The 288,358-nt window shown below is 35.4% G+C and overlaps 3 protein-coding genes across 3 annotated transcripts; 2 read left to right on the top strand and 1 right to left on the bottom strand.

Annotated features, from left to right (window-relative positions):
- Positions 1-38,380: 38,380 nt before the first annotated feature.
- Positions 38,381-38,911, top strand: LOC149579809 (uncharacterized). The gene has a single exon (XM_089802562.1). The coding sequence runs from the start codon at positions 38,381-38,383 to the stop codon at positions 38,909-38,911; it is 531 nt and encodes a 176-aa protein (XP_089658688.1).
- A 69,188-nt stretch (positions 38,912-108,099) lies between these two features.
- LOC149579810 (translation elongation factor Ts (EF-Ts)) lies at positions 108,100-228,484 on the top strand. Its single transcript, XM_089786985.1, has 8 exons — positions 108,100-108,537; positions 110,867-111,039; positions 112,202-112,291; positions 123,560-123,731; positions 146,335-146,519; positions 146,855-146,980; positions 170,283-170,371; positions 228,052-228,484. The coding sequence occupies exons 1-8, from the start codon at positions 108,225-108,227 to the stop codon at positions 228,095-228,097; spliced, it is 1,194 nt and encodes a 397-aa protein (XP_089643111.1). The 5' UTR covers positions 108,100-108,224; the 3' UTR covers positions 228,098-228,484.
- A 10,470-nt stretch (positions 228,485-238,954) lies between these two features.
- LOC149579811 (uncharacterized) lies at positions 238,955-240,008 on the bottom strand. Its single transcript, XM_089802569.1, has 3 exons — positions 239,375-240,008; positions 239,154-239,293; positions 238,955-239,053 (listed from the first exon to the last, which is right to left on the bottom strand). The coding sequence occupies exons 1-3, from the start codon at positions 240,006-240,008 to the stop codon at positions 238,955-238,957; spliced, it is 873 nt and encodes a 290-aa protein (XP_089658695.1).
- Positions 240,009-288,358: the final 48,350 nt, after the last annotated feature.

Raw genomic sequence — 288,358 nt, forward strand, 5'->3', positions numbered from 1 at the left:
ACGATGGTATTGAGCTGTAAGGGATTGCAAATTGTAATCACTAAATAATAATAATATTAGACTCATTGGTGGACATAGCCTAGGGAGTGGGTGTACCACATTAAATCTTTGTGTCTGGTGTTCTCTTCTGTGTAATTTATTATTTTCTTATATTGATTATATTTGCATGAAATTATTATTTCTATCTTTGGTTAATCCTAACATAGTGATATCTTCTCCTCCCTAATGTAATGAGAGAGGTCAAATTTTTGGTGCGTATTTCCTAGCTTTATTGTCCATCTTAGTCAATGCTTTGCATTGTCCCACCATCATCGATCTTTATTTCCTTATAACAAGTACAACTCCACCAAAATGCAGTGACATTATTGTTTGGCTCCAACAACAAAATGGAACAATCTATAAGCACCTAACACTATATCCCAATAAACTAAACACACTTGTAGGTTCCTACTGCAAAATGAAGCAATTTTGAAAACCATCTAAAAATGCATGTTTGACCTAGAAAGTGGAAAGCACATTTCAATCTTTCATTTTTGTATCCTTTTCTTGGACAATAATTGTGACTTGTAGATTCACTTGCAACCATAATTAACATGATCTCTTAGCTTCATAAATATTGAGTCCTCCTTAAACACATACCACTTGCCAAATAGTTTGGCTATGGTTTCTCCTCTCTTACTAATCTGAGGGATATTTTCATCAAAATTGAAGTATCTCCAAAATTCCAACAATCAGCATCAGTTTAAAGTCTTCAAAATTTTGGACCCAACACAATTCAAATGAGAGAAAATGGAGTCTATATGCAAAAGTTATGGCCAGTCAAAGTTTGGTCAAACATTGGGCCAGAGGTCATCAGAAAGGCAAAATTTCAAATTTTCCAAAATTGGTCGAAGTTGGCACCAAATTAAAGTTCTTGTCGAGAGCTTTTTGACGACATTTGTTTTGTCGAAATTGGACTCCGTACACAAAAAATATGTTTGGTCAAAGTTAGTTGACCAAAAAGATTAATGATGTGGCCTATCCTTATAGGTGATGTTAGCATGGTAATGTGACAGATTATGGAGGCGAAAAGTGTCACTGATGTGGCATTAGAAGGCAAAAAAATGGGTGATGCCACGTGTAGGCAAGGAAGCCACATGGCACCCTCGTGTTTGGATGACATGATGGGTTCCACATTAGTGTTGGCGGGTTTGAAAGTGCACATGGTAGGTTCCACGTCACACTAGCGGACAGATTGGGCAAGTGACCGGCGATTGGGGGAATCGAACCCCAGTCCACCGGTTAACAAAATTAAGCGTTGGTCGTTACGCTAGTGAATGTCTTTAACCATTTACCGCCCAGAATTTCATTTAAAGTTTAACAGCGCTAATTTTCGACAAAAGTCAGCACGGGGGTGGTTGGAACCCCCAACCTACATGCTTCTAAAATTGTTTATTGCCATGGTGCCATGCAAGTGGCTTTAACCATTATTGGCATAGGTTTTATTTGAAGTTAAAACAAAGTCGATTCCCCCTTGCCTAAATAAGGGCATTTGTTAAAAAGTAACCCTCAAAAGGGTATGAGGACAAATTTCTAAAATAGGACTAAGCCTTATTTCGAAGAGAGAACTATTATAAGGCCTAAAAATGTAAATTTTTGTTTTGCCCTATTATTATACATTTTTTTGTATAAAAGAGGGGTTAGGGGCCATTTTGAAGGCATGGAAATTAAGGGAGAAATTACACAGATGATGAGAGAGAGTTTGTGTATCTGGAGACTTAGTTATTTTTCCTACACATAGAGGAATTTTTGTTGCATGTGCTTGAAGGGAATTGTCATAGATCACTTGTATTGATTTATTGGAGTTAATCGGATTAGTCCCCCTATTAGAGCTGGACCTAGAGATGTAGTCCTAACCAGATGAACTTTGAAATCAAATGTGTTATCCCTCTATCTCTCTTTCTATAATTTCATTCTATATTTTCTTATCTACAATTGCATTAATTTGCTTATTTAAGCTTTAAAATTAACTTTATGTAATTGGTTAACATTCTCTATAATAGTCCTAGATCCTAGAAATCAGATCATTCACTAATGTCTTTCACAAAGTATGGGTTCTTCCTATCATAATCCATCAATAATTCCTCACTTAAGTACCTTTAAATTTCCCACACTTATCCTCTTCCTCCAACCCAACATGATTTTCAAGAATAAATTACTGCATCTCACCATTTTTTCCCATGAGAGATTATCACCAGGTTAGGGTAACAAATGATTAGATACTACATCACCTCATGCCCACACCTATGCAACACATTCAAGTCCTTTAGGATAGCGATACCTAAGCTATCATCAAAATTCTAACCACATCATCCAACTCCCCCTAAAAATGTCTTTTGACTTATTTCTTACATAACCTCTTAACTATCTCCCTTTACTCCCCTACATCCATCATGGATGCTAAGAACATGGAATAAATATTCAAATCTACCTCATTGTTGTGATTATCCACAATTTAATCCATCCCCAATATCATTATTATCGTGCATAGGAAAAAATAATAATTTGATTTAAAAATCCACCTCATTTTTTCTTAGAGGCTTCCTTTAAAAGGACATTTGTCTCCTTCAACCTAACAGTCTTACTAGAGTATCCATCATTTGTAGATCCTCTCACCAACAACTCACCAAGCTAATGAACTAAGGCTTTCTTATGAAACATAAGATATGTGATGTAGAAAATAGAGATTTCACTCTTAAATCTTGAAATTTAAATTAAGTAATAATTATATCATATGGTCATCGTCTAAAGCACCATCCCACCATATTTTATCATAAACTCCATTTGCTTCAATATCAACTAACTTGTCATCCTTTCTCCCTTGACACATACAAATTTCAGATTTGGTGATAGAAAATACAACCGTGGATAAAAATATGCACCACACATTGCATCATATCTATAGTAGTGGATATGAGATCATTTACCAATCCACTCACAACACAACATTCTCCCAAGAAGGGGAGGTAGCATAATTTCTAAATTATTTTTTAAAAATTTCTATCATGCATCCACAATTAATGTGATTAAATTTTCACCCCCATCAATTCTAGATGCTTGCATAATGCAACATTGTTCACTTTTATGAGATACACCTTTATCACCACTTTGGCCAACGCATCAGCCACCTCATTTCCCTCCTTGTACACATGGAAAATTTTAAAATATGTGATTTTTCAAATTAATTCCCAACTTGAATCAATCTATTTCTAAATTTTATAATTAGGGGTGGATCTTTGTTTAATCACATTAACTGTTAAAAGAGAGTCACCTTCTAGATATAATTTCTCCACCTTAAGTTTGATTCCACATTTTACACCAATAAGCCGCCCTACTATTCTATTATTCCTTATGCGTGAACAATTCTATGGCCGAGAGGAGTGCTACTATAAATTTTGCATTATTGTTCATCATCACTACCAAAGGGATTGACTTTGTGTCCACCACCTTTCCTATGCAATTCTCAACAATACAACTAGCTCTACTCATTCTTGGATTTCTTTTTGAGGTTCTATTGAAATTTATCTTAACCCTATCCAATAATGGGACCTCCAATTTCACCTCAACTCTAGTGTTTTATGAACGATTATCCTTTGAGCACCAATAATAGGGGATTAAAGCAAAAAGTTTAATTAAAAAAATAAGTTTATAGTTTATGTAAAAGTAACCTTTAAATTTTTAATAAATATACTTACTTTAATAGTATTTTTTTACGAGGTTATCAGACAGTAAATATGCATTATTTTGTAAAGTTTTGAATGATAAATTTATGAACAAATATAAATAATTAATATTTTAAATAAAATTAAGTAGCTCGTATACTTAATCAAGGGGAATATAATGCTATATAGATAAATACAAAAATTATTTATGTTATGTTTTTGTTTTTTATTGGTAACAATGATATATTTTTATTAGTATACAAAAAGAATAGTGCATTTTATAGAATATGTATTAGAGGTTTATAGTCAATCATCTAACTTCATCCCAAGACCAGGTTTACCCTTTACATATAGTAGCTTAATATTTTCCCATTCTAGATCCTACCTTACAGTCCTTTCACAAACCCTTATAATCAAGTTTTACAAGACAATCACCAATATACAAAATACTTTAGACATTCTTACAAAACTCAAAACATGCCCTCGTTTGTTGTTGCATCTACCCATAGTCATTGATTTTCACTTATTAGGACTTCAAGATGCATCCCATTCCACATCCTCTTCTGCAATGCTTGGTTTCATAATTACCATAAACCAACAATGGCTTCAAAACTTTGCAATCCCTTTTGACCATCGGTTAAGAGTAATGTTCCACAATTTCTCATGTGTGCCTTCTAGTCTAAGTTTGTAACCTACTTATGCAAGAGCACACCAAAGCCAAAATCTTGCAATTTTTATTTACTTCATAACAAAAAATCCTACCCTACTTATCAAAATCAAAAAATGATCCTTCTCTGTTCAATCCATCTCTCTCAAACATTCTTTGATGTAAAATCTAGAAGACATAATGAACATTTATGCACAAAACCTCAACAAAAGTTAACAACAAAAAATGTAGTTGAATAGAGAGAACTTAACAGAGACATTGTGGTGCCATTCCTTGGTTCCTTTCATGGAACAAATAATTCATCCTAGCTCTAGAAATGCACTCCTTCACATTGTCAACCTCCTCACACAAATGTTTTTTTTCTTGAAGTTGAGCTTTATCCTTCGCTACACATTTTCACTTAGCCTTCATTATTGCAATGTCCTCATCCAAAATTTTAACCATCCCCACAATTTTTAGTGCAGACTACCCTTTATGATCTATATAGAACTGATTGTTCCTAATTTTTTCTTTGAACTGCCACACAAAGGGTGTACCAAGAACACTTTCCAAACTACTATGTTTATCACCCAGATTTATCCTAAGTTTCGTTATTGAGGAAGTGAAGATCTCCTCTATTCATCCTGATGCCTCTCGGGGAACCAATTTCCCCATCATAAAATGAACAATGTCCTTGTCTTTTCCTAATTATAGGGCCAACACCATTATCATTGAATAAATGTTTGTGTTTGTCCCGTGGAAATTTTGAAGATGAAAAAACATGTCACCCAACAAAACATTAACACTTTATGTTAACTTGTAACCAACAAGGTTGAACATTTTATCAATTCTAACTTTCTTTCTATTCCCATGGAAAGGATTTTTTTGTTTGGTGCAAGTGGGTGTAAAAATATATTCCATCCCTTTACTTTCAAATCTTTCCAAAAACATATTGAGCTTGTCAATGTTAAATAATCTCGTTTTAAGGTTGAAGGCACACACACCAAGTAATTAACATAATTTCCAATCTAACTATCAGTAATTACTTGTGCATTCCAACACCCCTCGTACATAACTCCCATCACTTGTATGTTTCATTTACGAGAAAATATTATGGTGATCTAATTAAGGATAGGGATAATTATTTCATTCCTACATCCTCATGTCTTAAAAGTCTTCTAGTATGAAATCATATATTTTATATCTCAATGCCAAATTGGACATGGTGATAGCCTTTTTATTACATTCTCTTCTAGCATGTGTTGATTTGAAGCATTTAAAGAGGTCGATTATGCATTAATTTGATCTTGATAAATGTCAAGTCATTATGTCCCCTTTGATAATAGTGTATCATCTTAAAATGGATGCACTTTTCTTTTAATACCTTTTAGCACACTCTCCATAATGTCTTCTTTGGACCATGGATATGCTTGTTCTTGATCTCCTTTTCTCTTATTTTCTTCCTCTTTCCACCCTATTTCTTTGAGCATCTACCTCTTCTTTATATGGCACTATGGACCTAATCCCAAGGACCAAGTTAGCCTATTATGGACTAGGTCAACCTAGTTCAACCTAGTCCTCGGTGGTTTCAAGGATCGGGGTGCAAAGGCCTCAATGAAATAATTAGTTTTATTTCACTCTCTCATCATCTTGTATTGTTTACCCACTTGAAAATTGACTTCATTTTGATATCTCATTCAATCACACACTCAAGTAATCTAAGCTCTTCCTCTCAAGTCTAGATTTCTTCCATTTACATTCAAGGAGTTCAAGTGTTCAAGATTATCAAAAATTTTTAGGCAAGGATATTTCTATTTAAGGATCCTTTATGAGCATATCCTCTTCAGGATCTAGCTTATTGTTGGCCATCAAGGGAGAAGATCTACATTGAGGCATTTCATCATCTTCTTCATTGATGCACATTTAAATCCATGGCACAATGATGGCATTATGGTAGATCCATTGCAAAGTGTGGAGATACCCAACATTCCTACATGCAAAATCTATAATACATTACATACAAAAACCTTATTGACAAGGGTTTTTATCAAGATGAATCTTGAAATTTATCTTGTCTTTCAGTCATTTATATTTATATTTCTCAATTACAGTTAATTCCTTAACCTATGGCTTGATCAAATCAAACCTTCATCAGACCTTAACCATAAAACCCTTATTTTTTGTGTTTATTTGTAGGATACCAATCAGATATTATAGATCTGGAACCTACTCCTTGGGAGCTTATGGAAAAGTTCATTGCAGAGTCATCAGACTACGTCAACCTGGTTGTAGAGTGTCCTTCCTATTTGACCTATACCTTCAATGCACTTTTGCAATGAGATTTCTGGGTTTTGTTCCATTTGTCATTTTATTCAGAGATTCGTAGATGGATATTTAGAAGAGTGTTTATATCGTAACTTTTGGAGTTATAATATATATTCCTCTATGCATTTCAAGATGGGTCTTTTATATTTTATTTTCCTTCTTATCTTTACTCTAGATCTATATCTTAATTAGGCTAATTGTCTACACATAACATCTAGATTTACTTTATTTAAAAAAATTGGTTCAATTTTACATATGTGTTATCCTATTAAGGATCAAAGAATATATTTACTTATATTGTATTCCTCTTTATAATTAAAATTTAGTATTAGCACCCTTCATCCTTTGGGTTCTAACCAATCTAATTTTGATCATAAGTGGAATCATATTCAGAAATTCATCTCTTTCGCTTTTGTACATATTTGAATGGCTTAGTGGCCATCAATTAGGGAGACCTAAAACCCTATTAAAGTACCTCCCTTTTCTCCCTAAACATTTTGGTGAACCCAATTTCTGCCTCTTTCTTTGAGTTAGATTGCTTGTTTTAGGTGTTTACCTTCTTTTGGTGAACTTGACGAGTCCCCCTTCTTTTTGGAGTTAGATTTAGGTGTTTACCTTCTTTTTGGTAAACCCCCTTTTAATCATAGAGTAGATTTGACTAAATTGTGTGGTTGGATCTCTCTTTTATTCTCTTTATTACATTTGCATGGTTAGATCTCATTAGTTTCTCCTTTTTTGATCTCCTCTTTTATGAGCTTAATTACATGAAGTCCAACCTATAGCATTACCATTATGTGTAGACGTAGACTCATGGGCTCCTTTGGTCATGATTCCTCTTTTCTTCCTAGGACTCAAGATAACACTCTTATCTTTACTCATGATCTTAATCATATAATGGAGAATAATTCTTCTCACTCATCCCACGATGAAGATGACACTTTAAGAGCTCCTCCTATTAATGAATTTGATAAATTAGAAACGTGGCTTACAATAATAATGATGATAATAACCTTTCTATCTTGCATGGTATATCTCACCTTATTAATACTCATGCTAAGTCTCTAACAAAATGTGCTCAAGTGATAGGATATCCGCCTCCTTCCACAACTGGTGAACCTTCTATTCCAATTTTTAACACTCTTTCTAGCATACCTATGTATGCTCTACCTCTTATGACTACTTCTACACCTATTTCCACTCCTTTAATTATTGGTCTTCCTAGCCTCTCACTTCCTATGAGTGTTGCTACTTCCATTCCTTCTTCATTACCTTCATATAATGCAATTCCTTTTACTTATTTGAACACTTTACCCACTCCTTATAGTCCCCCTCCAACATCCTTATGTATTCCTTCCACTTCTTATAAATTTCCTAATCCATCTAGCATACCTATAACTACTAGTGTTTCTTCCAATACTATTTTTAGTACCTTGGTTCAAAAAGTCACTACTTTACAACAACAACTAGCACATTTAACTCAATATAAGTACTATATTCCTATATGTAACATTACTAATACCCTTTTCTTAGATATACTTTGTGTCCTTATTCCACAACATGTTAAGGTACCTCATCTTGAGACTTATAATGGTAAGGGAGATCCCATAATTCATGTTAAAACTTTCCAGACAATATGTAGTGATTTGTTCCTACATACTTTTAAGGATAGAGCCTTGCAATGGTATTTCTCTCTACCTCCTTATTCTGTTGATTTTTTTCAAACTCTTTCTAATGCTTTCATTAAAAAAAATTATAATAATATTGGTCCATAGATTTCTTTTACTGATTTAATAAAACATAAGTAAAATGTTAAAGAGAAAGTTACTGAATTTATTGGTACATTTAAACATTTTAATGCTCATATTTCTTATCTTGTGTTTGATCATGATATTCAACACATCTTTATTTCTAATTTACAAAAATACATTAGGGATAATATTATCCTTACTAAATATACCTCCTTTTCACACTCATGAGTAGTGCTTCACCATTACTAGTTACTAGTGAGTTAACTTGAGAGATCTACTATGATGGTTCATGTTTCTATTAATAAGAGTCATGACACCAAAAATTCAAATAAGTTCCCTAAATCTAACAATTTTTTCAAAATCAAGTCTACAAATATAGTTTTTGAATAGGTGGCTACTACATCTAGAGATACAACTACTTTTTCCTCTTTATATCATCCTTATTGTAAGTACACTCTATTATGTAAATCTTTGTTTGAGGCGACAACTAAATTAATTGATGTTGGAATTCTTAACCTTCCTCCTATTCATCCTATTGATCCCAGTAAGTAATTGCCTAAGTCTTTTAATTCAAATGATTTCTGTTAGTATCACTGTCAACCAAGTCATGATACTCAAAATTGTTATGCTTTGAAGAATGTTATTCAGGACCTTATTAATTCTAAAGCTATATATATTGATGCTCAAGTTATTAACACGAATAAATTTATTGTGTTTCCTAATCAACATTTCCATATTTGCATTAATCCCTTACCTTCACACTTAGTGAATTTTATTAATCAACCTTCTTCTTCCAATCACCATATTAATTATGATTAGAAGATACAAGAAGCAAATCATGTGGTTAATCATGTTGAGTTAGCACCTGAACCTCTAATTTCTTCTCCACTTGAACCTAAATAGACACCTCTTTTAGCCTTAGTTAGTCTAATATGTTTAAGGCACCTAATGGTCCTCTTTACATCATTGCTAGAGCTTCTCATATTCATTCTCATGCTACTTTGGTTGATCCTTCCTTAGGTGTGAATGTTATCACTAAAGAACAACTTATTAACAAAAGGTTGCATAGAGATACTTATGATACAAACCTTGCAGGACTCAAACTTGTAATGGTTTTCTTTATCATCTTCAAGGTTCTATCTCTTTACCTATTACTCTATCAAGGAAAGCTATTTTTACCACCTTTTTTGTTATTCCTAGTTCTGATCAATTTCAAGTTAAGCTTGGTATTCCATGGCTTTCTTCCATGCAAGCTATGGCTTCTCCTATTCATAAATGCCTTACATTTCTCTATGATGGAGACATTATTACTATTAATCATTCTCTTTATAAACCATTGTGTCCTAGAGATTGTGCTCAAATGATTTCTATGGGTCATCACTTCTTGAGAAACCACCTACTCATCCTGATCATCTCTATAGAAACTATCAAAAACATAAAGTAGCCAATATCATGGAAGTTAGTCTTGCTAATATTTTTTCATTTGTGCCTATCTCGCCTACTTCATCCACTCCTTCTACTTCTGAACCTATTCCTTTAGCAACTATTGTTAGAAATGCTTTAGAATAATTGAGAGGTGGGGGGGGGGGGGGGGGGGGGAGGTGAATCAGTTATTCAAGGTCCAAATGTTATGTTCAAACTTTTCACTAAGTATAGTGAGCACATTCATACATCCAAGTTTTAACTTTTCTAACCAACAAGTTACTATAAATCAACATGCAAGCATAACACATGAGAAATCAACACATAACATAGTGATTTACGTGGAAACCCAATTTGGGAAAAACCACCAATAACATGCTACTCAATTCTTACCCTTTTGAAGTGATGCCCTGTAAAAGGCCTGCCCTATTAAAGGCTTACAACAAACTATTAAATGTGACCTTCTTGGAAGATTTAACCATCTTGTTAGAAGTGGGCCTGGTTAGAGGACTTTAGAACATTCACTTGGAATGCCACCCTGTTAAAGGATTTACAAATGGTTGTTAGACCAACCTAAGTCCATAGGATTTTCTCTTATCTAATACAATTGCTAGAGAGTATTAGAAAATCTTTAACCTGACTATAACATACAACTTAACTTGCAGATCTCAGATCACTTCTCAGCTCATACCATTTGTCTAGCCTTCAATCTCTGCAACTCTGATAGCTTGCCCTCTTTTCAAGCTCAGTCTCCTTGAGTCTCCATGCTCAATGTACCAATGCAATCATCTCTTCATGACCACTCGTAGAAGTAGAGCCTCTGTGCTCTTCCTTCTCCTAGATGTCTTCTCCTTGACACCCTTCCAACCACTTCACAGATTTAGCTCTTTAGCAGCAACAATATTAGCAGCATTTGCTTCTTGGTCTATGAATCCTTAAATAGAAGTCTTGGAGTTCCTTTTCCTGCTTGATTCTTCCATTCTTTAATTTCAATTCGTATGGATTAGGTAGAATTCATTGCATCTAACCCATATTTTGTTTCCTCTAGAAACTTCTTGAATAATCCTTTAGAATTTGCCCAAAAATGGTTTACATGGATTTCTGTGTCACCAGCTCATCATTCTTATCTTCCAACTTGTTTACGAAATTCAAGATAACCACTCTGTCGGCTCAAATTTGGTGAATCTTAGTCTTTTGAAATAATGTGGCAGCTCGACACTATTGAAATATTGGTGCTCGGCACATACTATGTTACTCGACATCAACTGTGTTTTTTCTGATGCTCGGCACCTGAAGATCACTTGGCACCAACTAATGATTGTTTGATGCTTGGCACCTGAAGATCAGGCACACACTAGAATTTTTTATTCTCGGCACCCACTAATGATCTTGGTTTAAGCTTTTCAATCAACCTTGTTACAACTTCTTCTTCCAAAGTTTCTAAGTGTGACCAACCTCTGTATCTTTAAGTATTTTATCAATAAATCATTTAACCATTGTCTTAGCTGATCCTTGTACTTCATTACAACATCATAACTCAACCTTTCCCTTAGGTGCACTTTTTACATCTTGTTAATCAAATCCTCTTCATCAATCAACTAAGTGATAGTACTTGGATCTTATAAGCAAATATCATTCCTACAGATAGTAGGTTTGACATCAATGACAAAACAATGGATTGAAAACATTCTTTTAACAAAAATCTCCCTCTTGGATCTTGAACAATGAGCTTTTCAATCAGATTTCCAACAATCTCCCTCTTTGGCATTGATGGCAAACCAAACTGATCAACCATCAAACTAAACTATTCAACCACAAGCTAACTAGGTTAGAAAAATAAGTCAAATGCCAAATAGTAAATTGAAACTTCACATCTCCCTCTACTATTCTGATTGCTTCATTTCTACTTCTCCCTCTTTGCTGTTATATCCTTGTTCTTTTATTTTTCTTCCTTTGTATTGCTCATCTTCTATTGTTCTGATCAACTTTTGATTATTTTTGTCAATTTCTCCCTCTTCCTTTTTTTGATTAGTTTCTTCCTCATACTTCTAATTACCAAATTATTAGCATGTGATCAATTTCTCACAATTTCTCCCATTGATCAATTTTGTCTACTTCTCCCTCTTTGACAACAATGCCAAAGACATATTAGCATCTTAGTATGTAGGTGTAGCTTTTGCAGGTTCATTCAATTTCTCCCTTTTTCACCTTTCTTGTGACTGATTTGGGACTTTAGCACATCTACTACTTTAGGCATGAATCCTAAAGTAAACATCCTTTGCATCAATGTGCAATATCTTTTATCAATCAACTCATTTGATGCAGGGAAGTCTTGATTTTACCTCAAGTAGCCTTAGCTAGGGGTATCACCCCTAACTTACCTCTAAGATGTTCAAAAGCATCTTTAGGTAATGTTTTTGTGAAGATGTTAGCAATCTGTTCCTTTGAGCTAATATATTCCATCTTCACTTGTTTGTCTTCCACCAACTCTCTTACATAGTGATACTTGATTGCAATATGCTTGGTTTTAGCATGCATTAAAATATTCTTTGATACGTTGATAGCACTTGTATTATTACAATAAAGTATCACAGCTTCAATTACCTCTTCCTTCATATATTGCAACAAATGTTTGATCCATACAATATTGGTGCAATTTATAGCAGCTGCAACATATTCCGCTTCAACAGTCAACTATGAGGTGCAACTTTGCTTTTTGCTAGTTCATGTAATCAGCCTTTTTCCTAAGAAAAGTGCTCCTCCACTGGTGCTTTTTCTATCATCAATATTATCTCCCCAATCTGCATTAGTGTAGGCTCTTAGTTCAAACTTTTCACTTCTCTTGTAGTACAAGCCAAAGTCATCAGTTCCTTTTAGGTTCCTCAGTATTCTCTTAACTACCATTAAGTGATTTTCTATTGGATTTGTAGAAAATCTCACCACTATTCCAACAGCTAATGCAATGTCTGGCCTACTATGTACAACATATTGCAACTTTCCAATCATTGATCTATACAATGTCTGATTCACTTCAGCAGACTCATCATTCTTGGATAACTTATGTCATGTTGCCATTGGTGTGCTAATTGGTTTTGAGTATTCTAATCAAAATTCTTTGAGTATCTCTTTGATGTATTTGGATTAGGTCACAAATATGCCATGTTTCAATTGATGTACTTGTAAACCAACAAAGAATTTGATTTCTCCAAACATTGACATCTCAAATTCATGTTTCATTTGATCAGCAAAATCTTTGCATAGAACATCTTTTCCTCCAAATATTATATCATCAACAAAGATTTTTGATATAAAAATGTCTTTACCTTTTTTACCTTTGATGTAAAAAAAAAAAAAATCATCTATTCTCTCAAATCCTATCTTCACAAGATATTTGTGCAATCTCTCATACCATGCTCTAGGTGCTTGCTTCAATCCATAAAGTTCTTTGTGCAGTTTGTAGACCATGTCCTTGTTCTTGTCATCTACAAATCCCTCTAGTTGTTCTATGTAGACTTCCTCTTCTAGTATACCATTCAAAAAAGTAGACTTCACATCCATTTGGTACACGTTGAACCCTTTGTATGCAGCATATGCAAGTAATGTTCTTACTCCTTCCATTCTTGCAACAGGGATGAATGTTTCCCCATAATCTAGTCCTTCTTCTTATGCATAGCCTTTACAAACTAGTCTAGCTTTGTTTCTTGTTATCTCACCATTTTCATCAAGTTTGTTTCTAAACACCTATTTGGTACCAATCACATTCTTATCAGCTGGTCTAGGAACTAGGGTCCATGTTTTATTCTTTTCAATATGATCTATCTCCTCTTCCATGGCTTTATACGAGTCATCATCTTGTAGTGCATCTTTCACTATTTTAGGTTCAACCTTGCTCTATAGACATGATTCATTCCTTAGTCTATTCCTTGTCATTGGTCTAGCATCCTTGTCACCAATGATTTGTTCTGCAGGGTGATGTCTTCTCACATACTTGGCTAACCTTGGTTCTGTCCTTCTTTCTATTTTTGATCCTTCAGCTTCAGAATCATTTTGTTCTTCTTCATCAGGCACTTCATCACTCCTCTCATGTATACTGTTTATAGAACCAGAATGTGCATTTTCTACATTCTATAGCTCGGCTTCTGAATGTAGTTCAAAATTCACTGGTTGAAACTCTACAGATACTGAAATTTGTTGTTGATTCCCAACTTGATTTGCAGCATTGTCTTCAAAAGTCATTCCTTCATAGAAGTATACAAATGATCTATAATCCTCTGATTGTTTGGACTCGCTAACTTGGACTTATGCATGCTCATCAAAATTTACATTTGCACTCTCCTCAATCTTGTTAGTGTTAGTGTTCAAACACTTATATGCCTTACTTCTAGTGGAGTATCCAAGGAATATGCCTTCATCACTCTTTGCATCAAACTTTCCATTTCTAGTATCTTTAAGAATATAGCATTTACAACCAAATATTTTGAAATGTTTAACATTAGGTGAGTGACCATACCATAATTCAAAAGGTGTTGCATTTGTACCTTTCTTGACCTGGACTCTATTCAGTGTGTAGACTGTAGTACTTACAGCTTCTCTCTAGTACTTTAGTGCAACATTTTTCTCCATCATCAAGGTTCTAGCACAGTCAATAATTGATCTATTCCTTCTTTCAGCAATACCATTTTGTGGTGGAGTCCTTGGTGTTGATGTTTGTCTTTTGATGCCTTTTTCATTGCAGAATGTCTCAAACTCTTTTGATGTGAACTCACCTCCTTTGTCTAACCTTAGGCATTTCAGATTTTTTCCTGTTTCCTTCTCAACTCTGGCCAAATACCACTTAAACATTTGAAATGCATCAAAAAATTTCTTTAAAAATCTAACAGTCATCATCTTGAAATAGTCATCTACAAATAGCATTATGTATCTGTCTCCTAGGTAGCTTTGCACTTCTATTGGACCACATAAGTCTGTATGGACTAATTCTAGTACTTCTTTGGAAGTGTATGTTTTGCTTTTGAAACTAGACTTAGTCATCTTCCCTAGTTGACATTGTTTGCACATTGTGTTTTCAGGTTTCTTTAATTTTGGCAACCCTCTGACCTTCTGCTTCTTGCTAATATTGATCAGATTATCAAAGTTAACATGACACAACCTTTTATGCCACAACCACACATCATCAAGTCTAACAACAAGACATGTTGCATCTTCCATATCTAGGTAAAAAAAATTACTCCTAGTTTGTTCACCTTTTCCTATTAGATTTCCATTAGTGTCATAGATCTTAGTAGTTTTGTTTCCAAATTCAACTTTGCAACTTACATTGCCTAACTATGATACACTCAACAAGTTGTACTTCTATCCTTCAACATAGTATGCATTATCACATGAAATTTTCTCTATGATTTTAATAGAGCCTTTTCCTTTGATTTGACATGGAGCATCATTACCAAATCTAAAACTATTTCCATCATATTGAGTAAAGGTAATGAACTTACTTTTATCTCTTGTCATATGATGTGAGCATCCACTATCTATGATCCACTTATCATTCTTGTTCACACAAGTAACCAATGATGTTCCTTCATGTTCATCTTTATCTAATTCATCCTTCATGCCCACATAGACTGCTTCTTCATCATTTTCATTAGAATCTTCTTCAACAATGTAGCATCTCTTGCCTTTCTCCTTGTAGTCTTTGCTATCATCTTCTCTCTTGTTCCCGTACTTGTTTCCTTCTTTGTAGTTCTTCTTCTGTGTACATCTTGTAGCAATATGACCTACTTCATTGCAATTGAAACATATGATAGGGAGCTTACCTTTGAATTTACCTTTGCCTCTATGGAATCTTCTAGCCAGTATTGCTTCTAATTGTTCCACATCTTCCTCATCTACGCTGCTATCACTAGATGCATGTTTCCTTTTCTTCTCCTTTTTTTTGATGTCTCCTCCTTAGTGTCTTTTATTTTCATCTTGGCCTTGAAAGCATATTCAAGGTTCTCAAGTCTATAGTTATCAAAGTTGGACAATTCAAATGCAGTAAGTCTTCACACTATTCCTTCAAAGGTTAGTGTGTTTCCTTGTACACATCTTAGCTCTTGAATGGATGAAACTCTAATAGCATAGATAAGGAGCAGAGATCTTAAGTATTTGCTGATGATAGTTTCTTCTTCCAATTGTCCACTTAGACTTCTTATTGCACTTACCACTTCTTTCATTCTTGCAGCATATTGAACAACATTTTCACCTTCCTCCATTTTCATGTCATCAAACTTTCCTCTTAGGCTCTCTCTCTTTGCTCTCTAGACATTTTGATCTCCTCCATAGATATCTGATAAGGCTTTCCACATCTTGAATGCAATGTCACAGTCTTTGATGTCATCATATTATGCATAATTAAGTGCAAAGGCAATCTCCAACATTGCTTGATTGTGCTCCTTCTTTTTATTCAAATCATCTATAGTAAGGGATCCTGTTGGATTTAGGTTTTTGTGCAGTCACTATTAATCCAAGGCGCAATTTCATTAGACTCTGCCATGCAGCAAAGTTTTCTTTGTTGAGCTTGGGAACTTCTCTCTTGGACATCTTGATCTTCATGCTTCTAGTACCTTGAAACTAAATCAGCAGATGGCTCAGATACCAATTGTTAGAAATTCTTTAGAATAACTAAAAGGGGGGGTGAATCAATTATTCAAGGTCCAAATGTAATGTTCAAACTTTTCAGTAATTATAGTGAGCCCATTCATTCATCCAAGCTTTAACTTTGCTAACCAACAAGTTACTGTAAATCAACATGCAAACATAACACATAAGAAATCAACACATAACATAGTGATTTACGTGGAAATCTAATTTGGGAAAAACCATCAGTAACATGCTACTTAGTTCTCACCCTCCTGAAGTGATGCCCTATGAAAGGCCTGCCATGTTAAAGGCTTACAACACACTGTTAAATGTGACCTTGTTAGAGGGTTTAACCACCCTATTAGAAGTGGGCTTGGTTAGAGGACTTTAGAACATTCACTTGGAATGCCACCTTGTTAAAGGATTTAAAAATGGCTATTAGGCCAACCTAAGTCCATAGGATTTTCTCTTATCTAATACAATTGCTATAGAGAATTAGAAAATATTTGACCTGACTATAACAAACAACTTAACTTGTAGATCTTAGATCACTTCTTAGCTCATACCATTTGCCTAGCCTTCAATCTCTACAACTCTGATAGCTTGCCCTCCTTTCAAGCTCAATCTCCTTAAGTCTCCATGCTCAATGTACCAATGCAATCATCTCTTCATGACCACTCATAGAAGCAAAGCCTCTGTGCTCTTCCTTCTCCTTGACACCCTTCCAACCACTTCAGAAATTTGGCTCTTCAGCAGCAATAGTATTAGCAGCATTTGCTTCTTGGCCTATGACCCCTTAAATAGAAGTCTTGGAGTTCCTTTTCCTGCTCAATTCTTCCATTCTTTAATTTCAATTTGTATGGATCAGATAGGATTCATTACATCTAACCCATATTTTTTTTCCTCTAGAGACTTCTTGAATAATCCTTTAGAATTTGCCCAAAAATAGTTTACATAGAATTCTGTGTCATCGGCTCATCATCCTTATCTTCCAACTCATTCACAAAATTCAAAATAACCAGTCTGTCGGCTCAGATTTGGTGAATCTTTGTCTTTTGAAATAGTGCAACAACTCGGCACTATTGAAATACTAGTGCTCGACACATATTTTGTTACTCGGCATCAACTGTGTTTTTCTTGATGCTCGGCACCTGAAGATCACTCGGTACCAACTAATGATTTTTTGATGCTCGATACCTGATCTTCACTTGACACCTAAAGATCACTCGGCACACACTAGAATTTTTTGATGCTCGGCACCCACTAATGATCTTGGTTTAAGCTTTGCAATCAACCTTGTTACAACTTCTTCTTCCAATGTTTCTAACTCTGACCAACCTCTATATCTTTAAGTATGTTATCAATACATCATTTAACCATTATCTTAGTTTATCCTTGTACTTCATTACAACATCATAACTCAACCTTTCCCTTATGTGCTCTTATTACATCTTGTTGATCAAATCCTCTTCATCAATCAACTAAGTGATAGTACTTGGATCTTATAAGCAAATATCATTCCTACAAATAGCAGGTTTGACATCAATGACAAAACAATAGATTGAAAACATTCTTTTAACAACAATCTCCCTCTTTGATCTTCAAAAATGAGCTTTTCAATCATATTTCCAACAACTATATCTAAAATTGTTGATGTTCCATCTTTGAAACCTATGGTTGTTGATCCCAATCCTCTTAGTGTAACTCATAAGACTATTTGTAATCAACATGCTAGTCAATGTCACAATACTTGCCAAGTTAAAGCTCTTTCTCTTGATCATCATATTGCATCTTCATCTCAACCTTTACCTTCATTTCATCAAACCATGTGTGTGTCTTTATAGGAAGTTCAACAAGGTAACACTTTGCATATGGATAAACATGATGATTTTGTTCATATTTTAGGTGATATTATGTGGAAGATACTTTAGATGATGAACATGTTAGTAGTGATGAAGAATTAATTAATATGGATAATTATTTTCCTAACATTCTTTCTAAGGAACTTACAATCACTTCTAGTAATGAGTATAGTGACTCCCAAAGTCCTTGCTTGGAACTCATTGTGATCCCTACTGTGATGGATGTCATTCCTCTTGCGTGTCTCCATCCTTCCCCTAGCATTTTGGATGGATATGAGGGAGCACACAAAATTCTTGATGTGGAATTCATTTACCATGGTAGTCTTTGTGTTCTTGTGTCATGTTTTCTCCCATGTTGTATTTTTGTTATATATTTTGATTTGATTGCTTTAGAACATCCTTAACATGATCACGCCATTGATTACATTCTTCTATTTTTATCTCCTTCTTCTATATGTTTGTATGTGTTATGTTATACTTGTGTTATTGTTCACACTTGTTGTTACCAATATTTTGGACTTAGCCTTTTTATGCCCTTGCTTGTTTTCCATAAAGTCATGGTCACACGTTGAACCTTGAACTTGAACCACAAGATTCAAGGTTTGAAGATGCTTTGTCCATGTTGGGGTGTCTTGGTAATCTCGACTCTAAACCTTGAACTAGAACTCTTGAACCAATTAGTTCAAAGGCTCATAGTTCAAGAGTTGTGTCTAAACATTTATGAAACCTTGACGGGGCCTGAGATGTCTATCAAATTTTGATGTTTTTCTTCGAAGTTGAACTTTGAACCATTTGTGGCTCAAGTTCAAATTTTGGTATGAGGAAATATTTCTATTATGTCGAGTTAGTCTATGATCATCATATCCCAATATTTCTAAGACCATTAAACTTGAACCTTGAATCATAATCCATAATTCATGAGTTTGAAAGATGTCCAATCACTGAATAGGTGGTGACACAGGTGACAATACAAAATTGGATAGTTCTTTCCCAAAAAGGCCAACAAGGCACACATTTAATACTAATTAGTGTGAATGATGGTAGAGTAAGATTTTGTATGTGCAAAGTTAATAGGCACTCATTAATGAGTAAGGTGCCTTGTCAAATTAGTACTTTTTCTATCTGTCTATGATATGATCTCTAGGTTTAAACACTTAAGAGTTTCTAGTTTTCTCTAGAGATATAAGGAGTTTGAAAATTAGTACTTTTTAATAAGGGATTTTTGACAATTTTCTTTGGTGAGTCCCATTTTCCCTCTCATAGGCTATTGTTTTATTTCCATTTAACAATGTTGTAAGCTTCTATCTTTTCTTTTCTTTTTGTCTTTTATTTGTGAGAAATTTTGAAAATTTATAGTACTTCCATGGTTGAATTTTGCCCCAAATTTCCCAAAGAAAAGAAATTTACCACCTTAACCAGTTTCTTACCTGAACTGGGAGACAACTTCCTTGCAAATGAGGAGATTAGGAAAGTGGTGTTGAGGTTCTCAAAGCGTAAACCTAGGTCAATTACAAAGAAAGTTTCCATTAGTGGGTAAGTGTAGGTTTAGGTTTGCTAGAAGCTATCCTTTGTCTAGAGCTTGTTTTAGAATGTAGGGATAAGTACGATGCTATCAAAAGGTACGTTAGGACACATATCAATGAATTCTTGGCATATGTGAAAAAGGTCATAGTAATGGGTGCCTTGAGAATTCCACCCTATGAAGTGTATGCAAACTAAACTAGTAGTTTGTCCTACTCTCAGTTTACCATCAAATCTCATTTCTAGAAGCTGGTTACTCAAACTGAAGGAGGGTGATTCTCATCTTCCACACCCCTTGATAAATGAGAATGTGATCCCAAAGGTTAAAGATATAGTCACCCTCTTGAATAGGATAAAAGGAAACAAGCATGCCTTTTTATAGGAGAATTCTATGTACTTTTTTCATCCAAACCATTCTGATTGAAGGGAAATACATAGATTGGGCCAAAATCATAGCAAGTAGATTGCATGAAGATATTTCACATGTGTTTGGGATTTATGGGTTTTATATGTCTTCTTTCCTATTCTACATTCTAGCATATTATAGGGAAAAAGAGGTCTTGTCACATTAGGTCTGGGTTGACATTATGCCAATCTATGAATACTTTTCTTCATTACAAAAAAAAGAATCTGAAGGACTTCAGAAGAGTACAAGAAACCTTCCTTGCCAAGCTAGTATTTGAATTTCAAGGTAAGGAAAGAAAAAGGCTCATTGAGGAGGAAACTTTTCTCAATACCATTTATAGTAGCTTCTTTACCCAGTGAACCTCAAATTCACATATGTAAGGATCAGCAAATATAAAGGTAAGCCCTTGAAGTTACCCAGATATTATTTGGATTTCTATGTGCTAATAGAATTTTGTAGGCATGTAGAAAAGCTGGACAAAAACTGTAAGGCCAAGAAAAGTTATGGTTATACCTTTCCAATTGAACTTTTCCATTATTGGTGTAAGAGCATCTAGGATGCTCTTGGTCTAGACACTAAGTTGAAAATGATGCACTTGACATACTAATTTTCCCAACCTAAATTTGATAGCAAATGATTTACATAGTCTCAATTTGAGTTGCGGCCCTCCTTCACTCATGTGCCACAGTAATGCAGGGTGCTCCCCTTAATACCATAAACTCATAACAGAAACAAAGTTACAACAACAAATGCGAGAACAAATATGAACTTCTTATTTGCGTTGCAAATGCAGAATTATAGAATTCATAAGTACAATATGCTAACCCCCATGGGCACCTTCAGTTTAGTAATTTGTAAGACAAGCTATGAACTATCACCCAAAGCTATCCTAGGTAATGTTCGAGCCTCTCTTAAATAGGCAGTTTTATGCTGGCCAGGAAGGTTCTAGATGGTCAAACTTAATACCTAGGGCTGATTAACCCTAAGAAAACATATAATGTTAGCCTAATACATCTTTGACAATTATTTTAGAAATTTTGGGTAGCCCAACTTCGGAAGGCCATAACTCACGAACCATTACTTCGATTGCCTATTATAAATGCTAGTGTCATGTCCCCTTTTCAAATAATAAAAAAATAATAATCTTTGCTAAGACAGGCAGGCCCAAGAAAGTGAAGTTTCGAAAAAAGGGGGGTTAATCTTTGGAAACCGTTGGACTAATAAATGAAATTATTATTAAAATATGTTTCATTAACCTCTCTTGGATGTGAGTTACAGTTATGGCCTCTTTTAAGGGGTTTGGAGGCATTTTGGGCAGGGGGGAGAACTTGATTTTTGCTCATTCTTTGTTATTCTTCAGAGGCTGCCAAACCTGTGGAGAAGGAGACCCAAGAACGGGAGTTTGCAGGTTTCCAGGGAGACCCAAGAATGAGAGTTTGCAGGTTTCTAGGAAGGCTAAGGATGGGATTTTGAAGCCATTCCATGTGCATGCTCATACAGAGTTTTCCTTTGTGCTAAACAGTGTAGATTTGTGGGTTTTTGGGTGTGTTTTTTGCATGAGTTTGGTGTTTTCAGTTGAGCATTTCATATCAGTTTTGGTTGCTTCTGTATTTTAGACTTTAAGCTGTTAAAATAGAGCTGAATATATGTATTGGGACATGATTAAACTTCTGAGATAGTTTATTAGTGTTGTGTGGTGTTTCCGGGCATTTTTGTGTTAATTTCGGGAGCCCGATGAGCATAGTTTTTGTCCTACATTTGAGAACTGTTGTGTAAAGGTTATACGGATCTAGAAATGTCATTTTTTAGGCTGTTATGCTGCTGAAATTTCTGTAAAAATGTCCACTTTCATATTTATTAATAATTAGTGAAGTTGTGAAGCTTTTAGCACTATTTTCTGGCATACCCGATTTGGGGTTTTCTTGAGAAATTTGGAGGATCTTTGTGATATTAGTTGTTTGATCTTAAAGATCTGATTAAAGGTTGGAAATATCATGTAAAATCAGAAAAGGGACATTTCAGTGGTATCAGAGCCATGATCTTGCCAGCCTGAGGGTTTGTAGAAGTTGCAGGTCAGTTTTGACAACTACCCAGATCTTGCATGTCAGTTTTGACAACTACCCAGATTTTGCATGTCATAATTTATGGTTGCATGTTTCTTCTAATCAGCTGCATGTTAAAATTTATGGTTAAATTCTACTTCTAATCATTTTCATGTTAGTTCTTGGTGAATTTGGTGGTTGTAGAAGTTTGCATGTCAGTTTTGACAACTAGCCAGATCTTGCATGTCAGTTTTAACAACTACCCAGACCTTGCATGTTAGTTTTGACCACTACCCAGATCTTGCATGTCAGTTTTGATAACTACCCAAATCTTGCATGTCAAAATTTATGGTTGCATTCTACTTCTAATCATATGCATGTTAGTTCTTGGTGAATTTGGTGGTTGCATGTTGCTTCTAATCAGCTGCATGTCAAAATTTATGTTTGCATGCAACTAAGTGAAAGAGAAAAAAGATATTTGCAGCGAGAAAAGAATAAAAAAAATTTGATCAAACCTCCAGTTGAAAGTAAAAGTACAAAATCCAAGGAAGGGAAAAGTATGGCTGATCCAGATGAGATGGCAAAGAAATTCTTCCAAGACATCCAAAATACTCAGAAGCAAACAGTGGATAGTTTGGCAGAAACTAGAGAGGCTTTGCGAATATTGACAGAAAAACTACAAGGAGTTGCATCTATTAATGAGAAAGGGAGCACTTTAGAGGAGCCAAGAAATCTGAAATCCACACCATCTAAATCAACCAAAACTATTTTCTTGCCTGCAGATGAGCCACCAGTACCAAATCCAGCCATTAATCCTATGGAAGAGGTTACAGGTAACTTGATTACATTAAGAGCTACTTATAATGGCTTAGATGATGACTTTCGTAGTTTAGTTCCTTTTAGAGAATATGTGGATATGATGAACACTTTGATGCCCAAGAAAGAGTACAGAAGGGAGCATGACATAAGTGGAAGAGAGCTCAAAAATAAAATAAGCAATTTTATAGCACCTACTTTTGATGGAACAAATAAAATTTCAGCTAGAGCATGGCTACAAAAATTACAGACCTTCTTCACACTTAACCCCATGAAGGAGAGTGATGTTGTTCAAATTGCAAGTCTACACTTGGAAGATGCAGCCTATGATTGGTGGTATCATGGAATGACTACTCAAGGTCATGATCAGGTAACTACATTTGATGATTTTAGTCAAAGAGTGAAAGATAGATTTGACCTCAAGGATGATGATTATGAGGATGTTGTTGTGCATGATGGTGAGATACCTGGTGTAGATGAGCAGACATTGAGCATTCATGACTTTTCTGAGAGAGAGTACCAGGCACAGTTAGATGCTTCATCACATGAGGTTGAGGCTAGTAGTACTTCACATGATTTATCCCGCCAGCTGAAGGTGTGTGAAGACAGTATTGTCACTACATTATCTCATCATGACAGGTATGTGGAGTTAGTTGGTATTGGTCATATTACTCAAGTCAGGATTTTGCTTGAGTTATCAGCTAATTCTAGTTTACAGATATGGACTCGAGATTCTTATATTGGCATTTGGGGTTCAGTTGACTGTAGATCATTAACACTTTTTGGTAGCAATGATTGTTTGGGTCCTACCATGGATTTGATTAGCAGATTGCATGGTGTTGTCTTTTCTTGTGCCAGGAGCTTATCCGATGTTTGTATTAGTTTTTATACACCGGTGTTGGGCTTTGTTCATATATCTAGTCGACCATACTTGCTGGAATGTGTTGATGATATTTCATATTTGGAAGTGTGTACAAATGAGTCCCAGGATCATATTGGCATTGATGACATCCAGGAGGATGTAGTGGGCAGTTTTGAAGACTTAGTTTCCTTGGGTACAGAGGAGTTGGATAGCAGTGCTAATGTTTTTGATACTCCGTATGTTGATATGAGCTTTAGATTTAATTCACAGGGTATGGATTGTAATACTCTAGAGACTAGTGACTTTGAGGATACTCCTTTAGACAGTGCATCAGAGGAGGTTTGTAGGAGACAGTCAAGCCAGTGCCATCATGTGCCTAATCAGTTAAGAGTTAGTGACTGAGACATTGCTATCACTTGCCAGCATTTTGATGTTGCTCGTCAGTTGTTAGCAGTTTATGGATGGGGTTCTCCTACTAGTGATGAGCAGGAAGGTAGTTATCTTTCCTTGACAGAGATCCACTCTTTATGGGAGGCTATTCAGATTTTGAGACAGAATTATATGCAGTTGGTAGCTGACAGAGATTATCTTATGGAGTGGGGCAGTACAGCATATGATGCATTATTGGCCAAGGAAGATGAGGTGAGTGAGCTTACTGAGCAACTTGAGGTGACTTCTGAGATTCTTGAGAGTACATAGTTGGCTTTCAAGGAGTCACAGTTTCATTTAGCTAAGGCGACCATGGAGTTAGAGTGGCTACAGTCTTTACCTAATTCTATAAAGTCACAAGCTATGGTGTTTGGTGATCCAAGGATGTCCATGGCCGAGATTTTCAAAGACAGTGGAGATGGGGATGCATCCATCCTTGATACTAACATTGGCATATCAGGTTCATTCCCACTAGAGTCAGGTTCAGTTGAGTTGGGTTTTGTAGCAGATTGTTGTATGCCTGACATGGTGGTGGCCTCTAGTACTGATGGCATAGAGACTAGAGATGTATCAAAGAGCATGTGTGATGTTGGTGAGTCGACAATTGGCATGGTTCCTATTAGTAATACTACTCCCTTGGTGATATCTTCAGAGATAGTTGTCAATTCCAACATGGTTAATGATCAATTGCAGTTAGTTTCATCTGGATTACAATCTGAGCCACTGACTGAGATTGGCGCATTCTATCGGCATTACACTGTGAGGTACGCTCATCAATTTACCTTTGATGACCATGTTAATGAGATTATGATACAGAGATTTACTTTGGTTCCTAGTGCTTATCATCAGTTATGGAATAGTTTGATGCCTCAGGATGAGAGTTGTGATGGGCACGACATGGTGATAGGTCTTGCAGTTGATAGCTTGATAATACATGACTTAGAGCAGGAGTTTTGGAGTGATGCTTCAGCAGGGTATGTACATCAGTTAGCAATTGATCCTTGTGTTGAGGAGTTGATGGTAGAAAAATTTGGTTTGGGTTCCATTTCTTGTTGTTCATCTTGTGATGGCTTTTCACCATCAGGGGTGCATGGGAGTTATGGTTATGAGATAGTGGCCGATGATCTACAGAGTTGTGTTGATTGCAGGAGTTGTACAGTGTGTGGATTCTCCATACTTGGTATAGTTTCATATGAGAGCATTCACCATTGTTCCAGAGTTGGATTGTACATTTCGTATAGGCCAGTGGGATGCGTTGATGGTATTTATTGTGTTGGCAGTTTGATTTGTCCACTTTACTTGGGTTCTGATGTTCTAAGAGTTTGTGTCTCATGGGTTTTTGACTATGGTGGTGGTGATTTTGGAGTTTGGTTGAGCTATAATTGTCAGTTTGATTATGGATTCCTCTTGGTCATATTGTAGAGGATATTGCAGGAGCCTGTGTTAATTGGTAGTAGTATAGTTCATGACTACATTTGGGATCCAGGTGGATTGATTGGTTTATTGTTCAGCCATTGCTTGAGGACAAGCAATTTTTGGGGAGGGGAGGACTTGTCATGTCCCCTTTTCAAATAATAATAAAAAAAAAATCTTTGCTAAGACAGGCAGGCCCAAGAAAGTGAAGTTTCGGAAAAAGGGGGGTTAATCTTTGGAAACCGTTGGACTAATAAATGAAATTATTATTAAAATATGTTTCATTAACCTCTCTTGGACGTGAGTTACAGTTATGGCCTCTTTTAAGGGGTTTGGAGGCATTTTGGGCAGGGGGGAGAACTTGATTTTTGCTCATTCTTTGTTATTCTTTAGAGGCTGCCAAACCTGTGGAGAAGGAGACCCAAGAACGGGAGTTTGCAAGTTTCCAGGGAGACCCAAGAATGGGAGTTTTCAGGTTTCTAGGAAGGCTAAGGATGGGAGTTTGAATCCATTCCATGTGCATGCTCATACAGAGTTTGCCTTTGTGCTGAACAGTGTAGATTTGTGGGTTTTTGGGTGTGTTTTTTGCATGAGTTTGGTGTTTTCAGTTGAGCATTTCATATCAGTTTTGGTTGCTGCTGTATTTCAGAATTTAAGCTATTAAAATAGAGCTGAATATATGTATTGGGATGTGATTAAACTTCTGAGATAGTTTATTAGTGTTGTGTGGTGTTTCCGGGCATTTTTGTGTTAATTTTGGGAGCCCGATGAGCATAGTTTTTGTCCTACATTTGAGAACTATTGTGTAAAGGTTATACGGATCTGGAAATGTCATTTTTTAGGCTGTTATGCTGCTGAAATTTCTGTAAAAATGTCCACTTTCAGATTTATTAATAATTAGTGAAGCTGTGAAGCTTTTAGCACTATTTTCTGGCATACCCGATTTGGGGTTTTCTTGAGAAATTTGGAGGATCTTTGTGATATTAGTTGTTTGATCTTAAAGATCTGATTAAAGGTTGGAAATATCATGTAAAATCAGAAAAGGGACATTTCAGCTAGCTCCTGATCTACAAGATTGAAATGACACTATTGCCCTTCCATTGAGTTTTTGGACTTCATCCACACTCTAACACCTCCAATAGTGAGCCTCAAGATTTTTCTGCAAAATTTTCCACTTAAAATCCACAATAACTTCTCTAATACTTAAGTTGTAGCAATGAGATTTTTATGGTAGGCTTATATCTCTAAAATGAACCTTCCTATAGAAAATGAGAACATTCTGAGCTCATATGACAAACTTACTAAAAATAGCAAGTTCCCATAAATAATAACCACCCTATCTACTAGCCCTTATTGAAATAGAGAAGACTAAAAAATAAAATATTTTTAGGTGATGCAAGATTGCCCTTACACCTAGGATGCTCCAGCATCAGACACCCGTGGTAATTTGAGAAGTGACCCCGTTACATCTTAGATGTTTAGAGGAAAACCAAGATAGTTAACCTCCTTCTTTGCTAGCCATGATGAATCCTCAACTGGCCTTCCTTTTCATTGAACCAGATATTCCTCATAAGATCTATTTCTGGTACTTTTACCAACATGACTGTCCAATATCTCCACAATCTCCTTTGTAGCTGAACTAGTTGCTAGAATGCTCCACTGCGCTTCTACAACTTCATCTCCATCAGCTCCTTCTGTGAAATCTAAAATATTAAATATTGGTGAAATATTCAATTCAACAGGCAACTCCAATTCAAAAGCATTTCCAGAATCATGCCTCTTCACTATCTTGCACTGTCTAAATTTCTTTATCTTTAGCTTATTATATGTACCCATTGGAAAACACTCCTTTCTCAAATGAACCACGACTTCATATCTAATCTAAAATTCCTTATATCTCCTTTTCACATTTGCCTTTGCCTTATACTTTGTATTCATCTTTATGATGTGCTTTCTCACATCCTCATGGATGTTCTTCAAATGTTTAGCAAAATCTTCTGCTTCAACACTACTTATCTCTCCTTTATCAAATTGCCTCAATTCATAAGCATTTCTAGGACTACTTCCATGTACAATTTGGAATGGTGATTTACCAATAATTCTATTGATAGAATTATTATATGCAAATTCTACCTGTGGTAAAATCATATCTTGTCCTTTTGGTTTATATCCAACCAAGCATCTCAGCAAGTTTTCCAAACTGTGATTCACAACTTCTGTCTATCCATTAGTAAGTCGATGATGTGATGAACTAAACTTCAAATCTATCTTCAACTTCTTCCACAATGTATGCCAAAAATACCCAACAAATTTGGTATCTCTATCTGAAACTATACTCATGGGCAGACCATGTGACCTCACCACTTCTCTGAAAAAAATTTTTGGTACATGAACAACATCACTAGTCTTCTTGAAAGGAATAAAATGTGCCATCTTTGAAAACCTATTGTTAGAGCTTGTAATCTTATTCGTCACCTATCAAATTTTGGTCCCATGTCATCCCTCTGAAGTTGAACTTGAAATCGTAATTTACTTCAACTTCAGGTTCAAAGTCTTGTTCGTCTTCCATGTAATAAGCGCACTAGTTTTATCGAGTCGACCTTTGTAAGCTTGAAGTCCAAGTTGATGTTGAAGCCAATCACTCAAAACTTCAACTTCAATTTCAGTGTTGATTTTGTCCGCTAACAATTTTAGTATGCAGATTAAAGATTGTCGAGCCATTCCAAGGTGGGTCCCAGCATAATATTTTCCCAAAGCACCTGAAGTCATATGCAAAGAAATTTAAAGCAGCACGTATTCAGTTTGAGCAATACTTAATGGAGTATTAATGGTGTCATTTCATGATTACTTGTTATGGGAAGATGCGTGCAAATTTGACAGGGTATTTAAAACAAGAACACCCGTGACACCTTTTTCGATGAATGTCACATGAATGAGCAATCATGATTTTTACTTGCTAAATCCATCCTGCAATCCTCTGTCCATGTCATTCTTTAAATTCATGCAATTACCCTTTCCCACTCATCTCATTTTCTCCAAAAAAATCTCGGCGCTTTTGGGTAAGAAAGGCGAATTTCAGGCTGTGTCATTGTCAAGCTGTAAGTGCATCTCCATTTTCTTTTTGCATTTTGGTTGTGCTTTGCTTCATTTTGAAACTATTTTAAAACTTGGTTCTGTAGATTTTCTGTCATAATAATCATGACACTTTTTTGGCCAAAAATGCCCAAATTGGAGAAGCCTCCATTACTCAGTTCCTTGCTTGAAATTCGTGATACGTTTTTGGTTAATAGAAGTTTGTCTGGAGTCGTTGAAAGAGACAAAGCTTCTCTGTCAAGTCCCATTTACCAAAGGCTAGTTGATAGTGGTTTATTAGAAGCTGTCACTTTTCCCGCTGCTATCCAATACCCTGAATGTATCCTTGAGTGTGCAAATCATCTCGACCATGTTTATGGGTGTGTTAAGGAAGCCTCAGGGGAAGTAGTTGTCAAAATCAATAGAACCATTGTAAATATCGCCCTCAAGATCCCTCATAAAGAATCCTATGAGCCTTGGACATTTGAGGAGGCTGAGCGCCTGTATGCAGCAAACAAAACTAGCTATGACACCAAGATTGCTCAGTCTTGGCTCTTGAAGCCCGCAGAGGGGGGTTCTAGGTTGCCTAAACCACTGACTATCGAACATTTCATCAAAGAGATTGTGGATATTGTCCTCCTGTTGAATAGAATTAAAGAGAACAAGCATGCTTTCCACTGGGAATCTTGGATGTATTTCTTTATACAGAAGATAGTTGAGGGAGTCAAGTTCATTGATTGGTCAGACCTCATAGCTGAGAACTTGCACAAGGGCTTGATTAATGTGACCAACTACAGTCTGTTCTTCTTGTCTTCTTACCTGATCTGCATCCTAGCGGTGTCCAAAGATTGGGACTTTCTCCCACCTTCACCTTGGGTAGATGACATGCCTATCTATCAGTATTACAGAGATCTCCAAGAAGACACAGTATGCAAAGAGTTTAAGAAAATCAATGATGTCTTTTTAGGGAAATTGGTTTTTGAATTGCAAGGTTGAGAGAATGATAGAATGTCAGAGGAAGCCAAGCAAGCTATTCAAATTTATGGTTGCTATTTTATTCAGTTTCCCAGATTTACCTATATCAGAGTAGGTGGTTTTCTTGGTGAGCCCTTGAAACTACCACGCTACTGTTCAGACTCTATGGTGTTATTAGAAATGTGTAGACAGTTTGCCTCTCTTGTTGAGTCCTTTCAAATTTCTAAAAAATCCTCTTCAGTATTCTTCTCGATTCAAATTGGACATTATATATGCCCTAGTGTGAAAGAAGCTCTATTGTCAGCCAAGTCATTGACCCGCTTGTGTCTTAAACCTTTCACCTCTCAGCTAGATTTTGATTACACCGGCTTTACCAGAAATAATGTCAAAAATGCATTTGTTCTGTTTCACTCCTCATAGCTAGAGGATTTCTGGGTGAGTTTCCATAATGAATTCGAGGTGAGGAAGAGGCTTTGGTCATGCTTAACCATTAAGCAAGTCATCATGTTCAACGTGGAGCTGGATACTTATGGGCTGAAGGATGATGATTCTGAGGAAATAGTTGATCAATTTTACATAGATCAAATTGAATGCATGCCTATTTCGGAAATTGACTCGGAGAAAAGAGAAGAGAATGATGTGATAGCTAGAACTGCCAAATGGATAAAATCAAGGGCGGCAGTTACTCCAAGCTTTTCTGAGAAACCTTCAAGGAGCAGAGATAAAAGGGTTTCCCAGAAGCGAACTGATCAAAGTGTCCCTAAATTTATTGTAGGTCCACTTGAAGTCGAACTTGAAGCAGTTCCAGAAACACTTCAACTTCAGGTTCAAGAGGAGACTTCGAAAAGTAAAAGGATAACTCGCTTGAGTATGAAGAAGGCACTGATTTCTAAAAGCAAGAGCACCATAATTGTGGACCTCGAGGCAGCGGAAGACCCACCCATGGAAAACAATTTACCAGAGCCTCAGAGCTTGTCAGTGACCGCCGACAATCAACAGGGTAACCTCACTCTAGTCAATATTTCCTCCACTGCAGAAAAAGAACAGGCAACTCCCAAATGGCTGGAGAAATCAATGGAAAAGAAGAGAAGCATTGTTCCCATATCCATGCCAATTGATGACCTAGTTAGCAAGTGCCTTGATAAGATGCCTAAAGTAAAGAAAGTGAGAACAGAGTTGAGGATCAACTTTGACAAAACTTTAGGGTGGTGGGCGGCAGAGATAGCCACACCACCTGATGGAAGTGCTCAAGACTCCATAGCTCCTTAGAATTACCAGATAACCAAGGTCGACTTTGGAAAGGCAAACCACGAGACAGATATGAAATTCTTCAAGGTATCCAACAAGAAGATCGCAGAAAGGGTGTGGAAAGATGGGCAAGATAAGAAAGAGATGAAGGAAATGATTAAGAACATGGAACAGCATATTAACACTATCTTGCATCCTGAAGCCAAGCTGATTCGTGAGATGTCAGCCATTGTTGACGTATCCTCTGCAACCAACCAGCAATCGCTGGAGAATTTACACAAGTGCAAAGTAGTAGCCAAAGTAGCAGGTGAATGGGTACAAGATGTTCTTCTTAATACTATAAAACACATTGGACATTTAGATCACGCCTCAAAGGAGATATCAAATATTACTAAAAAGGTGGAGGAGAGTAATGATGGATATGAAAAAGAGAAGAATAACTTGGCAAAAGTGGTAATATTGCTAGAAAATGTGCAAGAATTTGGGTTGTAGAAATTTCAAGCTGAATGTCCTATAGTGGGTCTTGATGAAAAAACTCTGTATGTCGTAAAAGATTGCATCAAATGGCAAAATGAAGCACTGGAACAAGGGGTATCTGAAATCAAAGAAGCATTGCAAGAACTTAAGGTTATACATCAGATTATTGAGAATGACCTTAAGTGGTTTGTAAAACAATTCATGGAAAGAGAAGATGACTCCGTTGCCCAATTAGACGAGATAATCAAAGAAGTCCAAAAGAAATTTCAGGAATGGCAGGACAAGAGGACACCAGTCAAGCAGGATTTCTCCAACGTGGCTCACACTGAAGCTATGTTGATTATCAACCTGAAGCACTTGGAGATGCACGAGGAAAAGGTTGCTGAATTGAAGAAGATGAAGGAAATTTGGAAACAACAGCTCGCCTACATTGGTCTTCAACATCAATCCATTATTTCTGCCTTTCAACTGCCTACGAAACGTGGAAGTTGGCAAGAGGAGCGGTTGGTGGCGACAGCCCAAACTGATCAAGAACTGCTTAGCTGTAGTTTCTTTACCATTTGGTTTTCTTGTAATTTCAGTTATTAGTTATTCCAAAAGACAATTAACTCTTGGCGGGGTAATTTTTGCTTAAGTCCAGCCCCATGCCTATAAATGTAATAATTAGTATTGTTTGAGGGGGTTCGAATTTCTCCAGCAGACTGGTAGATAGAACTACTTTTGTTTACAGTTTTATTTCCAGTTTAAAAGTAACATTTCAGAACTTCAACAGATACTTGAAACTCTATAGTTTGATTTTGGGTTGAAAGCTTTCTAAGTGGGTACTATTGTCTACTTATTTTTGGTATTTCTATAGATACTATTTAAGCTTTTAGCTGCACCTGTTATCGATTTTGAAACTGTGAACTCTGAATTTGGAAATTCTGTGGGAAATTAGTTCATGAAATTTGCCTGCTCGATAATTTAATTATTCAGCTATGTGGATCATTTTGATAATTAAAGTCAAGTGGTTCTTCTGCATTAAATTTTGTTTCATATTGATGAGATAAAATAATTTGTTTCAACATCTCCAGCAGATTACATTCTTAGAGAGTTATTCTGTTGAGTTCATTTAGTTAAAACTTTCAATGCAATAAAGGTAGCTGCACCTGTTTCATTTGAAGAAATTTTAGGCAGAGAATTCCTAGGTTATTCGAGTAGGAATTCATTTGTTATTTTACATTCTTTTCTCAATTTTGATATATGAACCATGGGAAAAACTGTTCACCAACAGTTTTTGGCGACTCTGTTAGGGAATGATAAAATGGTGTTACCGCATCATGAAGTTTTCCCAATACTTCAACCAGGCTTAGGGTTCGATAACACACAAGAAGATATCATTTCTGACTTAAGTGCACTAGCTTGGAAACTCAGAACAAGCGTAGAGCAATTTACACAAGTTAATCAAGTACTTGAAAGAGAGGAAGAAAGGGCCAAACTCATTAGGGGTGTACCTATTGCTAACGAGGAAGCAATAGTGGATAGACTAGTTCCAAGACCATTCTGAGTATTACATATTAACCTATACAATGATAAGCTGGCTAGCAAAAGGTACTTGAAGCGAAGAAAGGAAGGGATTCATTGATGAGTCTTATGAGTTTGTAAAAAGTCTCAATTTTGCCCCTGATCTCTCTCAGAAGCGAAAGAAGTCCATCAAGAGTAAAAGTAGGCCAACTTCTCCTAGGAAACCTACTCCTATAGCTATAAACCTTCAAGCATTAATTCTACTTGGGACATTAATACCTTCTCATTTAAACATCCAGCCTTTAAACCTCATTCTCCCTATGATGGCTGCTAATCCTTGGGGTGCGCAAGTGGGCCCCTTAGCTCTTGGAGGTAACCTACACCCACTTCCTAAAGGTGCGAAAGATGTATTGCCTAAATTTTATGGTGATGGAAAGAAATCAACCAATGAGCACCTTAATGCCTTTAACACCTCATGTGTTGTCCTTGCTATGGCTCATGAAGATGTAGCTGTGAGATTATTTGTGCAGACTCTGATTGATGATGCAGCAGACTGGTTTCATCATCTACCTCAAGGATCTATTACCGATTGGAATCATATGCATACTACTTTCGAGGATAGATTCAAATCTTCTGAAGATGAACATACCTTGCTACTTCAGCTGACTCAATTGAAAAAGGAGGTACACGAACCCATGAGGGATTTTGTAGCAAAATTCAATAAGATAATTCATAAGATTCCTGCTACCAAGAGACCCAATGATGAAAACTGTAAAGGATTCTTTGTTAATGTGATGTCTCCAGACATTAGTTTTCATTTGAGGAGAAACAAAGAACCAGATGTTGAGGCAGCTCAAAGACTAGCTGTTGAACTAGAAGATGATCTTTTAGCTGCAGGAAAATGGAAGAAATAAATGCAAGGTTCTAAAACTCAATCATCTTCCTCAGAAAAGTCAAACCCATTAGTTCAAAAGTTAATCAACGATGTGATGACTCTCAAGAAACAACTTCCTAAAATGAACACCCCATACCAAGATATCCCAAGAAAATATCCAGGCCAAAGTAGTTATCAGGGAAAAAAATTTGCATTACCCTCAAGTCAACAAAGATTACAAATTGAAGCTCCACCCAGCAAAAACAACATGTGTGTCTTCCATCTTACAAATGACCATGAGGGAACTTCTTGCCCTGAAAATATTAGATATCAGCAACTAGAAGTAGAAAAGGTGGCTTCTACTAATGTGATAATAGAAGAAGAAACTTTTGAGGAACCTAGCGACTCTGTAAATTATTACCTTGAGTACAAATCTGATTCTGACAGAGGTGATGATACCTTATTAACCTTAGAAGAAGCTTCATGTTCGGTCTTAACCCGAGGGCAATGAACTACAGCAGTTGATATTCATGGAAAAGGTATTTCAATTCCAACTCAGGCTAAAGAGAAAAAGGTAAAAGGGGGTAATGAAAGTAAGTCATCACCTGTCTCGACAACTACTACTCAAATCTTAAAAAGGGTATTTGATCCTGATTCCTCATTTGACATTGTTGAGTTTTGTAAGACATCCAAGATACAAATTTCTCCTGCGGAATATTTGAGAATGAATCCCAGTGAACTTGATAAGCTGATTGAATATGTTAACCAGTCATCCCCTGATAAAGCAGCCAAGCAAATCAACGAAGTCAAAGTCTCACAAGGTAGTGAAGTAGTTGCTGAACACAAAAAAGATCTCTCCAAAGGAAAGAAATCAAAAGCACAAAAGTCTCATGATCAGGAGGAGGTAATTCAACCAGACTACATTAGTCCTGAACCTTCTTATAACCACAAGCCTGATCCATTTTATGTTTCCCTCTTTCTTCATGGGTTTAAATTGAGTAACTGCATCATAGATTCAGGGGCTTCTGATAATATAATGCCAGCAGCAGTAGCAAAAGCTTTAGATCTTCCTTTAACCCAAAACATTTGGCAAATGTTATTCCATGGATTCCAAACAGGTACCATTGGTGGGTCAAATTAAAGATGCCCAAGTGGCATTAGCTGCTTACCCAGAGAAAGGGTTAAACTCACCATCCTAGTAGCGGATATCCCCACAAGCTATGGCATGCTTCTTAGTCAAACTTTCTGTCGAGACCTAGGAGGGGAAGTTAAGATGGATTGGTCTCAAGCTGTGGTACCTATTGGGAAAGAGAAAGTAACCCTATTACCTGAAGCAAAATCTAAATATACAGTCTTCCCATCTGATGACCCCAAATCTCAAATCCTTTATCAGGAGACAAATTTTGCTAACTATTTAATTATGTCTGAAGATGAGAAAACAGGTGAGAAGCCATTGGGTGAAGATTTGTTATGGACTCTCGAGTTTGATGGGAGCTATTGTTTGAATGGATCTGGAGCTGGTATAGTCCTCATATCACCTAATAATCAGAAATTTCCTTTTTCTTATAAGCTTGACTTTGAAAATACTAATAACATAGCTGAGTATGAAGCCCTACTCCTCGACATCGAAGAGGCCAAAAAGAAGAACATCAAGCTGTTGAAAGCCAGAGGAAATGCGGAGCTAATTGTAAAACAAGTTAAAGGCATGTTTTCAGTCAAAAATCATAGATTGAAACATTACAGAAACCATGTGTGAGATGAAATTGAAGGTTTTGATGCCTTCAGAATTGAAGCCATTCCTCGAGAACAAAATGACAAAGCAGACTCCTTAGCAGTTTCAGCTTCATTGTTAATTCCTCATCCTAATTTCATAGATCAGAAGTATTCAGTGGAGATCATCCACAGGCCAAGTGTTCCTGATAATAATAGCAATTGGCAAGTATTCAAAGATGATGCTCATATTAATGCCTTCTTGCAAAGTGTTGAAAAATTTTCTATGAATTACTTTGAAGGTTCAGATGTGGGATGCAGAGAGTTTTGTCCTGATCCACCTAAAGAAGGTGACGTGGTGCAATTAAAAGGGAATGTTATACCTAAAGGCTTAGTTGAGCTTGAAAAGCTTTTTGATAGGAAAGATACCTTCCTAGCTCAGGATTTAACACCTAGAGAAGATCCAAATGCTGATTATGAAAAAGTGAATCTACGTGATAAGCATAACCCCAAAATCATTAATCTGGGAACCTGTTGTGATGAAGGTGAGAAAGCTAGATTCATAAAGCTCCTATCAGAATATATAGACATTTTTGCCTGGTCTTATGATGATTTGAAAACTTTTAGAAACGATAAATACAAACACCATATTACTCTGAAACCAGGAACTTCTCCTTTTAGGCAAAAATTGAGAACATATAATCCAAAGGTTTCTGATGCCATATTCAGGAAAATATATAAGATGCTTAAAGCTTGAATTATTTTTCCAATCCACCATTCCACATGGGTGGCGAACATAGTGCCAATCAGAAAGAAAAATGAAGAAATAAGGATTTGTGTTGATTTCAGAAATCTTAATCAAGCTAGTTTGAAAGACAACTTCGCCTTACCAATAATGGATCAAGTTCTTCAAACAATTGCTGGTTCAGAAATGATGTCTTTCCTAGATGGCTTCTCAGGTTATAACCAGATAGAAGCTGCTAAATAAGATCAACATAAAATGACATTTACAACACCATGGGGAACCTTTGCTTACAAAAGAATGCCTTTCGGCTTAATAAATGTTGGTGCCACTTTCCAACGAGCTATGAGTTCAACCTTTGGTAATTTATTGGACAGATGTATTACAGTATATCTGGATGATATGACAGTATTTTCTAGGAGACGGAAGAAACACCTGAAAGACTTGAGGAAAGTGCTCTAGAAATGCAAAGATCATGGAATCTCATTAAATCCCAAGAAATCAATTTTTGCTGTGACCGAAGGGAAGTTACTTGGACACATGGTCTCAAAAGAAGGAATCAAAATCGACCCAGAGAGAGTGAAATCCATTCAGCAATTATGCCTCCCTGTCAATAGAAATGGTGTAAAATCCTTCTTCGAATAGATCAATTTTCTGAGAAAATTTGTGCCGAATTTTGCAGAAGTTGTCAAACATATGACTAAGTTACTCAGTGAGAAGCAAAATTTCAAGTGGGATGAACCAACATCGAAAGCATTCAAAGATGTAAAAGAAGCTATTGCGAAAGCCCCAACGCTATTTCATCCTGATTTTAAAAGAGATTTTATAATATACTGTTATGCTTCTGAGCACACACTGTCAGGTATGTTACTTCAGAAGAACGATAAAGGGGAAGAGACACCCATCTCTTTTATGAGCGTACCTCTAAAGAAACACAAGCTCAACTACTCATTATTTGAAAAACAAGCATTCGTTGTAGTAAAAGCAGTAAAGTACTTCAGTTATTACATTTTGCACTCTCATTCTATAGTAAATGTACCATCCATAGCAGTCAAAAGCATTCTCACAGAGCAAGATGTAGTAGTCAACAATCGAGCGACATGGGTAGCAAAAGTCCAGGAATTTGACTTGGATATCCATCCAACTAAATTAGCCTAAGGACAAGGCCTATGTAAACTTATTGCAGAAGGAGAGAAAGAAGAATCATATCCCTCTTGTTTGTTTATAGGTCTCAAGGATGAATGGTATTCAAATATTGCCTATTTCCTGACATACGGAAGGTGTCCTGATCACCTCAAAGGGAAAGACCGGCGCACACTTCAACTTAGAGCAGCTAAATTTATTATAATTGATGATACCTTATATAAGAGAGGGCTAGATGGCATATTTCTAAGATGCGTTGACACTGATCAACAAGATAAGTTGCTAAGAACTTTCCATGATGGAGCTTGTGGAGGCCATTTTTCGTCAACAGTGACAGCATTCAAGATCCTAAGAAGTGGATATTATTGGCTAGGTATGTTTAAGGTTGCTTATCATTGGGTTAGAAATTGTGAAAAGTGTCAATTGTTTACTGGGAAACCACAGTTAGCTGCCTTGCCTTTGAAACCAGTGATCATAGAAGAACCATTTCAACAGTGGGGGTTGGATTTTATAGGACCCATTAATCCAGCTTCAAGTGCAGGACATACACACATACTCACTACTATTGATTATTTTACAAAATGGGTAGAGGTCATTCCTGTTAAAGCAACAACTTCACAAGTAGTGTGCAAATTTTTGATTGAAAATATTTTGACCCGTTTTGGCACTCCCAGCAAAATAGTGACGGATAATGCACAAAAATTTTCATCCAGAGAGATCTAGTTATGCTGCTATGATCATGGAATCCATTTGTCACATTCTTCAAATTACTTTCCTCAAGGCAATAAACAAGTCGAGTCCACAAATAAAAACCTGCTCAATATTATGAAGAAATTGGTGGATGAAAAAGGAAAAGACTGGCACAAGAAGTTGTATGAAGTAGTTTGGGCTGACAGAACCTCTCCTAAAAGAGCCATAGGTATGACACCTTTCGAACTGGTATATGGAGTTGAAGCACAACTATCCTTGCCTCTGGAATTAGCCACTTTGAATTTACAGAAGGCAATCGAAGGAGAAGTATTTCAGTCTTCCATTGAGAAGAGGATATTATATCTCCAAAAGATAGAAGAGGAGAGGAGGGAGCTAGTAGATCATATCACAAATCACCAGGCAAGAGTCAAAAAGATTTTTGATCAAAAAGTAAGACCCTGGAAACTCATGAAAGGAGATCAAGTCCTGCTATGGGATAAAAGGAAAGAACCTAAGGGAGCTCATTCTAAGTTCGAAAGCTTATGGAAAGGACCGTTTGAAATATCTGAGGAACTAGGTTCAAATGCCTTCAAGCTGCAATATCCAAATGGTGATGAACTTCCCTTGTCCTTTAATGGGCAAGATCTCAAACTGTACCATCTTTAGGTCTGTGTCGCATCTCATTGTAAATACCATCTTTTGGCTTTCTTTCCTTTCTTGTTGAGTTTGGTGTGTTGTGTCGTTGTCTTTTGAGTCGGTTTGCAAACCTTAGACCCTAGGTTCATTCATGATCCTTTTAGTCTCATTCCCCAATAGGAGCCAATTTTTAGAGCTTGTAATCTTAGTCGTCACCTATCAAATTTTGGTCCCAAGTCATCCCTCTGAAGTTGAACTTGAAATCGTAATTTACTTCAACTTCAAGTTCAAAGTCTTGTTCGTCTGCCATGTAATAAGCGCACTAGTTTTATCGAGTCGACCTTTGTAAGCTTGAAGTCCAAGTTGATGTTGAAGCCGATCACTCAAAACTTCAACTTCAATTTCAGTGTTGATTTTGTCCGCTAACGATTTTTGTATGCAGATTAAAGATTGCCGAGCCATTCCAAGGTGGGTCCCAGTATAATATTTTCCCAAAGCACCTGAAGTCATATGCAAAGAAATTTAAAGCAGCATGTATTTAGTTTAAGCAATACTTAATGGAGTATTAATGGTGTCATTTCATGATTACTTGTTATGGGAAGATGCACGTGGATTTGACAGGGTCTTTAGAACAAGAACACCCGCGGCACCTTTTTCGATGAATGTCACACGAATGAGCAATCATGATTTTTACTTGCTAAATCCATCCTGCGATCCTTTGTCCATGTCATTCTTTAAATGCATGCAATTACCCTTTCCCACTCATCTCATTTTCTCCAGAAAAATCTTGACACTTTTGGGTAAGAAAGGCGAATTGGGTTGTGTCATTGTTAAACTATAAGTGCATCTCCATTTCCCCTTTGCATTTTGGTTGTGCTTTGCTTCATTTTGAAAGTATTTTAAAACCTGGTTCTGTAGATTTTCTTTCATAATAATCATGACGCTTTTTCGACCAAAAATGCCCAAATTGGAGAAGCCTCCATTACTCAGTTCCTTGCCTGAAATTCGTGATACATTTTTGGTTAATAGAAGTTTGTCTGAAGTCGTTGAAAGAGCCAAAGCTTCTCTATCAAGTCCCATTTACCAGAGGCTAGTTGATAGTGGTTTATGAGAAGCCGCCACTTTTCTCACTGCTATCCAATACCCTGAATGTATCCTTGAGTGTGCAAATCATTTTGTCCCTGTTTCTGGGTGTGTTAAGAAAGCCTCAGGGGAAGTAGTTGTCAAAATCAACATAACCAGTGTAAATTCTGCCCTCAGCATCCCTCATAAAGAATACTATGAGCCTTGGACATTTGAGGAGGCTGAGCACATGTACACAGCAAACAAAACCAGCTATGACACCAAGATTGCTCAGTCTTGGCTCTTGAAGCCCGCAGAGGGGGGTTCTAGGTTGCCTAAACCACTGACTATCGAACATTTCATCAAAGAGATTGCGGATATTGTCCTCCTGTTGAATAGAATCAAAGGTAACGAGCACGCTTTCCACTGGGAATCCTGGATGTATTTCTTTATACAGAAGATAGTTGAGGGAGTTAAGTTCATTGATTGGTCAGACCTCATAGCTGAGAACTTGCACAAGGGCTTGATTAATGTGACCAACTGCGGTCCGTTCTTCTTGTCTTCTTACCTGATCTACATCCTAGCGGTGTCCAAAGATTGGGACTTTCTCCCACATTCACCTTGGGTAGATGACATGCCTATCTATCAGTATTACAGAGATCTCCAAGAAGACACAGTATGCAAAGAGTTCAAGAAAATCAATGATGTCTTTTTAGGGAAATTGGTTTTTGAACTGCAAGGTCGAGAGAATGATAGGATGTCAAAGGAAGCCAAGCAAGCTATTCAAATTTATGGTTTCTATTTTATTCAGTTTCCCAGATTTACCTATATCAGAGTAGGTGGTTTTCCTGGTGAGCCCCTGAAACTACCACGCTACTGTTCAGACTCTATGGTGTTATTAGAAATGTGTAGACAGTTTGCCTCTCTTGTTGAGTCCTTTCAAATTTCTAAAAAATCCTCTTCAGTATTCTTTCTGATTGAAATTGGACATTATAGTTGCCCTAGTGTGAAAGGAGCTCTATTGTCAGCCAAGTCATTGACCCGCTTGTGTCTTAAACCTTTCACCTCTCGGCTAGATTTTGATTACACCGGCTTTACCAAAAATAATGTCAAAAATGCATTTTCTCTGTTTCACTCCCCACAGCTAGAGGATTTCTGGGTGAGTTGCCATAATGAATTCGAGGTGAGGAAGAGGCTTTGGTCATGCTTAACCATTAAGCAAGTCATCATGTTCAACATGGAGCTGGATACTTATGGGCTGAAGGATGATGATTCTGAGGAAATAGTTGATCAATTTTACATAGATCAAATTGAATGCATGCCTATTTCGGAAATCGACTGGGAGAAAAGAGAAGAGAATGATGTGTATGCCTGTACCAAGGATGTGATAGCTAGAACTGCCAAATGGATAAAATCAAGGATGACAGTTACTCCAAGCTTTTCTGAGAAACCTTCAAGGAGCAGAGATAAAAGGGTTGCCCAGAAGAAAACTAATCAAAGTGTCCCTGAATTTGTTATAGGTCCACTTGAAGTTGAACTTGAAGCAGTTCTAAAAACACTTCAACTTCAGGTTCAAGAGGAGACTCTGAAAAGTAAAAGGATAACTCGCTAGAGTACAAAGAAGGCACTGATTGCTAAAAGCAAGAGCGCCATAACTGTGGACCTCAAGGCAGCGAAAGACCCACCCATGGCAAACAATTTACCAGAGCCTCAGAGCTTGTCAGCGACCGCCGACAATCAACAGGGTAACCTCACTCTAGTCAATATTTCCTCCACTACAGAAAAAGAACAGGCAACTCCCAAATGGCTGGAGACATCAATGGAAAAGAAGAGAAGCATTGTTCCCATATCCATGCCAATTGATGACCTAGTTAGCAAGTGCCTTGATAAGATGCCTAAAGTGAAGAAAGCAAGAACAGAGTCGAGGATCAACTTTGACAAAACTTCAGGGCGGTGGGCGGCAGAGATAGCCACACCACCTGATGGAAGTGCTCAAGACTCCATAGCTCCTCAAGATTACTAGATAACCAAGGTCGACTTTGGAAAGGCAAACTGCGAGACAGATATGAAATTCTTCGAGGTATCCAACAAGAAGATCGCAGAAAGGGTGTGGAAAGACGAGCAAGATAAGTAAGAGATGAAGGAAATGATTAAGAACATGGCACAGTATATTAACGCTATCTTGCATCCTGAAGCCAAGCTGATCTGTGAGATGTCAGCCATTGTTGACGTATCCTCTGCAACCAACCAGCAATCGCTGGAGAATTTACACAAGTGCAAAGTAGTGGCCAAAGTAGCAGGTGAATGGATACAAGATTTTTTGCTTAATACTATAAAACACATTGGACATTTAGATCATGCCTCAAAGGAGATATCAAATATTACTAAAAAGGTGGAGAAGAGTAATGATGGATATGAAAAAGAGAAGAATAACTTGGCAAAAGTGGTAATATTGCTAGAAAATGTGCAAGAATTTGGGTTGCAGAAATTTCAAGCTGAATGTCCTATAGTGGGTCTTGATGAAAAAACTCTGTATGTCGTAAAAGATTGCATCAAATGGCAAAATGAAGCACTAGCACAAGGGGTATCTGAAATCAAAGAAGCATTGCAAGAACTTAAGGTTATACATCAGATTATTGAGAATGACCTTAAGTGGTTTGTAAAACAGTTCATGGAAAGAGAAGATGACTCCGTTGCCCAATTAGACAAGATAATCAAAGAAGTCCAAAAGAAATTTCAGGAATGGCAGGACAAGAGGACACCAGTCAACAGGATTTCTCCAACGTGGCTCACATTGAAGCTATGTTGATTATCAACCTGAAGCACTTGGAGATGCACGAGGAAAAGGTTGTTGAATTGAAGAAGATGAAGGAAATTTGGAAACAACAGCTCGCCTATTCCAAATCAATCCATTATTTTTGCCTTTTCAGCTGCCTACGAAATGTGGAAGTTGGCAAGAGGAGCGGTTGGTGGCGATAGTTCAAACTGATCAAGAACTGCTTAGCTATAATTTCTTTATCATTTGGTTTTCTTGCAATTTTAGTTGTTAGTTATTCCAAAAGACAATTAACTCTTGGCGGGGTAATTTTGGCTTAAGTTCAGCCCCATGCCTATAAATGTAATAATTAGTATTGTTTGAGGGGGTTCGAATTTCTCCAGCAGACTGGTAGACAGAACTACTTTTGTTTACAGTTTTATTTCTAGTTTAGAAGTAACACTTCAGAACTTCAGCAGATACTTGAAACTCTATAGTTTGATTTTGGGTTGAAAGCTTTGTAAGTGGGTACTATTGTCTACTTATTTTTGGTATTTCTATAGATACTATTTAAGCTTTTAGCTGCACCTGTTATCGATTTTGAAACTGTGAACTCTGAATTTGGAAATTCTATGGGAAATTAGTTCATGAAATTTGCCTGCTCGATAATTTAATTATTCAGCTATGTGGATCATTTTGATAATTAAAGTTGAGTGGTTCTTCTGCCTTAAGGTTTGTTTCATATTGATGAGATAAAATACGTTGTTTCAACATCTCCAGCAGATTACATTCTTAGAGAGTTATTCTATTGAGTTTGTTTAGTTAAAACTTTCGATGCAATAAAGGTAGTTGCACCTGTTTCATTTGAAGAAATTTTAAGTAGGTAATTCCTAGGTTATTCGAGTAGGAATTCATTTGTTAGTTTACATTCTTTTCTCAGTTTTGATATATGAATATCCATGGGAAAAACTGTTCACTAACACCTGTCAACCACCACAAAAATAGAATCATGCCCACACTGTGTCCTCAGTAATCCAAGAACAAAATCCATGCTGACATCCTCCCACAACTTCTTTGGTACAAGTAATGGCTGATACATCCCTATATTCCACTTCACTCCTTTTGCCATCTGACATACTCTACAAATTTGAACAAATTTCATCACATCTTGCTGCAACTATGGCCAGTAATAATTTTTAGCAACCAAAGCTATGGTTTTGTCTTTGCCAAAATGTCCAGCCAATCCTCCACTATGATTCTCCTTGATGAGATTCTCTCTCATTGAACCTTTGGGAATGCACAACTGGCTTCCTTTGAATAGCATATTATCCTAGATCATGAAATCCAACCACTTTTTCCTGTCAAGTGTAATAGGTTTTTTACAAGCCTTCCATGCTTCACCAAAATCAGGATCATTTGGATACAATGTACTAAGTTCCTTGAACCCAACCACCTCTATCCTCATTTCTGTTAGCAAAATTTATCTTCTACTAAGAGCATCTGCAACTTTGTTAGACTTCCCACTCCTGTGTTTCAAAAAAATGTATAATTCTACAAAAACACAACCCACTTTAAGTGCCTTTGGTTCAATTTTCCTTGATTATTCAAATATTACAAATCTTGATGATCAATATACAAAACAAAGTCCTTAGGAAGAAGATAGTGTCTCCACTTCTTCAATGCTTGAACTATAGCATAAAATTCCTCATCATAAATAGAATATTTTCTTTTTGCATCATTCAACTTCTCACTAAAATAAGCAACATGTTTAACTTCTTGGCTCAAAATAGCCCCTATTGCAGTACCACTAGCATCACAGTCTACTTGAAACACATTGTTAAAATCAGTAAGTGATAGAATAGGTTGCTTAGTAACTTTTTATTTCAATAGATTAAAACTCTTATCTACTCCTGCAATCCACTTAAACTCTTTCCTATCCCCTCTCATTGTTTCAGTCAAGGGTTTACAAATACTACTAAAACTTCTTATGAACTTTATATAAAATGTAGCCAATCCATGAAAATATCTTACCTTTGTCGCACTCCTTGGATTAGGCCATTCAAGGATAGCCTTCACTTTCTCTGGGTCCATTTTTAGACCTTCTCTTAAGATTACAAATCCCAGGTACGTTAACTCCTTCTTTACAAAACTGCACTTCTTTCGATTTATCAACAACTTTTCTTCCCTCTACTTATCAAACACCTTACGAATATGAATAAAATGGTCCTCCAATGTCTTACTAAAGATCAATATATCATCTAGGTAAACAATGAAAAACTTTCCTACAAACTGCTTTAGTACCTCATTCATGAGCCTCATGAAAGTGCTTGGTGCATTGGTTAGCCCAAAAGGCATGACCAACCACTCATGCAGTCCTCCCTTTATCTTGAAAGTAGTATTACACTCATCACCCTCTCCAACATGAATCTTATGGTACCCACTCTTCAAATCTATCTTTGTGAAATACTCAGTCCACTTAAACAGTCCATAATATCATCCGTCCTTGGCAATGGAAATCTATACTTTATTGTGATCTTGTTGATAGGATGAGAATCTGTGCATATCCTCCATTCTCCATTCTTCTTTGGTGCTAATAATGCTGGTACAACACATGGAATTAGACTCTCTCGAATCAACCCCTTCTATAGTAACTCATGAACTTGCCTGTTCAACTCTTCACTTTCTACTAGTGTCATTCTGTGCACTACCTTGTTTGGCAAACTAGCTCCTAGAACCAAATCCATCTGGTGACCGATCTTCTGCACTAGGGGTATTCCATTAGGTACATTATCTGATACAATATCTAAAAACTCTCTCCAATATCTACAACTTTTGTAGGTACCTCCTCTACTTCTTCTTTACTATCTTTAGGAATTATATAAAAACACATCTGATTATGCTTCATACCTTTAATAAACTCTTTTCAATCAACAAAACATATTTTGGAAGCGCTTTCAACGGCTTCAACTTACATTTCACTCCATCCTTAGTTAGAGTGTAGGTATTTGCTCACCCATCGTGTACAACATGCCTATTAAACTACCATGGCCTACCCAACAACATATGGCATATGTCCATAGCTATGATATCACATAGTACCTCATCCTAGTAGCTTCCAATCTTGAACTTCATTGAGCACTACTCATTGACCATAACCTTATGGTCATCTTGCACCCAAGAAATATGGTATGGATGTGGGTGTTTCTACCTTCCCAACTTTAGCTTGGTGACCATCATTTTTGACAATAGATTGTCAGTACTTCCACCATTAACGATCACATCACAACACTTATCTTCACATGTGTACTTTGTGCGAAACAAGCTCCTTCTTTGTTCAGGTTCATTCTCACCACTCAACAAGACTCTTCAGTTAACTAGGACTTCTCCTCTTTCAACATCTTTAGAATGTGAGGATTTGGCATCTTTATCAACATGTGCAACTCTGGCCTAGCCTTTTGTTCTGCAATCTTTCCTTCCTTAGTGCTAGGTACATTCAAATGCTTTATGCCCTTCTTCCTTGCAATGAAAACATTTACCATGGAAGCCTCCTCTTCTAGATCCTTATCCTCTATCTCTTCCTCTTTGATCTCTATTGTTCTGATCATGGAAATTATTGAAATTGTTTCCCCTCTAGTTCTGGTTGCTACTTCCAGCCTCATCCTTGTTCTTTTGATCATCATTATGACCACCATAAGATCTTCCACCGCAACCTCTTCCACTATTCTTATTGTCAAACTTCTTGCCCAATTTCTCCTCAACTCTTAAGGAAAATTGGCATGCCTCCTTAGTACTGTTCATTTAAACCAAACTCAACTCATCCTAAATGCCTGCCCTTAACCCATTAAGATTATGAGTGACTTTTTCCTTATAATTTTCTGCATGGTTGGTTCTAATGAGAACTTGGTAAAACTCTTCGGTATACTCTTGAACAGATTTTCCCTCTTGCTTCAACCCTTGCATTTTCTTCAACAGATCAAGCTCATAATCTATAGGAATGAATTTTTGTTTCAGTTTAGCTACCATCCATTCCCATCTAGTGATTTTGTCCTTTCCCTTTCTATTTCACTCCAACTAAACCTCTTGCCACTAGATCTTCGCACATCCCTTCAGTTTTGCCTTTGCAAACTTGACCTTATAAGGATCTTCAATATCTTCATACTCAAAGTACTCCTCTGGTTCATTGATCCAATTGATCAACTCCTCTAGATTAAGATTTCTCTAAAATGTGGGAACTTCAAACTTAAGCCTTTTTCCAATCTTGGAGATGTCCCTAAAAAGCCTCTCTTTCTCTAGGTTCAGAACTACCTCTACTCTGGCATTTTCTTCTACTTTGTCCTCATCCTTGCTTTCATCTCTTACTAGAAGATTTATTCCTCTTCACATGTGTTCTTCCAATGCTTGCATTTTCCATTGGAGGGCTTGGAAACCCTTAAGTGTAACACCTATAGCTCTTCCAGCATGCTCTCTTCATGGAGGCATTTTTTGCACTTTCGCTGAAACCCTAGTGCAAACTGCCTCACAATTGGTGATCTATCTACACGCTCAGCCCAAACCATGGTCTTGGTGCAAACTACCTCATAGTTGGTGATCTATACACACACTCAAGAACACTAGCTTTGATACCACTTAATGCAGGGTGTTCCCCTTAATACCATAAACTCATAAAAGAAGCAAAGAAACAACAACAAATGTGAGAATAAATATGGACTTCTTATTTGCACTGCAAATGCAGAATTATAGAATTCATAATTACAATATGCTAACCCCCATGGGTGCCTTCAGTATAGTAATTTGCAAGACAAGCTACGAACTATCACCTAGAGTTGTCCTAGACAATGTTTGGGTCTTTCTTAAATCGGTAGTTTTATGCCGCCTGGGAAGGTTCTAGATGCTTAAAGTTAATACCGAGGGCTAACATACCCTAAAAAAATATATAGAGTCGTCCAAATACATCTTTGACAATTATTTTAGAAATTTTGGGTAGCCCAACTTCGGAAGGCCATAACTCGCGAACCATTGCTCTGATTGGCTATTATAACCACTTTTCGAAAATGCCAGCTCCTAATATATAGGCTCTCAATTGTGCTAGCACCCTTCTGTTGAGTTTTTAGACCTCATATGGGCACTCCAAGCCTCTAATGATGAGTCTTAAGATTCTTCTGCAAAATTTTCTACCAAAAATCCACAATAACTTCTCTGATACTTAAGCTGGAGTACTGAGATTTTTTTGGTAGGCTTATATCTCTAAAATGAACCTTCCTATAGAAAATGAGAACATATTGAGCTCATATGACAAACTTACTAAAATAGCAAGTTCCCATAAATAGTAACCACCCTGTCTACTACCCCTTATTGAAATAGAAAAGACTGAAAAATAAAATATTTTTGGGTGATGCAAGATTGCCCTTACACCTAAGATGCTCCTGCATCACACAGATAGAGGATTTATGAGTTGATTGTGAAGATGATTATGAAGTGAGGAAGAGATGGTGGTCTAGGTTCACCTTGAAGCAAATTAAAGAGTACAAGTTGCAAATAGATGTTACTGATATTGAAGAATTTAAAAATGAAGAAGCAGTGGATACATTTTATACATAACGAATTGAATCTTTTCTCATACCTAAGCTAGACTAAGATTTACCTGAGCAAGATGATTTGCAAACTAGAAATCTTCCTACTATTAGTAGATAAAAGTGGTTGGTGGATAAAAGGAAGTCAAAGTTGGGGAAATCTAAATCAAAACTTTAAGAGGGTACTACTAGTTCTAGATCAACATTTCCTATTTGCCATATTGGTAAAGTTGTCACATCTTCTTCTGCAAGTGATTTGAATCCTGAACCTGAAGTTGAACCTATTGTTCAAATTATAGTTCAACTCCCACCTCTTGTTAGGTGGACTTGTTCATGTAGCTAAAGGAAGAAGGCTCAACAAGCTTCCATGGTTAACACTGATAAGGAGCCAATTGAAGTTGAAATTATAGTTGAAACAACTGTTAAAAGTTCAATTGGAGCCATAGATCAAAGCAAATAGAAAGTTGTTGATGGAGATAACACTCTTAGTTCATTAACTATTGGAAACTCCCCTATTTTTCAAACTCTTGCACCTATGAGTGGTTCCTCTACACCAAACTAGTTTTATTTATTAGTTAGTAAGAAAAGAAGTGTAGTTTTGGTGACTATCTTAGTATAGGATATGATGAGAAAATGGCTAGGAAAAATGCCTAAGAGAAAGAAGCCTAAAATAAAGACCCTCTTAAAGGTGGATGAGAAAATAGGGCATTAGGTAGAAGATGTGTATAAACCCACAATGGATAAGAATCTTGATGATATTATGCCTCAAGACTATACTATAAAGAAGACTATCCTTGGACCTGCACCCAGAGTTGTTAACATGAAAATCTTCAATATCTCCAATGCAAGAGTCGCAAACAAGATCTAGAAAGACTGAAAGGATAAGAAAGAGTTAAAATAGTCTATCTAACTGATGGCTGAATATATCCACATGTTGTAGAATCGTGACATTGAAACATTGCCCAATGTTATCTCTGTGGTTGATATTACCTCTTAAGTCAATCAAAATTTCATTGAACAGGAAAAAAGGGATAGATCAATCACCCATGCACTCAATGAATGGATTGATTATGTAATCTCATAGAAGTTAATAATATTTGTCAATTCACTATAATGAAGATGCAGGCTGATAAGGTGATAATTGATCTGGAGTCAAAGCTAAATGTTTGGGAAGCAGGGAAGGAGAAATGGGATGAATTTATCATCCATATCATTAAGATCCAAGAGTATAAGGTAGATAAGTTTATCATAGAGAAAATAATCTTGGCTATAGACAATAACTTCCTATTTATATCCAAAGAAAACTTGGAATGCAGGAACGTAGTGATCGAGAAAAGTTTTGATGAGTGCTCTGGGATGTTGAAATAATTGGAATAATTGAAACAAATTATGAGCAATGACATCAAGTGCATTGATGTTTTTATCATGAAGAATGAGGATAGGCCAGGTAAGGACTTGAAAGACATTGCATCAACTTGCCAAGACAAGTTGAAGGCTTGAAGGAGGCCAAGGAGGTCTCAATTGAGAATTTCACAACTTTAGCCCAAATGGACTCCATGATGATCATTTGTGATTATCATTTGGTAGCTTATGATAGGAAATTGGAACATGCTCATAGGATAATAACCATGTAGTAGTTAAGGTTGGAGTAGCTGGGTGTGTCTCAACAAATGGAATTGATCAAGTTTATGGTTGTTCACAAGCAGTAGAAAGAGGTTGGAGGAGGGCTTCCTACAAGCCCTATGTAAAACCAAGATGTTGCCAACTTAGTTGACAATTAGATAAGCTTAGGGGCCTCACACCAAAAGTATTTTTTTTTAAAAGTAGTTAATGTTTTTCAAAAAAAATATATAGTTATTTTAGATAACTCCCTAGGAGAGTTAGTTTTGGAAACTACTTTTTGGGCCATGCATGGCAATTTATGTTATTTTGAAAAACTTTTGATGGGGTCATCTCTCGTGATATAGGCACTCTACTTTTGTTTTGAAATCACTTTTGAAGCATCTATTATATTTTTCTATTATCTTTTCATGGTGAATACAAAAAGATCTTAAGGTTTTTTGGTTGGTTATTTTGCACATAAATCATATGATTCTCTTTGGTGTGAGATTAATTTCTTGTGAAATATAATCTTATGCTTGCAATGATCATAATTTTCTATGAAAAGGAGCAATTGTTATAAATTTTCCCTTATTAAAGTTTTCTGATCAATCCCCTATATTTATGTTGAATATAAGGCTTAAGGCTTGTATTGGTATTGATATTCTAAAAAATCTGCAATGTTCTTTTATATTTATGGGAGAATGTTTTAATGCATTTGATACTTTCTAGTTAAAAGTATGTACGTACCTATTCTTTACTAATAACGTTCTTTAATGGAAAATCATTTAAGAAGGGATTCACACCTTTAAATTCCAAGAGTTCACTTTCCAAGAACTTAATTGTTGTGAATTTATCTTTCCTCTAAGAAGTTCTAGTTTCAAAATTAGTTATTTTACAATAAGGGAAAAACTTTTCAGTAACAGTTTATGTCGACTATGTTGGGGAAGTCGCTAGTGTTTCAGGACAAGGGTGAAACAAACTATAACCTAGGATGGTCTAACATCACCAAGACATATTTCCAGTTCTTCAATTGGGCTTAGAATTCAATAACACCCAAGAAGACATTATATCTAACTTAAATGCCCTAGGCTAGAATCTTTGAACTAGCCTTGAGCAATACCTTTAGGTTAGGTAAGTTCTTGAAGAAGAAGAATGTATGGAGCTTATTAGAGGAGTACCTACTATTCAAGAAGCAACTGTAGCAGAAAGATTGGCCCAATAACTAGAAGTTAAACACCCTAATCCTATTCAATGACCTAAACCCAAAAATCCAAATCAAAATAAACTAGTTGGAAGTAAATATACTCGGGGTGACAGACATGAAGGTTTGATTATGAATTATACAAGTTTGTAAAGCAACAAAATTTTGCCCCTAACCTCACTAATAGAAGGAAAAAGATAATTAAGTGTAGCAGTAGGTCACCTTCTCCTGAGAGACCAACACCGATTGCTACTAGCTTGAAAGCCTTAGTGTTACTTGGAACCTTAATTCCAATGCACTTTAATGTCAACCATCTTAATTTCATATTACCTAATATAACTACTAACTCTTGGCGTTCCCAAGTCAGACCTCTAAACCTTGGACCCAATCTAGATCCTTTCCCAAAAGGAGAAAGGGACATTCTTCCCATGTTTAATGGTAATGGGGAGAATTCAACAGATGAACATTTAAATGCTTTTAATACTACATGTGGGGTTCTTGGTTTTTCAACTAAAAATATGGTAGTTGGGTTATTTGTGTAAAACCTGACAAAAGTAGCCACAGACTGGTTCCATCATTTACCTTATGGATCAAACATTGATTGGGTGAACACATTTGAAGCAAGGTTCAAAGTAGCTAATGATGAGTATACCCTCGTATTGCAATTACCACAATTTAAGAAAGAAGTTCAAGAACTTATGCATGATTTTGTGGCAAAATTCAATGAGATATTATGTAAAATACCCACTACAAAGAGAACGGATGCTAAGAATAGGTAAGGCTTCTTTGTCAATGTTATGCCGCTTGACATCAGTTTTCATCTGAGGCATGATAGAGTAGTTGATGTCAACGTAGCCTAAAGACTAGCTATTGAGTTGGAAGATGATCTTATTGTTGCAAGAAAGTGGAGGACGGATGTACAAGTACCCAATTTACAAACTTTTACTTTAGGTTCAAATCTTGGTGAATGATGTTACGAAAATTACAAGACAAATGCCTAAGGCTAATGCACCTTATCAAGATATTCCAAGGAAATATCTAAAATCAGGGATGATGGGGATACAACCTAATATGTTACATGGAAATCAAAAGCTATTAATTATAGGTCTTTCTATTAATAAGGCAAGTATGTGTATTTTCCATTTGATAGATTATCATGATGACACTACCTATCTAGAGATGGTACATTACAGAGATATGGAAGAAAACAAGGAAACTATAGAGGAAGTACCTATTGGAAAAGAAAACTCAAGAGGACTTAGCGACTCTGTAAGTTGCTAAATCGAATATAAGTTTCATTCTAATTAAGGTGGTGACATTCTTATCACTCTTGAGGACCCTTCTTGCTCTGTGATTACAAGGAACTAGTATGGAATTAAACCCCCCACCCATCCTTCAACTTCTATGCTGACAAGAAAATGGAAATAGCTAGTTAACCAACTGAAGAGTGATCCAAAGGTCTAGAAGGTTTTTGTGTTGGAGGTGATGATCTTAAAGAAGCCTAAACCTAAACTTGCTTTTGATATCATCAAATTTGGTAAGTTTTCAAGAATTTGAAATTATGTTGTTGATTATTTAAGATATAATCCTAACAAATTAGTGATGTAGTGCAAGATAGGATAATCCCCAAAGATGTCCTAGCCTCCAACAAATAACCACACAGCGGAAGCACAAGAACAATGCAAGATCTCATACCAAGTGAAATGTCCCTTTACTGATTTTTTATGATATTTCCAACCTAGAATCTGAACTTTAAAATCAAACAACCAATATAACAAAGATCTACCAATTTTCCAATAAAACCCAAATCGGGTATGTCCAAATTAGTGCCAAAAACTTCACAACTTCACAAATTATTAATAAATCTGAAAATGGACATTTTTACAGAGATTTCAGCAGCATAACAGCCTAAAAAATGATATTTCCAAATTTTTATAGCCCTTACACAACAGATCACAAATGTAGGGCAAAACTATGCTCAATCGGGCTCCCGAAATTAACACAAAAATGCCCGGAAACACCACAAAACACTCATAAATTATCTCAGAAGTTTAATCACGACCCAATACATATATTCAGCTCTATTTTAACATCATAAAGTCTGAAATACAACAGCAAACCAAACTGATATGAAACACTCAACTGAAAACCCAAATCAAACCGAAAACAACCCCGAAAACACCCAAATCGGCACTATTCAGCACAAGGGCAAACTCTGTATGAGCATGCACATGGAATGGCTTCAAACTCCCGTCCTTAGCCTTCTTGGAAACCTGCAAACTCCTGTTCTTGGGTCTCCTTCTCCACAGGTTTGGCAGCCTCTGAAGAACAACAAGAAAATTATCAAGAATCAAGATGTAGAATGAGCCCAAAATGCCTCCAAACCCCTTTTAAAGAGGGCATAACCCTAACTCACGTCCAAGAGGGGTTAATAAAATATAATTTAATAATAATTTTTATTTATTAGTCCATTGGTTTCCAAAGATTAACCCTTTTTTCCGAAATTTCACCTTTTTGGAGCCTGCCTGCCTTAACAAAAATTATTATTTTTTAATTATTTGAAAAGGGGACATGACAAGTCCTCCCCTCCCAAATATTGCTTGTCCTCAAGCAATGAAGGTTGGAATTCTCAAGAATATGTTCTCCTTCCCAAGTTGCATCCTCTAGTGGTAATCCTTTCCATTTGACCAAATGCTCTGTGATGCTCCTATTTCTCAACCTTTTCTCTCTTGTATCCAAAATCTCTTCTGGTATCAAAACTAATTTCCCTTCATCATCAAGAGGTGGTAATTCTGTAGATACTATGGTTTGCTGGCCTAGAACCTTTTTTAAGCAAGATACATGAAAAATATTATGTATTTTGCTGTTTGGTGGGAGCTCTAATTCATAAGCTACCTCTCCTACCTTCTTGATGATTTTATAAGGCCCATAGAACCTTGGCTTGAGTTTCTCTGCCCCACTTCTCTTCAAGGTGCTTTGCTTATATGGCTGCAACCTCACAAATACCAAATCTCCCACCTCAAAAGATCTTTCAATCCTTTTCCTGTCAGCATATATCTTTTGTTGGTTTTGTGCATGTTGTAGATTATCCTTGAGGGACCTTATTATGTCTTGGCTTTGCTTGATGAAATCACTTGCTGCGGGTACTCTGCTATCGGAAAGTATTAGATCAACAAAGGAAAGGGCATCATAACCATAAAGAGCACGAAAAGGAGGCATACCAATAGACATGTGATGAGATGTATTGTAACAATACTCCCCTAGGTGTAACCATTTCACCCAAGCATGTTGTTGATTTGAAACATAGTTCCTCAAATATCCTTCTATCCATTTATTAACTATCTTTGTTTGTCCATCTGTTTGAGGGTGATAGCTAGTACTGGGAGTGAGTTCAGTTCCTGCCAAATGAAAGAGCTCCTTCCAAAAAGAGCTGAGGAATCTACTATCCCGGTCACTAACAATGTTTCTAGGCAAACCATGTAATCTAAAAATTTCCTTGAAGAACAATTCGGCCACTTGTGATGCCTTGAAATCAGATGTGATAGGAAAGAAATGTGCATACTTAGTTAGTCTATCTACCACCACATATATGCAATCCTTACCTTGAACCTTGGGCAACCCAGTGATGAAATCCATGGAAATACTTTCCCATTTTTGTTCAGGAATAGGAAGTGGCTGCAACAACCCTGCAGGAAAATTTTGCTCACTCTTGCTTTGTTGGCATACCATACATTCCTTAATGTGTTTAAGGACATCCTCCTTCATACCCTTCCATGAAAACCGCTCTCGAATTTGCCTGTATGTCTTGAAGTATCCCTGGTGACCAGCCAAAGGTGTGTCATGAAAGGCCCTCAATATCCTCTCCTTAGTTTTTGACCCTGGCACTAAGAAGATCCTGTTCTTGTAATAAATCAATTCATCAACAACCTTGTACCTGTTATCATCCACTAACTTATCCAAAATCTTGGTGGCAAATGAATCTTTAGCATACTCTAAAATTATGGAGACTTTCCAATCAGCAGAGATAGATGATAAGGAACACAAAGTGGGCTTTCTTGAGAGAGCATCAGCAACCACATTATTCTTTCCTTTCATGTATTCAATATCAAAATCATAAGCTTGCAATTTGCTTACCCATTTTTGTTGACGATCATTCAAATCCCTTTGGTTCAAGAAGAACCTGAGGCTATTATGGTCTGTCTTTACAATGAACCTCCCACATACCAAATATTGTCTAAACTTATGAAGTGCATGCATGATTGCCAACATTTCCTTATCATAGATGGAGTACCCTTTCTCTGATTGATTTAATTTTCGACTCTCAAATGCTATTGGATGTCCCCTTTGAGTTAGGACAGCCCCTATACCTTCTCCTGAAGCATCACATTCAACAACAAAAGGTAAAGAGAAATCTGGAATTGCAAGCACAGGGCATGAACTCATTACCTCCTTAAGCTTATCAAATGTTTTTTGTGCCTCTTCTAACCAAACAAAAGCTCCTTTCTTTGTCAAATCAGTCAAGGGGGCAGCAAGCTAAGAAAATCCCTTGGCAAATCTCCTATAGTAGCTACACAACCCGAAGAAACCTCTCAACTGTGTAAGATTAGTGGGTGGAGGCCAATCCAAAATTGCTTGGATTTTTTGTTGATCAACCTGTACTCCTTTAGAGCTTATAATATGTCCCAAATATAGGATCTCTGTCAAACCAAACTCACATTTAGATAGCTTAGCATAGAAGGATTGCTGCTCCAAGATTCCCAAAACAGTGTCTATGTGCTTTAGATGCTCTTCCCATGTTTTACTGTATATCAAGATATCATCAACAAATACCAAAACAAATTTTCGAAGATGCTGACTAAATACCTTATTCATACAAGATTGGAATGTTGCTGGTGCATTAGTGAGTCCAAATGGCATAACAAGAAATTCAAAGTGCCCATAGTGACATCTGAAAGCAGTCTTTTCCACATCTTCACTCCTCATTCGGATTTGATGGTAGCCTGATCTTAAGTCAATTTTTGAGAAGTATACAGCACCATGTAACTCATCAATGAGTTCATCTATGCGTGGTATGGGATACCTATTTTTTATGGTCTTCTTGTTTAGAGCCCTGTAGTCTATACACATTCTCATTGTACCATTCTTTTTCTTGACAAGTACCATAGATGATGCAAATGGACTAGAGCTAGGCCTTATGAATCCCATGTCCAGGAGTTCTTTGATAGTTTTTTCAATTTCTTCCTTATAACCTCTTGGATGGCGGTATGGGGTTGTTATAACTGGTTTGGCACCCTGTTCTAACTCTATAACATGCTCAAAACCTCTATCTGGTGGTAATCCTGGAGGCAAGTCATTGAAAACTATACTATGCTTATCAAGAATATTTTGAATTTCAAAATGGAAATTACCTTGATTCTTGGGAGAGCTTGTTGGTTGGATTATGACTCCTGCTGCCCATGTTACTTGTCCTCTTCGAAAAGTCCTCTCCATCCTCTTTGCAGAGACCGCCTTAGGTGCTCCATTCGATAACCCTCTCAATATGACTTCTTTCCCATTGGAATGAAATTTAAACTCCATAGTTTGATGGTTCATGTAATAGCCTCCGATAGAGTGCAACCATTGAACACCCAATACAAGATCTGTCTCCCCAATACCAACCACATAGAAGTCATCACATAACTCATAATCTCCTAAGGTCATCTTGAGTTGTTTCACCACCCGTGTGCAAGGCATAGTGAATCCATCAGCTACAGTAACATTGAATCCCTCAAAATCTTCTGCTTTAAGCCCTCTTTTCATGACAAATCCGTCATCAATAAAATTGTGAGTTGCCCCACTATCAAGAAGAACAGTCAACCTTTGCCCTGCTAGTACCCCTCGAATTCGGAAGGGATGGTATCTTGGGACTCCTGATAATGCTGCTAAAGTACCATCCTTGCTGATTTCTTTTACTTTCTCTTCTTCTACCTCCTCCTTAGTATCATGAAATTCCTCATGCTCATCTGAATCAGATTCTGAAGCAACTTCAATATAGTGCACTTGACCTTTCCCCAAACATCTGTGTCCTGGAACCCATGGTTCTCTACAAGTAAAACAAAACTTTTTCCTTCGTAATTCACTCCTAATCTCTTCATCTACCTTCTTTTTTGCCACATTTGTCACATATTTTGCTGGTAGTGTTGGAAAAGTCTTTTTCTGAAAATTTCCCTTATGTTGCCAAAGATTTGGGGGTTTTTGATTAGTTATTGATTTCATAGGCACGCAAGTTTCAAGTTGCAAGCTTCTTTTGATAGCTTCCTGTAAGGTTGAGGGTGAGAAAGCCTTAACCAAACCCCTAACAGAATCTTCTAAACCATCAAGAAAAAGATAAACAATCCTCTTTTCACTCATATCAGGTACCATAACAGCCACTTTTTGAAATTCTTCTATATACTCATTAACTGATTTGGTTTGCTTCAACTTTGACAATTCTTTAAAGTACTCTTCATCATTCTTGAGGTCAAATCTATCTATCACCCTTTGACTGAAATCTTCAAATGTAGTTACCTGATCGTGACCTTGAGTAGTCATTCCATGATACCACCAATCATAGACTGCATCTTCCAAGTGTAGACTTGCAAATTGAATAGCATCACTCTCTTTCATGGGGTTAAGTGTGAAGAAAGTTTGTAATTTTTGTAGCCATGCTCTAGCTGAAATTTTATTTGTTCCATCAAAAGTAGGCGCTGTAAACTTGCTTATTTTATTTTTGAGCTCTCTTCCACTTGTGTCATGCTCCCTCCTATTCTCTTTCTTGGGCATCAAAGCGTTCATCATATCCACATATTCTCTAAAAGGAACTGAACTACGAAAGTCATCATCTAAGCCATTGTAAGTAGCTCTTAATGTAATCAAATTACCTGTAACCTCTTCCACTGGATTAATGGCTGGATTTGGTACTGGTGGCTCATCTGCAGGCAAGAAAATAGATTTGGTTGATTTAGATGGTGTGGATCTCCCATTTCTCGGCTCCTCTGAAGTGCTCCCTTTCTCATTAATAGATGCAATTCCTTGTAATTTTTCTGTCAATATTCGCAAAGCCTCTCTAGTTTCCGCCAAACCATCCACTGTTTGCTTCTGAGTATTTTGGATGTCTTGGAAGAATTTCTTTGCCATCTCATCTGGATCAGCCATACCTTTTTCTTCCTTGGATTTTGTACCTTTGCTTTCAACTGGGGCTTTGATCAAAATTTCTTTATTCTTTTCTCGCTGCAAATATCTTTTTTCTCTTTCACTTAGTTGCATGCAATCATAAAATATGACATGCAAGATCTGGGTAGTTATCAAAACTTGACATGCAAGATCTGGGTAGTTGTTAAAACTGACATGCAACTTCTACAAACCCTCAGGCTGGCAAGATCACGGCTCTGATACCACTGAAATGTCCCTTTACTGATTTTTTATGATATTTCCAACCTAGAATCTGAACTTTAAAATCAAACAACCAATATAACAAAGATCTACCAATTTTCCAATAAAACCCAAATCGGGTATGTCCAAATTAGTGCCAAAAACTTCACAACTTCACAAATTATTAATAAATCTGAAAATGGACATTTTTACAGATATTTCAGCAGCATAATAGCCTAAAAAATGATATTTCCAAATTTTTATAGCCCTTACACAACAGATCACAAATGTAGGGCAAAACTATGCTCAATCGGGCTCCCGAAATTAACACAAAAATGCCCGGAAACACCACAAAACACTCATAAATTATCTCAGAAGTTTAATCACGACCCAATACATATATTCAGCTCTATTTTAACATCATAAAGTCTGAAATACAACAGCAAACCAAACTGATATGAAACACTCAACTGAAAACCCAAATTCAAACCGAAAACAACCCCGAAAACACCCAAATCGGCACTATTCAGCACAAGGGCAAACTCTGTATGAGCATGCACATGGAATGGCTTCAAACTCCCGTCCTTAGCCTTCCTGGAAACCTGCAAACTCCCGTTCTTGGGTCTCCTTCTCCACAGGTTTGGCAGCCTCTGAAGAACAACAAGAAAATTATCAAGAATCAAGATGTAGAATGAGCCCAAAATGCCTCCAAACCCCTTTTAAAGAGGGCATAACCCTAACTCACGTCCAAGAGGGGTTAATAAAATATAATTTAATAATAATTTTTATTTATTAGTCCATTGGTTTCCAAAGATTAACCCTTTTTTCCGAAATTTCACCTTTTTGGAGCCTGCCTGCCTTAACAAAAATTATTATTTTTTAATTATTTGAAAAGGGGACATGACACCAAGTCACAGTAATTTATTCATAGATATAACTAATTACATGCAATGTGTTGAGCTATAAGGCCTTCTCGGTTACAACCAAATGCAAAACAAGTAATAGTTCTACAAGATCCCTCAAGATCCAACCCAAACCCTAGCTAGTCTAGATCCACACTCTGGTAGAAACCTCTAAGGAAGATCTCAACTTGTGCTCACAAGCCCACCAAGAAATCTCCTTTTTTCCCAAGCCTTGGCCACTAGCTCTCTTCAAAATTCACTCCTCTACCACCTCCTCTTCTCTAAGATGGATGAATCATCACAATCCTACTGTAAATTGCCTCACATTTGTCACTCTATCCACAAACTTAGGAAAAACTTTCTCTTCAACTACTTTCCACACTCACTCCTCCTCCTATGAATGAATAATGACTAAAGACTCCACCACAACCCTTACTTATACCAATCTAAGCCACAAGTCAGCCTAGAATGATATAAACTAAATAAACTTAACATTAAATACTTGAAGAGCCACAAGTCAACCTCCAACAAAAATTAAATGTCAAATACCTTTAAAGGTTTACAATAATTATTAAATACTTCAAAATTAACTACCCAATACCCAAATAAGTCCACTCAACCCTACCAAAATCCTATAATCATGCAGGATAGCCAACCACCCTAGGATGCTCCTACATCAGACTCCCCAAGTGCAAAAAGAAAACTGTGTCCCACACTTTGATGCCCAATAAAATATCCACAACAATCTTCATCTTCATCAAAGGCTTCCACTCCAATAGAGACAAGAAAACCAACATGCAAATCATCCACACCTGCATCACTCTGTCAAACACTAGAATCTCAACTATCCAATTAGCATGCTCATTCCAAAGAACAAGTTGAACATAATGTTTCATTGGCAAACCCTCATTCACATCAGCAACTAGTGAATCCACACTGACAATAACAAACTCCATATTAGCAACAATATGTAGAACATTTTTTGGAGAATACAACTGGACTCTAGACGAAGTTTCTAGATATGAGCAAGATATGGGGTAGATACATTGTATCTTACCTAATCCATTTGAAACCCTAAAGTTGGAGAGGGAGAATCAAGCGGCAAAGGCAATCCAGATTTCTATTTTAAGGAGTCATAAGGCTACGAACCAAAAAGAGAGAAGAGGTCAAGCATGAAAGCATAAAGTGTTGAAGGAGGTGCTAAAGAGTAAGAAAGCACAGTTACTCTGCTTCAATAGATGACCACAGATATGGTTGCATTGGTATGATGAGTAAGAAGACTCAAGGAGATGAAGCTTGAGATGACAAGCTGTCAGAGCTAAAGTGATTATAGCCAAGCAAAGGATTGAGATGAAGTGTGATTTGAAATCTGCAAGATATGTTGTAAGTTGTATCAGATCGAAAAGCCATTACTGTTACTTTCTAGCAATTGTAACAGTTAGTTTAAATCCTATGGAATTAGGTTGGTTTAATAGCCATGTTGTAAATCCTTTAACAGGGTGACATTCCAAGTGAATGTTCTAAAGTCCTTTGACCAGGCCCATTCCTAACAGTATGGTGAAAGCCTCTAACAAGGTCAAATTTAACAGTGTGTTGTAAGCCTTTAATAGGGCAAGCCTTTAATAGGGCATCACTTTAAAAGAGTGAAAATCAAGTAGCATGTTACTGGTGGTTTTTCCCAAATTGGGTTTCCACGTAAATCACTGTGTCATGTGTTGATCTTGCATGTTTTATCTCTGCATATTGATTTACTGTAATTTGCTAAGGATGATTGATTTAAGCTTCAATGGATGAAATTTTTATGGATTCACTATAATTTGTGAAAAAGTATTATTAGTGCATTTGGACCTTGAATAACTGATTCACCCCACACCCCCCCCCTCTCAGTTATTCTAAAGAATTCTAACAATTGGTATCAGATCCAAACTATTGATTCAGTTTAAAGGGACTATAAGAAGGAAAGATCAAAATGGCTAAGAGAGAAGTCCCCAAGCTCAACAAAGACAACTTTGTTGCATGGAAAAGTTTGATGAATCTACATCTTGGATCCATAGGAGATTATGCCCAAAATTCAATTGTTACTAAACATGTTGATCCAATTGGTACTCTTACTGCAGAAGATTTGAAAAACAAACAGGAACACAATCAGACAATGCTGGAAATTACTTCTGCATTCAACTATGCTAAATTTGATGATATCAAAGGATGTGACACTGCATTCAAGATGTGGAAAGCCCTAACAGACATCTATGGAGGAGATCAAAATGTCCAAAGAGCTAAAAGAGAAAGCCTCAGAGGAAATTTTGATGATATGAAAATGGAGAAAAATGAGAATGTTGCTCAATATGGCACGAGAATAAAGGAAGTGGTAAGTGCAATAAGATGTTTGAGTGGTCAATTGGATGAAGATACTATTAATAGTAAGTTCTTAAGAACCTTGCTCCGTATCTATGCTATTAGAGTATCAGCAATACAAGAACTAAGATGTGTACCAGGAAACAATCTAAGTTTTGAAGGAATAGTGGGTAGACTCACTGCATTTGAGTTATCTAACTTTGACAACTACAAACCTGAGAATGTTGAATCTGCTTTCAAGGCCAAGCTATTACTGAAAGATGTTGAATAAGTGAAATCAAAGAAAGGAAGAAAAATGAAATATGTATCCAGTGACAGTAGCACTGATGAGGAAGATGTGGAACAATTGGAAGCATTGCTAGCTAGAAGATTTCATAGAGGCAAAGGAAAATTCAAAGGTAAGATGCCTATCATTTGTTTCAATTGCAATGAAGTAGGACATATGGCTGCAAGGTGTACATAGAAAAAGGATTACAAGGAAAGCAACAAATATAAATATAGAAGAGAAGATGATAAGAAAGATTATAGAGACAAAGGCAAGAAGTGTTATATTGCTGAAGAGAATTCTGATGATAATGATGATGGAGTTGTTTATGTAGCCATGAAGGACTAGTCTGATGAAGATGAACCTACAGCACTGGTAACATGTATGAACAAAAATGACAGGTGGATCATAGACAGTGGATGCTCACATCACATGACAGCATAAAAAAGTAAGTTTGTTAACTTTACTCTGTATGATGGAAATAGTGTTAGATTTGGTAATGATGCTCCATGTCAAATAAAAGGAAAAGGCTCCATTAAGCTTACAGAACAAATTTCATGTGATAATGCATACTATGTTAAAGGATTAAACTACAATTTGCGGAGTGTCTCACAGTTAGGCAATGTAGGATGCAAATTAGAATTTGGAAACAAAACTGCAAAAATCTATGGTACTGATGGCAAATTGATAGGAAAAGGAGATCAAACAAGAAGTAATATGTTTTACCTTGATATGGATGATGTTTCTTGTTTTGTTGCAAAATTTGATGATGAGTGGTAATGGCATAGAAGGCTATGTCATGTCAACTTTGACAATCTGATCAATATCAGTAAAATGAAGAAAGTCAGATGTTTACCTAAATTAAAAAAAACCTAACAATATCATGTGCAAACAACGTCAGCTAGGAAAGATGACAAAGTCAAGTTTCAAAAGTAAGAACTATACATCTAAATAAGTACTTGAGTTAGTTTATACTGACTTATGTGGTCCAATGGAAGTACAAAGCTACAAAGGAGATAAATAAATAATGTCGTTTGTTGATGACTCTTCCAAGATGATGACTATTGTGTTCTTAAAACAAAAATATGATGCTTTTCAAATGTTTAAGTGGTATGTGGCTAGAGTTGAAAAGGAAACAGGAAAGAGTTTGAAATGCCTAAGATCAGACGGAGGTGGTGAATTCACATCAAATGAATTTGAGATATTTTGTAATGACAAAGGAATCAAAAGACAAACGTCAGCTCCTAGAACTCCCCCACAAAATGGAATTGTTGTAAGAAGAAATAGATCTATGATTGACTATGCCAGAACATTAATGATGGAAAAGACTGTTGCTTTAAAATACTGGAGAGAAGCTGTAAGTGTAGCTATTCATACACTGAACCGAGTACAAGTCAAGAAAGGTACAAACACAACACCTTTTGAATTATGGTATGGTCACTCATCCAATGTAAAACATTTCAAAGTATTTGGTTGCAAATGCTTTATCCTTAAAGATGCTAGAAATGAGAAATTTGATGCAAAAAGTGATGAAGGTATATTCCTTGGTTACTCCACTAGAAGTAAAGCATATAAGTGTTTGAATACTAACACTAACAAAATTGTGGAAAGTGCAAATGTAAACTTTGATGAACATACAGAAGTCTAAGTTGAAGAACCAAAGAGAATGAATGAATACAGAACCTTTGTGTATTCTTATGAAGAAATGCCTATTGACAAGGATGCTGTCAATCAAATTGAAATTCAACAACAAATTTCAGTTACAGCCGAGTCACAACCAGTGAATGTCGAGTTACATTCAGAAGCTGAGTTACAGAATGAAGAAAATGTACAATCTAATCCTGAAGTCAGTACACATGAAATAGATGAAGAACAACCTGATAATGAAGTGCATAGTGACCCTAAATCTGAAAGATCAAACATGCAAGCAAGGACAGAACCAAGATTATCCAAATATGTAAAAAGACATCAACATGCTGAACAGATAATTGGTGACAAAGATGCAAGACCAATGACAAAGAACAGACTGAGACATGAATCATGTCTGATCAACAAACTTGAACCTAAGACAGTATATAGTGCATTACAAGATGATGACTGGTATAAAGCTATGGAAGAAGAGGTATAAAGCTATGGAAGAAGAGATTGATCAAATAAAGAAGAACAAAACCTGGAGTTTGGTTCCTAGACCAGTTGACAAAAATGTGATTGGCACCAAGTGGGTATTCAGAAACAAGCAAGATGATGATGGTGAGATTAATAGAAATAAAGCTAGACTAGTATGCAAGGGTTATGCTTAAGAAGAAGGATTAGACTATGGGGAAACATTCGCTCCTGTTGCAAGAATGGAAGGAGTAAGAACTTTACTTGCATATGCTGCATATAAAGGTTTTAAAGTCTATCAGATGGATGTAAAGTCTACTTTTTTAAATGGTATACTAGAAGAAGAAGTCTATATTGAACAACCAGAGGGATTTTTTGATGAGAACAATAGGGATATGGTTTGTAAATTACATAAAGCACTCTATGGTCTTAAACAAGCACCCAGAGCATGGTATGAGAGACTTCACAAGTATCTAGTACAAATAGGATTTGAAAGAACTGATGATAACAACAACATGTACATCAAATTAGAAGAAGGTAAGGTTATTATTGTATCTGAGATTTTTGTGGATGACATAGTTTTTGGAGGAAAGGAAGTGCTTTGCAAAGGCTTTGTTGAAAAAATGAAACATGAGTTTGAGATGTCTATGTTTGGAGAGATCAAATTTTTTGTTGGATTGCAAGTACATCAACTAAAACATGGTATATTTGTGACACAATCAAAGTACACCAAAGAGATACTTAAAACGTTTGGATTGGAGGAGTCCAAACCAGTTAGCACACCAATGGCAACAGGAAATAAGCTATCCAAAAATGATGAATCAACTGAAGTCAATCAAACAATGTACAGATCCATGATTGGAAAACTACAATATGTTGTACATAGCAAACCAGACATAGCATTAGCAATTAGAATAGTGGCTAGATTCTCTGCTAATCCCAAAGAAAATCATCTCATAGCAGTAAAAAGAATAATGAGGTATCTCAAAGGAACTGATAAGTTTGGTCTATATTACAAAAAGAATGAGAAGTTTGAACTCAATGCATCTACAGATGCAGATTGGGGAGGCAACATTGATGACAGAAAAAGCACAAGTGGAGGTGCATTATTTTTAGGTAAAAGGCTAGTAACTTGGACCAGCAAGAAACAAACATGCACATCCCAGTCCACTTCAGAATCAGAATATGTGGCAACATCAGTCAATTGCACAAACATTGTGTGGTTCACACATCTATTGAAAGGTATGAAAGAAGAGGTAACCAAACCTGTGATATTGTATTGTGATAACACAAGTGCTATAAACATATCCAAAAATCCAGTAATGCATGCAAAACCAAGCATATTGCAATCAAGTATCACTATGTCATAGAATTGGTAGAAGACAAACAAGTGAAGTTGGAGTACATTCATACAAAGGAACAAAATGCAAATATCTTCACCAAACCATTGCCCAAGGATGCTTATGAATATCTTAGAGGCAATTACGTATAGAATAATTTGGCCCCGGCCCCCTGGAAGCTGATCACGCACAAAAATCATGGCTCATTACTTATAGTCCTATAGTTTCCCCACCGAGCATTGGTCATCGGGCACCAGAAGGCTGGTGCAGACTCATGAATGAAGGGGAATAATGGTATCGAATTTATGACAGTAAGGCAAGGGGATCGATAGAAAGCCTTCCGAGGATAAGAGGAAGGTTTTGTAATGGAAAGGCGAGGAAGTGGTCGAATTCACTGATGACCGGATGTGTCCCCAGGCTCATGACCGGATGAAGAGAGCAAACAAAGGCAGGTAAAGCTGGAAGGTGGGAGGGGGATACTTACATCAATGAAGCAAGCCATTGGTCGATCGCATTCAATCTTTTAATACAATAAGGAAGGGGGCCCCCACCCCCCTTTACCCCCCTATAGAGCCCTTCCCTTCTAATAATAGGGGATAGGGGATAGGGTTTAATAATAGTTGGGGGTAATACCCCCAACTCAAGCAGTTTAAAGCAATAAGGTAGCTGCCCTGCATCAACAAGAACAAATCATTGAAATATCAGAAGAATGATGCAGAGGATGAAAACAGGAGCAAAAACTCCAAATCAGTCACAAGCATGGTGACAGAGGGAGAAAAACATAAGAGCCAAAGCTTATATTTTGCATGATAAAGATGCTACAGCTTTGGCATTTATGTCAAAGAGGGAGAAATATACAGAAAACTGATCAATACAAAGCAAGAGGGAGATATATATGAAAGAGGGAGATATATGAGATTAGTAGTATGGATGCAGCAGTCAAGATAACATATACAATCTTGGTGGTAACTAAGTTGATCAATTAATCAGTTTGGTTTGCCATCAAAGCCAAAGAGGGAGATTGTTGAAACTGATTGAAAAGATCATGAGGGAGATTATTGGAAATGACTGAAGAGATCATACATAAAAAGTAATGGAACTGGTAAAGAATGTTCTCAATCATTGTTTTGTCATTGATGTCAAACTTGCTACTTGTAGGAATGACAATTGCTTTAGTGATCCAAATACTATCAATTGATTGATTGACAAGGAGGAGGCAATCAATAAGATGTAACTAGAGCACCTAGAGAAAGGTTGAAGTTATGATGTTGTAATGAAGTATAAGGATCAGCTAAGCCATTGATGAAAAAGTGTATTGATGACATACTCTAAGACACAGACAATGGGCACACTGAAACATATCAAAGATGCAAGGTTTTAGCTAAGTCATTTATAAAGCCTAACTAAGTTCATTAGAGAGAAAGAGTCGAGCAAGCAAGTTAGTGCCGAACAGATTCCTAGTTGAAGCCAAGCAAGTTCAACTTCAGATGCTGAGTGATCTTCAAGTGCCAAGTCAAGACAACAAGTGCCGAGTGAATGTTAGATGTCGAGTAAATATCAAATGTTGAGTAAAGATCAGATGCCGAGTAAAGATCAGATGCCGAGCGAAGATCAGATGCTGAGAATATACAAGTGTGGAGTAACACAGAGATGTTGAGCATCAGTAAACCAATAGTGCCGAGTTGCTGCATTATTTCAAAGATCGAAGATTCAAGCTGACAAGGTTGTTATCTTGGATTCTGTGAATTAAATAGAAGATAAGAGTGATGAGCTGGTGGCACAAAACACCATGTAGAATATTTTTTGATGAATACAACTGGACTCTAGACAAAGTTTCTAGATAAGAGCAAGATATGGGGTAGATACATTGTATCTTACCTAATCCATTTGAAACCCTAAAGTTGGAGAGGGAGAATCGAGCGGCAAAGGCAATCCAGATTTCTATTTAAGGAGTCATAAGGCTACAAAGCAAAAAGAGAGAAGAGGTCAAGCATGAAAGCATAAAGTGTTGAAGGAGGTGCTAAGGAGTAAGAAAGCAAAGTTACTTTGCTTCAACATATGACCACAGATATGATTGCATTGGTATGATGAGTAAGAAGACTCAAGGAGATGAAGCTTGAGATGACAAGATGTCAGAGTTGAAGTGATTAAAGCCAAGCAAAGGATTGAGCTGAAGTGTGATCTGAAATCTGCAAGATATGTTGTAAGTTGTATCAGATTGAAAAGCCATTACTGTTACTTTCTAGCAATTGTAACAGTTAGTTTAAATCCTATGGACTTAGGTTGGTTTAATAGCCATGTTGTAAATCCTTTAACAGGGTGACATTCGAAGTGAATGTTCTAAAGTCCTTTGACTAGGCCCATTCCTAATAGTATGGTAAAATCCTCTAACAAGGTCACATTTAATAATGTGTTGTAAGCCTTTAACAGGGCAGGCCTTTAATAGGGCATCACTTTAGAAGAGTGAAAATCAAGTAGCATGTTACTGGTGGTTTTTCCCAAATTGGGTTTCCACGTAAATCACTGTGTCATGTGTTGATCTTGCATGTTTTATCTCTGCATATTGATTTACTGTAATTTTCTAAGGATGATTGCTTTAAGCTTGGATGCATGAAAAGTTTATGGATTCACTATAATTTGTGAAAAAGTATTATTAGGGAATTTGGACCTTGAATAATTGATTCACCCCCCCACCCCTCTCAGTTATTCTAAAGAATTATAACAGTCAGACTCAACCAACTGATCATGAAAGCCAATCTCCATCCCAACATCAACAAGGTTAGGAATATCCTCGACAACAACCTCTAGTTGCTCTACAAGTTCTATAATATACTCTACAAGCTAATCAACAAAACCAAACTCATCCACCTTGACCTTGCTATGCCATCTTCTCTCTTGAACAAATCTTCTAATCGGCCAGATAACTCTCTTCTAGATAGGTGGACTCCAACTCCAATAGCATGGAACTCCCTTTTTAGGTTCATCAACTCTTTTAGAAAAAGAAGAATTCACAACAACATCCACCCAAGCTATTCTCTCATTAATCGTCCTCTCCACTATATCATGGAGATCCATAATCATCTCAGGGTCTAATCCTCTCGGAGCCATCTTCCAAGATCTTTGAAAACCCTCTACAACAAATCACCAATAGATCAATCTTCCCAAACAAGATCAACCTTCTGTCTTCACAACCATAGATCGATTTACATGTCCTCCCAAGGTCCTAGTGTAAACTACCTCAACTTCAATGATCTATCTACACACTCTGAAATAACCTTTGCTCTGATACCACTTGACATAGTGCAAGGTAGGAGAATTCCCAAAGGAGATGTCCTAGCCCCCAACAAATAACCACACAATGGAAACACAAGAACAATGAAAGATCTAATACCAAGTCACAATAATTTATTCATTGATATAACTAATTACATGCAATGTGTTGGGCTATAAGGCCTTCCCAGTTATGGCCAAATACAAAGCAAGTAATAGTTCTGCAAGATCCCTCAAGATCCAATGCAAACCCTAGCTAGTCTAGATCCACTTTGGTAGAAACCTCCAAGGAATATCTCAACTTGTGCTCACAAGCCCACCAAGAAATCTCCTTGTTTCCCAATCCTTAGCTACTAGCTCTCTTCAAAATTCACTCTTCTACCACCTCCTCTTCTCCTAGATGGATGTATCATCACAATCCTACTGTAAACTACCTCATGTTCGATGCTTTGTACATAGACCCACAAAAAATTTGCTCTTCAACTACTCTTTGCACTCACTTCTACTCTGAATGAATGAATAATGACTAAAGACTCCACCACAACCCTTACTTATACCAATCTAAGCCACAAGTAAGCGTAGAATGTTAAAAACTTAATAAACCTAACATTAAATACTTGTAGAGCCACAAGTCGACCTCCAACAAAAATTAAATGTCAAATGACTTTAAAGGATTACAATAATTATTAAATACATCAAAATTAACTACCCAAGACCCAAATAGGTCGACTCAACCCTACTAAAATCTTGTAATCATGTAGGATAGCCAACCACCCCAGGGTTCTCTTGCATCAACTAGATAGGTTGATTGAATATGTCATATGGTCTTCTTCTTCTAGCATGGTTCAACAAATTAATATAGTATCAACCCCTAAACCTTCTTTCAAACCTAAAAAAGAACCTTGGACACAAAGCATATCCATACATGTAGAATTTTCTCAAATTCTTCTTTCCATCAAAAACCCAGCCCTTTTTATGTAGCTTTGTTCATCCATGACCATAAGCCAAGTAACCATATCATAGATTATGGAGCTTCGAATAACATTATGCCATCTTTTGTTTCCAAGGCTCTTGACCTGCTTATGACCAAATTATTCAGTAAATGTTATGTGATGACCTCCAAATAGGTCCCATTAATCGGTCAAATCAAACATGCACAAGTCTCTTTGACTAAATTCCTTGATAAAATAATCAAACTAGTCATTCTAGTTGCAAACATCCTAACTAGTTATGGGATGTTGCTAAGTCAGACCTTTTGCAAAGATCTAGGTAGAGAAATAAAACTTGATTAGTCTCAAGCTACAATACCCATTGGTAGTAAAAAGGTCACCTTGAAACATGAAACAAAGTCAAAGTTCATTGTCTTCCCCTCAAAAGATCCTGGATCCCATATCTTGTACCATGAAATTGATTTTTCCAACTATGTTGTTTTACCTAAAGAAGATGTAGTAGGATAAGAGGGGTTAGTAGATGAAGGGATGTGGGTTTTGGGATTCAATGGAAGTTATGACTTAGTTGGATATGGAGTAGGAGTTGTGCTTACCTCACCTTCTAGAAAAATTATCTTGTGTGCTTTCAAGCCTGAGTTTGAAAATACTAACAATATCATTGAATAGGAGGCCTTGCTCTTAGGGATTGAGGAAGCCAAGAGAAAGGGAGTGAAGCTTTTAAAGGCCAAGGAAGATATTGAACTAGTTGTCAAGAAAGTTAGGAGTATTTATGTTGTGAAGAATGCAAGGTTGAAGCATTACAAAAATAGGGCATGGGATGATCTTGAAGTATTTGAGGCTTTCTCAAGAGAAGCCATACCTAGAGAACTTAATACTAGAGGGGTCAACATCCCTAATAATACCTCATCATGATTTTCTAGAGGAACTCTATACCATAGAATTGATTCATCAACCTAGTTTCCCCAATAATTCAAACTCTTGGTAGGTGTTCAATAGTAATGCACATATAAATGCATTTTTGCAAGGAATCAAGAAATTTGGGTCTCTCTTCTTTGAAGGCTCTAGTTCAAAGTGTCATGAGTTTTGTCTAGTTGCTAAAGATGAAAATGATGATGGATTTATTAAAGTGAAAGGTAACTATATCCCAAAGGGATTGGTAGCTTTATGATCCAGGGGATGAAAATTACTGAAAAGTAAAATGTCCCCAATGCTCCAAGAATCAACATCATTACAAGTGTTCACAATTTTGACTCCAACATAACTTGAACGATCAAAATTGGAGTTCAAGTGCAAAAATTATGACTGGTCAAAATTTGGTCAAACTGGGACCAAAGGTCGTAAAAGGGTGAAAAAATAATCATCTCAAAAGTATTTGACAATGGATTCCAAATGAAAGAGCTTGTCAAAAGCTTTCCAATGGCGTTCGTTTCATCAAGAACGGAGATCGGATATAAAAGTTATGATGGTTTCAAATTCCAGTAAAAGTATGGATTTCGATGACATCAACATGACATCACGAAATCATAAAGAGAGGGAAAACATTCAAATTTGAATTAAAATAGCTATTTAATTCGAATTAAAGGAATGAGATAATGGGAGTTGAACTCCTAACCATTGGCCTCCTAAAATTAAGGCCAACCAATGGGCTATTTATGGCATATGTATAATTAAGGGAAGAGTTGTTATCTATTCATAACAAATCCGCCCAAGCTTATTTAATTAGGGGTATTTGTTGAAAACAAACCCTTAATTTTGGTGTCAAATCATATCCAAATAATGGTAAAAGGGGTAAATTCGAAAAATGTAACCAAAATGGGGGATTTTGTTAGTTAATTGTTTTAGCCCATTTTTGGCTAAATTTGATGTATAAAATGGGGTTAGTAGGCTTTGGAAAGGCATCCAGGTGATGAGAAGGAGATTATGATTTTGGAGACTTGATGATTATTCCTGCACATTGGAGAGTAATGTTGTAATTGTGCTTGAAGGGAAGATCTTCAACACTTGTAATTGATTTTGGAGCAAATCGGATTGGTCCCTCTATAGGAGCAGGACCCAGAGATGTAGTCCGACCCGCGGATGAACTCCGTTATCAATCGTGTTTTGCCTTATGTCTCTCTACTCTCTTTCTTTCAGTCATTACCTTTTTATGCTTTGTTCATTTCAGCATTTAAGTTGTGTTAATTTGCTAATTAACGCTTTGAAATTTTACTTTATGAAATAATGTTAAGCATTCCTCTGTAATAGTCCTAGATCCTAATCAGATCAAATTTCGTATCAGAGCCTTTGTTGGATTAGTATTGCATATTTGAATGTTAACAAGATCCAAGATTGAGAAAGGCGAAGGAAAGCTTGAGGAATACAATCCTGAGATTGGAAAACGAAGGACTAAACCATCATCACAAATGGTAGACGAAGGTGGACAAGCTTCTCAAGATAAGAGTATTCAGAAGACTCTTCAGAATTTGTAGACAATGGTAGAGGTTTTGGTATGAGAAAGAGAAGAGAAGATGCAAAGATGTGCAGCTCGAAAGGACAAAGGGAAAAAGAAAGGAGCTGATCGTGATCCACCAAAGACACCTCCATCTTCTCCTTCTTCTCCCTCTTCTCCTTCTTCCCCCTCTTCTCCTTCTTCTACCCATTCTGAGTCTTCTAATATTTTTAAGGGTGGACATAAGCCTCAAATCAAGTTGGATGTAAAATTTGACTTGCCAAAATATTGTGGGGAGTTAAATGCCGAGAAACTAGATGATTGGATTCAGCAAGTAGAAGTCTACTGTAGAGTTCAAAACCTTGTAGATGATGTTGACAGAATTCAGTTAGCCACTCTTCGTTTAGGTGGTGTAGCCCTAACTTGGTGGGAGAGTAGGTCTCGGGATGAAACTTCACAGCATGGTAAGTTTAATTTGTCTTGGTCAGAATTTGTTACTAGTTTAAAGAAGCAATTCTACCCCCTAGGCCATATGCAACAGTTAATGATGAACTGGCAACATTTTAGGCAAGGGAAAGGTCAATCTGTCCAGGATTACACCCATGAATTTCGTAAAAAGGCTATTTCATTAAATGTCCCATTATATACCCAGGACACTTTATTCAAGTATATAGGTGGTCTTCATTCTTACCTAAGGCATTCTATTCTCATCCTAAATCCTTGTAATTTGGATGAAGTATGTGTCCAAGCAACACATTTAGAATCAAGGGGTAAGGGCACTTTCATTGATAAGTTTGATAAAAAACCATCTAAGTCTGAGGAAAAGTCCAAAGGAAAAGGAAAGGGTAAAAAGACAGCAACAGTAAAGAAAGAGGGTGAGAAACCCACATGCTCACATTGCAAGAAAGAAGGGCATGATGATTCTAAGTGCTGGAAGTTACATCCTGAAAAGAGGCCAAAGCGATATGGTGGAAACAAGGGTAAACAGAAAACTGCTGCTGTAATTCAACAAGATCTTGGATCTGACTCCAGAGATGAGACAAAGATTGTTGCTACCGGGATTCAAGGTAAAGGAAAAGGTATATCTCTCTCATCAGCTCCAAGTTCTTCTAGCATAAGTGCAAGTACAAGTAAAGAATCTTCTCCTAAGAATGATAAGCAAAGGAATGAATTATTTCACATTCGAGTTGTTATCAAGCATAATAAGGTTGATACATTATTCGATACGGGTTCCCAAGTTAATTTGATATCTGAGGAAGTTGTTAAAAAGCTTAACTTGACTACAACACCTCATCCAAAACCCTACCCTCTTGGATGGGTTTGCGATGATGCACAGTTACAGGTAACTAAACAATGCAAGTTAAAATTTGCTATCACTGCAAACTTTGTAGATGAGGTAGAAGCTAATGTAGTCCCTTTAGATATATGTGGTCTTGTACTTGGGAGTCCCTATTTTTTTGATCGTCAAGCTATCTTTTATAGGGGGGAAAATAAATACCATTTGTTTAAAGACAAGATTGAATACATTGTACGGGCACATAAGGTTAAGACTAATCTGGCACTAGTTAATGTTGGTCAGATGAAAAGGTTAGTCAACTCTAGTAAGAATTTTGTGTTGATGCTTGTAAAAGCCAAAGAAGATGAAACATCTGAGGCATTTAAGGGATGTGATCCAAAACATAAGGCTGAAATAGTCAAAGTTGTTTCCGCTTACGATGACTTGTTTCAGGAACCGAAAGGATTGCTTCCTAAGAGAGAGATACAACATGAGATTCAGTTGCAGCAAGATGCACCACTTCCTAATATCGGCATGTACCATTTATCAGTCTTGCAGAATGAAGAAATCAAAAAGCAAGTTCAGGAGCTCGTTGAGAAAGGAGTTATCTGTCCTAGTACTTCTCCTTGTGGTTCTCCTATTGTGTTGGTTCCAAAGAAAGATGGGACTTGGAGAATGTGTATTGACTACAGGGCTTTGAACAAGATAACGGTAAAGAACAGGTACCCTCTTCCTAGAATCGATGATTTACTTGATCAGTTGAAACATGCAATTTATTTCACTAAGCTAGACTTACGTAGTGGATATCATCAAATAAGAATTGCAGAAAGTGATATTTGGAAAACTGCTTTTAAGACAAAACAGGGACTTTATGAGTGGTTGGTTATGCCATTTGGGCTTTGTAATGCACCAGCTACATTCATGAGAGTCATGAATAATGTCTTTCATCCCTTTATTGATGATTTTGTCATAGTCTATTTAGATGACATTCTTGTATTCAGTAAGTCTTGGGATGATCATGTAATTCATGTAAAGAAAGTATTTGATATACTGAGAAAAGAAAAACTCTATGTAAAGATGTCAAAATGCGAATTTGCAAAGACATCTTTAGTGTACTTAGGCTATGTCGTAGGGAATGGTCAATTGAAAGTAGACCCTACAAAGGTCGAATGTATTGTAAAATGGCCTAAGCCAAGTACAGTTACTGAAGTCAGGAGTTTCTTAGGTGCAATTCAATACTGGAGGAAGTTCATTGCAAACTTCTCTTACATTGCATCACCATTACATGCATTAACCAGTACTAAGGCAACTTTTCAGTGGGGAGGTCCACAACAGAAGGCTTTCGACACTTTAAAAGAAAAGTTGAGCACTGCACCAGTTCTGGCTTTACCAGATTTACATCAACCATTTGAGATCGAGACAGATGCGAGTGGGTTTGCCATGGGAGTTGTACTCATGCAAGGAGGTAAACCAGTCTGCTACCACTCTGAAACTTTTTCAGGAGCAGTAAGTAACTATCCTACGTATGATAAAGAACTTTATGCTTTAGTTCAGAGTGTTAAAAAGTGGAAACATTACTTAATGGGAAAGGAAACTGTAATCCACACTGATCACCAACCACTACAATATTTGCACTCACAATCTAAGTTGCAACAAAGTAGGCACTTTAGGTGGATGGGTTTTCTAAAACAGTTTCATTTGGTAATTAAGTATAAGAAGGGTTCCCATAACAAAGTAGCAGATATGCTGTCTAGACCTCCTATTCAGAATGCTTTGATAATCCTTCAAAATAGTTCTATGGTTCATGAAAGTTTTCAAGAACAATATGCTAATGATGAGAACTTTAAGGATATCTATGCAGCTTTAATCCAGGGTAAACATGTAGAAGAGAAAGATTACTATGTACAGGATAATTTGTTGTACCACTTGGGAAAACTATGCATTCCTAAAGATGAGCAGGCATATGTAATCCGTGAAGCACACACCTCTTTGATTGTAGGACATTTCGGGGTAAGTAAGACATTAACTCAATTGCAGAAATATTGTTATTGGCCTTGTATGCAGGAAACTATCACTAAGTATATAAAAGGATGTGTAATGTGTGCAACCAGCAAACCAAGTAATAGGAAATTGGGTTTGTACACACCACTACCTGTACCATCCCGTCCATGGGAAAGTGTGTCTATGGACTTTGTGGGAGGTTTACCTATGTCTAGGAAGGGTCATGATTATTTGTATGTAGTAGTTGATCGATTCAGCAAAATGTGTATTTTAATGCCTTGTAAAAAGCAAGTTACTGCTGAACTGACTGCTCATTTGTACTTTCAAAATGTATGGGTTCATTTTGGGTTACCCACTTCTATTGTATCAGATCGAGATTCTCGATTCTTAGGGGAATTTTGGTCATCTTTGTGGGGACTCATGGACACTAAGCTGAAGAAGAGTACAGCCTTCCATCCACAAATCGATGGACAAACAGAGGTAGTGAACAGGATAGTTGTGCATCTACTTAGAGGTTATTGCAGCAAGCATCCTAAGTTGTGGGATGAAAGTATTCACTATGTGCAGCATGCTTACAACCATGCGACGCACTCTTCTACAAAGAGGTCTCCTTTTGAGACTTGCTTCGATTACTTGCCTAAGACACCAATGGATTTTGCTTTTGGGAAGAACGATGTTGTAGATGGATGCCATGATGCAGAAAAAGCTTTAAAGTTCATCCAAAAGGTCCAAGCAATCCATCAGGCAGTAGAAGCACAGTTGGGGCAGAGCCAAGCAAAATACAAGGCTCGCCATGATAAGCATCGTATTGATCACCAATTCCAAGTTGGTGACAGAGTTTGGTTACATATCAGTAAGGAAAGAATGCAAGGTGAAGGAAGGAAGCTCAAAGCTATCAGGTATGGTCCTTTTGAGATCTTGGAAAAGATCGGTACTAATGCTTTTCGCCTTAATCTTACTCCATACATGCAAATTTACTCAGTTGTCAATGTTGAGAATCTGAAGTTGTATGAGCCTCCAATGATCTTGGATGAAGACATCAGTGTTCAGGTTCCATTAGTTGATGACCTTTCACCAGAGTACATGTCAGAATTGCCACAAGATGTCATCCTTGACAGGAATGTCAGAACTTCACGAAGAGGACCAATTGAATACCTCCGAGTGGGATTGAAGGGGATGCATCCAAGCAAGGCAAGATGGATGGAGATTGGTAAAGTGAGGGAACTATACCCTCACCTTCTTTTTGAGTAATCCAAACTTTCAGAGGTCCGAAAGCTCTTCAGTGGGGAGGCTTGATCCAGGGGATGAAAATTACTGAAAAGTAAAATGTCCCCAATGCTCCAAGAATCAACATCATTACAAGTGTTCACAATTTTGACTCCAACATAACTTGAACGATCAAAATTGGAGTTCAAGTGCAAAAATTATGACTGGTCAAAATTTGGTCAAACTGGGACCAAAGGTCGTAAAAGGGTGAAAAAATAATCATCTCAAAAGTATTTGACAATGGATTCCAAATGAAAGAGCTCGTCAAAAGCTTTCCAATGGCGTTCGTTTCATCAAGAACGAAGATCGGATATAAAAGTTATGATGGTTTCAAATTCCAGTAAAAGTATGGATTTCGATGACATCAACATGACATCACGAAATCATAAAGAGAGGGAAAACATTCAAATTTGAATTAAAATAGCTATTTAATTCGAATTAAAGGAATGAGATAATGGGAGTTGAACTCCTAACCATTGGCCTCCTAAAATTAAGGCCAACCAATGGGCTATTTATGGCATATGTATAATTAAGGGAAGAGTTGTTATCTATTCATAACAAATCCGCCCAAGCTTATTTAATTAGGGGTATTTGTTGAAAACAAACCCTTAATTTTGGTGTCAAATCATATCCAAATAATGGTAAAAGGGGTAAATTCGAAAAATGTAACCAAAATGGGGGATTTTGTTAGTTAATTGTTTTAGCCCATTTTTGGCTAAATTTGATGTATAAAATGGGGGTAGTAGGCTTTGGAAAGGCATCTAGGTGATGAGAAGGAGATTATGATTTTGGAGACTTGATGATTATTCCTGCACATTAGAGAGTAATGATGTAATTGTGCTTGAAGGGAAGATCTTCAACACTTGTAATTGGTTTTGGAGCAAATCGGATTGGTCCCTCTATTGGAGCAGGACCCGAAGATGTAGTCCGACCCACGGATGAACTCAGTTATCAATCGTGTTTTGCCTTATGTCTCTCTACTCTATTTCTTTCAGTCATTACCTTTTTATGCTTTGTTCATTTCAGCATTTAAGTTGTGTTAATTTGCTAATTAACGCTTTGAAATTTTACTTTATGAAATAATGTTAAGCATTCCTCTATAATAGTCCTAGATCCTAATCAGATCACTTTGGGAACTCTATTTGACACAAAATATTGGCACCTCAACAAGATTACTGAAGAAAAGGAGAAGCAATCCGAAGAATGTGAGAAGATCAACATTGTTACCGAAGATAACCCAAAGCTAATCAAATTGGGAAAATGTTGCTCTAAAATTGTAAAAGGAAAGATTCTATAGAATTCTAAAGGGATTTGGGGATGTATTTGCATGGTCTTATAGGTCTTGAAAGACTTCAGACAATGGCAATTCAAGCATCAAGTCCCATTAGAACCTGGAGTGACCCATTTTCACCAAAAGTCGAGGAATTATAATCCAAGGATGACATATGCAATGTTCAAAGATGTCGATAAAATGATTCAATCTCATATAATATATCCCATCCACCATTCCACTTGGGTGGTTAATATAGTGCCAATATGCAAAAAGAATAGGGAAATCAAAATCTATGTACATTTTAGAAATTTGAATCAAGCAAGCCTGAAAGACAACTCTACTCTGCCCCATATGGATCATATTTTGTAGACTATAGCAAGCTTGGAGATGTTGTTCATGGTCAACGAATTATATGGATGTAATCATATCAGCATAGCCCATAAGGATTATCATAAGATGTACATGTTCTCGATATCTTATTCTCCTATTTTCTTCCTCTTTCCACCCTATTTCTCATGGTATCTACTTCTTCTTTCTGTAGCACTCTGGACCTGATCCCCGAGAGAAGGTCAACCCAGGTTCACCTATTCTAGACTAGGTCAACCAAGGTCAACCTAGTCCCCAATGTTTTTAAGGCTCGGGGCTCAAAAGGCCTCAGGGGTTTAATTAATTTTATTTTGCTCTCTTGTCAATTTGTATGGTTTTTGTGCCCAAAAATGATTATATAAGGAGATTTGGAGGCTTCATTTTGATATCTCATTCAATCCAATGCTCAAGTAATCTTAGCTCTTGCACTAAAGTCTAGATTTCTTCCTTTTGTATTCAAGAAGTTCAAGTATTCAAGATTATCAAGCATTTTTCAGGCAAGGAGATTTCTATTGAAGGATCCTTTGTAAGCATTTCCTCTTCAAGATATATCTTATTGTTGGTCATCAAGGGAGGAGATCTATGTTGAATCATTTCATCTTCTTCTTCATTGATGCACATTTACATCCATGGAACCATGATAAGATTATGGTAGATTCATTTCAAAGTGTGGAGATACCCTACATTCCTACATTAAAGATCTATAGTACATTACATACAAAATCCTTATCGACAAGGGTTTTTAGCAAGGTGAATCCTAACATTTTTCTTGTCTTTTCTTCATTTAAATTTCTTAATTACAGTTAATTCCTTAACCTAGGGATTGACTAAGGCAAGCAAGCCCTCATCCAACCCCGACCACACAACCCTTCTTCATTCTGTTTATTTGCAAGATATCAATTGGAGCTTATAGATCTAGAACCTACTCCTCGAAAGCATTCTAGAGAAGTTCATTACAAAATCCTGGACTATGTCAACCTGGTTGTAGGAAACCCTTCCAAGTCACTCTAGACCTTTAGTGCTCTTTTCTGGGGAGATTTTTGGGTTTTGTTCCTTTCATTATTTTATTTTGAGATTCGTAGACGGATATTCAAAAAGGGTTTAGATCCATGACTTTTGGAGTTAAAATACATCTTCCTCTACACATTTCAAGGTAAATATTTTATTTTTTATTTTTCTTAATATCTTTACTCTAGATCTATATCTTAGCTGCAATAATTATCTACACATAGCATCTAAACTTAATTTATTTAAGCAATTACTTTAATTTTACATAAATGTTATCCTATTAAGCGCCAAAGAGCACATTTTCTTATATTGCATTCCTCTTTGTAATTCAAATTTAATACCAACGCCCTTCTTCCTTTGGGTTCTAGCTAATCTAATTTGGATCATAAGTGAAATCATATTTGGAAATTCCCCTCTTTCTCTTTCATACATATTTGAATGACTTAGTGACCTATAATTAAGGAGACCTACAACCCTATTAAAGTGTCTCCCTTCCCCCATAAATAAATAACATTTCTAATAATTTGTGAATTAGCTTCCACATGCAGTCTCTGGACCCTTGGCTTCTTGGATGTTCATATTTCCAAGATAGTAGCTTCAAATTCAACCACATTGTTTGTGCCATCCACAAGATGTTTCCCTCCATAGGATATAAGATCCCCATTTGAATTTCATATGATAAATACCACTCCCAAAGGAAAAAGGGTTTCCCGAAGAACCACCAAAATTACATTTCCACTAGCCTTCACTAGACTATTCTTTAAAAACATCTTTTCTTATGGAAAGAGAGGGATTAACACATGAAAACCCATGCACAAATTTCTAATTAATATGAAAAAGTAAGCATCATGTAATTTTACCTTTATACATTGCATTTTAATATGATAAGGGATTACATATCTAAAATAGAAGTTATCATTTGGTTAAAATGTCACAAGTAAATAAACTAATTTGCCAAAATTGTCCAGTACCCAAAGAAACATCAATAATACTAAATTTAATTCACTCTCACTGTGCAAATACAACTAATTAAACTAAAACCTTTGTCACAATTAAGACATCACAAGATAGGAAGAAAGATAAATTGTTCCCACTTAAAATATAACTCCAAATCTAAACCACGTAAGAGTAAAGTTGATATATTTTTTGAAGGGTCTCTTTAAGAAAAAAGAGATGGAAATAATTGATTACACATAATGGAGTTTATTGGCCTTTAAAATATCATTGATTCCCACTTCATTATGTAGTTAATTACTATTCTAATCAATCCATCTTTGCTACTTAGTGCAAAATGGTCTTTGAGAACAATCACTCTTTCCCCCTCCATCTCTTCATACATTTCCCTCTCTCCCTATTGAAAACATATAATCAACATGTTGGCAATGGAACCTTGTTATCTTTTTTATTCAAATATTTTAATTCAATTCTGATTGAATATGTTTAATTGAAGGTGTAGTTGATTATAAGCTATCACTTCTCCATTGTTACTTTTGTTTCAAAATATAATACTTCCTCGTAGAAGCCAAATTCTCTAGACAATATATAAATCATGAAATATGTGAAAAATATGATCCATCTCTATCTCCATCTCTATATATACCTTCCTCTCTATCTCCTTACCTTTCCTTGCATTTATATATTTTACCTCCCTCATAGATAAAACATGTATGAAAGAATAAAGTATATTAAATAAAGAATGGAGAATATAAAAAATAAAATTATATGAGAAATTTTCAATAAAATATTTTTGAATATATAATTTTAAAAAATTAGTAACTACACTCAATCATTAATCAGTTAAAAATATTATATCATATATATTATTATTTTTAATAGCAAATAATAATTATTGGGGTTGCATCGATTATATTGATAAATCAAAATATTACATTATTGAATATGTGCATTTAGACCAAAGATCTTCTATTAGTCCAAAGATATTATTGTACTCCATATAAAAACTACTATAACCCCTATACGTCCATTTGCTAGTTGTAACACCCTAGATTGTAAGCACTTACAGTTTTGGTCCTTAGACCCTACTTTAGTATCCAAGGCTTCCATGCCCATTATGATTGATCATACAACAATTTTGCACACATTTTTGAGAATCCTCATCTCAAAATAGACATTTGACCTAGATCTAGGTCTCTTCTATCCTATAGAAGGTCAGTTGAAGTATAGGGGTCGACTTAGGTTGCCCCTTACCTTGGGGGTCACCCTTTACATGACAAATAGGGTCCCAATTTAAATTATAGGATGGTATTTAGATCTTAGTCAAGTTTTTAATAATGTGTCAGTGTCCTTTGAGATTTGAGCCTTAAAATAGCTAGGTCAAGTATAAGTAAAAAGCTACCTCCTTTATCTTGGAGCCTCATTCATTACTTGGTGAACTATCCATTACAATCTAATGGATGGAACTATAATGAAATATTATGAAGCAATGTCTAGATCCTATCACGTGTGAAGGAATTCATGCTCTTCATATCCTATATCGAATGTGAAGACTACATCAAAACAACTTTTAAGCATTTTCATGAGCAATTCAATACTTGATAGTATTGCTTCTAGATTAGATTGTGTTGAAAAAAAAATTATCATCAACATTTCGACTCACACTACGTGAATCACACTTTTTTTTTTTGTAACTCTTGCTCTCTCATCCTGATGATGAATCACGTAGTGTGATTCAAAACATTGATGATAAAAAAAATTCAACACAATCTAATCTAAAAGCAATACTAACAATTTTAATGGATTGTGGAAACCTGATCTCTTTAATTCAATACTTGTAAAGATTTAACATATTGTCAAACCTCTACTGATAACAAAAAACTCTTTCCTTAATTAAATTTCAATTTGATTTCAATGTTAATTCCTATACAAGAATTTTAACTAAGGAAAACCCCTTTATTGTGATATTTTCCATACTTTTTTGTGTACATGAAATAACTAACATAGTTAAAAAAAATTATTTATTAGAAGTTTTGACAATCTGCCATAGGTCCCTTGCCTCTTCATCGCTTTTTGTAATTCAAGGATGCCCCCCATATGGAGGGAAAATATAGTCACCCTCACTCTAAAGGTCACCTTTTATAGACAATTCAGGCCAAAAATTTGGTGTGCAAATAAGATACTATGTTATTTCTCAAATTCATTCTTGAAATTTGTTTATGAGTATGTTGTGTTGTTTTCATATATAGATTACTGTCATTACATACTATGTCATCATATTTCCTTTATTTCTTCTCTCCAAATTACATTAATTAATATAGATTACTGTCATTACATCCTATCTCATCACATTTCCTTTATTTCTTCTCTCCAAATTACATTAATTAACCACTCAATTTTTATAAATGAGAAATCTTTGCAATTATTCAATGCTCTAGTCTTCTTAAGCTTAGGTATATCTTCTCCCTAATGTAATGAGAGAGAGGTCAAAATTTTGGTGTGAGTTTCATAGCTTTATTGACCATCTTAGTGAACTCTTCAAATTCTCCCACCATCATCAATCTTTGTTTCCTTGTACTAGCAATAACTCCACCAAAATGGAACAACATTATTGTTTGGCTCCGACAACAAAATGGAAAAATTATAAATGCCTAATACTATATCCCAATAAACCAAGCACACTTGAAGGCTCCTACTGCAAAATGAAGCAATTTTGAAAACTATCTAAAAACTCACATTTGATCTAGAAAGTAGCAAGCACATTGCAATCTTTAATTTTTTCATCATTTTCTTGGACAATAATTGTGACTTGTAGATGCACATGCAACCATAATTAACATGATCTTTTAGCCTCGCAAATATTGAATCCTCCTTAGACACATACCACTTTACAAATAATATGGCTATGTTTTCTCCTCTCTCTATTGTCTTTCTCAAATTATAATCCATCAATAATTCCTCATTCATGTACCTTTAAAGCCCCAACCCTTATCCTCTTCCTCCAACCCAATATGAATTTCAGGAATAAAACACCTCGTCTCACCAATTTTTGCCCATGAGGTATTATCACCAAGTTAGGGTAACAAATGATTAGATATTACAACACCTCATACTCACACCTATGAAATACACACAAGTTCTTTGGGATGGGGATACCTAAGGTATCATCAAAATTTCCCAAAACATCATCCAACTCCCCCTAAAAACTTCCTTTGACTTATTTCTTAGATAAACTCTTAACCATCTCCGTTAACCTCCCTGTATCCATCATGGATGCCAAGAACATGGAAGACACATTCAAATTTACCTCATTCTTGTGATCATCCCTAATGTAATCCATCACAATTATCATTATTATTGTGCACGGGAAAAAATAATAGTCTAATTTAAAAGTCTACCTAACTTTTTGTCAGAGATTTCCTTTAAAAGGCCACTTGTCTCCTTAAGCCTAACAGTCTCACTAAAGTATCCATCATTTTTAGATCCTCTCACCAATAACTCACTAGGCCAATGGTCCAAGGCTTTCTTAAAAACACAAGCCATGTGATGTAGAAAATAGAAATTTCACACTTTAAAGCTTGAAATTCCTATTAGGAAATAATTATATCATGTGGTCATTTTCTTAAGCACCATCCCACCATTTTTATCATAAACTTCATTTGCTTCAATGTCAACTAGCTTGTAATAATTTCTCCATTCCACATACAAATTTAAGAGGTAATGATAGAAAATTCACCCATGGATAAAAACATGCACCACACATTTCCTCATATCTGCTCTAGGGCACATGAAATCATTTACCAATCTGCTCATGATACATCATTCTCCCAAGAAGAGGAGAAAGCATAACTTTTAACTTTATTAATAAAGAAAATTCCTATCACACATCCATAATGAATATGACAAAATGTGCACCCCATCAATTTTAGGTGCTTGCATAATGCTTCCTTTTTCACTTTTATGAGACTGCATTTATCATCACTTTGGCCAACTCATTAACCTTCTCATTTCCCTCCTTGTACACATGGGAAATTTTTAAGGATGAGCTTTTTCCAATTAATTCCCAAATTAAATTAATCTATTTCGAAAGTTTTTAATTTGGAGTGGATCTTTGTTTAATCACATTAATTGTTAACAGAGAGTCACCTTCTAGATATAATTTCTCCACCTTCTGTTTGATTCCACATTTCACACCAATAAGAGCTACTCTAAATTTTTAATTATTATTTGTCATCACTACCAAAGGGATTGAATTTGTGCCCATCACCTTCCCTATGTAATTCTGAGCAATTCAACTAGCTCTACTAATTCTTGGATTTCCTTTTGAGGTTCCATTGAAATTTATTTTAACCCTATCCAATTATGGGACCTCTAATTTCACCTCAACTTTACTATTTTTTTAACAATAGCTATTCAAGCCCCAATAATAGGAGATTTAAACCAAAATTTGAAATAAATAAATAAGGTTACACTTTATATAAAAGTAACTTTTAATTTTTTAGTAAACATACTTACTTTAATAGTAAAAAATTATAAGGTTATTAAACACTCAATATACATTATCTTTTAATTTTCTGAATGAGAAAATTTATGATCAAATACAAATAATTAAAATTTTAAATAAAGTTAAGTAATTGGTATACTTGATCAAAGGGAAAATAATGGTATATAGATAAATATAAAAAATATTTATGTTATGTATTTGTTTTTCTATTGGGAACAATGATATATTTTTATTTCAAAGAATAGATAGTACAAGTTTATAGCTTGCTACCTATCTTGATCCCAAGACCAGATTTACCCTTTATATATAGTAGCTTAATATTTTCCCATCCTGGATCCTACCTTACACTCATTTCACAGCCCCTATAAATAGGTTTTACAAGACAATCACCAATATACAAAATACTTAAGACATTTATGCAAAACTCAAAACACGCCCTTTCTCGATGTTACATCTACCCATAGTCATCTACTTTCAGTTCTTAGGACTTTGAGTTGCATCCCATTCCACCTCCACTGCTACAATGTTCGATTCCGTCATCCCCATTAACCAAAAATGACTTCAAAAAGTTACCAATTCCTTTTGACCATTAATTTAGAGTAATGTTCCACAATTTCTCTTGTGTTCCTTCCAAACTAAGTCTTCAACCTTCCTATGTAGGTGCACACCAAAGACAAACTCCTACAATTTTTTCTTTGCACCTTGACAAAAAAAACCACCTTAGTTATCAAAACAAAAATTTGATCCTCCACTGTTCCTTTCATCTCTACCAAAAATTCTTTGATGCCTTTTGAAGTTGTTCCTCAACTGTATAGGCAAAGGCAAAGGAAAAAACTTCCCTTTTCTCAAAATCCTTTATTCATGTCTAGCAATTTCTCTCTTCACCTCTTCTGAATGGTCTATAATTTCCCTCCTATATTCAATTTTATCAACCCTACCCCAACACCTTAGAAAGGGAACTAAACCATAAAGCCTTACGTCATTCTCATCTACAAAGCACTCTTAGATGTCCCACCCCACACCAGGAACAACCCATTCTAGAATTGAGTCTAACCCAAAAAGTGTTAGAGTAAAGCATTAATTAAATTTCATTTATTAAATGTGCTTTACTCCATTCTTAATATTTCTCTTTATGCACCTTTTGCATTCTCATTTAATAATTGATTAGTAATTATTAAATAGCTTTTACCTTTTAGGTTTCCCTTTTTGGGTTTCAATCTCCTTCTATAAGGATTGATCTTTTATAATTATCTCTCATCTTTTTCATTTTTGAGAATACAATTTGCATATTTTCAAAGAAAAACCCTTGCCTCCTCTTGTTTTTTTCTTATTTGTGACAGGTTTTTTACATGCAGCTATTCTTTGGACTTTATGGATTTGTATTGCTCAAATCCTTCATGGTATTAGAGCTAGATCTATTGTAGCTTGTTTGGAATTTGGAGAAAAAGGAGAATGAAGGTTTGATAGAATAGATTTGGAATTTTCAGGTATTTATTGTGAAAATAGGGGGTCTCTAATTTTTAGAGCACTTTGAGGCCAAACATACCTCACAAATGGATTTAGAAGGCATCAAAAACCCCCTTTTCATATAAAGTTTCTCGATTTTGGACAATGTTGATCTAGGAGGCAATAAAAAATTGCCCAGCAGGGTCATACGACCTCTACACACACTCCCAGACGATTTTTAAAAAAAGCTCAAAAAATTGCTAACAATTGCCAACCCAGTTAGCTAACCGTCACAATTATCGCTATCGGCCTACAACTTAAAAAATCGCACCACCAACCACTGCCAACAACACCTCCCACTTGCCACCACAACCTCACTCTGTCAGCAGTTCCACTTTCCTCTTATGCCCAGGCCCCATCGCCACTCTACTCTGGGTGGTAAAATCTTTTGCAAGCTTTTGGAGGTGCTTGTCTTCTTTTTGTGATATCTCAAGCATAAGGGGGTCTTTTTTCAATCCAAAAGAAGCGCCAAAATGCAGGTTCCAAGACAAAGATGATGGATCAAGTATTTTTAGGATTTTTTTCAGTTTGGCACCTATTATGGTGCTTGAAGTTTTTTGATGACTTCTATCTTCCAAGGGGCATAACTTCTTTGTTATAGCTCCATTTTTTGTTTTGAAAAAAGTGTCAAAAGGATATTCTCGATAAATTTCAAGAATCTCTATCATTTCACCAGTATTTTATACTAGGTATTTTTTATTTATTTCTAAAGATTTTTTGTTCTTCACTCATTTACGCATTCTTTCTATAAGTTGGGGTTTGGTTATTTGCATTGTAGGGGTGTTTTTTATACTGCTTTTTGTTATTATATCATCATATTAGAAAACATCAAAAACCCCTTCTTAAAAAATGGTCGAGACCTCTTCTTGTTTAGAACTTTCGACCCCTCATAACTACCACACTTGGAAGACCTCGATGACTCGGCTTCTCCGATCAAAAGGGTTGTGGTCATGTTTAGATGCTACATAACCTATTTTTTAGAGCCCTTATGGGATCATGCAACACCAAAACAAGATGGATGAGGCAATCAGATTAATTGCATTACATGTATTAGATAGTATAGAGTTTCATTTGGATGGGTACAATACTCCTCTAGCTATGTGGATCAAGCTTCATGGCTTGTTTGGTAATGTGAATGAGTTTAGGGCACTTCAAATAGAGGCAGAGCTTACCTCTCTTGTACTAAATTCCTTTTTGGCTATTGATGACTTCTTGATAAAGGAATAGATTTTCTATGCCTACTTTTGAGGTCTTTTATTATTGTTTGACTAGAGAGCATTCAAGGCTTACATAGTTGGATACTATGACTGCTTCTAAGACTAAGGCATTGGTAGCTCAGACATCTATAGGAAATCTAAATCTAAAACTAAAGGATAAGTCAAATTTAAAGGCAGTGAGAGTTCCTCCAAGCCTACTCCTAAATCAGATTCTTAGAAATCCTCTCAGAAGGGTAATTCTTCTAAATTTGGTGAGTCTTCCTCCAAGACTAAGAAGTACACATGTGAACTTTGCAATTTTTCTGGAAAGGAAGGACATCTAGTTTCCAGGTGTTGGAAATGACTTGAGGCATTAGAAAAGGCCATGCAACATTCTAGTCTTGATTCTCTGAAGCCTCCACCTCCTCCTATAGGGAAAGGACATGCTCTTTCTACACAAGCATTATCTTCTACAACTTCTTAGATTCTTCATTTCAAAATGTCTCATCATATGACCCACTCACCTAATTTGGTTACCTCACTTGCTTAGAGTGTTACTACATAGATTGTAGTTGGTGATTCTCATAGCTTTTAGTAACAACTTTAGGAACTATTTCTTTAGAAGCTGGTTCACTATAGGATGTTCTCTTGTTTCTAACCATTTCTATGAACACCCTGTCTGTCTTTCAGATTTTTCATTTAGGTTCTGGAAAGACAACTAAGTTCTCACCACATGATGTGGTTATTTGAGACCTTCGTAGTCCTAACTTGGTTATTTCTATGCGGAGTATTGATCTCCAGTCTCACTTATATTAGTTTGATGACTTGGAGAGCTATGATTCTATAGGTGATTCTCTCATTGCTCATGTAGACACAGTGAGAAAACTTTGGCACGAGTGTTTTGGCCATGTCAACTGTAGATATCTGTAGAAGATGAGTACACAAGAGCTAGTGATTGGGTTGCCTCAGATCTCTTGTACTAATGGCGTGTGTCAAGGTTATGTACTTGGAAAACATCATAGAGATCCTTTTCTGACAGGTAGATCCACACGTGCTAAGGCACCATTGGAGTTGATACACAATGATCATATGTCATTTTCCACTCCATCTTTTTCAGGTGTTTGATATATGATCACCTTCATAGATGACTTTTCTAAATGCACATGGGTGTACTTTCTAAAGTACAAGTCTAATGTCTTTGATTCCTTTCGAATCTTTAAGACATTTGTGGAGAAGTAGTCTAGTCTTTCTATTAAGTGTATGCACACTGACAATGGAGGGGAATATGTGAATCAATATTTTAGATATTTTTTCACTAAGCATGGTTTACAACATAATTTTTCTATTCCCTATACACCTCAGCAGAATGGGGTTGCAGAGAGAAAGAACAAGACATTACGGGAGATGGCCAATTGTATGATTCAGTCTAGATCTCCGAGTTCTTCATTTTGGGTTGAAGCTATCAATCGTGTCAACTATATTTATAATCATATGCTTCATAAGGTATTGTGACACATGACTTATGAGAAGGTTTGGACTCATGTGAAGCCTGATGTTTCTATTTTTTGCATTTTGGGTAGTGAGGCTTGGGCATTTATTCTAGATGCTCAGTAGATAGCCATGGAGAAGAAGAGTCGACAGTTCATTTTTGTTGGCTATTGTGAGGATGTGAAGTTGTATAGGTTATTTGATCTTGATTCTAGAGATGTCTTATTCTGGTGAGATGTTCAATTTGATGAGCCTTATCCTTTGATGGATCCTCCATCTCCAGCATCTTCCTCACTACCCAGTACTTCCTCTACTCCTCTACAGGATTATGCATCCTTTGAGGAAGCTATAGATATTGATCCCCCTTTTGCCACCTCCACTAGATGTTTCACAAATGCCCAAGTGGGCTTGTGATACTGTTGATGTAGCTAGACCTTTTGCAAGTGATCCTATAGATGCTCATTGCACTCATGCTCAGACTATAGGTAGTGGCCTTTTCAGTCATGCCATTTTAGATGATCCTCAAATTTTTTCATAGGTGATAGGACACTGAGAGTGGGATAGGGACATCGTTGAGGAGTACTCTTCTTTGATGAAGAACCACACATGGGATCTTTGTCCTCTTCTGAAAGGAAGAAAGTTGGTTCGGTGCTAATGGGTGTACCATACCAAGTATGTTTCAGATGGTTCTATTGATAGGTAGGAGGCATGTCTTGCTGCAAAGGGTTTGTCATAGGTTAAGGGTATTGATTACTATGAGACCTTTACCCCTGTTGCCAAGATGAATTCTTTTCACCTTGTATGCTCTCTTGCAGCTTCACAGGGATGGACCACTTTTCAAATGGACGTGAAGATTATCTTTTTGCATGGAAACCTTCGTGAGGAGATCTACATGGAGTAGCCTCATAGTTTTGTGTAGGAATCTTCATTGGTATGTTGGCTTTGGAGGTCTTTATATGGTCTCAAACAGACCCCTAGAGCTTGGTATGAGAAGATTGATTCCTTCTTGCTTGCTTCGTAGTTCACTCGCTATCATTCTAATCCTACAATTTACATTCAGCGTCATGGGGCTAACTTATTGATACTTATGCTTTACGTTGATGACCTCAACATCATAGAAATTTCAGTCTCCATGATACAAAGTGTTCAACAAGCATTGGGAGAGCACTTTGAGATGATAAATCTTGGAAATCTACACTATTTTTTGGGCCTACAAGTTGTTTAGTCTCCGGATGGGATAGCTATACTCTGGAAAAAGTATTCTCTTGATATGCTTAATAGATTCAACATGCTTGATTACAAGCCTACTCCCAAATTTTTTTAGTCAAGTGTTTGTTTTATCTACCACTTGCTCTGCTCATACAATGGATTCCACTTTATACAAACAACTTGTGGTTAGTTTGTTGTACTTGACACACACACGTCTTGATATTTCCTTTGCGGTTGGACTTGTATCTCAATTCTTTCATGATCCTAATGAGAGTCATTGGAAAGCTTCCAAACATACCTTGAGGTATATTAGAGTTACAACATGTTATGGCATTCACTACACATCACGAAATCCTCACGTTGTTGGTTTCACAAATTCAGATTGGGTTGGTAATATTGATGATCACAACTTTACTTTTGGTCTTGTCTTCTATCTTGATTATGATCCTATCACATGGTATTGTAAGAAGCAACATGTTCACGCATTATCATCTACAGAAACATAATACAGGGCAGCTATATTAGCTAGTCAAGAGGTTTTGTGGCTTTGACAGTTGATGATAGAGTTTGGATTTTCTCTTGATAGTCCCACCTTTCTGTAGTGTAACACTTAGAGTGCTATACACATTTCACACAACACAATTGAGCATCAATAGACTGAGCATGTCAAGCTTCATATGCACTTCATTAGGCACCTAATTCAGGATGACACTTTGAGCTTGGAGTACATTCCTACTGTGCAGCAAGTAGCAAACATCTTCACTAAACCTTTTGTATCCCCGTGGTATCTTGAATTGTGTTCTATGCTTGGGGTGAAGGAAGTTGTCCTTGGGGGGTCTCAGTAATGAGTCCTTCCTTCTTTTTCATGCTATCTCTTTTTGGAGTAGAGTTTTTTCCATTGGGTTTTCTCTATTTCTCTATTTCATAGAGATTTGGTTGCGATTAGGTACCTCATCAAGCCTTGTTGTCGGGATCCAAGTTTGCTTTCAACATTGCATTGTAGTTTCCTTTTTCTTTCTACATTTTTTTTGTAGTTGCTTTGTTGCTCATCTTAGGGGGGGTGTTAGAGTATAGTGTTAATTTAATTTAATTTATTAAATGTGCTTTACTCCTTTCTTATGATTTCTCTCCATGCACCTTTTGCATTTTTGTTTAATAATTACTAATTAGTTATTAAATAAATTTTACCTTTTAGGTTACCCTTTTTGGGTTTCGATCTCCTTCCATAAGGATTGATATTTTGTAATTATCTCTCACCTTTTTCATTTATCAAAGTACAATTTGCATATTTTCAGAGCAAAACCCTTGCCTCTTGTCTTTTTCTTCTCTATGACAGTTTTTTACATGTAAGTATTCTTTGGGCTTTGTGGATTTGTATTGCTCAAATCCTTCAAAAAGAAAATCTACTTCATATATAGTAGAAATCACTTGTTTTACCTCTACTGTACATTTGCCAATATCTAAGCCTCATACAGTTATAATAGAAATCACATTTAGTTTAATGTGCCTTTTCCTTTTTCTTTCCTAAAACTGAGAGCCAATAACCCCATCATAACACTAATCATCCCATCTATTTTGATTTTTAGCAACCCATGCAGATACTCCTTCTTCACCAGACCTTTAAACCCTTTTTCTTGTTTCTAAATGTCAACTAAAAAGGTGGCCTCCATGTCTACAACTTTAAACTTCACATTTCTTAGACAACATTTTTATTTCTCTTTACAAATCTTGCCTCAATAATTAACTTAAAATCTAGAGGCACTTGTTTCAATTTCTCAATTTAGTGCCCTTACACCAATGACACTTTTTAAGTATCACATCAAAGTTGCATCCAATAATTCAAATATCCAGTGCACAAATATGCTCAATAATCAATAAATCAATATTACTCCCTATAACCATTACATGTAATTATTGAAATTTTGACATCGTCCCTTTCCTTTCCTTCACTTTTACTAATCTTATAAATTAATAATAGGTTTACCTATGCACCATTCAAATGGTCACTTAAAACTATGAATTAAAAAGGAAACCATCCATAGGTCCTCAAGCCTTAAAATTTCAAAGGAGATTTTCAAATCACGTAAATCATTTGCTTCTTTGTTCCCTTCCCTCCTCACATGACTAATTTTGAAAAGTTGAAATTGATCCATTTCATTCTTGATTGCATTGAGAAGTCCTTATAGTGCTAAGCTCATATCTCCCCAATTTGAATGACAGTAATAATCTTTGAATCCCCTTCTAAATGAATATTATCTATACTCATAACTCTCCTCAATTTCATGGTCAATAGAATAGTCTATGCATTAGCAAAATTATTAGTCCCATCCTTGACCCTTTTAAGAAAAAAGGCCATTGCAATCACACCAATTCCTGATGGGCCTAAATTACCCCTTACAACCCCATAAACAATTATTTTACACCACCCCCCATCTAGGATTTGTCATCTAGCCACTCTTAAATTTTCATTACCTAATCTCAAAGACTTGTCATGTCATCTATATCTAATCCTTATTCTTGGTCATTCAAAATGTGCATTCTTATTCAAGTGAGTAAAGACAATTGAAGGCATCGTATGTATTATAGTAATACTCATCACCTCTTAAATAAAATAACTAATTATTCTTTGAATCCTATCAACATATTCCTTTAGATTTTGAAAAATCTTTTGATATTGTTCTTTCCCTAGATTTTTTATAAGATAAATTTCTAATGAATAATAGCCCATTTTAAAAAATATATCTAATGCTAAATTTTGTATGGGTTGAACCCAAACAAGATTACCTCTAACCATCTCCCAACACTCTTGTGAGAATTCGCATTGCAAAAGTATATGATCGGTATCTTCTAGAGCTTCCTCACAAAGCACACATCAAGTTAAACAAACAAATCCATACTTCTTTCTTCTATCCCTTGTTAAGAAATGCCCATGAGTTGCTATATATGCAAATGAGCAGGCCTTGGGTAAATAATATTTATCCCAAAATAGTTTAGTAGGTCACTCCTCGAGGTCAATTTCATTAGTCAGTAGATAACAGCCCATCTTTGCTAAATTATGTCCACTTTTTGCAGCACACCATATAAGTTTATCATCCTTCCAATTAACTACACCTACCTATTACTAAAGATATAATTCATAGTATCTAGCTGCTATTCAGTCAACCCAATAGTCTCCAAGCTCTTCCATCCCCATTGCCTACCTAAAAATGAATCCTTCATTTCTAAGTAATCATGTAACCAATCTCCCCACTTGCTAATAAGGCCCTCAAAGCTTGAAGCTCCCCATTATCCTTAAGGCTAGGAGCACCATTCCATGAATCATCCCAAAAGGACACAAACTTGCCATCACCAACCTACCATGAAAGGTGATTAGAAATCACTTCCCTGTAATCAAAGATTAAATTCCACATTATAAAGCCTTTAGAAGGGTTTTGAATAGTAAAGATTTTATTACTATCATTCAAATCTAGTTACTTATCCTTTAGAATTCAAATCAAAAGCATATGGGGATGATTCTATATACCCCAAACCAATTTATCCCCTATGGCTTTATTCATAAGTTGCCAACACATTAAACAAATGCCCTTATTCTTTTTTGGTTTACATGTTTTAAGCCAAACTATCAAAAGAATTTTATCCTATTTTTGGGATCCATTCAAAAAAAAAAATCACATCCTCTACTTTGCATACCTTAAAACTTTATTGATAATTTGGAGACAACTCATATATAATATTAGGATTGTTGAAATAATAGACTACAACATTAAAATCATGCCTACATATGTTAGCCACCTATTGTTCCATCCTCGTAGTGTTTTAACACAACTATCCACAAAATCTTTCCAAATATTATCCTTACAAGGGCATTCAAATAAAGGTATCCCTAAATATTTCCTATGTAATTTCCAACTTTCATATCAAGGATTCTACATATTTGTCTTTGGATATTCAATTATGTACTAATAAAGAAGACTTTAGACTTATTTCAATTCATATGTTGCCTCAAAGCTACACTATATATGTCCAATGTATATTTTGTGATCTTAGCTTTCCTAATAACAATCTTACACATTAAATAGGTGTCAACTACAAACTTTAAATGAGATAATAGATCAATAACATCAATTGTCTTAAGACCTTTCCAAATTTCATTATTTCTTGTGTAAAAGATTGTTCTACACAACACATTAGCGAAGGTAATGAATGAGAAAGGAAAAATTAGATCAACCTACCTTGTCCCTGTAATAGTTTCAAGAAGCCCTATGGGGTACCATTCACCAAGACGAACATTGTAGGGGACTTTATACAACCACCAACCTATTTAACCCAATAAACACATAATCAATCTTCTTCAACACCTTAAGTAAGAACCCTCTATTAACATTATCATAGGCTTTCCTAATGTCAAGATTGAACATCATTCTATATGTCCTTGTTTTTCTTATTGAATTAATAGCTTCATAGAAAAACAATAAAACCTTCATAAATTGATTTGTCTAGAGAAAAACCAAATTGTTCAACAAAAATAATACCATTTATAATCGTTTTCCATGACCTTAGCTATAACTTTATAAACTATGTTACATAGGGATATGAGCCTCAAATCATCAAAGGATCTACTTTTAGGTTTCTTGGGTATTAAAGCTAGAAAATTATTAGTAAAAGATTTGAAGATAAAACCCCCAATGAAAGATTCCTCCACCATCCACCATAATTCCTCCCCAATAATATCCCAAGATTTTTGAAAAAAATATTACCAAGAAGCCATCTTGTCACGGATCATTATCACCTCAAGCCCAAAATAGTTTGTCTAACTTTGTCCTGAGAAATTGGTTTCATTAACTTTTCATTTTGTCCATGAGAAACATATTTTATGATGACCTCCAAAATGCCCCCATCTACAATACAATTCCAAACATCCACATCAAAAATATTAACAAAGAATCTACCTTCCTCCTTGAATTGCATCAACATTAGTTAGGGTTTTGACTTCACTATCCATAATGGAAATCTTTTTATTTTGAGACCTTCTTACTTGAATTAAGTTATAAAAGAATTTTGTTTACTTGTCCCTTTCTTTCAATCATGTCTCCCTAGACTTTTATCTCCAAAAGGTTTCCTCCCTTTCCAATGCCTCAACATACCCACTTTCTATCTCCCTTTCCTTCATGAATTCATATCCACCTGTCCCCTTACTAATAAACCCAGAATTCAAGGCCTCCAAATCAACCTCTAGTTGAATTTTTACAATAAAGACATTCTTAAAAAATTCCCTATTCCAAATGTTAAATTATTCCTTCAAGAATTGTAGTTTCTTAAAAAAGAGGAAAGCTTTATTACCTTATCTTACAGGGATACAATTCCACCAATAAATAACTAAATCTAGAAAAAACTCCACCCTAAGCTACATACCTTCAAATCTAAATGGATCCCTTCCTAGAGTTGAATCCTCTAGTTTTTTAAGCATACAAGGTAGTGATATGCGCCTATTAAAAGTAGAAGCTCAGTGTGAACCAACCAATTCATACTCTCCCAATCCCTATCTTATAAAAACCTATCCAATTTTAAACTATATTGAGAAAGACACTTCTTCAATTTGTCCAAATGAAGTCCCTATTTATGAGCTTAACATTCATCAACTCATTAGAAGTGACAAAATCAGAAAAATCTATCTAATTCTGACTAGCCTATCCATGCCCACCATTTTTCTTTATTGGATTTAAGATAGCGTTAATGTCTCCCCCCAAAAGAACCAGATCATCCAGAGAACCTTCTGGAATAAGAATGAGTTCCTCCCATACCTTCTTGTTTAAGTTTGGATTGTTTAGGCCATAATTGTTAAAAAAATTAGCCATAAGTTGTTTTGAACACATCTCAAAAAAATTCCAATTACAATCTTGATTAACCACCCACACCTTCACATATAGTAGCCCCATTCTAAAGAATGCTAAGTCCCCTTGAAGCATCTTCTACAACAAAAATCCACCCTATTTTGAAAAATATCTCCTAAACTATGACACATCCTCATACTTAATTTTGGTTTATTGTAGAAGAACAAAATTTGGTTTTGCTTGATCAAAACATCTTTTGATCATAAAAATATTGTTAGGGGAATTGCAACCCTTGATATTATATGAAAGGACCTTCATTATTGTTGGATCTTAATAATTTAGTTTGGTTAACAACATTATAACTATTTCCAACTTCATTCTTGTGCCTTAGCTCCACACCTCTCCAATGTTAGGTTTGGATAATAGAGGAGTTCGTCCAATATCTATAGTCTCTAAACTATCTCATTGATCATACAAATTGAGGTCATCATTTTCTCCATCTTTATCCTATGGATTAGATTCACATTCTATCCTGACAACAATTTTCCCATAATTTCTAACATTGTTAAAGGAATCCTCCAAATTTCTAATGGGTGAGATTTCAATATCTTTGAAAACCAACCCTCCTTCCTTATCAAGGGTGTCCACAAACAAAGGATTCATACTTGAAAACCCTTGGACAACAACCTCAAACTTAGTAGAAGGTTTGACTTCTATCATCTCCATTAGAAGAGTAATCAATATAAACATGCTCAACTTCCATCTAGAAGTTATTCATAATCAATCTCTCATGTCTAAAAAGATTAATCCTATTACCAATTTGTGACTAAAGAGTATCCTCCAAATTGTGCATTCCTAATATGAGTTTTGGACCCTTATCTCCTACATTTGTATCTTGGGCATATTTTGATAAGTGATCATTTATCCTTCCAACATACAAGGAAGAAGGTGTATCCTCCACCAATTGAACCAACATCTTAGATTTATCACTTACAACTCCCCTTATTCTTTGATGTGCAAATGAACATTTCATTAAAGCCATTAGTTCCTCATCCCAAGATTGAATCCCATTATCACTGTCCACAAGAAACCTTTGCAACATCACTTCCTTGGATAAGAGGGACTTCTTTTGAAAATATATGCATGCTGAGAAATCGTATCTAACAACTTATTAGCTTCCAAGCACTTTCATTTCTCATTCTCTATAGAAGTATCCAGAGAGGAGTTGTCACTACCACCCTTCTCCACTATCAGAGTATTTTTCCACTCACCTTTCTTTGACCACAACATTATGTAATTAGGAAGCTAAAAATATTCTTGCACCTTAACCAAGATGCAAGGGTTGATAGAGAAATCCAATGTGTCTACATACTCTCCATTGAAACAAAAGAGCCCATGCTATCATCAATGAGCTTTAAGGTTTCCTCATCCCTATATTTAAAGGGTAGACATTTATTGTAAAACAATTAAGGACCCCCATCAAGGATCCATTCTTTATCTTGTTTAGAGTGGGTCAAAAATTGACAACCACTCCCTAACATAGATCCCTTTATTGTAAATCAATTAAGGACCCCCATTTAAGATCCATTATTTATCTTATTTATAGGTACATGTTACAAGACGAAAATTATTTGTCATTGTTTGAAAAAAAAATCATTTTCCCCATGCTTAGCATGTTAGTTGTTTACTAAGTTTATGGATAACCAGGGGTCCATCCACTTCATTAAAAAAGCTCTATCCTCCTAGTGGGAAAGATATTGCATCAACTTTTTATTGTTGATTAAAAGAGATGAATCCCTTGTATGCATTTTATTATCACTTACCTTTTGAGGGGGAACCACAACTTTCGGCTGAGTTTTGAGCCTCAAAAACATCTATGCAATCTGTTGAGAGCTAAAATTCCTCCTAACATGAAATAAACAACCTTTTGTAGAGACATAATAATTTTGTTTCTCCCAACTCCTTCCATCTCTAAATGCAGACTATACATTAACCATAAAGCGGTTATGCATTTGACTTTGCTATTGTCTAAGATTTGTTTGAAAACTTAGTTGATTCCTCCTATTGAACAATCATCACCTTAAACACTACCCATTCCCAAAGGGTCCCTCCTGGAATCTTACACCTTCTCTACTCTAACTTTGAAGATCCTCATTGTTACATCAAGTATTTCCAATCACAACAGATCGACAAATAATATTTGCATTCAACCATGAAGGTGTTGGAAATGTAGTATAGAATAGGTGACTGAGAAGGAGGGGTGAATTAGGAACCAATAAAACTTATACTTTAATTCACCAATTAAACATTTCCCATGTAATATGATCTAATTGCATGTATGCAAGCCTAGAAGAAATAAAGCATTCATGACTTTGACACAATATTTGGTCCCAAAAACCTTCCAAATAGAGAGTAAAACTAGGGTTGGGATGATACCCACAAGCTTTATTACTTTAGTATAAAGGTAGTTTATTAAAGGTTACAATTGATCACTTATGATGATCTACCCTATTAGGAGCAATAACGGCTATTAGGTCCACCTTGTGAAAGGATTTACAACATACAATGAAGTATGCACTCTGTTAGGAGATTTAGAATGAGACTATTAAGTCCACCTTGTTAAAGGATTTGATTGATGCACCTATTAGGATGGATTAGTGGTTGATCTCTGATTTGCAACTCAGTTTGTTGAATGAGATTCCTTTGAAAAACAATGATCACCTAGTTGTGATAGACAAGTCTCTGCTATTCGTTATACTGCTTGTAGCCTTCTTTAATTCGCACTCATCTGCTTCTTCCTATCAATTGATTACATTGGATATGAAAAGATGTATTTTATATATATACCAATATAATAAATTACTTTCTAAACTTGGCTAAAATACCAAATTCATCATAATTCACTAATTTGGCCCACTACTATAACTCAAGTTTCAAAGACCACTAGGTCATGTTCTGACACTCGACAAACACTATCAACACTCAGCAGACTCTAGTACTAGGCTGACATTGAAAAAAGACCCATACTAATCACTTTGAGTATTAGGAACTCAGTCAACACTGTATGACTTGGTGAACACTAAGAAACTCAGTAGATGTTGAATTACTTGGTTGACTTTGCATGGTTTGATCAACACCGAATTCACTTTATTAATGTTGTGAGCTCGGTAGACACTGATATACTTGGTTAACACTATAGAGCTTAGTTAACACTAAGCTATTCATCACTTACATTGGAAAGCTCCATAGACTCTACTACACTCGGGTTATACTGTATATTGCTTCTAAAGCTAGGTAGACATTATAGAACTCAGTAGCAATGAAACCAACTAAGTGTTAAGTCACTAATAGACAAATGATTTGACCATAAGATCAACATGAGATTCTCCAATGGATGACCATTAGAGACCCTCCAACAGATGATTGTTGAAAATCTATTTTATATTATCTAATTCTATCTTTATACGTTACATTATTATATTGTAGGTGAGTGTATATCTAAATTAGAAGTTATCATTTGGTTAAAGTGTCACAAGTGTATGGGCTAATAAACATAAATATTTAAAGGTCACATAAGGAACAATCATACTATATTTTATTCATCCTTGATACATATATAATTAAAAAATAAATTATCACTTCCACTATACATATACAACTAGTTAAAATAAAACTTTTGACAATTAAGGCATAATAAGCACAATAAGAAAGATAAACTTGAAAATATATTTCCAACTCCCAACCGTGTGAGAGTGAAGTTGGGATTGTTTTTTGAAGGGTCTCTTTAAGAAATAAAAAGATAGAAAAACATGATAATATACAATGGGATTTATTAACCTTTTGAATATCATTGAGTACCATTTAATTATGTAACTTCCTCATATGTTAATCAATCTTTCTTCCCTACTTAATGAATACCATATTCGAGGATAATCACTCCTTCCCTCTATCTCTCCCTACCTTTCCCTTTCTCCCTATTGAAAACACATAGTGAGCTTGTTGGCAATGGAGCCTCCTTATCCTTTTGATAGGAATATTTTATTTTAGTTGTGTTTGGAATATGTGTACTTGAAGGTATATTTGTTGAAAACAATTGGTTAATTGTGTATTGTCTTTGATGTTACACAAAATGTCATATCTTTGCCAGACAGTGTATGGCAAGCTCACTTGAGTGATGAAGATAGTTTCCTATGTCCGTTGAGCATTCCAAAGTTTGCCAAGTTTAGAAGTCAGTGACTACCGAGTTCACCTTGCCGTCAAAGGGAAGTTCAAAGAAGATGAGTGTTAATCAAACTCACTCAATCAATGAAGGAAAAGTTGGATGGAACCAATGTTAACTGAGCTCACTCAGTCACTAGAGAAAGTTTGTGAAAATGCAATGTTAACTGAGTTCACTTGGTTAACATAGGAAAATAATTTATGAGTTAGAGTCTACCGAGTAGGGTTAACAAATGAAGGATTTTCTTGTTTTGGCATTTTGAATTCAATAGATGTGTTTGTTTGGTTCTAGCTGACTAAGGTAATGAATATTAATTATTCCAAGATGTATTCAAGCCGACTTGACAATGTGTAAGGTATAAGAATAAGGTCAAGTTGAGGATTGAATATGTGGAAGTGAATAGAAGATTAGAAGATTCTTAGAGGAAGCGAATTATAAGGATAAGCAAAATATCCTTGTCGAGTTTCAAAGATACATTCGATTAGAAAGGATCAAGAATACAAGCCAGAATTGAGATTTGTAATACACAATTCAATTGCATCAGAGATCAAGTCATCTCATTGTTACTCTCTAATAATTGTAGTACTGATCTAAATCTCTTAACAGAGTTGGCTTAACAACTATTTGTAAATCCTCTAACAAGGTGGCATTTGTAGATTGAAGTATTTAAAGATCTCTAACAAGGTCACTCCTAATAGGGTGATTAAATTCTCTAATAGGGTCACACCTAACAGTGTATTTTGTAACCTTTAATAGGGTTGGCTTCTAATAGGGCTCAATTCAGAAGAGTAAAAATCAGTAAGTAATTGCAATTGATAGTTTTTTCCCAAATTGGGTTTCCACATTAAATATTGGTGTCACTTGTATTCATGCTATTTCTTTTATGTATATGCAACTAAGTTAAGTAAGATTAATCATAGATAATATCTTAAGATTTTCACATTAAGCAGTTGCTGAGTTATTTCAGTGTTTGTCGAGTTACAACACTTGCTAGTGTAAATCGAGTGACTGTGTGTTTACCAAGTATCAGTATTTTTAGTGAAGTTTATATTTTATTCTAAAATCTAAGGGATTTGGGATTTATTTTTGTGGTAATTGATTCACCCCTCCCCTCTCAGTTACTCCTCTTATATTTCCAACAATTTGTATTAGAGCTTCTTGGTGCTTATAGAGAAGGTTTGAAGGACCTAAGCTAAAGACTAGGATCTCTTACATAAGAGAGATTCCCAAGCTAAACATAGATGACTTTGAAGCATGGTAGGAACTTATAAAGTTGCATATGACAACCATCAGTGATTGAAGTTTAAAATATTTAAACACTTCTTACAAAGCTCCTACTAGTACAATGACTGTGGAAGAGATTACTGAAAATATAAATCATAATATCATGATGATTGACATAACAACAGCTCTTAATTATGTTGAATTTGATGAAGTCAAAGGATGTGCTACTACTCATGACATGTGGATCAAAACAAACTATGGAGGTGATGATAATATGTAAAGAGTCAAGGCATAAAGCTTGAGAGGTCAGTTTGAATAGATAAAGATGAGAGAAGATGAAAACATAGTAAAATATGTTGAAAGAATCAAGGCTAGTGTCAGTGCTATCAAAGCCTTTGGAGGAACAATTGAAGATGTAACAGTGGTAAGCAAGGTATTCAGAACCTTTCTTCCTATGTATGCAACCAGAGTGTCTATTATTCAAGAGATGAGATGTGATCCAAATAACAAAATAAACTTGGATGCTCCAGTTGGGAGATTAACTGCATTTAAACTAGATAACTATGATAATTATAATCCTAGTTCTAGCAATCTTGAGCCTACATTTCAAGCCAAGGTATCACTCAAGAAGAAAGCTAAAAAGTCTAAAAGTAAGCAATATGAAAGTGAAGAGGAAGATAGTTCTGACAGTGATCTTGAAGCCATTGAAGCATTATGTGTAAGAAGGCATCTCAAAGGCAAAGGAAAGTATAAAGGTAAAATCCCTTTAATCTGTTTCTCCTGTGAATTAGTTTGTCACATTGTTGCAAAGTGTCCAAACATAAAAGACAAAGATGAAAACAAGCATAGCAAATACAAAGGCAGGAAGGATTTCAAGAACTTCAAGGACTACAAGGACAAAGGTAAGAAATCTTGTTGTATGGCTAAAGATTCAGATAGTAGTGAAGATGATGAAATGGTGTATATCATTGTAAAGGATGAATCTAATGATTAAAGAGATAAAATGACACTTATCTCTCATGTTAGCAAAAGTGATACATGGATTATTGATAGTGGTTGCTCACATCATATGACTGGTGGCAAAAAAACTTTGAATGTATGGAACATTATGACGGTGGAAGTGTGAGATTTGGAAACAATGAATCATATTGCATAAAGGGAAAAGGGTGCATCTCACTAAGCAATGAATTTAGATGTGACAATGCTTACACAATTGAATAACATTAGATTCAAGTTAGAATTCATAAATGGGAATGCCAATCTGTTGGATGGAAATGAAAATTTGGCTAGGTTTGGTAACCAGATGAAAGGTAATATATTCTACCTAGATCTCAATGAAAGCTCATGTTTCATTGCTCAAGTAGAAGAAAGTTGGTTATGGCATAAAATATTATGTCATGTGAACTTTGATAATCTGATCAAGACAAGGAAAAACAAAAGAGTAAGAGGTATTCCTAGTTTGAGGAAACCTGATATGAGCATACGCAAAAAATGTCAAATTAGTAAGATGGGCAAGACATGTTTCAAAAGCAAGGACTATCATTCTAAAGAAGTCTTGGAGTTGGTTCATACAAACTTATTTGGACCTATTGGAATTGAGAGCTACAATGGAGATAAATATTTTATTCTTTTTGTTGATGATTATTCTAGAATGATGAATGCAATGTATTTGAAAGACAATTATGAAGCATTTCAAAAGTTTAAGTGGTATTTAGCAAGAGTAGAGAAAGAAACTGGAAAGAAGCTAAAATGTTTAAGGTTAGACAAAGGCAGTGAATTCATTTCCAATGAATTTGATGAATCCTTCATAGAAAGAGGAATTAAAAGACAAGTATCAGCCCCTGGTACACCACAACAAAATGATATAACTGAGAGAAGGAATAGATCCATCATGGATTGTGCAAGAACTTTGATGATATAAAATAATGTTGCAATCGAATTCTGGAAGGAAGCAATTAGTATTGTAGTGTATACCTTGAACAGAGTACAACTGAAGAAAGATTCAAATCAAACTTCTTATGAACTATGGTATGGCTATAGATCTAATGTAAGTTACTTGAAAGTATTTGGTAGCAAATGCTATATCTTAAAGGAATATATAAAAGATATATTTGATGTCAAAGGTGATGAAGATATATTCCTAGGATACTCCTACACAAGTATAGCATATAAATGTTTGAACTTATCAACTCATAAGATTATAGAAAGTTCACATGTGAGAATTGATGAATTTGGAGAGAAGAGAGAAGGAGAGAGCAGCAAGGAACCTAAGGATTACAAAAGGTTTATTTACTATGAACTTGATACATTGTGAAATCTAATTGGAAGTCATGAGACTTCACCTCCCGAGTCCCCAAAGTCTCCAAAGGCTACCGAGTTACAACCAGTGCAACTTGAGTCACAATTTGAAGGACTCGAGTCATAATCAGAGGCTACCGAGTTGCAACTAGAACAAATTGAGTCTAAAGGACCCAAGTCATAGATAGCAGGACTCAAGCTTGATATAGAAGATCATGGAGAGACTAATGGAACAAGTTCTAAATCTAAAGTACCTGTGTTAGCAAGATATGGCAGAAGACACCATGCACCTAATCAAATCATTGGAGATAAGTCAGATGGAACAATGACAAGAAACAAATTGAAAGGTATATGTTTGCTTGCTGAATTTGAACCTAGATTAGTGAAAGATGCCTTAGATAATGAAAGTTGGATTGAAGCTATGAATGAAGAGATATAACAGACAAAGAGGAATAAGATTTGGACTCTTGTTCCTAGACCCAAGGATAAAAAATGTAATTGGCACAAAGTGAGTTTTCAGAAATAAGCTGAATGAAGATGGAGAAGTTTCTAGAAACAAAGCAAGGTTAGTATGCAAAGGTTGTTCTAAAAAAGAATGCATTGTTTATGGTGAAACTTTTACTCTTGTTGCAAGATTAAAAGGTGTTAGAACTTTAATTGCTTATGTTGCACATAGAAGATTTAAAGTTTATCAAATGGATATAAAATCTACATTCTTGAAGAGGAAGTTTCATAGAAAAACTTGAAAGTTTTGTGGATCCTAGCAAAAAATATATGATTTGTAAATTGCACAAAGCATTTTATGGTTTCAAGAAAGCTCCTAAAGCTTGGTATGAAAGACTTCATGACTACTTGATAAAGATTGGTTTTCAAACAACAAATGATAATAATAGTCTATATATTCAAGAAGGACCAGACAAGAAGATTGTGTTGGTAGAAATCTTGGTGGATGACACATTATTTACTAGAAATTATGACTTATGTAAAGCTTTTCAGAAGAGATGAGTAAAGAATTTGAGATGTCCATGTTTGGAGAGATAAAATTCTTTGTTGGAGTATAGATTCAATAGAAGAAAGATGGTATCTACATTGCTCAATTCAAATATATCAAGGAGATACTAAAGAAGTTTGGAATGAAGGATTCAAGACTAGTTGGAACACCTATGCCTACTGGACATAAACTTTCCAAAAATGATGATTCCAAGGAGGTAGATCAAACCACATAGAAATCAATGATTGGAAGACAACAATATGTAGTGCATATAAGGCCTGATATTGCATTAGCAGTTGGAATGGTGGCAAGATTCTTAGCAAATCCTAATGAAAACCATATGATGACAATCAAGAGAATCATGAGGTATTGAAGACTATTGATTATGGTACAAAAAAGGAGGCAATTTAGATTTGAAAGTATTCAGAAATGCTGATTGGGCAGGAAGTGTTGATGATAGGAAAAACACCCGTGGTGGAGCATTCTTTCTTGGTAAAAGATTAGTGCCTTGGAAAAATGAGAAGAACAATTGTATTTCTCAATCTATAGTTGAACCAGAGTATGTGGTAGCAACAGTTGATTGCTCCAATATTGTTTGGTTCAAGCAACTGTTGGTGAGTATGAAGGTAGAGATTAAGGATCTGGTGGTTATCTTCTGTGATAACAACAGTGCAATTAATATATCAAAGAATCTTGTAATGCATACCAAGACCAAACACATTGCTACAAAGTATCATTTTATGAGAGAATTGGTGCAAGATAAAGAGGCGAGATTAGAATATGTGAATACTAAAGAACAGATTACAGACATATTCACTAAGCCATTACCTAAGGATGCATTTTTGTATCTACGAGCTAAGTTAGGGGTCATTCCCCTATCTGAAGCTCACTAAATGAAATTTAGTGATGCATCAACCAGAGCATGTTGAAGATCAATCAGTTAATGCAATATTGAAAAGGGCAGATTGCATACGAATTGGTACATAAGGTACATTTATATTTATAGAATATTGTCTTTCACATGAGATGTCAAAGAGGGAGAAGTTTGTGTGTCTGTCATTTCACATAAATTTTGCTTGAAAATGTCAAAGAGGAAAAGAGATGTCTAAGAAGAAGAACTTGGTCTGATATAAAAGAGACAGAGTTTGCTATTAGAAGAAGATATTGAAAATAGAGTTTGCTAACAAAGGTAGAAACTGAAGGCAGAGAGAGTTCACACTGATAAAGGGAATTCTCAAGGATGTGAATCAGAATGAAACTAAGGATATTTTCTTTAATTTATTTTTCTCTAAAAAATTCATTATATTATGACATGTTGTGTTGCCATCAATGCCAAAGAGGGAGATTGTTGAAAATAATTGGTTAATTGTGTATTGTCTTTGATATTACACAAAACGTTGTCTTTGCTAGATAGTGTATGCTGAGCTCATTCGGGTGATGAAGACAGTTTCCTGTGTCTGATGAGCATTATAGAGTTTGCTAAGTTCAAAAGTTAGTGACTATCAAGTTCACTCGGGCTTCAAAGGGAAGTTCGAAGAAGATGAATGTTAATCGAGCTCACTCTGTCAATGAAGGACAAGTTGGATGGAACTAGTGTTAACTGAGCTCACTTGGTTTCTAAAGAAAGTTTGTGAAAATACAGTGTTAATCAATTTCACCTGGTAAACATAAGAAAATTATTTCTGAGTTAGAGTCTATCGAGTAGGGTCAACTCACAAAGGATTTTCTTATTTTGGCATATTGAATTCAATAGATGTGTTTTTTGGTTCTAGCTGATTGAGGTAGTGAATATTAATTATTCTAAGATGTATTCAAGCCGACTTGACAATGCATAAGGTATAAGAATAAGGTCAAGTTGAGAATTGAATGTGTGGAAGTGAATAGAAGATTAGAAGATGCTTAGAGGAAGCGAATTAGAAGGATAAGCATAATATCCTTGTGGAGCTACAAAGATACATTCGATAAAAAAGGATCAAGTATACAAGCCAGAATTGAGATCTATAATTAGCAATTTAGTTGCATCAAAAATTAGGTCATCTCATTATTCTCTAATCATTATAGCAGTGATCTAAATCTCATAACAGAGCAGGCTTAAAAACTATTTGTAAATCCTCTGACAAGGTGACATTTGTAGATTAAAGTGTCTAAAGACCTCTAACAAGGCCACTCCTAATAGGGTGATTAAATCATCTAACATGGTCACACCTAAAAATGTGTTTTGTGACCTTTAACAGGGATGGCTCCTAACAGGGCTCACTTCAGAAGAGTGAAAATCAATAACTAGTTGCAATTGGTGGTTTTTCCCAAATTGGGTTTCGATGTTAATATTGGTGTCACTCGTGTTCATGCTATTTCTTTTATGTAATGCAAATAAGTTAAGCAAGATTAATCATAGATAATATCTTAAGATTTTCATGTTAAGCAATTGCCGAGTTACAACATTTGCTAGTGTAAATTGAGTGACTGTATTTATCGGACATCGATATTTTTAGTGAAGTTTATATTTTATTTTGACATCTAAGGGATCTGTGATTTATTTTTGTGGTAACTGATTCACCCCTCCCCTCTCAGTTACTCCTCTTATATTTCCAACAATATTTGATTTGAAGCTGTCACTTGTCCATTGATACATCTGTTTCAATATAATCTCGATTTCCATCTTCCCCTTTACCTGCTTACCTCTCCTTACAATCTCTCTTTCTGTCTACACACACACAATTGTCTATATGACCTTATTTATCTCCCTTTTACTTCTCCATTTATCACTCTCTTTACCCCTCTCTCTCTATTATTTCCCATATCTTATGTTCAAGCTTCTGGGTGAGATTGTTTGAGCCTCACACAATCTCACCCAGAAGCTTGAAATCCAACACCCAGAAGCTTGAACATAATATCATGAATTGTGGAAATCTATTGCAATTAATTCTTGTATCTTTATCTTCCCCCTCTCATTGTCTCCCTCCTTTTATCTTTATTTGTCCATGTACCTCTTCTTTTCTTCTTCCATCTCTCCTTCCCATGTATCTCTATCTCCAACTCCCCATCTCTATATATCTCTCTATCAATATAATTCCCCCACCCCCCACCACATCCACGTGTATCACTATTTATATCTCTTCCACCTCTCCAAATTCCTCTCTTGCTCTTCAACATCTCTCCCTCTTTCTGCCTCTTTCTATCCTTTCTCACGTACTCTTTCCCTCTCACCCCACTTCAAACATGACATAACCCTATTCAAAATACAGTTCAACTCTCTTCCTAATGCAGAAGTTTTGTATCTTAAATTAGACCAATATTTTCTCTAATAGTTTGTCTTAAAATAAGGTAAAAATCAAAATAATAATAATAATAGTAACAATATAATTTTCATCTTTCATTCTCTCAATTAATTTGGTTCTCTGTTGTTTTGTTTGAGGAACCAGAGGAATGAATGCATTTGCATTTCCCTCGAGAGCTCTGTTTTTCGAGGCTGCGTTGGGTTACACTTTAAATGAACAATCCTCCCTGGCAATAGTTTTCAGTCGTCAGAAGCTTTGAAAAAATGGCTTCTGCAAGCAAATTCCAACGTCCCATCTCATCTTTTCTCAAACAGTTCAAGATTTCCCCCTGTTATTATTCTTCACATGGGCTTCAATCCAATCTATATGAATCAAGAGACGGCTTAGGAACCAGCAGGGGCACAGTTCTATCCTCACTCACATCACGCTTCATTCAAATTGACAACATGTGCAGAAGATACAGTGTGGAGGTTGGGGTATCGGACCAAGTGAATCTTATAAAGCAGTTAAGAGACAGAACAAGTGCACCCATGAAGGATGTCAAAGCTGCCCTTGTTACTTCCAACTGGAATCTGGGTAGGGATGCCTCCTAAACCCTCTCATTCATAGATTTTGTTTCTGTAATCCAGTTTTGTAAATCTTGGGCGCGGTTGTGCATGAAAATATATTTGGATTACATTTTTAACATTTGAAAGCATTGCTACACTCATATAAATCGTAATCGGTAGCCCACAACTTAGTGTCCCGGTGTTGTGGGCTATCTTATTGGGTCAGAGGGATTTCAACTGGAATCTGGGTATGGATGCCTCCTAAACCCTCTCATGCATACATTTTGTTTCTGTAATCCAGTTTTGTAAATCTTGGGCGCCGTTGTGCATGAAAATATATTTGGATTACATTTTTAACATTTGAAAGCATTGCTCCACTCATATAAATCGTAATCGATAGCCCACAACTTAGTGTCCCGGTGTTGTGGGCTACCTTATTGGGTCAGAGGGATTTGAACACGGGTTATATTCTATGAGTGTGCCTCATTACAGTCACGCTCCAAATAAGTGGATCTGCTAATGCCCCAACATAGAACCATCCCATTACTATGTGCGTCATGCTGGGTTGTTCTGCCATTTGAGCTAGCGCTCTCTCTATTGTTTGTTTCTAGCGAACCTATTAGGACCTAATCTCGTTTGTTGGAATCGGGAAAATGCATCTTGATTATAATTAGATATGTAATCTTACAGGCCACAGCTGCTGGGTCATTGTTCCATTGCAGCAATTTCACCTGGCCCGAAATTATTAAACAAATGCCAAATGGTTTTTGGATCACACTGTATAGCATGTTTAATGTCCTGAGATATACTATGCAGCCTCATCCAGAACCATTTAGCAAAAGAAGACAATGCAAACAGACCATTGTCAAAGAAAAAACGGTTAATAGATTCTATAGATGAATACTTATAGATGTTTGATGCTTGGTAGTTCCTTCTACGTTTTCCGCTACTTTCAAAAAGATAAAGAAAAACTTTAATTGTAGGAGATAAGCGACACCCTGTCACAAGGACAATTGTCTGTGCAAGTTTTAGGTCATGCCTTTTTTTCTTATGAAATGGGTAAAGGGTCCATTGATTACCATGGGGCATCTTTCCTCGTACTTGAGAAGCTAACACAAACTTGACTCCTCAATCAGGTAATTGGATCACTGCAAGTAAAATAATTCCTTATTTTGGTTTTGACAAGCTTTACTAGCATTGGCCATGCTTGCTAGTTACCTTTATAGCTGGGTAAGTGTTTCTTAAGTATATAGGCCGCCCTTTAAAATGGCACAGGGTAAGGTTGGAGCACATTCTTTATTCTGGAAACATTGGTCATTGCTTAGTGTACTACATAATCTTCATGTCAAAGTCTTCCCACGTGTTTGCTATGGTTAGTGACTGCCTTATTGCAGTGAGAAGGATTTGAACTTGAGTCTCTCTCCTACAAATATTTCAAATGTCCCTTATAGCTTGACCTCTTGCACATGCATGCTAGATTTTGAACCTGAGATGACTGTTGCGATAAATGCCCCACCTTATTGCTAGACCACTGCCCAATTCAGTAGTTGTAGCCCAGAACTTGTTTTACTAGTTTCTTTTGATGTCAGCTTTGTCAAATTTTTTTTTCAGACTTGAGAGTTACTAGAAGATGTTTATTAAATTGCAGAATTACCAGTGACTTGCATATGCAGACTCAACTGTTTATTGAGCATTAATTTTCTGAAAGGGTTTAGAAGCCACATCAAAGGATCTGACAGCTTTTTGTTATCCATGCATGTCAATTCTAGTATAGTCTCACAGCTACCACCTAGATATCTGTGCCTCCAATTTCTATGAGGACTTGCACTATTAAGGGTAATCGATGTTGTATTAAACAGAAGAGGTTAAAGATTCTTATATAGATTTGCAAAGACAGTGTTTCTGAATGAAACAATTTTGAACCTAATAAGACTAACTAAGATGACCATTAAAGAAACATTAGAATATTCTAAGATGCGCCTGGGTTAACTGTATAATCAAGGACTTCTCCAAGATTGGAAGCCCAACACCGCAACCTTACATGAATCTCACTTTTGAATTTACAATCACTGGCAATCATCAATGTGTTTTTCATCAGTTAAAGAACCCCATCGTTACCGCTGAATGAATGCCTTTGCTGATTTATATCAAGCTATATCAGCATGGGTGCATGGCCACTAGGCTTTGAAGTTAGGCAATTTTGCAATAAGTCCTCTTTTTACCACATAAACAAATGTGCTGCTACGATCATGAGATAAAACGCTTCTTAATGCTAATATTCATTTAACATAAAATATTAAAAGATGTACAGTGGCTCTTTCTTAGTATTACTTTGTATTTGGAATGGATTGGTGCAGAGGCTGCATATACAGAGTTAAGGAAGAAAGGAATTGCAGGTGCGTCCAAGAAAGCATCTCGTATTGCAGCTGAAGGGACATTGGCATTGGTTCAGGATGAGAAAACAGCTGCTGTTATTGAAATTAATTGCGAGACTGACTTTGTTGCTAGGAATGAAATATTCCAGTATCTGGTATGCCTTTTCTATCGTTACTCTTGAATTCATTGGCTTTACCAGATAATAAATCTTTTTCAAATAACTGGTAGAAGCTAAATAGCTAGCATACATCTGGGTTTCTATGTTTGTAAGAACAATTTGTAAGATATTGACACACTTGTCAGTTTTCAGTGATATGTGTTGATTGCACTGCTTATTGTGAAACAAAGGAGAAGTACTCTTGGTGCTATTTAAAACAATAACCATTTACATTTTTAATGCATTATTCCTTAGTAGGAAATCATATGTTTATCCCAATTAATTCAGAATCCAGATTAATTGCCACTTGCCCCCCCATGCCAATTTTTATTCATTGAAAATCACAATTTTTTTATAAATCAGTCAACCTGATTTTGGTTCGTTTTTGATGATATTATCCGGTTGAGCTACTCGATGTTTAACCTTGATCCTAGTCCAATTCACTTATAATCCTTATCTTTTGGTTTGCATTTATTTCTGACAAATATTTTTGCAACTATGATGATTAATCAATCCTTTTTCCATTCTTAATCTTCAGATATTTTAAAACTTGTTCTTATTCTATCTGTTAAAGTTGTCAATTTTTTTTCGATTGCTGAACAAATAATATCCCCTTGAGGTGTACCCTTGGGCTTAGATGCTATGATCCAGGAGTATCTTTCCTATCTTGTCTACTTAGAACTTGCGCTTACCTCCTATATTAGTGTACACCACAATTGGATGTGAATCACGTGATAGATTAACATTCAACATTTGTACATATGTGACATGTCTCATGGGGATTTGAGCAGAGTCTCGATTAAGAAAGCTGCCATGATTTTACCACTTGAGCTCATCCCATTTGACAATTGCGTAGTCAATGTTATTACTTTTAACTTTCAGTTAATTGATAATGAGTTACAAATTAATTGTTTAATTGTTTACTGGTTAAGACTGGAGCTATATAAGGGTCCATTCTAACTGTCTAGTTCATTGTATTCAGCTGTTTATGATAGATGTTATTCTTTCACTTCTTACTATTTCTCATGCTTGTTAAGGTTTCTATATTTTTATTGCTGCTTATTGCTATATCCTCTCCTGGTTTTTTGCATTTCCTTTCTGGTGATTCTCGCAAATGTATTGCAACACCTAAAGTTGATATCAATACGTGAAATGGCAGGCACTATCTATTGCAAGATCTGTTTTGACCATGGAATCTTTGCCCAAAGATCTATTACAAGCCGGGATGATAAATCCAAAAGTTTTAGAGGTAAGGCTATGCCAAGATTCAATTTCAGTATCGTATTAAGCATTTTTACTTTATTTTGATTTTTGGGGGGCAAAACAAATGAATTGGGATTCAATCGTTTTTTGTCATTTGGTGTTTGAAGTCATTTAATTTTTTTGGTCTATTCTATGAGCTATTTAAATATGTATATTGGCATAGATCATGATACAACGTGAGACATGAACCTATGTGCTTGTTAATTCAACTTGTGCGACTGAATATTCTTATGAGAGTAGGTGCAACTAAGATTAGTTTTTAAAAAGTGAGAATCATTACAGAAAGGTATTAACCATGTTCAGTGTGAATTCAACATATGGATAATAGTGCAGTTACAATATTTAAAGAAAGGATATTTTAACGGTTACAAGGTATAGACCATAAGGTAGAGGTGGATACATATGAATGCATGAAATCTTGGCTTTTGAATGAATCTGAATCCCTTTACATAGGCTTAGAACTCAAATGTGATGACGTCTCAAGCTAAGCATTATATACCCAGAGTAAATATTAAGATGTTCAAAGAGAAGCAATTCAATCAGAATCACATGGAAAGTGCATATGTGTTGTAGCTTTATGTAGAGGCAAAACCCTTGCATATGATTCCATACAATATGATTCTGGGGCTATTTATATCATGTTAGTATACCATTTGGTCTTCCACTTGCTGGCATGATAGAAGTGTTGATGTGAGTTTTATTCCACTACAACACGCAGGATCAAATACTCAATGTTTCAAGACGAAACACCAAACACTCAATCTTCTCTTGATATAAGGTCATCTCTCCTGCTAGGCCTGCAAAGTAAGATAATGAAATGACTTCAAGGTTTCTTCAATTCTGGACACTCACTCAATTGAAATGATGCAATTTGCTGGTTTAATATGGGGATTTACAATAGCTCATTCAAGACTTGTCAACAATGCACTTCTAAAGATTTTGCTTCACAATGTGCAATGAAAATATACTTCATAATTTTTCAACTTGCCCAATTTAACTTAAACTTCTGATTCTTACTATTCCTACTTACATTTATGAATGCAAGGAAGTATGGAAGACTCTACTAGGTGTAATCTTGCCAACTCCATCCACCTAGTGCAAGCTTTTAAGGATATACTAGATGGTTTTCAAATCGATATCTGCCCTCTTCAATCCCATCAATGGATGCAAACTAAAGATTGGATATCAATTGAAGTGAAGTACTTTCATTAGCTTACCACACAAGGAAGTATGGATGGAATTGGACTCTACCAGGTTTAATCTTGCCAACAACTCTATCCACCTAGTGCAAGCTTTTAAGGATATACTTAGATGGTTTTCAAATCAATATCTGTTAAGATTCTAACCTATATAATCCTACAGGTCTGACAGTACAGACTGTACCTCTCTTAGTGTCAACATATCTTAAGATTGGCATCTAATATTTATACTTGCTTATCCTATAGGTGCCAGCGACTTTCTAGGGATGTCTTTGTTTGTGTTTGACTAAACTAATGTTTAGTTAGTTAAATCCTAAACTAAGTCTCCTGAAATCGCCAACTTAGGAAGAGGTATTATTAAATGTCAAGTGAAGGGTTATGTCCCTTAAGGAACGCACCCTCTAGCAAGGTATATATTCGGTTGTGGATGCAGATTAGAGGACACACAATTCACAACAGTCTGCTCCTATAAGCATCTCACTTCCAGCAATCAATAAGTCTGCAATATTATATATTATCAGTTTGGAAATAGAACATTGAATCTACATTCAAGATAAACCTTCAACAACATACTTAATATTGATAATATTAAGAAGATCATTCTCAGCCAATCAGCAGAACTGAATTATAAGTCTGATTCAAGACTCAGAATTTGCAGAACATTACAATATCTGCCCTCTTCAATCTCATCAATGAATGCAAACTAAAGATTGGATATCAATTGAAGTGAAGTACTTTTAGTAGCTCACCACACAAGGCACTCTCTTACTATCGACAAGAGGCCAATGGCCTAGTTTATATTCGAGTCAAGCAAGTAAACATCCAAAATTCTTTCATCCAACTAAACTACTTCTAAACAACATGAAATAAAATCCTAAGCTAAGAGAGGAAATATGGATCACCATGCAATAATGCAAACTTGATCCCAACAATTCACCATGCAAGACACAACAATGAAAAGTCGAGCAAATTTGGTATTATCCTACCAACAATTACCAACAAATCTCTAACAATTCCCCTTTTTACAAATGAGAGGAGTGGGGTTTATATAGGAGCCCCAAAAACAATGAATGGCCAAGATTGATTTAAAATCAAAGACCTAGGTTAATCCATTACAAACCCTAATTAGGGCAACCAAAATAGGCAACATAAATGAAACACCACAAAATAAGCCAATGAAAAAAATCAAAGGCTTGAGAACCATTAGGAAGCAAAGAAGTTGTCTAGTCATCATACAACTCATCATCCAAGATGTATACTCCTTCCTTCCTCTTCCTTTTAACAAAGCCAATGAATTTGAGCAAAATTTCACTAAGTTCCTCCATGTCAATGCTAGGAAGGTTGTTATGGTGTAACTCCGTGACCTTTGACTTATCCTTGAAATCTGTATCTTAATTCCACCTCCTTATCCTTAGGGAATCTTGCTTGTTCTTGGACTTCTTTATCTTGGATTCTTGGATGGCTGGACTTTACATTGCTTGAACCCTTGGTGTCACCTTCATTTTGTGGAATTCTTCTGTCTTCTTCATCTTTGGATTTGATCCTTGGAGCAATCCCTTGAACACATTAACATCTTCTTTGGCATATTAAATCCATTTCCTTGTGTGACTTGATCATCATCAGGATCACTCCCTTGATGGGAATCTTGTCCTTGAATTCGTTCTTGCTCTCAACCTCAGACTTGTCTCTTATGTCCTTGCTTGATGAAGGTTTGATCTTGGGATAATTCCTTCAGCTTGATCCCAAAATTTTCTTTCCTTTGTTCCATCTTTAAGTGCATTCTTGAAGTGTTGTCTTCCTCTGATCTTGACCACCTCAGGTTGGTCCTCTTTCATTGCTATCTTTGGCCTCGAGCTTGAACTTGTCTTCCACCTTCATTTGTTCTATCCCTGCCTTAGATCCGAGCACGATTCCTGGTATAAAGCTCGAAGTCAGTATAGTCTTAAGGGATCTGAACGAAATAATAAAATTTAATTTTCAAATCTTTACGGTAATCCACGAATTTTTGCCCAAACTTAGTACATCTATCCAATGAAAGTAATAATAAGCATTTGGATAAGAATCCTAAGGCAATATTTTACCAATACTTAGCCATTAGAATGATAAAATCAGACTGCTACTTGTAAAGGGAGAATTTTGATTTTCTGAAGACACTTAATGATAAGTCTGAAAACATAGTAAAATCAGTCCCAATAACTTGCTAAGTCAGTACACATCATGATCCACAGATCCAAATACGGATTATGAATCAAAATTATTAACCAATCCATGCACAAAATCCAACTTCACCCTAAAGACTAACTCAAATATTCTGAGGACATGGAAGTCCGAAAGTGACTTATGATTAATCCAAGCAAAATCATAAACTTTGCACAAGGACAAAAATGAAAGTTTGGAACCCAGAATTGCAATTTAACCATGAATTAGAACAATGATCCATCACTAAAATAATAAATTCAGACCTTAATAAGGTTCTGATATTCTGAAGGCAATTCATGGATAAGTCTGAAAAAATGCATACATTATTCCTAACATGAACCCAGACAAAGTCCAATGAATACATATGAATGCCAATAGGAGCATGTACACATTTCACTAGAACAAACCTCATTGTCACGATAAGAGAATTTCTGATTCTTCCCTTGTGGCATTCATCTTAAAATTTAATGTTTCTCGCACAAGAATAGGCCCTTAACACTCTGCATAGGCCCTTAGGACGATTTCTAATATTTTACCAATACTTAGCCATTAGAATGGTAAAATCAGACTTCTACCAGTAAAGGAATAATTTTGATTTTCTGAAGACACTTTTGATAAGTCTGTAAACAAAGTAAAATCAGTCCCAGTAACTCTCGAAGTCAGCACACATCATGATCCACAGATCCAAATACGGATTATGAATAAAAATTATGAACCAATCCATGCACAAAATCAAACTTCACCCCAAAGACTAACTCAAGTTTTCCAAGGACTTCGAAGTCCGAAAATGACTTACGATTAATCCAAGCAACTCAAAAATTTTGCACAAGGACTAAATTGAAAGTTTGGATCCCAGAATTGCAATTTAACCATGAATTAGAACAATGATTCATCGCTAAAAAAATATATTTGGACCTTAATAAGGTTCTGATTTTCTTAAGGCAATCCGTGGATAAGTCTGAAAAAATCTATACATTATTCCTAACATCAACCCAAACAGAGTCCAATCAATACATACATATGAGTTCCAATAGGAGCATGTACGAATTTCACTAGAACAAATCTCATTTTCACGATAAGAGAATTTTTGATTCTCTGAAGACAAGTCTGCAACATACCTTCCTTGTGGCATTAGTCTTAAAATCTAATGTTTCTCACACAAGAATAGGCCCTTAACACTCAGCAAAAGCCCTTAGGATGATTTTTAAAGTTGGAGAATTGTGTGGATTTTTTCCCAAAATCGCCCCTGTTTTGTAGTCCTCAGATCTTTGACCTGCAACTTTGTCCTCAGACTCTAGAATAACCCCAAACGATGCTTGGAATGATGCCACAAGGTCTGTAACGTAGTTAGGGTCAGATTAAATTCAAAGGACAAATTCAGATCCAAGCAAAAAAATAAAATAAGAGACTTTTATGACAATCCTCAGACTTTTGTATGTATCCAACTTACCACGGCTGCCCAATGCCTCAAACTGGCTGCAAAATGTGTGTTTTTGAATGGGGATTAATCTGCAAACAAGAGCTAGAAGCTTTGGGTACTTAAAATAACTTTTTGAAAAAAATCACCCAATTCTGAAGAATATTCAATTCTAGACCTGCAAATGCTTACTTTCAGATTTCCAATGGCTGCGAAAGGTGTGCCAAGGATGGGAAATCAGTCGTGGAACAATAATATGTCAACTTCAAGCACTAATGAATTTCCATGATTTTCAAAGGCAAATCGTCTAGCCTCTTGTAGTCCGTGGATTTGGTCTGCAACTTACTTCTTTTGGCTTTTGGCTTTCCAACTATGTTACCCTAGGTTTCCGGGACGAGGAGACGGGCACGGGGAACTGGTTTCCGGGATGGAATTTATGTCACCCCAGGTTTCCGAGATGAGGGGACATGGGGACGGGGAAATTGTTTTCTGGAATGGAATTTATGTTACCCCAGGTTTCTGGTACGATGGGACAGGGAAACAGGTCTCGGGGACAATTTGTTTCTCAGAGCAGGGGACGGCAGTGGGAACAGCTATATAAAAAATAGGGAAAATTTAAAATATATAGGGAAATTTAAAATATTTATATAAAAACATGGATAAAGCATGCTTATATGAATTATAAAACCTTAACATTCAATGTTTGTATTAAATAATTTAACTTTAGAATTCACATAAGAGTGAAAATCAAACAAAATATCAAAACTGGAAAATTAATTTTATGGGACAGCCAAGGGAAAGGTTTATGGAAGTTTCCAAGTTCCCAGGACATCCTGGAAACAGGGATGGGTCAAATTTTGCTGGAAACTCGTCGCCGAGCAATACTGCTTTCCAGTGACCTTTAATTTTTGGAAATACCCTCCACAAGTCTGCAATCATAGCTGGATCTGTTCTGAAACTGGCATGAATACCTCAAGATTGGCACAAAATTGCTTCTATGGAGGTCATCTTCAGATTTCAATCTGCATACACTAGCACTTTGAGGACTGATTTCAGACTTGCAGCAATGTCAGGCCTTCATTCAATGGCAGCCTATCTCCTTCTTCATTCAAGCTTCACTCACCTACAGCTGGATCAATCTCTTACTTGGCCTCTTGCTTCAGGTTTCAGCCACTTGACAATTGTCTTTATAAATCCTCTTGGTTTCTTGCTAGTTGATGGCCTTCCAAAGGAGTTTGGATTGTTGATTTACCACCCACAAGCAATGTGGGATAGATCAATGGTCTTCGAGAAGGATCCAAACTTTACTTCATTAATTTTTCCCCAGATTTTAATTAATTATTAAACTAATGCCACGATAGGGAAAATGATCCATGTATGGATCTTTCAAAGATTGCTAAGTCAATCTGCATTCATCAGCCCAAACAAGCATTTACACTTTGGTTCCATCCATGCAACTTAGGGAAAATTGACCAAGGTATGGATAGAACTTATTTCACCCTTAGGAAAACCTTAATCTCACTTTGCTCTCACAAGGGAAAACCGAACCTAATATGGATACCTTTGACACTTTAAAAATCTCACAAATTAGCTCTCAAAGGGAAATTTAGCCTTAGTTCAGATAATTCTTGCACTCAGAAAAATTTCACTCCATACTTCTATTGAGGGAAAAACAAGTTATTTCCGAGCACTTCAATGCTTAGAAAAATTTCATTATTCACTATTGCCACCAAGGGGAAAAACGACCCATGCTTGGACAAATTTGACATTTAGAAAAAAAATTCCAGTTTCCTAACTCGTTCCAAGGGAAAAACAACCCTAGTCTAGACAACATCCAGACTTGAAAAATTACATCTTGACCCTTGGGGGAAAATTGACCCCTATCTGGATGTTTCAAATATTATGAAGTAATTGGAAAATATTTGCTTGTTGTTAACAGTGATCGAAAGATCAATTTATACAAGAGACTGAACAATGTTTCCTTAAGAAACAATCATAAAGAATAGAAACATTCTATTCTAGCTTAGAGAAAACTAATAGTTATCTACAGCTAACTAAAGAATAGAAACATTCTATTTTAGAAACATAAAACTAAATATTAGAAACATTCTAATATTTACAGAAGATTACAATAGATAACCTTTAGATACTAAACATAGATAATAGAAACTATCTATTATCGTAATACCTCCCTTAATGGTTAATCTATCCAGAGCACAAAGCTTTGAAAAAGCATAAAAGGCAAATTCTATCTACTCAAGGGGCTCCGGACTGCTCACTATGGGCTGCAAACTAGATTGCTTAGATAAGGCAACTAAGCGCTTCCGACATTTAACCTTCACGTGCCCAAACTTGTGGCAATAGTTGCATTGAATGCTTTTCTTTCGGGAGCCTTTTGAATCTGGAACAAAGGATGTTTGCTGAGAAGATTGCTGATGGTACTTTGGATAATGCTCCAAAACTTTGCATATGAGCATAATGCTCCAAAACAAACTGCAAAAAGCGATGATTTTTGAGGTGAAAAAATCAATCGAAACCCAACATGATTTTTGTGGTGAAAAATCAATCAAAACCCAACATGATTTTTGAGGTGAAAAATCAATCAAAACTCAACATGATTTTTGTGGTGAAAAATCAATGAAAACCCAACATTACAAAGATTTATTTTCTTTTATAGGAAAAACGGTGAAACCCAACATATAATATTTGAGGAAAAAATTACAAACCCACAAAGCAATCCCACACAACTTTGCGAATTACAAAATTAGAAAATTTTAAGGGAAAATTTATAGAAACCCATTAATTTTTTTTTTTGGGGAAAAAATTATGAAAATCCATCTGAATTTTTTTTTGAGGAAAAAAATATTTTAATGAAAACCCACCAGAGCTTTTAAGGGAGGCAAAAAGCAAGACTTTGCATGGTAAAACAACACATGCAAACAACATGCAAGTACATGCAACCTTCAAAAAGTAGAGATTTAGAAAATTTGAAGGGTGACCTAGAAGAGAGCTCGAAAAACCCAGTTTAAATATGTTGTCGGTTTTTGGATCAGCTAGCTTGAAAACTAAGGCAGGAAAATCGAGGCACCTAGAAAAAACAGATGACAACTCAATTGAGAGCTCAAAAAAAGCCACCAAAATCTCTAATTTTTTTTGATCCGATACAAAAAATTAGGGTTTTGAACAAAAACGGCCCTGCTGCAACAATGGCGGGAGTGTGCAAAAAAAACCATTGGATCTAGATAGAAATGAGTTGCAAAACCGAACCAAAAGTCGACGGATTCAGATTTCTCAGAATTTAAACCCTAGTCAGATTATAGAGAGAGTTGGAAGCAAATATGCATGTAAATAATTTTGAAAATACAGATGATTTCAACCAAAAAATTAGAATTATTTTCGAAAAAATTTAGAGTATTTGCTTCAATACCATATTACAAAGTAATTGGAAAATATTTTCTTGTTATTAACAGTGATCAAGAGATCAATTTATACAAGAGACTGAACAACGTCTCCTTAAGAAACAATCATAAAGAATAGAAACATTCTATTCTAGCTAAGAGAAAACTAACAATTATCTACAGCTAACTGAAGAATAGAAACATTCTATTTTGGAAACAGAAATCTAAATATTAGAAACATTCTAATATTTTTAGAAGATTACAATAGATAACTATTAGATACTAAACAGAGATAATAGAAACTATCTATTATCGTAATATCAAACAAATATAATCCAAAGTAGTGGAAATTCATAGTATGCTTGGATTTTGTCCCCAACACTTAGAAAGTTTTGAGGAAAGGCCAATTAGAGTAAGGAAATTCATGCTAAGTCTGTCTTTTGATCAAAATATGAAGGGAAATTCATAGTGACTCTGGACAAAATATGAAGTGAAATTTAAAGAGAGTTTGGATTTTGATCAAAATATGAAGGGGAATTCATAGTGAGTCCAGATTTTGTGTATTTTTAGAAAGAAAAAATGATTTTTACTTAGGATTTTGACATTTTAAGTATGGAAAATCAATTTATATAAGGATTTTAAGGCCCTTATGCACGAAATATGCCTTATATGTATTTTAGACTAATTGACTAGCCAACATTTAAATACACTTTGGATTTTATATTCAATCCATTATAACTTGACCCCAACAGACTTCAGTGTTAACATTGCCACTTTAAGATTGCAACATGACCATTTTATTTCTTTACCACTCCTTAGTATTTTAAAGCACTGAATTGCCAAATTTACTGCAAAAAACTTAACCTACCTAACAACTACAAGCAAAAGAGGGGCCCCTCATTTGAAATGGGGGGATGGTGTGAAACCTCACAACAAGGAGGACGTGGAAGTATACTTAAAACTTTGAATGATGAAATCAATGTTTTTCTTATCCATTTATGTGAATGTTCTAGAAGGAGTTTTCCATCTTTAGATTTGAAGGTGAGTTCCTAGGTTAATGCTTTGATGTTACTATATAACTTTACAAGTATGGTTTGCCTGCAAGAGAAATTATTCATGAACCCAATCTTATATTGGTCCTACTCTGCAGGGATATGTCTGGACTGCTGAGAAACTGAATAGATGTGCCATGCAAGTGAATATTCAAGTCATAGGGAATGAGATATTTTATATACAATAAATAGTAAAACTGTGTGGAATTTATCAGTAGAAAATGACAAATGTCAATCTGTCTAGAAATTCCTGTGTAAGAAAACTGGTAACTTATCAACACAGAAGCAGGCAGTCCCCTTTCTGGACATAAATTTAATAGTAACAATGTATCGATATAAGTTTCCCTTTTCATGATAGTCAATTTGGAATTGAATCAAATAAGTGCAGGAAAAAATGCCTTATGGTACTTGGAAAACCTTCTTAGGTTACCCTTCCCATTCAAGCGGCAGGGTTTTTGACCCCTCCTTGTGCCAGTTGCTGATCACCTGGCTCATTTGCTTGCCCCTCTAGCAATCAAATTTCAGATCTGTTACTTTTGTATCTGCAGGTTAAAAAAAATGAATTTTTGAATGATAGATGAGAATGGTTTCCCTCACAAATCCATATTTTGTTTTTATTCAAGAATCAAATTAGCAAATTGCATTCAGTTTTCCCATAGAGGAAGAGGGGATGCTTGCCTCTTCCATAATCTTCTTCTTCTGATTTGATTGTTGGGGGCTGCCTTATAATGGCCTTTGCAGGTCACTCTGGCATGTGGCTTGCAAGGTGATGTCTTAGTGTCATTTCTATGCTCCCAATCGATTGAATTTCCAGTGCGTGGTTTCTGTTTCTAATTAATACTGTCATGTATTACCTAGAACAGCATATTGGCTACAGTAGGGCTCATCATTTTAGTGCATGCCGCTCTTATGCATGTAATCCCTTAAATTAGATCCTTCTTTTAGAGTGTCAAGCTTGCCCTTAGATATGTTGAACAGGGCAGCTTTGATTGCTTGTTCGATCGGGGTGTGTTTATGGTTATCATAACAAAATCAGAGGAAGATATAATCCACTCTCTGAGATCCAAGAGGTTCACTTGCTACCTTTTGATTATAGATGTATACAGTATAACTCTTCGTAATGCCTTCCCCATAAAGAAGTCTCTCGCTGAGAGAGAATAATAGACCAATAATTGCTTCAACTGTATAACTCTTTGTCATGATCCAGATCCCATTTTAACTTTACAAGGAAAATTAAAAACTTAAGGACTGTGTCACGTTGATACTCAGATGTAAGAGGATAAATGGTTATCTGTATGACATCCCAAGAGGATGAGATCTGCTCCACTAGTTTCCTCTATAGATGTCTCAAAATAGTGTCCTTACCACAAAAGACACAATAAGCTTCAAGTTAAAGCAGATATACTTGATCTCCTTCTTTATTCTCACCACTCTTTAAAAAAATATCAGGCTATTGCCATTGACATAAAATGAGTGACACTCTTTGGCAAGGAAGCTTTTTGGTTTTGGATAGTGATGGCAAATATTGGGACTCTAAAATTCATATAGTTTGTAACTTTGTAGCTCTATCACTTTAGACATTTAATTCATTACATTAAATATTATTCTTATTTCACTTAGCTGTAGACTAATCAGAAAGTGACACTAGAATTCATATTTGGTTGTTCAGGGATATTACGATGCAATGTATTAATGGCAGTTTGCGGTGGCCAGAAGCTGTTGAATCACTGTTTTGTACACACCATTCTTAGACACGAGATAAAAATATCATTAGTGGTCTAATGTTAGTCCACCGTTAAAATCGCTTGTTTTTAATCATTAGTTTTAAGAATAAAGCTGAATATACATACCAGTTTGTTGTTTGAGTCTTGAGATAAGTAATGCCTTATTTGAGAAGTGTTTGCCAAGACAAAAAGATTTAAAATGCAGCACCTGAGAAATTCATTGGACTAATTTTTTTGTTTGTAACATGATTGTATCTTATTGCAGGAAATGAAAATAAAATTGGATCATCCTAAATTATCTGGAGAGACAACTGTTCAAAGTGCACTCATGGAAGTTGCTGCCATCATGGGAGAGAATGTGAAGCTTAGGAGAGGTTTTGCATTGTCTTCTACAACAGGCATTGTCTCCTCATATCTCCATGCCTCTCCCCAACCAGGTTTGCACTAATTTTTAAGTGATGCATATCTTTAAGAAACCTTGTATGAAAAGGGTTAAGGAATATTGAGGTCACACATAGACATTTAGTGGATTTTGGCTTTATTACTTTTGACATTTATAGTAGAACCAAAATTGCTGATATACCCAAACAACTTAATGTTGCAGCAATTTCATACTATTTGTAAACTTGTAAAATCTAGAAACACAAAAAATGCACGAGACTACTGGCCTGGACTGTCTTTCTTCAGGAAATTTACTTGCAGTATGCATGAACATTGAATTTGTGCCGATTAATTAGTGATTCTTTATCCCACAGTGTAACTAGAAACATAAGAGGAATGATTACACAATGTAAATATGTATTGGGGCACCTACATGCCCAAATTAGTGGATTACACCTGAAAATCCACAGAGACAACCCACATTTTACCAATGACAAAATAAATGAAAACAAGGCTAACAATTTGTTTTGCATTAACAATATCAACACTAATTATGATGCTATGCATGCTAATGCTTTAGTTTTGTTGTTGCGCAAACAACAGTGCACATGTGGAAGATATATGTAGGGACATAAGTAGAGAGTTGCAATCACCTTGATCCATGAAAGATGAGGCACATCATAATCATCAGAATGCGACACACTTGTACAAGCATATGTGGAAACTTAACTCAAATGTCACGCAAGGGTATGTACAGGGATGGTAACCAAAGGATGCTGAACCCTAAGGTAACTAGATAGGGGAGATAGGGTTTAAAAGAGGCAAAGGAAAGTAACTATAAAGAAATGATTCAGTAATTAATGATATTCTGCAATGACTTCTGCACTCTGTCTGCTCTACGTAGTTTGCTTGCGGTGATGGCTTCTCCTTGCGCTGGTTTTGCTTTTTGCGTTATGTGCCTATGTTGTAGCTTTGTTGGGTGGCCCCTTGTGGTTTGTTGTGTCTTGTACTCCTGTGGTCCTTTTTGTTTTGTTTCTTTTTTCATGTGTTGCTGGGTAGCTACTCCTGCCCGTGCTCTTGACTCTTACCTACTGATCAGCTCTTTGTGGTCTGTTCTGTGCAAGCACAAGTTGGTTTGGTGTGGTCCTTTTGGCCGTTGTTGGCTGTCGGGCCTGTTTGCTTTTGTTTGTCCCTCATCTTGTAGCCATTTCTTTCCTTGCTCGACTCCATTTGTTTCTGCAGTTGATGGGTCTTGCTGAATTGATGCAGTGGTAGTGGTCACATCTTGGGTTGTCGATAGGTGTGCCTCCTCCTACCCAAGCTAGTCTGTGTGTCTTGGTCTTTGCTATCTTTTGTGGGTTGAGCTTCCTGTTGGTTTTGGCAATTGGTTAATTGGGGGTCATCGCCAATGTTCACTTTAGTGGCAAATAGTTGCCAATTGGCGAATTTCCTTAATCGACCAATGTCGGTTTGGTGAGTTTTTTCTACATATCTAGTACGACGCGTCGCCCCAAGTTTATAAAAAATGAGTTACACCCACAGGCCCATTGCCACAGGATTTATGCCATCGGATCTCCTTTCGACACAAAATAGCCAATCAAAAATACTTTTTGCACATGACAAATTAAACACATTCGCCAATGATTTTTGAAGCAGAACTTTTTAGACAACCTCAATTCGCCCTTAGTTTTAAAAAATGTTTTAGGAGGGATGACATTTGCCCCACAAATATGTGGACACGTGTCACACAGTAATTCAATTTCGCCAACTATATTATGCATGGCCATATAATGGGCGAACCATATTTGCCTTGGAAATTCCATAAGGTGTTTTTATTACGCTGGCTTCACCAAATATTTTGTATGTGCTATAATATTCCCACATAATTCGCCAAAAAGGAGTGTTATAAATACGTTGTAGATCAGAAGGTTGTTTCTATTCCAATCAATAGTGAAGTCTTAATTTCTCAAACTACCGAGATCATTGTCGGGCAATTTAGGCAAAGGTGAGTAACTCAGACCCCTATCTGTTTGTTGTATATAATTTTAGTTCGTTCTTATTTAGTAGATACAAGTTTGATTGTTAGTGATTAATTATTACCTAGGACCAATGACCAATACCACTAAGTCATGGAGTAAGCAGGGAGACCTAGGGCATTATATTTATAGTGTAGGTCGTACAACCAATGAATATTATTTAGATAAATATATATGTAATAGACTATAGTCGACTATCACTTTTTGAACAAGATTCTTTTGGTAGCCTATATTTCTTGAGAGATGTCGAACATGAACAAGGGTAAGAGTCCTACATGTGGTGGAAGCCAAGAAAGGCCAACCAAATGCACTTGCACAACCTTGTCATTATATTTTAGTGGCCAAAATCAGAAAGATACAACATCACAAGTACATTCTCAAGATTCCCAACCACTGCACTACCAGTGCCATAGGCACATATTGAAAAACTTGGCGAACTTGATATCTCTAATGACGATAAACTTGAAGATATTTAGGTAAATACCCAAAGTAGCCAGAATAATATAATAGACTTGGATGAGAATTCCAAAGATGGTGATGGTGCACGACCAGGAAAGGGAAAAAGGAAATACAATGCAAAAACTGATGCGAAATCCAAAAAAAACGAAATTGGGATCCATCGATTGAGAATTTTCAGATAGAATGAGCCTCAAAGTATCAATTCATTGAACCTATACGCAATCCAAAAGAAGGTGAGCCTCCGATAGAATGCAGATGTACGATATGCACAAGGATAAATAAAAAGGAAAAAGAGGTTGTAGTTAAAAATTGACACCATAGAAAAGCATATGGGTAAAGTTTATGAGAAGAAAATCATAGATGGAGTGGAAAAATTGGTGACAAGATGGAAAACCAAGGAGGAATGTCAACATGTTAAGAATGCAAAAATCTTAGAATTTTAGGAGAAAATATAGACGAAGCCTACTAAAGTAAAAGACTCCATTGAATCTCTTCTTGGGAAAGCAATAGAAGTCGAAGAAATGAGTAAAATTCTTCAGTGAAGTGTTGTCTTCTATATTTTGAGCAAAGGGTGTGCCATGACAGACTACCCATCACTGAGTGGTTTATTACACTTTCTGAAAGTTCCTTATTATTTGAGGAGTCACTAGGCAATAAACAATAGATGGGAATGGGCAAGTTGTCTTGCTGAGGTTGAAAAAGAAAATATCAAAGCAAAAATTTAAGTGTCAAATTTGATTGCATTATCTTTAGATGAGGTGACAACAATAGACAATACTTATTGGTTATGCATGCATGTCTATACTCTACACAATTTTCTCCGCCAACCTAATCTACTAACTATTGTTAAAATGAAGGATAATTCAATGGTGGAAAACATATTTGAATTAGTAAAGAGTTCTTTAATTGAATATGGAGGTATAGATGAAATGACGATTGCCCAAATGTTTGGTTTGTGTTGGAGCAGATGGAGCTTCAGTAATGCAAGGCGACAAGAATGGTCTTGTCACAAAGTTAAAAGATTTTCTTGCACCTTATGTTGTTGGCATTCACCGCATGGCCCACAGAATGAATCTAGCTTTTGGAATGTCAGTAACTCTTTAGAAATATACAGAGTTAAAGTTTTAATCAAACAGATCTATAGGCAGTTTTGTTGAAGTCATAAATGATTCAAGGAATTTCGACAGTTTGCCGAGGGACTAACTAATGGGAGAAAACTTCTTAAGGATAATGATACCAAATGGATCTCTTTGGATGGACCAGCACATCACGTTTTTTCTAAATATCCATTGTTGCTTAGTAGAATGGAGTCAACTCACGATGATCAAGGTGGTCAACAGAACTATGGTGAGCTATTTGCAATGTTAAGTAATGTAGAGACTCTTAACATTAGCAGCCATTCTCCCCATGCTAGAAGAAATGAGAAATGAAATGAAGAAGATTCAACAATGATGTATATTGTAGAATATAATACACTGTGTAAAATGACATGTGTGGGCCTCGATAATCTCTATAGAAATCTAGATTCATTTTCTATGGATAAAAAACTTTCAGGTTTGATAAGAATCAAAGATTTGGATAATCTTGATAACTTTTAAAGATTGATGCAAAGGGGGAGTTATGTGGCAATATACGAGGTGTTGAGATATTGATGCACTACCATGGGATGCCCATGTCGATGAGAAAAGGAAAGAAACTCACGCAATCAAAATTACCTGTTACAAAGGAAGTGTTTGAACATATTATTGAGTTTGTAATGGATTCTGTGAAGGAAATTTCTTATAATCTTTCCTCGAAAATCAGAGAAAGATCGCCTCGACACAAATTACTTGAATCAATGTGTATTGTGTTTCTCCATTATTGGAGTTTAAGAAATCCTAAAGATTTTAGAGATAAGTTATTGGTTTTGATAGATCAATTTTACAAAAGCAAAGAAATCAATAGGGTAATTGTAAATGGAGTTTTAGATTAATCTCGTTTGAGAGAGTAGTCCTGTTGTTTTGCCATTCAATGAAGGAACGATATGATCTTATGTGGAACTCCAATGAAGAAGGATCAATAACCAAACCTTGGAGAAATCTAGGTCAGAGCGAAGTGTTGCGCGATTCAATATCAGAAATTTTCATGCTTGCTGAATTATGTTTGACCATTATATTGGTGTTTGTAGAGGATGATATTGAAAGGATGATTTCAAACAATGAGATCACTAACTCAAGTAGTGGTAGCATTGACGTTGAAGCTAAGGATCTGGCAAGCGAAGGCATGTAGATTGGACAAAAGATGGAGCATAATGAAGGATTGTTTGAACTTGATGGCGAGGAATCCAAAGATTTGGATGATGAGATACTATGACAAGTTTAACAGTTACAGTATGATGTGTCAACTCTGAATTCATTACTTAATAGTAATTACTACAATCTACATTCTGGTTTCTTGATAGTATTCTTTGAATCTCATCACGATTCATCTATCATGCATAATAAGTTATATCATTTTCTAAATGTCTTATGTCAAACAAACATGTACATTTTATGTTAGATGATGCCATCAATCAAGATTCCTTCAAATTTTACCTTTACTATTGTTTTTTAAGTTTGCATTATTATGCTCATATGATACATTGTTATGGTACAATCCTTCATGTTCTTTATGAAAATATAGCAATTCAAATGATAAAATTCATATTCATTCTCATTACTTTTTTTACACATGATAATTGATACAATTCAATGAATTCATGTTTCAAAAGTTAAATTTGAATACCCAATTTCATAATATCATGAATTCCCTTCTATAGAAATAAGGGAGCAACAACAACTTTAGGTCATTTTGCTTCATGGGAAGAGTCTTAGTGTAATGTCCCCACTATTAGGGTTAGTTTGGGACGAGTAATACCTACAAAATAATAGTTAAAATCACAACAATAACAAATTAACTATATTATTCTACCCTCTAATTTAACCCCAATCTTAAGGACGTCTCCAGATTGTGCTTTCTAGCTCATAGCTACCTCGCCATCTTCCCGGGAGCGCACCCCCTAAGATTCTTCTTTGATGGGCATCCTCTATCCAAGGCTACTCACATATGCATATGTTGACAACATAAGAATATTTTGGCACATCGATTATCGGCCATGGCTAAAAATGGAGATCTTAATATCTTCATGCTCCATGCTTCGATATCGATTCTTAGCCATGGTGGACAATGTAGATCTTAATATCTCACATGCTCCATGTTTCGAGTTCACATTGATTCGCGAACAATGGAGATCTTAATATCTCACATGCTCCATGCTTCAAATCTTATTAACATCCATGGTGCTAACCCCATAGGTTAACACAATATTATCCACAAGTATGATTTATTAATATAAATAAATTCATAAATATAGTTAAACAAATATAATCCGCAAACATACTTTTCTTACCTTCTATTCTTGGTCCATGTGACTCTATCTTTAGTTGACCCTTCAATGAATTATTCCTTCTGGAATTATCTCAACTCTATATTTACTTTCTAAAATTCTTCCCTTCATAATTATAAGGAAAGGACAAATATACTTTTTTGTTTCTTCTTTTCAAAGAGTCACAACCTTTCATAATACAAATCCTTTGAAAAGTCACAACATTTCATAGTTATAATCCTTTCGAAAAAGTCACAACACTTCATAACTAAAATCTTTTGGAAAAGTCTCAATACTTTATAATCAAAATATTTTTGAAGAGTCAACAACTATTCATAATTATGACCCTTTCAAAGGTTCACATCCTTTCAATATCATTCATACCTTTTCAAATGTCACTTCCTTATTTTCTTTAAATTACTTTCCTCTTTCACGTTTCCTTTTTTGAACTCCTCTTTTTTTTTTATCGTTCTCTCTAAAATAAACTCTCCTCCTTTTTGTATCTTAATTTTAAGGAGTCATATCTATTTGTTAAACATCTCTTGACTTTTCATTTTTTAAAAAATTATTTAAAATATCATACTAAATATTATTTTATTAATAATATAGACTAAATAATTATTATTTCCTTGTTTTATATTTAGTATTAGTTTTTTAATACAACTTTATTATTATTTTAATAACATTGTATTATCTAATTATTATTAAAATTCTATCTTAAAATGGGGATATGACACTTAGAGTAGCATCAAATTCAGTCTCAAAAGCATTTTTTGCCTTTGCATTTGACAGGCTTATTCAACAAACTAACATTTGGATTCTGCTACATTTATCCTATTCAAGAAGCAAAGTTCAAACTTTAAACTCATACCAAACCATTAGAAATAGAAATAAAATAAACACTATAAAGATGATTAAAATCACTTTCCAAGTTTCACATACTTTGATTGATGTCTTATGAGCTAATTGAAGTTTCAGTCAGCTTTTTTAGGATGTTGAATTCAGCTCCATTTGGAGTTTGAACATTTGTTATGTTATAGTAGATGGCCTGCAACTTTGTCAGACATCCATATTTGAAAGATTTACTTGAAAGCAATGCTACATTGAATAGTGCATTTAGATTTGCCATTGGTTTGATGCAATTTAAAATGACTTTAGGAGTTGTATCCTAGGGAAATTTGACTACTTTAGACATCATTTTGGCCTCAAACTCTTTTTGGTAAGCTTCCCTTCCAACGAGTTTAGTTGATGAGTTACTAGGGCAAGGATTAGGCAAACCAAGACTTATCATTAATGTTTTTCTGTCATCCATCTTGGTGAGCTTTCTCCCAAATGAGTTCAAATATTCCTCTCCTTACCTTATACTCTAGCATTTTTGAATGATAGATGATGACTTTATTGATGCACTAACACGGTCATGAATTCCATTGCTGGCCAAACACTTGTCAATGTTTGTGTTGATTATGTATATAATTTGTTTTGCAGTCTTCTTGAGCTTAAAGAGGTCTTTGTTCTTCTCAATCTGCTCTTTGATACTCCCACAAAGAGCTTGAACAGTGTGATCCAATTCAAACCAATCACAACCTATCAACATTTGCCATAATTTCCCCTCACATTTTTTCTTTAATTTGCTTGACTGAATTTTGAATTTTGTAGTTTGACTCAGTCAAGCTATTTTTCGTAGGTTGTGATTGTTTTCTTTGCCTTCTATATCTCTTGCACCATTTGTGACAACTGATTTTCACTTTGTTTCTTTGTTTCCTCTGCTTTCTCTTCCCACTGTTTTGCTTTTTCCCTCTCATTATCCAATACCTTATTTAAGTTACTGATTGTATGTCCACTAAACTCCAACTTTTCGAAAATATCTACTGCAGATGCTCCTTCATCCTCAAGTAGTTTATTGGTTTCTTGCAATTTGTCACTGAGTTCTTTGAATTTTACATCTGCACCCATATTAACGTGATTCAGACTATCCCTAAGTTTTTTATTGCTTTCTTCCAATTGTTCCTTCAACTTCTCGATTTCTGCTTCTCTCTCCACATTTACATCACTTATCTTTTTATTGCTTTCTTCCATTTGTTCCTTAAGAATTTTCATTTCTGCCTCCATATTTCCTGGCTTTGCAGTTGCTTCTTGAAAGGAATCACTTGTTATCCTTTTCTCTATTTCTTTGCACCTGTTATTTGTTGCTTTCTCCTTTGCCTTTGCTTTTTCTAGGTCTGCTTTTAACTTTTCAATTGCCTTCTCCAACCCTTTTTTCTCTCTCTCCATCTTGAACAGTGAACTATAAATCACAGAGTTGGTCTTTTTTGCAACACTGACTTTGTCTACACTTCTACTTTGGAGAAATCCATTGATAGGGTGCTAATATGAAAATTTGGCAGATTTATCTCTCTCTGGCGGATTATTATGTAGCTGTGGGGGTGAAATAATCATGAACTCCGTCATTTCTTTGTTTGGGTTATATGTTGAAAATATCCTATTTGATGCTGGTTCTTCACAATGAGCCACATCAAGTGCATCCTTCTTGAATGCCTTATTATTTTTTCTAGTCATTTTTTGGGTTTCTTTAAAATTTATTACAAATTTATTGAAAATAAAATCTGGGTCTGCTGACATAATACGATGTTTGAAAGAGAAAGAGCACTTGCAATGTTGTCTCCACAAATGCCCGAGCTTGTAATAATTGCATTTTGAGGATTACCAACAACATCACCCCTTCCTAATCCTACCCCATTGCCACTAACAAGTGGGGTCTTTGGACAGTTCTGAGGGAATTGTGACTGACATTATATCAGTATGAGTATGCATAACCTTTTGCTTCTTTGCACATTTAGGTATAATATTCTGGTCAACGTGCACTTGTAATGTCCTTTTTGAAGATTTACCAACATTGGGAGTTGGAATTTCAGTTGGGATGAACAATTTCATGGGTTCACCTTTTTTTGATGAACTTGATGGGTCATGTGACTCATCTCCAATGATTGGTTGATGACGAGGTTTTGATGGCTCTGCTAGGGGGAGTGGATACCAAGGTCCTTGACTTGTTAGACCCAGCCCACCATCACCTAGATAACCCATTTTTCTATCATCTTTGCCCCTATGCCATACTTTTCCCTTGTCTGCTGATTGAGTACAATATATTGTCCAGTTGAATCAAATGTACTAGTTGCAGTTTGGGGAGTGGATTCAGTGGAACCAATGGTAGTGCCTATGTTGGTGGATTTAGGATCCTGAGAAACCTCATACTCAGCATCATGTTGTTTTGTTGCTGCATCTGGATGCTCAGTATCCCATAATTTGCTAAATGTTTCATCCTCAGGCAAGTCTTCAAAATTGGTAGAGGTCTTAGGGTCCCCAAGATCCTTCCTTATTTCCCAAAAAACATTAATTTTTGATTGAACACCAATGTATAGCTACAGAGTCTTTATTTATGGCATCTAGAAGAGATATTTTACTTGGATGATCCACTTTCTAGTAGAAATTATAAGATGTCATAGGTTGCACTTTTCTTTCTGATTGTCTAATTTTTTGGAAAGAGGTGTAAAAATTTATTAAGACAGAAAGGATTACAACAAGGAGAGCTCAACAAGGAGCTCTATCTTGAGCAACAAGTTCATCAAATTCTTGCACCAGCTCAAAGGGAAGCTGCCCCCTATCTATAATATTCCAGCCTAGAGCATGACTAGATGCCCATTTGGCCAAACAATCAACAGCTCTATTCCATTCACGAGGAAAGTAAGTAAACCTAATGAACTCAAGAGAGTTACAAAAGAGGTAAGATAGATAAGATAAGATAATACTATTAATGTCCAACAAAAAACTAGAAAGGTTTATGGGACTGAGCGTACAAACAGAAGAGCCGACCACACAAGAAACACCAAAATGGTGTCAGAAAAAAAACTAAAACAAGACAGAAGACCAAGAAACACCAGGTAAGGACTATGAGTCCTTCCTTGGTACAAAGTAGTCAGAAACAGAAGGATATAATTGTGGACGATTCAAAGTCTTAGATCTACACTGAGGCCCGCTGGAGGAGTGTCGTTGCCTGAAAAGATTGGTACAATGCCTAATTGATCTAGGAGTAGTACTGAAAGACCTTTTAACACCCCGTGACAAGGGGGAGTAAAAGGTGGTAATGAGTTGGTTAGAGGTGTGGATCTGAGACGTAGCTAACTGAAGAGTATGCTGACGAAGTTGGGTGGCTTTCCAAAGATAAAGGAAGACACCTCTGGTCGTCATAGCTGAAGAACTCATAAAGAGAGAAACAATTCTTGAAAAGGCAATAAAGCCTCCCTTTGATCTCATAGTAAATAGGGCAACGAAATAAGAAATGGGTGTCAGACTCAACTTCTGCCAAAGTACACAATCGACAAACCCGATCCTCTCTAACCATATGGTGATCAATCTTGATCCGAAGACGATGAGAACTAACTTTGAAGGAGCCCAAAGAGAAACAAAGGGAATGACACCAACGTTGATAGAGATAAGAGTCTGATTAACAATAGTGGCCAGCGGCCAACTAACATCCTCAAGCTCTTGCGAGGAAAGCAAGTTCATCACCACTTGGGAGTCAGACTCACAAATAATCTTGCGACATCCCTGTAAACAACACTGTTCCACAACATACAAAATGCCCAAGCCTCCATGAGATTGTTAGTGTATACACCCTTATGCATTGAGAAAAATAATTTAACTTCCCCAAAACTGTAACAAGCCACTCCCCCAATACCAGCAGGGCCTGGATTCCGGTGGGAAGAACCATCAGTGTTAATTTTCAGAGCTCCATGAGGAGGAGTCTAATGCCCCTCCTGATTTACTCATCCTTTCCTTAGTGGATGAGGCTGCTTGGGCACTCTTTGATACCATTGAGTTGCAACCCCATTCTGAAGATGAAAATTGAGGTGATTGCATATAGCAAGTTTAGCCGGATCCATACCCCCATCTAGTGCACACTTCACTTGAATAGTTTCCTGAAGAGAATGTGAGATCTTCCACCAAATATGCATAACACCAATCCGAACATCTTGGAAGATTTGACGATTCCTCTCTAGCTAGATATGCTAAAGAATGAATGATGGGCCAGCAATCCAAGCAACATGGAGAGGAGAAGACTTGGAGGGAGCACTGCCCAAGTGGGCCCAGAACTCAGGTAAAGAGGAAGCATGCTTACAAGAGCAACCCCAAACACTCCACCAAATGTGACATAACTGAGTAGAAAAGGAGCAATGGAAGAATAGATGGGAAACAGACTCCTCCCCATTACCACACAAAACACAATAAGAGGGGCCCTGAAATCCACGTCTACAAAGATTATCCCATGTAAGACAGTGGTTGTGAGCCACTAGCCACATAAAAAAGTTGCACTTGGACCAAGAAACTTTATTCCAAACTTGCTTCCACCAAGGGACCTCAACATCCCCTAATAATTATCTACTTATCTCCTGATACCCAACAAAGACATGATATTGACCAGACAAGCTACCTCCCCAAGCCAAAACATCTGGTCCTAGCAAAGAGGAATACTCCCTAGAGGTCAAAATTTGAGAAAGCTCCTAACAATCCACCTTTGTGCCTCTAGGAGACCAATTAGAAGAGTGCTTCCATTTGTAACCAACAAGTCCCAATTGATAAGGAGTCTTGTAATGAGCCATTTTATCCCATCCAGCAGCATGAAAAGAATCATAGAGAGTTTGAAGATTAGGGTACATGGATAATATGGATGGAAATCCATCCCTAGCATCAGACCAAAACAAAGCCTTAGAGCCTCTATTACATATCCAGGACAGACCTCTCTTGACTAACAGAGCACCAACGTTTAGAGTATGCTAGATCATAGAGCCACGACGTTCAAGAGGAAGTGCAGAAATAGAGCAAGGATCAGCACCACAGAAATATTTATGGGTGATAATACGAGCCCAAAGCTGATGTTGGCCAATGCTCCATCACCAATAAAGCTTAGCAGCCAACGCTTGACTACTCAAGAGAGCTGATCGAAGACCAAGACCACCCTCCTTTTCAGGCCTGCAAACAGTCTCCCAGCTAATCAAACTCCATTTAGTGCTACACAAATTACCACTCCAAAGGAATTGCCGAGAAAGAGCATCAAATTCCATGAGAAAGTAACAGGAGCAGCCTGAACCATGCTTCTATAAGTAGGAAGAGCTTGAATAACAGATTGAAGAAGAGTAACCCAAGCAGGAATAGAAAGCCATCTATGAGTCCAATGATTTACCTTATCCTAAAGTTTGGTAATCAAATTTTGCCAGAAGAGTCGTGGCTGCCTAGAAACAACAATAGGGATGCCAAGATAAGTCAAAGGAAGTGACCTAATCTGAAACTGCAGGATATTAGCAATCCTTTGTTGAATAGAATCAAGAGTGTTAAAAAAGTAAATGGAAGATTTGTGCTCATTAACTTTTTGGCCTGAAGTTGCTAAATAAATATCCAGAGTATGTCGAAAGGCTTTAGCTTCCTTGATCCTAGCAAGACCTGCAAGAGTAGAATCATCAATAAATTGAAGGTGAGAAAGAGTAGGTTAACCATTATCCTACCGCTACCCCTGAATAGAATTTTGGGACACCTGATACTTAATGAATTTGTCCAAGCCATCAGCCATGATGATGAAAAGATAGTGGGAGAGAGGATCACCCTGGCGGAGACCTCTAAAGGCATGAAATAGCTGGGAAGGTTGACCATTAACAAGAACTGAAAAAGAGGCAGAAGTAACACAACTCAATAGTCCAACTCATCTAAAGCCAAAGGTAAGAAGAATATTCCTCAGGAAACTCCATTTAACTCTATCGTAGGCCTTAACCATATCCAGCTTAACAAACATTGATCACTCCCTTGAACTAGCCATAGACTGAGTAGCCTCAGTAGCAATAACCAAGCCATCCAAAATTTGTCTTCCAGCAACAAAACCACCTTGTTCCTTTGAGATAATAATGGGGAGCAACTTTTTAATTCTTTCAGCAATCAATTTAGTAATGACTTTGTAAACCACATTACATAAGGCAATTGGTCTAAAAAACTCTAGTTGATTAGCCCCCTCTTTTTGGAATGAGAGTCAAGAAAGTAGAATTCAATGCCCAAAGCATCTGCTTGCTAGAATAGGATTCCTTAATTACCTCCAACAAATCATGTTAATGATGTCCCAGAATTTCTGAAAGAACTCAACTGGATAGCCATCAGGACCAGGAGCCTTTCCCTTAGGCATGCCAAAGACCACCTCCTCTGGCTCTTCCAAAGAGATCGGTTGCATGAGATAATCATTCATTTCCTAGGTAACAAGGGAAGGAATACAAAACAAAATACTATTTTTTTCATTATCAGCAGGAGGGGAGTCTCTAGAGAAGAGGGTAGAAAAGTACCGAGAAGCCTTCTGGAACAAAGCTGGCAAGGAAGTCAGTTGGATACCTTGAGAACTAACCAATGAAGAGATATTGCTCCGATTCGGTGAGATTGTACAATTTTATGGAAAAAAGTAGTGTTCCTATCACCTTCTTGGAGCCAATAAACTCTAGCCTTTTACTTCCAAAAAATTTCCTCTCAGTACCTCTATCCTCTATTTGACATGGTTTGGAGGGCTTTGACCCATATTGACCAATGTTGCCTAATTTTGCTCCAATTAGGACTTTACACCTAAATCGGTTTCATGACCTTATTACAAACATCAATAGCCCAATCAAGGCCTTATTACAAGACAACAAAACAAACAATTGCTCCTGCGCCAAGACCCTTGACAACCTCTCCTTTGTTTGTACACCATGGATCGATAGGTTAGAAGTCCAAAAGCTTCAAGAATAGTTGGTGGACAGAAATTTACCAATAGCTTGTGATCAAGAGCCACGATTGACCTTTGCTTTGGATTATAATCCTTTGCACGTTTAACAATCAAATCTAGAAACTAGTTGCCGTCACAATTCCACTTTTGTCATCTTCTTGGCTAAAAATGATGGAGAATGTCCTTAATGGCTAGGCCTCCTTTTGTCAAATTCATTCAAATTGAGACCTCCCAAGTTGGAGTTGTCAACTTCGTTTCACTTTGACTCAATCCTTGATTCTAGAAGAAATCCTTTGAGCTCTCTCTTGATAAGAGCCTACCTTGACAAGCTTGATCCTCTTGATTGCACATCTACTTTCCTACAAAACACAATACTTATTATAAGAATTGCGTTTAGAAATTTTGAATCCATCACAAAAACTCCATACTTCTCATTCAAGACTTGGAATGATTTTGAACCTCAGAAGGAGAAAACTTGTTGACTTTCAAATTCACTCCAACTTGCTTCTCTTCCTCAAAAATTAGGCTCTTGCTTCACATCCTTCAACTTTTGGTGTGAGAAATGAAATATAGAGAATTCACTAACCAACTGCTAAGTTGGCATTGGGCTATTTTTAGCTACTTATTCAAAATCCTCCAAAATATTTCGAGTTTCTATTTTGGGGGAGAATCTGACTTGTCATACCGGTGGTCCCCACATGTTTCCAAAAATTACTCAAGCTTGAACTCCATGTGTGATGCTATTTTAATTGTTTTAAAAGATATACTTTTTCGTTTAACGTTTTCTTTATGCCACTGCTATCCATGGGCATGAATGAGACATGGGGTTGTACTTTCTTTAACATATTACCTATTTTTCAATTTTCCTTGCAACTTCAACCTTGGGCGAATATGAGATAGGGAGGGGTATTTTGTCATTTTGGAAAATTCGTTCTCTTAGTGAAATTGCGCTCTTGGGCGCAAATGAGGCTTGGAGGAGGAATTTTCCTCTCTTGGAATAGTTCCTCGCACTTAGTGAATGTTGGTATATCTAACTATTGTTGTCTATTAGTGTTAAACACTTAGTCGTTTACAAGGCAGAGTCAGACGGTCATCATTGCGACCAAGCTACTTTATATAGGCCGAGTCATGTACATAAGCAAGTATGTACTGAGCTCTATTGGAGCCACGTAAGTTTATGGTCGTCGGAGTATTTTCCATATGAGCTGAGCTCAATAGCGATCGAGAAAGATTCAAGCATATAAGTGTCAAGCACAATACAAACCGAGCAACGACAATGTCGAACATCAAAAAACAATAAAGATCGAGCAATGCATAGTTTACATAAAAGTTAGGAATGGAATAGATTTTGAGGTAAAATGTTTTTCAAGCTGACTTGGAAAGAACATTTAATATATTTGAGGTTGTTAAAGAACATTTAATATATGTATAGATTGTTACAGAGTTTTACGCATTATTGACTTGGATCACAAATCTCTATGTTGTGTGATCAACGATTCAGATGAAGAGGCAAAATATGGAAGCATATAGAAAACTCTTTACGAAACACTTTAAATAGCGAAGATCTTAACCTAGATCATATAGAAAGGAGAAGGGAGATGAGAAGAGAAGTGTGTGTATGCTAACAAGGAGTATTATGCGATTCAAATGAGATTAGAAGTTAGTGAACGGTTCTGTTATCGCTTAACAGAGTACATGACCTATTCAAGGTAGTGAAGTGAAAGGGAAAGACAAGTTTATCAAATCAGAGGAGAGGATCAGTTAGCAAGGAGGAGACTCAAGATCAGCTTGCAGAGCAAACCAAGAGTCAGGTATTGAATCAGTTCTTGTCAACTGGAATTAGGGTAAATCTCTTAACAGATCTTTGTAAATCTCCTAACATAGTCCTCACTTTATTGTAAGTGTTAAATCCTCTAACAAGGTGAGACCTAGCATTCTCTTAAGCTTTTAACAGGGTAGCCCCTTTACAGGGTAGATCATATTTTATGATCAAACATTGTAACCATAACAGGTTAACTTTACTATTGCAGTAGTGAAGATTTGTGGGTGTCATCCCCACCCCAGTTTTACGTTCACCTTGGAGGGTTTCTGGGTAACAAATATTGTGTTATGTGTTTATTTTTATGCATGTGATAGATCAGATTTACATGTTACAACAAGTTATCATTACAAGTTTTACATGCACAAGTTTACTGATAGATGTGAATGAATTGGTGAAAAGTTTAAAGTGTTTAAGATTTTGATTCAGCCCCCCCTCTCAGTATCTTGTTTATCCTGTTTATAACTCCATTAATCAACAAGTGAATTCCCTTTGCTAGGCTCAAATTTGGAGTAAAGGAGGATTTTTGTATTTGGATAGAATTCCTTGGCAAAGAAGGATTAGCACTCCCAAGTGCAAATAAGGCACGTGAAAGGATTTTTGGATTTTGTAAAAAATAATCCTTGTCATCTAGGAATTAGCACTCTTGGGCACAAATGGGGTTAAAGGAGAATTTTTCAGTGATGAATGGAATCCTTGCATGCGGAGAATTAGTGCCCATGGGTGTGCTTGGAGTTGGGTGAGGGATTTTCTTTGTACTTAGCCTTTTTCAATGTTTTTCATGCACTTCCACTTTGGGTTCACATTTGGGATGGAGAGGGATTTTTACCAAACTTAGCCAAATTTGAATCATTTGCCTTAGCTGCCCATTCTACAGATTTAGAATTGAATTATCTTTGTTTCTTCCTTAGTCAGTGCCCATTTGTTGCCAATAATAGACCTGCCAAAAATAGGCTTACTAAAAATAGTTTGTGTAAACACAACATTAGGCCAATTGGATATAGGGATACTAAAAATAGACATTGCTAAAAATATTAAGTTCTTCCAATCTCAAAATTAGGCCAATTGTTGAAATAGTTAAACTCCTAAAAATAGGAATTTCCAAAATTAGTAGTATCATCAAAACACTAAAATTTAAATTAGTAGTATCATTAAAACACTTAAATTTCGAAGGCACTCCTTTGGAAGGATTAATTTACTTTTCATACTCAACCAAATTCCTCTGTCTCTCGCAAAACTACTTTTTTCAGAGCCAAAGGAAAATCACACCTAATTCCAAACTTAGCATAAACTAATGCCCATTCAAAACACTAGGAACCTTGGGAAACTTTTGGGAACCCAAAAAACCACTAAGTGGGCAAAAATGTAGGGGGTCCCTATTTGAGATGAGGTGGTGTGTGAAAAGGTTACAACAGATCTTCTAGTTCAATTGATCAATGCGGGGTTGGTAGGGAAGACTGCAATAGGGTTCCCCTAAAATGACACTCAACCATAGGCCCATGAGCAGGACCTTGTCCTTTCTGGCCTCATGCAGTCCTTCACTATCTTTGTGAGGTGATAGATGGTGAGGGGTTTTCTTCCATTTCCTCGCTTTGCAGTCTATTCATTACCTTAACATAATTGATCATTAACTACATGTAATCTGGTCTAAATGTTTATATTCACATCTATATATAACGCGTTGATGTTTTGTAGCTTCAGTCAGATAAATATTATGAGTCAAAACTAGTGAAGATATGTATATATGAGATGTATATATATATTTGATTCCTACAATATCTGTATATTATTATGTAAATATGAGAGAAATCAATATATTATATAATAATGACTCAAGATATATATACACATGCACACATACACACATATACATAATTATAATTGTTGTTATAATAATCACGTAATAATGAACAGACATTTCCCATGGAGGGACATGTCTCTCCTTGGTTCATCCACAATATAAATGCTAGAGATAGCTGCCTTTGGAAAACACATACAATACAGGCAGTGCTATTACATTTGCAGTGATCCTAAATTTAACATGGTATCAGAGCAGGTTCTGTACCTTCCTATGAGGTTTCAGTAGCATTGTTGAGGACACCTGCCACAGGATCTGCGAAGTGAAGGTGATAAACATTTTTATGTTTGTGTTGGCGATTTCTTATTATCACTTTTCGAGGACACAAGCATGACAGTGGCTACTGCCGCAGTGACCATGTTGCTTTTGTCGTCATGTGTTGTTGCTACAAACTGTGAGGATATGATAAAAATGCTTTCAAGCCTCAGTCTTGAGGTAGACAGGGAAACTGCACACAGGCATCCGGAATTCCAAAAGTCGGGAGAAAGTTAAAATTACAGACATGGAAGAGTCAGGAGAAAATTAAAATTACAGACCTGGAAGTGGTAAGCAAATTCACTTATAATGTCTAGAAGAACAAACAATGAATCCGAACACTGACAACAGATTTCTAAAACAGAAATTTTGAAGAGATCTTTAAGACACCACAGAAAACATCAGTACAATGCATAAGCCTTTTGATGTGCAGCTATTGAGAAGGCATTGAAGGTACCACATCTCAACACAGGACAATACATAAACCAGCTTTTGGGGTGCAACTATTGAGAAGGCATTCAAAATGCCAGATATCAAGGTCAGAAGTAAAAGACGGAAATGTGATAAAATGCACTTCTTCTATAAAGTGTTTGTACAGCTTCGTTAGAATTTACAGTAAATAGTATATTAGCACTATCAATAATAGCATGTAGCAAGGGATCACAGCTATGTAGCTAATAATAGCGCTAACAGCAAGTGAATGAATATGATGGTTCCAAACTAAAAGAGTGAACACATATGTGATCCAAATATGCAAATAGCAGAGCTTCATTGAATATTATCATTGTGGAATAATGGCCAACAATCAACATAAAGACAACCAATATTCAATCGCTTTAAGGAAGATATCCTTTGATAGATATTACTACATAATGATTAAATCTTTGAAGATATTGAGCATGATATATTATTCACATCATTGTTTATTAGATCAATAGACGCAAGTATATGGTGAAATGCGATTTGGTTAAGCAGAGTTTGAAAGAAAGATAGAGATAGCACCATTATTGCAAGAACATAACTTCTTACCTGAAATAGCAACATATTAATATAAGCGATATTTCCATACATACATTGCATATATTGAAGGACTGAATCAGAAATGGCAATCCAATAAATCTAAGTGATTATAAGATGATATTATTGGAATATCTTCCATTGCCAAACCAGAGAAAGATATTAAATGTCAAGCTCCAATAAGTCATATCAGATCTCACAACACTCATCTTAGTGCAATGAGTGCAAATATAAAGGGAGTTTTACACTTCATTAGAGGCAACGTTGGATGGGGAGCTTGAAAGATTGATATTTAGAGGGAGTTTGAAAATCCATCACAAGGGACCTTGTATGAGGGAGTTTGAATAGAAGTACATTTTTACAATATCAATTTCTTCAGGACAGAAAATGCTTATTGCAGGAAAATATGGCATGATGCTCCTGTATGAGTTTGCTCTATACTGACTTATACTTAAGTATTGCTTTCACGAAAAGAAATCATGCATTCAGCTCAGTCTTGTCGTATATGAAATAAAGAGATCATCGATTCATCTTCAATCAATAATAAAAGATAAGAAAATCTTCATTGCTTCAGTCAAGCATTTCTATCTATGTGCAGAATATATATAGATGCATGTGCAAGAGTTAATAACATGACTTGGTATGTGTTGATTTTGTAATTATGTGTGGCTCTGATTGTGTTTGCAGATGGACTTCTCTAGAAGGCTTCAAGCTTCAGTGAATGGCTACGCACTGGATAAGAACTTAAAAAAAGAAGAATCTGCACTGGGAATGATGAATTAATTGTAGAAGAAAATGGAGCGTAGAGCAGAGTTCGGGTATAAGGCAATCATAATATCCCCCGATTTGTGAGGATGAGAATGATATAAGCAATCAAGAGCCATGAAACGTAGCTCAATTATGTGCAAGATACAAGGTGGCATGAGTTACAAGAATCTTCGGTCATCGCTCATGTAGTAATAGTAAAATTGATTATATGGCCAACCCAAACAAATAATAAAGTAATTAAAAGTTGATGAGAGCAATCTAGAATTTGTGGCCACTCAAAGAGAATAAATTATTGTCAAGAAATATAACTTAGTACATTAGTGTCATCCACCACCTATCTATAGTTGTGTACATATTTACACATATGTATGCATACATGGTATTTTTAACTACGCATTTATCATATGCATCATATATAATGTGAATGCATACATACATGTATATATATACAAGCATAGGTAAATGATATGATGCTAATGTACTACGCGTGACAATCATGACAAGAAGTTCTGATATCATCACATAACAAAAGGTATTGCAATTTAATTAAATGTTTAGTGTTTTGTAATTACTATACTGTTAGCTCATGGAGTCCTTAACATACTCTTGATTGCCTACTCGTTTTACCCTTAGCCTTGGTGGTTAGGTTTCATACCTATCGACTCCTAGATGAAGTGTACCCCTCGCCGTACTCCTTTCTTGGCAATGCTTCCCCCTTTTGACATACTCTGCAAGAAGAAAATCCTCCACAATAATATCACACTCTTAAAAATATTCAAATTCTTTTAACATGCTTTTGATCATAAATTATAATGGCTAACTGCCATTCCACTTTTCATGAAAGGATAACCAACTTCCCAATATTTCAAAATAGCAATATAACAATATCTTAACTGTAACTAACATGTCATCTTCACATGAAATCCTAGCGATTAAACATCTTACTATTTCATATGGTTCATAACCAATTTAACTGTCAACTGACTTCACATGAAAGGTACACCGGCTATATGAGTAGTTTAATAATTAAGCTAAAATTGGGATGTACCAATATGTATGTATAAATAGATAAATATAATCGTCATCATAATAATCACATAATAATGAATAGAAAGGGGTATGTCTCTCCTTGGTTCATCCACAATATAAATGCAAGAGATTGCTGCCTTTGGAAAACACATACAATACACGCAGTGGTATTATATTTGCAGTGATCCTAAACTTAACACAATAAATATAATTACATAAGCATAACTACTTCATACCACAATAGATTAAAAGATTACCACATAGATTGTTTGGCTATGGATCTGTTTGCCTCTACTGTCCAGTCGATGCCAGGTTGTGACCCTCATTGCCAACTGCATTTCCTCATAGCTTAATCATTCTTCATAACTTGTTATTGTTAAGTGTATGCATTTCCTCATAGCTTAATCATTCTTCATAACTTGTTATTGTTAAGTGTAACTAATCCCTTGATCATTTTGGAGGAGATTTCTGGTAGAGGAAGAGAAGAGGTTGATTAATAAGGCAATTGTTCTTTGTTATATGTCCAGCAATCCTATTTCCCTGCGATCTGTTATGGTGATCACAAACTGCTGTTAATTCACTATTGATGTTAAGATAACAAACTGTGACATTGTACTATTGTAAGACAATTTCTCTTTCAGGTTTGATGTCAGATCTGTGGCATGTTAATAGTTTGCAAATAATATCCTCTCATAGATCTGCAATAATTTGTATTAATTTCTGCTCATTTATGTTCCTTAGGCCTGTTCTAAGTTCTGCTTTAAACTGCTAAAATTGGAATGATATTCAGCGAATTGCTTGATTGAATGACTTCCAAACGACCTCTTATTTATACCAACAGGTGCACCTCTTTACCAATGGTTGTATCACTTTATGCTAATTCGACCAACGCACCAATGAATGATTTTATTTAATTTCTTTGCATTCTGAAATGGTTTGGCAAAAATGCCTAGTGTTGGTTTTAGTCAGTGTTAATTTGATTTTGTTTGTCGCATATTCTTAACATAGGTTGGTCCATTACTTAGAAAGATGATTAAAAGGTCATTCTTATAATCCAAAGGAAGTCAGCCCATATGTTTTTTTGGGTGAAGCCGTCCTATAATTATCTATCAATCATCTTTATTATTGGTGTTTAAAACCTAGGTTGACCACATATTAACCCTAGGTGAGGCATGACAAGGCCCTCAGTCTCCTCTTAATGGAGATTGGAGGAGTAATTGTAAATGATGCTAGATTGAAGTATCCAACAAAGTGGATGGCACAATGCATCGATGTATCCTAATTTGCATCAATGACCTCCTCCCATTTTGGTACATACTTGGTTGTATCATGGTTCATCTTCACATTGATAGCCTCTTTGGTCCTATCCATGGCTTTATATGGGTATCTTGTTGGGGATTAATTCGTCTTGACTAGACCCAACACTTGACTAAAGTCTTGTAAAATAACATTGTCTCTTTTATTTTATTTTAAAACTATAATAATGACAAAGCCAAACATAACTGCTCTTTAATTAGAAATGGACATTTGTTTCAAATTCACCTTTTGGCATACAGAATTTTCAATGTTGTGAAGTGGATGGCAGATCTTGTGAACCCTAGGTTCCTTCCTATTAGTGAAGGTATGCATCATATTTTATGCCCTCACGTGATTGTAGATGAGTTTCTGGATACTTTTAGCCTTGTTCAATATGGATTTAATTCATTACATTCTTTCTAATGTCTTCAAAGGTTAAAGTGAGAACGCACATTGCCTAAATATATTCTAAACAATACTTGAAGTTATATTTATCTCTAAAACAAATATAACATACTTAAAAAAATCTTATAAGGGTTTAGGGTTAGGGTTTAAAGATTTGCTTCTAAATTTTGATTTTGAGTCTCAATTTTATTTTGGGAAACACATCCTATCATCATGAATAGTCTATATATATCTTACAGCACAATTTTTTTTCCTTTTACTTAACTGGCTTTGTTTTGGTTTGGGGAAAAATGTTCACAGCATTGCCTTCATAATGGCCAGGATTAGAAAAAGGCTACATAAAAGTATAGTAAGCAAGAGATTGGTTAATGTTATTTTTGCCCTAGTGGCTATGCTTTCTGGTTCTTTCCAAGTTATGACATGCATTTACCTTAAGCATATTCAAATATATTTGTTACTATCACTAGTATTTAAACATGTCCCTTTCTCAAAAGCAGTCTCTAATGATCATTGTGTTTGTGGATGCAGGGCTTGGTCGTATAGCTGGCCTCTTGACATTGGAGGCTGAAAATGGGGCTGCACCATCAGATGTGCTTCAAAGGGTGGGCTTAAATGTTGCCATGCACATTGTTGCATCTAGGCCTCAATTCCTTTCAAAGGATCACGTTGCAGCAGAAGCTTTGGAGGCTGAGCGCGACATCCTCAAAACTCAGGTATTGAATTTTAGAACCATGATATATGAAGTGTTTTAAATGTGCTCTTTTTCTTGCCCTCAAAGAATTGGGGAATATACAAGTACCTGTTTCTGTTTATTCTGGATGCTATGGATAACAAGTGCTGGCATGATTTAGAGAATCGGAGGCTTTTAAATTAGGAGCCAATCAAGCAAAACAATAATTGATGCTTATGTACAACATGGCTTTGTTTCAAACTGAATTTGACATGACTTTGACTTGTATTAGCCTAAATATATTCAGAACATTTTTTTTGTGGTTTTGCTTAATTATTTTAATCATTTTTTTGTGGTTTTATTTCTTTGTTTTGGCAGGCTTCTGTTTCTGGAAAACCTCAGACTGCCATAGAGAAAATGGTGGAAGGTCGGTTAAGGAAGTTTGTGGAGGATGTTGCACTTTTGGAGCAGAAATTTGTGATGAATGATAAAGTAAATGTTAAGGTATGCAGGGATTTCACATTCAAAACCTTCTTTTCTTCAGTAGTTTCCTTGGTGCCAAACAATGCCTTTTACAACATTTGACATTATTTAAGTTTTTGTATGTTCCATTCGTCCATGGACCAGCAACAATTTGATTAAAACCTGTTGTAGGTGTGTAAGGCATTGGTTGTGTTTATTTGAAGCACGTTAACATTAATGTTTTTCTGTTTTCAGCCAAAACTGGCTTTTTCCAATTTTTGGTAAATTGAAACTCTTTCATATGCAATATCAATGGAGCAAATATCAAGGGAGTTAATATTCTCAAAAAATGCACCCAGAACTTACACCCTACCCTACCCAGGCTGCATTTTGGCTCTGTGTAAGAACAAGCTGCCTAAAATGACTCAATGTATATGAGTTTTGAACCATTTCACTAATGTCATTGCTTCACATACCATAGCACGACAATCCACTAGATGTGTCAGTTATTATGGTTATACACTAGAAGTTGGGCGGAGTTGACTGCTTATCATGAGGATTCATAATTGCTTGGTAAAAGGGTCCATTTTCCCCAACGTTACATTGTGTGCAGTATGTAAAAGTATAATTTTGCTGGTTTTAAACTGATAAAAAAGTGTTGATTTGATTATTGGCTACAATAGACTTCTGGTATTCAGACTTCTATTAGCAGTCACAATCTCTTCACTGCATAAGTGAGGGATCATTGAGTCAAATTTAGCAATTAGTGCATACTATCTTATTGCACTTCCAAACATAGGAAGATGGCGAGGTTTGAACCTGTCTAGAAAACTAATCAGGTAAAAGAAGATTTAGCAACTGATAGGTTGTGAGGGCTCACCAAAACAGAGGTGCTAATAAAAGATAGGGTAAGATTTGTTGAATCCAAGGGCCCTTTGACTCTGAAAATGAATCAGTCAAAATTAGTCAATAGGGCTGACACTTAATAATATATATTTAAAACTTTCTAATTCACTAGTCATAAGATAAAATAAATTTATGTAGGCAAAAGAACAAACAAGAGGGTTGTAGGAGTATTGGATGGTGGAAAACCAGTTGAGAAGCTTCTTGGGTGATCTGGATAGCCTGGGGAGTTACAATATGAAAATGGCTATCTGTAATGAATGTGAGTGCTGGCAAACCTGTTACTGAGAAGAACAGCTAGAGAGGACAAGTTTGAGTACAGTTGAACCTGTCACTTAGAAAATAGCAAGGTCATAGTGAAATTGAGGCGTGTAGGCATTTCTTCTTGACCTTTTGGAAGTCTGAAGCATTTGGGCTGCCTTTTTGCAGCTCTTGTAACTCTAAGAATCTATATGGCTCTGTTAGAAATATGTTTTGGGATTTGTGATGTCCCATTTCCGCTCCATTCCAACGCTTCTGGGAACTCCAACAGTCTTGGAGAGTGCTGACTTATTGGGAAGGAAGTCTGACAGTTGCAGAGAGTCCTTGGAACCAATATTAGTACAAGGTTATTTTTAGTGTGCAGATCCAACAGTTTGGGAGCAGTCCACACTTCTCGGAGAGGTCAGTTGTCTTGGGAGAATGCCATGTTTCAAATAGACATTTGTCATATGCACTTTTGGCGCTGCTGAGAAGGTCAAAAATCATATTTTGTATATTTAAATAGTTAAATATTTAATTTCTAGAAAATGTAAGATTAAAAGAGATCTTATATATCATTATTTAAAAAAGACAATTTATTAAGTTTGAAGAGAATTTTGAATTTTTCATTAAAAGTCATTTTCTATGTCCCACGACCTTTTAGGGGATGCAGATGGGGACGAGGGAATGCATTTCTTGGATGTTTCCTAAAGGGCTAAAAATAGGGGATGGCAGTATATATATATATATATATTTCAAAATATATTAAGTTATTATAGGTATAGAGAGGGAAAGAGAGAGATGTGTCAATAAGTGATAATAACATGACAATATGCAATTAAAAAATGGATTTAGGAGTTACAACAGTAGTATATCAACCATAAATGATGATAGCACCAGACTAAATCAGTATATCGATTTGAATTGTTTTTTATTCTAACAATTAAATATTTAAAAGATATTGGATTAAATTTCTAATTGTATTATATTTTATATTTAATATATAGTATTTAACATGTGTTTGTTTAATTTGTAAAACTTAGCAATGTTTATTATGATGAATATTAAAATTATAAATTAAATATTAGATTTATAATTTTAATATTTATTATTTGTTGAAGATTGTAGCTGCAATAGAGATCTTGATCTTTGACTTAGCTATATATTGAAATTAGGACAATACCTCTGTATTGTGTTGACAACTAAAGAAGATATTTCCGTCATATTAAGTGAGCACAATGTGGCATTCAACGTGTGCTAGGTGTCACACTCTAAATATTTAATTTTTATTAAATGAAGAGGCATGTGACATGCGAAGAGTCATGCGTTTGGAAATATGAAGAGACTTGTTTTTGGAAATTGAAGAGACCTTCAGTTGTGATATGAAGGGTCTCTCAATTATATATATATGACATTGCTTTGTGTGCGAACACACTTGTATCGAGGGAAAGCATTGTACATGAAAATTTTCATCTCAATAGAAAAGATATTTTTTTGGTGTGGCTGGGTTTTTCCTTTCAAGTTGAAGGGTTTTCCTAGGATAAATGTCTTGTGTCGTTTGTACTTATTTAGATCTTCTTTTGTTTGTTGTCGTTCGTCATTATTTCTAGGCAAAACATTAACATATTATTAGAGCTAGGTTAAATAGCAAAAAATAAGGAGTGTTCAAATTTGTAATGGTAATCGAGATCTCATTACTTGGTGTGCTTAATCTATTCATTATGATATTTGTTTGTAGCATCTTGCTTTTCCCGTCAAGTCCTTCTTGATGATATGTTGGCATTTGGCATTGAACAAGAGGAGATTGATTGGCTAAACCAACCAAATATGATGAGAGAAAGGTTGTCATTGTTGGCAACTAAGTGAGAGGAACGATTGGTAAGACAAGGCATATGATCGGTGATACTCAGTCACGACCAATGTATTGAGGAGAAGATATGAGCAAGAAAGAATCAAGAGAATTCAATCAAAGGAGGATATTCTATGATGTCTATACATATCAAGTTTGTGATAGCAACTCACAATGATAAGAGATAAACAAGAATCTATGTGTCAGAACATGATTGGATAAAATGTTCAAGGTTACTGGCGATAGAAGGATGATCAGATGATTGGTATGATCGATGTGGTCGAAAACAATGAAGTAACGATGTATTATCTTGGATGAAGTAATATTGACTTTACGGTTAGTAAGTGGAAGCAAGACAGGTGAGAAGATTTGAGCTGAAGCCTGTATAGGTCAAACACACTTTGACTATTCTAGGGAATTGCTCAAGAAGACCTAATGACGATCAAAGCAGTGGTCGAAAATGTGTGAAGGACATATGGATATGTAAAGTGAACAAGGTATGTGTGCGTCAAGCTTGTTCTTGTAATTTGTGTTACATTGTGATTTATATAGTGTAAAGGAGGGTATTTTATTGGGCATTTCTATTAATTTGGGATGTTCAGAGGATTAGGTAAATGAAGGATGTTATGAGGGGCAGGACGAAAGTTAATCTCAAACGACTGTTTTAAGTCAACATTGCCATGTTCGTCACTGGCCTTGATGGAAAATGTTGATATCGGATCAAAGAACAAAATAAGCAAACAGGAATTTAATGCCTCTTGGGAATTGCGCTTTCTTTCTTGGGGAGGCGTTTCCCAAATGATGGAACAGATAGCAAGAGTGATTTATTTGATTGTGCTCGAGTATGGCAGCCTTTTTCAGTCAATGAAGCAGAGCAGAACAAATGCTTGAATGGAGCTTATGTCTTCTGGGATTTTTTCATATTTGGAATTGGAAGTCTGTAATTCACATAAGGCCAGAGCTGAAGGCTGTTTTGAAAGAAGAATTCTCAGGGAAGAAGTGGAGTAGCATGGATGCCTTACAAATCAGGTTCTCTGATATTGGCATAACATGACCTGAATTTAGAATATATTATTTGTTGCAATTCATATTCAAATAACACCATCCGTCATGAGTGGTTTATTCCTATAAAACAAAAAAATCAGTTGGATACGATTCTTATTCATAATTGCAACTTAAAAAAGAAAATAAAGCAGATTGTCAAGAGTGAAGGAAAAAAATAATTTGTGTGAGTTCGTAAAAAAATTGCGAGAGGAATATTTCAGGGTTCCTTTTAGTCAGATGTGGTTGTGATTCTACAATAACTATAGTCAAGCGGCCTTTAATGTGCTGAATTGTTATGGGAGATATAGAGAGAAATGTCAATGTTGTATGGGTGTTTGAGCATCAAGAATTTTGTGTAAGATGAAGGCCTCTTCTGAGCAGTAAACCTGTTAAATCCATTAAGGAGATGATGATTGGAGGAAAGAAAACCTCTTTTTGAGGTTTCACTCATATTGGGTTTATCCATGTCGTTTTTTGTGTTATTGATGATCATCATGCTATGTATGCATTAATTGTCTTTGGATTTGGTCAATTTTGTCTCAATTCCTGTGAGGTATGCTGCCAGTCCAGAAATCACAACTATTTAGAAAATCTGGACTGACTAAAATAGTGAAAGAAATCCTTTTTTATCCTAATTTTATACCTCAGCATTTCTATATGCGTTTTCTAGACCGTTGCAGGTTTTCCATCCACCTATTATCCTCTTTGAGCAATGTGATAACAACATAAATGATGATTGAAATCTTTGCATAAGTATTAATAACATTGGATTTCTTCTTTGGGTTTGTTAGTCATATAGAATTTTAGGACAAGATATCATTTTGAATTTAATCGTCATAACCCTGGTTCTACCAATAGGCATAATTCTTATAAATTTGTTTGGAGTCTTGAGTTGTTTGTGGGGGTCCTTGAGAAAGAACTTTGTTGTCTGTATATAGTAGAAGGATGATAAATAAGCTCAATCGTGATAAAATCAACTGATTTCTACTCACCAAACATCATTCACTTTTGTTCTGAATAGATGCCCAAAAGACAAGAGAGAAGGCACCTTTGCCTCACCCTGACATCGCAACTAATAGCAATAGATCATTCATTATTGCAGTTTAATTTTGCAATAACCTTTTCTTTTAGACAAGTGTCCTATATGAGTTTTATTTTGATAGAGTTTTAGCTAACTCTACAATACCCCTAGGATCAAATGAAATACCAGATAACTTCCACAAGAAATGGAAAGACAATTGTATTAAGATGCAAGAATGATATTATTGATAATGAACATACTAAAAATGTACATAATAAGCTTGCTTATATAGGCAAGGCAATGAGAGACTATGACAAGGAGAGGATAAGTTATTACTGATACTAGGTGGAACCAAATGTCCTTGTAACAACCTGTTTTACCGGGTCTTAATTAAGAACTAACATACTCAAATAAATACAGTTATTACTTCATTTTCATAGGAAGACAGTTAAATCAGTTTCGTTCAAATGAAAGGGATTGACTGCTAAAATCAGTTAAACAAAATTTCTTAAGTAAGAACTCAAAACACCATCCATGAATTTACTATAGAAATTAAAATCCACATACCATGGAATTTGAATCAAGAAAACATTGTATGGATGCTTCTGCAATCACCTAGATTAGTCCATAAATACCACTATAACAATATCATATAACGACTTCCATCCAATACTGCTAAATGAAAATCAAATGATGATTGTCATTAAATACCAATATATAAAATTAGGGCATCACATACCACTATATCCATTAGAGCATCGATTACCATTGGATCATTTAGGGCTTCATATACCACTGTATCACTTAGGGCTTCAATTGCCACTGGATCATTTAGGGCATCAGATACCACTGTATCAATTAGGGCTTCAGATGCCACTGAATCAGTTAGGGCTTCAGATACCACTGTATTATTCCTTTTCTTTTGATTGCTTAACTGTGGCAATAACTCAAGATTAGAAGTTATGCTTATATTTATTATTCATATAAATGAAAGATTGATATAACAATCCATCAGATAAATCTATCTCCCACAACTAAATGTAAAATAATTGTAACGATGATATAACTCAATTAATCTTATCTTCATCTTGCATATACATCATAAAAGTAAAAATACCTTTTTCTGACAAACAACTGAATGTATAGCTTATCTTTGTTTGTTGTACGTTCGACAACTTGGGGAGAGGTGAATCATTGCCAGGGGCTTAATCACCCAACCTTAGACCATAACTTATCTCCACACAATCTCTAATGAGAAAGGCCCTCCCTACCCAGAATAGTTAGGGATCATTTTGTCATTAGTTGAGCATCCTGGTATCTAACCACACCCCTTGACTTGATGGAAGGAGTTTACAATAACAGGATCATGCATGAGCTATTAAGTATATTTAATTTAATTTATTTAAGCATGTCTGATTTTCTCTTCTGCTTTCTTGCAAATTCATTCCACCTCTTCACCTTTCATGGCTATGCGGTCAGTGAATCCCAGGTGTCTTGGTAGTTTATGAGCATTTTGCTCTTTATCATTGTTTATATCTTTTATCATAAGTTGTGGCAAAATAAAACATGTTCTTGAGATCAGCAACATTCATCCAGACGCTTATTACACTTGGAAACTCTTGCTAAAGAGATACTAATCAACTTCTTTTATGATAAATCTGAATACTATGAAAATAAGAAAGAAATTCATTATAGTTCACAGGGATTATTCAGCAAGTTAAATAACGTGAACACAGTCATAAAGAAAAGAGGTTCTTGTGCGTAGCCGGCTGCTATAGAAATTGTATTTAAAAAAAAAAACAAACATTAGAAAGGTAACTCATGACCTGATAAGAATTTGGTATTGATTTGAAGAACTTGCAGAATGGATCAGTTTCCTCCAGTTGCTTGAGATGTCACTTTCAATGCATAAAATCTCTGTTTCTCAGCCAAAATACTTGCTCATCAAGGAATGGAAATCATAATACTTGAATAAGATTACCAATCGATTAGCAGGGTATCGATAGAAGTAATCAATAGTAAAAAAAATTCAAAGGTCGGATGCCATGAAGATATAAATCAGGTGCCATGAAAACATAAGTAAGGTGCTATGAAGTAATATTACTGCCTTCTATCTCATCATACATGAGATATCTTGAAACATAGTTCACAACATAATTATGGCTCAAGGTTTCCAGCCGATCATTAGATTAACAGGAAATTGTGGAAAGGGAATTTACTGCCATTGTTATTATGAAATACACTGCTGGGATATTGGTTGCTAAGAACTCGTGGTCAGGTGAATAAAAGAAGTCAGATACTTGAAAAATAATCACTCCCTGCCTCTTTCTCAACTCATAATATAAAACGGTTTAAAGAAGACCCTTTGGCTTCCATAGCATAAAGAATATTTGTCGAATAAGAACACCAAGTGTTTAATTGGTTACAAACAAGGAAAAGAATAAAAGATGGAAAAAGAGTTGGAAGTTTATAATTTGATTATTGTTATAATTTATATTTACATATGTATATGTAAATATATTAATGTGGTGACATGATTTTATTATATCATTATAATATAATGGTACCATTTCATTTTTATATCTATATGTACGTATATACATACATATTATAATAATATGGTGAAAGATCATATTAAATGCTTTGAGGTACGTTTTATGTTTTAACTCAAATATTTTATGTTTCTCAAATTATTTATTTAAATAGCTCATGCGGGTCTCATAGATGTATCTTGTTTTCAAGTCGCTAGGTCCTCAACCCATTTTCCTAGTGATGGTGATGCTCCTGTGCCTAATTCTTTTTTGACAATGCTTCCACCCCTTCGACATGCTTCCTGCAAGGAAATTCTACGCTATTAAATCATATTATCATAACAAGTTATAAATGATCATAACGGCTAGCTGTCTTTTCAATTCCATGAATTCATGATAAGTAATCAACTAGCATGTTATCTTCACATGAAATTATAGCGACTAACCATCTTATCATTTCACAGGATTATAACCAATTTAACTGTCAACTGACTTCATGTGAACTTCAACGGCTATATTTTAAATTAGGTCAAAAATTGGGATGTAACAGTTCTCGAAAGGTTGATCATCTTCCATTATGCATAAAGTATATTCAAGATCCAGAGGATGATAATGTGATACGTGCACTTAAGGTGGATCTTACACATAAACTAGAATGTGATAACACCAATCACGACCTAAAGTTGAATTTCTCCTACATTGTGTGTAAACTCTTAGTTGTCTCGTATGTGCATTACAAACTACTGTGCAACACATTATCCTAGGTAAGCTTAAGTAAAGTGTAATTAGTGAATGTTTAACTACACTAGTACCTCCCCTTATTTGCAACTTTGGGGAATGCACTTAAACTCACAAGGCAAAATGAGTCTCGGGTATTAGGCTATGACCAATGCCTAAAAACAACATTTCTCCGTCTCCCCTTGGGAAGGAGATAAACCAAGTACAAATGCATGCTTCCTATTCTGGATAGGAATTAAGATTTAGAATCCAAATGTAATATGATTATGTTGTCTCAAACTCCTTCGTCCTATGAACTAAGGATAAATTCTTCAACCTAGAAGTGAGGTACAACTCTTCACATCAAACATTTCTCGCAATGTCATTAGTCAGTTTCACCTACCTTGGATCAATACTAAGATCCCTCAACTGATCAGTCAATCACCCAATAGCTCTCTCAGGACCTCTTAATGGTCAGAGCCTCCCAACTAACCTTTACAATCACTGTGCTCCACATGCTAACTTTCCTCAATCCCTGATCACAAGCAAAATGCTGATCACATACATTTTTCTGATTTCAACTCATGACTAGTTACTGACCTTCTCCCCTGCATTTGGATTCTCCTTCCCAACCTTTGATCCCCTGGGTTTTGATCTTCACACAATTTCAAGACTTTGTCCATTCAACAATAACCTCTGCTACCCCATCAACTTGGTTCTTCTGATTAAGAACGCTGTTTAACATTCTCACTGTCCAACCTTGACAGTACTAAAATGTCTGCATCTAAACAACTTAGTGATCTTCCCTAGATCCAAAACCACTCTCTATTGTATTTAGGGCATTTCCTGATCCACACAACACTCTCCTCATAATGCGTCCAATGCCCGCTCTTCAACTGGCTTGTGGACAAAGTCTTTACTAACTTCTGTCTCTTTAATTCTTGTTGAAGAGACTGTTACAATCATCTTCTACCATTGCAAAGGACGTCCAAATTCTTGCACATGTCTCTGTAGCTTATGAAACAAGTAATGTACATGATCTCCCTCATCCCTGTCAAATATGAGGATCAGACACTTATGCATCACAAAGTTATTACATTTTAATGCTCTTGGGAAAATCCTGGATCAGGGTTCTGACAATTCCACAAAAAATAAAGATCTTCCTTATTCCAGAATGCAGTGAAATGACACAAATGGAAATGTATGAATGTTGTTTAACACGAGAAAAACAACAATTGCAGAGAACTTATTTTTATTGCCAATATGATTGCTGCTGCTATTACAGAACATTTACCTTATATTTAAATCCATTTGAAACCATCTCAATGGTCCAACTTCCTAAACTACCCAAAAGCCTCTATTTCGCAAACCTGAACATAGGAAAGTTGTGAAATAGCGAAAACATTGCTATTTCGCAAGGTGGATAATATGCAAGTTGCACAAAAACGCAACCGTTTATAAGGTGGCACTCATCTTATGCCTAACATGGCAATATCAGCCCACTTGATTGCTATTGACTCACCATGTACCAAGATGGCTTTTATAGTCCTTATTTCATCATAAAATGGTCGTGTAGACCTTATTTACATATAACAAAACATAAATCTTCTATTCTTGACCTCATGTAGACCTTGGTCCAATGTGATGCTCACACACCATACTCCCCTCCTGGAAATGAACTCGTGTCCCATGAGTAATTGGCTCCATAGGGATTAAGAATCATCTGTATACCTGCATAAAAAGGATATCCATCTGCATTCCAATCCATTAAATATTGATTAGGAAATATCCCCATTGGTGTAGTAGTTGCGTAAGTATTCGTGAGTGTCTGAACCAGTTTACTTGTCACATAATACTTCTTATGGTTGTCCTGTTTTGAGTCAGATTCCACCGTTTGTGTATTGTTTTGATTATACATAGTAGGATACTGGATTGCCCCAATCATCACTCCTCAATCGTTACCTTCTAGCTTCTCTTGCACTGGTTTGAATTCCATCTTCCTATCCTTAGGATGTCTTTCAATCTTCTCACCTTGCAAAGGTGTTTTCTTACCAAAAATAACTATCTTAACCTTCTCCTTGACATCATCAGTTGCAGGCAACAATGTATACTTCACTCCATTCTTTTTAAAAGTATGGGTATATTTCCTAGCCTTGTAGATTGTATCATTATCTATTGCCATGGCCTAATAAGTAGAATATGGCTACACTCCAAAGGTAAAATGTCAATCAAAACACTGCCTTTATACATATCAATCTGGAAATAAACCCTTGCTTATTCTTTTACTGACAAACTAGCATTGTCATTGACCCAAGAAACTTTGTAAGGATTCTTATGAGGCATTTTTTCCAATTACAACTTACCTACCATTTCAGTAGAGACCATATTAACAGTTGAACCAGAATCAACTACAAGAGTACAAACTTTACCTTTGCATTGATACCTTGTTCTAAAGAGCCTTCTTCTTTGAATGGGTTCATGTCGTTGATATGTCTTTAACATACTCCTTTTGATCATCATGCGCTCACATTGTTCACAAATGCACTCAACATTTTTTGATCCACTATTAACCTCTTCCTTTTGATTATAGGCAACGCTCTTAGAGGATAATGATGATGCTACTGTCTTGTTAGGACATTTGAATAAAGGATGTCCATATTCGTTACAGTCAAAACTGATTAGAACCCCTACCGAATCTGCCTCTATGATTATCAAAACCAGGGTTACCAGACTCGGAGTCGCCTCGGACTCGGTCAGGCCCAAAATGGACTCGGACTTGGTCTGGGCGGCTGGACTCGGCAAATTAAAAAAATCCATGAAATTCAAAGATTTTTAAGGATTTCAAGTTTTTTCATGCATCATTTAGCCACTTAACATCAAATACACAATAATTGAGATAAATAGAAACTACTTTGCACACATACTACTTTTCATAGATCACCTAAGTATAAATGCGAATTTTCGAAAGAAATTACATAAAGTTAAACTGAATAGTGAATAACATAATAGAAATCTGCAATATAGTATAGCAGTTAATTGTCAAATGTCTACAATATGTCAATATCCATGGAATATGCAATCCATGGAGTCAAAAGTTCATGCATTATGGGTGGTTCTTTAGTTGTATTGTAATAGCCATTCTTGACCTTATTTTGAAAACCTTGGCATTAAGAGACAATACATTGCAGTAATGGAATTTACAGCTGTTATGAGATTTTGATCAGAAGATAATGTTTATTCACTGTTGCTCATAAATTGTTTGGAACAACATCCCAAAGGAGACAAAACATGAAAATAGTAATTAAAGTGATTTCCCATGTGAATTATATTATTCTTGATGAAAGAACTGAATTTAGAATGGGGGAAAGTCCGTATCAGTAGGCGGGCAGGGCTGAAAAGTCTATTTGCAGGTTTGAACAGCGAGAGAATATCCACGGAAAGTCTAACCAATCACACTATAGGCATCTCTCAAAGCCTCCGAACTTTACAATAACCACCCAGTGCTCAAGGCAACCAAGGGAAACACTATTAAGGTGCTGTTCCCTAGGTCTGAAATTATCTATTGTCAACCTTCTCTAATACTTCCATGATATATTTTATATATAGGAGTTAAAAGTAAAACATTCGCGGAACTATGCCAAAAAGACAACAACAAGACAACAAAAAAACATTTTTTATTAAAAAAAAAAAAAAAAAAAAAAACCGAGTCAGCCTGACAGGACTCGCCAATTCCATCCGAGTTCGAGTCCAGAGGCAGTTTGCTTCGTTTTGGCAGCCTCACCTCGGGACTCGCCGAGTCCTGTAACACTGATCAAAACCTCCTCTGAAATCAGAAAAGGACTGTTCCTTACCTTTGTTGGTATCGACTTGTTCTTCATTAGTGGGCCTGTGTGAAGGGAATGCACCCCTACCTCTGTTATTACTGCTACCTTTTCCACTGATAGAATTTTCCTGCTTTCTCTTCATTTTCTCTTCCACCTTCAGGGCTAACTAATAGCACTCTTTTACTATGCTTGGATTAGCAACAGCTAATTCATCTTGAATATTAAATCTTAAGCCTCCTAGGTATCTAGCTACCTTAGCTGCTTCTTCTTCTTCTCTGCCCAATCTTACACTCAACTTGTAAAACTCATCAGTATATGCTTTCACATCTTGATCTTTTTGCTTTAGTCCTAGCAATTTCTTATACAATTGAACTTGATAGTCTTTAGAGAGAAAACTACCTTTTTAGCTTGGCCACCATCCGATCCAAAGAAGTAATCTTGGTCTTTCGTCTTTTCCTCCTATTTGCTTCTTAATGATCCCGACATAGAGAGCATGTTCTTTAAGCTCTGTTTTTCCCAACCTGACCTTCTGATCATCAGGCACTTCTTCTCCTTCAAAGTATGTGTCCATAGTTGTTATCCAATCTAACAACTTTTCTTCTTTTAGACTACCATCAACATTGGTATGCCACCTCTCACTTTATGGCTTTCTCTCTTTACTTCTTTGAGAAGGCTGATTGTTCTGTATTTCTCAGGATTCACTGGCAATGCTACTTTAACCTCTTGGAACTCTTTATCTTCCTCTTCTCGTCCGTCATTTCTAATATCTCCAACTTCAACATTTCTCCTTTGGTTTGACTCTTAAGGCCTCAAGCCTTGCCAAAAGAACATTATATAACTCTTGTAACCTTGTGTTCTTTTCCTTCAACTCTTGGATTTCTCTAGCAGTACTTGCATTCTTTGGAGGCATCTTGATCAACTTTGTTTCAGCCTTTGCAAGCTTGATCCTTAGCAATTCTAACTGTTTTGTTTTAACATAAACTTCCCTCCCATGATGGGATTATTAACGTGAAGAGGTTTCAATCAACAATAAGACCTATTCCCTTTCTTTGATACCACTATGATGCAGAGCACAGTGGTCACACAAGGATAAATTCTTCAACCTAAAAGTGAGGTATAACTTCTCACATCAAGCATTTCTCTAAATTTAATTACTTTGATTCACCTACTTGATTCCTTTCCTGTCTCTTCCGTTGCTTTCGGGAGTGGTGTCATGTTCAATATCATCGTTCGTAACTAAGGCATTGTAAGAAGGTGGTCATTTAGTTTCATTGAAACTTCCATTTGCATTACCTGCCTTATAATATTTTGTTCTGCTAGGTTCCTCTTCGAGGTGCCAGTAGTGTCTTTTGTTTGTGATTTCTCGGCTTCCATTTGTTTTTCCAATTTCACTCATGCTTGCTGCAACCTCTTCTTTTCTTCCTTTGCATCTGGGTACATTGCCTTCTTTGTTTGCTGGTGAGTGATGGCTTGTATCTCCTCATCTCATGTTTAGATGCTTAACAAGTTCACCCCTTGCTTAGGGCATTTCGAATCCTCGTGGTCTTCCGGACCACACAATCTACATAATAGTTGCGGTGTTTCCTTCGTGGTACAGTCTCTGGCAAAGTGCCTCCAGAGGTTGCACGCATGACATTGTATCATGGGTTGTCCACTTGAATCGTATTGTATCCGACTTCGGCCTCCATTATTGTTACCACCTCGTCCGCGCCAGTTATTGTTACAGTATCCTCTTGAGGTTGCGTCATTGTTCGTCTTCATTCTTGCTCTTGTGGTGGACACTTATTGCATCAGTAACACCTGCTGGTGTCCCTTCGTCTTTATATTGAACATGCTTTCCTTGGTGGAATGTCCCACAATCTGGCAGATATTGCAAAATTGTTTTTTTCGGGTAGGAGCCCTTTGTGTGACTCTCCTTACAGTTTGTACACCACAATTCCCCTTTCACCAAGTCAGGATTCTTTTTCAAAATTTTAAACTCATTCATCATCCATAACATATCCTTCTGCAATGCTCGAACTTTCTTACTTGATTCTTCATCGCTGCTGCTACTTTCGGAAGATGAATCGTCTGAGTCCGACAATTTGTGTTTCTTCCATTTGCTCATTTTCTGCTCACTCTCTAGATCCATCGCCCGGTTATACACATCTATGTATGGTGCTGGAGGTACAATTTTTATCTTTTTCTTTAGTGCCGGCTGTAGCCCTTCAACAAACCATCTTATCTTTAATCCGTTCGCTGGTTGGCTCTCCATTTTCCCCACCAGCTCCTTCAACTTTCTTGCATATACCTGGATTGTTTTGTTCTTCCCTTGTTTCGTACTGTATATTTCCGCTACTATTTCATTATCATCCCTTAGCAGTCAGAATTTTGCTACGAATTCTTTCTTAATGTTCACTCATGTAGTTAATTTTTGAGGATCAACATCCGAAAACCAATCAGTCGCTACACCTTGTAGGGTCGTCGGAAGTTGTCGGATCCAATCGTCTTGGTCCGTTATGCCATTCACCATCCAGATCATTTCACATGTTTTACAATGTTTGATTGGATCAGTCGTCCCATCACCATTGAACTTCAACAATTTTTTCTTTGGTCCTACCATTACTACTTTATTTTGATTCTATGGTACTTGTTGTGTACCTGTGCTGTTCTGAGCACCTGCGTTGTTCTGCACAACCGTGTTGTTTTGGACAATCACGTTGGTTTGAACAACCACATTACTTGTTGAGAAAAGATCTTCCTCAAGTGAAGTTCGATTCTCTACTTGTATTTGTTCGTCAAGTGTATCGGGAACAAAGAGTTCACTCCATGCTCGTCCTCCTTTGGCACTTCGAGTCATGCGAGTTACTTCCCTTCCGTTTAGATTCTCCACCCTTAGCATATACAAGTTAAGGAACTCCGCCCTTTTCTTTTCCACTAAATTCAATTGTTGTCGAGTTTCTTCTAGCAATTCCTCGACACTCCTCAATCTGCTAGGTGAATGCACTCCCTCCGTGTATGCTCCTTCACCCCCTTGGTGTTCGTTGGTAAGTTGTTGAAGCTTTAGTCTGCGTTGTGCATATCTCATCCTTGTCTTTTATCTTATTTCTATCTTTATTAAGTAGATTCGGCATTAATCTTCATAACACTTCCTTTGTTCCAGGTTCGACTGACAATGATGCCAAGTGTTTACTGTACAGGGTAAAAGGATACTTATTGCATGTAGTATAGTAAGATATAACACATAATAGATACTTTATTTATATATGCAATATGCACTCCAATGCTTACAATATGTTTATGATTATGATGATTCAATAGTCCCTTCGGATGATGTACATACACTCTCCTGAAGGGGTGACTCAACCGTCACGCATGCACCCTTTGGGATACAATTTTACTCATTGACTACAATGTAGAAGTTACTGACAACACCTCTTAATGGTCATTGCCTCCCAACTAACCTTTACAATCATTGTGCTCCACATGCTAACTTTCCTCAATCCCTGATCACAAGAAAAATGCTAATCACATACGTTTTTTTGATTGTCAACTCATGGCTAATTACTAACCTTCTTCCTTGCATTAGGATTCTCCTTCCTAACCCTTATTCCCTTGGGTTCTGATTTTCAGACAACTTTAAGATTTTGTTTACTCAACAACAACTTCCACTACCCCCATCAACTTGGTTGTTCTGATTAAGAACAGTGTTCAACATTCTCAGTGTCCAACCTTTACAGTCCTAAAATGTCAACAACTAAGCAACTCACTGATTTTCCCAAGATCCAAAGCTAGTCACTGTGGTATTAGGGCATTTCCTGATCCACACAAGATTCTCCTCACAATGCATTCAATGCACACTCTTCAACTGGCTTGTGGAAAAAGTCCTTACTTCAGTCTCTGTAATTCTTGTCACAGAGACTATTAAAGTCATCGTCTACCATTGCAAAGCATGTACAAACTCTTCCAGGGGTCTCTGCAACTCAAGAGAAAGGTAATGCACATGATCTCCCTCATCCCTGCCAAATATTAGGATCAGACACTTATGCATCACAAATTCATTACATTTGATGCTCTCGGGATATCCTAGATTGTTCTCACAGTTGCGCAAAAAATAAATATAATCCTTATTCCAGAACACAGGAAATGACACAAATGGAAATGTATTAATGTCTTATCAACGTGAAACAATTACTAGTTCATATAAAAAAAAGGTCTATACCCTGAGAATGGACTCTAACCACTGTAAAACTGGAGGAAAAAAATAATTTGCAGAGAACTTCGTATTCTTAGTGCCAATATAATTGCTGCTGCTATTATAAAACATTTGCCTGATATTTAATTCCATTTGAAACCATCTCAATAGTCCAACTTCCTAAACTAGCTGAAAACCACTATTTTGCAAAACTGAACATAGACAAGTTGTGAAATAGCAAAAACATTGCTATTTCGCAAGGTGGATAATATGTAAGTTGCAAAACAACACAATTGGTTATAAGGTGATACTCATCTTTTGCCTAACATGGAAATATCAACCCACTTGATTGCAATTGACTCACTATGTATCAAGATGGCTATAATAGCCCTTAGTACATCATAAAATGGTCATGTAGCCCTTATTTACAAACAAACTCATTCAAAACATAAATCTTCTGTTCTTGACCTCATGTAGGCCTTGGTCCAATGTGGTGCTCCTTCACCACTCTGAAATCTGCTATTGTGTCGCCACATCTTTGGATGGTGAAGATGCCATGAACCAATCGGGAATATTTCCAGTTGCAATAGAAGGTGACAGGCAAAGAACTAATGTAAACTGATAGTGAGCAAGTTCCAAAGACAAAGATGACAAGACAGCATTTGTGCCATTACAATAGTCAAATTTGAATGATGCTTCTAAAAATTGAATGGAAGTCTCCAAACTTGAAGAATCCATCAGAACTATAATCAATTTGAACCAAGCAATTGGATATATCAATTAAAGTTAGAGACTCATGAATGTCAATCTCCAAAGAAGGCGAAGAAGGTTCTCCAACTCTGATGAGGCTGTAATCAAATATAAGAGAAACCCCCTCAAATGTGTCTCCAGTATCTGAAATATGAGACTCTGCAAATGGTGCACCAAAATCTAGCAAGTAGGAATACCAATGAGGAAGAAAAATAGACATCTCTTCTGATGACTCACTAAAATCACCAACAAGAGATGAATGTGTGATCTCATCTGGAGGAGGAGGGGCTACAGGTGGAGTCACCAGATTATCCCTACTCTCAAGTAATGTATTATATTCAGTCACATCTATTGTTTCATCATCTTAGGGAATATTATTTGCATCATCAAGTGAAAGAAGACAATCTGCAATAAGATCATCTGGGAATAGAGGAACATTTGGATTTCCAAAATGCTTCCAAAGAATTGTCCAAACTGTGTGTGGGCATTGAATACTCAGGATCTTGGAGTAGATATGACAACTTAAATCTAAACCAATACTCAAACTAATCAATCCTCTAATGTGACCGTTATCATCTTCCCAAACTATTTTCCTCTAATGTGACCGTTATCATCTTCCCAAACTATTTTCTTCCACTTTGTCTTTGGCTTAGGAATGAGTATATATGCCATGATTATCAACGATACACTTGTCACATTACAAATTGAGATCAACAATTGATTACACCCCAAAATTAGGCTACAATTGACCTAGATCACTATGTATGAGACCAAACTGAGGTCTATGCTTTACAATTTCAAAACCAAGCTAAATTCTGAAAGTAAAATTTTGGATTTCAGTCACTATAATCCGGTAGCACCACTGTAAGACAAAAAAATTTATGCACTTACAAAAAGAATTGCGCCTGAGTCTGTATGAGTCCAAACAAAGGTTTCAAAGTTACTAAAAATGAGATCAGCGATTTACAAAAACATTTAGGAACAAAGATTAGAAAAAACTTGCACCACTATGTAGAGCACAAAATTCTAGCTCAAAACAAAACACAATTGCTTGTAAAAAAGGATTCAGGATCACTGAGATATAACTGTTTGGAAATTGCCTCCACAATTATTTTTCACTGTGACATTTCCAAATTTCAAATGGTTATATATATAGCCTAATCGATTGATTTAGGAGTTTTTGGACCTCTTTAATATGATGCAAACCTTTGATTTGCACCACCAAGTGTAATACTCCCTCCCTAATAATGAAACTTAGTATCGATAATTCTATTTATAATTGTTCAAATGAATATAGATGCTTCATAATTGGATAATAATTTATTAAAGATGTAATAAACAATCAAAGATAATTCCTTTAGATTTCAATCAAACAAATTGTACAATTAGCCTAATATAAATAAATGTCTATCAATAAATAATAGTATAAGAGATCAATACATAACTCTTTATCAAATTAATAACATTTACTAAACTAATAAAATAAAATAATCTATATTATTAATTTTTAAAAAATGCATCTATTGTCTTACTGAATGAAAGGGTCATTTGAACCTAATTAGTTGACCCCACCTTACGGTACATTGTAACCCTTCAAAGTCTGTATTGGAGCTATATATAATAGGAAAGGAAACTGAAAATATAAAAAGGTAAGATATAAAACATACATATCCTAGATTAATACTAGTTGGCGTCAGTGAAGCGAAAACCCATGTGCCACGTTGGAAAGGACCCACACAACATGAACCAAAGGAAGCGAAAAAAAAAGAATCACATTGTATATACATTCAGCACTGAACACTGTAGAGTATACATGCCAGTAAGCCACCTCAACTATAGAGTTTGTCAAATTGATGCTCCACTACCAAGCACAAATGGTCACATCAGGAAAATCGAGTACTATCTGGAAACCCACATGGACAGTACGCCAACCGTATAAGACAGATTGCAGGCAGGAAGAACTTCGTACGCAAGGAGGAATAATCTGAGTTGACCCCACCGATTGGAGGTCTGAACATTGTTGAACATAAATGGGATATGTAATTTAATAAAGATATATGTATGGTTATCAATATGCCAAGCTTATTAAATATGTTATAAGGTTATGGTAAATAGTGAGTATAGGTATAAATGATTCTATTTATATAAAATGGACACATTTGTGATAATAGAAATTGGATAACACAATGAGACTCGAAGCACGGAGCTTGTGAGATAATAAGATCTCCATTGTTTGCCAAGTCCGAGTATCAATGTGCCAGAATATTCTGATGATGTCAACATATGCATATGTGATTGGCCTTGGATAGAGGATGCCCGGCCAAGAAGAATCTTAAGGGGTACGCTTTTGGGAAGATGGTGAGGTAGCTATGAGCTAGGAAGTCCGATCCGAAGACATCCTTAAGATTGGGGTTAAATTAGAGGGTAGAATAATATAGTTAGTTTTGTTATTGTTGTGATTTTAACCATTATTTTGCAGATATTACTTGTCCCAAACTAACCCCTAATAGTGGGGACATTACAACAAGCTCCAATTTTGACCTACAATAGAAAGCCATCAAATGCAAAACCTCAAATTGCATTAAAATTTTCTCAAAATAGGGTATGCAATGGTGATGCCCAAATAGCTTTATTTGCACTTACATTTGAATCAAGCAAATTTATACTTCCTGAGGAGTCTTCACACCTTAAGAGGTTTGATAACATGTAAGAGTTGCTCTGATACCATGTTAGAGTTTTAGGTGACTCTACAACACCTTAGGATCAAATGAAAGACCAATATAAGTTTCTTAGGAGAATAACAAGACAATTGCATTAAGATGCAAGAATGATATATTGATATTGGACATAATAGGCCTGCTTATATAGGCAATGCAATAAGAGAATATGATAAGGAGAAGATAAGTTATGACTCATACAAGGTGGAATCACATGTCTACTAAAAGTGGATCATCCTCCATCATGCAAATGAAGCATGTCCAAAATGTGGAGGATGATAAACTAAAGGTGGATCTCCCACATAAAGTGGAATGTGATAACAACTATCAACTCTTGAAGTTGAATTTTTGCTACACCATGTGCAAACTCCTAGATGTCCTGTATCTAAACTACTATGCGATGCATCATCCTAAGTTGGCTTAAGTAAAGTGTAATTAGTGAATATTTAACTACACCAACATATTTTTTTAAAATAACTATATAAACATATTTGCATTATGCATTTTTCTTCTGTATTAGAATGCAAAGCACCTTTGATGTTGCTGATTTTTTTTAAAACTTTGTATGCTTATTCTTGGGGAGTAGTTCACCTTTAGGTTGTTTACTTCTGTGGAAGTCTGGTTTCTTATTTTCATTGGATTCTTATGATGTTTAACATCTGAAACCAGAACCCTACAAACAGAAAGCTTTGCAAAGTATTCAAATGTACCTAAATTATGGCAGAAGTTATGCCAAGAAAGGATTATTGCAATAAACCTGATGGAACTCTAAATTTTGGCAAAATTTAGCATCCCAAGCACCATTGAAAAGAGAATATGGAAGACATGGTGAATTAAGGAATCGCAATGAGTCTAAGGTAATGATATATCTATAAGCAATGATGGGGTCATGGCTGAGAAAGATAACATTTGAACAAGAAAAATATCCATATACGGGCCTTTAACGATAAGCAAGCCTTAAGGATTCAATTTATTTTATTCTTCTCTGTGCTAATACTGGAATTTCAAGTAATGCTCGTGGATATAATGAATATGAGAGAGAGATGAATCTTCAAACAACCTCACAATTAGAGTGACATAATATTCTGCGCTAGCAGCCGTCAATAGCATCTCACCATCATATAATGCCTAGACAGGACTATCCCATATGTATTGGATTGATATCAAGATTATTGTAATGTCTAGATTGAGTACAAATGTGATACAGGAGAGGAATCAACTATGATTATTGGAAACATTGCTATTGTGTGCATCCAGGGTGCCAAGGGATTCATGTATTGGTTTAAAACATACCTAATATGAAATAAGTAAATATCCAAATAAAATTTATTTCGAGCACAAAAGTTATGAAATGTTTGTCCAAATATAATTTGCTAAGGTCGGTAAATATGATTAAGAGCCTGTGCAATTAATGTGAGGCTAGACAAATAAGTTGACGACATGGTAAGAAATTTTGCAAGTATCTAGACTTATAATTTGCAAGGCTATTTGGCAGCCCGATTAATCACCAACAATTAAAAGAGAATGAGATGAGAATTATATATATATATATATATATATATATATATATATATATATCACCAAAGACATATGAAGACAAGAATAGAATATATATCTTGCATCCAGGTGTTGAAGGGCATCATTAGTCATAGCAGAGAATTTTTGAGCAAATTGGGCAAACAAATCCCTTCCTTCCAAATAGCGGGTACAGACTATATGCATTAGTACACATATCCGACTGTTTGGGAGTTCCAAATAAAATAAAATAGACATGAATCAAAGTGGAGATAAAGAACAATGCCAAACCATTGAACGGACATCGTTGAATGGAGAGGGGTGATAAACAACAAATAATAGCAAGAAGGAAGGATATACATCATCTGGTTGAGCAATGACGTTGATGGAAGCAACGTTGAAGTCATCGAACATTAGATGTTGTTAATAATTCACTGGTAGAGATGGAATTTTTAAAGTTGCATCCAAACCAAACATGCGTACACAAAGGTTGAAAGCAATCGGGGTATCTTCTATTTCAAAAGTGTTGTTTCTAAGAATGATTATCATGTGTTTCAAGCGAAGTATAGAATCAAGAATATAATATCATATTTAATATGATACGATTTAAAATATTATTAGGGTAGTTTATTTAAAAGCAGACATGACTTTTTAAAAGGTCACAATATCATGTATAAGTAAGGGATAAGTCATTTGTAAGAGAGATGAAGAAAATAAGACATATCTGGACAATGACAGTCATACACTCTAAGGAGTATTTTATATTTATTTATTGTATGGAGGAATAAGGAGTTCATTATGACTTTGTAATAAAAATTCTATTATTTTATATCAATAAATAAAATAAAACGTTTTTTGTTTATTATTAAAGGCGTGGAGATTTAAACTACAGGCGAATCGTCCTTTGTAAATATTTTTGGAATTCTGTATACAATTTAAACGTCAGATAAGTGGACATAATCATTTAGCATTTCGAATTTGATCATTACAGATATTGTGAAATATTAAATCATTTTCGTATTTGTATCTAGTTTGCCTCCCCGCTAGAGGAGTTAAAATTCAATCTGGACTAATTTAAGATTGCATAATATTTGGTCTGTCGCATCTTGATTATTTAATTGTTGGCAGTAAAGTGTGTAAAGCATTATGAAGTTGTACGTTAAAGTTCACTGAAGTTGACTCAATTGCCCAGATGAGCAGAGGCACTGGTCTTTTTATTATTGAAGTTAGAAAATCGATATATTCCTTCTGCAAGTATCAAATTCATTATTAATGAACTTTATACAAAACATTCAATTATCAAGTATTCAACATCCAGTTTCATTTTGATCGAGTTCGAGGACCTTGCCAACCGAAGAACTCCAAAGTTTAAATTCGCTGTAGAAAAGCCTTGAACCAAGCAGTCAGCGTTTGAGGTGAAGGTTTACCCGCTTGGGTGTAGCGGAGCCTGAAGTGTAGGGGAATCGAGAAGTATTCCCGTTCGTTGGCCAGAATTGATTGAGGAGTCCTATCGGAGAAGTGGTAGGCTCTTGGATTTCCAATCTGCGGTTTTGGGAACCAACAAAACCTACGAGGAAAAAGAGTAAAAAATGAAATGCTATCATAAATATTACTGACAGGGAGAGGAGAGATTAATGAGATCAATATTATCATTGATGAAACTAAAATTGTTATGAAAAACTTTTGATCTGCCTCATATGGTCAATGCTTTGATGCGAATTATTTGTATAAATATCTGCTGCAGTATAGAAACTAAGTAAATCAATGATTTGCATAAATTTATTGTAAGTGATCTCAAATCTATACATTCAGAATTTTAATTTTTTTTCATTCATTTACACTGGATAACTGTTGTTTGTAATGGAAGCTTCTCTTTATAACTATCAATTGCAATGTTATTGTGTGACTATAATTCTCTGATTTATCAAGTTTTGTCTAAATAGATGAAGTTACTCATGTGATTGCTTATTAGAGCTCTAATTATATTTGCAACTACAAATAAAGTGGTTTTGCTGTTTTGATTTGTTGAACTAAATATACCTTGTGTTAATCATTGTAGTCGGTGCTGGATGATTTATCAAAGGAGGTAGGTCAGCAGATAAAAGTGGGCAGTTTTCTTAGGGTGGAAGTTGGTGAAGGCATCCAGAGGTAAAGTTCTAAATATATATTTCTGCATATAAAGTCTGGCAAAATATGCTCATAAATTTAAAGGTCTTCAGTTCTGAGTATTCAGACTTGGTACATTTTCATTATCTTTTCCAAAGTGATCTTTTGATTCAATTACACTTGTACTATTTTAGTTGTACTAACTTTGTATTACCTTTTGACTACATTATGTATCTGGTCTTGGTGAATTGACTGGCACAAACAAAAATCTGTGCCACCTTGGCCAAAGTTTTTTAATTATATTTTCTAAGCATGACAGACATGCGATCAACTATCCACCCAACCTTAGTCGACTTGATATTTGCAAACTCTTAATGGTTACACTCAACCAATTATTTGTGAACATGCTCTTGCTGCATTCTATATAATTGGATTGACCTAGTTTCAGTTAGAATTGCACATCCGCATATGGGCATAGTCCATAACTCTACTCAGCATTGTCTTCTTACATATCTTACATAAGTAGTTTGTGTAAGGTTGAGTTCCAAGACAATATTATCATGAAGGCTGTTCACTCGTACCATAGAACCACATAATACTGACCAAATTAGTTTACCATGGAAGGTTGATTTAAAGAGTTTACACAATTGCAGATTCTATTTATGTAATTCCACTGCAGATTAGGCTCACTAGCCTACTGAAATTTTTTTGCATGAATTAAGACTTGGATTACATAGGGATCAGTAAATCCATCTTTTCCTCTATTTGCACTCAAATACCTGCCATAGCTGCACCCTAAATGCATATTTATAAAACTTTCTCTGCATACTACACATATACATATAAGTTCTATCTCTGCATCATATATGCATACATGCACATGTTGTCTTTGCTTTTACATGCATGCATGTATGTGCATCATGATTGTGACGTAACATTTCCAAGCAAGATACTGTACAACTGAAAATGTTGGTTCTTTATAATAAGTCTACATGGTCCAGGTTGATTTTCTGCTAACTCTAGTTCTGCGAGAATTTTGTTTATTTTTGACACACCCCTTCCAAACTCTGGTCTTGGCTTAGAGGGAATTAAAGGGTCTATTTTACACAAAAGAATTCCTGTTTTAATGCGGCTACAACTTCCTGGAAGAGTTTAGTAAAGATTCAAGATTAAAAAACAATGCATAGCTCAGAAATTTGCTGCATACCCTTGTGGAATGGTTACAGAAGCTCACAAATGAGTAGGGAATATGTATCTAAAGCATGCTGTTTGATTTTCTTAAGTTGATTGATGGTCTCTAAGTATTATTGCTATAATCTGAACCCAAAATAGTACAGTCTGTACTGCACACATTTTCTTCTATAAAGAAATTACTTCAGAAGAATTTATTAATAAAATATGTTTCTTCACACACCATTGCCCCTTATGAGAGCATTATCCATCGAGCTCAGCTTTAAAATTTGAAGGCAAATGAAAAATAGGTGAGAAGAGTGACAATTTCTCATGCCTGCAAATCGTAGCTGAGATTTGAAACTATTCTCTAGCTCAAGCTTCCTAGCTCTACTGTCCATGCCTGTCTCTTTCAAGCAAAATTGTTCCCAGACAAAATAAAGTTCGTAACTCCCAGAAGAACAGAATACTGATACTTCTATTTAATTAAAACAGATTTGAATATTTTTCTCAAAATTAAATAACTTTAACTATTTATTTAATTTTCTCACCTCAAGTAAAATCTATGCATTTACATTTAATTATATCATTCCACCTCATTAATCCATGTGCATTATAGATGTCACCTTCTCTGACCATCGTTGTCAAGCATCAAGAATTCATAAGTTAGCTCAAAGATATGAAAGTTATGCTACAAAATTTTGCTATGTTATTATTGTTTATTATTTGATTTAAGCATAGATCTTAAGACTTCATTTTATTTGTGCATTGTAGAAGATTTGAGCTCCACACCATCTAGCTGCTTTCATATGGACTTTGCAATTGAACTAAGTGCCCTTTGGGAAATCTTAGACTTCATATGTATTTGTGTGAATTGCGAGTTTGGATCTTGCATTGCATTGTTTCCACTATATCAATTTATGTTTTCACATCGTTCACACACAGATTCCTTATTGATCATTTGGCAAGCCTCATTATACTATATCTAAACCCATAACCTATTATCACATTTTCATAACCTATTATCACATTTTCACATCATTCACACACAATATCCTTTTTTATCATTTGACAAGCTTCATTATGCAATATTTAAACCCATAACTTATTATTACTTGAAATTAAAATTCATTTGTCCTCTTAAAACATTAAATTGCTAATTTTAGAGTCATTTTTTAATAACATCAATATAACTCTATTTAAAAATTGAAGTTTCTACAAGTATATTGAGAAATCATTAATGACCTAGGTATGAGATATGAATAAATGTCAGTTGTGTGTCATTCAATTATGTTGGTATAATTCGATGATAGACTATTCTTGTGGGGAAACTCCTCACCAAAAACGCCTCACACCTTATTTTTTTGCAATGTCGAGATAGGTTATTTGTATTGCCTTCTTTCTATAGTGTAATTTCAGCGCATCTCGTGCAGACTTTGTTCATTTTTCCTTACTTGCATTGTTGATAGAATGATACAAGTTGACATCACATCATTTAAAAAATATATTTACAAGAAATGCACATATAATGGGCTAGATTGAGTTCACAATTCAAAGACCTAAGTAAAACACAAACTAAAAAAAACACTGTGGTATTTAAAAATGCAGTCACTTAAATCATTATGTATTTTCGTCTCCATCTAACTAAGAGATTGCATATGTGGTTTGCAATTAGGATTAAGAATTAAGTTTTTTATTGGTTTTTCATCCTATGACATTGAAATTACTGTCTCAAGGAAGTTAGGTATTATAGCAGTTGACTTATTTTCATTTTTTAGTCTAAATTGAAACAAAATATCTTTATTCAATCACTTGTTCCAATGAAATTTAGAAATATTGTTTAGTATTTATTTTAGACTTTTTAAGACTTTTTTTAATGAAAATTAAAGCTGCCTAACAAGGGGGATAACCCTTCAACAACCACGACTAGAAGTCGTTAGAAGGAAAACAACATAGATGAAGGGGTGCTTGAAAGAGCATGCCAACAATGGTTGAACAATAGAACAATAGCAAAACAAATGCTGTCAATGACAAAACCAATACACTAGCACAAAGGCGAGAAGCCTTGCACGGGGGTGGAATGACCAAACTCACCGCAAGTGGAGAAAAGTGGAAGTTAGAAGAATAATTCTTCCTGCGTTGTTGGACAACCATCTTGGCAATGCTATCCTTAGGGTCTCCAATAAAAGTAACATTGTTTGGGAAGTTGTCAGCACATTGGCCAAAGTGTTGAGAGAGCTGAACTGTGGTAGGAGAAGCTTGGAGTTGAGAAGGAACAAAGGCAGAAAGTGAGGAATGGTCCATTTTATGTTTTTCCATGATGGTGTGAAATCCTCAATTGCGTTCTCACAGATTGAGGGAGGGGTGGAAGTATTTCCTTGTAGGAAGCATGTGGAAGGGGTGGAAGCATTGTCAGAAAAGAATTGGGCAGGAGCATCGCCACCACTAGGCAAATGGGTTGAGGACCTAGCGACTTGAAAACATGATACATCTGTGGGACCCGCATGAGCTATTAGGGAAACAATATAATAAAAACATAACATAATCTAAATTAAAATATAATCCATACCTTTAGAGATTTATTATTAAATTTTCTTATTTTATCATTATAATAAACGCTTAAATATGAACACATAAATATAAAAATGAAATGGCACCAATAAATTATAATAATATAATTTAATGATGTCACCTCATCAATATACTTATGTGAACGTATATAAGAGCATATTATAATAATAAAATAAATTTAAAACTCTTCAACTCCTTATTTCTTTTCCCTAAAAAATTCTCATCAAATTGAATTCATGTTGTATCCGAATGGTCATCTTTGAAACCGATAGAAGCCAAGGAGTCTTGGCTAAGTCTTTATGAAGCCATGATTGAATTGGATGGATCGTACCTCCTATCTTTGTATTCTCTCCTACCTCCATACTGCTGCCTTTTCATATTGAGTCAGGTTGGAAGTTCACAGCCGAATACCTTTCCTCATTTCACACCCCAAATCCCTATTTTCTTTTAAAACTGTCGGGGACTGAACTGTGGAATTTAGCCTCAAATTAGTAGGTGGACAAGAGATCCGGCTAGAGCAAGGGAGTCACAATCCAATCATAGGTCACAACTCCTAATTTCCTTTTATTTAGTTTTCAAAGATAAGCCAACTGAAAATGGATCTTCCTATTTTCAAAATTGAATACCATAGAAGCAATGTAAATCATGATTAGATTTTACTGAGTTTAATATCTATCTTCAGCCGATGCATAATGATAGAGTTGAGAATAAATTAAATATGTTTTTCAAATCCTTTTCTCTCTGATTTGAGTATCCATCCATAGCCAGCTAGGCATGTTAAATACAGATCAATTTATAATATTAGCTATTGATATTCTGAAGTGTATAAGAGATCATTCACTGAGTATCCCTGAGTATATATCATTTATGAATTCATTTGGTAGTTGTATCAAACTTGATTGATTACATAAATCCTCATCAATGCACATGTTTTTATAAATTTTCCAAATATATTTAGAATACTTTTGACACTAAGGAATTCGTCGGTAATGTGCCATACAATTGGTGGAGGTTTAAAATTTACTAGTATGCTCATAATCTTGCGAACATCGAGGAATTCATCGACAAAGAAGCCATGTAATGGCGAAGAGGTGTATATAATAACAAGGTGATCATAATCTTTTAGACACCTAGGATTCACCTGGGCATAGAAGCCACAGAAGGGTGAAGAGGTGGAATTAACCTGCAAGAATCAACAATGGAATCAGATTTGGATAATGAATAATTAATAGCTCCTGCTTGATCTTGTTATTGTAACTCCTACTGTCAAGTCTTGTGGTGTGCATAAATACCAGGATGCTCAGTAGATGACAGATGTTCCAAGTCCAATTCTGGGTAGGGAGGGCCTTTCTCGTTAAAGATTGTCTGGGGAATTAGTTGTGGTACAAGGTTGGGTGGTTAAACCCCTGACAATGTTTCACCTCTCCCCAAGTTGTCAGACGAACAACAGACAAAGATAAGCTATACATTCAATTGTTGTCGAAAAACATGTATTATCACTTTTTTGATGTATATGCAAGAAGGTAAGATTAATTGAGTTATTTCATCATTACAGTTATTTTACACTTAGATAGATTTATGGATTGTCTTTCATTTATATGAACATGGAATATGAGCATATCTTCTAATCTTATGTTGATGCCATAGTTAAACAATCAGAAAGAAAGGAATAATACAGTGGTATTTGAAGCCCTAATTGATTCAGTGGTATCTGATGCCCTAATTGATACAGTGGTATCTGATGCCCTAAATGATCCAGTGGTACTTGAAGACCTAAATGCTATAGTGGTATCTGAAGCCCTAAATGGTCCAGTGGTAATCGATGCCCTAATTGATATAGTGGTATATGATGCCCTAGTTTAATAAAGTGGTATTTAATAGTAATCGACATTTGTTTTTGATTTTTGAGAGAGCAATTTTGGATGGTAGTCGTTATATGATATTGTTATAGAGGTATTTGTGGACTAATTTGGGTGATTGCAGAAGCATCCCTACAATGTTCCTTGGTTCAAATTCCGAGGTATGTTGATTTTCAATTCCATAGTAAATTCATGGATGGTGTTTTAAGTTCTTAGTTAAGAATTTTTTTTTAACTGATTTTAACCGTCAATCTCATTCATATGAACGTGATTGATATAATAATATCAGATTTTTGCAATCCATTGCTAATGTGATTATGCTTTTCGATTTGATTGCATATGTTTTTTTATCATCAATGTTTTAGATCACACTCTGTGATCCATCATCAGGATGAGAGAAGGATGTAAGATGATTGATATAACTGTCTTCCTATGAAAATGAAGTAATAACTGTATTGTTTGGAGTACGTTAGTTGTTCATTAAGATCCAAGAAAGCAGGTTGTTACATATGGTATCAGAGCGCTTGGTCCAACACTGAAACCTTGAGCCCAACATTGTTTTTGAGAAACTGAAAATATAATGTTGAAAAAGATTTATTATGTATAACTGGATATTTTACAATCAAACTAGAAAATCACACTGGGAAATCATTCAAAATAGTTAGGAAGGGTTGAGATGATATAAAATGAACAAATGTATAAACTGCAATATCATAAAGATAAAACAAAATTAAGAAAATGACATGATTGGCAAGTCGAGTGGTGGTGATCGGGTTGTTGAACCCATTGAGAAATCTTTGGCCAAGGTAATTTATAGGCATATGTGCCAATCTTGAGATCACTTGTTTGTCCGTAGATGTTAGTTATATAGGTATAAATGATGGGGCACTCAAACCACATAGGAGCTCGGTGGCTGGACTGAAAAACATCCCAAGGAAGCCATTTTAATATGTTAGAATGTGTGGGGATAAGTATGGTTCGAGGCCAAAGCTTGCGCAATCCAAAATAGTTTCTATAATCTTGATAAAATGTTATCAAAATCCATGATGATGGCTAAATAATTCTTTTCTGTTGAATGTTCTCAGCATTTACTTTATACAATTATATTCCTGTTCTTATGAAATGGTAGAAATAAATTTTTATCTATTTTGAACTTGAACTAAAGGAAAACAAAATCGTGAACCATGATTATTTCTGATGTTGATTAAACGACAAGATCATTTTTTGCTCCAGTATGGTGTAAACACACTTGCATAATTTAAACTATCAGTGCTTGTTTATAGATGTAAACTTTGACGAGATGGGCATGAAAGCCTAAGTCATACAAATGGAAAAGATAAACTTCTAGATAATACAGATGAATGATGAGCCCCTCGACAAGAATCTTATGAGAATTTGTTTCAGATGCTTATGATCTTGAATAGATGTATGATGATCTTGCATAGTATATCATGCTTTTAGCGTTTGACGCATTTCTATACACATGCTGAGCTGTTGTATATTGTTTGGAGATAAAGTATTTATTCTTATAAAATGTTAAGATGGGCATAGTGGCTGAGGATACATAAGTTATGATCTAGAACTTCCTAGTTGAAGAATTCCAATTTTGAATACTTATCTTACTTTCAGTAATTGAACCCTGAAAATTCTCTTAAATGAAGATATCAATTTGGAATCGAACTAATGATATAGTAAGTGTCTAGATGAGTATGACAGGAATATGAAATAAAGTTGACTCAATTGATGCTATGATGACCACAAGAACGGTAAAGTGAACTCAAGTGAGTACGTGTTTAATTTTATGATATCATGTAAGTATTTTTTTGGAAACATTGAAGTAAATATGGATCTTAAGTTTTGATTATGGCTTTGGTTTTGAAACAAAGAAATGATATTGCGATGCTATACATATATCTTGTATTTGGAATATTCTTTTAGTGTCTAATTTGCAGAGATCATCGAGGACAATGAAACACAAAGAGGAATGGTACCTTATATTCCAATTTTAAAATACTCCTTTATAATGTTCGTTACAATTTCAAGTTCATCGAGGACGATGAACCACATGGGGAATGATATGTTGCATCCCAATTTTTGATCTAGTTTAAAATATAGCCATTGAGGTTCACATGAAGTCAATTGGTAGTTTAATTTGTTATAGTCTTGTGAAATGGTAAGATAGATAGTTGTTATAATTTCAAGTGAAGATAACATGCTAGTTGATCATTAATCACGAATTCATGGAATTGAGAAGATGATTAACGTTGTGATTATTTATAATTAAATAATTTATTATGATAATTTAACTATGGAGAATTTCCTTGTAGGAAGCATGTGGAAGGGGTAAAAGCATTGTCAGAAAAGAATTAGGCAGGAGCATCGCCACCATTGGGCAAATGGGTTGAGGACTTAGCGACTTGAAAACAAGATACATCTGTAGGACCCACCTGAGCTGTTAGAGAAACAATATAATAAAAACATAAAATAATCTAAATTAAATAATACATACGTTTAGAGATTTATTATTAAATTTTCTTATTTTATCATTATAATGAACACTTAAATATGAACACATAAATATAAAAATGAAATGACACCAATAAATTATAATAATATAATCTAATGATGTCACCTCATCAATATACTTATGTGAAAGTAAATAAGAGCATATTATAATAATAAAATAAGTTTAAAACTCTTCAACTCCTTATTTCTTTTCCTTCTTTAATTCTCTTCAAATTGAATTCATGTTGTATCCGAATAGTCATCTTTGGAACTGATAGAAGCCGAGGAGTCTCAGCTAAGTCTATAAGAAGCCATGATCGAATTAGATGGATCATACCTCCTTCTATCATTCTATTCTCTCCTATCTCCATATTGCTGCGTTTTCATATTGAGTCAAGTTGGAAGTTCACAGCCGAATACCCTTCCTCATTTCACACCCCGAATCCCTGTTTTCTTTTTAAAATTGCCAATGACTGAAGTCTGGAATTTAGTCTCAAATTAGCGGGTGGACAAGGGACCTGGCCAGAGCAAGGGAGTCATAGTCCAATCATAGGTCACGACTCCTGATTTCCTTTTATTTAGTTTTCAAAGATAAGCCAACTGAAAACGGATCTTCCTATTTTCAAAATTGAATAACATAGAAGCAATGTAAATAATGATTTGATTTTATCGAGTTTAATATCTATCTTCAGCCGATACATAATGATAGAGTTGAGAATAAATTAAATATGTTTTTCAAATCCTTTTCTCTCTAATTTGAGTATCCATCCATAGCCGGCTAGGCATGTTAAATACAGATCAATTTATAATATTAGCTGTTGGTATTTTGAACTGTATAAGAGATCATTCATTGAGTATCCCTGAGTATATATCATTTATGAATTCATTTGGTAGTTGTATCAAACTTGATTGATTACATAAATCCACATCAGTACACATGTTTTTATAAGTTTTCCAAACATGTTCAGAATAATTTTAACACCGAGGAAATCATCGACAATGTGCCATAGAATTGGTGAAGAGGTGTAAAATTTACCAGTATGCTCATAATCTTGCAAACACCAAGGAATTCACCAGCAAAGAAGCCATGTAATGGCGAAGAGGTGTATATAATAACAAAGTGATCATAATCTTTCAGACACTTAGGATTCACCTGGGCATAGAAGCCACAAAAGGGTAAAGAGGTGGAATTAACCTACAAGAATCAACAATGGAATCAGTTTTTCATAATGAATAATTAATAGCTCATGCTTGATCCTATTATTGTAACTCCTGCTGTCAAGTCTTGTGGTGTGCATAAATACCAGGATGCTCAGTAGATGACAAACGTTCCAAGTCCAATTCCGGGTAGGGAGGGCCTTTCTCGTTAAAGATTGTCTGGGGAATAAGTTGTGGTCCAAGGTTGGGTGGTTAAGCCCCTGACAATGTTTCACCTCTCCCCAAGTTGTTGGACGAACAACAGACAAAGATAAGCTATACATTCAATTGTTGTTAGAAAATAGGTATTATCACTTTTTTGATGTATATGCAAGAAGGTAAGATTAATTCAGTTATTTCATCATTATAGTTACTTTACACTTAGATAAATTTATGGATTGTCTTTCATTTATATGAATATTGAATATGAGCATATCGTTTAATCTTATGTTAATGCCATAGTTAAGCTATCAGAAAGAAAAAAATGATATAGTGGTATCTAAAGCCCTAATTGATTCAGTGGTATCTAATGCCCTAATTGATACAGTGGTATCTAATGCCCTAAATGATCCAGTGGTACTTGGAGACCTAAGTGCTACAGTGGTATCTAAAGCCCTAAATGATCCAAGGGTAATCGATGCTCTAATTGATACAGTGGTATGTGATGCCCTAGTTTAATATAGTGGTATTTAATAGTAATCGACATTTGGTTTTGATTTTTGAGATAGCATTTTTGGATGGTAGTCGTTATATGATATTGTTATAGAGGTATTTGTGGACTAATTTGGGTGATTGTAGAAACATCCCTACAATGTTCCTTGGTTCAAATTCCGAGGTATGTGGATTTTAAATTCTATAGTAAATTCATGGATGGCGTTTTAAGTTCTTAATTAGGAAAATTTTGTTTAACTGATTTTAACTGTCAATCTCATTCATATAAACATGACTGATATAACTGCCTTCCTATCAAAATGAAGTAATAACGGTATTTTCTCGAGTATGTTAGTTGTTTATTAAGACTCGGGAAAGTGGGTTGTTACAGACTCAGGGTCGGCGACCGAACTTGGCAAGGGCTCAAAAAATTGAAAAATCCATGAAATTCAAAGATTTTTAAGGATTTAAATTTTTTTAATGCATCTTTTAGTTAATTAACATCAAATATACAATAATTGAGATAAATAAAAGCTACTTAATACACATACACAATTTTGCATAGATCACATAAGTATAAAAGAAAATTTCTGAAGGAAAAACTGAATAACACAATATAAAGTAATAAACACAATCTCACTGCAGTGTCATATGTCTACAATATTCATGGATTAAAAAATCCGAAGACTAAGGCTCATCGTAGCCTATGTCCTATGAGTACGCCTAAGATAAGTCATGGAAGACTGTAGAGCCATCCTCTCTCCCTCTGTGGCTAAACCTCATCCTCATCCTCATTGTCATTCTCAACCTGACCCACATAATCCTCATCATTAGACTCAGATCCATCACTCCTAGCCTTAGGGTCTTGCACTCTATCTCTTTATGCTCTAGCCTCCTCGATTGCCATTGCTATTGCCTTAGCCTTCTGATCCACATCAACCTGCTCCATGTCTTTATCACTAAAGACATGATCAACAATCTCTGTGTTCCACTTTGCATGTGGATCAACCGTCTCATACAATTGGTGATTTATCAGTGCCTAGGATCTATCTATGGCGAAGGTGAAGGTTGTATTGAACAAAGACAAGAGCATTCAATTTTTACACTACCAACCTGTTGTGCTTCTTCGAGTGTATATGCTTGAAATATGCTTGAATATACTCCAATTACGTTCACATCATGATGCACTAGATGTCTAGCTCAAGATGCGAATTGCAATCTTCTGTAAATTTGGCACCTTAGCACCAAACATGTCCCACCATGCATCTGGAACAAGAAAAATTTAAATCAATTCAATAAATTTGACTTTATCAAATTAAAATGGTAATATTTGTAGAAATTAGGATGTAGAATCATAGATTTTTATTAAGCATCAATTCTGTTCTATTTTTCTTGCACAACTCTCGTGCAAATAAGTCCCCTTGAGCTTTCTTAAACAACTCAATCTCACGGACTGCAATTGTCCCAACTCTTGAATTAGGTGACATTCTCTCTACAATATCATAGAGGCCACTCCACAACTCATCATTAGCCTTGAAATGTGGGCTGAATTGGTACACTGGATTAATGAAGTAGGTTGCTGCATGTATAGGCCTGTGAAGTAGATTGTGCCAATGTCTATTAATGACATCCCATATAGGCCCATGCCTAATTCGATTTCCTGCAAGAAAAGAGCGAATGGTCTCCTTCACCCTATCCATGCCCTCATAAATGTAGCCTATTGAGGGCTTCTGTTCATCAACAGTTCATAGGAGAACAACAAGCAACTTTATGAACTGCATTCATTATGAAAGTTGAAAGAGAAGTAATCAACTTTAAGTTTTTCTTTAAAAATTGAACAATAATTTATATCATAATTTCATAAACAAAAAAGTTGAAATGAGGACAAAAGGAAAATTACCTTCACAATCTTAGCGATCGGTGTTTGAAAGGAAGCCTCATAAATAATGTGATCAGCTGTAACAATTCTTGCAGTGGACTTTGCATATGATGATGCGATCCACTCCTCACTTACAAACATGTGTCTCAAACCTCCCTTTGAATCAAGCAAGGATTGCACTGTGAGAAAATTGGTTGCAAATCTAGCGACCCCCGGACGAGACAACTCTTTTTGTTCTGTTTATTTCCTTGTGAGGTTGAGGACCTATGTATGATTATATATGAATTTGCATACACTCCTTCCTTGCCCTATATTGGTTTTTATTCAAGGGAGTTTACCAAGATCCTCTAACATGAGGTCAATGCAATGAGCAGCACAAGGGGTCCAAAATAAGTTAGGGTGTCTCTCCATAAGAAGTTTTCCTGTAGCAACATTATTTGCTGCATTATCTGTAACTATTTGTACCACATTCTCCTCACCCACGTCCTTTATCACTTCATCCATTACTTGACAAAATTATTCAACATTATTTTTTTTCCCTTAGGCATCAATTGATTTCAAAAAAATTGTTGCCCGTGAAGAAAAAGAAACAAATTAGTATAATGATCAATGATCAATCATAAATTCATAATTTATAAACTTAATCACTTAATCAAGATTCTAAAATTTTAAGTACAAGTTCTACTTCTAACTTTTTAATGTCTACTATTACCTTATGAGGAGGCAAGAAAGTTGATGAGTGTTCTACTCTTATCAGTTCAACCATCAGTCATGATGGTGCAACCCTTCATCTTCCACACCTCACGCTGTTCCTTAATTGCACCTTCTACATCAACCACCCTTTGTGTCAAAATAGGGCCTCCTAGCTCGTCAACACTAGGGGCTTTGAACCCCAGACCAAAAACGGTAACAACATTAATTGCAATTTGCCAATAAGGGGATCTAAAACAAATTAAATAAAATTTAAACAAATTAGTATATTATATTATTACTATTAAATTTAAAAACAAATTAAAATAAACAAAATAAGCATATTATTGTGTCTTGAAACTTGAAAGCAAGAGAAGTAACACATAAATTAAATAAATAAGTACCTTGCTGCATTGAATGAAATGTTGTTGTAGATGAAGAAGTTTCCAAGTGCCAATTTTGCATTATCATGCTTCTACTTGTTCCAACCCATGCTCTCAAGCACTTGGAGCCGTGCGTGGAACAAAGATGAAATCAATTGTCGATCTTTTCTTGAGAATGTGAGGCCCAACGGTCACACTCGTAGAAGCAGTAGCAGTAGTAGGTGGAGTAGGGGATAATGGAGAGTGAAAATTAGAAGATCCCTCTTGAGCTAGTTGTGCCATTTTTTCTTGTTGCCTTTTTTTCAATTCATTTTTTCTCGATTTTTTCCTTTAGAAGAGCTTGCATTTCTCACATAACATCCTGGGGTACTTTGCATTCTTTAGCATCACACCTAGGTATATGTGCTAGGTGATACGTCAATGTATTTATGCTTCCCTCATTATATGTTACATTGCAATGCCAACATGCAACAACTCCCTTTTTGTGGCCCAGGATGGCATGTTTCCAAGCCCTATCCCTTGCTATTGCAGTTGAGTTTGCATCAGGGTTACATGTAGTTTTAGTCCCCCTTCCACAAGGCTCACCCTAAGGCATGATGTCAATGTGGTTGCTGCTGCAATATGAATATATTATAAATAGAAAAAAGTTAGCATCAAATCAGATTTTGAAACTTTAGGGCCTTCTTGCTTATCAAGTTTGTTATCGAGATAAATTAGAATAAATCTAAATAGTAGATACTAGGAGTAGAGACTAAAACAAATGTAAACAAAATGGATAGTAAAAAATATGAATGTAAAACAATTTACAAAACAACACAAAGAAATGCAGCTTATTGCTTACATCTTCAAATTTGCACAAACAATGGAAATGCAAGTAGCTTTTTTAAGCTCCTCTCAATGCTTAAGTGCAAGTTACAAAGTTGCACAAACTATCAACAATCGATATGAGTGAGCCAATGTAATGGACACCCTAGAAATGCCCAAGAATTGAACCAATTGCTAAAAGAGATTGTAATGTCTTTGCATAGATTTAAAACCACATAACATGAACAAAAAAGAATTCATGCAAACTGAAAATTGAACTACTACTGAAATAATATTAGTGCTCAAACTAATAAAATTAAATACATAGCAACTCACTAATTACTCCAGCATCATAAAATCAAATATATAACAACTCTTCAACTCACTAATTATACTCAATCTGCGTGTAGCTGGAAATGTGTCCAAGCTGCCTGTTAATGAGTTGATAGTAATGAATTCCAAAGGCCAAACCTCAAGGGAATGATGTCTAGAATATGACAAGAGAGGATGAACGTCCTCTAATGCCAAGAACATAACTATACATCCAGATTGTGAATCAATAATACTAGAGCGTAAACCCACATCTACTGACATCTCTAGAGCGTAACATTTTTCCCTCTATCTGGCTATCTCAAATTCCCTATAAGACCTCCACAGGATGGCAAGACTTATAGCTCTGATACTATTGTAATGGGCATCCTGGAAATGCCCAAGAACTGAACCCATTGCTGAAAGAGATTGTAATGTCTTTGCATAGATTTAAAACCACATAACATGAACAAAAAAGAATTCATGCAAACTAAAAATTGAACTTCTGCTGAAATAATATTAGTTTTCAAACTAATAAAATTAAATACATAGCAACTCATTGATTACTTCAGCATCATAAAGTCAAATGCATAACAAAATCTTCAACTCACTAATTACGCTCAATCTGCTTGTAGTTGGAAATGCGTCCAAGCTGCCTGTTAACGAGTTGATAGCAATGAATTCCAAAGGCCAAACCCCAAGGGAATGACGTCTAGAATGTTACAAGAGAGGATGGACGTCCTGTAATGCCAAGAACATAACTGTACATCCAAGTTCTTGTCAAATGCAATTCACCATAATCCGATGCTAAACAATGAAGCTCCCACCTTTATAAATACTTCCCCTACGCCCTTCTAGAAGGAAATCAAATATTAATTAATTGCATTTGTTAGAAGCTTCCCCCTTCCAATAATTAATGCACTTTCTAGAAACTCCTCCCTTGCAATACAATAATTAATTGTGCTTCTAGAAAATTAAATTACTAGATGCTTCCTGCTTTCCAATAATTATTGCACTCTCTAGAAGCTTCTCCCTTGTAATACAATAATTAATTAAATAAATTAAATAAATTAAATATAAAGTCACCTTTTAATTTTAATTTATTTAATGATTTTATAAGAAATTAATTTAATCAATTTTCCCTTATTTCTCCACTTAGCCTTTGGAGAACGTGAAGGCTAAGAACTCCACTTAGTTGCTAAAAAGATGGAGACATTACAGCCAACCGGTTTGCTAATTTCTCTCTCAATACCCCAATACTCTTCTCTAACTCTTTTTGCTCTATCACAAGCATTAGCAAAGGGTGGAATGACTTTTTTAGGTCAAATGGATGCTATACAAAACAAGAAAAGCAACTTAACCTATTATTTAATTTATTTATTTCTCTTTTTTGCTTCAGCTGCCGGCAAGAGTCTCGGGCTTGGGACTTGGCGAGTCCACGTGGACTCTGCCGAGTCCGAGTCCAGGGGCCATTTGCCTCAGAAATGTGGACTCTGGCTCGGACTTGTAGAGTCTTGTAACTATGATAATAACTCATAAAATCAATCTATCATAAAAAATATATAGAGATCAATGCTAAAAACAAACACTATTTCCAGTGTTATACCATAAATTTATAATCAATACTCAAGATATAATCATAGAATCCTTATCTCTTTGTACTTTGGATGGACAAGAACTCTGCTCTACAACAGAACATTGTCACACTGAAAGATTATATACTCTCGACAAAACTGAATGCAAACCATCCTTGTTTCTTGTGAGAAAAACTTGTAAATCAGTACGAGCTTTAGAACAACTGACAAAAGTATCTTTAAATCTTTTTACCAAAATATTTCATCATGAGAAATTTTGTTGCTAGCATCACCACAAATTTGCACTGTAGGTCTTAAACTTAACAATAATATCCCACAACCCGTCTCCAAATATAAGTGCAGTATTCAACAGAGAAACATGCTCTTAGATGAGTCATTTCATCTTCAATAGTCAACACCATCTCCAAGATTTCAATCTAAACAGGTCATCATCACATACATTAATATCTCAACAAGTTATTGTAATCCTCTTATTGACTGAATGCAAGTAATATTCCCAGAACCATCTATTCTATAAACTTTTTCGAATGATCAAGGACTCTAGATATTATGGTAACCTTTGAATGCATGTAATGTGCCCCCAATTTATGGGTGTGTTGTATGGTTTTCTTAGTGCTCGTAATAACTCAAGCAAGAAGCAAAAACATACTTCTTAATGGCATTGAATGAGTACGACAACAAATAATCTTCCAAAACACGACAATATGGCAGACTCAACAACGTCCATATCTGCTACCAACTTGGAGGGTGAGAGATACATGTATGGCAATACAATCATATTGCTCCCATACAATGGTTAATTTATTCTCAATTCATTCACACCCCCTTAGGCGTAGATTAGGCATAGAAAATAGATAGACACAACCAACACGAGCCATGGAAGAATAATGGCTGGCCGATGACTAGTTTTTGTTGATATTGTAGTACCACTTTCAGTGATTCTATTGTTTCAAAGAATAATGACCCATTTTACATGATTCAATAGGATTCAACATTTGTCAAACAAAAACTATCCAAAGCCAATCTTCTAGCTGAAGAAACTGTTCTCCTGAAAAGAATAAGCATTCTAAAAGCCTCACAAAATTATACAAAAACACTAAAAAAAAGAGTCTTTCCTGTGATTTCAGAACATGATTCAATCATGACTGATGACACCAGAAAAGAAAAGAAAATCTTATTTGAAGATGTACTGACTGTTCATTCAACCAATCATCTATATCTTGCAATCAATACCATTCAAGAGCCTTTATTATGAACCGTTGTGACACATGATGGTGGAAGAATTAGCACAGAGATGGGTTTACAACATTAATGGACATGTGTTAAGGTTTTTGGATCTGTTCCAAATCTAATAGCACTTCCATAATGTTTTGGTATGTGCTTTCCAAAGGGCAGCCAACTCTCTAATATAGGATGAAGTATGGATAGACATGTCGCTTCACGGGACATGTCTATTCATTAGAATGTAATTAATGTAATGACAAGTAAATATCTCATATATTCAATATATTAATATATATATATTATATCTCACACTTATATATATATATTTGCACTATAATTTAGTCAACTAAAGCTACCAATTATTAACAACATGAGTAAAATTGCAAAGCACAAAGAAAATTCCATAGTAACACGGGGACGTGTTCCCCCTCTTTTTGCCCCACATCCCGGAGACTTGGATGCATCGGGGACTTGGGGACTCCGTTCCCCCATCCCCAACAGTGCCACTAGATTCTGCCACCTCTGTCAAGGATGGGGGACGTCTCGGTGTTGACTATTTATGTTCAATGTTCAATGTTTCAATTTGATGCAATGTTCAAGTATTTACTCTTTTATATCTTTATATCTTGTATTGCAATTCATCTTTTCATAATTCACATTTTAAGTACCATATGTATTGTATAAACAACCCCCACCACCATCACCAAATTAAGGCCCTTGTGTCCCCGCATCCCGGAAACTTGTCGCCCTATTCCACCGCCTCCCCATCTCCTAGGGCGGTGTAACTGTGAAAGAAACTAAAGATGGCTCAGCTGCTCACATAGGAAATCTTCAAAATTAAATGCTTCTCATACACTAGTTATAGATGCAAGGTTGATACAAAGTCTTCAATCTGAGAAGACACTTGCACATCTGATGAAGAACAACAATAACGACAGCCTTGAATTCTGTCGATAAGAATGCATAATTTAAAATAGAACAATCACTGCCACCAGTAAGAATGAGTACATAGACGAATGATCATCACACGAATAATAGACATCATCCAATGATGTTGTGGAAAATATGAACGGCCTTAGAGTTGTTAATGATTTGCAGCTTGGGCTGGATTATTCCTATCGATGAAATCAAATGTATAAGTGGCCTTTTGGCCTTGATCATTTGATCTCTATCCATTCTATATAATACTCAAATTGATTGTTATGATTATGGTTATCATAATGCATGATTAATAATCATGTACGTATATACACACACACATGATCGAGATTAATATAATAATTATTAATTATATTGTTGTGTATCAATATCATATTATATTAATAATGAGTATCCATTATAATATGAATATCGATATCATATTATATCGACATTGAGTATTGAATACAATATGAATATGAATATCATATGAATCGATAACAATCATTATACTATGAATTGATGTTGAGTAACAACTTCATAATAGTTGATAATGAGTATCGACTTTATATTTCATACGATAATTGGTATTTACATTGATAACAGAAAAGATATTGGTTACGAGGAGCATGTCTCACGTAAGAGACATGTCCATATGTGAACAAAGTTCATGTAGGGATGTGTCTATGTGAGGTATGCCCCATGTAGATATTTATGTGCAAATCTGTCTATATACTAAGTACAGAAATAAATAAGTGCAAGCAAGGTAAAACAGTGAATTTTTTTAATTCAAGATTAAATTTATTATATATCAGCAATATAGTAATATTTATATATTACAGATAATAATATATCAATGTTACATTCATATTAGGCAAGAGCCTACAACACAATGGTAACTTGTGAGCCACTCATGTGGCAGATCTTGGGTTTGAATTCGCTTAACACATGAAATTAATTAATTACAATAAATAACAATAATTAATCTAGGCTTCCGCCTTTTACCGATAAAAAAATAATTTTACATTCATATTGAATTTATATTTACATAAGTTATATTTGAACGATATCATTCTCACCCTATATAGAATTGAATATACATTTGGAGATTGGTGTTTAAAATTTAAAAGAATACCCATAACCTACAAATCTGATCAAAACTTAATAAGAGAAGTGAAACGACATAAGCATGAAACTGTCGTCAAGTCATCTGACAAACATAATTGAAGAATACATGTGATTAAAAATTGATATAATAAAGTCTTGCGGTGGAAACAGTGCCTAATCATCTCCCACGGAGAGTCCAGATCATAACAAATCAGAGAAACGTGATGCCAAATCATCAGAAATATTATGCTGAATAAAACCACATGAACATAGAAGATTTCATAAACATAACTGAGAGATGCTAAAGTCCGAGCACCATAGAAAACCTTTAAATTGATACATAGAAATGCCGAAGGCCATAAACAAATAGAACCATGACTGAACAAGACTGAAGGAAGAAGAAGCAAAACTTAAGCACCAAGGATAGAAAGACTTAAGAAAGAATTGAGAATAAACATCTCAGGTGAAAGATCTCTGATGCTGCTACATAAATATTCAACACTCTTAGTTGCTGTTATCTAAGCTGCTCTGATACTGTGTTATTGTTTAGCCCAGAAATAAAGATAAACAACAATAAACAAAACAAGAAAAAAAGGGCACATAAGGATGAGGAACCCTCCAACTTGAGGGAAAAACTCAGCCACACCATAAAAATATCTCTTTTATTAAAATAGTTAATGTCCGAGTACAATGTGTTCAACTGAATACAATACTTGCCACATAAAGCATATATATATTGTATTTAGAGACTTCATATCATAACTGAAGTTCTCTTCATGTACCAATTGTGAGTCTCTTCATTGCATGTCGCTTTGAATGTCACATGACTTTTCATATAATAAAATATCAGAAATTTAGAATGAGAACCTAGCACATCTTGAATGCCACATTGTGCTCACTTGGTTATGCAGATGTATCCTCTTAAATCTCTTCTCTAGCAATAAAGATCTCTTTCGTAGCTATAATCTTCAACATAGAGAGCACATATTGAGTGGTTTAGTAAGAGGGTTGAAGGAGATTGCGCAAGGTTTGGCAGAAACAGAGTGATTCCCCCAAAACCACAACTCACTCAATACCAAATCACGATCTTTAGAAGAAGAAAATGTAGCAATAAAAAACTCTTTTACACAAGGGAAAAGTTCAATGTTACTAGATACAAAAGATCACCAAGAATCTATGCTCCACGGGGACGCGTCCCTTGCCTCTGTACCCTAGTACCCGTACCGGGTACGAAACGGGGACGCGGGTACGGATTTTGGCCGTACTCTGCGACGTCCCTTTTTAAAAAAATTCAGAAACATCCCCGAAACGGCCAATTTTTTTGGGTAGGAAACTTGGGGACGGCCAGCAGTATCGGGGACAGTTTTGCCGTCCCCTATCCGTCCCCGAAACTGCTGGCCGTCCCCTTTTTTCCAGTCAATCTAGTAAAGGCAAACCATCCCCAAAAAAACATTTTTTCCTAATTTTTGTTGTTCGTGTGGCCCCTAGTCATCTTAAAGACATAATAACAATATGCAAACCATATTTGGTCCATTAAAACACTAACTCTTCTACTCATTTTTCGATTTAACATACTTGCTAAGAGGAAGGAAAAAAACATAAGAGCAGTAGCAGCAATGAGCAAAAATTGTGTTTAGTGAGGCAAGACTGCATTCGGTATTTACTATTTACTAACTATTTTAGTTGGACTTCTCTTTATTTCATTCTGATTTCAGCATGATACTTGAAGCCTTTAGGCATTTTAATTTTTGCTATATATGTATGTGATATTGTTATAATGGAAGCACTTAGTATTTGCCATTTGATAATATTCCATGTATTTATCTTCTAAAATGTCTATGGTGAATGGTTTATCAATGTTATGATATACATATTTGAATTTTGTCTCTATATTAAAAAAAATCCCCTATGTTTTTAATCGCCGTCCCTTGATGTCCCGTCCCCTAAATTTTGGCTTCGACCCGTACTCTTACCGGAAACACGTCCCCGTCTCGGAAACTCCGTGGAACATAGCCAAGAATTAGTTACCGAACCATGTAGATCTCGAAGAGAGGGTCAGCGACCAATGATTTTACAAAACAACCCTTGAAGTTGGTAGAAATCCACATTATCCACCACATTCAGGCTATACACTACCACAGGGAAGGCCTTTGGCATAGAAAATACGTCGAGCTTTCACCTTTGGAGGAATAGTAGCAATGAATTTAGCAACATAACTCCATCTACTGGCAACAATAGAGTTTAGGGGGTGAAGCCTATCTTTTACTAGAGGTAGAAACCCCCCTACCTCCAGTATTAGGAACAACATAATCTTCGACCAGCCCAAGCTGAGGAACAAAAAAGGATGTCTTCTGCAACCCGCTAGCGATTGTAGGGGTAGAAGGAGCCCCTAACCTAGGAATAACACCTGACATAGAAAGCTCAGGAACACCATACAGAGCAAAAAAACTCCCATAGTATCCTGTAGCATATTAGTAATAACCCCATCCTTTAGTGAAGCAATCCCAACACCAGCTTGGGCACCTATTGGAGATAGGCAAAGGGGCAGGAGTTGTTGCAGATGGATGAGCCGTTGGCGATGTGTGAGTGGGTGCCTTAAGTTCTTTATAGATATTTTAACTATTTTGTTGATCGTATTTTTCTATCTGAATTTAATAAATATTGATAGATTTTGCTTAGTAAGGATAGCTAAAAATGTTTTGATTTTCAAAATCAACAAAAAATATGCATTTTTATTTTAAATTTATAAAACATTATTTTTTTTCTGTAATTTAGTTTTTTAATTTTATTGTTCATTTTTAAAATAATTTTTTAATCGTTATTTTATTTAAGAGCTAAACTATATTAAGGTTGAAAGCTAGCATGATTTTTTAAGTAAAAAATGTATTTCAAATCAAGCTATCATTATTATTATCTTGCTACGTAAAGTGTGACATGAGTTGCAAACTTTCTATTAATGCATAAAAATATTTACATGTTTCAGGATACCCTGTATCCAAATTCTTAGATAATTACATAGTCAAGCTTGCATTTGTGCATAACTTGTATTCTAATCTATCATCGCCAAACATTAGTGGAAACCATCATTCATATAACAGTATTAAAAGACCCTAATTACATAGAACCTCTGAGTCTGTGTATTTTGGAACCAAGATCCGTAATCATATATGCACTGTATGTGAGTGCCGAGCCAAAAAACCACCTTAGTATAAAAGCATTGGTATTATCTTCCCATCTTTGAAGGTTTCCTCTATTTTGTCAATATGTTGAGACCACTGCCACCCTTCAATAAAGTAAAATATTAGCACTAGGGTGGGCCAAAATTATCAAACTTTTTTTCAAAACACCTCCATCTTCCTTTGTCATCATGCGTCCTCAGAAAAGTTGTCATCATACACCAGCTCCACAAATCCTTCTAGCTAGTGGAGATTGTTTGTGTCATCTTTCCCTACCCAATTTCTTAGGAAGTTTTTGCTAATGCTTTCCCACCTTCGTGCCTTGCCAACTTCTCTTTGTTCGTATTTAATTGAAAAAGGTTGTTTTTGTACTCCAATTTAGACCACATTTTTCAAATACCTTCAAACTAAGGAGAATTTACCCTCAATTCTGCCATGACCACAACATCAATGACATCAATGAGGAATTCTTCCTAAAGACTTATTGTTGAAAAAGAAGAATCTCCACCTTTGTTCCCCCAATTCCAATAATGAAGCTGAGTTGACTCTACACCTATTAGAAGAGGCTATGAAATCTCTAACCAATACTGTCTGTATAGCCTCACTAGTAATGAGTCTTGCGATTTCTCTCATAGAATGCAACCTAATATCCAAAATGAACAATAGGAAAGCCATTTGTCCCTTGCTACTTTGTAGGTGAATGGGTGTATCAATTATATACAAAACAACCTAAAGATCTCAATATTCTACAAACACATTTCTCAAGACTCCAAAATATTGTGCTAACTTTGGAGCTGCATGGCCGATTTATAGCAAAAGTCATCTAATTCTGTCAATGCGCCAACTATCATTATGTCAAAGAGATAATTTCCCATATTGGGAGAGATTGCATCAAGCTTCAAATCTTGAAATTGGGTTGTCAGCCAACTGACATCATGTATCTATCTGTTGTCACCTGTGTATACTGCCCTAACATTCTTGAATAGTACTTTACTACCAAATAATGGTCAGTTGAGGTTTATTGCTATGATATCAAGCTTTGAGATAGCTGTAACTTTCCACCACTCTTTGCTGATGTAAGATAGTATTTTTGCATACTGTCATGGTGAAGATGTCATTCTTTTATATTTTCCACGTCTATCATGTCAATTCAACTTAGTCACTACCCCTTTAATTCATCATTTCATTGAGTGGTCTGTTAATTCCAAAAAAGCCTTCCATCAACCATTCGATTAGCCAACTCATTAGCTTCCTAGTTTGCTTCTGTATACATGTGGTTAACCATGTATTATTTGAAGAAGATTGGCAACTCCAAAACACTTTCAAACATAATTTCCAGTTAGACATTGAGCCCTTTATTACAACATTTATTACTAATGTCGAATTCCCTTTAATTTCAAGCTTGTTAACTTCCAAGTCTTTGCAAAATAATATTCCTTGTATGAGAGCATTGAGTTTTGTAACATTATCCCACATCTTGATAATACAACATGCCTCATAGAAGTCTTTGTTCCTTGAGGCAACACCAAAATTCAACTTGTACTTGTTTTACTGTGACTTAACAAACAATGATTATTGCTGTTGATGAAGCGGTGTGTTATGAGTTGTAATTAGTGGCATTGGGAGGTAGGGCGTGTCCTATGAAGGGACATGTCCCTTTATGGCTTAGGCCATGTAGAGACATGTCTCTACATGGGACATGACTCCCTTATTTCCTATATATAATCAATTAGATTGTTAGGTTCAAGTGGGACAATAATAATTGGAAAAATCATAATATATTTAATTGAAATATTTCTAGCCTTATTATATGTGGGTATGTGCTTAAGATGAACTTTAGTCGAATCTAATTTCTGAGTTTGAAACAATTAACATTCATAACGAATGTTCTCCACTAAGCATGGCTCGAATTGTGTTACGACATTCATATAGAATACCCTCTACCAAGAATGCTTGGATCATATTATAACATTCATACATAAGGCCCTCCACCAAGTGTACTTGGATTGTACCATGACATAGACAATGAATGCCCTACACCAAGATGTGTTTGGATCATACCATGATATTCACAACGGATGTCCACCAAGATGTGCTTGGATCATGCTATGACATTCCTAATGAATGCCCTCCACCATGTATTACTTGGATATTTTAAATATGTATTATGATCTAAAATATTATATTAATTATTTATTCTATAAACAATATGTTACATATACAAGTATATATATAACATATATATTCATAAATATATATAATATATGTATTCATAAATATATTCATAAATATATATAACATATATATTCAATAAAATGTTATAACACAAATCCCCATTTTATATATTCAATAAACATAATTCAACACCTTTGTATGAAATTATAATATTTTCTTTCATATAAAATAAGATAGCAAACTTGATGCGTAGAAACTAGAATATCCATACCTTTGGAATTTATCTTGTTATACTCCCACATTATCTCATCTTATATCCCTTTGGATGGGGAATAAATTAATGTAATATCTTCCTTATTTTTTTTGGTATTGCTTTCCACCTTTATTTAATTTTCTGTCCACGTAAGTCTTTAATATCTTTGCTTTATTCAGTCCCTTCTCCAATACCTAATATTAAATGGGAAGTATTTCGTACGGGTAATAATCTAGGTTCTTCTTTGTCATAGTTCTATTTTTATTGAACTCCAATGAATTCTTCAGATGCTACCATCTGATTTATATCTTTTTGTTTCATTCTCGATTTGTGGCCAGCCTTTACAGGTTTATGGGTAGTGGGACGTGTCTATTGATCTTCCACACTTATGTCCCTTTAATTATTTATTAACTATTAGTTATGCCACAATATATTATTTAATATTCACTGATTGGTAATAATACTATTGCATATATATATTTTAATTAAAGATAAAGAATTTGATTGTTGATAAATGGAATGTATTAGCATAATTTAGTATCATTAATTAGTTATCTGTATTGATTATAAATGGGCTATTATTATGTCATTATATTTATAATAATAGATTATGTTACTTGATTTAATTATTAGCCTAACTTATGATGAGTATGTTCTGAATATTATATATTTTGAAGATATTAAATATATGGCTATATCATGTTATGACAGTCAACCCCACTTGATTTTGCTTGTCCTCAAGCTATTATTAAATGATTGTAGAAAGTTATTTATTATATTCAACCCTACTATTCAGAGATTGATAAGTGGGATGTAATTCTCCACAAGAACTAAATTATGATAGTGCTATTGAGATTCAGTCTAATACGCATTTTCTCCCTATAACTAGCCTAAATTTAATGTAAGTCAAGTTCTCCATATCTTCCAGATAAAAGAATTTAGAAATTGTTCTAATGGTATTTACATTAGTATGCCCCAGTATAATGTTTGTATATAAAGCAGTGATATATATAATTGTCTCATATATAATAAATGTAAATATTATTCTTACTTATGATTTTAAGTATATGTTTATATATGTATAGATGTAGTATAATAGTTTTTGCATTTTTATCCTTTTAAACCTACAGGATGACAAGATTGTGCTCTGATACCACTGTAATGTTCCCTCTATTAGGGTTAGAGTGGGACAATAATAATTGGAAAAATTGTAATAAATTGAACTCAAATATTCTAGCCTTGTTATTGTAGTACGTAATAAAGTAGTTAGCATTAGTTAAGCTTTGTTGGGTCGAGTAGTTAGGAAGTGGGGGGATGCGTCTATTGCTTTTCCCAACCAACGGACCATTATATAAGAACTTTGAATTACGAATGATGTACTCATGTTTTGATAATCAAGAAACATTTCCTCACCTTTTGGTATTTTGGTACGAGTAATAAATGTTCTGTTAATACTATTGAATCTATGTTGTATTACTCTATGTATTTTGTGAGAATAGCCATTCTACATTTTGGTGCCATTGCCTATGTATGAACCTGGAGGTCGTCGGTGAGGCAGGATGGATTAATGGGAAGACTCTTCCTACTATGTATACAAGTAACGAATAGTGACGGTGAAGAGGAGGAAATAATCAGAAAAGATAAGTTGACACGCGATCTGGTGACGTCTTGGGAAGTTTCTATTGACTAGTACATGCCAAGGGAAGCCTGTGGGAGAGCGGTTTCGAAGAGCACTGTAAGGGACGAACTTCCAGTACCACCAGCAGTGTACGATCTCCTTGGAGAAATTCCTCGACTGTTGGCGTAAGACTTGGTACGCGTGGAGGAAGAAAGAGTGGAAATAGAAAGAGAACGAAGAAGGCAACAAGTGTTCCAGAAGTTAGCCAAAAGGACATAGGAACGGAAGTTGGAGGAGCGTGACAATTCATGGAAGATAAATAGACAATAAACCAATTCATGCCCTTGATTCCAAACAAATATCCAAGGCGGGTGCCAAAGGAAGAAATTGAGGAAGAAGTTGCCTTGAGGACGTTACGCCTCCAACAACATGAGGAAAGACGTCATTACCTAAGGGGACGAGGGGACCACTTCCGAATCCAAGAAGGGTTGATTGAAGACCCAATAGAAGGAATAGCCAATTTGGCTATCTCTGAGACACCAGGAAGGAAGGCAAGGAGCAAAAATCTTGAAACCCCTACACGCAAAGAGCATCTACAGGAACAAAACTTCAGCCTAGGAGTAGGAGATTCTGTTGGGGCAAGCACCCAAAAATCTAGCTCGATAGGAAGGAGCACCCAGTCAGGAGGGAGCTCCCCGTGAGGAGGGAGTGTCTTGTCAGGAGGGAGCGTGTAGAAAGGAGAGTCCCGTCAGGAAGGAGCATCTTGACAGGAGGGAAAGCCTTCTCAGGAGGGAAAGTCCCATCAGGAGGGAGCATCTTGACAGGAGGGAAAACTAGTAGAAGAATGGCAATGGACAAACAAAAACTCCTTAGATTCACGGGGGACGACTCAAAGGACCCTGCACGTCATTGTAAACCATGCATAACCATATGGTAGGAAAATGGAGTGAATGATGTGAATGAATGGCTAAAAACATTTCCAGCCACATTAAGAGGTATAGCCATTGATTGGTATACAGGCTTGGGGGCATGCAAGAGGAATACATGGAATAATTTTCGTGTAGCCTTTGAAGAAGAATTCGAACTCCTTCGGGACGATGATGAAATAGTGATAGAGATCTATAATACAAGGAAAGAATGAATTAGTCAAAGCATATAGTAGGAGGCTAAAAGAATTGATAGGAAATCTTGACAACAAGCCTGCAGATGGAATGAAGAAAAATGTGGTTTATTGAAGGGTTGACGCCGTCCCTAAGGAAATTGATGAAAATAGTTCCATCATCAACCTTTGTGAATGTGTGTACACATGCAATGGATATAAAAAGTGAGAATAAAACCTCCAAGGCCAAAAGGCATGGAAGTGGAAGTGAAAGCTCAGAAGAAAGCTTGGATGAACCCAAGACCATCCAAGCTCTGAGTAAGGATATGATGCGATAAATGGAGGAGGTAACAAGAAGTAAGGAAGAGAAAATAGAAGGGAAGGAACTATGTTGCACAGATTGTGAAAAGGAGGGCCATACAAAAGGGACATGCTTGTGAAAAGAATTCTGTGAGATCTGTTAGGTGTTGGGACACGTAATGAAAGATTGTCCTTACAATCTAAAAGCATGGAACGTGCAAGTATTTTTCACCCAGTGAGAATAATCCACACCACCTTCTACGAAATGCAAATACAAAAGCCTCACCTAGAGGATATAGAAACAACAAGCAGGGGGGCAATAATAACAACAATAATAATACACCTAGGAGAGCAATCTAGTACAATTCTAAAGGAAAACCTTTGATCCAATGTAGACGGTGCAATGAATGGGGACATTTTGCACGCGACTATTAGAATGGAGAAGGACAGAATGGAGGAATATTGTGTAAATGGTGTGGACCAGGTAACCATGAGGATGCGAATTGCCCTAGACAAAAAGGGGTGAACATGCTCGAGATTGCAGAACCTGAGAACGAAGTATTAGCCATCACAAGAATGTAGGCCAAGAAACAAGAATATCTGAATGCAGTTAAAGAAAAAGAAAGATTTCAAAAAGCTAGAAAGGACATCAAAGATAATATGATAAAGGAAGGAGAAGCAAGTACAGTTAAACCCCCAAGCATTGCGCTGGTAACAAACATCATGAAACAAGTATTGGAGACCACCATTCTCATGAAAATTGCGGATCTACTAGAAAATCTACCTCAGTTTCGAGTAGCAATAACCCAAGGGACAAGTTTCAAAGGAGTACCCTTCGAGGAAAGGAAGGAAGAGGAAGTGCAAATAGGCAAATAGGAATGGGGAGGAGATCGACAGTAGTGGAAATGGAAATATTGGGATGTAAACCATCCAATACTATTGTCAACGAAGGCTCTAGGGTGAACATCCTATTTGAGGAAACTTAGAAGGCAATAGGGAAGCCTACACTTGGGCCACCTACATTCCAATTGGTGGGTGCAGACCAACATGAAATTAAGCCAATAGGAACCTTGATGGGGCAAAAGGCAGTAATTGGTACACAACACTTCCTGTTGGACTTTGTGATAATCGCCCTGGACAAGAAAGGGTATTATGAACTGTTGGGAAGAGGATGGCTAGTGGCAACGAAGGCTACCCATAATTGGAAGAGGAATACCTTGTCCATGGAAGTTGATGGTAGGAAGTGCACAATAGATTTAAGGAACCAGTCATTAAGTGAGGACCTGACATCCAATTCAAAGGAGGGAGAAAGTGGAGAAGTAGTAGAACCAGATGAGGAAGGAGTACTTTGGCTTGGGGAGTGCTCAAAAGACGAAACAAGCTCTCTCAACAACCTATTTCACTAGTTGATGGGGGACTATGAAGTATTCCAATTGGAATGTAACATGTTACAGATTGAAGACATGGAGCCAGAATAAAGGTACCTGGAAGGCTTTAAAGTAAAAGAAAATGGGGCCATAAAATTATGAACTTTGAAGAATACTTTGATAAAAGGTCTATATTAAAACCATATAAGGAAAGAAAGAAACTTGCTCTTACCTACTTCATAAATATAAAAAGATGACAAGGTGGAAGTCAAGAGGAAGGTTATAAAAAGCGAAATAAAGGACAACCACCCAAAAAGAAATAATGGAGGCATGAAATGGTCATACCATGTGCAAGAAAGCCCTTTAGGGACTAAAATAAATAGAGGACAGCGGATCAAAAGAAATGACTACGGCCAAGAAGCCATACCAAGGGAAGTTGCCAAGAAGCCATACCAAGGGAAGTTGTGTAGTGCAAAAATAACACAATTTTACGGAAGGAGACAAAGCATGTGCAAGTTGTCTTACATCCAGATTGGGAGGAGGCCGTATGTCCAGGTTGGGAAGAGGCTGTACATTGGATTGGGAACGAGGCCGTACCTCGAAAGGAAGAGGCCGTAAGTTGGAGGAAGAGGAGGCATTCGGGAGCAACCACTGTGAGTGACAGAGGAGGGAAGTTTGGCAGCGTATGGGCACAAAGAGTCAAGGGGGAGGTTGGAGCCAAAGTTTATACATGAGGGTACATTAGAATACGAGAAGAGGAGGCCGCAGTTCAACATACGTAGGCAAGAGATGAAGCTCATATGCAAGGGGAAGGTATAGCCTGTATGGCAGGAAGAAAGGAGGTCAACCGCTAATGTGTCTAAGGTGTACGCGCACATCCAACTATACACAAGTCACACACATTCCACCATACGTACGGAAGGAGGGGAAGCATGTGCACACATTTCGTTGTACGCACACCTTTGACTGTACGCAAGCCACAAGAAGTATGGGTTGTTGACACAACTGCTGTACGCCACAAATAGGACAAAAAACTGGAGAGAGGTGGATAGTATACAATTAACAAAAGAGGAATGTGGCCTGTGGGAGTATGGACAAAAGTAAAACATACCTGGAGGTTGCTGAGAAACTATCTATTGCCACATAGAGGTAGAGGGTAGACACAGTTGGGGGAAAATAGCTTTAGAGTGGACAAAATGCTACACCATACCTCTAGCTGACGAGCAACCGCATCTCATACAAACACTGGCAGACATGGAAGTTACATTCCAAAGGACATACCTAGAACTCCAGCAAGGAAATGACTTGGCAACGTGGTTGGCTAAGGAGTGGGAGATCGAAAAAGCTGCTCTCATAGACAAGTGGAAGGCAGAAAAGGCTGCCTTGGAAGAATCTTGGAAGATAGAAAAGACTTGTTACATCCCAAATTTTGCCCTAATTTTAAAATTGTTCATAATTGTTGGATTTAACAAATTATTTTTCATGATCATGTGAAATAGTTAGTTATTTATATACGCTGTATTAATTGTTGATGAAGTGGCCGGTAACCTAATATTGTTATTAGATAATTAGCAGTTGTTGATTTAAAATAACGATTAACATGTTTTATTTTTTATTTTTATGAATTACTATGGAATTATTATTATGGCGAAAGTGTTTTCATGGGTGATTGCAAGAGACGAATAAAGAGGGGCAACATTGCTAAACATGATTATCGTAATGGGATGCTCGCTTAGTTTAGCCATTAGTATCGACAGGTATGACCTTTAGACTTCCTTGGAAGGGATACGATGACTTGATCATAGGTTACATTATGGAACCTGCATGAGCTATTAAGAAAAATAATATAGGAAAAACAAAAAAAATCTAATTTAGAATATAATACATACCTCAAGAGATTTTTAATTAATTTTCATCATATCATTATAATAAATACTTACATACGAACACATAAATATAAAAATGAAATAGCACTAATAAATTATAATTACATAATTTAATGATGTCACCTCATCGATATACTTATGTGAAAGTATATAAGAATATTTTATTATAATAAATGAAATTATAATCTTTTCAACTCCTCTTCACCACTTTTCTTTATTTCTTTTCCTTCTTCATTTTCTTTCTTTTTCAAATCGAATTATTGATTGGAATTCAAATGGACTTCTTTGAAACTGCTGAAAGCCTAGAAGCCACGACTAGTATTTTATATAGAGCCATAATAAAAGCCACCAAATGCAACTCCCAGCCTTGCAATCTCCTGTGATCATTTCCGTATACATTGCAACAAGCCGAGTTCCATATTATCACAACATTCTTATCTATATCCTCCCGTACCCTGCCATTTCTATAATCAGCTTGCTTGATTTCGGGTGTTCAACTAAGCTGTGTGGAAGTCGTGAGGGTGCCAAGTCCAAGCCAGGGTCTTCCATAAACTAGGTTACGAAATGTTTCAAATGTTTTTATTTACTGCTTTTTCCCTGAATGTAATACATACTACAGTCGGCTAGGCATGAAAATCAGTTTTTGGATAGAGATTATCATATGTAGTACTACTATTGGTCACCATCAAATTACATAGAGTCTTCCATAATTATTTTCTTTGTATGTATTTTTATATTCAGTTAAGCAAGATTTTAGTTAAGATAAATAGTCATTAACTCTATTTCAGCTGAACATGGTTACAGTTAGGAATGTTTAAATTGTTTACATTGAATATGTTTATGTTTTTGTTATTCTATTATTTTAGTTGACCATGAAATTACAGTTAGATTAGTTAATCGATTGTGAATATCATTACAAATACCTTCTGTTTTTGTTTAAAGAAGTCATTGTCGTGTGAAATGGGATCAGTTACTTTTATGAACATTGGGGGTTGTTAGTTTTAAATGTCTTAGATTTGGTTGTGAAAATCTGTTTGTTACAAGACTGCTCTGGAAGACAAAATCACAACAGAGGCAAACAAAAAAGATGGACGCTTTGTGTGTTCTACAGGTAGTTCATGCCAAACAAAAGGCAGTTGAACGAGATCCTTAGCGACTTCGAGGGGCCCCAAGTACAGAGATGCCTTGCCAACCCTCTTCTTGAAATCTAGGTTTTTTGTTTTGTTGGGTAGTCTTCCGGAAGATGACTTTTTTTTGGGGGGGGGGGATAAATGTAGTATGTAATAAAGTACTTAGCATTATTAAGCTTTTTTGGGTTGGGTAGATAGGAAGCGAGGGGATGCGTTTGTGGTTTCCCCAACCAATAGACTATTATATAAGAACTTTGAATTATGAATGATGTACTCATGTTTTGATAATCAAGAAAAGAAATAACATTTCCTCGCCATTTGATTTTCTGGTACGAATAATAAATGTTCTGTTAGTACTATTTAATCTATGTTGTATTACTCTGTGTATCTTGTGACAATAACCATTCTACAATTTATGTGGGCATGTGCTTATGATGAACTTTAATCAAATATAAGTTTCGAGTTTGAAACAATTAACATTTATAATGAATGTCCTCCACCAAGCATGGCTCAGATTGTGTATGACATTCATATAGAATGCCCTCTACCAAGAATGCTCGGATCATACTATAACATGCATATAGCATGCCCTCCACCAAGTGTACTTGGATAGTACCATGACATTTACAACGAATGCCCTCCACCAAGATGTGCTTCGGTCGTACCATGACATTCACAATGAATGTGCTCCACCAAGATGTGCTTGGGTCGTGCCATGGCATTCCTGAGAATGCCCTCCACCAATTATTACTTGGGTCATAAAGATTATATCCATTTAATATTTTAAATATCTATTATAATCTAAAACATTATATTAATTATTTATACCATAAAAAATATGTCACATATAAAAGTATGCATATTACATATATATTCAATAAATATATATAGCATATAAAATGTTAACATAAATCTCCATCATATATATTTAATAAACATAATTCTACACCTTTATATGAAAATAGAATTTTTTTTTTCATATAGAAATCGGATAACAAATAACAAACTTGATGTATAGAAACTAGAATATCCATACCTTAGGAATTTACCTTTTTATACTTCCACATTATCTCATCTTATCCCTTTGGAGGGGGAATAAATTAATGTAATATCTTCCTTATTTTTATTCGGTATTACTTTCCGCCTCTATTTAATTTGCTATCCATGCAAGTCTTTAATATCTTTGCTCTATTAAGTCCCTACTGCAATATCTAATATTAAATTGGAAGTATTTCTTACGGGTAAAAATCTAGGTTCTTCTTTGTCATTGTTCTATGTTTATTGGACTCCTACAAATTCATCAGATGCTACCATCTGATTTATACATTTTTCTTTCATTCTCAATTTGTGGTCAACCTTTATAGGTTTATGGGTAGTGGGACATGTCTATTGATCTTTCACACTTGTGTCCCTTGAATTATTTATTTACTATTAGTTATGCCACAATATATTATATAATATGCATTGATTGGTAATAATACTATTGCATATGTATATTTAAATTAATGATAATAAGTTCAATTGTTGATAAATGGAATGTATTTAACATAATTTAGTATTATTAATTAGTTATCTATATTGATTATAAATGGGCTATTATTATGTATGATTATATTTATAATAATAGATTATGTTACATGAATTGATATTTAGCCTAGCTTATGATGATTATGTTTATAATATTAAATATTTTGAATATATTAAATATATGTCTATATCAGGGTATGACATCGCTGCTCTTGAACACACAAAAATATACAGCAGTGTTATTACAAGTTAAGTGATCATATGTGCTTCTATATCAAACAAACTATTCAGATATACTTGCTGTTCAACAGTCGGACTTGCTTGTTCAAATCTGCAAAAGAAAATTACATCAGTCATATCAAAGAGATTTATTAAGAGAATTATCATCATATCAAGGAGCGTATATATCAAATAAAATTGAAAATGGTATTACAGTTTTATCCTATTTTCCTTAACATGGTACCAGAGCCTTGTTAAAATAACACCAAGAGCAAATATAATCACAGAAAAATCTAAAACACCGTCAAAAGGAGATTAGCAATCATGGTGAGCGCAATTAGATTTGAAGATAGACTTGAGGGTTTTGCAAATTTCATGTCATGGAATCTTGGATTAACAATGACACTTAGAGAACAAGATTTAGACTTATTCGTGGAGAATACTGTACCTATGCCAAATGACAAAAATGAGAAAGTTCAATGGAAGAAGGAAAACAAAACAATGAAGATCTTAGTGGATGCAGTAAAGGATCATATAATTCCTGTAATATCAAAACTAGATATTGTGCATGCCATGTTTACCTTCTTAGAAAATATATATGAGATAAAGCTCTTGCTCTAAAACAATATCTGCACCATGTAAAAATGAACAAGGGTGAAACCATTGCATCATATTTATTAAGAATAAGTGTGTTAAGGGACTAATTTTCTACAATTGGACACATAGTAGATAGCAAAGAATTAATGATGCTGGTTGTCAATGGACTTCCCATATCCTGGGAATCATTTATACAATGGATAAGTGCCCCATCCAAACTTCCAATCATTTAAAAACTGACTGTATTAAAGAAGATTTGAGACTGATCACTAGATGGACTGGAATGAATAATACTAGTGGAGAAATTCAAGTATTGAATACAAACTCGAACAAGAAAGGTGAGAAAGAAAATTTTAAATGAAAAAGGGGAAAAGACAACAATAAACATTCATTCATAATTAGGACCGTCTATGGTACAGTGCTATAGAGGTGACCGGTATGGACATATCGCCGTAAAATGCCCAGAAAGACTTAAGAATCAAGCCAAACTAGCATAAGTCAAGGATATAGAAAGAATGATATTCTTTTCAACATTATCAAGCAAATTAATGACCAACAAAAATCCTTGGATCATTGACAGTGCAACATCTTGTCACATTACTCGATTCAAAGAGCAGCTGGATAGCCTTGAAGAAAATTCAAATGACAAAGTCACAATTGGATATAACTCTACTCACCCTGCGAATGAATTGGGGCCTGCACAATCCAACTAAAATCCAGAGTTTCCCTACAACTAACTAGCATGCTATTTGTACCAGGAATCAAATGAAATCTAGTATCCATCTCAGCCCTGGAAGACTAAGGGTATCGTATCACCTTCTTGGATGGGAAAGTTCTTACTTGGCCAAAGAACTCTAACAACAAGAATGCATACACAATAGGAGTTCGTGATGGATGTTTGTATAAACTATGCAATTTTCAAAACCAAGCCTTGACCCATGATTTTTCCACTACAAATAAAATATGACATAGAAGGTTTAGGACTTCTTCACTTCCCTGCCCTACCTTCCATAGAAAAACTTGTTACAAGACTATCTAAATTAAACCTTGAACATGATGGAATATGTAAGGGCTATGTACTAGGTAAGAATTCTAAAGGGACTTTTCATTGTAGTGAACACAAATCTAAAAATGTACTTGAACTTATTCACACTGATTTATGTGGACCAATGACAATACCCTCCTTAGGAGGATTTTTGTACTATGTTATTTTAGATGAAAACATGAAGCACTAGCAAAATTCAAAGATTTAAAGCCTTAGCTGAAAACATGATTTGGAAAAGAACCCCACTCTAAATTGTGATGATGGGGTAGAATATATCTCGGAATACTTTAAAGAATTTTGTAATACTGAAGGGACTAAGAGGAAGTACAATGTTCCATATAACCCTCCACAAAATGGGGTAGCAAAAAGGAAGAACAAGACCATAGTGGAAGCTGCTAAAGCTATGAGACCATAACCTTTATAACTAATTTTGGGCAGAAGCTTCTAATACTGCAATTTACATACAAAATAGATGTCCTCACTTTAGTCTTGACAATAAAACTCTTGAAGAAGCCTTTACTGGAAACAAGCCTGATTTAAGTCACTTAAGAATATTTGGGTGCCTAGTTTATATTCACATTCAAGTTAGAGCCATTAGGAAAGAAAGAGATATTTGCTGGATATAGTGAGTCATCCAAAGCCCTATAGAGTATATGATCTTGGTAAAAAGAAATTGAACTTAGCGGAGATGTAACTTTTGAAATAGACATTGCGTTCAAAACATCTAAAAACATTAATAAGATAGATGATGAGTCTCCTCAAGACATGGAATAGGATCTTGACATTGAACTTCAGAGGGAGATAATTGTAGAAAGTGAACTAATGAATTCTACTTCTAAACCTCTTGAACCTACTAATAATAGAAAAAGACCACTTGGGGCAAGAAAAATAATTGAAGAAGCAAAAATCTATGTTGTACCTAAGGGTGCATTTAGAGAAAGAAAGAAACCAAGAAGTTATTCAAATTATGTCGCTCTTATGAGTGAACTCATTAAGTCAGAGCCTCCAAATGCTGAGGAAACCCTAAAACATCAAGTTTGAAAGGATGCAATGGTTGTAAGAGTATCAATCCATTTTGAAGAAAGATGTCTATGACAGTGTACCTAGGCCTAAGGGAAAATCAATTGTCTTGTTCAAATGGCTATTTAGAATCCAACATGTAGCTAATGGAAGTATTGAAAAATACAAATTTAGATTTGTTGCCAAAGGTTTCTCTTCAAAGGTAGGAATTGATTATAAAGAAACGTTTGCCCTAGTTGCTTGGTACAATTTAGTAAGGACCATAATTGCTATCACCGCCTCAAAAGGATGGAAAATACACCAGATGGATGTAAAGACTATATTTTTGAATGGATCATAGAAGAAGCATACCTATGTCTATGCCCATGAAAACAAATTTGCATAAACTAAAAGATGCAACCTTTGAGTTAGAATTCATTGATCCTACTCTCTATTGGCAGATAATTGGATCCTTGATGTATTTGGTAAATACTAGGCTTGACATCTATTATGCTACAAATGCTCTCAGTCAGTTCATGTGTGAACCGAGGAAAATACATCTTGTAGCAGCAAAACATATCATGAGGTATCTGCGTGGAACTATTGGACTAGGATTAAAATATGATAGTGTTGATATACATCTATATGGATATTTCGACTAAGATTGGGCCGATAGTGGGCTGACAGTGTTGTTGATTGAAAAAGTACCTCAGGGTGTTGTTTCAACTTAGGATTTGGCTTAATATCCTAGTTTAGCAGAAAGCAACCTTCAATTGCACAAAGTTCTACTAAAGCTGAGTATATTGTAATATCTATGAGACCTCGAGAAGCAGTATGGTTAAGGAAACTATTGGTAGGGTTGTGTGGAAAGTCCTTGGACCCCACTATTATATACTTCGATAATCGAAGTTCTAGAAAACTCTCAATGTATATAGTATTTCATAACAAATCAAAACATATTGAGATCCCCTATCATTATATCAGGGGCATGGTGTAAAGAAATATCATAGAACTGAGATATATCAACACAGATGAGCAAACTACTGACATTCTAAGCAAACCCCTTTGAAAATTGATTGTAAAACATTTTAGAGGTAAGCTTTGTGTGATAGAACGTAATTATACTTTTTGAGGTTCAGTCTCAGTTTATTTATTTATTTATGTTAAAAGATATTTGTGTATATTCTTTTCTTATCTTTTGAGTTACTACATGATTATGTAGAAACATCATGAAAGGCGACGATCTTTCATTGATGTTTGATGATGGTTACTTTTGTAAGGTGATGATCTTAAAATAGTTTAACCTACTATCATGATGGATATCATTTGGTTGATGTCCATGGAGATCATGATGGTACATATCTCTTATGTAACTCTCAGAGTTACATTACTGAGATATGACATGGTGGATAGTATGATAGGTAGTATTAGTACACCATGTGCAGATATTTTCTTTGGTAGGCATCATGAGACTTGGTACTAGTGCATATACCAAAGATAATATAAGTATGGTGAATATCTAATGGTAGATATTCATGAATGTACCACACTTCTGATGATACCATGAGGTTACATTTAAATGATGAATCTATGTTGTTATCCTAAGTCACACCATTTCCTAGGAGAGATGGATGAGTTGCCCATAGAAAATCACATCAACCTGAACCTATTCTTATTGACCATCCTTGGAAGAGACAAATGGTATCATTAGACAAGTCAATGATCCAACCCATCTTGGCACACATTCATTGCCAACATTCCAAAGCAAATGTAACTCCCACTGTTTTGTGGTCCACATACTCTTCTTTCTTCTTGAATAAAGCCAATCTAAATGGGCCTTCAAAACCCATACTTCTAAATTTTTCTATAGTTAGCACCCTCTCTTGAATTGTAGCCCTTGCAAATGCCCTTGCATGTGGCACACATCTCTTGTTTTAACAAATCCTTGTGGGTATCCGTCTTAGCTTGAGCCTCCGCTCTTGAAATGATCTTGTCACCATTTTTGACATTGGAGATGTTGTTCTTTGCTCTTGCCCATATTAGCTTGTCCTCAACCAATCTGAAAACTACTGTATTGTGAGATTTAATTCCCATTAGAATGACTATTCCTTATGGAACAAGAGAAAATGTGCTCATGTCTTTCTATTCCCAATCAAGTGCCAAGTTATTTTGATGTGACTGTATATAATATCTTACCCTACTTCCCTTGTGTAGTTTGAGGTAGATCCTTAAGTGGTTAATCATTATGAGATTGTCTAAACTGGGAAAACCCTCATGATCTTCCGGGCATAGGGCTGTGTTACCATCATGTATATCCCACATTACACACCCTAAGATTATGGATTTGCAACTCAAAATGAAGTTCCACACTCTTGAACCCTTTGGTGGATTTCCAATCTTGACAATCTCAATCAAGTTGTTCAAATACCTGATTTGAAGAATCATGATCCATTTCAATTTGGGTTCTTTGAGAATGCTCGAAATAAGTTTTGGTCCAAGATTTATTTTTCCATATTTGATTTCTAAGTCCAACTCCTCCATACTCTTAGGGTTGCAAATTTTTCCCAAGAGATGAGAACAATCTTGCCTTATCTGCCAAACCTTGCCAAAATAATCGCCTCATTTTTTTGTGTGATTGAATTATGAGCACCAGTGATGAGGGCCAAGTATGATAAGAGGTAAATGGGTAATGAAGAGATACAATCTTTAGCATTACAATTCTCCCTGTCCATAATAACCACCGGCCTCTTCACGAGGTTAACTTCTTATTCATCTTCCCTTTTAGGGATCACACAATCTAGAATTCCTTAGAGCCTTATCTAAAGGGAGACCTAGATATGTGCAAGGCAAAGCCCCTTTCTTGAAATTGAGTATACATAGAATCTCCATTTCTTTCCTTGGACGAGTTGAATCAAATAAGATCTCTGATTCATTATTGTCAACCTCCTATACTAAAACCTTTGCATACAGTAATAATATTTTCAAATATTGTTTCCCTTCTTTTGTTTTAGCTGCCTCAAACAACATGCTGACATAAAAAAAATTCTGATGTGTTATTAGGAACCGTGAAACATTTTAGGAATCTGGTTGTTTGCACACTCCTAATTGCTCTTCCTAGTGCTTTTGCCATGGCAATAAAAAGAAAGTGAGATAGTGGGTCCGCTTGCCTCAATCCTTTGGAAACCCTAAAGGAGCCCTTAGGTGAGCCATTAGCTAATACCGAGACTCTAGAATTGAATTATATGTGTAAATCCCCAATTGATACACTTCTTGTAAAAACCAAAGGCTTCCATAATTTAACTCCAATCAACCTTGTCATACACTTTCCTTATGTCCAACTTGATTGGCATCCCTGATTCCTTAGTGGTCTGTAGTGAATGAATAGCCTTCTGAGCTATATTAACTACATAACCATGGACCATCCAAAGCCTATTTTTCTCTCCGAGATAATGTGAGGGATAGTCTTTTTCAACCTATTGGTCATTACCTTGGCCAGGGAGATGGGCAAAAACATTCTACTTTTGTTGCTTTCTCCTTTTTGGGGTCAAGGGAGAAAAATGTATTGTCCACTTCCTATATCAACTACTTATTGTTCCTTGCTGCTTCAACAACTGCAACTAACTCTTCTTTTACTACGCTCCATCATCTTTGAAAGAAACCTACGAGGATGTAGAACACAGTTACAATCCGAAGAGGGGGAGGGGGTGAATTAGGATTGTACAAAATAAAACTTTTGATCCAATTTAATTTGCTGTTTAGTCTATTGTTCTAAGCATCTTATTTTAACATGATACCAAAAACAAAAGTGATGCACCAGAGACCACGCACACAATGTAACGTGGAAATCCAATGTGGGAAAAACCACCAACACAAAGATTGCTGGAGCTACTGTCCTAATCCAGTCTCACCAATTTTTCTTCAATTACAACTTTAAGGGCGTCAACCGTTAGGAGCATCAATCCCTCCACTGAGAGCTACAACTCTCTCAAAGCTGAGCACCCATTCAATCTATATGAGTATCAACTCATTTACAGCACAGCTGATGTAGGACTCAAACTACAATTCAGTTTGCTTTAAAACATTCTGATAGTACTATATAATAAGACTGAATTGAATTTCTTAAAATTTGGCACAAATCTGATATCCAAAGTAACAAGAATCGGAATCGGATCGAAATCGGCAAGGCCGAATCAAATCGTGAATCGGCCATGAATCGGAAAATTTAAAAAACCCTTGAAATTTAGTGAGTAACTTATTTCATAAACCCTTTATCGCTGATTCGATTCACCGATTCACAAAAAATCGTTTGGCTTGAATCAAATCGCCAAATCGCGTGAATCGCATGAATCGCCGTGATTCTTGGAACTATGCTGATATCACTGTATAAGAAAACTGAATTGAAATTCTGAAAATTTGGCATAAGTCTGATATCACTGTGCTTAATATCAAATATCTCTTTTAACAAATCAAACTGTAAGTAGACTTCTGATAATTATCAAACCTGAGGTAACCCTTTTCAAACATTCTCTCCAGTATCTCAACATAAAGCTTTCAAATCCTGATACTTATCAAATTTCAAAACTCAATCAAAACAATTATACCTGCTCTTTATACTGTCACAAATCCTTTTCTGAATGCTCTGTTGCTTCCTGCCACAGATGTATCTTTTTCTCTGAATGTTTCTGTGAATCTATATCACAGAATTGTAAAATCTCAAAATTTGTTTATTTCAGTATGCTCTTCCTATCATAACATACGCTCCACCTTGACACTTATAATACTTTGACTGCTTATATAATTGACTCCTTCACATCCTTTGCCATATGATAGGAATAAGTATTTATAAACAAATGTGCAGATTAAAACCTTCAAACTGTTATAACTGATTCTAGTTGAGGCTTGATAAACTCATAATTAGAAGTATGAATCGACACCTTCAGGATAACTTCCACCTTTTCAATAATAATTAGTTTTGCTCTTATTTCCTCCTGATAAGACAAATTAATTCTTTTAGTCCCACTGTCGTTTTTCCAAACAAATTCATACTATTTGTGTTTTAAACAATACTTTATCATATCGCTGAATATGACTACATTTTATTTTTTTCAGGTTGGCTATCACACAGGCAGCACCTGACACTTAATGCTGTTGTTTTTCTTTTTATATAAGACAAATGCTTCAATACAAATTCTGTTACTACCTGAGAAAATATAATACATATAAAAACCTTGCCGTATGTTTTCAAAGTCAGTCAAATATCATGCAGAGTATGACGCCAATGTCTGCTGCGGGATTCATGTAAACATTTTAAACTCCCCACTATGCTGTGGGAACACGTTGTTAGGATTAACCATGGACATAAATAACAATTACATGCAAATATAACCAATATCTGAAAATAATAAATCGCACAGAAGAGAACACAAGACACAGATATATTTAACGTGGTTCACTCAATCCCTGGTCTACGTCCACCGACAACAAGTCCAATATTATTATTATCCAGTGATTGCAATCTGCAATCCCTTATAGTTCAATACTGCTGCAAGAAGCTACAATATCATCATACATTATGAAATCCTTAACCCTAAGCCATTTTATACAAGCTTTTGCCACGTACAAAATTAGGGGTAGAAAAAGTAACAGCTGATGCCTTTTATAATAGTCAATTCATTTTTGGCTTCGAGGGCACTCCCCCCCAAAACCTCAGCAGGGCATTGCCCCTTGTCCCCACTCTGTACTGTGACAGAGAGCCTAGGGTGCTGCTCCGGGACCCTGTCTTGGAGGCATTGCCCCCAAACCCTTGTCGTAATAATCTGGGGGGGAACCACACCAAATAAAAAGAGAAATTAACCCCCGAGTCTAATTAGGCTCCACATCACAACACACATATGGATCCATACATTCAGACCATGTCATCCTGGTCGGCATCATGTAAACATTTCAAAACTCATCACTATGCTTTTTGAACATACTTAGACCATGTCTTCTTGGGAAGTATTATTTGAACATAGATCTCGATATAGAGTTTTCTACAAACATTTGCTTATTCATAATTTTGTTTTGTGTTTTCAGAGTGAGTGTTCTATGGACTGCAAATGTTAATTCCCTCTTTTAAAGTCAATCAATGTAATAGTCTGATTACAGTATTAGTAACACTATTTTTTCAAGTAATTTAATTCAACTCTTTTCAGTAAAATATGATAGATTGATTCAATATTGTTAAAAAGATAACCTTTGATATCAATGACACCTAACATAGGAATCCATTAGGCCCATGAGCCTTACCTGGATGTAGCCGATTAAGAGCCATTTCAACTTTTGGTAGTGAGAAATTTGCATCTAGCACCTTGTTCTATTTTTCATTGACCACATTTGGCATATGCTACAATACAATATGTTTTGTAGATAGATCAGAGCCTCCCTATTATTTAATAGTTTTGAGAAAAAAAATTCGCAATCCTTTCCTTAATTTGCTTAGGCTCCATCTCCATTTTTTGATTTGGAAGCATGGTTTAAGTTTCTTATCTATCTTTTTTTGTTGTGGAAATATTTTGCATTTCTACCCTTGCCCTAATCCATGTCTTCTTGTATTTCTACCTTCAAAACATTTCCTCCTTGGACAACACTTTATAATCCTTCGTGATTTCTTTCTCTTTTAGGATTCTCTGTTTTCATACCATTTCTTATAACTTCCTCATTTAGTATTACAATGTAATTGGTAAAATACTTGCTTGTTATTAACAGAGACCAAGAGGTCTATATATACAAAAGAATGAAATGATGTTTCCTTAGGAAACAATCATAAAGAATAGAAACATTCTATTCTAGCTAATAGAAGGCTAACAGATGACTACAAACTAACTAATATTAGAAACATTCTAATATTTACAATAGATTACAAATAGATAACCATTAACTAATAATAAAAGCTTATCTATTATCGTAGTACGCTCCCTTAATGTTTAAGCTATCCACAACACCAAGCTGTCCTTTGAATTTAACAAATTTATCAGGACCAAGAGGCTTGGTGAGAATGTCTAGAGACTGAATCTCTAGCAAATTGAAGACAAGTTCTTCCCAAGCAAGCTAAGAGAGATAATGCACATTTAAGTGCCCATACCGCTGATGCCAAAGTATGCTAACAGAAGACCGCTGAGCAGCCATAGCTAAGTCCCGAGAATCACCATAATTAGTAAGTCGGAAAAGACCATGATCCTCAAGACCCACTGCAACAATAGATTGAATCACCCTATTAGTGATGCTACTTTGATGTTAACTGAAGGTGACATCCAACTATGGAGAATGTCACAACAATTGACTAAGAGTAGATTTAGTTTCATCCGTAGAACATACTACACATCGAGGAAAATCAGATTCCTTCCAACAAATTGAATCTGAATGTTGCCTTTGCCGACAATGGTGTACTCTTCTCCGCCCCTAAAAATAACATAATCTGGATAAGCTTGGTAGCTAGTGAACTAGTCTCTACGGCGGGTGAAATGATGAGAGGTATTTGAATCAATGTACTAGGCATATGACCTCACATGATCTGCTGGTCTTTTAGCCATGAAGGTGTAAAAGGTAGATTCCGTCTTGTTGAGGTTTCCGGATCTGTTGCAAATGTAATGGCATTGCCTGTTGAGGTATATGTTTTCCATATGCAACATCCTCTCATTTATATTGAGCATAGGTTATTGAATAGACATATCTATTCAATAATCAAATAATTAATTTATATAAACTTAATTATTTTTATCTTTATATATATATATATATATATATATATATATATATATTTCTCACATATAATAAGTTTATATCTCACATAGAATTATATCTCATATATAATTACATGTATATCCAAAGAGTTATTCGACATAAGCTACCAAATATTAACACTCCCTCTTAGCAAGGGAGGACAAACACAAGACAAATATTACACCATTGGTAATATTAAGGATATCTCAGAAGTTTTTCACCATTTAATATAGCATATGATATCAAGAATATTGATCTTCAAAATATCAACATATGATATTCATCAATTTCTCAAACTAGGGTATGATATCACATTTGATATCAACAGTCTTATCTCCTAGAATATTGACATTTGATATTCATCAAGTACACTAAAAAACAAGGTTTGATAGCACATTTGATATCAAGAGTATTGGCCTCCTAGAATATTAATGATATTCACCACTTACTCAAAACGTTTTGATATCACATTTGATATCAAGAGTATTGGCCTCCTAGAATATCAATGATATTCACCACTTACTCAAAACACTTAGATATCACATTTGATATCAAGAGTATTGGGCTCCCAGAATATCAGTGATATTCACCAAGTACTCTAAGAGTAATGGCCTCCTAGAATGTTGAGATACAAGACATTCACTCAATTTATTAAATCTCATAATACAAGTTGATTGTAAGATCGTCACCTTACAACAACTTCTCTCAAATACAAGTGACATCATTTGGAAGTCGTCACCTCCTCATGATGTACATAGGGTGTAGGCCCATTAAAATCACACATGGTCATGATGTATATTCATGAAAAAAAAACTTCTCGACTGCTACAATTTATTGATCACCGAATAATCCATCAAAATACCAAATACTCCATCAAAACATGGTTTACTCCCTCTTAATCAATAATACTGAGTTCACTAAACAACATACTAAGTCTTCTCCCTCTCTTTCAAGGTTGCCTCTAATGAAACTCCAAGCTCCCTCTAAATCTCAATCTCCCTCTTTTTGCTGCAAGAACATTCTCAGAGGAAAAGATCAAGGCGCATAGCTCTTATAAAAATAAAAGATAGAGAGAGAGCGAGAGAGAGTACAATAATAAATACTAGTCTGACATTTTATTTAATCTTTCATTCCATTAGACTTTATTGTAGTAAAAAATAATTATTTATTATATAAAATATTTCATTAAAAAAAGAGTATATATCTGTATTAGTTAGATAGGGATTTTAGTCTCTCGTATGAACTCCATCAAAATTTAAATCCGTCTCCTTTATAAGACTTACATGGCTTTCATTAGATTCTCTAGGAATATAACACCAAAGATTATATCAATGAAAGTATATCTTAAAAGACCATATAGATTATAATATTTCTAATATGTATCTTTATACTTATACATAAGTAAAGAATACATATATTCATACATACGTCATGAATGTAAGAATTATTATTAATATTTCTTACATAAAATAATTATAAAGGAATATTAATAATACAATTTACTTTTACAAAGGGTCCTCGATCCTTGTTAGAAGTCGTACCTTATGTAGTCTTGTCACTTCTATCAACCTTTCCAATATATACAATCCTTTTACTCGCTCTCACGTCGGCTAATGTGGATAATATTATTGAGGGTAGTTTTATGCCAACTTCATGTATGCTTCCCAATGAATGAATAATGATCAATGATGAGCAGTCTTCATATTTCACAATTTATTTTCCTTTGGGTCTTTCACTCGATGCCATGTCTGTCATTAGTATTCGCATTTCACAATCTATTTATCCTTGGTGCAGTCTTCGCTTTTCACAATCTATTTTCATGAATTGCTTTATGTGCTTTATTACTATTAGATGTTTTGCATCTTGCTCGGCAAAATTTGTTGGTCGTTTGACACATATGTTCTTCTCCAATATTATAGGTTCAACCTGTATTAAGTTTCGCTCAAGCAGGAGACACGGAGAAGACACTCTAGGGAAGATGATCGACTTTCCCAAATATGGTGCGATTAGGCTTCATCGGCAATAAATGTGGACCTCAAAGCTCTGTCTGCTCTTTTTCATTTAGTACTTCTGCATATGCCTGTAATCTCAAGCTCATTTCAGTTTCAGAAAAACAATCGACCTTGACTCTTCAGACATCCTTTCATTTTAATTTTCAATCGCTTCTATCATTTATTTTCTTACATTCACAGTTTGGCAAGCTGATACCATGTTATTTTTCTTGGATACTTATCTGTCCATATCCCTTCATTGTTTAGTGCTCATTGGAACTTCCTTTCTTGCAATGATTCTCTGTGATATTTGCATGGTTTGTCATTAAAAATATTGTGTCTCCTATGAACTCCTCTATTGGAATATATATCCTTTAATTATCATTGATATTATTTATTCATTGCTCTTATCACACACCAACTTCTCTTCTATTATTCGCAGAAGTTTGAATCTGCTCTGATACCATGTTGAGGTTTTCGGATTTGCTGCAAATGTAATGGCATTGCCTGTTAAGGTATATGTTTTCCATATGCAACATCCTCTCATTTATATTGAGCATAGGTTATTGAATAGACATGTCTATTCAATAATCAAATAAATAATTTATATAAACTTAATTATTTTTCTCTTTAAAAATAAATAAATAAAAATATATGTATATATATAAACATATCTCTCACATATAATAAGTTTATATCTCACATAGAATTATATCTCATATATAATTACATGAATATCCAAAGAGTTATTCGATAGAAGCTACCAAACATTAACACATCTGCTTAGTGTGCTCTGCATTCTTCTCTTTGGGTTGCGAACTTGATTGCTTAGATTGGGCAGCTAAGCATTTTCGACATTCAACCTTCATGTGACATAACATGTGGCAATAGTTGCATTGAATTGTTCTTCTTCCAGAAGCCTTATGAATCTGGAGCAGAGGATTTTTGATGAGAAGACTGCTGAAAATTGCCTTTATCCTTATGAAGGATTTAGCAGTTGTTGAGTTTTCGAGGTAGGATTGCTGCAAGTGTACTAAGCACTGTCATATGTATTTGGTATATAGATAGATAGATAGATAGATTTCTCTCATATGTTTATATCTCAATTATATCTCATATAATTATAAATATGTTTATTTGATAGAAGTTATCAAACATCAACATTCCCTCATAGCTAGGGAGGATAAATATTTGTATTGCCTCAAAGTAATATCAATTTAACAAGATTAAGGATATCTTTGATCAGATTATATCCATGATTTTGATATCATATTTGATATCAAGAGTATTGGTCTCCCAGAATATCAACATATGATATTCACCAAATACGCAATAAGGTTTGATATCTCATCTGATATCATGAGTATTGGTCTTCCAAAATACATGATATTCATCAATTACTAAAAGATGTTTGATATCATATAGATATCATGAGTATTGGCTTCCTAAAATATCAATGATATTCACCAATTACTCTTCGAGTAATGGCCTTTCAAAATGCACGATATTCATCAAATACTGTGAGTGTTGGCCTTCTAGAACATCAAGACGCATAATATTCACCAAGTACTCTATGACTAATGGCCTCCCAGAACATCCAGACGCGTGATATTCACCAACTACTCTGTGCAGTGGTCTTCTAGAATATCAATAACACTCACCATGTACTCAAAAATGTTTATATGGTATGCACACATTTTCATAATGCTTACCATATAATCATCCACTATGCAAAGTATAATCTATCATGATCTGTAGAGACATCGTAAGATATCCATGATAACAAATTCAGTTATTGTAAGATCATCATTTTTCAATGACTTATGCAATTTCGAGCGAGGATCATTTGGAAGTCCTCACTTCCTCATGATGTACACAGTGGGTAGGCCCATCACAGTCACAAGATATGTTCATGAATTACAATCAACTTGATTGCTACAATTTATTGATCACCGAAGAATCTACGTCAACATGGTTTAATCCCTCTGAATCAATATGATTTAAGATCAAATGTTGACTGAATCATATCCTCTATCTACTCCTCTTTCAAGATTGCTTTTTATTGAAATGTTAAGCTCCCTCTGAATCTCAATCTTCTGAGCTCCTTTACCTTAGAGTCAGACTCCTTTTTCCTGCAAGAACAATCTCGGAGGAAAAGATCAAGGCAAATAGCTCTTATAACATATATTGAAAAAAAAAACAAATAAGAGAGTGAGACTACAATAATACTCAAGGATAATAAATTGTTTTGCATAATTTAAATAAAGATCATTTCAATAAAATATAGATAAATATCTAATATAAATATATGATTTGAATATATATGCATATATTCAATCCTCAATATACATATTTTTATCTATATTTCAAACATATTATTTGATGATAATATCAAATGAATTGAAATCGCACATATCGTTGTATTTAAATAACACATTAAACATCATACGTACCTTTCAAGAATCAGGCACCACTTCATAATGTGGTTTGCAAAGTCACCTCCACCACTTCTTAACACTGAAATGGAGCAATAGGGATTGGAAAATGAGAGGTCTATGGTTAATCCATCTTCTTTAGCAGTGGTAACTGATTGTTCATATTTGGTGCCTTCCTTCACATCGTTCATAATTGTCATAATAACCCCCTTTGTACTTCTGTTGAATGTATGCCCTTAGGTTACACATTCAATTTTTGTTGACCTTAGTCAACCACCTCAGTACATATTTGTTTGCTACTTCACCTCACATTTTGTGATGTTGTAATTGTTTTCATACTGATGTAAAACAACCTTAGAGCAGTGACCATATATAACCCTTTTCATGAAACATAACTAGTATCATTTGTATTATGTAATAATTTATAAATATTGACTGTCTTCTATAGCGGACTATAGTGAACAGTAAGGAGTACATTGATGGAATTGTTATTATGAAGTAATTGGAAAATATTTGCTTGATAGTAATTGAGACCGAGAGGTCAATTTATACAAGAGAGTGAATGATGTTTCCTTAAGAAACAATTGTAAAGAATAGAAACATTCTATTCTAGAAATAGAAAACTAAATATTAGAAACATTCTAATATTTATAGAAGATTACAATATAGAAGATTATAGTAGATAACCATTAGATCCTAAATAGAGATACTAGAAACTATCTATTATCGTAATAATTATTATACACGAGACTACTTATAGCGGATAATAATAAACCAACACTAGTCTCACAAATAACAACCAATGATAATTGATTTTGTTAATAATTAATTTGAATGTATTGTCAGTAATATGGAAAGTATGGTCATGACTCTTACAATGTATAAGCATGGGCTAGATAATGTACTATGAAAAAACAAGAATTTGAAAATGGATTACAAAAGAAAAGATAAACGCTTGGCACCCTTTGATATATCACAGTCAATATTAGGTACTTGTCATTCATAGTAATGGAGACATTGAGACTCATAACAGTCAATCAGGCTACAAATATATATTTAGCGAGAATACTGTACGTTATTCGGGCATTTGATGTGGGTGTGGGTCAATGTGAAGTTTCAGGAATTTGTTCTCTTAGACCCATATCTCATTTGTATCGATGCTTCTATTGAGAGGCTTGTCGTAGGGACTTTTGTCAAATCAAAATCTTAGTGCCATTGCCTTGCAAGATTATATATTAATCTTCGTAACTAGTTGTGTTATTTCATCTATATCAGATCGTAGATTATATAAATAAAATCAAGTTTTTATTGCATCCATCTATACTTTCCTCATTACACCCGCATAGCAAATTTTCTGCAATTTCTATCCTTATAGTGTTTAGGTCTTTAAGAGTTCTCTTTAAGCGGTAAAGCTTTCTTCAAGGAAACCTCGCTCTAATACCATGTTGAGTTTTCGAGGTAGGATCATTGCAAGTGTACGAAGCACTACCAGATTTATTTGGTATACATACATACATATATATACATATTTCTCTCATATGTTCATATCTCAATTATATCTCATAAAATTATAAATATGTTTATTGGACAGAAGCTATCAAACATTAGCAACAAAAAAGACTTGCTCTGAGGAGGTGGAGCTGGAACTGTTATCGAGTTGTTGTTTCCACTGATCTTGCTAAAGCAGGGGTGTGCAGAGATTTGTGAATTTCAGATCAACACCAAAAAAATTGATGTTGAGAGTCTCTATTGAGATTTAGAGATCGCTGAAAATGTAATGATATTGCCATCAAGGTATGTTTTTTCCAAAGGCAACTTTCTTTCTTATATCTATAACGAGTATAAGTCACGAAGAGACATGTCCCTTCAAGGGACATGTCTATTCATTAATTAGACAATGCATAACAATATCTCATATTTTAATATCATATAGAATTATATATATTTTATTTAATCTGACTAAAGCTATACATCAACACTCCCTCTTAGCTAGGGAGGATAAACACATGTATTACCTCAATGTAATATCAAGTTAGCAAGATTAAGGATATCTATAATAAAAAATATATCCATCATTTTTATATCACATTTGATATCAAGAGTATTTGTCTCCCATAATATTAACATATGATATTCACCAAATACTCAATAAGGTTTGATATCACATATGATAATATGAGTATTGGTCTCCCATAATACATGATATTCACCAATTACTCAAAAATGTTTGATATCGCATTTGATATCAAGAGTATTGGTCTCCCAGAATATCAATGATATTCATCAAGTACTCTTTGATGACCTCCTATAATGTTGAGATGCAAGACATTTACCATATACTCAATTTGTTTGACCTCATTATACAAGTTATTGTAAGATTGTCACCTTATAGTAACTTCTACAAATACAAGCGACATCATTTGGAAGTCCTCACTTCCTCATGATGTACACAGGGGGTAGGCCCATTGATACTCATAGTCACACACATCACACCAAAGTTTACATGAAGTCAAAACTCCCTTTCGTTATGATATGATCAAAATCTTCAAGGATCAACTAAAACTTATCCTCTGTCCACTCCTTCAGATGAATGTGTTAGACTCTCTTTGAACATCACTTTTCTGATCCCCTTATCCAATGTTGCCTTTGATGAAGTGTCAAACTCCCTCTTTTTCTAGCAAAAACATTCTCAGAGGAAAAGATCAAGGCAAATAATTCTTATAGTACATATAAAAATACAAATAAGAGAGATTAATTATGCTTTAATAAACATATACGAATAATAATAATCGAATCAATTCCTTAATATAGAAAGTAGCTATAGTTCTGAGATTAAATCATTTCGATATTAATAATTATTTGTTTAACTGATCTATTTAATGAGATTAATAATATTCCTATATATATTAGGTTATTAAATATATTTACATATTTGTCATATACATAATGACATTTTATTTGTACAAGGTAAGGTGTATATGTATATATAATTGCATGTACATTATATACAATTATAGTATACTATTAACATTAGAAAGAACAACCAGTAATCACATTAGATGGACATCATATTATCACTATATAGTTGGATTGAATTCTATTCTTATAATTATATTTTGTAACAACATTACAAATAATTGTTACCAACTCCATAATTAAAATATCAACTATATTGTACAACTAAGAGTTGTCAGTTTTCATAATTATATATCCCTTCCTTACATATATTTGTCCCTATTGTCATTTCTAATTACATCTTATAACGACATATATTATATTACTAATATGTAGATCATCATACCTCTTTCCGTTGACAGTGGGACCCTTGCATGTATGACTTGTACTTATCCTATGGAGTTGGCACATCTCATGTACATAATCCTTCCACGATTCCCCTTTGCCATAGTAAATTTGACGAACGAGTTCGCTTAATACATCTTCTTGTCACCCTTCAATATATCAGTAAGTATAAACAAGTGCCGATGACTTGTTTTGTTGACTTGTGTAGTTTTGGAATGTTGTTATCCAAATCACTTACAAGAAGTATTTCAGTGGCGACAAGTGGTTTTTACTTTCACGTCACTGTCTAGGCAAAATATGCCCCATTTGCATGTGCTTTTCCCGCTAGCATGTGATTATCTCGGTTTAATTATTGATCAGTTTACAAACGTTATTCCTTTCTTGGTCAAATGAGGATGATTCATCCTTTTTGAAGTCTCCTTTTAATAGTTTTCTTTTTGGTATAACATTAGTCTTCCATGAAACTTCTTTGTGTTTGTTAAAAGCTATTTTTATGTCGAAATGTATTTTGACAAGGGCTCCACATCAGTAACTATACAAGCAGCCCTAATATATTTTCTATTTCCCAGGCTGTGATACTGTCTTTTCTTTAGATGCGAGACCCAGTCACGATGAGCGTCGAGTGGGACCGGTAAAGTCTGGGATGATAGAGAATGAGTTAGCTGTTTGTGGAATTGTGTGTGCTGTAGATTGGGCAATGATAGCAGGCCAATCCAAAGACCTCATGGTTTTAGGGGGATTGCATGTGCAAAGAGCTTAAATAAGTTGAACCTCCATTATTTCTAACTTTTCGTAACCAAGCCATGCAAAGGAAACATTGACCCGGTAGTAGGCATGGTCAACCAGTAACCAATGACATTGAAACTCCTATTTCAAATGTCCAGTGTAAATATTAGATGCACAGACCCTCAATTACCTTTCTTTTGCTACTTGTCACTTCAGATGTTTAATAGAGTTCCATTTTTGAACTCTCTGTCCAACCCGATATCACTTTAGTAGCACAATCTCTTCTTTTCTCCTCGGGCAATGTTGACTATACATTATTTACAAACTTCAATATAAAATATGAAGAAGCCAAATGTACAAACTTAAATTTTATCCGCTTGCTTCAATTAACTTTTTAAATCCCTCTTACTTGTTCCTTCAAAATACATTTACAGTCTGGATCAGATACCATGTTGACATTTAGAGATCGCTGCAAATGTAATGATATTGCCATCAAGGTATATATTTTCTGAAGGCAACTTTATCTCTTATATCTATAATGAGTATAAGTCACGAAGAGACATGTCCCTTTAAGGGACATGTCAATACATTAATTAGACAATGAATAACAATAACTTGCATCTCATATTTAATATCATATATAATTATATATATTTTATTTTATCCGACTAAAGCTATACAACATCAACAACCATGATAAAATGCTCATAGGATTTGGGTAAACTCTTGAGAGTGATGACCACAATGCCCTCTTTCTCCATCTTGCAATCAATGGCAAGCAACTAATCACGGATTTTTTGAATCCTATTCAGGTGAGCCTGGAGCGATGTTCGCTCATCCATGATAATAGAAAACATAGTGTTCTTCAAAATGAAAGCTCTGCTTTTTGTCAAAATTGTCATGAATATTCTTGAGATGTGCGCATATCTCGACAGCTGTCTTGGTGGATGGAATCTGAGAGAGTTGATCATAAGCTATGGATAATTTGAGAAGCATCACCGCCTCTCGATTATTCAGATCCCATGTATCCTGCTTAGTACCAGGGGCAGTCGGACGCTGTGTAACACCCAAAACAATCTGATCAGTATTTTGATATTCAAAAATAGCTATTATCCACTGCTTCCAAGTGCCATAATTTCGACCATTGAATTTTGAATTGCTCTCAAGTAAAATATTAGTCAAAGAGGCCAAGCACATTTTTCAATGAAAAAGCATGAAATTCTGTAAGGCACATACTTTAAGGCAAAAAAGGAAAGACCCAAAATATTTGAAGGGGTACCTAGAAGAGAGCTCAAAAAACCCAAAAAGAATATGTCAGTTTCTGGATACATTGGCTCAAAAATCAAGGCACCCAAAAAAATAGACAACCCAATTGAGATCTTGAAAAACCCACCAAGAATCTGTAATTTTAAAAAATCCAATATAGAAAATTAGGGTTTCCAACAACAAAGGCCCTGCTGCAAAAAAAAAACAAAGAAAAAAAAAGAAAAAAAAAGACCACAAGAAATGGCGGAAATGTGCAGAAAAACAGAAGGTAGTTGTAGAAAAATGGCTGTAAGAAGCAGATATTAGAGAAAATAATTTCAAAAAGTATTATATTGATAATTTTGAACAAGAAATTATAATATTTTTCAAAAAAATTCAAAGAATTGGCTCTGATACCATATTACGATGTAATTGGTAAAATACTTGCTTGTTATTAACAAGGACTAAGAGGTCTATAGATAGAAAATAATGAAACCATGTTTCCTTAGGAAACAAATGTAAAGAATAGAAACATTCTATTCTAGCTAAAAGAAAGCAAAAGGAGTCTAACAGATAACTACAGACTAACTAATATTAGAAACATTCTAATATTTATAATAGATTACAAATAGATAACCATTAACTAATAAGAGAATCTTATCTATTATCGTAATATTTAGCACTTGCAAATCTTCTTCAGTCTGATTTTTAATAACAAACATGTTCTTAGAGTGTTCCTTGTTCCATTCTATTAACATTTTCTTCTCGTGTTTGAGTTTGGACATAAAGCATAATAGTTTTGAGCCTCCTATCAGTTCTACAAAATTTTCATCTTTGAACTACATATTTTCAGACATAAAGGGATATCGTAATGGCTTTGTTTTGCCAGTTATATTGAGTTTGATAGGATAATGATTGAAGTCAGATTAGGTTCAAATAGCCCCTTCTAGGGAATGGGAAAAAATAGACAGATTCCCAAAGAAAAATCTATCAAAGTTTTTTTCTATATTGCTAAAACCTTATCTCTTGCTATTTTTAGATGAAAGTTCCATTTCCTATTTCATCTAGAGTAGATAATCCCTTGAGACCCAATCCTCGAAGTTTTATTTGTATTTGGCCTGGTCTTCCAATACCACTTGTTTTGTCTTGTCTATTGAAATAGCATTGAAGTCGACCCCAAAGATTTTATGTGTATCGCTGCATGATTTTTCATGAAATTATCTAATTTTTCCTATAACTCTCTTTGATTGACACATGAACCATTCCCGTAGATGTTTATCAGAGTGATCTGTAGATCAAAGACCATCCTTAGTAGCTTTCCCCCAATCCAATTTCTTCCAACACCTATTTACTCAAAAGTGATTGATATGGAATGTCAACAAAAAGAGAGCTCTCTTGGGGCATCATCTTCTTGAACAACCTCTACATTTTGATGTTTGAAACCCTTGAAACATGCTTCATTTTTTACTAATTTCGTTTCTTGAATAAGGACAACCTCCACCTTGGTCAAGGCAATCCTGCACTTGACCAGACATATCAATGGAATCAGATGAGAAATATAGATAAGAAAATAGATTTCAAAAGGAATAGACAATTACAAACAGAAATCTATTGACAATGATGTTGATACAACATCCATGGCTGTTGAATGAAATATACAGAACATGCATAAATTTTCTTCCAAAATCTGTTTAAAATGATGGAAATCTTCTCAATGATGAGCCCTGAGTGGGCCCACCTCTCAAGTAGTGTTGGGTTTCCGTCCAACTATGAATATGCATGGTTCCTGTCCTCAGATATGGCTGCTACTGTCAAACCAGCAACAATGGAGATATTATCAGATCAACATATAATAATAGAATGTGACTCAAAACCCCAATCGAAGCTTTTATAAAAATTTCCAACCAAAAAGCTATCAATTTTCTTCTTCTAATTCTTTTAGTTAGCAAAATTAGGCAAATAATAATATTTACCTCACATTTAATAATTCACCCCCATGGCCTAGGAAAGACCTAAGTTGGCCCCTTTTTAACAATTGCCAATGAATAATTAAATCATATCAGCAATAACGATAGATTATTTCTCCTTTTATTTAATTAAACTTATTAAACACTTAACCCCTTTTATTAATATTAGCTTAATGCTTTATCCTATGGAGAGAATATGTAATAGGATGGTGGCTAGCATTAGTGTTTATTTATTTATTGATGTGCTAGGCAAAAATGGGGACATTAATACAGCATTGGACTTTGATGAACTTCTATCCTTACCAATGAATTCTCTCAATATGATAGCTAGAATTAAAAAAAAAATACTAACCAAAGATTAAAATAGAGATGGTTGTATCAATGATTAATTTGCTCTTGAAGAAAATGTGACACATGGAAATAACAACACTTAGAAGAAGAATGGCTGAAGATGATTAACTTTTCACTGAACATTCAAAGCTGCTTCATGGATTTGAACATTGATGTCACACAAAATTAACGTGGATCTTATAATTACTTTGGTTTTTACTTGAATGATTGCGACACATGGGATTGGGCTTGAATGGAAATCTTGGCAGCATAAGTAAGCTTGATAAACCTCATATTCTTTACACTCAAACTTAAACAATCTAATCTAACTTTGAATTTGAATGACATTTGTTGCAGAAAAAGTTTGGTAGTAACTCTTATTATATTGTATGTGTAAAATGATTTCTTCGAAAACAACACTATACTCATTTTTTGAAAATACTATAAAAGATTCTTTCAATTTCTACCTCTCACCTTGATCATCCATGTCAAGGGCTTTGATCTCCTGAAATTGTCTTTAATTGATCCTAAATCTTGGCTTGGGATCAAGGGCTTAGACTCATCTCATTTTCTTTTATTTCACGTTATTCTCCTTCCAATCTTCTCTTGAGTCCATATGCTAACTTGGATGCCACATTTTCTCTTTTTTCTATCTTCATTTTGACAAGAAAAACATAAGTTTTATGTGTTTAGAAGAACTGTGACACTCATTAATTTTTATTGTTCACATCATGGATTTGCTTATGTGGATGCCAATAACAAACAAGGCATAGGTGCTCGTAGTGTTTTTTGACGAGTCTTTAAAGGACTTCACAGAAATTTCTAATCTTTTAGTAATATTGCTCCTTTTTTCTGTTGTCAAATGCTACACCATTAAACCTCAAACTTCACGTTTTCCATTATTTTCTTGCCCTCCTATAACTAATTTAAGTTTGGTAAAGCTTGAATGTATACAATTGACATTCTGTTATTGCCATCTATTACTTCTCATAAAAAATAGAAAAAAACCGAAAAAAATTGTGATATTTGTGCTTATTTGTGCCTGTCTCGAGTATTGGTTCCTCCAAAATGACTACTTTATGTTTGGAAGCTGATCCTTATAAATGATTTTGTCTTGATGTGTTGGAGATTTTTCTTATCTTGAATCCTTTGTACCTGCATTTGGCATTTGTCATCACGGTCTTTCATTGAAGTTGACCTTTTCTTTTCTTTGTTGGTGCTGAATTTGAAGCCTCCTTCAGGATTTTTAGTTTAATAATTCTTCCTACCTGCACTTGGTATTCACCATCATTGTCTTTCGTTGCATATTCACCTTTTCTTATCTTTGTTGGTGCTGAACATGAAACCTTCTTCAGGATTCATAGTTTTGATAATCCTTGTGTGAGCAACTTGCATACATCGTTAGAAGACCAAGATAAACCTTAATCTAAGGACTTAAACTGCTGTGATAGGGAACATAACATAGTTGCCATTGATGAGGAAAGAATGGCCTGACATTTTGCTACAGACATGTCCATATTTGTGGATAGTCCATTGATACTAGTATACTACTTTCTCTGAGTTTAACTATCCTTACTATTCTTTTGGAAACTGATCCTTCCTAAACATTCTCTATATGTAGGAAAGAGACTGATTTTGTTAGCGAAGTGTCTCTTTTAGCTATCCTTTGTTTTCTTTGGGAAGCTGATCCTTCCTAAACATTCTCTATATGCAGGAAAGAGACTGATTTTGCTAGCGAAGTAGCAGCTCAAGTTGGATGATGCCATTACTCCGTTAAATATTTATTCACCATATGGAATTTGCCATACAATGTTTTTGGAAAGATAAAACTCTTGAAGATTTTCCAAAATGAGTCTGTTCGTTGGTGCGTGCGAAGGGATTTTCCAAATCCATTTACAATTTTGTTAGTTATGATTTTAGGATGTTTAATGATTTTGAGAGCATGATGGTAGTTTTGTTTCTTCAATGGTAATCATAAATATTGTTTCCCATTGAACATGGGAGAGGAAATTGTACAAATGGAGGGAAACCTAATAATCCAATTTCTGTTATAAAAAAACAAGCAGTAATGTTCTGCCCCCTGTATGAAAATAATATGTTTGCCTTGTTACACTCTAGTCCTAAATAAATATCGTGTTTCACATGCACATTTGTTTTAACAAATTCTTCACAGCCAACATCCAAACCCAATTATTTTATAAATAAAATAAATAAATTATTAACAATTGGTGTCTAATGTATTTGTGCAAAAAGTTAAGTGCTGTTGTTGTCATTGTAGTAGATCATCCATTTATCATTTAAAGTGTTTTTTTAACTGGAGGGTTTTTAATGTTTAGAGGCTAAAAACGGTCCAAGGGACAGCGAATTTATTTATTTGATGTCAAATTTCTTTAGATACTAAACTTTTTTTATTGGATAGATCTTGTAAAGAAACTTAAAAAATTATCCTTTTATTTGATCCAAATGTTACTGCAAGTTTCATATTAATTTTGTTTTGTTTTATTAAATGTCCCAAATTATTTTATCAACTGTCCCAACTGTACAAAAGATACGTAACATTTTCCATCTAGCTCTTCCAAATATGGTTTTCATGGTGCATAGGATGATGTCTTATATACTTGTTTCTACACCCATGTGGGGCTCCCAGTTCGAAATGCGTTGTAGATAAACTTGGGAATTACACGTAATTGGCAATCCTAGAATAAAATTGAAGTATGGGATCCCTTTACATGTGGGGCTCACAGTTTGAAATGCATTGACGGTTTCATTACAGGTAATTGTTAGTCTTAAAATAAAACTGGAGTACGAGATCCCTCTGTGTATACAAGGAATCTTCACATATATTATTATTTTGTTATTCATATTTTATAGTTTTGGGGTTTGATCTTTTCACAACTAATGTAAGTTTAAAAAGTCCTTCAAAATTTAGTCTTCCACATTGCATGTCATGCTTTACGTATGAATCGTTAAAAAGATTCAATAATATGACAATCCATTCACCTGTCCAACTTTGAACACTAAAAATGTGCTTATTTATTGTCTATGGTCACCCACAAATACAACGAAGTAGTGAGATAAAATCATGTAAACACAAAACCATTGACTCCACATTTACTTTGTGAAGCAAGTATTAAACACTTTTCTCCAATCAATTATTCTGTCTTTCATACGCTTAAATAACTAACTCAATGCTATAATACAGCTACACAAATGATCCCCAAACAATAAGGTGGTGTGACCAACCACATTTCTACATGTACCAACACTAAATAATTATTTAATTAAAACCTTATAATAAATCATTTTCGAGCTAGATGCACAACACCTTATACCAAGTTTATTATTTTGATTATCATACTTTGTTATTTAAGAAAATTATGTATTGATTAATAGTATTTAAGTAATTAATATAATAACACAAAGAAATTGTCCTTTCCCTTGACAAATATCAAAACCAATTATCCATCATAATTCATATTAGACCAAATGTGCAAATTTTATATAATTTAGAAAGTATTCAATATATTTTGTTATTGAATGTCTCCTCTGTTGACACAAACATTTTTAAATATCACATGCTAAGCATACACTATATACATTGTCAAGATATGTATAACCCTTTCAAGCAAAACTATGTAAAGAGAAGGAATTTTAACATGTCCAAATTTATGACATGAACTTTTGGTTAATGACCAATGCAAGGTGGATTTCTAAATAGGAAACTTATAAAGATCAAATAGAGTGTTATGTTATGCCCATGAATGTTTGCCACATTTTGCATCAAGGATCCTGACAATATGATAGAAAAGCTATCCTTGTAGGGAGGCACAACAATTACAATTTTGAGAAGGATGGAAAGAGACACATCCTTATACCACTAAAAGAACCAAATGTTGTTGAACCAAGCTCCAAAGTGATGTTGATGGGAGGTAAGGATTTTTACATCAAATGAAGAAGGAAGAGTTAAACTTTGTTTTGTCAAGAAAGCTCAAAAGTGTGGTCACTAGTACGAATTGATTGATTTGCCTAAAAAAATTCAAGACATGTTGAAAGATATGTAGACATAGTAGTGGATGATCTACCTAATGCTTTGCCTCAATTAAGGAATATTAGCCATCACATTGACTTTATTCATGGGGCTAACCTTCCAAATAAAGCAACTTACCAAATGACACCAAAGGAGAACGAAGAAATCGAGAAACAAGTGCAAGAATTGTTCAGGAAAGGGTTGATAAGGGAAAGTTTAAGTCCTTGTGTCGTTCAATAGTTTTGAGTCCCAAGAAACATGGCAATTGGAGAATGTGCATAGATTCTAGAGGAATAAAAAAAGTTACTATCAGGTATAGATTCCCTTTCCTAAGGATTAATGATTTACTGGATTGTTTAAGTGGGGCTAAATATTTTCGTAAAATGGGCTATAGATTTAATTGACAAATATATAGTTATGTTCCTTTTGCTAACATATAATTGAGTCCATTGTCATAAATCTTATTCCACCATTGTGTGTGTCTATTCCTTAGCATTGATCTAGAAATAAAATAAGTCATAGATATCTATGCATTTGCATAAGCTTTTGCTTGTAACATTGGAGATGCTATGAGCTACAACTGAATTGGCAACAATTGTAGGTGGAATGTTTGTGAATGATTTAATGTGAGATCTCCCCCAAAATGCCACGAGAAGATCAAACAAAACAAAATGCTAGCCTTCAAGAGGATACACGATGTTGCAAGAGCCGAGGAAAGTACATAAAGAAGGAGATCTTCTTTCTCTAATTTAATGACTTACAAGTTGATTCCAAGAAGATATAGACATTTGGCTATGCTACTAATATGCTGATAACCACAATTACGAACTCTACATACATGTGTGTGTGTGTGTGTGTACATATGCCTACACACACATATATTCCTTTTCTACATGGATATTGCCTCAATTTATAGACATCAATAACCTAAATTACACTTTTAAATGATTTAATTAGGATTCCAATATTTAGAAAATAGTTCCAACCTCCAATATTTTTGTTAAAACAAATGTTATATGGAGGATTAACAACATCTTATTTATCAAACAAGACAAACAAAAGAACAATAAAATGCATTTGCATCACTTTGTTGGAGTGCGCACGCGCACACACACACACATGCACATACATACACAAATATGCACACACGCACATAGATACATATATGTGTGTATATACATATACATATACATATACATATATATGTATACCTACACACATATATCCCTTTTGTACATGAATATTGCCTTGTTTTATAGACATCAATAACCTAAATTAGGCTTTTAACATATTTAATCAGGATCCCAATATTTAGAAAATAGTTACAACCTCCAATATTTTGTTAAAACAAATGTTATATGGAGGATTAGCAACCTCTTGTTTATTAAACAAGACAAACAAAAGAACAATAAAATGCATTTGCATCACTTTGTTGGAACATGTGTGTGTGTCACACACACACATGCACATGCACACACACACACACACACACACACACACACGCGCGCGCGCGCGCGCGCGCGTGTGTGTATACATATACATGTATACGTATGCCTACACATACATATATTCCTTGTGTACATGAATATTGCCTTGTTTAATAGACATCAATAACCTAAATTAGGCTTTTAACATATTTAATTAGGATCCCAATATTAGAAAATAATTCCAACCTCCAATATTTTTTTTAAAACAAATGTTATATGGAGGATTAACAACCTCTTATTTATCAAACAAGACATACAAAAGAACAATAAAATGCATTTGCATCACTTTATTGGAACATGGTTACCATTACGCCAAAAGATCAACCTATTGATGCTAGATACAAATGCCAAAGATGAATGGATTGTCATGAGATGGTTATGTTGGACTAACTACCATGTTCCCATTTGGGATTCGTAACATGGCTTAACCATCTCCTATTTAGATGCCCCATATACTACAAGATCAGAGGTAGATTCTATTGTTTGTTTAGAGAGTGTAAATTCCTCTGACTTCTTCAGGTACATAGATCAACATTGCCTTGTGCTTTATCTTCGTGAAGCCATACAACTTGCGATCACACTTTATAGCTATCTTTTCCCATGGGTTGGACCTAGGTACAACTTATTACGTCCTCCTCGCCCTCATCTCTTGCACGAGGTACGAAGTGACTGTATAGTTTTCCTGACACCAGCCACTCCAGATCAGTGAAACCTCGTAGTGTTCCACTCCACTAGCGACACTCCTCCTGCAACACTCAGCGACAGAACAGGGTCCCTGGTTGCCCCCGTCCTTCTCATTCATTGTTGTCCTTCTTCCCTTTGAGGAAGGATCCCTAAACCCTAATCATGTTCGTTGTAACTCTTGCTCTCTTCTTCGTCTTCTATTTTAGGTTTTGTGCTTGGTCTTTTATTGACATTGTTTGGTGCTATCTTCTTGGTTGTAAGCTCCCAGTCCCATAGACCCATGTTGTGGTCTCTTGTTGGACATTAATATTAAATTATCTTATAAGTCTAGTGGTTATGTCGGGCATTGACATGTTGATCTTTTGGTGTAATGTCAACACTAGCTTGTAACAAATGGTATTAGAGCTAGTCATAGGTTCAAATCTCCTAGGGTAACAATAGGGGGGATTAATGGATTAATCACCAACTTTCCTCTTTGGGATTAGTGACATGACTTAACCACCTATTGTATTCTATAAGTCTAATGGTTGTATAAGACATTGATAGGTCGATCTTTTGGTGCAATGACAAACCTAACTTATAACAAGTTTGTCAATGTCCTAGATTCAAAGGGAGATGCTGACAATTGGTCAAGCAATCCCCCTCAATGTCAATTTAGGGGATTTGAATTTGCAACTTGGCTTTGATACCAATTGTTGGAGCATTTTTTTCCATCACACAAAAAGATCAATCTACTCACATTTGATACAAGTGCTAGAGATAAATGGGTCCTAGGGATGTGATTGGTCCATGTCCTAAATTTGAAGGGAAACATTTGCGAGTTGTCCAACAAACCTTTGTAGTTGCGATTCTAGCAATTCAATATTTCTCTTTGATTTGTTAGGTTGTTTCATATACCCACTAGTAGATGCTTGAAAATCACTATCTATAGCCTAATCAACATCGACAAAATTTTGAATTTGTGCTAATTTGTTCCATTTTGAGTTTTCCATGAAAACATAATCTAAAGTGCCACACAAATATTTGTAAACTCTTTTTACGGTAGTTTAATGTTTTTTCCATTCACCATAAGAGTATATAGATTCAATCTTCCATTATGTATAACATATCTATCATATTGCCAAGGTCGACCCAATAAAATATGACAACAATCCATAGGCATAATATCACATAGAACTTCATCAAAGTAATGTCCAATCTTGAACTTCACAATACATTGTTCACTTACCAATATCTTATGCTCATCTTTGATCCATGAAACGTGGTAGGGTTTAGGATGCTTCAGCCTTCGAAACTACAACTTTGTAACCAGCTCTTCTGATGCCAAATTTGTAAAACTTCCACTATCAATTATTTACCTTGCAACATTTTTCAGCCATCTTACATCTGGTTTTGAAAAGACTTCCTTAACATAGGTTCCTCATCACTTCCCTTATTACATAAGGTTCTTCGCACCGTCAGATTTTCTCTAGCCTCAGGTCCACTCGGTGAACCTTCATCATCTCTTTGAATCACAACATTTATGTTACCTTGCCCACTTTTCTACATTCAAAGGATCTCTGCCCTTCTTTACCACATCTAAAACAATTACCATGAAAACCACCTCTAGAATAAAAATTACCTATTCCTTGGTAAGAATTAGTACCTCCTCAGTAAGAATTACCACCTTTCCATTCAGTCTTACTTTTTTCATCATTCTTACATTCAAATTTGCTTTTATGCTATACCAAACTGTCAAATTTGCCACCTTCACTATAAGATCTACCTCTGCCTCTCTGGAATCTACCACCTCTACCTCTTTGTATTTGTTCATGCTTCTTTGTCAAGATCTCCCCAACCTTCAAAGCATATTGGTATCCTTCTTCCACACTTTCCAACTTCACAAAATTTATTTTATCTTAATTTCTAGATCTCATTCCATTTATGTACCTTGCAATTTTCTCAATATCATGATCCACATGTCCAGATCTGATGTCCAACCTATAGAATTCATCAGTAGACTCCTTCACACTTGTGTCTCTTTGCCTCAAATTTTGCATCTTTCTTAACAAGCTAACTTGGTAATCAACAAGAAGGAATTTGTTCTTTACTTTGTTCACCATCTTCACCCAAGTTCTAATCTTCTCCTTTCCTCTTCTTTGTCTATCAGTTTGCAAATTCTCCTACCACAGTGAGGCATGTCCTTTCAACCTAGTAACTGCAATCTTCACCTTCCTATTATCAGGAGTGTTTTCATACTCAAAAAAATTCTCCATTTCAAAGATCCAATCTAACACAACATTGGTATCCAATTTTCCATCATAAGGAACAACTTCTATAGTAGGCTTTGAAGTTGTCCTAGATAATACTCTCAACAACCTTGCCTCGTCTTGATCTTCTTCAAGTTCTAGATTAGGGTTTGGTTCTACTACTTCATCATCAGTTACATCATCAAGATGTGCTCCTCCTCTAGGATGTCTCCATAGCATCTAATTTGGCTGCAGTTTGTCTTAATGTATCTAATATTGTATTATTAGCATTTCCTCTACCTCGAACCATCTTTACAAATCAGGTTCTTGCATGTCATAACCCTCTACACGTTGTAGGTCAAATCCTTAGATCTACTACCTCACAACCAAATTCACTTAGGGTTCTACACAATCCAAACTCTAGAAGGACAAACTTCGAGCTTTGATACCACCTTACACAGGGAGAGATGAATAAGTAGGGCCAAAGGCACACCTAGCTATCTAAACTACCTGCACATGGTCAACAAAGTGGAAATAATAACAAAACAAACAACTTGAGAGATAGATGAAGAAAAGGTTTCATTCATATATGCATTCAAAGATCTATTGCATACCTAGCTGTAAGGTCTTTTGGGTTACGACTAGATATAACTTAATTACAATCGTTGATGTTCCAACTTCGCATTCTGCTTCTTATTCTATGTTATGTCTCAACGACTCTAACCAAGATTGTAGGAGTTGATGAAATCCAACTCCGCAGTCGCCAAGATCACCTACATGCAAATAGCTTGCTGAAGAGAAACCGAAAGAGCAAGAGCTTGAAGCAAACAATGCAAGAGAAAATATTTCACAATAGGAAAATGAAATTGCTATGTGAATGGATTGATTTACAATGAGAGAGAGCCCGAATATAAAGAGCTCATGGAAGCTTGTAGAACAAGCTGGAAGGTGGTAGAAGATAAGTGTGACAACTAGAAGGGAACAAACTCTCGTGTTGTCACCAACTAACCACAACATGCATTAAATATAAAATATAAAATAAATGCATAACCTAAGTAAGCTTAAGCAATAGAATAAATAATTAAATATTAATTATTTACTCTAACACCCCCCCTTAAGTGCAACTTAGGGAAATGCCTTAAGCTCACAAAACAAAGATGAATGCATAATGGGTCCCGACAACGAGGCCATGTTAGGTACCCAAGTACAATGCAACCTCTGAAAAACGGAGAAAGAGGGAAAACCCTATGGGAAAAAACCTCCTCCAAAAAGAGGTAAAAACAATATGCTAAAAAAAACATGAAGTGAAGGAAGGAAGGCCTCAACCAATCCCCCCAAGGACAACTTCCGTAACCCCAAGCATTGACCGTAGCTGAAGAAAGCGTGGTGATGCAAAAGGCTTAGTGAAGAGGTCTGCAACCTGACCGGTAGTAGGAATGTACTCCAATGCAATAACACCATCCTGAATCAACTGACGGATGAAATGCATATGCAACTCAATGTGCTTGGTACGCTGATGTTCCACCGGGTTGCAAGAAATGTGAATGGCACTCTGATTATCGCACCACAAAATAGTAGGGCGATCAGGAGGAAATCCAAACTCAGTCATCAACTGACGAAGCCATAAAGCCTCTTGACTAGCAAGAACTGCGGCCCTGTACTCAGCCTCTGTAGATGAAAGTGCGTGAGCATGCTGCTTCTTGCACGACCATGTGATGGGACTGGTGCCAAGGGAAAACACAAAGCCAGAAGTGGACTTTCGATCATCAACATCACCGGCCCAATCTGAGTCAGTGTAGCCAACAATGTGTGGTGTCCCTGTACTATAGTGAATGCCATACATAAGGGTGCCCTGAATGTAGCTTAGAATACGCTTGGCAGCTTGCCAATGACTCTCATGAGGGTCCTGAGAAAATCGAGAGACTAGGCCAATCGCATAAGATAGATCAGGGCAGGTGTGTGTCAGGTACAAAAGGCTGCCAACCAACTGCCGATACAAAGTAGCATCCACTGTAGGTGAAGAGCAGGAGGTAGACAAAGTGACACCCGACTGAAATGGTGTAGGAGCAGCCTTACAATCAAGCATGTGAAAGCGACGAAGCATGTCAAGAGCATACTTCTGCTGATACACAAAAATGCCAGTAGGAGACTGATGAATCTGAAGACCAAGAAAATAGTGCAGCAAACCAAGATCAGTCATCTCAAACTGGTCCATTAGCGCACACTTAACATTCTGGAGCATGGATGACGAACTACCTGTAAGGATAAGATCATCAACATACAAAACAAGAATCAGTATCTCATCACCAAGACGCTGAATGTACACCGTGGGATCGGAATGGCAGCGGGTGAAGCCTATAGACAGTAAATATGAGTCTATCTTCTCATACCAAGCCCTAGGGGCTTGTTTGAGACCATACAAAGAACGTCGAAGCCTGCAAACCAAGGTGGAATCCTGCACAAAACCTGGAGGTTGCTCCATGTAAATCTCCTCTGTGATATCACCGTGTAGGAAGGCACTCTTCACATCCATCTGATAAAGTGACCATCCCTGTGAAGCTGTGAGGGATAAGACAAGGCGAATAGAATTCATCTTGGCGACAGGGGCAAATGTCTCAGAATAATCAACACCCTCGACTTGCGAAAAACCCTTCGCAACAAGACGAGCCTTATGCTTATCAATGGAACCATCAGCAACGTACTTAGTGCGATAAATCCACTTACAACGCACTAGCGTTCTCCCCTTGGGAAGAGAACAAAGATCCCATGTGTGGTTCTTCATTAAAGAAGAATATTCCTCCTCCATTGCACTGTCCCATTCTGAATGTCCTGTTGCTTCCGCAAAAGTCTGAGGATCAGTACTAACAGCATGACTCAAAAGACTAGAGCCTGCAGTGTGAGAACGAGTGCGACGGGATGTGGATGGGTCACCAGCTAGAGATCCTGCAGCATCAACAGTAGCTCGAGCCCATTTAGGCATCTAGGAAGGATCCTGTGGTGGAGGGATATCAGGATCACCATGATCATCATCCTCATCATCTGTGAAACAAGGTGGAGATGAAGAGGGAGTAGTGGGAGCTGGAGGAGGCACTGGAAGTGAGGAATAAACTGCAGGTGGGCTCTCATCAAACTGGACATCCCGGCGAAATAGGACCTCTCTGGAATTAGGATCAAATAACCTGTAAGCCTTAACATCCTCACAGTAGCCAACAAAAATCAATGGTCGGCTTTTCGGTTCCATTGCTTTCCTCTGAGTAGCAGGTACAAAGGCATATGCTGTACTCCCAAAAACTCTGAATGATGACACATCAGGCTTGACACGGGACCAGGCCTCCTCAGGAGTCATATGGCGAAGTGCCTTGTGAGGCATCCGATTCTGAATGTAGTTGGCACAATTGACTGCCTCTGCCCAAAAACATGAATCCATGGACCTAGACTGGATCATACAATTGGCCATCTCCCGAAGGGTTCGGTTCTTTCTCTCGGCCACACCATTCTGCTGAGGAGTGTAGGGCACTGAAAGCTGATGCTGAAGACCATGCTCAGAACAGAAATCTCTAAAAGCCTGGTTCACATACTCCCCCCCATTATTTGTGCGTATGCGCCGAATAGAAAGCCCAGACTGCTTCTCTACAAATGCCTTAAACACACGAAATGAATCAAAGGCATCAGACTTGTACTTGAGAAAGTACACCCATGTGCGTCTGGAGAAGTCATCAATGAATGTAAGCACGTATCTAGCACTTGAAAAAGAAGGAGTAGGAAATGACATGAGGTCACTATGAATCAGCTCCAAAGGTGCTAAAGCACGAGTGGCTCGTCCATGTGGAAAAGAATCCTTATGTTGCTTGCCAAGTGCACATCCCTGACAAACACCATCTGGACAGGAGATCTGGGGAAGCCCAAGAACAAGTGCCTGTGTGCTCAACTGTTGTAGATATCTGTAATTGACATGCCCAAAACGTTCATGCCAAAGTCTGCTTACTGAATCTGCATGTGTAATGAAACATGAACCTGTGTCATCAGAAGACTCAAATCCATCAAATCTGTAGAGACGTGATGCAGAGTCAACACTCCCAGTGGCCACAATCATCTCTGGATCATGCAGGTCCCGAATAACCACATCATGTGGTGAGAACTCGACTGTCTTCCCAGAGCCAGAGTGGCAAATCTGATAGACAGACAGAAGGTTCATCGAAATATCAGGGACACAAAGTACATCCTGTAGAGAACCTCCGGCCAGAGCAATAGTGCTAGAACCCAAAACTGAAAGTTGTGAAGAGTTCCCAACTGCAATATGTGTGGTGGCAGAAGGAGCTAGTGAAGTAAGCAACTTAGGAGTGTTTGTTAAGTGGTGAGAAGCCCCGGAATCAAGAATCCATAAAGGCACTGAAGGCGTAGCTCGTGCAGTAAGAGCATGACCTTTCCCTGCAGATGGAGATGAAGAGTGAGGAGCTGAAATGTTATGCTCCTTCATGGCTGCCTCTAAAGCCTCTAATCGTTTCCAACACCTAGAAACCGAATGTCCATCTTTGCCACAAAAGCTGCAGTTCTCACTAGATTTCTTCTTGATCTTGGAGGTAGACTCACCCGACTTTGAAGAATCTTTACCCTTGGGAGGGTTTGCTGGAAGATTAGCTGGAGGATCAGATGTGCCTTTCTTCGATTTGCCTTTCTTCTTTGATTTTCCCTTAGAATTTTGAGCAACCAATGCTTGGCTGGAAGAGCCAGAGCCATCCACCTGCTGGATCTTTGCCTGTTCCCTAGTCAACCTGTCACAAAATGTCTCAAATGAAGGCATCCTATGATGATCTCCAAGGGCATCCATGGTGGAGTAGAAAGTAGAAGAAAAGACCTGATACTGGCCCTTCAGCTTTGAGAGTATCAAAAATATGCACTCATTATCCATTTTGTTCTTCCCACATCCTTGTAAAACTGCACGCAGGGATTTGAACTTCACTAGAAAGTCCTCAATGGTGGGAAAGTTACTAGGTGACAAAGAAGTTAATTCTGCATCCAACTGAAGTGCTCGGAACTCATTCACCTGTCCAAACAAAGTCTGAAATCTCAGCCAATAAGCCCGTGGAGTAGTCAAACCATCCAGGTGAAACAACAAGCTGTCTGAAATGTTGAGTGCAATAAGCCCCATGGCTTCATCCATCTTGTTCCTGTGCTGTAGAATCTCATAAGGTCGTTGGAGATTAGGCTGATGCTCATCCAGACAAGACCATAGACCTCTTGACATTAGAAGTCTAGTCATTTGTGCTTTCCATGTGTGGTAGTTGTGTGGTGTGAGACGGGATATAGATGGATCCGCCATTGAGAGAAAGAAGAAGACGGAAGTAGAAGGGTCTTAACTGAAGTAAATTACAGAAAAGAAAGACACCCCCCCACAAACGTACAAAAATATCTCCCAAATACCACAAAAAAACAACTAAGGAAAGCAAAAAATTGGAAAGGAACCTGGATTTGTTGATGCAGAATAAGAGGAAACAGAAGCCTCTACTTTGACACAAAAAATGGAAGCTCAAATGAACTCAAAATTGTGCAAAACTAGCACCAATGTGTCCGTCTCTGAGTCAGCTTTCTGACGCTTCTTTCGGATCGGAAAAAGACCTCCGTATGCTCAAGTTATAGCCAAAAAACTGACTGCTGCTCCAAAAAAGCACTTGCTGGAAAATTACAGACAAAGGCATAAATTTGACGGTCGTATGCTCGTCACAAACCTGTCGCCGGTAAAAAAATCCGTCAACGGCAAGGTGATGTCAGACGTCGAGAAAGTGACGTCAGCCGACCGGAATATGACGTCAGCAAATCTCTGTCAGGCACCACGTGGCGGTCAATGAGTGGAAGCAGACAGCGCCACGTGTTGCTCGGTGGTTGGATAGGCCGTAGGGCGGCGAAGCGACGAAAATCGCCGGTGGCGGCGGCGCCCGGGAGGAAAACCCGGCGGCGCCGCTGTCTGCGGTGGCGGAGGCAGCTGCGCCCATGCGGCGGGTGTTTAGGGTGGCGCCACGACGGGAACCGCTGGCGGAGCGGCCTGTTGGAGGCGCTCGAGTGGAGATCGGGTGGCCCCGCGGTGGCGCGTTGGCGCTGCTGCGGCGGTGCCCGAAATTTTTTATTTTTTATTTTATTTTTTTGCACTGTCGCGCGTCCGTACGACGGTACGGCCAGACCCTGAAACAAAATTTTTTTTTTGCCTCCTGGAGCTCTGTCTCCAAAAAAGGAAAGTTTTATATGAATTTTGACTGCAAACAGCCTTCCGGATCCAATGGTGATGTCCGTTTGGGCTGAAAGTGCTCCAAAAATTTGCTGATCCCCTGATTTGAAGAAAAATTGCACAAACAAACTAGGGTTTGTGACTCCAAATCACGGCTTCAAAAATCCTTCAAACAAGAAGCAGCAGGGAGGCTCTGATACCATGTAGGAGTTGATGAAATCCAACTCCGCAATCGCCAAGATCACCTACATGCAAATAGCTTGCTGAAGAGAAACCGAAAGAGCAAGAGCTTGAAGCAAACAATGCAAGAGAAAATATTTCACAATAGGAAAATGAAATTGCTATGTGAATGGATTGATTTACAATGAGAGAGAGCCCGAATATAAAGAGCTCATGGAAGCTTGTAGAACAAGCTGGAAGGTGGTAGAAGATAAGTGTGACAACTAGAAGGGAACAAACTCCCGTGTTGTCACCAACTAACCGCAACATGCATTAAATATAAAATATTAAATAAATGCATGACCTAAGTAAGCTTAAGCAATAGAATAAATAATTAAATATTAATTATTTACTCTAACAAAGATCTCTTAAATACATGCATGGCCACAAGTTGGTCTATTTGCAATACAACTAAATAAATTCTCATATTAAATGCTAGACTATGCCACAAGTTAGCTCGCAACAGATATCTAATATTGAATTAAATGCAAAGGTCAGCCTTAGTAGGAAACCGCACAAACAACTCAACAAATGAAGCCTCCAAGAAAATATTGAAACTTGGCAACCAAAGGATCATTCGACAACCACACAAACTTGGCAACCAAAGGATGACTCAGCAACCAAAGAATGCTTGGAACCACATGAACTTGGCAACCAAAGGATGACTCGGCAACCAAAGAACACTTGGCAACAACTATGAACTCGACATCAACCTAAATGCTCAACATCTACTAAATGCTTGACACCCATTGAGGACTCGAAAATGCAAGACATTTCAACTCGGTAGAACTAGGAAACCTGAAAACATGTAGGATAGCAGTGCAACCGAGGATGCTCTTGCATCAAAATATTATGGGTTTTTTGAAGATAAGAATATTGAAAATTTGAGAAAGTTTATTTTCATTTTTTGTGAACTCTTAGAGTTATTAGGGAAAATAAGATACTATAATTGGTGTGGCTAGAGGTTTGGGTCTACCATTGTCTTTCTACCTATGATAAAAAAATAAAAATTTATATTCATATAGGAGGGTTTTTTTTACATTGAAATTTTATGTGTTATGGAGATACAAGTTTTGAAAATGATTACACCTAGTATCATTGTCACGGGGACAACATTCAATTCCACTAAGGATGTTCATTATGACCTTAGTAAAGAAATTGTACAAAAGTGTTTCAATTGGGCACTCAAGAAATGTATTCCATTATCCACTATTGCTTTTGGAGGGTAATATGTAATGTCCCCACTAATTAGGACAAATTTACCTATAACAATTATTAGCAACATAATCTATTAGTCACTATTTCTACACATCCTTAAGGATTCTTTTAATCAACTTCCTAACCCTTTGTGAGGATCCCCTGTGTTATGAGGAATGGTCTTCAATTATTTGGCCTTCTTTCTTGATTCTACCTTTCAAATCAGGCTTCATAATCTTATTTGAAGACTCTCTGCACTCCTTAGAACAACCCTCGATTAGTTAGCCATCATCTTTGAAGATCATCCTAAAGAAAGATCTACAAGATCTGTTTAACAAATCTCCTGTACATCTTTGGAATAGATCTATACTATGAATATCATTCAATGCTATTGTCTAGATTTGGAATAATCTTCCTTTGTTATCATTCCTATTTATCTTTCCATAAATCCTAGTTTGGTCCTTCAAAAACAATTATCTAAATATATTGAGGAATCATTTAAACTAAATACCTTTAAATCTATCTACCCCTAAAGAATGAAATAACCATTATATACACATGATAACAAAATATTATAACATCCTACTTTATTACTTGCCCCGATGATGACGTGGGCCCTAATGTTATTGTCTCTTCCGTTTTGTGTAGGGTGTTCTTGTTATTGCGACAGTCACCCTTTTGTACCTTCTCCGTACCCGGTGGGTCCGTAGAGCAGATGTAGTATGATCGTGGGGCACTGGCTAAACAACCGAGGATTTACACCTCGAAAAGTGCCTCACATTTGCCCTTTGCTGCCCGTCTGCTTTGATATCATAGTTGTACTTCCTTCAATTTCTTCCAGATTCTGTCCAATCACTCTATGTTTGTATAGTCCTGTATTAAAGTATATATATAGTATTTGCTGAAGAAACTCTTAATTTTTAAAAAAAATTAATAAGTTAAAATAAAGTTTATCAAATTAATATTTAGATATAGTATTTGCTAAAGAAGTTTTAATATTTTTTTTAAAAATTAATAAGTTAAAATAACAAAATGTTCTTTAGTTTATCAAATTATTCTAAATTCATATGTAGAATAATTTCTAACAATAAAGTAAATTAAAGAAATTAAAGAAAACTAAGAAAATAAATAAATTTTATTTATATTTATGATACTCATTAAGTTATAATGTTTCTAATTCTTTTTTTCTTATGGAAAAAATGAAATGAGTTGAATCTTTTAGATATATCTTGTTAATTTTAGAAAAAATGTATTGATATATTATAAATAGTAAAAATAATCTTAATAATAAGTAAAAATATTATATATATTTTAACTTATAAAATAAAATATGAGAAAGAATGTTAGTGAGTAGAAAACAAGCAAATCAAACAGATTGTAACTCCTTCAAATTAAATATATTTAAACAAGTTTCATTTGTATTTATGATACTACTAAGTAATAAAATTTTGGAACTTTATATTAAAAAATATAAATTAGATAAAATTACTCATTATAATAAGTAAAAATAGTTTATATTTTTAACTTTTAAGATAAATTTTTTTAAATTTTTTTTCTATTTTTATATTTATGATATTAACTACTTATTAATTATAAATTTCAAAATTTACTAAATTCTTAATTTTTATTCCTAATATAAATATATTTTATAAAATATATGAAGATGAATGTTACCTTCTAAGTATTAGGATCACTAATATTTTTTTTGTGAATTAGCGAATGAAACATTGTGTAATAATTTGTGAGAGAAAAATATAAATATAACAATAAGAAGAAAAAAAACTATTCACTTCTTTAGAAAGTTAATAAGGTAGAAAAATAATTAAATTAACTGAGTAAAAATATTTTTATTTTTATTTACCTATTTTAAAAAGTTAATAGAATATAAAAATAAGTAAAGTTAACAAGTAAATAAAAATATTTTTCTATTTATTATACTTATATAATCTTCTATTTATAAAGCTAATAAGATATATTTACTTCAATGTTAATAATATATTTATTTTGTTACTATTATTCAATATAGATCAATAAAAAATCATGAAATCTTTTTTATAAAATATATTTAAAATTTACAATAGATTTATGATAATTAAAAGTTAAACTGACTTCTAATTTCTTATTTTCAAATTGTTTCTAAAATTATTGAAACGATTTTATTTTAAAAATATCTCATTAGAATATTTAAATAAATAAGATAGATTAAAATATTCATTTTATAAACAAAACTTACAATATTTTTAACTTAAATAACCTTCAATATGAATATACAATAATTTACAACAAACTTTTTCTTATTTTAACTTATTAATTTATATATAACTTCTTCAGCAAAAAGTATATATATATATATATATATGGCAATGGCTATCCAGCCAGTTATTTCGACTGGCTGGGTATGACGCCGTTTATCTTTTTCCGTCTTCCTACAGATTGTCCCGTACCATCAGCCAAGTTTGATAGATTTATATTGAATTCAGTGCCTGTTTCAAAAGTACCACGTACAAGTAGATGATAAGCTCTATAGTCGGCACGGCTGGTGATTAGATTTGAGGCTTCCACTGTCACAAGTGTTTAAAAATATGAAGGTACCCCTAACCCTACGTGTAGAGCATCACGTGTATAAATATATAAAGATATATACAGTCTACGTCAGTGTCAGATTATTATAGTCCTCCTTTTGCAAATAAATTCGAAAATGTTCGAAGTTTGAACTTCCTCCCTTGTACACCGACTGCTCCAATCCTCTCTATGTAGGACAAATTATTACCACTATTCTCTATATTTAACGTGTTTTACTACTTATATTGCTTGTCTGTTCAATAGTCCAAGATCCGTTGCTAATAATACCTTGAAAAAAAAATGGTTATAGCATTTTTTTTTGCAAGTCTGTAGGAAGACGGATGGAAATAAACGGCATCATACCCAGCCAGTCGAAATAACCGGCTGGGTAGCCGTTACTACATTGCTACAGACATAAGAAAGCGAAGGCAGTACGTCCATGTTGTCAGAGAGGACGAACAGGTAGTACAGGGGCAGGGTAGGTCAAATGTAGGGCACTAGCTGGACACCGGCTACGGTGCAACTTATTTGCACCGGGCTATGTAGCCAATGTACCTTCCATACCGTGGTATACAGAGCCATTATAAATGCATTGTACAACGATGTCTAGCACCCATTTTGTCATCTGCTGCCCTCCCTTCAACTTATATGTTTTTTTCTATTCTTTTGCAAAGTAAAAATTCCATGTTAGTATTTTTTAATATAAACATTTGAAATCATAGATAATTTCTAATAAATAGTAAGTTTTTTTTTATTGAATTAATTGGTATACAATATTTAAAAATGATTTTAATTTTTTTTTTAATAGAATATATTAGTATATAATATTAGAAAATGTTACCATATCGTTTTTAATATATTAAAAATTGAATTTATTTATGTATATCTATTTCACATATTAATAAATATTATTTCTAATATTATTATATTTTCTTATTTCTATAATTTTAATTGTTTGTTTGAAATATAATTTATTTATTGATTAAATAGTTAATGAATGTATAATCTTCATTCTAATAAAACAATCTTTAATTTGTTGCTACAAAATGTATATTTCTTATTTTTTAAACAATATAAATAAGTTTATATTTATATTATAGTGGTGATCATAGTATTGTTCTTGATTTTCAATCTTAGTGTTCTTATGATGTCTTCATTTTCAATCTCTAATATATATTTAAAATAAAAAATAAATAGAAACGTAAAGAAAATAAGAATGAAAATGTTCTTTATTAAAAATTAAATGACTTTGTAGATAAATATAAATGTTAACTACAAAAATATATAGATAAATAATATAGTATGCAATAATCATTTTCTAATAAAAAATAATATATTAATTAGATTATTTTCATATAATCAATTTCTTGATTAATAAATTTTTTAAAATTATTATTCACAAATTTTCAAGTTTATGTTAGTATCTTGTTCCTCTTGTCTTTGAAAAATTACAAAGTAGAAATTATGAATTAACTATTTTAAAAAAATAATTAAATTATGAAATAATAGAATTGTAAAATAACACCAACCGAGGAGGAGGAAGAAAAAGTCATAGAATAAATAAATAAATTAACAAGGAACAAAAAACAACAAGAAGCCTAGTTAAGAAATTGACAATGTCTCAAGCAATTAGGATAAAATAACTTAAAAAAAAAAAAAAAAAAAAAAAAAAAAAAACATAATATAATTTTAAATAATATAGATATATATTTTATTCCATTCCTCTTTCTATATATAAGCTTTATGTGCATCTAGTTTCTATACAAATATATATGAATTTTAAATATAGTACCCTTTCATGTGTCATTGTAGGGTTTTTTTTAAGGTTTGGATTTTTTCATTAGTCGTCTATATTTTGACTCTCTTAGTTTTTTTTTTGTTCATTTGATCACTTGATTTTGTTATCCTTTTCTATAAATTTTAAATATAGTACCCTTTCATGTGTCATTGTAGGGCTTTTTTTAAGGTTTGGATAATATTACTTTAGTTTTTTAATTTTTAATTTTTTTTAAAGTTATTTTATCCTAATTGCTTGAGACATTGTCAATTTCTTAAATTAGCTTCTTGTTGTTTTGTGTTCCTCGTTAATTTATTTATTTATTCTATCATTTTTTCTTCCTCCTCCTTGGTTGGTGTCATTTTACAATTCTATTATTTCATAATTTAATTATTTTTTAAAAATAATTAATTCATAATTTCTACTTTATAAATTTTCAAAAACAAGAGGGACAAGATACTAATGAAATTTGTGAATAATAATTTTTAAAAATTTATCAATTGAGAAATATGATTATATGAAAATAATTTAATTAATATATTAATTTTTATTAGATAATGATTATTGCATACTATATTATTTATCTATACATTTTTGTAGTTAACATTTATATTTATCTACAAAGTCATTTAATTTTTAATAAAGAACATTTATTTTCATTCATTCTCATTTTCTTTACATTTCTATTTATTTTTCATTTTAAATATATATTAGAGATTGAAAATGAGGACATCATAAGAATACTAAGATTGAAACTGAAGAACAATACTATGATCACCACTATAATATAAATATAAACTTATTTATATTGTTTAAAAAATAAGAAATATACATTTTGTAGTAACAAATTAAAGATTTTTTAATTAGAAATACGATTATACATTCATTAACTATTTAATCAATAAATAAATTATATTTCAAACAAACAATTAAAATTATAGAAATAAGAAAATATAATAATATTAGAAATAATATTTATTAATATGTAAAATAGATATAAATAAATAAATTCAATTTTTAATATGTTAAAAATGATATGATAACATTTTCTAATATTATATACTAATATATTCTATTAAAAATTAAAAAATTATCATTTTTAAATATTGTATACCAATTAATTCAATAAAAAAAAACTTACTATTTATTAGAAATTATCTATGACTTTAAGGGTCCGTTTGGTGAGCGGAATAGGAATACGTATTCCAAAAATTGTGAATTCCTTGTTTGGATGCACCAAAACGGGATTGGAATACGAAGCAAAAATGGAATACGTATTCTATTTTTGGCCCAAAAATGGGGTTTTGCAATTCCATCAAAATAGGTGGTATTGGAATGCGTATTCCTATTCCATTTTTATTTATTTTAGAAAACATAAATTTTCGGGTCCGCGAATTCCCATCAAATATTCGCTGAACCAAACGGAGAACAGAAATACGTTCTATTCCAGAATACGTATTTCAGAATACGTATTCCAAAATATGTATTCCTATTCCGCTCACCAAATGGACCCTAAATGTTCATATTAAAAAATATTAACATGCAATTATTACTTTGCAAAGGAATAGAAAAAAACATATAAGTTGGAGGGAGGGCAGCAGATGACAAAATGGGCGTCAGACATCGTTGTACAACTCATTTATAATGACTATATATACCACGGTATGAAAGGTACATTGGCTGCCCGGCCCGGTGCAAATAAGTTGCACCGTAGCCGGTGTCCACTAGCCGAGGTGCAAATCCTCGGCTGTTTAGCCAGTGCCTGATCGTGGATGCCTTGCTCCACAGTTCAGTCGGGTCGGGCCTGATTGCTTATATAACGTGCATCCTCCGATTTATCCAGTCAACATACAAGGCTCTTTCCGCTTATAGGGTACGGTGTTGTTTGGCAGTCTTCCAACTTGTGCAAAGTTCCTCCGTAATTTCTCCTCTTCGTGGTGTGTGCGATATTAACACTGGTCTATCTGCGTAATAACCTTTGACCCTCTTAAATACTGTGCAACCCGATTATTGTGACGTCCTTCCCCTTCATCTCCTTTCTACCGCCTCCCATGTGCCTATATTTATGTATGGCGAGGGTAAAAGGGTTGTGCGTATGGGTCGTGTCTCTAAGCCCATTTATTTTATTTCTTAAAATATTGAATATATTGATTTGTCCAATTATTTAATATGATTACTTTAACAATAATTTAGAGTTTTATTATATAATTTAGAATTATATTTATTTACAACCATATAGTTGGTTGTTTCGAACCATCATGTATAATTATAAATGGATATTATTTGTTTATTTATCAATGGTGGTTTTTTATTACATTTTAATATATCATATTTCTTGATTTAATAATTTCCATACATATTTTAACATATGAAATAGTTTTATTAATTCAGGTTCCTGACATAACATGTAAACGACATTACTAGGAGTTGGTAGTATCAGAGGGTGGAGGAACTTCCATCATCTCAAATTATCTTCTCTCTTTGAGATGGTGCTCTACAAGAGAAGCATTTTTAAAGTTTTTAAAATTTTCTATATGTTTTACTTTCTAGTGTTGACAATTTTGAAGAATACATGTTTTGTACAACCTAGTTTTGGAGGCAAGTTTCAAACTTGATATTGTGCTCAATAAGAATTTTTGTTGCATTATATTTTGAGTATATGATCAATAATTATACCATTTTGTGGTCACTACACAATGATAGAGGTTTGTTGCATCTCTTAGGGATCATTGTTGAATAATTCAAGGCTTTGTGGCTTAAGAGCATAGCCTTGAAGATACAACTTTCTGAGGGTCACAAGATAACTTGATGGAGCTTTGCTTGGTTTAGTGTTTGTTACTTCATAAAAAAATGTCTCAATAAACCTTTTTTTTTTGGGGCGGCGGGGGGGTGGTGGGGGGGTCCCTAAGATAAGGTGTTTTTATGATCAATGTATTAAGGGGGAGAATGTTGGCATAACATCATTGATATGCTATTTGTCCATCAGTCACAAAATTTATTTATTATGGATATAGAGATGAAGTTACCAAACTGCATATAACCTCATATACAAATTGATACAAAACCATTGAATAATACATCAAATGTTTACCATTCTATTTGAACACTAATATGATATAATATTTATAAAAAATATTATTTGTATTCAATGATGTATTCTAGTGGGCCATGGTACTATACTTAATCATACTTTCTAACTCTATGCCAATTAACAATTGTAAACAAAAGAGAAGCCAATGAGGATTTCAAAAGTTCATCGATGATATGCCATTGTTAGTGAGGCATATCTCCTTGAGGCATTGTAAAAATATTTTCTCACATATGAGAACACGACATTTTGGGTGGTTTTATTACCCAAAGGCTTCACACTTAGGACATATCTTGTGTTATATTCTTTGTGTATGTTTTATTTATCTAGTTATCTCTCTTATTACTACTAAGTTATATCATCAACCTTTAGTAAATAAAGTTGATTTTAATTTTTTATATCACTGAATAATACATCAAATATTTACCATTCTATTTGAACATTAATATGATATATTATTTATAAAAAGTATTATTTGTATCAAATGGTGTATTGTATTGGGTCATGATCACTATACTTAATCATACTTTCTAACTCTATATAAATTAGCAATTGTAAACAAAAGAGAAGCCAATGAGGCATTCAATAGTCCATCGGTGATATGTCATTGTTAGTGAGGCATATGTACCTCCAATGATGCATTGTAAAATAAAATCACATAAGTTAGTGAGGCATTTTGAGTGGTTTTATTAGCCAAAGGGTTGGCACTTAGGACATACCTTGTGTTATAATATTTGTGTATGTTTCGTTTATCTGGTTATCTCTCTTATTACTATTAAGTTATATGATAAGCCTTTAGTAATTTTAATTTTTTTATATCACTAATTCATGCTCCCCACCTTACCTCCTCAATGATATCATACTCCAACAAGAAGATTATGTTCATGATGAAGAATTTTCAATGGTTGGTGTACTCAAGGATAAAATTGAGAAGAAAATACTCAGGTTTAAATTAGAAGACTATTGGAGGAGATGCCATTATCAAAAGTTGATAGAGGAGGTGACATTATAGTTGTGGGTGTTGTGATGGTTGAGAATGCATGTGTAATAATTAGTACTAAAGAAGGTTGGTTCATCGCCCATTTTCCATTCTCTACTCTTTCAATTTCATCAAGTTTTTTTTTAATATCTCAATTTTTGCATATGCCAAAATTTTTCCTCCATGTAGCTATTTGTACATTTATGTGGATACTGGCTTTGTTAGTTTGTTATGGTATTGGTGGAAAGCACAGATTTTTTTAATTTTTTATTTTAATGTACAATAAGATATGTAGTTAAGGTTTAGTGTGGACATTATGTCGATTATGTTTGTGTTTCAAATTGGTTTCTCTTGCAAATAGAAGGTGGAATATTATTTTAGTAGGCAGTTTTCTCTCATAATTATAATCTATATAATGATATTTATGATTACTTTTATAAATAAAAACTTACCAACCAAAAAAGAGAGGAAATACTAACTTAATTAAATAATATTTATTTATTTATTTAATATAGAGGCTAAATGACACTGCTAGGGATGAGACGATGAAACTTGATAGTTATTTTTTAATATCTACATAAGATCAATAATTCTTTATACAATTATTCTTATAAAATTATTAATGGAAGTATTCCCAATTGAGATATTGGCCATAAAAATATATTTTGAGCCAAACTCTCAAAAAGCGATGTGAAATAAAAGTGAAATTAAATGATGTAAATGCAGCTAGATGGAACTATATGAAGTTAGCTCATTGACAAAATATAAGTTAAATCATTAAAAAGGGTAATTGGATGGATAGAGGAAAATGCAAGATGGCTAGGATTGCTGGCAAGTGACAAGAACTAAGGGCACAAATGTTTTCATTGATAGAAACAAAATCATCTGGTAAGGTCACTTGGATTGATGATTAGTTTTGGCTTTAGTTAGTCAAAAAAATTAGTAAGTATATTACAAGAAGACTATTAGCAGACAAATTTTTTTTGTCACCAAGCTTAGTAGAGCAAGTATTATTGGCTATAATTTTGGATATGTAAGAATAATGTTCGAATATGTTGCAAGTATGTTCATCTAGATTAATATTTTAGTTGGCACATGTTTTGGATGAATAATATGAAGACTAGTTTATATTTGTATAGTACAAGGAAAGCGAGTGATCGGGCAATTTGGCCTAAGGAATTGAATTGCCTTGTCACTTCAATTACTCAGAAATGTAGGGATGACATCCTAGATGTTAATTGTTAGTTATAAAGTTTTAATATTCAATTTTGAGTAATGTGCCACTTGTTTTATCTAAATAGTTTTGAAGGTCAATTGGATAAAGGAAGTGAAAAGATATATAAAGGAATCAATTTTCAAAAGTGAAGCATGGTACAGTGTTCACATGATATGCAAGATTTATGAATGGTGCTATGGTGTTTTATATTAGAACATTTACAATAACTGGGGGGGGGGAGGGTGTGAATTAGTTATCCAAGGTCCACATGTACTAATTCAACAAATAAACACTTCAACTACTTCAGATCTAATCATCCATTAGCTCGGCCTCTATAATAGATTATCAATAACATCAACTAGTATTTCCATTGTCCTAATAATAAGAAACTTGCAAAATATAAAATATTAACAGTAAATCATCTTAAATAAAATTCACACAAGTTTGACACTAGGATTTAATGTAGAAACTCAATTTGGAAAAGACCACTAGTAACATGTCATCAATATTTCACTCTTCTAAAGTGAGCTCCATTAGGAGCCAACCCTGTTAAAGGTTACAAAACACACTATTAAATGTGACCTTTTAAAAGAATTTAATCACTCTATTAGGAGTGGCAGTGTTAGAGGACTTTATAACATTCCATTAGAATTCTACCTTGATTAAAGGATTTACATATGATTGTTAGGTTAACCTTGATTAAAGGATTTCAATACTAATTCAATGGTTAGAAACTATTAGCAAATTTGATCTTTGCAAATATAGATCACAGTTTGACTCACATGATGATCCATTAACTGACCTTAATTATCATCTTTGTCACCTATTCACTTGGAAACCCTTCAAGCAATCACTCTTCACTTCTTCACAACTCTTCTTAGCCTCCTACTCAAGTTTACCAATCAATAGCATCAACAACTACTCCAACCTTTTTAGTTTAGCCTTTGTACCTCCTAAAATATGTAATTTTAATCTTTTTTAGTGTAAACACCACCATAGATCTTAGGGTTTTGATCAAATTCAACACATAAAATGAATCTATTCACCTTCTTGTTCATCCTTTTCTTTTCTAGAAACTTCTCAATCAAATTAATCCATTGATCACATACCAAACCCTATCCTTGCACTAAATATTCTAGGTCATCCATCCTTATCTTCAACACACTTTACATATTCTAGGAAATCAACTCTGTCGGTTGGAAATCATGATTTCCTTAGAAATTGTTAAATGTTGTCCCTCAGCCAACATTGCGTTCTAACATTTTGTTGTCACTAGGTTACTTGGTCACTACTAACTTTATGTTTGACACATATACTAGCACTAGGTCAATAGTGATGCTTAATCAACACTACTTCTCAGCATATACTGTCACTTGATTAACACTAGTATCACTTGACATATAGTTCACACTAGTATCACTCGACATATACTTCAAGTTCCTTAATCTTTTGCTCTTTTGCTCGGTCAAGCCTATGCATTTGGTAAATATTTCTATCACTTCCTTAAGGCTTTAGGACAACTACCTTCTTCACTTGTAACATGATTTAAACAATCACTTTATCTTGTCAAAGTCTAACTAATCAAGTGCCCATTGTAGTTTCCTCTCATAATTCAACATTTCCTCTAGGTGCTATTGTTATGACCAACTTCTCAAATCTTCTTAATCAATCATCTAGACATGACACTTAAATCAAATAGAAAATTGTCTTACCAACAAGGTTTGACATCAATGATAACATAACAACTATTCGAATCATAGTTTCCAACAATCTCCCTCTTTGGCATTGGTGGCAACACCTCTAGTTACCATGAAATCAAAAACATGTACTACTTTGAGAAATCTCCATTTGTGTTTAGTATCAGATATTCATTTATAGCCTTATTTTCATTCTTCTTCTCATCCATGTAACTCTGATATGCAATACATAAGCTCCCTCTATCATATTAGATCATGAAATCAATCAACTTTCTCTTTATTGCTGGCAGAATCTCGCATACATATTCCCTCTTTGCAACATCTCTTACTTAATAAATCAATCTTCATAATCTCCCTTACTTACATTCTCTTCATATGACGTACTCTCCCTTTTCCTTGTTATTGCATAGGTAACTATCATATTCTCCCTCTTTGACAACAATGCCAAATACACTTTATCTATCTCATATATCTTAATCATGTAGATATCTTCATGTAAGTACTGAATTTATCATATATCATTTGATCTATGACTAATACAACATTTTGTCCTCTCCACTTCTTCCTTTACTACTATAGGTAGCTCCTAAAGTAGGACTTTCTACATCAATTTGTAAGATGTTCTAATCAACAATGCAGAGCTCCTTGTCATCTTCAGTAGCCTTTTCTAGGGAATCACCTCTAATTTACAACTTAGATATTCATGAGCATCCTTACATAAATATTTAGTAAAAATATCATCTATTTTCTTCTTAGTGTTCACACAGACCAATCTCACTTCTTTGTCTTGAACTAGCTCTCTCAAGTAATGATACTTGATAGCAATATGCTTGGTCTTTGTGTGCATCACAATATTCTTTGATATGTTTATAGCACTATTGTTATCACAATAGATAACAACTAGATCAATGATCTCTTGCTTCTTCCCTTTCAATAATTTCTTGATACATATGATGTTTGAATAGTTCATTGTTGGTGCCACATATTCAACTTCAGCTATTGATTGAAAAATATAGTTTTGCTTCTTGCTTGTCCATGAAACTAGTCTTTTTCCTAGAAAGAAAGCTTCTCCACTTGCACTCTTTCTATCAACAACATTTCCTACCCAATCAACATATATTTACACTTTTAGTTAAAACTTGTCATTCTTCTTGTAATACAATCCATAATTGTTTGTTCCTTTCAAATATCTTAGTATCCTTTTCACTGCCATCATGTGATTCTCATTAGGACTTGCAAAAAATCTTGCAATAATCCCAATTACTAATATAATATTAGGTCTATTGTGAACAACATATTGTAGTTTTCCAATGATTGATCTATACAATGTCTGGTTCACATTAGTAGAATTTCCATTCTTTGATAGTTTATGTCATGTAGCCATAGGTGCACTATCTAGTCTTGAATCTTCCATTCCAAAGGTCTTCAATATCTCCTTGATGTATTTCAATTGAGTAAGGTAGATAACTTGCTTCATTTGATATATTTGTAAACCAACAAAGAATTTGATCTCACCAAACATAGACATTTAAAATTCCTTCTTCATTTCATCAACAAATGATTTTCATAATGTATCTTTTCCTCCAAATATGATATCATAAACAAAGATTTTAGATAGCAATATCATGTTGTTACTACCAGTCTTAAGTATAGATTGTTGTTATCATTAGTTCTTGAAAATCCAATCTTCACTAAATAATTGAGTAATCTCACATATCGTGCTCTAGGGGCTTCTTTCAAACCATATAGAGCCTTGTGTCACTTTGTCATGTCCCCATTTTTTGGTGACAGTTTGATTTAATTAATTTAATTAATCTGGTTGTCCAAAGTAATGAATATTTTAAGGACGACTAATTAATTATTTTAATTAAATAAATAAACATTAAAATATAACTTTATATTTAATAAAGTGACTTGGATTATAAAAATATTTAATAAAGTCACTTAAGAGATAAGATCAAAAATGTTCTAGAAGTCTTTGGAGAAGATGGAGAGGAAAGAATAAATAGGCACCCCGGGGCTCCATTCGAATCAAGCAGTTGTTTATCTTCCTTTTGATTTCAGATTGTGATTCAATCACAGGTGCATTGTGGAACCAAGGGTTTTCACAATTGTCACAGTTGGCCATTGAGAACGATAACTCTCAATAGGTACGCAATTTTGAGGGTTTGAAATATCATCTGAATTATTGCAGATTGGAGGTGACGTTTCAGTCATTTCATCAGGGCGTTCATTCGTGGCTTAAGGCCAAATTTGTGGAGGATCATTCTGAGGATGGATATTCGAAGATTTACGCTTTGCAAGGTTTGAAGTTTATTATTTTCATCAAGATCTATTGGCGAGAAGATTAAGGAGATTTCTTTAGCGTTTATATAGAAGGTTACAGTGAGAACAGATCGAGATTAGAGGAACGAGCTCCAATGGACATCGATTGCATTAAAATGCATAATCTCTGTAAGCTGGCCGACTAGAGCTGGGGACATTCCCTGCACCATCATATTAGTGGTCGGGCTTATTACTGTCATGGACCCACAGCTATTCCTAGTTTTACTTTGACTCGATTTAGAGACCCGAATTGCAGCAAGAGTGGAATCGGGATCTCACAATCTTCCAACGCTCCAGTCGGACATTATATCCGAGTGTTACTGTACAGGGAAAATTCATTACAGCAAGATAGGAAATCGAAAGATGGCAATCGTCTTGAAAACCAAAGGAGCAGTTTGAAATATATTCATGACTTTCGATTTATGAAAATCGAAACGTGTCAGACTAAAGGAGTCAGCGGAGCCAGACATAAATAGGAGCAGATTTGCATTATGGTCTCCCGATTTTTGCTAATATCACTGCAGGAAAAAATGGAGTTATCACAAATAGTAAATAACGACTTTATTTGTCTTTGCGTCCAGCTACGAGCTTGGACCCAAGTTTGAAGGCCTGCGATCAGACTAAGAGAGGCTATGTGGGAACTTTACAGCCCCTACAATAATTATTTGATGGTCCACGCTGCCCTTAATTGGCAGACGTCTATATACAGGAGGCAGCAAACAGTAAGCTGAACACCGTCTTCAGCATCGGCACCTCAATCGGCAAGTTATATAATTCAATTGTTCATAGTTTCTTGCCGTCTAAATTAGTGTATGAAATTGGGGAAAGTTAGGAGCATGTATATTAGATCTTGTAACAGATCCAATAAGATCTTCTCTTTCTGAATTCTGTCATTAATTATTGCGTAAGGATTGGTCTTGTTTCATTGCCAAGTACTTTGATCATTTTCCAGTACAGTTAATGTTACAGTGAGGACTGAACTTGTTTGCAAACTGTTTGACGTAATGTCAAACCCCTGAAGTAATAAGATTTTGGTGTTGGAAGTAGTAATAATCCTGTTAGGGTCATTTCACACTTAAATTCTTTTTGGGATCTACAAATCCTACAAGTTGTTCAATTTAAAATTCTTCTTCATGTATTCCATTTAGAAATGTAGATTTGACATCCATTTGGTATACCTTAAATCCTTTATAAGCATAATATGCAAGTAATGTTCTAACTCCTTATAATCTTGCAATTGGGGAAAATGTTTTCCTATAGTCAATTCCTTCTTCTTGTGCATATCCTTTGCATACCAATCTAGCCTTGTTCCTTGTAGCTTCACATTTTTTATTTAGCTTGTTCCTGAATACTCTTTTTTGTTCCAAAAATGTTCTTGTCCTTAGGTCTAGGTACCAGTGTCCATGCTTTATTCTTCTCTATCTACTAAATTTCTTCATTCATTGCATGAATCAAATCCTCATTCTCCAAAGCATATTTTACTAATAGGTTCAAATTCACAAAGTAAACATGTCTCACTTTTGAGTCTTTTCTTTGTCATAACTCCATATTCTTTATTACCAATTATTTGATTAGGTGCAATGTCTTTTCTCGCATACTTTTGTAGTATAGGCTCTTTTCTTCTGTCTTCTTCTATGGGTTCATCTTGAAAAATGATTTCAAGTTCATTTTTTCTCTTTGGTTCAAGTTCTAGTTCAGGTTCATCTTATTCAACATTATCTTCTTGATGTTTGGCATCTGTTGCATGCACCTCAACATTATTTTGGTGTTGCTTGACTCCCATAGTCTGCAACTCAGCAACTGGTTGTTGTAGCTTGACATTTACATTTTTTTGTTGGTTTGTAGCTTTGTTCTCTTGCTCAAGTAAGGTATGGGGAACACCTTAATTCTCATATATGAATGTGCTATAATCTTCAAGTTCCTTTTTGCATTCAACTTCATTCTTTTCTTTATATTCATCAACTTTCACATTTGCACTTTTCATAGTATTGTTAGTGTTAGAATTCAAACACTTATAAGCTTTGCTCTTAGTAGAATATCCTAGGAATATGCCCTCATCACTTTTAGCGTCAAAATTTCCATTTCTGTTATCCTTTAGTATATTACATTTTCTTCCAAAAAATTTCAAATACTTAGTTCAGTAGGTGTATATTCATACCACGATTCAAATGGTGTGATATTTGTGCCTTTCTTGACTTGCACTATATTCAAAGAATAAATTATTGTACTTATAGCTTCTCTCCAATATTAATGTAATACATTTTTCTCCATCATCAATGTTCTAGCACAATCCATGATTGATCTATTTCTTCTCTTAGCTATTCCATTTATTTGTGGGGGAGTGGTGGAGGGGTTCTTAGGTACTAACATTTATCTTTTGATAAATCTATCATTGTAGAATATATTGAATTTATTAGATATGCATTCTCCACCTCTATCAAATACCAATCATTTCACACTCTTACTTGTTTCCTTTTCAACTTAGGCCAAATACCAATTTAAACAACTAAAAAGCATCAGATTTTTTAAAAAGAAAAATCACACTCATCATCTTTTTTTCTATTAAGTATAATTTAAACAATTACATCAAAGATTTAGTATGAGTGGCTGGAGTGAACTCAGCCCAATCAGCCCAAGCAAAAAATAACAGATAATGTTCTCATCTCGAATCAAAAACCAAAAATGTATGCTGATAAAACACCTTGCATACCGAGAGTAGCAACAGGAGACATAGTTTATACAAGTTTAAAACAACAGTAAAAAAGAGCAATCGACTTTTGAACCATGCAGTCTAGGGCATTGCATGATCAACCCACTTTAGAGTGAGGCCCTCATGGGTAATTTTGCTGAATGGGTTAGAAAGCAGGCCTTCCCAAGGCAGGGGAGGGGGTGGAAAAGGGGTCTTCTTGTTAGCTTTGCCAAAATGAATGACTGAAGGTGTGGCCATAATGTTGGTAGTGTTAGTCTGATCCTGTTGAATTCCAATCTTATCAGCTTTAATCTTCTTGAGAACATCAGAGAAGGTAGCCTCAAATTCATCTTTGGGGGCTGCATAGGTGTAAGCCATCTCGGACCTACCAATGGTAATATCTTGACCGCCTAAAAACTTATCAAACTTCTGTCCTTTAATTTTTATCATCATCATGACCTGCATTGAGATGTCAGAGAATATGAGTCTCCTTAGAGACTCAGTAAGAAGCCTGCACTTCCCATTAAATATGTCATCATTCCTTAACTTCCATAATAACCAGAGCACATAGGAAGAAAAGATAGACCAACAAAAATTAGCTTTCTTATCCCTGCCTAAGATATTGCCAGTAATAAGATTAATAGGATGAAAGTCAACATATGTAATAAACCCAAATAGCTTCTAGATTTTAGAGGCAAATATACAATCAAGGAAGACATGATGAATAGATTCAATATTTTTACAACCAAGGCAAGTATTTGGTTCCCCCCAGGTTTTTTAAAGGGAAGCTTATGCAAAATAAATCTCCAAGCAAAGCAGGTCACCTTGGGTTCAATGGCCCTGGTCCACAATCTAGTGAGGTACTTCAACCAATCAATGTCTTCAAGATTTAGATTCCACTTGGCATTTAGGTGTTCATATATCGAGGAGGAGTTAGTAATCAATGCATAGATCTCCTTGGCTTTAAATTTTGAAAGGGGAATACCCCCTTTGACTGTGAGAAGGTATTCCCTGTTTAATACATGGTCAACCTCCCATTTTGTTCCAAGACTTCATATACTTCTATCAAGAATAGAGAAGGTTCTATGTTGAGATCTAGGAATATTGAAAGATTTCTTCAATTGTTCCCAACTTAATAGGGATCCATTTTGAAATAGGTCCTTGAAACATCTGATGCCTTTGCTATCCCAACTCTTTGTTGAATAGCCTTGTAGGAGAGCCAAAGGTTTATCATTGTGGGACAGATTCCACCAAATGGATCTATCCCAACCAAGACAACCATTGTTATCAAAACATCCCCAACCTTCAATGAGAGTTCTAACAATTTTCCAACACTTCCAAATAGACCTAAAATTCACTAACCCTCCCACTCTGAAATCAATGTTGAGAGTTAGGATATCACTGAAACCTAAATTGTTCCATCTTTTAGCATGCACAGGAACAACATTGCAGATGTTGTGTCTAATGAGGGTTTTCCACGGTTAATTCCCTTGTACTGCTTTGCAAATCCATTTGGTAGCCAAAGCTACCCCTTGAATCCTAAGGTCCTTTAGTCCCAATCCTCCCAACTGCTTGCTTCTAGTGCACCATTCCCAAGAGACAACATGAGAGTTTTTAATTCCTTTCCCATCTAACCAAAGGAATTCTCTGATGATCTACTGAACCCAATTAAATTGTCCATGGTTGAACATCTAGGTAGAGGAGTAGTAGATTATGTAGGCAAAGAGTATCTTTTAGCAGATTTGGATTCTCCCAGCTAGTGAGAGAAATTGGGTGTTCCATTTGTGTAATTTAGACTCACTTCTATGTTTAACCCAAGTCTACATCTTTGAGATATTTGGGTTGATAGCGAAGGGAATGCCCAAATATCTCACAATCCTGTTGGGGCCACCCCACTCAATATCTTTGGGCCACCAGTTTGGAGGCCGTTCACTCCATCCGAGGAGAATGGATTTGTTTAGGGAGACTTTACTTCTAGAAGCCTGACAAAATATTTCTAACTTTTTAGCAAGGTTTTCATAGTTCATTCGACTAAGGAGAAAAAGTATGGAGGTATCATCAGCAAATTGTACATTCCCCACTTCCTCCCCATTTGGGAGATGTGCTCCTTTGATTCTAGGAGAGAGAGTAAAGTCTCTCAATAAATAGTGAAGTGAGTCTGTAGCAATAAGAAACAAGGCCAGAGCTAAAGGGCATCCTTGTCTAATGGATCTGGAAAGCTCAAAGGGGGGAGACTTAGTGCCATTAACTTCAACACATGTAGTAGCATCCTTCATAAGTGTGTTCACCATTTGAATGAAAGTATTGGGGAATCCAATAGCCTCCATCATCATGTTGATAAAATTCCATTCGATCCTGTCATAGGCTTTCTCATAATCAATTAGGAGCATACCAGCTTCTATTCCTGATGTCTTTGCCCAATCCATGGCCTCCCAACAAGTGATAAGATTTTCAAGTATACACCTCCCTTTCACAAAATCGGACTGGGATGTGTTAATAATTTGTGGTAGGAGTACTTCCAATTTGAGAGCAAGTACCTTGGCCATAATTTTGTAGGATACATTAAGGAGTGTGATTGGTCTCTAGTTTTTAATAAGGGATCTATCTCCTTCTTTGGGAATCAATTTTATCACTCCTAGGTTGATAAAACTTCCCAAAGTACCTTTAGAGTAGGCTTTGTTGTATAGATTGAGGAGCTCATTGCCAATCCAATCAATATTCTTCTTGTAAAATTCAACTGTGATACCATCCAGGCCAGGGGCCTTATTATTGGCCATTCGGCCAATTGAAAAATTGATCTCTTCAATAGTTAGAGGCTTCCCCAATTTCTCTTTAGATTCCCTGGTCAATCGGTCAGGAATGATACTTTTGATCATCTCTCTATGTTTCCTCATGCTATCACCATTCTCTTCAGAGGTGAACAACTTCATATAAAAGTCAGCAAATGCCATCAGAATATCATCCTGTCTCTCAAAGGTCTTGCTTTTCTCACAAATGAGAGTAATCCTATCTCTGATTTTTTTTTTTTTAAGAACTTGAAAAAAGAAGCTAGATCCTCTGTATCCTAGATTGATACAAGTAGCTCTGGCCCAAATTCTAGCTCCCTAAATCTTCCTCTGTTGAATCCTCCTAAGGTGCTCCCTACATTCAATCAATTTATCAAGGGTTGATGTATTGGAGGGGTCATCTTGAAGGTTCTTCTCCAGGGTACAAATTTCCTTATGAAGTTCATATTCGAATCTCCTAGAGTCTTTGGCCTTCTTCTTACCAATTGTTTGAAAAAGATTCTTCCAAGTGATAGATTGTGTCTCCCACCTCTCCACTTCGGACTCATGTTTGACAATATGGGTATTATACTAGTTAATAATGTGAGAGGCAATCAAAATTTCCTCTTCTTCCAGGAGGGATTTATTCAATGCAAAGCCTCTACTGCCTTGAGTCTTCACTTGATTCCCATTAAGATTACTAAAAGTAGCCAGGATAGGATGATGGTCAGATAGAGAACAAGGAAACACTTTAACTCTAGCCTCATCTCCATCTCCAACACATTTGAGCAAAGTGATACTAAAATAGAATTTGTCTAGCCTAGAGTATATCCTTATATCACCTCTTTGAAAGTTGGACCAGGTAAACCAAATATCTTGAGAGTTGAGTTTATTATTGGGAATAGGATCACTGAGTTTCAAGGAGGAACACAATTTCTGCGAAAATAATTGTTCATCTCCTTTCCATTCAAATCTGTTTCCCCCTGATTTATCTTGCTGTCTCTCAACCATGTTGAAATCCCCTACTAGAATCCGTGGAATGTTCTTCAAACTAAAAAGCCAATCTCAGAGTTTAATTCTATCCAAATGGTCATTTGGTGCATAGATAGCATAGAAACCAAACATAAAGTTACCATCCAAAAGATTGGCCCAAACAACTCTGTTACAAGGAGAGGTGCCCCACTCACAAACCTTATTCCTCCATAATGGCCCGAGGAGCAAAGACACTCCCCCTTTCCCCTTAGGGTGGTTGGAGGAAATAGGAAAATCATCTTTCCAAATACATCTTAGAGCAATATCTAATGCAAAGTTAGTAGCTTTTGTTTCTTGAATCATGAGGATGCCAATGTCTCTAAATCTCCTAACAAACTGCTTGACAATGTATTTCCTATTTGGGGTCTCTAATCCCCTAACATTTTAGGAGGCTATTCTAACTCTCATTATTATCAATGTTAGATTCCTTCCCCTTTGAGATTCTTCTAGAGCATTCTAGGATGTGTACAACATCAGATTTATCACCTTTTTGAGATTTAAAGGGTTTAGGATTGCCTTGTCCTTTGGGGGGGGGGGGGGGGGGTGGGCGGGCGCATGTCTTTTTCTCCTCCTTTTGATGGAGCCTCCCACAAAGGCAATGTACTTAATATTAGGGGCTTATTTGGGTGCATCCATTCTGAGGAATTCCAACTTATTTCTATCAACCTCACCCTTGCTTATAGTAGAAGATTCCAAGTTGTTGTCAAGTGCATCATCATCATCCTCCGTTGGTTCAGGAGTGTCTGGTTTCTCACATATGGCTAAGCTTTTTTCCCCCACTATAGCCTCATTCCATTCCTTCTGGGCTTCAATGAAGCCACCTTCGACTTCAATATTCATGTCAACCACAGGGTTGGATAAGGGGACACTGTCCATAATAGGGGCATCAAGGCCCTTATAGATCTTGTCTCCAATGACAATAGGTTTATACATAGAATGTGATTGTTTGTTGTAATGCTTGGCTTTATTCTTGATCCTTTCTAATGAAAGTTGTTGGGCATTCTCCCTTCTAGGCTTTCTAGGCTTACTCCCAAGACCAAAGTCTAGATCTATGGGACAAGCCACTCCTTCAAAGACCTAAGAGACTTTCTCACCATTACCAATGCTAGAGTCAATTTCCATGTTTGGGCCATCCTAGGATTTGGAGCCAGAATCACCTTAAGGATCTGAGGGCCCCTTATTCTAAACATTGGTATTGCTAGTTTGAGTAGGAGTATCATCCTTTTTAGATTCTATTGTAGGCTGCTCCTTAAAGCCTTCCTCACCAATCAATTTATACTCATGTTTAGGGTTTTTCTTGTTTTCATTATCCGCTCTCTTCCTGAGGATCGAGCAATTGGCCCTAAGGTGCCCTTCTTGGTGACAGAGATAACAAGCACTAAATCCCCCTAAAAAAACCAGAGGGCAAACCATGGGTTTACTATCAATTTCAAAAACTAGATTTTCTGGTAGGTTAATTCTCGGGTTTATGGAAATTAGGACTTGAATATCAGTATTAGGGATAAGGTTATTAGATTTGTCAATACGAATAACATTGCCAATAGGCTCAAGGGCCGCTTTAATGAAACTCATAAGGAATGGAGGAAAGTTCTTCATTGTAAGCCACCTAGGGTAGGACAAGGCAAGGACCTCTTCATGAACAACATCAATTGACCAGGGAATAGCCCTAAAGTCATAGTTGCCAACCCTGCAAAATTGTTTTTTGGTAACTTCAAGTTGAGAGTTAAAGTTGCAGAAAATAATAATGAAAAGCCCTTTTTGGATCATTCGCAGGTATGAGAATTGGTAGCCCAATTTCTGCCCCCAAACACCATCTTAGAATATTCATCAACAAATATAATGAAATATTTGTATCCACAATAGCTTTGAGCACCAATAGGTCCACAATTGTCAATATGAACCAATTCTAAAATATAATTAGATGAAGATGACTTGCTTTTGAAACTAGACTTTGTCATTTTTCCCAATTGACATTGTTTACATGTAGCATTATTAGGTTTCTTTAGTTTTGGAAAACCTCTTACTCTTTTTATTTTACTAATGCTCATCAAAATTTCAAAATTCAATGACATAACCTCTAATGCCATAACCATATATCTTCATATTGTGCAAAAAACCATGTCTCATCAAATAGATCTAGGTAGAACAAGTTACCTCTTGTTTGATCACCACTTCCACTTATTTAACCATCAACATCAAATATCTTGGCCTTCTTCTGATGGAATTCAACCCTATATTGTGATTTTTTTAACAATGAAACACTCAACAATTTATAGTTAAGTCCTTTAACCCAATAAACATGGTCACACTTGATCTGATCAGTCGATTGTATTGATCCTTTACCTTTTCCAAGACATGGTGCATAGAAACCAAACTTAACACAACTACCCTTGTATGGTTCCATGGTTTTAAATTTACTTTTATCACTAGTCATGTGATGTGAACAACACTATCAATTATCAAACAATCACCTTTACTCACATAAGAGATTAATGAAGTTTTCTTGTCTTCGTCAAAATATTCTTTCATAGCAGCATAAATAACTTCTTCATTGTTACTTTCAGATTCATTATCATTTTCTTATTTTTTATGCACAAAAATTGGGGCAAAAACACAACAAATTTTTTTTTTAAAGTTAAAAAGGTAATTAAAACTATGTTAACACACATACTAACATAAACTGTAAACCATCATCGAGTACATTGTAGAAGGGTGATAGCATAGTACACTTTCTTTTGAGTTATAGGGTCTAGATACATAGTTGAGTTTTGTTTGCATTGCATGAGGATGCAGAATTGGTATCCAATCATACTACATGAACTCAAAGCCCATAAATCAAAGTGCTATAGAACACTTAGCATTGGTTGAATTAGTTCAATTAATTAAACCCTAGGTTTATGTTTTCAAAGGTATGTTGCTTAAGGGTTTCCAAGTTCTCAAATTGATTTTGAGATAGGTAAAGTTTCTGTAGAGTCAAGATCATAAGTTTCATATTTTGACATGAGGATAGAAAACAACACAACTTTGACACATATAGGATTTAACCCTATTTAATGGTTAAGGAAAACTTTCTTAATTATATTTCATTTCACAAAATTATTTGATCAATAACATAGGTTTTCATTAGGTTAATAGATTCCTTAAATTCATTTCATTATACTAGTTCAAAACCCTCGGTGAACAAGTTTTGCACGTTTAGGAAGTTGACCTATCACCTAAATACTTGATCTTGATTATTAACATAATCTATTAGGACTAAATCAAAACATTAACTATTCATCACAAAATCAATTATGACATACATTTATTTTGCAAACATAGTCATATATTGCTATCAAGTTGACTATACAAGAACCCTTCGATAACCCTTCAAACTATAACCTTAGTAATTTGAATTAATTAAACCCATGATTAAATAAATAAATATATTATATGGAATTATCAAAATAAATCCCCTAAAAACAAAGATAATTCTAATAATATTCTACCATTAAAATACAACTAAAACATAACCTGTACTTCTTAACATAACTTTTAGTTCATATTCTTAACCACTAACTAGGCTAAAACACTATAATGTAAAGTAAATTAGAAATTCCAATACACCAATTTTTAATAACATCTAAATTTAAAAAATAGGAAATAATAACCCTTCTAAAACTATTAATACAAACTACTAATACTCTCCTCAAAACTACATATTCCTATCTAACCCTTAGTAACTATCTCCTAAGTCTACCAACAACTATACAAGCATGTTTCTAAACAATACCTATTAATTATTGTTAATAAAAATTACTATAATTTTAAACAACAATGCCCACTTACTAAATAAATATCCTAAATCTAAATTACTAATTCCTAAACCTCCCCAAAAACTTAACTACTACCTAAAAAAGTCTACACATGGCAAGTGGCCCACTTGCCTTGAATCTTCCCAAGACAAGAGGGGGTACCACCCTATTGGAAATATTTAGAAAGGCTAAGTTACTAAGAGGGGAGGGGTGAATCAGTAACCCTTCAAACTTTTAACTTCAATTATCCAATTAGCATTTAATCCTTCTCATATAATCTGATCTAATTGCATGACTAAGAAACTGAAAATATGAAAACATTCATAACACTTTGACACATAGATTTGGTGACCCAGAAACCTTCCAAATAGAAAGTAAAACTGGGGAGGGGATTGATGATACCCACAAACTTTAGTACTACAATATAAAGCTGGCCTATTAAGGCTTACATTGATCACTTCTGATGATTTTCCCTATTAGGAGCAATAAGGACTGCTAGGTCCACCTTGTTAAAGGATTTACAAACATACAATGAAGTATGCACTTAGTAAAGAGATTTACAAAAGACTGTTAGGTCTACCTTGTTAAAGGATTTGACTGATCAACCTGTTAGGATGAAATAGTAGCTAATCTCAGATCTACAACTTGGTTTGCTGAATGAGATTCCTTTATGTACAAATCACCTTATTGTGATAGATAAATCTTTGCTGCTCCTTATATTGTTGTAGCCTTTACAATTCACTTTTTCTGCTCTTCTTTGATTACATTCAATTGCATTTCATTTCTTTTTTTTCCCTTGGATATGATACAATTCATTACATATATACCAATCCAACTATACAATTACAAAGTCGGCCATAATACAAGTTTACACAAATATTACAAAGTCGACACAAATGAAGACACTTGGGTTTTGAAGAATGAATCGGTGAGGTTCTGATACTCGACATCCAGTGTTAATGCTTGACATCATCATTCACTTAGTAGATGTAGAATCTCGGTCCATACTAATCACTTCCAAGTAGTCTTGAACTTGATCTACACTGGTGACTTGGTGAATATTGTAAAACTCAACATATAAATTGAATTGCTTGATTCACACTGTGTGACATGATCAATGCTTTCTTTATAAGCTCGGTGTAAATTGAATCACTTGGTTAACATAGAGTAGCCTAGTTAGCACTAGACTCACATCTCATGATCTGCGAACTCGATAAGCACTGCACTTCTCAGTTTACACTAGTAAACTTGGCATACATTGAGATGTTTGGTTTACTCTGCTGAACTTCACACTAACTAAAAATGCTCGACATGCACTAGAATTTGTCCAAAGGACTCGGTAGCAATTGAAGAATTTGGTAACAATTGAAATGTTTGGTTAACACTGTTAACTATATAATAAGATCAGTAGATATTTACAATCTGAATAAGTGTATGTCAGTAATAAAAAACTTGACTAATATGTCAACAGTCTCCCCCTTTGGCATTAGTGAGAAAAATACTTGTTAGCCAAAATTGAATTCAAAAAGTTTCCTAAATACCATCACCATGTGATTCTAACTCGATAGAGTATACTGTTTTTGAGATTTTTCAAAATTGGTTTTGTAAGTATATTATACACTTCCTTTTTATATACAATATATATGCTGACTGTATATATTTTTCCCCCCCATTGTTTTTATAGTTGCTTCTCCATAACTTTTTACATCTTTATGCATCTTTTTCCCTTATACACATATATCTTTCTCCCCCTTTTTTACATTAATGCCAAAGATTTATTCTATATTTTTACATAGTAATGCAAAAATGAGATAAAAAATATGAATGTACCTTGAGTATGATAGCCAAAGTTTTAACCCAATTGTCTTGTAGGACCTTAGATGTGTGTAGTGCAATCTGCACTTTTGCTAACAACTCTATCATATGGTCTATTATGGAGAAGTTCTTGTCATGGATGAGGGCTTTAGAATGTGCAATATGTTTTTGTAATGCATCCATGTTAGGGAGAATCATATTTTGAATATCTACCAATGTAGATTTGATTCTTGCTTCTTCCCTTAGCAATTTTGCTTACATACCTGTCAAAAACCTTAATTTCTTGAAGTATGCAAAGCTTGAACTAGGGTCAAGCTGTAGCTGTTGAGCACTTGCCTTAAGGTCTTCATCTATTTTGGAAAATTTATCCTTTATTTCTTTGGTAAAATTGGGAACATCACACAACTTACCAAAAAGTAATGATACATTAATGCAAGGTGTTTCTAGAGGACCCAAAATTGTAGAGAGTTCTATTTAATAAAGTGCAATTTGTTGAGCAATGTGCTCTAACACTTTACTATCAAAATTATTTTCTACCTTCTACACAAACTTCTTTTCTATAAGTATCTTCATTAAACTTTTGGACTACCTCAGCTAATTGATACAAAATTAGCTATGAAGAATCAACCTCAATGCCTATGGCCTCTACCAAAATGTTCTTTGCATCCTCAATAATTTTGAACTCTTTATTGTAGGGCCCATTTGCCGTTGCACCAAAAGCCATGACTGTTAGTGAGCATGGAACACCACATAATTAACCACATATGGGCAGGGGAGCGTGTCGCATCACCCAACAATCTCCCCCTCGACGCGCATACCAGGTGCTTACATGGGTCGAGAAGGCACCAGGGAGATTTGAACCCATGACCAGGCCAAAACCAGGCTCTGATACCAATTGTAGGGCCCATTTGCCATTGCACCAAAAGCCATGACTGTTAGTGAACATGGAACACCACATAATTAACCACCTGTGGGCAGAGGAGCGCGTCGCATCACCCAACATTTATCCCTTTCTTATCTATTGGATTCTAGTTATATATGTTGAAGACAAGGTATTTCATCCTTTAGATATTGGAGAAAGCATTGGGAGAGTGTAGATTGAGAAATCCCTAGTTCTTGAGGGTTTGAAGGCATAAATTGGGGTTTTTATACTTGAAGTGACCACAAACTAAAATTGGTTATAGATTCCTCTAGCTAAATCCATTTTTATGAGATTGTTGAGATTCCTAAATTTTGGGAGTAAGTTTGAGGCATAGTTGCTTTGTAAATCCATCTTTTTGGAAGTCTAATTTGCTGAACAAGTGTTGAAACAAGGATTTTTTTCCCAAAGTAACCCTATCTTCCTTTTGGATATGTTTAATCTTTTCTTTTTGGCTTTCTTCTAGAGGAGTTCACCAAATGTCTGCATTTGGTTTGGATTAAGTTTGAAAATGTCCCAATTAGGGATTACAATTTCCTCGTCTAGGTCTATTTCTTCCTCCATCTCTTTCCCTTTTCCCAAAAATTTTGTGCTTGATTGAGGCTTGGTCTCAATTGTCATTGCACTTATTGCTTGTGCGCTCAGAATAGAAACAATTGTAGACATGCTAGGACTAGCTATAAAAATTGATAATGTACTTTTTGAAGGAATACTAGTAGGAGTACCTAAAGAATCCAAAATTGAAGTATTCAAAATTGATGTGCTCAAAACTGATGTATCCAAAATTGATGTAGTTAACTTAGTAGAAGAGGGAAGAGTCTGTAACTTGGTCGATGAAGTGGAAGTCACTTTAGTCAATGATGTACTGAACTAAATTGGAGCAAAGAGTGATTGGATGTTTATGTTGTCACTGGTGGTCACAATCAATCTTGCTGGGGCTGTTTTTGTACTTGATGTTGTCATTGGTTTTCTTGGAGAGTGAGGAAGTGAGGCAATGACTGCTGCAGCTATCTTAACTGTTTAGTTTCCTCATCATCTTATGTTGCTTCCTTGGTAGCCTCTTTCTCTTTATACTCTGTATAGTCAATAGTATCAAAATGTGTTGACTCTTCACCATCCTCTTCTTCATCCTTTTCTTGATCATCATATTATCATCATCTTTTACATCAATAAAAAAATCACTTGATTTATGTAGAAGGTAGACAGTTTTCCATTTGTTTGTAGCATTCCTTACAACATCCTCAATATCTTTCATCAAAATCAGACAAGTGTTGAATCTCAAAGTTAATTTTTCTTCATTTTTCTTTAGAGATTCCTTCACTTCTTTGTCAGTCAAGCTCAGTACAAGTTGCCTCAGGGTTTGTTCATATATTTATTTTGTAGTTTTCATGGCAACTTCCCATCTTGGCTTAATTTTCTCCATCAAAACATTAGGAATCTGAGAAATAAGTTGGTCATCAGAGTACTTCCATTTACCCATTTTGTTTATTACTCGATCTTCAATTTGTTTCTTTCTTCATTAGTCCTAATTTCATACTTTTATGCCTTAAAGTTTGTTATATCTATAAGCATTTGGCTTAGTTCAAAATTCACCCAAGAACTATAGAACTCAATACAGACACACAATAGACCAAAATAGACAGAGTATGATTAGAATGATGATATTCATTCAATATGCTAGCTTGAGAGTACACTAGGAGTGCCTATATATAAAGGCCTTAGGAGAGTTCTAGAATGCATAGAAGCTAGCAACATGATAAGTCATACAACCAGGCACATGTCCACCAGATATGGGTTATCCTCCATTAAGCACGAGATTATGTGCGATGATGTGAGGATAAGCCTACAATGGTGTAGCACACAAATCAGTAGTGTAGACAACATGTGCTAAATGAGGAGTGCGAATAACTGTGTTGTCATCATGACAACTCAGTGAATGATGTGAAATCCTGTGTTGTAGACACCATGTGCATAATTAGAGTTGTGTAACTCAATGAGAGGACACAAACTCCTAAGTGTCTCACCTAGATAAATAATAAAATAATGCAAAATAATTAAATAATGCATTAACCTAAGTAAACTTAAGTAAATGTAATAAGTAAATATTTATTTACACCAACACCCCCCATTAAGCGCAACTGAGGGAAATTCCCTTGAGCTTACGAATCCAGGATGATATGCAAGATGGGTCCCGGCTACTAGGACATGTTAGGTACCCATGTACATAATGAAGATGCAATCTCTCATAAAGCAGAGAAAGGGGGAAAACCTCATGGGAAAAACCCTCCCCCAAAAAGAGAGATTAATAGGGATGCATGGATGGATAGAGTAATCAAGACCCCCCCATTATGACATACATCTAATATATACATAAGAGAATGATGAGAAGAGGAAGAGTGACAATATAGGCTCCCCCCCATCCCCCCCCCAAAGAAGAATGCCGATCAATGATTGCTTCGATGAAGAAGTCGATCCAAGATTGTAGAATGGTGTTCCTCCCCTTAGGAAGAAACAATGCCAAGGGTACAAAGGAGACACTTCTTTTGTGTGTGGAAAGAATCCCATGAATAAGTGATGTCTTTGAAACCTGCTCAACTGGCTGAAAAACTTGTCCCAAAGGACTATTTGGCTCTGCAACTGATGAAGAATCCTGCTGCAACTGCTAATCATAAGTATCCACAATAACTTCAACCTGTGAGGATCGATCATGTAGAGAATGAACAAGAGAGTTGGAACCCTCATGACAACTGAAGAAGGTGATTTTGCATCAAGAAGAAGAGGTAGATCATCAATACTGTCTCCCAAATTTGCCACTGAACCTCTATCTAGAAGACTAGATGTACGCTATTGTTTTTGACCTATCACTGTGGCAATGTATACATGTGGACTGAATTGATGAAGTGACCTCTCACTACAACTGTTGATAGAACCCCACGTATCTAAATCTATTGAAGCACTATCGTTGGTGTCACTATCAGTTTCCATACTATATGATGTGTAGAGAGGAGTAGAGGACAAGCTGGGTGAACTTTCCTCAAAGTAAACATCCTTCTCCACAAAAATATGATGTGTCTCAGGATCTAGAAGTTTGTATGCCTTCAAACTATCTTCATAACCAATGAAAGTACAAGGCCAAGGTGATTGTGCCTTTCATCCCCTGGAAGATATCTTTGCCCATGTAGGACAATCGAAGACTTTGAAGTGTGTCACAATAGATTTTCTACCACACCATGCCTCAAAAGGAGTTTTTCCATCTAAGGCTGGATGAGGAGAACACTTAAGAATGTGAGTGGCACTAGAGATTGCTTCAACTTCTAATGATGGATCTAGAGACTTGGCATGGATCATGCAACTTGCCATAGACTTAAGAGTTCGAATCCTCAAAGCTGCAACATCTTTCTTATGCGGACTGAATGGTGTTGGAGTCTAAAGATCAATGCCTTCGAGTTTGCAAAAGTTCATAAGTCTTTTGTTCACATACATTCTGCCATTGTCCATTTGGATTACTTTGATGGCTTTCTTGTATTTTATTTCTACATAAGTCTTGAAGGCTAGAAACTTGTCCAACACTTCATTCTTGTAATGAAGAAAGTAGACCCAAGTGAACCTTGAAAAGTCATCAACAAAGGTAAGTATGTAGCTACCTTATTTGAATGCAAAAGGATCTACTAATTCCATGCGAACCATCTGTAGAACACCTGTTGCTCTTGAAGACTTCCCTCTTTGTAACTTCCCCTCTAGATGCATATCCATTGAATCTATTGAACATTCACCTTTGGAAAAGTTGATTTGAGGTAGACCTTTCACCATTTGGTTTGTGGAAAGTTGCTGAAGATAGTGGTAGTAAAGATGACCATACCACTCATGCCATAATTGCATGCTTGAATTTGATTGTGATAACAAGGCCTTTGAAGGAAACTTGGGCACAAAATGAGAGAAAGAGTATAACCTCTTGTTAGGATTCACTTTCCCCACTGCAACCAATGAGTTGTCTTTAAGACTATGCACTTTTACTGAGTCTGGAAGGAACTCAACTCTATGTCCATCTCCAAGGTGAGTGAGTTGGTAGATTGAGAGGAGATTTGAAACATAGAGAACATTTTGAAAGCTTCCATTTTCCATCTCTACATTTCCTTTTCCTTCAACCTCCATTTTTCTATCATCTCCCATGAAGATGTGCGGTACCTTGGACTGCTTCATTGAAGAAAAATGCTCCTTTGAAGAACCCATGTGATATGAGGCACCTAAGTCAAATATCCATTCCTTTGAAGAGTTTGCATTTTCCATGAATGCTTGCCCTTTTCCCTTTGAATTTGAAGAAGACCCTTTGTCCTTATAAGCATTAGGCAATGGAACATTACGTTTCTTCATGATGTTGGTCAACTCATCAATCTTTTTAAGATAATAATCATGCTCTTCATGACCTATTTTCTTGAAATAAGCACACTTCTTCTTCTCCTTGTTGTTGTCCCCCTTCTTGCAATAAGCACACTTCTTCTTCTCCTTGGTGTTGCCTTTTCTGCATCCTCAGATTTGTGTTTCTTCCACTTCTTCTTACCCTTTCCTTTGTTTGAAAACTATCTAGCTGAATGTTGAGAACCCTCATTGTTGGCCACCAATGCTTTGGACGAAGGTGATTTGAGAATCCCCATTGATTTCAACTTCTTTTCTTCATCATCCGATAGTTTAGCATATTGATCAAAAGTGACTTTCTTGTGGGCAAACCCTAAGGTAGTCTTTGAGGTGTTAAAAGAAGATACAAATGTGGAATATTCCAATGGTAGCTTGTTATGAATGAGATAGATTAGTTTGTCATCTTTGATAGAACTCCCACAATCAATAAGCTTTGTCCTTAGTTCATTCACTTTGATGATGAAATCCTGTATTCAATCATATGACTTAGGGTCTAAGGAGACAAGCTCATCTTCATTTTTGAACACATCCTCTTCAAACACTTTACCATAAAGGTTTTTGAGGGTATCCCAAGCTTTCTTGGATGTAGTGCACTTCTTGATTTGATACATGATCTTATCATCAACCCCCAAACACATATCACCTAGGGCTTTCCTATCCATTGCTACCCAAGTTGAAATATCACTAGCTGATACATTATCACCTTCTAGTTTAGGAAGAGTACCATCTACATATTGTGAAACTCCATTATGCATTAAGTGATACAACACTTTAATTGACCACAAAGCATAGTTATGAGGAGTTAATTTAGGAAACTTAAAGTTGCCCATAATGCAGAAAATGAAAGAAATGTGTAGAAAAGAGAGAACACAACACCAAGAACACCCCTCTTTTTTCACTAAATCAAGAACCCCCCCCAAAATAGATGCTTTGGGAACTTTATCAGTAGTAGGATTACAATGGGCTACTTACCAATTTTGGCCTTCGTGGACTTTTGATTTTGCTTGTTACAACCTCTTGATAGGTTACAAATCTAGAACTTTACAATGTGCTACAATTCTGAAGCATTACAAAGAAAAGAAAGGCCCTATTGCTGAAAGTGACACTTTTGTCCATACAACCCTACAATCTGATAGCAGATCTAGAAAGTAGAAAAAAAATAACATACTTTCAAGAAAAATAGAACCTATTTTCGACTCCAGATGTACCTGTATGGAGCATTTGAAGTTGCAAAATGCAGGACTATGTAGGTACAGTTCCCCAAAAATGTAATTTTTGAACAATCCATACACCAAAACTAGAAAATAGTTGCACTACTAAAAATTTTAGAAAATTCAACCCAATTTCAAAAAGAATTGCACTTGATTTGGAGTCTAGATGTCCAAGTTATGGCTTCTCAAAGTCAGACTGTAAAAACTAGAATCAATCTGGAGAGGGGTTGCACCAGCAAAATAGAGGGTTAAATTTGAGGGGTGGAATAATGTTTAGACAGACATCAAATTTAAGCTCTTGGACTTGATGATGTCAGCACACCCAAGCCCTCATATGACATCAGCATGTACGGGTGATGATGTCACTGTACGGTTCTATACTGTATGCTTGGTATGGACAAAGCCATGTGGCAATTGATGTGGCAAATGATTGGATGACTGCGTGAAAGTTGACTTGGCAATGATGTGTTAACAACTAGCATGGCGAAGGGGACTACTATGGAACATATGTGGCAGGCGCTGATCGTTCGTTGTGGATGAGGTCAGATGATTGGGCGAGGTTTGCGTGCAGCCACGTGTCCTTTGTCAAAGCCTGTGCATTGCAGGTGCTAGGTTTTTAACTTGCAGTGCTAGAATATGCCCTATAATTGAAGATTCCTAGCAGGTTTTGTGGGGTATATCCCACATTCATGGGATGAGTTTGTAAAGCACTTTTTAAATGGAAACACCCATGAGGAGGGAAGGAAAAGGCCTGCCAAGGTATTGTTGGCCATCGGTTTCCACGCTCGCTTTGTCAAATTTGCTGCTTTGATTGCTGGGGGTTTCCTTTGCTGAAATTCACAGAGTGGATTGTGTAGCCCACTGATAAATAAAAAATCCCTCCAATAATGATAAATTTTGCCACACCAAAATTATAGAGCCGAGCCGGGGTGTCACTGCCCAGTTAGGAAATTTTTTTTCTCTGCCTGGACTCTATAATTTTTTTTGAAAATACCAAATTTGGAAATAAATTGCAAAGAAGAAAAATATTCAGATCTAAAAAATGAATTAATTAGATCCGAAAATGACCATGCTCAAATTGCAAATTGGGGCCTTCGGGTTCTGATTTGCAATTTTTTTTCCCTTCACGATCAACCTTCACCCAACATAAGAAAATTTATAGTCGATCTTCATCGAATTGATGCTCTGGACACAACAATGAAGTTAAATCTAGCCCTAGACGCTCCCAATTTCTACGAATCCTTTGGATTCATGTCGAGGTGCTGAAGCATGAACAGTCTCGAACAAGTATGTGCAAAGAATCTCCCTTAGGTTTGATACCATGTAAGAATTTGGCTTAGTTTAGAACTCACCCAAGAACTAAAGAACTCAACACAAGCACACAATAGACCAAAATAGACAGACTATGATCAGAATGATGATATTCATTCAATATGCCAGCTTGAGAGTACACTAGGAGTGCCTGTATATAAAGGCCTTAGGAGAGCTTCTAGAATGCATATAAGTTAGCAACATGATAAATCATACAACTAGGCACATGTCCACCAGATATGGGTTATCCCTCATTAAGCACGAGATTAAGTGCGATGATGTGAGCATAAGCCTACAATGGTGTAGCACACAAATCAATGGTGTAGACAACATGTGCTAAATGAGGAGTGCGAATAACTGTGTTGTCATCATGACAACTCAGTGAATGATGTGAACTCCTGTGTTGTAGACACCATGTGCATAATTAGAGTTGCGTAACTCAATGAGAGGACACAAACTCCTAAGTGTCTCACCTAGATAAATAATAAAATAATGGAAAATAATTAAATAATGCATTAACCTAAGTAAACTTAATGTAGAGATGATCATTTAGTTGGATTGGAAGATCTTTTCTTCTTTTCAAGGATTGAGAGAGTTGCTCCTTTGCTTTCTTGAGTTGGGCAATAGCCATTTCCAAATCTAGCTTTTCATTATCAATAGTTTTGTCAAGTCTAAATATCTCCATGGCCTTGGATCTTTGCTCAAGCTATTAAAATTTTTGGAATTTACAAGTGGGAAGATTTACTTCTGAGTTAACTAAAACTTTTTAGCTGAAATCATTCACATGCATCTAATTCATCTAATAAACATGAAAGTAAAGACATGCCTAAAAATAGATAACACAAGATTTTGGTAACCCAGAAACCCTCCAAAATGAGAAGGTAAAATTGGGGTGGGGATGACACCCACAAAGTATCATTGCAGCAATATGTAACTGTTTAAGGTTAAAAAGTTTGACCACTTCCAATGGTCTACCCTGTGAAAGGCCTATCCTGTTAAAGACTTTACACCTTATTAAAAGTGACCTAGTTAAAGGATTTACAAACACTCACTTGGAATGTTACCCTATTAAAGGATTTAATGCCTTGTTTAAAGGCTTAAAACATGGCTATTAAACCAACCTATCATCATAGGATTTTCATTCCCAATACAATGGCTAGAAAGTATTAGAAAGTCTTGACTTGATGACTTGCAATCTTCAATTTCTGATTCCAGATACTTTTTTTGCTCTATCTATTCTGATCCTTGCTTGATCTGATATGCCTCTCCTTAAAATTTTGATACTCTATTCTTGATCAACTAAATTTTGCAATGCTATTCAATTTTTTTCTAAGTCTTTACACCCCTATGTACTTCACTAACATTCTCCCATGAACTGTTACTCATCCACACACATAATGGGATTTTTTCCTCCTTTTAAAGGCTTCAAAGACTTAGGGTTAGGTATGAATCTACGATCAATATTCATTCTTCTTTTCCTGCTCAATTCTTTCACTTTTTCTATTGGTTGCATGCTTTCTCCATTTTTCTTATTGGCTGCATGCTGATTACATAGGTAATGCAAAAGATTCGATCTTATCTTCAAGATCCTTTAAGATTCATCCTAAGTCAACTAAAAGATGTTTTACATCTAAGTTTGTGAAGGTACAAACTCATATGCTGATTCTGTGTTACTCGACACTTGCTAGTTGTTGATGCTTGGCAAACATAGGAATTTTGTCTCACTCAGTTCTTGTAGTAATTCTATTTCACTTGGCATCTATACTTTGCTCGGCACCTATAGTGACTTAGCATCACTTATCACTTAGCACTTGATACTTGCTTGGCACCTAAAGTTCACTCGATACCTAATTGAATCTTTGGCTCGACACATACTATAGCTCGACATCTGTGTTATACTCAACATCAACTTTAAGAATTGGTTAAGTGTGTTGACACTCAATTGTCAAAACCAATCTGAGACCAACGATCTCCCCCTTTGACATGAGTGGAAAAAACACTTAACTAAACATTATGAATCTGGTCTCTATGAGTATACTACACATTCTATTTGGCATATATACTAATCTTCAAAAACTTGTTCAAGATTTTGTATAAGAGTATATACCTCAAAAGTTTGTAACTCCCCCTGAGCTGATGTGCCATTTCTGTAACCAAAATTCCCTTAAGCTGAATTTATCTCATGCTGATGTGTCTGATACTCTTTGCCTTTTTTGTACTCTGTATCTTCTTTGTTTGTACTCCCCCTTTTTTTCTACTCTATGTTTGCTCCCCCTTTCACACATGTTCTTGCAGTTTTTGCATCCTTTTTGCTATATCTCCTTATTACTTCCTCAAAATTGTGATTATCTCCCTCTTTTGGTATTTCTCCCTTTATTTACACATCCATTATTATTATCTCCTATCTTTATTATGTCTCCCTCTTTACATGACTATCGCCCCCTTTAGATATTTTTTATTACCTCCATCAAAAAATGTATTATCTCCCCCATTCTTATTATATGCATAATGTTTATATATCCCCCTTTTTGACACTTATGTCAAAGGGTCCTAAGAATGAATAGAATATTTAGCCATAAATGTCTTATTTACCTCCATTATCATCTTCAAAGAAGCATCCCAATTGTCTAAGGCAATTTCTAGTGCTTTGAGCTGGATGGCTGTCTCTACTGCAAGGTGTACTAGGCATTCTAAGGTAGAAAGATTAGGGTCTTTCTTTAAAAAATTTTCTGTATAGGCCACTTCCTTATGTAGTACTTCTAGATGCGGCATAATAGCAGACTATATCTATATTAATTTGGCCTTAATAGTGGCCTCTTCTACTATCAATACAGTGAATTCTTTTTGATTGTGAAGCATTGTTGCAAAATGCTTCTTACTTTGAGCTGGATCTTTAGGTAGATGTGTGCTAGATATCTTAAGATTCCTCTCCAAGATCAGTATTCTTTTGCTAGTTTCTTGTGTGAAATATAATGTCACACAATTTGGAGTACAATGAGAATATGTTCTCAAGTACTGTTTTAGCTTTCTCAACCCTTTTAGCCAGTTCAACCTATGATAGTGCTATCTAACTAGATATCTTCTCATTAACTTTCATTTGAAATTTCTTTTTAGACCATTCTAATAATTTGGCATTAATATCAAGGTCTTCATTTTGTACCTGGTCCACTATGTTGGAAAATTCCTCCATGATGGGCTTTGTTTCATTAGGAATAGTCAAGCTGAATGCATCAAAGAATATGTCTATAATTTCTACTATTGCTTGCTTTTGTCTATACTCATTTCTAAGTATCTCCTACTTCTTCTTTCTCTCAAGTGCCTCTTGTACTTCATTTATCTATGCCAGGTTCATTTTTTTGTAGTCATAATTGTTTATGACTATTTCTTCATCAAGTGCACAGTCTCCATAGTGAAGTACCCTTGCTACCTTGGTGGAGCTCGAGCCTGCTACTAAGATTTGCAGTGGTATTGCATCAGTGCTTGACTACTTGGTAGGACTCCCCGTAGTAGGAATATTTACTTGTGTCTGTATTGCCTCTTGCTCTTTGTCCTTGGGTGTTTTGTCCTCTTCTTTGTCTTCTTCTCTTCTACCCTAATCAATAACAATGATTTGAGGAGGTGCACCTTGGATTTTTGCTGTAGAAACATCTTGTCCTGTCTGCTCCTTTGCTGATTCCTCAATAGTTGTTGCTATTACTGTGGGATCAACCTTTGCAATTATGTCTTGTGTTGCTTGCTCTTTTGGTTGATCATCTGTAGCTGTGAGAGGTTGTGAAGGTGGTTCTTGTGTGTTCAACTTCTCCTTGGTAATTTCTACTACAACTTTTTGCGATTCTTCTACACCCACCAAAATAGGATTTGTGCACAACTATGATTGCAATGTTGTTTGGTGAAGGATCTTTTTGAGATCCTTTGTAGTTAGTGGATTGATGATCTAACTTGAGGTGTCAGGAATATCCTTTATAGTTACAATTTCTGTAGATGTAGGTGGTGCATGTGGAGGACTTGGTGGTGGCAATTGGGTGTCTTGGACACTTTGTTCTTGTTGCTGCTCCTCATCTATTGCCTCTTCACCTTTATGTGTCTCTTTCTCCACTGTTACCCCTTCTTTCTCTTTCTCTCCTTCCTCCTCTTTTTCATTTTCCCCTTCCTCTTCATCATTTCTTCCCTTAGAGGGATCTTCTTGGCCTTCTTTGATAGTAGTCAATCCATAAATCAATTTCCACATTTGTGTGGATTCTTTTACATCTTCAATTTTATTCTGTAAAATACTGAAGGCTCTATATTTGGGTGTAAATTTGCTCCCATGTTTTTTACTAGCCTTGCTTATTTGACCTTTAGTTAGGTTAGGCATCACATGAGCCAATGTTGACTCCCTTATTTCCTTTTCCATATTTAGGCAGTAATGCGATTTATTTTCTACAATGGAGCTTGGCTCCTTAGGCATAGAATTATCAAGTTCAAGTGGGGTAGTCTTGAACTTGGCCATCATAGTGTAGATAAACTATTCCACTATGTTCTGTTCTTCTCTTGGAAATTTATTAAAATCAAGGGTTTTTAAACTAGTTAAATCTGCATTATCTCTAATGTTATCATAAACATTTTCCAAATTAGATTTGGTGGAATGTCTTACCAATCTGAATTGATCATTGTCAGATTTTGTCTTTTCTTCATCTGACTCTCGGGGTGCAACATATTTTCTTCTTTTTTTTTTTTTTGTAGGCCCTCCTTACTCTGTGGCTTCTTGCTTTCCCTATTCCTTTGCCATTTGTGTTGTTTCCCTTGTATTTGCCCTTGTAGTTGGCTTGGCTAGGCTCAGCTTTGTTGCTTTCTTCTTCCCTTTGGGTTGTGTAGTTGGCTATTTCTATGCCTTTCTCTTCTTAGGCTCTGGCTTTGGTGCTTCCTACTCGAAACCTTCTTCTTCTTCTACATCCTCACCCATTCCTTGGGTCAATGCAAGTGTCTCCTATCCTTGTTCTTCTTCATCATCTTCAACTTTTTCATCTTCTTCTTCTTCTGTAGTGCCCTCACTAAATTTGGCTTTAAGATTCTTTACAAGTTTATCCTTCTTCTTCAGTGTGGAGGTAGTCTTCAACTCCATATCCACCTTTGACCTCGCCACATCATAAGTACCAAAATGTGGTGCACTCTTGTCCACTTCCTCAGCTAATAATGCAATTATAGATGCGGATGCTTCATCTATGCTTATCTCATAGCCAAGAGGTCTTAACCATCTAACTGTTGGTATGGCTTCTTGTATGTATGTATAATCAATATCTACAAGAAAGCATACATCATTTAGATTCTTTTCTACTAATGAAACAAGTATTCTTCGCCTATTCTTCATGGTCTTCTTGAAGTCTTAAAAATAGCTAGTCATTAATGTCTCAAAATTAGCTCATATTTGTTCTATATATTCATTTACTTGAGCTATTATAGACCTATTTTCTTTGTAGAAAACTTTACCAGAAGATGGAAATTCATTATGTACATAGAAAAATATGCAAATCAAAATTGCACCAAACTTGCATTAGGCTCCTTTGGTTCTCCTTATTGCTGCTAAGTTCTCATTGATTTGTTGCAATTGCAATTCTGCAAGATCATAAGTATGATCCCTTTTCACTAGTTTGTAACTCACATCCACTGCAATGCATGGTACACTATTAAGTCTGCTACATTGATAAAATTTACATGAAATGACCCTAACAGAAAAGTCAACAAGAGAGTCTTGGATAGTGTCTATTGTCATTCCTTTCTTGTTCCATTTAGCACCAGTGTTCTTTTCAATTGCTTCCTTGGAATCACTTTTAAGGGTTTTTGGCTGATCTAGGTTTGGATACCCTGTTACTCTATGTGCAATCCTTTTTGTTATTTTTACTAGACCATCCTCTAACCATAAACTTCCATCATGAATCCTACTAAGCACTATCCTGATCCATTTAGTTTTGAAAATTGTGGAGAATTCTAGGGCACATGTCAAACCCTTCTTCTTAATGATTTGGTACTCTTCTTTCAAGACTCTATTTTAAAAAAACTTGTCATAGGCTTCCCTTATCTCCATATCTCCTATGGCTCCAATTTTGTAGTTGTAACATCTTCTAATATCTTGGACCATAACTACTTTAGGAGGTATAACATATAAAGCTTCGATTGGATCATTTTTGTATGCCACTTCTGGGATTGGCTAGAAATATGGTTTTTTCACTTCATTTGACACTAGTTGAACCTCAAATGACTCTTTCTCCTATGGTTTCCTAGAACTAGAGGCCATTTGTGCTTGCTAGGGTTTTATCATGAATAAATTTAAAACTGCATAGCTTGACACAAATGTAAATATGTTGAATTCGATGAAACTGTGTTGAATCACTATTGAAATTGGCTCAAATGCTAGATTCTCTACTTGGAAATTGTTTTGCACTCTTCTTCATCTTTGCTCTTTGTTCGCGATGAAGAAAAATGATTCAAAATGTGATAATATACCCTTTTTTCATAGCATTTAATGCTTAGTGCATTTACAACTATCCACTCAGCTTCTTAAGCATTTCTGGATTACTCAACTTCCATTGTCTTTCCACCACTTGACATCCATAGAAGTATCCATCACTTTGCTTCAACTAAAATTTCTCTTCACTTGGCTTCCACTACCAACTCAACTATAATCATTTGGTTTCTACTGACTTTGGCAAACAACTTAACATGTACTAGAATTTTACTTAGCATTTGATGGCAACTTTTCTAACTTGAAAACACTTATGAAATCTTGAAATTTTAACTTGGCATCTCTATTCATGCTGATCTCTTCTTTTCAATACTTGCTTGTTTAGGAACTGATGTATGATAAAGCTTTGTAAACTAGTCCCACATTCCTTCTTGTACTCAGTTTGATGAAGTGTGACCACTTGACCTTTTAGGTGAAGTGATCCCTTTATTTGATGTGCTGCTTCCATCTTTCTTCTTCCATGTCTTATTCATTTCTCCTTTGATGTGTTCAACATCCACCTTCTCTTTTCCTTTATTGATCTTTGAGTTGGGTACTTTTGACCTTGTTGGGCAATTCCTGCTGATATGACCAATCTTCAAACAATTAAAGCATGTAGTTTGGCTGAGCTATTTGATGTAGTTTCCACTAAAATGTGTTTTGATGCAATTTTCAAGGATGTGTCCATATTCCTGATAGTAAGGGTGGCTATACTTGGTGTTGTAGTCCCAATTGTAGTGATGCCCATGGTTATTTCCCCTTGTTGGTTGATTAGGTGTCCACATAGGCTTTGATTTTTACTTAAAAACTCTATGTCCATACTTCTTGCAATTGTAGAAGTGGCCTTCAAATCTTGGTGTTCTGATAGTTCTAGTCCCACAGTCATGTGCTTGATGTCCTTTCTTGTTGCACTTATGATAGTGAATGACATTCTTAGGTTTTTCATGTTGATGGGCATTCTTTCTCCTATATATATTAGAGGTATGTCCCTTTTTACCATAGAAATGACAAGTATGTTTAGTGTTCTTACCTTTATTAGTCCTTTCTTCTGCAGTCTTGGATGACTCTCCTTGTTCAGTGCTAGTGTTTCCTAGTCCTAAAGTATCATTGCTAGCCCTTGGTGATTTCAGTAGCTGCTCAAAGTACTTGATGGAATTGTTTGGTTTGTTGAAGCTCTGTACAATTGCCTTCTCTCTTTTCAAGTCATTTTGCAATTTTTCATTTTGCATTTTCAGTGTAGAGATCTCAATATCTTTGACATTCAGTTCATGATGTGCATTCATCATATGGCTTTGGGTGTCTAGCTGCATGTTTAAAATTCTTGCAAGCTCAATTGACTTTTCTTCCAATCTATTGACAAGGTTTCTCTTATCATCCTCTAGCATGGCCTTATCTTCAATGGCTCTTTTCTTTTGTTTAGTTACTTCATAAAGCATCATGGCTTGTGATTCTTGTTCAATCTTGAGAGTTTTGATTTCTTCTTCTTGAGATCTATTCTTCTCCATTAGGTCTACTATTGCTGCATCAAATTCTTTGGAATCTCCATTTGCAAACAATTTTGACGTGTCAATCTTCTTGTATTGTGTATTATTGTTAGCTATGACATTCTCTCTTCTTCTTTTTAAGGATTTTCTAAGTTCTTCTCTAGCTTCTTCCAAGCTATGTAGAGCAAGTTGTACATCAATTGCCTGATTCTCTATGATCTTCCCAAGTTTGTAGACTTCCATTTTTAGATCTTTTCTCCAAGTCGTAAGGCTTCTCCTTGTGAGAACTTGGCTCTAATACCAATTGTTGGAATTTATAAGTGGGAAGATTTACTATTGAGAGGGGGGGGGGGGGGGGGGGGGGTGAGTCATAAGTAACAATATTTAACCTCTAATTTTTTTTAGCTGAAATCATTCACGTGCATCTAATTCATCTAATAAACATGAAAGTAAAGACATGAATGAAAATAGATAACACAAGATTTTGATAACCGAAAAACCCTCCAAAATGAGAAGGTAAAACTGGATTGGGGATGACACCCACAAAGTATCATTGTAGCAATACACAACTATTTAAGGTTACAAAGTTTGATCACTTCCAATGGTTTGCCCTGTGAAAGCCTATCCTGTTAAAGACTTCACACCCTATTAAAAGTGACCTAGTTAAAGGATTTACAAACACTCACTTTGAATGTTATCCTATTAAAGGATTTAGCACCTTGTTTAAAGGCTTGCAACATGGCTATTAAACCAACCTATCATCATAAGATTTTCATTCCTAATACAATGGCTAGAGAGTATTAGAAAGTCTTCACCTGATGACTTGCAATCTTCAATTGCTGATTCTAGATCCTTGTTCTAATCTGTCCGTTTTGATCTTTGCTTGATCTAATATGTCTCTCCTCAAAATTATGACACTCTGTTCTTGATTAATTGAACTCTACAATGCTGTTCAATTTTTTTCTAAGTCTTTACACCCCTCTACACTTCACTAGCATTCTCCATAAACTCTTCCTCATTCACACACACAATGGGGTTTTTTCCTCCTTTTAAAGGCTTCAAAGACTTAGGGTTAGGTATGAATCTATGATCAATATTCATTCTTCTTTTCTTGCTCAATTCTTTCACTTTTTCGTTTTGGTTGTATGCTTTCCCCATTTTTCTTATTAACTGCATGCTGATTACATAGGTAATGCAAAAGATTCGATCTTATCTTCAATATCCTTCGAGATTCATCTTGAGTTGGCTAAAAAATGGTTTACATCTAAGTTTGTGAAGGCACAAACTCATATGCTGATTCTATGTTACTCAACACTTACTAGTTGCTGATGCTCGACACATATAGGAATTCTATCTCACATGGCTCCTATAGTAATTCTATTTCATTTGGCATCTATACTTTTCTCAACACCTATAGTGACTCAACATCACTTATCACTTGACACTTGATACTTGCTCAGCACCTAAAGTTCACTCGGCACCTAATTGAATCTTTGGCTTGACACATACTATAGCTCGGCATTTGTGTTATACTCAACATCAACTTTAAGAATTGGTTAAGTGTGTTGACACTCAATTGTCAAAACTAATATGAGACCAAAAAAACTTTCTCCTAAGAACCACAATGCTTTGATACCAATTGTTGAAAATATTTAGAAAGGCTAAGTTACTAAGAGGGTAGGGGTGAATTAGTAACCCTACAAACTTTTAACTTCAATTATCCAATTAGAATTTAATCCTTCTCATATAATTTGATCTAATTGCATGCATAAGAAATTGAAAATATGAAAGCATTCATAACAGTTTCACACATGGATTTGGAGACCTAGAAACCTTCCAAATAGAAAGTAAACCTAGGGTGGGGATCATAAAGGCAACCTTTTGAAAGAATAAAAACTTGGGTAACCTCATGGAGATGATCAATTTTTGCAACAAAGAGAAATTGAGATATTTTAGGGGTCATAAATGTTGCTAGGAAGTTCTAGAAGGGTGGAATAGATTCCTAACCCATATAAATACCACTTGGGCACTTCAATAACATTAATTTTGGTTTCTAGGATCAATTTATGACCTATAAACATGGCCTTAAATATTTGATCTTCAAAAATCCTAAGGATGTAACATTTTCACTAAACCTTAATTAGGGAAATTAATTTAGGTTACTAACTAATCAGTCTTAGATTAACAGGTTACTCTGCTAACCCTAAATTGACATGTCGGCACACATATGCATATAATGAGTGTCAAGTGACACCATAAGATTTAATTTTACATAACATTCAACATGCCACAAAGTATAGAATGATACAAATACATTCAGACTATGATACAAATTAAACACTAGACAATGAGGTTTGAATCACTTTATTGGACTCAACCTTTGTCTTATAGTTTTTAAATAGAGTCAACTATCGATTCTCCAATTAATTCCATTGTTAATTATCCTACACATTCAATTTGAATATCAGTAGTTTGACAACATCACATTCATACATTTAAATCAAATTTACATAATCACATTGATCAAAATATTAAAAATTTCATTTAAATAACCTTTCTCATTTCTACTCAAATAGTTAATCATTGCTAATCTCATAATTGAATCATCATAACATATTCATTAGTTCGAATTAAAATACTAAGATAATTATCGTAATGCATATGTATACCTAAAAACATCATAACATCATCAATAGGGCATACTGAACTATCTGAATGCATACAACCTAATCATCAAGGTACCATAATTAACATCGTCATGATAAGGTGAAACACCTCATATTATTATTAGCACAAATCAATGTTTAAATAGTCAAAAAATGTAGTAAGTCTCAAATCACAGTGTATCAAAATATGAACATATCAACTGATCTCAATTTCCATTAGGACACCTAAACCATAAAATGTTAATTCATATCCATCATTATAATCATAATACATAAGATATTCATAATATATCATGATGTCCTCTATATGGTTTCTAGCAAGAAAAACAACATTTCTCCTGTACCGTTGCCTTTCATGCTCAAATATCCATTAAAATCTCTTATAAAGGTTTTAACAGATAAATTCATACTTAAATAAATACATACGAGGAGGGGTCTTAAATTATTCAACAATGTAACAAGATTTCTTACCTTTATCTTTTTAGTTCTTGTTTATCCTATTTTCTTGGTCATCTCTTCTTCCTTTGTACTTTCTTTCCCTCTTTTCATCCCTTTCTTTTATGTCAGGACATCTTGCAGTAATATGACCAACTTTTTTACATGAAAAATACATTATAGGAAGTTTACCTTTGTATTTTCCTCTACCTCTTGGAAGTCTTCTAGCCATCAGTGCTTGAAGCTCATCATCGAAAACATCATTGTCACTTTTCACAAATTTTCTATTTTCTTTCTTACTAAGAACTAATTGTTATTTAAAAGCATATTCAATAGTGGTAGGAGTGAAATTATCAAAATTTGACATCTCAAATGCAATAAGCCTATCGATCACACCTTCTAAAGTTATGTTATTATTGCGAGTACATCTCAATTCTTTTATTGTAGAAACCCTAATAGCATAAATAGGAAATAGATTTCACAATATCTTTTTGATCACAATCTCATCATCAATCATTTAATTTTCTCAACTTATAGAATCAGCAACCTCTTTGATTCTTCCACAATATTGGACAATATTCTCACCTTGCATCTTTCTCAATTCATCAAATTTACCTCCCAAGCTTTCTGATTTTTCCTTCAACATATTTTTGTCTCATCCATAGATAGACTATAGTGTTTCTTACATTTCCTTGGCATTTTTATAGTCTTTTATTTCATTAAACTTTTCTTAGCTTAGGGCTAATGCAATCTCCAACATAGCTTGGTTGTGTTCTTGCTTCTCCTTCAACTGTTGACTTGTCAGAGGAAGAATTGTTATCTCCACATATGAATTATCCACAAAATGTATTACACCATGTACAATTTCTACCAAATGTAGCATCATCAAACTTTTCCATGCAAGGAAGTTCTCTTTGTTCAACCTTGGCACCTCTTTATACATCTTGATCTTTAGCTTCAAGTACCTTCAAATTTTTCTTTACACATACCAATGCCCTAATACCAATTTTTATAATGTTTAGAATAACTGAGAGGGGGGGGGGGGGGGGGGGGGAGGGTGAATCAATTATCTAAGGTCCACATGTACCAATTTAACAAATAAACACTTCAGGTACTTCAAATCTAATCATCCATTAGATCGAGCTCTATAGAAGATTATCAATAACACCAACTAGCAGTTCACCATCCTAATAACAACAGGCTTACATAATCTAAAACATTAACAGTAAATCATCATTAATTGAATTCACACAATTTGACACTAGGATTTAATGTGGAAACCCAATTTGGGAAAAGCCACCAG

This window comes from Cupressus sempervirens, chromosome 1 (assembly GCF_028749045.1).
Source record: "Cupressus sempervirens isolate cs-2001-9-10 chromosome 1, ASM2874904v1, whole genome shotgun sequence".
NCBI classification, from domain to species: Eukaryota; Viridiplantae; Streptophyta; class Pinopsida; order Cupressales; family Cupressaceae; genus Cupressus; species Cupressus sempervirens.

Bases quoted from the DNA above. Each gene is read 5' to 3' on its own strand.
- LOC149579809 (XM_089802562.1), top strand. From the start codon at position 38,381: ATGAAGAAATTGGTGGATGAAAAAGGAAAAGACTGGCACAAGAAGTTG.
- LOC149579810 (XM_089786985.1), top strand. From the start codon at position 108,225: ATGGCTTCTGCAAGCAAATTCCAACGTCCCATCTCATCTTTTCTCAAA. The intron at 111,040-112,201 runs GTATGCCTTTTC...GTGAAATGGCAG, and splicing joins ATGAAATATTCCAGTATCTG to GCACTATCTATTGCAAGATC. The intron at 146,520-146,854 runs GTATTGAATTTT...TTGTTTTGGCAG, and splicing joins GCGACATCCTCAAAACTCAG to GCTTCTGTTTCTGGAAAACC.
- LOC149579811 (XM_089802569.1), bottom strand. From the start codon at position 240,008: ATGTCAAGAGGTCTATGGTCTTGTCTGGATGAGCATCAGCCTAATCTC. The intron at 239,294-239,374 runs GTAAAGATTCTT...TTTGTGGCAAAG, and splicing joins TCCAGCAAACCCTCCCAAGG to ATGGACATTCGGTTTCTAGG. The intron at 239,054-239,153 runs GTGCCTTTATGG...CACATATTGCAG, and splicing joins CTGCACGAGCTACGCCTTCA to TTGGGAACTCTTCACAACTT.